Source organism: Dendrobates tinctorius, unplaced genomic scaffold, assembly GCF_039654945.1.
Source record: "Dendrobates tinctorius isolate UK_male_01 unplaced genomic scaffold, ASM3965494v1 ptg000105l, whole genome shotgun sequence".
Taxonomy (NCBI): Eukaryota; Metazoa; Chordata; class Amphibia; order Anura; family Dendrobatidae; genus Dendrobates; species Dendrobates tinctorius.
Genome location: NW_027361773.1, coordinates 11,006,686 through 11,295,043, shown reverse-complemented (window position 1 = coordinate 11,295,043; position 288,358 = coordinate 11,006,686). Strand labels below are relative to the sequence as shown.

At 44.9% G+C, this 288,358-nt stretch overlaps 3 protein-coding genes across 5 annotated transcripts; 1 reads left to right on the top strand and 2 right to left on the bottom strand.

Annotated features, from left to right (window-relative positions):
• Nucleotides 1-2,593: 2,593 nt before the first annotated feature.
• Nucleotides 2,594-79,261, bottom strand: GDI2 (GDP dissociation inhibitor 2). The gene is made up of 11 exons (XM_073589065.1): nt 79,044-79,261; nt 56,333-56,440; nt 56,102-56,201; nt 52,766-52,900; nt 49,349-49,547; nt 42,497-42,628; nt 39,607-39,706; nt 19,428-19,599; nt 19,146-19,290; nt 11,315-11,369; nt 2,594-3,812 (listed from the first exon to the last, which is right to left on the bottom strand). The coding sequence occupies exons 1-11, from the start codon at nt 79,086-79,088 to the stop codon at nt 3,663-3,665; spliced, it is 1,341 nt and encodes a 446-aa protein (XP_073445166.1). The 5' UTR covers nt 79,089-79,261; the 3' UTR covers nt 2,594-3,662.
• Nucleotides 79,262-106,808: 27,547 nt separating this feature from the next.
• Nucleotides 106,809-137,724, bottom strand: ANKRD16 (ankyrin repeat domain 16). The gene is made up of 7 exons (XM_073589064.1): nt 137,109-137,724; nt 124,024-124,244; nt 121,657-121,699; nt 116,109-116,217; nt 115,238-115,399; nt 111,748-111,826; nt 106,809-111,204 (listed from the first exon to the last, which is right to left on the bottom strand). Exons 1-7 carry the CDS (start codon nt 137,642-137,644, stop codon nt 111,038-111,040), a joined length of 1,317 nt encoding a protein of 438 aa, XP_073445165.1. The 5' UTR covers nt 137,645-137,724; the 3' UTR covers nt 106,809-111,037.
• A 25-nt stretch (nt 137,725-137,749) lies between these two features.
• Nucleotides 137,750-248,511, top strand: FBH1 (F-box DNA helicase 1). 3 transcript variants are annotated; one of them, XM_073589063.1, is made up of 22 exons: nt 137,750-137,881; nt 155,166-155,324; nt 158,786-158,840; nt 158,932-159,431; nt 160,983-161,113; nt 167,436-167,565; nt 183,167-183,357; nt 187,876-187,959; nt 190,829-190,923; nt 192,093-192,261; nt 212,430-212,652; nt 215,917-216,004; nt 216,772-216,858; nt 217,044-217,180; nt 220,309-220,408; nt 227,056-227,177; nt 233,345-233,420; nt 233,869-234,066; nt 234,618-234,740; nt 236,664-236,770; nt 238,684-238,815; nt 248,090-248,511. In XM_073589063.1, exons 2-22 carry the CDS (start codon nt 155,274-155,276, stop codon nt 248,258-248,260), a joined length of 2,970 nt encoding a protein of 989 aa, XP_073445164.1. In that variant the 5' UTR covers nt 137,750-137,881; nt 155,166-155,273; the 3' UTR covers nt 248,261-248,511. The 3 variants fall into 3 exon arrangements, with proteins under 3 accessions (XP_073445164.1, XP_073445163.1, XP_073445162.1); XM_073589062.1 differs by having other exon boundaries at nt 137,771-137,910; XM_073589061.1 differs by lacking the exon at nt 158,786-158,840 and having other exon boundaries at nt 137,771-137,910.
• The last annotated feature ends 39,847 nt before the right edge of the window (nt 248,512-288,358 follow it).

Below are 288,358 nucleotides of genomic sequence, written 5' to 3'. Positions count from 1 at the left end.
TCCTCCAGGTTATTAATCCATATCTTAAGAGATCTAGCCACACAAGTGGCCACGATGGGCGGCCTTAGTGCCCCAGCCGAGGCCTCCCAGGCTGTTTTAAGAAAATTCTGTCTGTCAGAGGTTTTCAGGGAACCTAAATCCTCAAAGAGCAAGGAGAACTTTCTGGCAACCTTTGAGATCGCTACGTCAATCTTTGGAGCCCCGTCCCAGGATGAGGATGCCTTTTCCTCAAAGGGGTACCTCCTTTTCAGGGAATTATCTGTGACTTCTGTTTTTTCCCCATTCCCTTTTTAATGAGTCCTTGCCGCTGTTCGTTAATAGGGAAGGCTCTATGTTTTTCTTATAGCAAGCTGTCGAACATGAGTTCTATGGGCTGTTTTGCTTTCTCATCTACCAGCCCTATGGTAGGCCGGACTGCTTTAATAAGTCTGTCTGTACTGTAGTTTCCACTGGAAATGTAACTTTCTCATCTGAGCTTTCTGAGAAGAGAGATTTAACCAAGTCCTCCTCTGATTCTGTGGAGTCCTCCTGAGAGATCAGTGAGGGGCAGGACCTATCCCTTGCTTTGCTATCCGTGTCCGTTGACTGCAAAGCCCTTACTGACTTCATCAGGGATCTCAGGCTTTCAGCAAAAGAGGGTGTCTCCTCCGCTACTGTTATCAATACAGTCCTGACACGCTTACTCCAAAGGGACATTCGTTATTCTTAGCTTTTGATTTACCCCTTTTTTAGCAACCTCCAATGCTCTACCCCACCAATGTAGGTAAAAAGAGGGGAGAGATGAGAAGAGGGAGAGAAAGAGAACAGACATTATCGTTCTGGACTTTCTTGAAGTTCACTCACCACTCAGACGCTTCACAAGACAGGTACTGGATCTGGAGGCTGCCTGGTCTGTTCACTGTCTCCCATCGAGACTATGGACCCCTCCTTTTTTAAAACCATGACGATCCGCCCGTACGGTGCCCGAGCGGCTTCCACTGTTGGTATGGTGCGTCTGGCTCTATCTGAGCGAGACCGCCACCCCTGCACCTCCTGGTGTGGCTGTTAGTGCTCTGGCGAAAGGCTCTCAATCTTACAAGCTGCTGCGTCCTGATGAGAGCAGTCACATTCAACCTAGAATGGCTGGTGACATATGCCAGTATTTCTGACAGCATTACCCCATTTTTTTTAAATTTTGTATTAATTGATCACCTGGTTGATCCTGCACCTGCCGGCCATTTGCGCTTTCTGGATCTATCCCCACACATGCGCACTATGCCTGGCTTGTGTGCATACTGGTAACCACTACTGGTGCGCGCTGATCTCCCGCTGTGCGCACCCTTTCAGTGCTCCGGGTGCCCTGACTGGTTGCTGGTGCGTCCCATTTCCCGGTGTGCATGCTCCCGGCTTCCGATGCTTGTCCCTGCATCACTTCCTGTGCACGCCCCGACTATCCGGTGCGCGCTCTCTACTGACCTCCCAGCCTGCTCCCACCGGCTGCTGGAGCGCACATATCAAGTCAAGGGAACTCTGCAATCCGGGTGCCCTGCACGCACCCGGTCCTCGCTTCCAGTGTGCACCCGGCCTGCTCTCAGCGTTCCAGCGCCATGACACCTGACACCGCTGCCCCCTCCTTACCTGTGCCACCTGGAGGGAGCATCCACTCGCGCTGGCCACCACTGCCGTAGGTAATCTTTCCTCCTTTTTCTTTGGGAATACAAATGTAACCGGCGTCTTGGGCTCAACAGGTAGGGCAAATAAATTTGGCTCCGAGGAGTTAAATTCACCCAGGTACCGATGTGTGTCACGGGCTGCATGGCCACCAGATGTCAACAGGTAGAGAGCACAGAAAGTGGCCTCCAATGACTTCCATGGCGCATGTCAGCATCAGGGAGGGTACGCCCAATGTGGCCTCCAAGGATCTAAACTTCACCCGGGCATTTGCCTCACAGGCTGTGGCCATGCATTTGCTCGGGGGGGGGGGGGCATGGGAATACATGGCCCCCGAGGCGACTACCGGTACCTGGTGACGGATGTAGCAGACCCGTGCCTGCCAGTAACCATCCGACCCAGGCCTCCTCCTCTTTCATCAAGAGTCTTCATCTTGAGGGTTCCCCATCAAGGACAGTAAACCAACTGATGCGGAGAGAGGAGCTGCCCCTTTTATCTTGAAGGTTTCCTGTCCTTTAAGGGCGGATCCCCTCTCTCTCGTGGTGCCGTCAAGTATGATGGAAAAAAAACCCTTTTAATCACATCTACAGGAAGTAATTATGGGACTTTTGATACAGCTTGGTTACACCATTACCACTCTCCACAACCTTTGAAATGGTGTCGTTTCCGGCTTGCCATACATCTCAAAAAGACTGCTGCCAAATTACCCCCTTCGTTTTATTCAGCATGGATTTTTTGGGGTGACTTAGTACAGGCTACTTGGAAAGTGAAAGATTAGTTTCCTGTAATAAAAACCCACTTTATAATGTTTCATACACTTTAAAAGGGTTGTGCAGTTTGCAGAAAAACAAAAAAACTATTTGTTCTACTTCTCAGCATCTGTACTTCAGTGTCAGACACCTGCCGGATGTGGAGCAGCCAAGAACTAGGACAGATGATGATATCAGGGCACCTTTTTATTGGAATTTAATGAGTAATTGGTACATCTTTATAGACGGACTTTAGATCACTGCAAAATTTGAAAAAGTTTAGAGCGCAATTTAATGGTACAGTGAATTATTACAGCACCAAAGTGTAGTGTTACAATTCAATACAACACCATTGTTGGCCATAATTTAAAAGTACATGTGGTAAAGAGAAACACCATCACTTTGCTGGAAAGTGAAAGTCAATTTTGATGTAAGGGACACCAGTGTCATTCGGCATTTACTTATCAAATCGCAAAATTGCAACACAAGACAACCACAAAGGCAACGAAACGCCATATGTTTTCACAATTTGGATTTACTTTTGCAGTACAGACATTAATTCAATCCCTATTTAAAGCAACATTTGAAGTTAGGACTCAAATCAATTCAATACTGCTTTTCATGTTCGTATCATTTGAGAGAATTAAATGCAAGCCTTGCCTGCATAATACTATGGGCATCAGTCTGCAGACAACAGAGGTGGCTACAGCCATACTTTGAGCTGGTGTCAGGAGTTTGAAAAACGTCACAAGAATAACACACTAGGAGCTGAACAAACCTGATCATAAAGTAACAGAGACGATGGCAGGAACTGAGGCGCTGCACAAAATACTTACAAGTTTCTTACAGCAAATCAGATTAAACCGATCATAGGTTGCGTATTTCATTTAAACCTGATATATTTCTAAAAAGAAAGCATTCAGTACATCAAAGCAGATTCTACATTAAAATAACGATAAAATGTCAGGAGTGAAGGCACAGAACTTCAGAGCATGGGTTACTTCTAGTACAGTCAAACTCAAAAAGATCAGTTCCTTCAAAGAGTAAGCTAGAAATGGCAGAACAGATTTGGTTTGTAGACAGCAGCCTTATCAGGAAATGAAACAGGAGCAGGGCACAGAGCAGTCACCAGTGCAGTATTCTTGGTTTTCAGTTTTTACATAAAGCAGGTTTTGCAATATCGAGTTTCATACAGTGTTCCTAATTTCCCAAATATGTATTTTGTAGCAGATTCAGAAATTCTCCCATACATGGTGCGGGCGTCTACTGGTCCTCCCCATAGATGTCCGTCTTCTTGCGCTTCATCTCCTCAAAATCAAACTCTGATCCAGTCATCCTCTTGTAGATATCCTTAATGTCGTCGCAGGTAGTTTCAAAGTGAGTTGTTGGATCATATGTGCGTGAAATAAAGATCTAAAGAGACAATCAGAAAATAAATTAGGAATGAATAGGCCACCAGTATTAGAAAGAAAGTCTAATTTCCTCAGTAAAATCCTTCCTATATACATCATTGTCTTCAGGAGACGAACCCTTCTTAACACCTTACTGACATGACATACTAGTACGTCCCGTCAGCTCCTCGATTTATTGCGGGCTCAGAGGCTGAGCTCATCTTTGACAGATGATGGCTGTTAACCTGTTATATGCTGCTGTCAATCTGTGACAGAGGCATTTAATATTGAAATTACGGAGACCACCCTGTTCTAACCACCCATCGGTGCCCTGGCGATGCATATATAGGTTGACATGACAGCCGGAGATTGGTAAAGAACCTCCCCTTGCCATCACGATTAAGCCATCCTGTGGATTGCATTCATAGGAGACCATGCTTTTTGGCAATATTGTCTTATTTCTGTAAATAATTCATAGTACAATTGTTTGGATGATCACAGGTGCAAGTCCTTTAAAAAGTCTACAACATACAATGAAAAAAATAGACGTTTTAAAAATATACAAAAAATAGAAATGAAAAGACAAAGTTTGAATTACTTTTTCCACCTCATTAAATAAAAGTGTAAAAACAAGTGGTGTAAGTGGCAACAGAGCAATAAAAAGGTGATCAGATCATCTCTACCTCAAAATGGATATTAATAAAAAAAGCAGCTCAATATGCGAAGTAGAAGATCTCCCACGGCTCCATCACCAGAAAATGTAAGCATAATGAATCTTGGAAACTGTCAAAACAATTTTTTTTTTTCCACCACAAATTTTTTTAAAAAATGCACATTTGGAATTGCAATAATCATATTGACCTAGAGAATCTAGAGATCATTTTTACCAAATACTGAATGCTATAATTAAAAAAAAAAAAAAAAAAACAGTTGCAGAACCGTACTTTTTGCCATTGCACTGCACTTAAGATTCCTCCCCCCCAAGCTTACCAGTACATTAGATAAAATAAAAAATAAAAAAAAATGCCAAGACAGGAAGGGGTAAAACATACTGGACAATCAGCAGTTTTTTTTGTATCCAATGGAAGCAGTCTGGCCGCCATTGACTGCAGCAAGCACTACAGGACAATTAATGTGCCATGTCATGGTGGCCATTCCTGTGCACCACGGCAGCTCTCTGCTCCACCACTGAGACCATTTATTTGTAGGGGATACTTTAGAGCAGGGTAGGCGGACCTGCGGACTTCCTCAGTGAAGCTCCGCCCACGGGTCACCTCATCGTCAAAACGACACATGCGGAGGCATCCGCATACATCGGCACGGCCTGCGTACCCAATGCTAAAGACAGGGCACGCAGGCCGCATGCCGACGGAGGTGGAGCTGATAGGAGGAGGTGCGGCCGTGGGTGGAGCTTCACGGAGGAAGTACGCATCCCTCCGCAGCTCCTCCATAAGCTAGTGTGAAACTAGCATAAGGTAGTTATCGACTTCAGTCAACATTACTTCATAGAAGGGGACCTTGACAGACTAAAAGCTTCCTCCCCACGCACTGCCCAATGAGACCCCCAGCCTATCAGCTTTTATTTGGGGGAAACTTGGCAATAAGGGTATGTGTACACAACATCTTGTCCACAGTTTTTCAGAGTTCTTTGTCCACCAGATCTAGGGGTTTTTGAGAATTTTTTGCATTTTTTTTTTTTTTTTTTTTAGTGTCTTTAACTATACTTAATAAAAAAAACTGCTAGTGGATTTAGAAACAAAAATGCTCAAAAAGATAACCAGACAACTTCCAAGCATATTTTCAGTCATCCCATTCACTTGCAACAGTATAGCGCACGTTCAGAGCAGCAGACACCTGAAGATCGGGCATCATACTTCTTTTAACCAACTGGTGTCTTTGGAAATTTGAAGTAATGAAGTGTCTCTCAAAAATTGAAAATATCAATAGAATGTAGTGTTTTGTTACATAGAAATGTAAGTGTCCATTCTTTTACACATTTAGTAAGCACTTTGTGAGGCAAGTTTTGGAGCAGACCCTCCGAGATGACATACCCTTAGCATTCTATTTTCCTGCAGCGCTACCAAAAGGTGAAAAAAAAAAAAAAGGCATTGGCACAATGCAAATTCAAAGCAATGTGTTGTCTGTGAAATACAGCACTTGACCTCCAGAAAAGTAAAAAAAAAAAAAAAAAACAGAACTTTGTTGCTGCTTTTCCTGCGTATAATAGAAACACGTCACCACTTCTGCATTTTTTTTTTTTTTACAAACTCCTAGTGTTGGCTTACAAATACTGAATGTGCGAATAGGGCCTTAAGGGAATCTGTCAGCAGGTTTTTGCTATGTAATCTGAAGACAGCATGAGGTAGGGGTTAAAAGGAACCCATCACTGGAAAAATGCTATTAGTCTGCAGATATAGTGTTAATCTGCAGAGGTTAATAGCGTTGCCACGCTGCCCAGCACCTGCACGCAACCGAATGCAGTGACAAGAAAATTACGGTCATATGTTAAAGTTTGGGCACCCCTATTAATGTTAACCTTTTTTCTTTATAACAATTTTGGTTTTTGCAACAGCTATTTCAGTTTCATATATCTAATAACTGATGGACTCCGTTATATTTCTGGATTCAAATGAGGTTTATTGTACTAACAGAAAATGTGCAATCTGCATTTAAACAAAATTTCACCGATGCAAAAGTATGGGCACCTCAACATAAAAGTGACATTAATATTTCGTAGATCCTCCTTTTGCAAAAATAACAGCCTCTAGTCGCTTCCTGTAGCTATTAATGAGTTCCTGGATCCTGGATGAAGGTATTTGTGACCATTCCTGTTTACAAAACAATTCCAGTTCAGTTAAGTTTGATGGTCGCCGAGCATGGACAGCCCGCTTCAAAACATCCCACAGATGTTCAATGATATTCAGGTCTGGGGACTGGGATGGCCATTCCAGAACATTGTAATTGTTCCTCTGCATGAATGCCTGAGTAGATTTGGAGCGGTGTTTTGGATCATTGTCTTGCTGAAATATCCATCCCCTGTGTAACTTCAACTTCGTCACTGATTCTTGCACATTATTGTCAAGAACCTGCTGATACTGAGTTGAATCCATGCGACCCTCAACTTTAACAAGATTCCCGGTGCCGGCATTGGCCACACAGCCCCAAAGCATGATGGAACCTTCACCAAATTTTACTGTGGGTAGCAAGTGTTTTTCTTGGAATGCTGTGCTTTTTAGCCTCCATGCATAACGCCTTTTTGTATGACCAAACAACTCAGTCTTTGTTTCATCAGTCCACAGGACCTTCTTCCAAAATGTAACTGGCTTGTCCAAATGTGCTTTTGCATACCTCAGGCGACTGACTGTGGCGTGCTTGCAGAAACGGCTTCTTTCACATCACTCTCCCATACAGCTTCTCCTTGTGCAAAGTGCGCTGTATTGTTGACCGATGCACAGTGACACCATCTGCAGCAAGATGATGCTGCAGGTCTTTGGAGGTGGTCTGTGGATTGTCCTTGACTGTTCTCACCATTCTTCTTCTCTGCCTTTCTGATATTTTTCTTGGCCTGCCACTTCTGGGCTTAACAAGAACTGTACCTGTGTTCTTCCATTTCCTTACTATGTTCCTCACAGTGGAAACTGACAGGCTAAATCTCTGAGACAACTTTTTGTATCCTTCCCCTGAAAAGCTATGTTGACTAATCTTTGTTTTCAGATCATTTGAGAGTTGTATTGAGGAGCCCATGATGCCACTCTTCATAGGAGAATCAAATAGGAGAACTACTTGCAAGTGGCCACTTTAAATACCTTTTCTCATGATTTGATACACCTGGCTATGAAGTTCAAAGCTCAATGAGGTTACAAAACCAATTTAGTGCTTCAGGAAGTCAGTAAAAAGTTGTTAGGAGTGTTCAAATCAAGAAAATAAGGGTGCCCATACTTTTGCACCGGTGAAATAGCTGTTGCAAAAACCAAAATTGTTATAAAGAAAAAAGGTTAACATTAATAGGGGTGCCCAAACTTTAACATATGACTATCTATTCTCCTTGTCAGCATTCAGTTTCAGTCATGGATGCGATGGAGCTGCTGGTTCAGTCACCGCTCTGAGTATACATAGCGGCCTCTGTCCCTGCACCCCCCGCCCTGACAATGGCTCTATATTGGGGCTCAGTCAGGGCTCCATGACAAACCGAATGCTGATAGGGAGAATAAAGTCAATTTTCTCCCTGCTGCTTTCAGCTGCATGCAGGCGCCAGATAGTAAGATTACGCTAATAACCTGCAGGTTAGCAGAATTGTTTCTGGTGACAAGTTCCCTTTAAAAACACAGGTTTCAGTGATTTCTCTCTTACCAAGCTCCATGGTTTTGTTTACTTGCAATAACTGTTTTAGCACCATCAGCTTATAATTGTTGAGCGCAGTGCCCACACTGTATTATTTATTTATATAGCACCATTGATTCCATGGTGCTGTACATGAGAAGGGGTTACATACAAATTACAGATATCACTTACAGTAAACAAACTAACTGACAGACTGATACGCTGAGGGAATAGGAGCCAGTGAAGAGATTTGCAGAGGGGAGAAGAGGAGTAGCGAGGAGAGAGATTAATTAGTCGGGCAGCAGAGTTAACAAAGGACTGGAGAAAAGGATGTTGCAGTAGTCGGTGTGGGAGATGAGGGCGTGCATAAGCATTTTAATAGATTGAGGGTAGAGGAAAGGATGGATTCTGGAAATATTTTTTGAGCTGGAGGGAACAGGAGGTAGAAAGAGCTTGGATGTGCGGTTTGAGGACAGGGCAGAGTCAAGGGTTACTCCCTAACGAAGATCTTTGAGAGGGGGGGGGGGGGAGAAGATGTGTTCAGACTTGTCCACATTGAGCTTGAGGAGCGAGTGGAGAAGGAGGATATGGCTGATAGACACTCTGGAATTCTGGAAAGCAGAGAGGTGATGTCTGGGCAGAGATAGATTTGAGTTTCATCAGCATAAAGGTAGTACTGGAATCCATGGGACTTTGTGAGTTGTCCCAGGCCAAGTGTATAGATTGAGAAGAGTAGGGGTCCTAGAACAGAGTCTTGGGGGACTCCAACAAAGTGGGTGGGATGAGGAGATAGTGTGGGATTGGAAGACGCAGAATGTGTGGTTGGAAAGGTATGAGGAGATCGAGGATAGGGCGAGGTCTTTGATGCCAAAGGAGAGGATCTGTAGTAGGAGGCAGTGTTCAACTGTGTCGAAAGCAGAGAACAGGTCTAGAAGCAGGAGTAGAGTATTGTCCATTAGCTTTGGCTGTAAGTAGGTTTTTAGTAAATTGTGGTCAGGGCTGTCTCAGTGGGGTGATGGGGGCGGAAACCAGATTGTAGATTGTCAAAGAGCAAGTTAGATCAGAGGTGGAAGGAAAGTTCAGCGTGGACGTGCTGCTCCAGGAGTTTGGAAGCAGCTATATTGGGCGATAGCTGGACATAGCAGTTGGGTCGAGGGTAGGCTTTTTAAGGATAGGCGTGATTGTGGCATGTTTAAAAGCAGAAGGGAAGGTACCAGAAGTTAGTGATAGGTGGCAGAGGTGGTTAGTGATGGAATAAGAGTGGTGGTGAGGTTGGAGAGGAGGTGGTATGGGGTCGAGTGCACAGGTTGTGAGGTGTGATTTGGAGAGGAGACAATTTAGCTCCCCTTCAGTGATGTTAGATAGGGAGGTTATGGGCTTTGGGCATTGGTCTGGTATACAAAGAGGTTGTGGTGGTTGAACAATGAAGACTCGCCTTGTTTGGTTGATCTTATTTTTGAAGTGTGTGGCAAACTCCTCAGCAGAGATGAGGGAAGGTTGGAGGGGGGCAGTGGTGGGCGGAGGAGGGAGTTTTGTCAGAACAGGTGCACCCAGTACACATCATTGGATTCATAGCCTCTTTGCCTACAACATGCTGATCTCAGATGAAGTAGCAAAAACCTACTGACAGATTCTCTTTAAAGTGGTCATCTAGTAAAATCAAGTTATCTTCTGTTCACAGGAGAGGTTAAAACTTGATCAACAGGGGTCTGACAACTTGGGCCCTCACCGAGTCAGAATGTGGCACTTATATCTTTGTTAAAATACAGAAGCAGGTCAGACGAACGACCACTACCCCATTCAATGTCTTCTGGAGCTGTGGAACATTGCGCTCGAATTTCTGGCAGGCCAATAAAAGAATAAATGGAGAGGTGGTTGGTGGGCATCTAACCTGCCACTCCATCTTGTAACAGTTAACACTTCTCTGTTGGGAGTTAAAAATGTTTCCAACAATGAGACACCCACCGATTAGCAGGTTATAACACATTGGGTAGGTGATAACTTGTTTTCAAACATCCCTTTAACCACATCTTTAGTTTTGCATATAATTCATATGCCTCATAATGTCTGCAAAGACAAACCATCAGTCAGACAGCAAGGAGTGTGGCTATTTGCTACTAATGCCCAACTTTTACCATTGTCTGCTGGTGTCAGATTCTTTGTGCTAGTTTATAAAAAAAAAAAAAAACCTATAAAAAAGCAATGTTCCCATCATGAGCTTGTGACACTGCACTACACAAACACGCAGTGAAAAACCACAAGTAATCCAATTTAAATAACGGGTGCGGAAAATCTGAAGTGTCAAATTCACCAAAAGCTCATCATGGGAACGTAGCCTTAAAAAACTGAAATGTCTTTAGAAAAAAAAAAAACATATTGCACGGAATGGGAACAGATTGACAGCCCCCAAGCAGCTTCCCCCATTATACTCTCAGTTGTAATTCTTATCTTGCTTCTAGAAAAACAATTCTTAAAAGGGAACCTGTCAGGTCCCAAGAACCACCAGCAGTTGTATCTGCCTATAAATTCCCTGCCCAACAGTCCCTTTACTACATTGGACACAAACAGATGTTTAGAAAAAAATATTTCTAAAGTCCATTTATGATACGGGAATTATGCATTTGACTAGCTGATGCAGCAATAGTTACCCCAGACTAGTCGGCCCACTAAGCATGTTATCAGGTCGCTGAGCAAGAGACTTCCAATCATGCATAGTGACGTCTTCTGGCTTCAGAGGCTCAATGATGTGAGGGAACAAGCCACACAAGTGCGCAAGATTTGTATAGTGCTGATGATGATGCATACTCTTGTAAGTTACCGTATGTTATCATGCCCACAGGGGTATGACAACATGCTAAGTGGGCCGTCTAGTCTGGGGAACCCCTATTTAATAAAGAGGGGAACATCTGAGGAGGTACCACAGATGCAGAATTGTTCCAAAGAAAACTATTAAGAAATAATGTTCACATCTACAGAAGTGATTAATGAATCTTCTGAATATATAAAGCCAAAACGAAACCATAAATACATTTCATTCCTATAACCAGATCAATGGTTACAGATTATAAATATATATCACTGTGCCTTCATTAGAATGCAGAATACACAATAGTCACACAATATTTAGTAGGGTACTTAGTTCAGTAATATGCTTGTCATGTTATAATTATTATAATTACTAGTGTATATTTCTATAAAACTTACTTGACTTTCTGTTCCCAAGTCAGTTGGAGCATAAATGTCACTAACACTAACAAACCTAAACGAGGAGAGAAAAAAAAAAAAACCTCCATTAACCTATTTTGATTAAAATACATTTAAATGGAGAACTGGTATCAAAAAGTATTCACCCCCCCCTTGGCTTTTTACCTAGTACAACCAGTGTTTAAATAAATATTTTTGCAATACAATTTGTGTGTGATGCATCAGCACTACATAGTTTAAGTCGGTGAAGTGAGAAAAATATAGGCACAAATTAAACTTATTGGATCAAATAACTACAAATTAACATGTGCATATGTATTCACTCCCTTTGCTACCAAAGCACAATCAAATCAAATGGAATGAACATGGCACCACAACAAACCTGCCAAGAGAGCTGACCACCAAAATTCTCAAAGGTAACCCTGAAGGAGCTGCAGAGTTTCCATGCAGAGACTGGAGTATCTGTCCATACGACCACAATAAGCCACACACTCCATAGAGGTGGCCTTTATGGAAGAGTGGCAGGAAAAACCACCATGGTTACTTAGGCCTGTTTCACACTTCCGTTTTTTCAAATCCGTCAAAATCCGTTGGTTTCCGTAAAAAAAACGGATCCGCCATTTTTTTGAAGGATCCGTTTTTTTTGTCCCATAGACTTCCATTAGTGGTTACCGCGGATCCGTCAAAAAAACGGATCCGTTTTTTTAAAAACGGATCCGTTTGCATCAGTTTCCGTCAAAAAAACGGAAACGGATCCGTTTGGCGGACACAAAAACGGAAGTGTGAAACAGGCCTTACCGGTAGCCGGTTTTTCCAGAACCCATGACAGCACCACCTGAGAGAGGGATCCGCCCCGCCAGGACAGGAACCTACTGAGACATAAGGGGCAGCACCTCTCCCCAGCTTCAGTTGGGTTACAGAGCATTGAGAGGACTTCCAAGTTAGTTACATGTTTAATCCAACACATCACTCAAAAGCACCCTACTAACTGTGCACACCCATAAGGTGAAAAGGGGGGGGGGGAAATATACGGGTGCTGTCATGGGTTCCGGAAAAACCGGCTACCAGTAAGTAACCATGGTGGTTTTCCCTTCACCCATGACAGCACCACCTGAGAGATTTTTGGAGACTTCGAAACACCTTAGGGAGGGACCACCGCTTGCAGCACCCTTCTACCAAAGGTTAGGTCAGCAGAGGAGGATAGATTTAATCTATAGTGCTTAAAGAAGGTGGAAGGTGAGGCCCAGGTAGCGGCCTTACAAATCTGTTCAATTGATACCTCTGCCTTTTCAGCCCAGGAGGTCGCCATGGCTCTGGTGGAATGAGCCTTGATGCCGTCAGGAATCGGAAAACCACTAGCTGAGTAGGCTACACGAATGGCCTCCCTAATCCATCTAGCAATAGTCCCTTTCGAAACCCCATGGCCTTTCCTGGCACCCTGTAAATCCTACGAATAGGGACTGGGACCTCCTCCACTGGCTAGTGACAGATATGTATTCTAGTAGAGCTCTCTTAACATCCAAACTATGGAATTTTTCCTCCCCCAAATTTTTTGGGTTCTCGCAGAAGGATGGGAGGACAATCTCCTGACCCCGATGGAAATCTGATGCTACCTTAGGCAGATAAGCGGGGTCTGTTCTTAACACTACCCTATCCTGAAACAATTGCGTATAGGGTGGATTTATTGAGAGAGCCTGTAAGTCGCTAATTCTGCGGGCTGACGTAAGGGCCACTTAAATGATCGCCTTTAGGGTCAGAAACTTTAGGGGTAGCTGGTGTAACGGCTCATATGGTTCCTTTGTAAGGGCTTCTAGCACTAGGTTTAAATCCCAGGGGGCTATTCTGGGTATTGGGATAGGCCTAGCTCTATGGCAGGATTTAATGAATCTGGCTACCCACCTATTTGATGCCAATTTGCAGTTGTAGAGCGCCCCTAGTGCAGACACCTGGACTTTAAGTGTGTTCACCGCTAATCCCATCTGCAACCCCGATTGTAAAAACTCCAGGATGGCACTAATCGGGGGTTCTTTTTCTAACGGCTCACCCAGGAACTGTAGGAACTTATTCCATGTTCTGCCGTAGATGTTAGTCGTCACTGGTTTCCTGCTCTTTAGCAGAGTGGCCACCAACCCAGGGGAGAACCCTCTATCCATTAAAAGCGACCTTTCAAATTCCACGCCGTCAGATGGAATCCTTTGACCGGCGCGTGGAATATTGGGCCTTGAGCTAATAGGTCCGGGATTTCTGGCAGAACCTACGGATCGGAGAGGGACATTCTTTGTAGCAGAGAGAACCAAGGCATTTTCGGCCAAAACGGGGCTATTAGAATCACCCTGGCTTGATCGTTTCTGATCTTCCTGACAACTGTTGGGATCAGAGCCACTGGGGGGGGGGGGGGGGGGGAAACGCATAAGCCAGTCTGAAGTTCCACTGGATGTGCAATGAGTCTACTGCCCATGGCTTTTCCCTTGGGTTTAGGGAGCAGAACCTTTGTTTGCCTGTTGTGCTTGTTGGCAAAGAGGTCTATTACTGGTTTCCCCCAAAGCTGCGTTATTTTTTGAAAACTGGACCGATTTAGTGTCCATTCTCCTAGCCTCAGGGTATTGCGACTCAGAAAATCTGCCTCTATGTTTTCTGCCCCTTTTATGTGTAAGGCTGTCAAGGAGTGTAGGTGCTCCTCTGCTCTGTTCAGAATGTCGCTCGCTGCTTCCATTAGGGAGTGTGATCTTGTCCCTCCTTGGTGGTTGATTTATGCCACTGTTACCGTGTTGTCTGACATGATGCGTACATTGCGACCCTGGAGTAGCGGAATGAAGTGACTTAGGGCCTTGTTCACTGCCCACAGCTCTCTTAGGTTGGAAGACGCCTCCCTTTCTTGAGGTGTCCAGGAGTCCTGGCCTATGAGGCCCCTTAGGTGTGCCCCCCACCCCGAGGAGCTTGCATCTGTTAAAATCATATCCGTGTCTGTCCCACGGTATTCCTGAGGTCAGATTTGTATCGTCCAGCCACCAGTTGAGAGAGTCTCTGGTTTTTACAGAAAGCTCCAGCAACCTTTGTGCCGATATCTCCCCCTGGAGTTGTCGGGTGTGAAATTGAGCCCACCTGACCACCGTAATACAGGATGTTAGGGTACCTAGTAGGGACATTGCTCTTCTCAGTGTCATACATGGCTGGTTCCAGGCCGCCAAGGCCAGATTTTGCACCTTCTCTATTTTGGACTCTGGGAGCAGACACTCCTGCCTTTCTGAATCCAGCATGAATCCCAAGAAGGTCTGTTTTTTAGGGGTTGTAATTTGGATTTTTTTAAATTGATTATCCACCCTAATTCTTGCAAGGTGTCAGTCACCCGTCCCAAGTGCGCCGTGCAGTGGTCTTCTGAGCTGTCCACTATAAGGAAATCGTCCAGGTATGGTATTATGACCGTATCGTGAATCCGGAGAAAGGCTGTCACTTCTGCTATAACCTTGGTGAAAACTCTCGGGGCTATGGCTATGCCAAATGGAAGAGCTCTGAACTGGAAATATCTCAGTACACCTTGGATATAGAGCGCTACCCTCAAGTATTTTTGGTAATCTGGATGGATAGGGAAGTGATAATATGCATCCTTTAAGTCGACTACAGCCATAAAGCAATCTTGATGTAGTAGCTTCACAGCCGTAGCCACTGACTCCATCTTGAAGGTTTGGTTTCTTATCCATCGATTGAGCAGTCTGAGATTTATGATAGTCCTGAATGATTGATCCGTTTTTTTTATGAGAAAAAGGGGTGAATAGAATCCCCTTCCTTCCTGTGTGTGTGGAACCTCGTAAAGTACCCGCTTGTCTATCAGGCTCAGGATCTCCGCTTCTAAGGCAACCTGTTCTTCGGTTACCTTTCTGATGGGTGTAATGACAACCAAGGGTTTTGGCTGGCGAATAAAGGGGATTCTCAGGCCATCTCTTAGGATGCCCAGGATCCAGGTATTGGAAGAGATCTTTTCCCAGACCTGGAAAATGAGTGCTAATCTCCCCCCTACTGGAATACTGGCGTCACTGTGGCGATGTGAGGTGGAGGTACGTCCAAACATAAATCCCGACTCTTTTTTTTCCTTTTATCCTCCCATCTTCTCCTATCAGCGGGAGGACGCCCCCTATTGAATCTTCCCCTCCGAAAGGGCTGTCTTCTCTGTTCCGTCGGGAACCTGGGGAAGCCTTTTTTCTTATCACCTGCTTTCTCCAGGCTATCGTCCAAGTTCTTGCCGAACAAGAACCGACCATCACAGGGGAGAGAGCACAATTTAGCTTTAAACTGTAGGTCACCCGGGCAGCCCTTAAGCCATAACGCGCATCTAGCAGCATTTGAAAGCCCCGCTGCCTTAGCTGTCAACCTCAGAATCCGCCGAGGTATCTGCCAAAAAAGCTGCTGCCCCGTGCAAGAGATACATATCTGCTAAAATCTTCTCTCTTGGGACCTTTGATGCCAGCTTCTCTTCTAACTGCTGCAGGAAGATCATGAGGGAGCGTGCCGTGCAGGTGCCCGCTATCGCCGGCTTTAGTCCACCTGCTGTCGCTTCCCACGCGTGCCTCAAATATAAGTCCGCCTTCTTGTCCAGCGGGTCTCTAAGAACCCCTGAGTCTTCCAAGGGTAGGGCCGACCTTTTGGAAGACCTGGATACTGCAGCATCTATTTTTGTGATTTTATCCCATATCTCCGCATCTTTGTACTCAAAGGGATATCGTCTCAGAGGTGGACGGAAGGGCCCCAGACTTTTCGGGATTCTTCCACTCTCTCAATAAGCGCCTGGATTTTCTCATTCACTGGGAAGGTCCGCTTTTTCCTCTCCTGAAGCCCCCCAAACATGACATCCTCTAGGGTTTTAGCCGCCCTTTCTTCCTGTAGGCCCATTGTAGTTCTAATGGCCTTTAGGAGGGCATCTGTGTCTTCTACAGGGAAACATGGCTTACCGCCCGTGTCACTGAGTCTGAGGAGGATGATTGTTCCGCCTGAGACGAGGCTGATGCGGACACTGAGGGAGAACTAGGGGGATTCTTCCTACTTTTCTTCCCTTTTTTCAATAGAGACTTAATTGAAGCCTCCATTTCTGACCTGAGGGCGGATATCAAATTGGCTGCAAAACTAGGCGCTTCCTCCACCATAGTCCGCTGGATGCAAGAGGCACAGATCTCTCTGCCAGTCTCTTGCTAGGGGATTTCTACATATAGCAGTCCCTATTGTTCTTCTTGCTTCCTGCTTTCCTGAGCCTTTCCTACAGGGTAGAGCAGGGTTTCCCAACTCCAGTCCTCAAGGCACACCAACAGATCATGTTTTCAGGATTTCCTTAGTATTGCTCAGGTGATAATTGCTTCACCTGTGCAATACAAAGGAAATCCTGAAAACATGATCTGTTGGTGTGCCTTGAGGACTGGAGTTGGGAAACCCTGGGGTAGAGCATACACAGAGAAACCCTATTAACAAAAAAACTAGCATTCATGAAGATCACTCACCACCCGTAATCAAGGGTACCGGACTCGGAGGCTGCGTCAGAGCACGTGACCTGTGTGCTCTTTGGACCTTGAGGAGTCCCCCGACCTGCGGCTGGGGCGACTGCTGCTTGAATGGCTTCCATGTTTCCTGCCAGAGGGCTGTGAGGGAGGCAGGGACACTGAGCGTTCCTGTTCTGACTCCATCTTGCACCGCTCGTTCTGCCGCTGCTTCCTCCTTTTAAATGACGCGCCTCCATCCAGGTGAGCGTCTCCCTCTCCCCTGCGACCGCCGGCCGACCGCTTCAGAAAGCCGGCGTCCCACCAGGCGCCCTTACACCGTCGCCTTTCTGCCGACGTCAGCCGGCGCATCCAGGATCCACAGCGCCGCTGACGTCAGCGGCTGGAAGCCAGCGTCTCTCTCCCCTGCCACGGGGATCGAGATGCAGCGTGTGCGAAGGGAGGGCGGCACGGTGGGGGTTCCCTGGAGCCACCGGGATCCCATCCGCGCCCACATGAACCCAGAGGAACCCCGGGGACTGTGCTTCCAGGACCCGACGACCGGCGCTACAGGTAAGCTACCTGTTCTTCCCGCGCTGGGACGGGCCTGGGCTCTTTTTTTCTTCTTTCTTCGCCATGACAGGCACCGTCACAGTGGGATTCCTTCCAGGACAGGAACCCAACTGAAGCGGGGGAGGGTGTTGTGAGTTCATTTTCCCCTCCGTCACTGAGGCCTGGTGAACTCCCTATTCTAGTGAAGGAAGGTAGTGAGCCTGATTATCAGGCACCTGGGACTAATGAAGACGATTGGCTGAGTGGAGTCTCTGACTGGATTTAAGGCAGCCTACGCCCTTTCTGCCCTGCGGGTGATTTCTCTGTGGACTCTTGGACACCAGTCTGATTCCTGCTCTCCTAAAGCTAAGTTTTCTGTTTTGCCTTTTTGCATCTAAGATTTGTTTTCGTTTTTTCTTGCTTTTTGGATTCTGCCACTCCCTGCTGGAGTGTGCAGTGTTCCGTGAGCTCTGTCTTCTGAAAGTACCTGAGTGCTGATTTAGTTTTTGAAGCTTAGTTGCTTCAGGGCCATTTTTATATCAGCTTGTTGGCTTTTGTCTCTGATAGGGTTTTGGCAGATTGCAGACAGCAGCCTTCCTATCCGTTCCTATCTAGGTAGTTTTTGGGCCCCGTCTTTGCTCAGCCTGTCTTTCTGTCTGTGTAAGTGTTTTCATCTTGCTTCACCGTCATTATATGTGGGGGGCTGCCTATTGCTTTGGGGTCTGCTCTGGGGCAGTTAGATTTCCCCTTTCCTTCTTTAGGCCTATGTATCTCTCCGGCTGTGATCGAGGGGTCTAGGTCATCGTAGGAACCCCCCACGGTTACTGCTAGTTGTGTTGATAGGTTCAGGGGTCTGCAATCTGATAGTTGCCAACTTCTCTGGTTTTCAGGACTTAGCTAGCATTTCTCTTTTTGCCTCCTACGGTGACTCAATCATATCAGGAGGGGTGCCGCCCCTTATGTCTCAGTAGGTTCCTGTCCTGGCGGGGTGGATCCCTCTCTCAGGTGGTGCTGTCATGGGTGAAGGGAAAAAGCCTTTACTAACACACAAATTGTAAGGCTTGTTTTGAGTTTGCCAAAACACGTGGGAGACTCACCAAATGTATGGAGGAAGGTGCGGTGGTCAAATGAGACCAAAATTGAACTTTTTGACCACCAAGGTCTGGCGCCAAATCCATCACCCCAAGAACACAATCCCCACAGTGAAACATGTTGGTTTCAAAATCATGCAGTGGGGATGTTTTACAGCAGCAGGGAAAGGGAAAAATAGTATTGAGTAAAACCTGTTTCGGTCTGTCAGTTATTTCAGACTGAAACACCTTTCAACAAGACAATGACCCAAAGCATACTGGTAAAGCAACACTCAAGTGGCTTAAAGGAAAATGTGCAATTTTTTTGGAGTGGCATAGTCAAAGCTCACACCTTAATGCAATTGAGAATCTGTGGTCAGACTGATTGCTGTTCACCAGTGGAAACCATCTAACTTGAAGGAGCTGAAGCAATTTTGCCTTGAGGAATGGGCAAAAATCCTATAGACTTATCCAAAGCGTCTTGCAGCTGTAATTGCCACAAGGAAGGCTCTATAAAAAGTACTGACTTTTGGGAGGTGAAGAGTTATGCACATTAACGTTTTCAGTTATTTTGTCTAATTTGTGGTTTGTTTCACAATAAAAAGAAAACCAAAATGTTCATAGATGTAGGCATGTTCTTAGATGAACTGATGCAAACCCTCAAAAAAAGAAAAAAGTTAAATTCCAGGTTGAGATAGATCTATCCACATACACACTATCACAGTAGATATTAGTAACCAATTCACTTACTTCTGGTCTATGGGCTCCAGGAGTTCAAGGGCAGGCTTGATCTCGCTCTCTGGGTCATTGGTTTCTACAGTAGTGCTGACTATAGCTATGTACTTTCCTTGTGCAGCCACATTGTGTGTATATGAGATCATGCACACATAGATATCTTGGAAGAAATAAAAAGACCAGAAAAATAAATTGGCTAAAAACAATCAGGTCATATATAGCCTATTATGGCAAATCACAAGAAAAGAAAAATATTCATTAGAAGCTCCATGTTTTTCAGTACATGTTTTATCTTACCAGATTTCCTGTTGACTTGGTTTTGCGGAATGATGATTTGACAAGAATTGACATCATTTGTGTTTTTTATTGGGTGACTCAGGATACAAATTACACGAATAACTTGCCCACCTTTAGTGACAAAATTTGGGACATAACTGGGATCACAAATCAACTGCTTGCATCGGGCAACCTGAAGAAAAAATGAAATATTTGCGAGGTTTAATAGGAAGAAAATATATTTGTGCAGGTGCCTCCTGCTGAAGCCTTGGCTCAGAATTATCTCAACCCCTTCACACACCATGACAGAAGTACGAGCCTAGAACAGACTTAATAGCTTGTGTGAAAATTGCCAGATTTCAAAGTTTAATACAGATCGTGATATGACAAAATATGTTTCTACACAGTTAAAGTTTTTCTCTTTTAAGGTTAAATATTTTCTGTTAAACACTAGATAATTTTCTGAGGACACCTCTTTAGGGAGTGTAATCTTGCCAGGAGTCTGTTCCGCACTCAGTTCCCCCAGCAATGTTATCGCAAGGTGCTGATGGGTTCTCTAGGGAGCAGTGGGCCTGCTGAAAGCCCCTGTCACAGCAATGTGGACGCTAATGTGAATAGTCAGAGGCCGAGCTTCATATGAAACCATGATCTGGCCTAAACACTGCAGCATTACAGTACAGGAATGCTGTGTCCAAGACCTTATGAAGACTAAAGAAAACAACACTCATATCTACCCGTATATAGAACCCTGACTGTATAGTCTTAAACATAGGCGAGACTGGAGCTTGGAAATCATACTTCAAAGAGTCTCAAAACACAGGAAACAACTAGGGGACCTGTCAAAATTCATATCGCTAAGGCTTCTTTCACATTTCAGTTTTTCAAATCCGGCGGGCTGCGGCAAAAAGTTGTCAAACCTGATCCGGTAGAAGCCGCAGCCCACCGGATCATCTGTTTAGGCCGGAGACGGTGCAGGAGAGGGAGAGTCTTCGGGCATGCGCTGTGGAAAAAAGCGGTCCGGCGCTGTCAAAAACTTTGCAGGGAACGTTTTTTTTTTTTGCAGACGCCAGACAGGCATTTTTGCCGTATCCAGCAAAAGCCGGACACGCCGCAAGGCGGCGATAATGCTAGTCTATGGGACAAAAGCCGGATCCGGTTTTTACATTTTTCGCCGCATTGCACCTGATGCTTAAAAACGGAAATGTGAAAGTAGCCTATACCAGATGCATGCTAATGTACTACATGCCTAACCACCCTTCTTGACACTGACTGCGCCCATTTTTCAAATCTGAGGTGTCATGTAGCAATAACTTTAGAATACTTCTATATATCTCAATGAGTCTGTGCAGTTGTAGCGTAACCCCTTCACGACCTTGAGATTTTCCTTTCCTTTGAGTTTTCATTTTTTGCTCCCCTTCTTCCCAGAGCCATAACTTTTATAATTTTTTCTTTTTCCATCAATACAGCTGTGCGAGGGCTTGTTTTTCGCAAGATGAGTTATACCTATGAACAAAACACCATTGATTTCACCATGTAGTGTACTGGAAAACGGGAGGGGGGGGGGGGACTCCAAACAAGGTGAAAAAGTGCAATTCCACTTATTTTTTTTACCATGTTTACTAAATGCTAAAACTGACCTTCCATTATGATTGGCCAGATCATTACAAGTTCGCCGATACCAAACATGTCTACAGTCATGGCCAAAAGTTTTGAGAATGACACAAATATTAATTTTTACAAAGTCTACTGCTTCATATTTTCTAATGGCAATTTGCATATACTCCAGAATGTTATAAAGAGTGATCAGCTTAACAGCAATTACTTGCAAAGTCAATATTTGCCTAGAAAATGAACTTTATCCCCCAAAACACATTTCAACATCATTGCAGCCCTGCCTTAAAAGGACCAGCTAACATAGTTTCAGTGATTGCTCCATTAACACAGGTGTGGGTGTTGATGAAGACAGGGCTGGAGATCAGTCTGTCATGATTAAGTAAGAATGACACCACTGGACATTTTAAAAGGAGGCTGGTGCTTGGCATCATTGTTTCTCTTCTGTTAACCATGGTTATCTCTAAAGAAACATGTGCAGTCATCATTGCACTGCACAAAAATGGCCTAACAGGGAAGAGTATCGCAGCTAGAAAGATTGCACCTCAGTCAACAATCTATCACATCATCAAGAACTTCAAGGAGAGAGGTTCCCTTGTTGCCAAAAAGGCTCCAGGGTGCCCAAGACCGACCAGCAAGTGCCAGGACCGTCTCTTAAAAGTGTTTCAGCTGCGGGATCGGGCTACCAGCAGTGCAGAGCTTGCTCAGGAATGGCAGCAGGCAGGTGTGAGTGCATCTGCACGCACTGTGAGGCGGAGACTCTTGGAGCAAGGCCTGGTCTCAAGGAGGGCAGCAAAGAAGTCACTTCTCTCCAGGAAAAACATCATGGACAGACTGATATTCTGCAAGAGGTACAGGGAGTGGACTGCTGAGGACTGGGGTAAAGTCATTTTATCTGATGAATCCCCTTTTCGATTGTTTGGGACATCTGGAAAACTGCTTATTCAGAGAAGACCAGGTGAGCGCTACCACCAGTCTTGTCTCATGCCAACTGTCAAGCATCCTGAAACCATTCATGTGTGGGGTTGCTTCTCAGCCAAGGGAATGGGCTCTCTCTCAGTCTTGCCTAAAAACATAGCCATGAATAAAGAATGGTACCAGAATGTCCTCCAAGAGCAACTTCTCCCAACCGTCCAAGAGCAGTTTGGCGATCAACAATGCCTTTTTCAACATGGAGCACCTTGCCATAAAGCAAAGGTGATAACTAAATGGCTCAGGGAACAAAACAGATTTTGGGACCATGGCCTGGAAACTCCCCAGATCTTAATCCCATTGAGAACTTGTGGTCAATCATCAAGAGACGGGTGGACAAACAAAAACCTTCAAATTCAGACAAAATAAAAGCATTGATTTTGCAAGAATGGACTGCTATCAGTCAGGATTTGATCCAGAAGTTGATTGAGAGAATGCCAGGGAGAATTGCTGAGGTCCTGAAGAAGGGTCAACACTGCAAATATTGACTTGCTGCATTAACTCATTCTGTCAATATAACCTTTTGCTACTCATAATATGATTGCAATTATATTTCTGTATGTGATAAAAACATCTGACAAACACACAAAAACCAGAGGCCAGCAGATCATGTGAAAATATATTTGTGTCATTCTCAAAACTTTTGACCATGACTGTAGGTTCTTTTTTATTTAAGTGGTGAAAAAAAAGCCAATGTTTCTATTTAAATAAAGAATAAAATATGTAAAGGCACCATTTTCCCATAGAGTCTTTATTTTTTGGGATCTGGGGCTGAGTGAGGGCTTATTTTTTGCGCGCTGAGCTGACTTTTATAGGTACCATTTTGGGGTAGATACGATCTTTTTATCTCCTGTTATTGCAAAATTGCGGAGACTAAAACAACGCAATTCTGGAGTTCTGATTTATTTTCTCATTACGCTGTTTACCAATAAGGATTAATTTGGTTTATATTTTGATAGATGGTGTTTCTGAAGACAGATACCAAACGTGTAATTTTTTTATTTTGAATGTTTTATTTTAAAACTTTTTCCTACTTTGTACTTGCTTCAATAGTTTCCTTAGGAAATTCAGCCATGTGTAGCAGAAATCATCTTTAATGAACGCTGGCAAGCGTTCACAGCAGATCAGAGATGGCAAGCACATGGGTCATCTGCAGACCTCCGGTTGTCATGTCAACCCATCGGCGCCCCGCAATCATGTGACAGGGGCACCAATGTATGGGGTTTTTGACGCGCTTCTGGGATGATCAAGTTAAACACGGTAGATTGAGATTCCACAAGAGGCTGTTAGGGACACATGAAAGCTGACCAAATCAGCTGTTGTGTGCCTGAAAAGATGTAGGCTCAGCGTTGGAGCCAGCAAAGGGAGGGACACGTTCTATGACCTACCCAAACATCATAAGGCGTCAAGGGGTTAAAGGAATATAGAGTGGAAAGAGTGGAAAACAATTGAGAAACTTAATTTTTATGCTTGACCCTAGAGAGAACCTGTCACCAGTTAGTTCAAAAGTGGGAATTTTTTGCTGTTCCTTTGTTCTCACTATTCCCCTCAATATTTTGATGTATTCTCTGGAATAAGGTGGATTTAGAGATATGGACTTAAAGGGAATCTGTCACCCCATTTTAGCCCTATAAGCTGCAGCCACCGCCATCAGGGGCTTATCTACAGCATTCTGTAATGCGGTAGATAAGCCCCTGATGAAACCTGAAAGATAAGAACAACATGTTAGATTATACTCATCGGGGGCGGGTGCCGCGGTCCGGTCAGGTGCCTGCCATTTTCATACGATGTTCTCCTCCTTGCTTCTCCCTCGGTTCCTGCGCAGGCATACTTTATCTGCCCTTTTGAGGGCAGAGTAAATTATTGCAGTGCGCAGGCGCCGGGAAAGGTCAGAGAGGTCCGGCGCCTGCGCACTGCAGTACTTTACTCTGCCCTCAACAGGGCAGATAAAGTATGCCTGCGCAGGAGCTGAGGGAGAAGCAAGGAGGAGGACATCGTAAGAAGATGGGAAGTGCCAGACCGGACAGCGACACCCATCGGACCGAACGCCAGGGTGAGTATAATCTGTTTTTTCTTATCTTTAAGGTTACATCGGGGACTTTTCTACAGCATTAGAGGATGCTGTAGATAAGCCCCTGATGAAACCTGAAAGATAAGAAAAACATTAGATTATACTCACCAGGGGGCGCAGTCGGGTGCAGTGGTGTCGCGGTCTGGTGCCTCCCATCTTCATACGATGCCGTCCTCCTCCTTACTTCTGCCGCGGCTCCTGCGCAGGTGTACTTTATCTGCCCTATTGAGGGCAGAGTAAAGTACTGCAGTGCACAGGCGCTGGGAAAGGTAAGAAGTGACGAAGGAAATGCCAAAATGTGCGTCAGGGTGGGCACATCCCGGGGGGGACTCCATTGCTACATGAGGTATTGCACTAAGCATTTCACTCTAGATCACTTTTCAGCCCCTAGGTGATTTATTCTTTGCTCATACTATTGCACTGGATCCATTGTGATCTTGCCATTATATACATTGTAAACCTTATTAATGCACTGTTACTATATTGATTGCATTGGCACTTTACTATCATCTAGTACAGTGATGGCGAGCCTAGGGCATGCAGAGCCCTCTCAACTGGCATGCGGCCAAGGCCTCGCCTCACTGTTCAGAGCTGCAGCTTCCTCACACACATTGAGCGGCGCGGCCGCAGAGCTGAATGATGGTCATCCAGCCGCACCTCTCAATGTGTGAGAGGAAGTGACAGGAAGGACGCGGACCGCGAAGAGGTGAGCGTGTCGCGAGTGTGGCGTGTCGCGAGTGTGGCCGTGTGTGTGTGTGTGTCTCGATGTGCGTCGTTCCTTTTCAGGTCTCCGGAGGGATACAGTGTGAAGAGTCACAACTGTACTCCCACAAAGAGGCTACGAGTACGGCGTGTACTGCCACCCCGTATCCTCATAGCTCTCCGTACGGACCAGAAGCTCAGCAAAGGTGCGTGCCAGCAACGGATGGTCCTTGACCCCCCGCCTCCCACCCACTCGCCCACCAGAGCCTGTCGGTCGGACGAGGCGCGGACACGGGAAAGATTACAGACAGCGTTGGATAAAGACGGTACCTTTATGGAGTGGCGCCAAGAAAGCGCCGCAGGTTCTTATACGCTGCCCGCGCCTCCCGACGGTCGCCGCATTTCATCTAGGCCCCGGCTGCGGTGCGGGCCTTGTCCCCCCCGGCCTGTATTCATCGGGGGCTTCATCTTAGAGCACGGTTCTGGCGGCGTCTTCTTTGTGGGTGGCCGCGGCTGTGTTGCGGGACTTCCGCGCCGCCCCGTGTTGACACGCGGCCACCGTCTCAAATTTAGTCCCCGGCTTCATTTTGGGCCTTCTCGCCCGTCGCGACCACGCCCCCCGTTAACTCACATAGGCCGGCTGCGCTCCCGCCCGTTCCTAGGCCCTCCCACCGCCTCTCGACCTGTGGCTGGGTAGGGGGGGCGGTTTCCCTTGGTTCAGGCGGCTAGCTCCGCCTTTCTTCTTGTCCCTGAACGGCGCTTTTTCCTTCACCTCGGGCTGCCGCCATCTTTGCAGCCTGTCAGCCGGAGACGACAAATGGATGTCAGTTACCCCCTGCAGGGGCCCTGCAATTTAAGAGCCCGGTACATCGCTTTGGGGACACCGGACCGTGAGTAGTTCTGCAACTGCAGACTGACACCCTCCTCTGCCTCTGTCCCCAACCTTCCGGCATTTCTTTAGGGTCCTTCTTTTCTTCCTTCATTATGCCAAACTCTAAGGCTGAGCGTAGCCGGCCCCCACGGGCTCTCTAGTTCAGTTCTTCGCATGCTCCTCTTGCAATCGCAAACTTCCCTCAGGCCAGCCTACTCCCCTCTGCCTGGACTGCAGCAATCCTATTCAGCATGACCCCGTCCAGGAGCCATCTATTGCGCCACGTGAAAGCGAACCCCCCCATTCCTGGTTGGGCCTCATCTCTTTCACAATCTGTGGCAGACCTCACCAGGGTGTCTCAGTCCCTAGTAGCCGCCCTTGATAAGCTGCCCCTGGACACTTCTGCAGGGTCCAGCAGGTCACATGAAGCTCCATCTGAGCCAGCCAGCAGAAGCCGCAAAAGGCCCAGACAGGATCTCCAGCCGGGATCCTCTCCTGGCCTCACATCCCCACATAGTCCTTCCCAGCAGTCGCCCTCCCGGGCCTCCTCACCCGAGTCAGGTGAAGAGTTCTCGGATGTGTCATCCGAAGAGATCTTAGAGCTGGATTCGGACCAGGACGCGGACATGATGGTTACGGTACAGAACCTCATTGCTGCGATTAACCACACCTTCGAAATCTCAAGACTCCCCTGCGAAATCCTCAGAATAGGAGGTTTCGTTCAGACGGCAGAAACACCTTCCAGTGTCTTCGCCTCCCACTCCGAGTTTGGCAAGATCCTTACCAGGGAAAGAGAAAATCCGACCAGGCGCTTTCAAAGAGGGAAGCGCCTCGGCGTGCTGTACCCGTTTGCCAAAGAGCTCACCGACAACTGGTCTGCTTTCCCCTCGGTAGACGCACTCGTGTCCAGACTTTCTAACAACACGGTCCTCCCGATTTCAGGTGTGGCATCACTAAAGGATTCTAATGATAGAATTATAGAATCTTTAGCAAAGTCAACATTCGAAGCGGCTGCAGCGGTGCCAAGTCCAGCCTTCGCTTCATCTTGGGTAGCGAAGGCCAAAGCCACTTGGGCAGAGGATCTCCGCAAGGGCATCCTAGATAAGGCCCAACCAGAGCAATTGGCCAACTGGCCAACCAGATCTCCCATGCAGGGGATTATCTGCTCTCTGCCTCCTTGCATGCCAAGTCTTGCGCAGTTCAGGCGTCAAGCAACGTGGTGGCAATCCGACGTACAATTTGGCTCAAGGCTTGGCAGGCGGATTTGTCTTCAAAAAAAGTCCCTTACCAATCTGCCTTTTCAGGGAGCGCATCTCTTCGGATCCCAGCTGGACCAGATTATTAAGGACGCCACTGGAGGCACGAGTTCCCTCCTCCCTCGGTCCAAGCCTCGCAGACCTCCGCTAAGACAGTAGTTTCGGCCCTTTCGGACTTTCCGCCGCTTCAATACGGCAGACAACTTCTCTAACCAACAGAGAGCGCAAGCACACCAGAATAGAAAAAAGGTGTCTTTCAGACCCACTCCCTCCTGGCGATCTCACTCCTCCCAGGGCAGATCCTCCAGGTCCAGATCTGGACGGTCCACATCAGCATGACTATCAACGAACTCCCGAGGGTCCTTCCCAATTGGGAGGTCGACTCCTTTTCTTCAGAGATGTCTGGCTTGCCTCAGAGGACGCTTGGGTCAGGGAAGTTATATCATCAGGATACAAGATAGAGTTCGTTTCTCGTCCCCGGGATTGTTTCTTCAAGTCCCGACCTCCAAAAGATCCTGCCTTAGTTCCGGGGTTCTTTGCGTCCATCGCCTCTCTCCTCAGTTCCGGAGTGATTGTGCCTGTTCCCGAATCAGAACGTTTCACAGGGTTTTATTCAAACCTGTTTGTGGTGCCGAAAAAAGGCGGTACAGTTCACCCAATCTTGGACCTCAAGTTACTCAACAAGAGAGTCTGACTGTGTCATTTCCGAATGGAGTCTCTTCGGTTGGTAATCGCTTCCATGGAGACGCAGGAGTTCATGTGTTCAATAGACATTCAAGATGCCTATCTACATGTTCCCATATTCTCCGGGCATCAGAAATTCCTGCGTTTCGCCAGGAACATTACCAGTTCGTTGCACTGCCGTTTGGTCACGCCACCGCACCCAGAGTATTTACAAAGATCATGGCGGCGTTGATGGCCTTTTCCGTACCTCAACGACATTCTGATCAAAGCTCCATCCTTTCATCAAGCTCACCAAAGTCTTACCATCGTCCTCGATACCCTGTCCAATTTCGGGTGGCTCATCAACAAAAAGAAGTCCTGCCTTGTTCCGACACAACATCGTGTTTCTGCGTCTATTGTTCGACACTCGTCGATCGAGGGTTTTTCTCCCACAAGAGAAGATTGGCTCCCTGCAGCGGGATGTACGATCGCTGCAGACCATACGACTTCCATCTCTCCGGACAACCATGAAAGTCCTGGGAAAGATGGTAGCGGCGACAGAGGCGGTTCCCTTTGCCCAATTTCACTCCAGACCTCTCCAACACGCCATCCTGTCTTGGTGGAACAGGTCTGTTCTGTCCCTGGATCGCCCATTTCGTCTTTCATACAGGGTCAAGCAGTCCCTCAATTGGTGGCTGACGTCTCCTCTCATCTCCCTAGGACGGTCATTCCTTCCCATTCACTGGCAGATTGTGACAACGGATGCCAGCCTCCCCGGCTGGGGGGGCAGTGTTCCGCAATCACTGTTCAGGGTCGATGGTCGACTCAGGAGTCGGCCCTGCCGATCAACGTCCTCGAGATACGAGCAATTTATCTGTCTCTCGTTCACTGGGAGAGACTTCTCAGAGGCCTGCCTACCCGGATTCAGACAATGCCACAGCGGTACATGCAAAACAGAAGATGCTGAGACACCATCACATGTTTCTCAACGCAAGCAATGACTAGCCAGGTCTTTCACCGGGAAGGAACAACCACGGGAAGGGCAGTCTCCAATGAAGGAAACCACCTATGCCAAAACATGGTATCCATCCACAGACAGCTGTTTCGGGGTATTTGCCCCTCATCAGTGTGGAGTAGGAAACTGGCTAGTAGGAGCAATGCCTAGTAGAACACTGAGAAAAAAATGAGGATGATTGACCTCATGGAGATCAACATCCAACACTGCGGAGACACCATCACGTGTTTCTCAACGCAGTGATTCTAGAGCACTGCCCCCATCCCTTATGGGAAATATGTAAAACATGCAAAACAGAAGCTGCGGAGACACCATCACATGTTTCTCAACGCAAGCACTGACTAGCCAGGTCTTTCACCGGGAAGGAACAACCACGGGAAGGGCAGTCTTTTTTTTTAGAAAATTAGGAAGGGGAAAGGGAAATTTGTGCTCACAAAAATAGTCCTATAAGCCGGTCGTGCCTAGGGATCAAATGGCTGACCACCATGTGTTGCAAACATGAAGAGAGAAGGAAGATCCGGCACTGGAGACTTGATAAAATCCACGATAAGTTTTATTCACATAATTATCATGATAAAACCATAAAGGGGAAAACAGACCCCCACGCCTGACGCGTTTCGAACCTTACACCAGGTTCTTCCTCAGAGACACCGGGAAGGAACAACCACGGGAAGGGCAGTCTTTTTTTTTCTCAATGCCACAGCGGTGGCATATGTCAACCGCCAGGGGGGGGACACTGAGTGTCTCAGCCCTGGCAGAAGTGTCCAAGATTCTTCATTGGGCAGAGGTTTCAGTCCCGGCAATATCCACGGTGCACATTCCTGGCGTGGACAACTGGGCCGCCGATTTTCTCAGCCGCGAGGGTCCCGCGGCGGGAGAGTGGTCCCTACATTCAGAGGTATTTCTTCAGCTTTGCAGTCGTTGGGGAACCTCGGACGTAGATCTGCTAGCTTCTCGCCTCAACAGGAAAGTCCCACAGTTTGTATCCAGGGCTCGAGATCCTCTCGCAGTGGGCGCCGACGCTCTGGCCATTCCTTGGTCGCAGTTCGAGCTCCCCTACCGCTTCTTCCCAGGCTGTTGAAGAAAATCAAGGAGGAAGGAATTCCAGTCATCCTCATCGCCCCGAATTGGCCAAGACGGTCTTGGTTCGCGGACATCGTTAACCTTCTCACGGACGTCCCCTGGAAGCTTCCAGACAGGGCAGATCTGCTGTCTCAAGGTCCGATTTGCCACCCCAATTCTCGGCCGCTCAATTTAACGGCGTGGCTGTTGAGACCGAGGTTTTGAAACGATGAGGCTTTTTGGATCAAGTTATTCATACCATGATCCAAGCCAGAAAGCCATCGTCTTCCAAAATTTATTACCGTACTTGGAAGGCCTATTTCACTTGGTGCGAGGCCAACGACATTCCGCCCATGCGTTTTTCGCTCCCTTCAGTCCTGGCATTTCTTCAGGCAGGGCTTGATGCAGGCCTTGCCCTCAGCTCTTTAAAAGGTCAAGTTTCGGTGCTGTCCATTTTATTTCAGAAGACGTTGGCCTCCCGTCCTCAGGTCAAAACCTTCCTTCAAGGAGTGGCTCATACGGCTCCTCCGTACCAAGCGCCCGTAGATCCTTGGGATCTTAATCTGGTTCTCGAGGTTCTGCAAGGTCTTCCCTTTGAACCTCTCAGGGAAGTTTCCCTATCTCTCCTTTCATGGAAAGTAGCCTTCCTAGTAGCCATCACCTCCATCCAGCGCGTGTCGGAATTGGCGGCCCTCTATTGCCACTCTCCTTTCTTGGTACTCCACCAGGACAAGGTAGTTCTGCGGCCTCCACCCTCTTTCCTTCCTAAGGTGGTGTCCACTTTCCACCTGAATGAGGATATTGTTCTCCCGTCCTTTTGTCCGGGTCCAACTCACCCTCGGGAGCGCTCCTTGAACAAGCTGGACTTGGGTCAGGGCGATGAAGGTCTACCTAGCTAGGACGACTCCTTTGCGGAAGACAGACTCTCTCTTCATCATTCCAGATGGGGTTCGTAAAGGTCAGCCGGCCTCCAAAGCTACTATTGCTCGCTGGATCAGATCGGCAATTTTGGAGGCCTACCGGGTCAAACATCGATTGACCCCTCCGGGAATTAGAGCTCACACTACCCGGGCAGTGGGTGCCTCCTGGGCGCTGCGCCACAGAGCCTCCACGCTGCAGCTTTGCAAAGCTGCAACCTGGTCATCGGTTCACACATTTGTGTAATTCTACAAAGTCCACACCTACGCTTCGGCGGATGCCAGCCTAGAAAGAAGGATCCTGCAGGCAGCGGTGGTGAGTCCGCTGGCCTGATGGAAGTTTGTTCTCCCTCCCCAGGGACTGCTTTGGGACGTCCCATGGTCTCTGTGTCCCCCAATGAAGCGATAGAGAAAACAGGATTTTGGGGTTGCTTACCGTAAAATCTGTTTCTCGGAGCCTTCATTGGGGGACACAGCACTCTCCCATGTTCTACAACTCCTGTTCTTATGTTTGTTGGTTATTTACAGTTGAGTTGTCTGTTCTGTATTTCAATCTATTCTGTTACTTCTCCTACTGCTCTCACTGAAGAATTTCCTGCCGGTCGGTGGGGTGTACACTGCGGAGGAGGAGCTAACTTTTTGTGCATAGTGTCAGCCTCCTAGTGGCAGCGGCATACGCCCATGGTCTGTGTCCCCCAATGAAGGCTCCGAGAAACAGATTTTACGGTAAGCAACCCAAAAATCCTGTTTTATACTCCCCCCCCCCCCCCCCCCCCCAATCTTTCCTGTGGTCCAGCGCTGTCACATTCTGTCGGAGGCTGGGAGAGGAGTGCGGCGCCAGAGAACGTGCATGCCCATAGTGCTGTCTGGAGCCATTTTCCTGAAGACACACTGTAAATGTGTCTTCAGAAAAATGGCGGCGGATAGCACTATGCACCTGCGCGATTCCAACGTGAACTCCTGCCCCGGTCACTGGCAGAAGAGAAGCGCCGCGGCAACGCTCCTCCCGGTGAGGTATGCAAGTATGGCGGCCGCGATCTCCGGCGCCATACCCATGACCATACAGTACCTGTCACAAATCCTGCGTCGCTGATTGGCCGCGGCCGGCTGGGCTCGACCAATCAGCGACGCAGGATTTCGGTTAGACAGACATGATAAGACGAATATATATATATATATATATATATATATATATATATATATGTGTAAATAAATCTCTCTTGATCCTCCTCCCCTCACTACTCTATCCAACAGCAGTGTTTTGGCTGGGTTACCTAGTGGAATGAGTTGCTGTTGTGTTTCACAAGCATGTCTCAGCTGGAGATATTGAAAAAAAATCTTGCATTAGGAATGGAAAACGTCTGTTTAAGATCCTCAAAAGATCGAAACTCCCCTTCCGAATAAAGCTGTGATTAGTTTAATCCCTTAGTCCAGTCAAAATACGGAAAAAAAAATCCTTTACCCTGAACAAATTCCAAGAAAGTGTTTTTTTGGTAGTATTACATGTAGGGAAAAACATACTAAAAGTTTACCAAGATAGGGTTACCACAAAGGGTCCAAATGTGATGTCAAAGAATATGGCCGCCAAAGCTGTAAAATGTTAAATGCACTCGTCTTTCAGTGTCTATCATATTTCTTTTTCAATTACTACTATTATATTTAACAATTTATCTTCTTTTACAGAGCTGAGAATGATGGAAAGTCAAGAAGCTTGCCCCTTATGCAGCCATGAAGTAGATGACGGAGAAAGAGTGGTGATTGGTGCGACAGGAGCTGAAGGGATCAATAAAGCCAGTATTGAGAGGGGTGTTAGCACTGTGGTAGCTGCTGGAGCAGTGGTGCGCAAGAGATGTCGTATGAACTACATAAACAAGAAGCAAATAGACTTGCATAAGAAAGCTACTTCCGTTCATCGTTCACCTGCCAAGAGAGGTACACGGGTGTCTACTGGATCCTATGATGGCACGACGCAGTGTTTGTTCTGTGGACATGAAGTGGTGAAGACAAGATCTAGCAGTGATTTCGATGACTATAGCTTTGTTAAAACGGATGGATTTGTAAGGCCCATCTTGTCACATTGCAAACAGCGTAATGATGACTGGGCACTCACCATTCAATGGAGAATCGCGTACTTTGGGAAGGACTTACATGCTGCAGACTGTATCATCGATCATGTGACATTAACTTTCAGACAAATTACGGAATTCCTATGCATCATGGTGGTGGATCTACTACAAAGAAACCGTGGAAGGTAGGGAGGCCGATGAACATGGACCAAGAGCAAGCGTTCTGGAGAATGTGTGCATTTCTCAAGAACAACGATGAAGAGCAACTGACTGTCACAGATCTTGCAAAGAAAAAGACGGAGTATCTTATAGAAGGAGACAGTGCTGCCTATAGTAATAAAATGGCTGAGGTATAGGCTGGAGGAGAGGTATGGCGATTCGCTATTCATAGCAGAGTGTGAAGGGTTGCCTAACAATGTAACGTTCCGTGAAAAGACCAGAATAATCCTGAGGGACTATTTCCGTAGTCAGGAAACGGATGAAGAAGCCCAGAAGAGAGCAATCAGAGACTGCGGCCAAACTAATCAAGAGCGATATCAAGTCTAAGATCCCATCTTCAACCGATGAATATCCGAAGACTTCTTCACTTGAATGTCAGTCTGCCTTAGATTATCTCTCCCCGAGTTTGCTTTGCTTGCTTCAAACCCTCTTCGTTGGAAAGGACATTCACAGGAAGGTCGCAAGCATTGGACAATCAGTTGTTCAGGCTGTATGTCCCAGGGCTGTAGTAGCTCCATTGCAGCTTGTGTTAGCAGTCCAGCTCCACCATCATTTCAGGTCTCGATTTCTTGTAGACAGTCTCTCAGCCATGGGATATTGTTCATCATATTTGGAAGATCAGCGATTCCAGGAAAACGGTGCCGCTTCTGTTGGCCAGGATGTACTCGGTGGTACCATAGACAGACTGGATACGGCACTGCCGTTCGCTGCGGACAACGTCGATCATATCATGTTAGATGGGAAGGGGACTTTCCATGGCATGGGGATGGTAGCTACTGTGACTCCAGGAAGGAAGGTCAGTCGCACTGTTCTCAGACGGAAGACTGCCGACTTGGAGATAGTTGAACAAAGCAGAGTTGATGTAAGGGAATACCGTTTCACAAAACACGCGCCGAAACTTAAAATTCAAGCCCTTGCCATTTCTCGACGCCAGCCATTGACCATCGTGTTGATGTATTGTGGGAGATGTCTTTACGCTTCAAACAGCCTGCACCGAGCTGGAATGGAATGATGCACATGCTACATAAATACTGTGATCATCCGGGGTCGTCTTCTGTAATCTTCCTGCCCATCATTGACATGTATTCCGGAGACAAATCATGCATCTTCTCTACTCTTGAGTATCTGTGCAACCTTGCTGATAAACACCGATCCGCTGCAGTTGTTACATTCGATCAGCCACTCTACTGGAAAGCGTCAGAAATCAAACACGATGTGCCTGAAGACAGCCCGGTTCGAGATGTTGTCCTGATGCTCAGGCGCTTCCACACATTGATGAATCTTATGGGTGCCATAGGAACGTTGATGGATGGGAGTGGAATCAAGGAGATCTTGGGAACAATTTACGGTGACAATGCTATGCAACACATCATGACTGGAAAGGCAGTTCAGTGTGCAGTTCATGGCCATCTCCTCCTGGATCAGTGTCTAACTCAGCACGTTGCAGACAAAGTACTTTGCGACCATCCCGGTTTTGCAGACCTGTTGCAAGAACTTGAGCAGTTGTATGCTCGGACACTGACAGGGGAGAGTGACTTGAATTTGGTCATCACTTCTACCTGCCTTAGTGCAATTGTCCACCAAAAGAAACGGATTATCCGCTCACTCTCGCACCAGTAAACTTTGGCTGAATTACCAACAGATGGTTGGAATTGCAAGGGAGCTTATCGAGGCCGATCGTACATGATCCTGTCTGATGCACCTTCATGCTGTAGCTGAATGTTTGCCCATTCTTGCAGCTGCTGGGCATGGGAACTATGTGAAGGCCGCCTACCTTTACCTCCAGTCTATGACCACTCTGGAAGATGATATGCCATCAGTCTTCCATAGATTTATGAATGGCTTGCATGTTGTAAGGCAGACTGATCAGTACTGGGCAGGCCTGGGTTGTGACCTAGTCATCGAGCAAGCTCTGATGCACTCCCTAAAAACCGCAGGAGGACTCACCAGAGGAAGTGGAATGTCCGAACATCAGAGGGCCTTGTGGACTCTGTCTGTGCCAGTGTCCTCTTCCTACAGTGATGCAATGCAGGGTTTCACTCGCCAGAGCTTTGTCACCAGTGAACAACACAAGGAGGCAAGAACGTCAAGGACGAGAAGAGATCATGAAGACCTGGAGAAAATTGCAGATAAACTCTAGACCTTTTCACCTTTCTCTGATGAAGTGTCTCATCGCAACATTATCACCAGTGTCAATGCAAATAAGGATGTGAATGTCCATAACCTGTTCACCATTGGCAGAGAAAGAGTGGCGACAATGGAGGGTCAATCACTGTTTTCAGTTAAGTACAAGCGGTCAATGAAAGCCAAGACCCTGGCATCCAGCGAGGCTATTGACGTTGCTAAGGACAAAACAATAGACCCCGCTCTTTTGTTCCAAAAGTTTACTGTAATGTCTCAAACTGCTGATCTTTCCCTTGATGAGGTGATGGCCTATGAACTTTCACCATACCCACCATCCCTCTTTGAGGCAAAACATCTCTTACGCAAACCAAACAAAGCGCAACTGATGGCTGCTATAAAAGAACAGAATTCAGATGACGCAGTACTCAAGGATGTACCAGAAGTGGAATATTATGCTCTTGACGGAGGTTCTCTTCTCCATCGACTGAAGTAGTCAGAAGGAAAGACTTTGTTCAATCGCTGAAGACTATGCATCTTTCACACTAAAGCACTATGGTAAGGCTACAATAGTATTTGATGGTTACATTGGAGGACCAAACACCCTGGACATTACCCATCAGCGATGGCGCAAAAAACGAACAAGTAACAAAGTGAACATTGCTGAAGGAACAAAATTTGTCAGGAAAAAGGAGGACTTCCTTTCTAATGTGAAGAACAAACAGTCTCTTATCAATCTCGTTTCACAGCGCATGAATGACAGAGGCTGCCACGTAATACAATAAGAGGGGGATGCAGATGTGGAGATTGTTAAGGCAGCAGTGTCAATGTCATCCAACAAAAGTACTAGTCTCATTGGCGAAGATACAGATCTTTTGGTGTTGTTACTTCATCATGCGTCAACCAGTGATGGCAACAAGCTTTATTTCTACTCGGATAAAGGGAGTCCTGCAACAGTATACGACATTAAGGTTATGAAGAAGTTCCTGGGAAATGGGAAACCATGTCTGCAGCAGTCTTCTGTTCCTTCATGCATTCACGGGTTGCGATGCCACTTCCTCGGTTTTTGGAATCGGAAAAAAACTCGGTCTACACAAGGTTTTGAAGGGAGACTCGGTCTTAAATAGCTGTGCTAAAATCTTTTTCAAACCTAACAAAAACAGAGCTGAGATTGAAGACACTGGGTGTAAAGCGATGGTGGCATTGTTCGGGGGCAAACCTGGAGACAATCTGTCTGCAATGAGGTATTCTACTCTCTGCAAAAAAGTTGGTTCAGCCAAAATCTTTGTTACACCTGAACGACTGCCACCGAACTCCTCTGCAACAAAGTATCATGCCCTTCGGAGTTACCTCCAAGTGATGCTTTGGATGGACAATGGTGAGGCCATGGACACTACTGAATGGGGATGGGAATTGCAGAACAGTCTAGTTCCAGTGATGATGGATACTTCACCCGTGCCAGAAACACTTCTGAAAATAATTCACTGCAATTGTTCTCGTGGTTGTAGTACACTTCGGTGCACTTGCAAAAGACACGGACTTACCTCTTCAAGGGTATGCGGACCATGTCAAGAAGGGCATTGTGACAATATGAGTGAGGAAGCAGAGTCTGATGATGAAAATAGTGACTATTGACCTGACACGCTTATTCAGTGATTAAGTAGGTCTTAAAATGCACTGTGTATTAATTCTATAATTTCTAGAAATGTACATATATGTCATGACGTCATGACCTCGCCTGTCCATGTAGTTAGTATAAAACTTTGTATAAAAATTGTTATATGAAAATATATAGTATACAAAATGCAAACTCTTCTGTAACTTAAAGCTACAGCTTTGAAATAGGGAAATATTCGTTATTTTTGGAAAACTTAATATGCTGTTCCCCACATATAATAGTAATAAAAAAAAAAATAAATAATAATCATAAAACTCTTTCTTGGAAATTGTTCCGGATCAAACCGTATTTTGACTGGACTACCTCTCCTCTCCCATAGCTCAAAACCCTCTAATTTATTTAGCTCTGTACATGTCAAGTTTCTCCAAATCAGGGAATGTCTCGTAACTCCCTGAATACCCAATATTTCTTTGGCCGCGTTCCATAACTTGTCTCCTTACAAACACTTTTTTGGTATTGCAACAATATCACAACCCTGTCTGCCTGCAAGATGGCAGCTGAAAGAACTGGTCACCATGAAAAAGCAGTTTAATCTGCAGGCATCATTATAAAGCAGATTGAGGCTATGTACCCACGTACACAGAAAATTCATGACTAAAACCGGACTCCTTCCCAGGAAACGCGCGTTTTTTTGCGCAGTTTTAAGCATTTTTTTCCAGAGCATGCCCAGTCTCATAGAATATAGTTGGAAATGCGGATTTTTCCACGAAATTAATGAGCATGCTGCGTTTTTTCCCGCGATGCGTTTTTTTTCACGGAAAAAAAACGCATCAATATGCACAAAAAGTCCGGAATTCATTAAAATGAATGGGATGCTTCTTGTTACCGTTTAAGCGTTTTTACCGGTAAAGACGCTTAAAAAACGCAAAAAAAACGCTTACGTCGGTACACAGCCTAATAAGATAGTTTTGCAAGAAAAGATTCAGTATAACCTGTGCGATCACCATTTAATCCGCTGCTCTTGCTGTGACTGACAGATGTTTCTGTATACATACTGATAGAAAGAAAGCTGTCCATCACTGATAAGACTGCCCACTGGACCCAAAATCCGAGAAGAAGCAGAAGTTTGAAAATTTAAAATAAAAGTTAAAACTGAATATTTTCCAATAAAACTATATATCTGTTCAGTTTTGCATGCACCACAACATGACTGTAGAACAGATTTTACAATAATGGTGACCGATAACTGAAAGGTATAAATCACACACAGCTCTGCAGCGACATCAGGAGAGCAGACCGTGGCCATCACACTGATAACTCCTCCTTCATGGAAAATAAGTTCTGGAGTCGGAGTTATATTGCAGACACCATCCTCCCCAGAGCTTGGAAGAAGTCATTTATATAAAGTGATAAAAGAGGATTTATCAAAAACAGGCATCGGATATGGGGTATGCAGGGAGGACTGTTTTCAGCAGTTTATAACCTGTAATTCATTAGGTTAAAACCTGAATGGCACAGGATTGCCGGGCATGTAGAAAAACACTTTAGAAACAGATGACGCGTTTCGACATAACAGTCTTCATCAAGATCTGTGTTCTGGTTACAAAGCATGTGAACATATAGTCTGACTTCCTAGTATATGTTCACATGCTTTGTAACCAGAACACAGATCTTGATTAAGACTTATGTCGAAATGCGTCATCTTTTTCTGAAGTGTTTTTCTACAATCCTGTGCCATTCAGGTTTTAATCTAATGGATTAAAGGTTATATTTTAGTCTGCGATCTACTCGCTGGTTTTTTCCTTTTTTTTTTGTCCTCTTCCCAAGTACGTTTGCTCTATGGAACCGTGCTGAGTGCCAGCTGCTTAATGAAGACTTCACAGAAGGGTGAGCTGACTATAATGCGATTTTTTTTTTTTTTTTTTTTTTTTTTTTTTATATAACCTGTATGCCCATATTAATAGAATAAATCAGTCAAATGTGGTCACAGATTTCCTTTAAAACCGCCCTTCAGATGAATTTTAGTGCCCAGAAAATTTTGCCTAGCTTATATTTCTGGAGACACACACTGTAAACATGGAAACAACATTTTCTAGGGTATGTATCAAGAGGTATAGAAAATATTTGTGGCTTTACTAGCATTTTACTTTACGTTTTGGTGTCATCTTGGGGCACTGTGCATCACTTTTCACTGCATTGACATGACTATACAAGCATGGTAATGTTACATTAACTTTCTGTGCTCCAGTATTGCCAAATCTTTGACTTCTTCAAAAATCTCCATATGCACCAGAAGGCCCTGAAATGGTTACCATCGCAACTATACCTAACCCATGATTCAGTCACGTTCTTGTACAATCTAGGCCAGGAAGATGTTAAAGAATTGGGACCATCCGATGATAAAATCCTGGAAATCAGAAGGAACTGTGCCACTAACAGGGCTATTGATGTCTTCATCTCTAAAGGCCCCGTGTCTCACATAACAAGATCGTTAGCGAGATCGCTGAAACGTCACCGATTTTGTGACGCAACAGCGACCTCGCAAGCGATCTTGCTACGTGTGACACATAGCCGCCCCCCCCCCCCCCCCCGCTGAATATCGCTGATCGTGCTTGAATATCCTGGGCCATTTTTTGATCGTTGGCGTCCCCGATGGCAAGCATGCATTGCTGTGTTTGACGCTTACGAGCGACCTCGTTGGCGACACAGAACTCAGGGACGCAGGCTTGAATCGTCCGAATAGCTGCTGTGTGACAAGGTACCAATGACCACCGAGGTCGTTATACGGATCACTGTATCGTTGCTGCGTTGTTGAAGAGATCTGCTTGTTTGGCAGCTTACTAGTGACCATGTAGCGGACGCACCAGCGATCCTTACCAGGTCGTATCGTCGGGATTGCTGGTGCGTTGCTATGTGAAACGGGACCCTTAGGAACTACAGCAGATAGTGCCCTTACCTGAGAATTTACTAAATCACGTATTTTCTAACACTGACCAGCAGATACAAACAAGTAATTACGGTAGATATTCAGCTTACTTCTCCTTCAGATTTGACACCAACAATTTTTCCATTCTCAGTCACCAATTCCTCGATCGGTTTATTCAACATATAGGTTCCTCCATAAATGGCACTTAATCTGCGGTAAAAACAAATATTCAATCATAATCAGAAAGCCCATGATAGTTTTTAATGTTATCTTTAACATGTTGCAAGACAAACAACAACCAGTGGAGAGCAAATGTTTTCTTAGCCAAGAATAAGATCAGAGAATGGCAACGAGGGCATTATGCAGAAGGGGTCCTGCCCATCTGGTGTAGATGAACAGGAGTCAGACAGGTTTGATAAAATACAGCTGGGTCATCTTATTAATCGCCAGCAGGGGGAGCCACAAGACAGGAACAAATAACCTGCCGGTCCTCTGCCGACAATGAGGGAATTAGGTCTCCAACTTGCCTCTACTGGCATCTGGGAAGCACAAACCCTTAACAAGACATCAAGAGAGCAGCACTTTAGGGCTTTGGGAGGGATACCAAAGGTCTCCTGCAACTGTGCAAATGACATTGTACCCATGGCACAAACGTTTAATCCCCAGGGGCAATCCATAAGTGAAGATCTGGAATGCTCAATAAGCATGGGACTGTCAGAGGCAATAGAATTAAACTGTAATAGCGATTTATTAGAATCCTGCCAAAACTGTGGAAACAATTCATGAATAGGTAGGAGATTTCTACTAGTATAGGAAGATCTCTCCAGAAAACTGAACAAACAGCCACCCACCAATCTAGTGGACAAAATAATTAGCCACAGACGTGAGGGGGGATTGAAGCCACTTTATATATATTTTTATATATGTTAGGCCGGTCACACTTGCAAGAAACTCACACGAGTCTCAATACCCGGCACAGCTGCCGGCAGTCGGGACCGGAGTGTGTGGCTGCATGTATTTCTATGCAGTTGAGCGCACCGGTCCGAACCGCCAGCGGCAGTGCCAGGTATTGAGACGCGAGACTCGTGCAAGTTTCTCACAAATGTGACCCCGGCCTAACTACATAAATGCCTTGCTGGATACTAGTAATGAGAGTCAGGATAACATTCCCGCATAAGAATTGTAGATGAACTCACTTAACACTCCCATGAGTGTGTGAGAGTGTGAATGTGTGTTAATGTTCTTACCTACTGCTGCTCTCTCTGGGATCCAGCACCATTCTGCTCAACTTCTTAGTGTTGTCTCCTCTTTTCAAACTAGCAGAGCCTCCGGATGCATAAAATGGAAGACTATTACTATCAAACTATGGAGCCAATTCAAGTTCACACAGAGCGCTGTGTGACCCAAAGAGTTTTCAGAACATTAATGACACTGAGAAGAGGAGCAGAACGGCGCTGGATCTTTGACAAGGCAGCGATGTGTAGATTAATACACTCACTACACACCATACAAAACACCTTCAAAGTCAAAAAAATATTCATGGGAGTGCTTCATACTTGGGTTGTGAGAAGCCCCAAATAAAAGTAGTCAGAGTGAAGTGTCTTAAAGAAACAGACTAATTGGTGTGGGTTTCCCCATTAATTCTAAGCAGTTTAACAGAGCCACTAAATGACACGCTCTGCACTTTAAGGCTTGCTCACATGTGTGTATAATACGGGCAAGTACTAACATAGTAACATAGTTTTGAAGACTGAAGGAAGACCTTATGTCCATCTAGTTTAGCCTATTTTTAGCGCAGCTGTTCTGCATTGCTGTGATGAAACATCGTACAGCATTCGGACCAGTGTTATTTTATGCGGCAGCTCATACCCAAGATTATTTTCTCATGTTGATTCAGCACTTGAGAACTTATACAAGTATATGAGTTCATGTGAAACATCGGACTGCACTTGGATGTCATCCAATAGCAGTCCAATATATGACAAGACAGGCAATAGAGGCGACATTACTTCCATGGGCACATATAATGACGCACCCCAATATTGGCACACCCTTAATGTCATTGTCATAGTTTGACAAACATTTAATAAGTTAATGACTCGCTCACAAGAGTGTGTAACACGGTCGAGTGCCATGCAATAATACATCAGAAACCACTCGGACCAAGGTTTTTTTTTTTATGTGGCAGCTCAGGTCTGCTATTTTCTCATGCCAATTCAGCATTAGGAAACAGTGGCAGCATGTTATGATTGCATTTGAGAATCATATCGCACTCACTCATACATGTCTATAGGTGCAATTGAAACATCAGACTGCAATCGGGTGTCATCCCAGTGCAGTGTGTTTACCCAGGATGCCGGAAATGGAGGAGATGGGGAAGGGTCTCCCAGTCTCCTCCGTACCTGTACTGTGATTTTCTAATGCGAGATAAGAGCACTGAGCCCTGACACTCGGCTCACAGCAGAGCTGGAAGGGAGCGTCATTAGCATAACACATCCAATGCCCTCAAGTTGGATGCTATACGCTACTGTGACCCTGACCTTATAGTAGGTCTTGTTCGCCATTTGCAAAACCTGTGCTGCAGTAAATGGAAACATTTTTTACATCGAAAACCAGAAAACCTGTTTGGTAACGCATATCTGGCAACTTTTACATGATTAGGATAGGGTTATAAATCTCTGGTCGTAAACTATAAAATTTCCAATCACTGACTACAAGCACCGATTGAAACAGTTTACAGAAATACTCTTATCAGATGTCAATATTGATTATGCAGATTTGAAATGAATTGGTTATATCAGACTGGAGGTTCTGCTGCTGGCAAAAACTGACTGAAGTGGCAGCAGCAGCCAGAACTCCAACCTGATATACATAATTCGATTTAATGGGGGTTAGAAAAGCTGCAATAACGAGTACGCCCCACGGAAAATCCCTATTTTGCATTCTAACATTCTCATAGTAACATAAGATGATTGCTTGCAGTTTGAGTTGATTTCTTACCTTGCAAACCCCTGTGGCAGTTCTCCAAGGCCATAAAGTGGATAAAGATAAGGACTTTTGCCATATCGTGCCAGAGATTCGCTGTAGAGCTTAATCCTGTTGAAAGTCTCCAGACAGGGCTCGTGTAGATAACTAATAAGGAAAAAAAAAAAGAAAATTTTGATCATTGTGAATTAATGTCTCCATGCAAAGTCATCATATAGTTTGTCATTAAGTACTAGTCTGTGTAATAAAGCATGGTTTAGGTAATCTGAACTCCCTTCCTCTGGGGTCTCCATAGCAAACACTAATGGCAGGGCCTCAACACCAGCAGCCCAAACAAAAATTACTTAATTTTTTATGTCTGCAGGACCAAGGATACAATTAAAATAAGAACTAAAAAAAAAAAGCCACTTATGTTTCTAAACCAAAGAGTAATGCAGCCAGTGAAAGTACCTCTGTCCACTGGTTCTACCTAGGATAGAACACGCATGGAGAGGTCTACCGAGCCAGCATTAATAATCTTTATTAATAATAATCTTTATTTTTATATAGCGCTAACATATTCCGCAGCGCTTTACAGTTTGCACACATTATCATCACTGTCCCCGATGGGGCTCACAATCTAAATTCCCTATCAGTATGTCTTTAGAATGTGGGAGGAAACCGGAGTACCCGGAGGAAACCCACGCAAACACGGGGAGAACATACAAACTCCTTGCAGATGTTGTCCTTGGTGGGATTTGAACCCAGGACCCACTGAGCCACCGTGCCGCCCATTAGCATGGAAGTGAAGACACCTCCAGCTCCAGACTATAGTTTGTGCCATCTATGCTTTAGCAGATTATCTTACAGACGGGAGTCATGATAAACTGTCAGAGCCCACCAATCTATAAAACAAATGAAATAAAACTCCAAAATCTTAACACCATCTTCTCATCAGAATGTGCCAATATACCAGGTCCAAAAGTGTAATCCTCCATATGTATGAGCTCTGTATAACCCTACGCCACTACAGATTGACAGCTTTCTGCCTATGCAGTGTGCACAAATCTGCCAATCAGTGATGGGGATGGGATTATATAGAACTCCACATTTAGAGAACTGGTAGATCTGCAGCAGAGAAAACAGGAATTTTATAAAAAATGCAACAAGTAAGAATCAGGGTGCGTCTATTTTATTCTGCTCTCAGATGGGGCAAAAACCATGTGAGATTCCCTTTAAAGAAGCACTCCTCGCATCAAATTTTAATCCTCTTAATATATTGCAATCATATTATATAGCATTGTGTCCATTGTGTACAATTGCTCATTTTGCCCTTCAACCCTGTTAATTCTTTTCCATTAGGTCTATGACATGTGATTACAAAATGACTAGATGAATCTTTCTAAGCTCTACATAGCAAAAGGTCAATTTTCCCTATGTGAATCAAGAGTCACTGGCAGCGGTGGTGGTATTTGGGGAGGGCAGAAAATCCAGGTCAGGAGTTGAAGAGGGGTATGATTTATATGGGGACAATAAACTTCCTGCTTGTACATAAAAGCAGAGAAAAGAAGAAATAGCTGAGTAGAAAGGCAACATGAGCAATTGTAAGTACACAGTGCTATAAAATGTGATGACTATGATGACTATGTGCTTAAGAGGATACAAACTGATGGGAGTGCTTCTTTAACCCAGCCTGTTTTCACTTTTATGATCCGGCCAAATGTTACAATTTTTGACCAGTGTCACTTTGTGATACCTCTGGAATGCTTCAACGGATACCCCCGATTCTAAGACTTTTTTTTTTTAGATATATTGTACTTCAATATAGTGGCAGCATTTTTTCTATACGAGTTGCGTTTCTGAAAAAGTTTAAGTTTGGCAACAATTTAGAAAATTTTGCAACTTAATTTTTATGTCCTTAAATTTCCCACATGTCAACTTTACATCAGCACAATTTTGGAAACAATTTTGTTTTGTTAGGAAGTTATAAGGGTTAGAATTTAGCCAGTGATTTCTGATTGTTTCAACAAAATTTACAAAACTTAAAACAAATAAATAATAATCTGAAGTGACAGATGCCTATATGACAGAAAATGCCCAAAATTAACACCATTCTAAAAACTGCATCCCTGAAGGTGCTCAAAACCACATTCAAGTTTATTAACCCATCAAAGGAATTTCCGTAATGTGGAAGGAAAAAAAAAAAAAATGAACATTTAACTTTTTGTCAGAACATTTTTCACTTTAGACCTAAACTTTATTTTCACAAGGGTAACAGGAATAAATGGACCACAAAATTTGTTGTGCAATTTCTTCTGAGCATGCAGATACCAGATATATGGGGAAAAATCACTGCTTGGGCACACAGCAGAGCTTGGAAGGGAAGGAGCGTCATTTGACTTTTTGAATGTAAAATTTTCTCGCATAATTAGCAAATGCCATGCTGTGTTTGGAGAGCCCCTGCCTAACCAGTGGAAACCCCCACAAGTGACACAATTTTGGAACCTATAACCCTAACTGAACATCCTAAGATGTTTGGTAAGCACCTTGAAACCCCAGATGCTTCCCAGAAGTTTATAATTTTAAGCCGTGAAAAATAAATCACATTTTCCCCCCACAAATTTTTTTTATTTACTCCTCCCAAATTTTGCATTTTCACAAAGGTAATAGGAGAAATTCCACCAAACAATTTGTCGTGCAATGTCTGAGTATGCAGATACCCCATATGTGGGGGTAAACTACTGTTTATGCTCACGACGGCAGGGTTCAGAAAAGAAGTAGTGACGTTTTGAAATGCAGACTTTGGTAGAATGGTCTGCTGGTGTCATGTCTCGTTTCTAGAGACCCTGATGTGCCTAAGCTGTGGAAACCCCCCACAAGAGACCCCATTTTGGAAGCTAGACCCCTCAAGGAATGTATCTAGATGTGAGGCAAGCACCTTGTACCACCATGTGCTTCATAGAAGTTTATAACGAAAACAGTGAAAAAAGTCTTAGTTAATTACCGGTAATAGCATTTTTCGGAGCCCATGACAGCACCACAAGAGGGAATTCGCCCTTCAAGGACAGGAAACCTACAGACATAAAAGGGCGGCACCTCTCTCCCAATTCAGTTGGATTACAGAACACTAGAGGACCTCCAAGGTTAGTTGCATTATACACATTCCGTACACCAAATAATTTTTCACACGTGCTTATGCAGAAGTTAAAGAAGTGCTCACCCACACGCGAAGGGAGGGAATACAAGGGTACTATCATGGGCTGTACAAGTGGCTGCCATCACCGGCCTAAGGGACCCTGCCAACACTTCCCAGGCACCTTTTAGAAAAGGTTTCTGCCTTATCTTCAGATTTCTCATGTCTTGAAAGGGTTGTGAGGATCTCCTAGATGCTTTAGCGACCGCTGCATCCAGCTTTGGGGCTTTATCCCACAAAGACGAGGCAGATTCTTTGAATGGATACCTGCTCTTGAAGGCCGGCGCTCAGAGGAAAGACCTGCATGTTTTCTGATCCAGACCCTCTGAACATGACATCCTGCATGGATTTTTCTGGCCTGGGCTCAACAATCCCCATGGTATTAACCACCTTTATCGGCTTATTCACCTGGTCAACAGGGGAGCAGGAACAGCTTGACTAGGCATCTGAGGATGAAGTCAAAGCAGATGAACCCGAGACATCCTCACCCGAGTCACTATCACTATCCGACATGGGGGATCTCCTTACGGACACTTTCTTGGGAAAGGTATCTCACAGATTCCCTAACCTCTGCCCCAACGATCTCTCTCTCAGGCTAGAGGCGAAGTCTGGTGTTTCTTCCGCTACTGTCTGTTGAATGCATGGCTGCCACAGTCTCTTCCCCTAGGAATCTGGCAGTAAGGCCCTACAAATTGCACACTCTTTATGCTTGGCCTTAGCAGTACACTTCTTCCCCTAGTAGAAAATTAGAAGTGACAAGGGGAAAACTACATCACTGAGCAAACTTTCATGAAGATCACTTGTCAGTTAAGAGTAACTGAATGGTACCGGAATGCGCAGAGGACATCTTCCTAGGGGCTGAAGACTTCCAGCAGACTGGATCACTCTTCTGACTGGATCTCCTTTCACCCATACGATCACCTCTTGCGGATGTCGGTGGTCACTCTTAAATGGGGCTCCTCAGTGAACTGTTACTGTACAGGTGAATGCTGCACCTGCTCCTGCTGCTCTGGAGACTTCATGATACCATACTGGGATTATGGGTCTGGAAGCACCTGGTCTTGTCCTGATTTTAATATCCTAGGCCACGCCCCCACTCCGGCACCCCCGGTCTACCGGGTCAGTAGGTCCTCCACGTGGTGTGCTGGTTACTTCCTCCCCCCGGGGTCTACAGGCCAGTGACACTCCCTGCCGGCCTGATACCCCAGACCCGAATGACCCACGGACCAGTGACCCCCGCCCTCCACCGTACAACTTTGCCCACAGCCCCAAGAAACGCACCCCCACAAACTCCCTGCAGGGACAGCCACACTGCATTCCCAGGAGTCACGGTTGCGTCACCGGGGCCGCGTATAACAGCCGCGCTGCCACCCAGCCACAGGAAGTACACCCGCACACGCGCCAGGACTACGGCCCTGGAAGCACACACAGTCACCATTCCCAGACATACTTACCAGCACACGTGCGCAGGACCACGACCAAGCCGGTAATCCTGCCCGGACACCGCTCTCCTGCTATCACTCACTATCATGCAGTCCCCCTGAACCCACTGTGGCACTTCCAGGGATTCCAGACTGGCCAAGGTAGGGGACCCCCGCTGCCTGAGCAGACTGGCCAGGCCTGGGATTAAACTTCTATCTTCTACATTCTTCACAGGCATGTCTGAGGAGGTTCACCCGTCAAGGTCAGGAAACCAACTGATGTGGGAGAGAAGGTGACGCCCTTTTATGTCTGCTGGTTTCCTGTCCTTGAAGGGCAGATGATCTCTCTCGTGGTGCTGTCATGGGAGACCAAATAAATAGGGGATTTCCAAATTACGGGTAGCACAAAGTCTCGGCCAATAGTGCTCTGTCCCTCCCGAGTCTTGCCGTATGGCTAAGAAGCACTATACAGCCACATTTGGGGTATTTCTACATGCTGCAGAAAGAATTTTTTTTTTTCCATTGCCCAGTGGTACAAAAATTTTGTCACAACTGTGGTGTCGATATCACTGCACCACTAGATGAATTCATTGAGAGGTATAACTTGTAAAATGACGTCTCTTGTGGGGTGGGGCGTTCTGCTGTTCTGGCACCTCAGGGGCTCTGCCAATGTAATATGGCAACCTCAAACCAGTCCAGCAAAATGTGAACGCCAATATGGCGCTTCTTCCATTCTGAGCTTTACACTGTGCCTCAAAGTAGTTTTCAATCATATATGGGGGGGGGAATCTGCATACTCCGGAGAAAGTGAATTGCACAACCAATTTTTTCGGGTCCATTTTCTCCTGCTATCCTTGTGGGAAAAAAATTGGGCTAAAATAACATTTTTTGTGATAAAAAGGTTTTATTTCCGTTAACAGATGACGGACGCGAGTACTTGCTTTTCTTGTGCATTGAGTTGAAGTTTTAATTGGGAACATTTTACACAGCAATTTGGATCAGTTATCCGGCACTCTACATTGAGCATTTACATCTGGGTTTCCCTTTAAATCTTCAAGTAATGTAATTCAGGGGTGTCCTTTACAGAAGTGCACAAAACTGGTTCACCGCGCTTTTATACTAGTCTAAGACGGACACCGCCGGATCACAGGCCAGACGGGTCCAGAGCCTCCATCAGCCTCATTATAAAGAATCTTCCACCTGAGTCGCAAATGTCAGATTTACACAAAACACCAATGTAAACGCTTAGTGAAGGATAGATGTGAGGTGAGCCTTACTGCGATCTTTGCGAGGCAGAACGAACAAATCAACAGCAGGTGAAGAATTGGTTAATTTTTTTTACCCTGTTTCTCGTGCGGTATAAGTGATTAGGCACCTTTATTCTTGTGGTCAGTGAGATTACAGCGGTACCAGATTTATAAAGCTTTATTTTTGGCTGCTGTCACACACTTAAAGATCTTTTCTTTGTTTTGAAAAACTAGATTTTTGCATCACCATATTTTTTCCACATTTCTGCTGACAAATTCATGTGACAGTTTTTTGTGGGACAAGTTGATGTTTTATTGGTACCATTTCAGGACTCATGACATTTTTGAACGCTTTCTATTCAAATTTTTGGGAGACAAACCGTGCAGGAATTGTTTTCTTTCATGCTGTTCTGCCTGTGTTTAAACTGATAAGTCAGCTTTATTTTTCGGGTCAGTACAATAACAGCGATACCCCATTTCTATAGTTTACGTTTTGGTGCTTTTACACAAAAATAATTTTTGCGTTGCTTTATTCGGAGAGTTAAAACAATTTTTTGGCTCATTGAGCTGTATGGTGGTTGATTTTTGCTAGACAAGATGACAGGTTTTTTTACATTAGTCTTTTTGATTGCGATTTATTCCATTTTTTGTTCGGCGGTATGATAAAGTTGTTTACCTTTTTTTTAGATGTTCACTAAAGGGGTTAACTAGTGGAATAGTTTTATAGGTCTATTCTGGACACTGATATCAAATAGGTTTACTTTTGTCTATTTTTTTCATAATATTTATGGGTACAATATATTTTTGTTTTGTGATATTGTGTACTTATTTTTAATATGAGACTTTCACATTCCGCAGTCTGATCACTGTTATAAGGTATAGCAATACAGCAGCACTGCGTGGGCGATCGTCTTGACATATTTGCGCTGCATTGGTCAAGAAGTCCTTCCCGATCATAACGTACATATGTACTGCAAATGTCGGAAGTGGTTAAAGCGAATAAACCAAAAACAAACAAAGCACTCACTCATCATTCCTGTAGAGAGCCAAAGCGTGGCCTGTAAAATCCATGACATCCTGTCCTAAATCAAATTTCTTGTAAACTTCTAGCATAGTCGTCTTCTTAGGGTCAACCCCTTCCAGTGTCTTTGGATCATTTTCATCAAAGTTTGCGGCAAAGCCTAGAAACTTCTTAAACCGTCGCTTTTCAAACAAACCCATCAGACCTTTAATAAATTAGGTAGAGTGCGACAGGAAGAATAAGGTCATCAGTACATACTAATGAATAACATGAAAGACTTAGTTTACCTACATTTTGTACCAAAAAAAAAAAAAAAAAACAAAGTTAATAGAGGCTCATCATTAACTTGTGCCATCAGCCATATCTCCCAATTCCCCATGCATGCCTTAGGCTAGTCTCACATTTGAGGACGGAGGAGCTGCTGAGGGCTGCAGACTTCCTCCGTGAAGCTCCGCCCACTCCTGCACCTCCTCCGGTCAGCTCCGCCTACAGCCACATACTTCTGCATCCAGCCTGCGTACCCCATCTTTAACATTGGGTACACAGGTCGTGTGGAAGTATGCGGATGCCTCCTCGTGCGTCGTTTTGACGATGCGGCGAACAAAGACAAATTCCAACATGCTGCGTTCGACGCGGGTCGCCACATCATCAAAATGACGCATGTGGAGGCATCCACATACTTCCACACGACCTACGTACCCAATGTTAAAGATTGGGTAAGCAGGCCGCAGGCAGAAGTATGTGGTCGTAGGCGGAGCGGACTGCAGGAAGTGTGGCAGTGGGCGGAGCTTCACGGAGGAAGTCTGCAGACGGCCGCAGCTCCTCTGTCCGCAAATGTGAAACTAGCCTTATTCCACCAACTATGCATGTGTTATCAAAGGGGAGTAGGGAAAATGGGGGCAAGGTGGAAGGGGTAAAGTCCTGAAGGTTGTCTGGTGAAACTGCTGAATGAACACCCCTCACATTGTTGTAAATATATTATCTTTTCATAGGACAACACTGAAACTGACACATTGATCCAATGTAAAGTAGTCAGTGTTCAGCTTGTATAACGGTGTAAATTTGGTGTGCCTTCTAAACAATAGTCATTAATTTATAAACTGCTGGCAACAAAAGTGTATACACCCCTTAGTGAAAATAGCCAAATTGTGCCCAATTAGCCATTTCTTCTCCGTGATGACATGTGACTCTGTTACAAGGTTTCAGGTGTGATTGGGGAGCAGGTGTGAAAAATGTGGTGTTACCACTCTCTCTTACTGGTCACAAGAAATATGGTGCCTCATGGCAAAGAACTGAGCATCTGGAAAAAAAAAAAATAAAAAAAAAAATATTTATATATATACATATATATATATATATATATATATATATATATATATATATATATATATATATATATATATATATATATATCTATATATTTATTTTTTTTCCGCTTTATAAGACGCACCTGATTATAAGACGCACTCCCAAATTTGTTGAAGAAAAAGAGAATTTTTTTTTAATGTTAAATTGGGGTCTGTCTTATAATCTTATAATGTCAGTGTCTGTCTTACAAATCATATATGTCCTACATCCTGGTATCTATTAAACCCCCATCATGGCTCATGGCCCCCCTTGTGCTGGCACATTGCCCCACTGTGCTGCTGGCATGCACATGGCTCCCCCATCCCATCCTGGTTATGCCCCTCCTGTGCTGCTGGCATGCACATGGCCCACACATCACATCCTGGATATGCCCCCTGTGCTGGTGGCACGCACAAGGCACCCCCATCCCATCCTGGATATGCCCCCCTGTGCTGGTGGCATGCACATGCCCCCCCCCCCCATCCCATCCTGGGTATGTCCCCCCTTAGCTGCTGGCACACACAAACAGTTAACTCACCTTCCGATGATAGCTCCGTGCTCCCAGCTCCCCCATGGCTCTTCCTGTGTCTGTACTGACATCCAGGAGCTGCTCATACAGGCATTTCATTGTAGCTGCAGGACCTTCCATCACATGACCGCAGTGCTGCACACTGGGAGTCACGTGACCGCAGGTCCTATTGGTACAGACATAGGAAGAGCCAGGGGGGGAGCTGTGAGCACGGAGACATCATCAGGTGACTACAGTGACGGGGCAGTGGGGTGGAGAGTGCAGGCACATGCAATATGCGTTGCTCCCTTATCCACCATCTCGGCACGGCTTCAGCACCGAGGTGATGGACAGCGGGTGCCGTGAATATTACATGAGCCTAATGAGCGGGAGCACTGACCACCACTGTCTTAGCAGCCTACAGCCAGCCCACCCCCCTGACATCACTCCAGAGCCGCCTCCCCTCCTCCACAGCACACATTCGGACTATAAGACTCACCCCTCATTTTCCCCCAAAATTTTTGGGGAAAAAAGTGTGTATACACACACACACACACACACACACTCTACATAAGAGCATACAGTGATTTTACAAGACAGGTTTCATTCAGGACAGTAAACAAAGGTAGCATACTGTAGCGCCATAGCATGCAAATATGAAAACTGAATTGCATTACTGCACTAGAAATATGAGAAATTAAGAATACTTAGCCTTAACGTGGCTTCCAGGTACACATGAATTGGCCAATTTATGTGCTAAGTATTCTCAATTTCTCATATTTCTAGCGCAGTAAAGCAATTCAATTTTGATATTTGTATGCTATGGCGCTACAGTGTGCCATGTTTATTGTATACGAGTTGGCGACTCCTAGGTAAGGTAAGCACCTGTTCAGACCTGATTTCTATTTGGATGTGATGGTCAGTTTTTTGATAGTCATTCAGGCCAGGGCTCACCATGGTCGACCAGAGAAGCTAAGTGCACGGGCTCAACGTCATATCCAGAGGGAGTCTTTTCAAAATAAGCGTATGAGTGATGAGTGAAAATACACAGGACACTGCATGACACTGGTCTGCATGGCTGTCTTCCCAGAAGGAAGCCTCTTCTAAAGAAGAAACACAAGAAATCCCACAAACCATTTGCTGAATGCAAGCAGACTAAGGACATGGCTTACTGGAATCATGTCAGGTGGTCTTGCTGCCAGCGGTTTAGACCCTAATGGTTGTGCGCGGTTTTATTTAGAGGGCACACAAATTTACACTGGTATACAAGTAGAACACTGACTACTTTACATTCTATCAAAGTGTCAGCTCTTCAGCGTTGTCCCATGAAAATATATAAAAAAAAAAATAGTCACAAAAATGTGAGGGGGTGTACTCACTTTTGTGATATACAAAGATTTAGTAAGGTCAGCTTTATGGTACAATACTCTGCAATGGGTAGGTTTTTTGTGAGACAGAGGGAATATCACAGGCCACACATTAATCTGAAGAAAAGCATGAAAGACAAGAATGTGGTTATATTATGTCTTTATTTTATTTTTTTTTTTATTTGTGATTGAGTTACTCACTGGATGAAAGAGCTTCCGCTTCTGTAGAGGGAACCTTGTAGGTTTTTCCTCCTTTGTACACAAAACTTCCTTCTATTACTTTGAAGTCCAGATAACGGGTAACTTCAGTAAACATCAGCATTTTAACCAACTGGCCTAAAAAGAAAAAACAAAACAAAAGCAAGGTGAACTGGAGTAAAGCCAATCCTATGGACAAATTTTTTTTTGATCAAATAGATTTTTATTAATCAGAGTTCAAAATACAGAATATACAGTAAATCTTCCACAAACAATAGATTTACAAATTGAACATCCCTGTTCCCCCCCCCCCCCCCCATGTAGACAGCTTATATAACTCTTTTCTCCATAAGATGTCTCTTACACCGTAATTTACCATTAGTCATCCTTTTTACCCATATTGTCAATCAAACCATACAAAACAGAAATGTTCCTATGTCCGGGTATTAATGGTCTATCCACAACACCAGCATTGTAAAATATAGCACATTCCCATCAGTTAACTGTACCGTATTGTAACCAGGGATTCCACAACCTCTCATAGGTTTTAGAATTGCCTCTTTTAGCATATATCCTTTCCTCCAGCTGGATGATACAAGACACCTGTTTCACAAACTCTCTCCCAGAAGGTGGTTCTTTCCTGATCCAGTTCCTCGCAATCAGCTTCCTTGCTACATATAGTAGTCTGGCTATAGCAAGCTTTGCACTATTAACTATTTCAATTTCCTCCACATATCCCAGTATGCAGACCAGTGGGTTTTTGGGTATAACACTTCCGTAAGCCCCTTCTATTCTGTTAATGACATTAAACCAGAACGCAGATAGCCTGGGACAAGTCCACATCATATGAAGGATTCCGGCATCAGACCCCCCACATCTTGGACAGTCAGAGTTGTCCCTCAGCCCCATTTTAAACATCAGAAGCGGGGGGTACGGTACACACGATGGATCACAAAGATGGGACAACCTAGCTGGTTCACTCATAGTGAGTTTGGGGACATATTCTAGGACGCTGTCCCATACCTCGTCAGTCATCACCCCAATCTCTCCCTCCCATTTGGATCTTGCTTTAAGTGGAAACCCCATTAAATGTGTATGCAATATATCTTTGTAGGTGTTAGAAATTACCCCTTTTGTAAGTCCATCACCACCACATATATAGTCCAACATTATGTCAGACTGTATCTGCAGGTTTCTGGAAAGTTTTTGAGCCATAATGGCATGCCGTACCTGACAGTAGTGGTACCATTCAGAATCCGGCAACTGAAACTCACTCTGTAATTGCACAAACTGTCTCAGCTCCCAGTTATCCATAATTTGAGACATTAATGTCAGCCCCCTACGTTTCCAGCCTTCCAGTCTCCCAAGTTTCCGAATCTCTGGGAGGTTACTATTATCCCATATAACTGTGAATCTAGTCAACCCGGTCACCCCTCTCACCCTCTTTAGTCTGTTCCACAGGTCTTGTAAGAGTCGCAGAGTGGGACACCCGTCTCCCATTACACCCATCTTCCCATCCTCTAGGCCAAGTATCAACGGGCTTCTATTTAGTACGTATTCCAGCACTCCTCTGACGCCTGCCTTCTCTTGATTGGACCACCCTCTGAGATGTTGACTTTGGGCAGCTAAAAAATACAGTTCCGGATTTGGTAGTGCCAGTCCCCCCTCATCCTTTGGTCTTTGCAAGGTTTCAAGCCTTATTCTAGGTTGTTTCTAACCCCATACCAAGGCCCTAAACAGTGAATTCACTACTCCGAACTTTTTCTGCGGTATCCAGATGGGGGAGTTGTGTAATATATATAAAAGCTTGGGCATTAAAACCATTTTAAGTAGATTAATCCTTCCCACCACCGACAAGTGTAATTTGTTCCAAGTATCCACCTTAGTTCTTAGAATTGCCATTAGGGGTACTAGATTAGTATTAAGGCCCCATCACACTAAGCGACTTACCAGCGATCCTGACACCGATATCAAAGTGTCAGGATCGCTAGTAAGTCGCTATGTGATCGCTGGTCAGCTGTCACACAAACAGCTTCACCAGCGATCAGCACAGCGATGCCGAGCGCCCGGCATCGCTGGCCATCCTGGAAAAAATAGAATCAAAATAAAAAATATAGTTATTCTCACCTTCCGACGTCCCGTTCAGCCATCCTGCCTCTCTCCACGCTCCGGTCCCAGTGATCCTTTGCGAGAATGACTGCGAGATGTCACGGTCTCGAGGGATAACAAAGTCTCGCAGTCATTCTCGCAAAGGATCACTGGGACCGGAGCGTGGAGAGAGGCAGGATGGCTGAACGGGACGTCAGAAGGTGAGAATAACAATATTTTTTTAAATTATTTTTTTACACCTGATCGTTGGTCTCCCGCCTGTCACACACAGAGATGCGTGCTGGCCAGCGGGAGATCAGCGACCAAAGAAATGTCCAGAGGTTTCTTCCAGCGATCAGCGATACCGGCAGGGGGGCCGCTCGCTGATCGCTGTCACACACAGCGATCTCGCTGGTGAGATCGCTGTTACGTCACAAAAGTTGTGACTCAGCAGCGATCTCGCTACCGAGATCGCTTAGTGAGATGGGGCCTTTAAGGTACTCAGTCACCGGTAGGGAAACCTGTATCCCCAAATATTTAAACATTTTCACACATTGTAGTTTGTTGGCCCCTATGTCTTCCTGAGTCCATACCACCTCCTTGTCCACTTTAAATAGGCTTGATTTAGACCAATTTATGGTCAGTCCTGAGATCTCACCGAACCCCTCAACGGTCTGCACAGCATGATCCAATGAAGCCGAGGGGTCCCCTACGGACAAATAATTTACCGAACTCATGATCCACTAGTTAGGCTATGTGCCCACGTTGCAGAAATGCTGCGGAAGTTTACACAGCATTTCTGCAACTCCCTGCCGCGGGTAAAACGCAAGCGGAATTCACATGCGCTTTGCAGGCATTTTTAGCTTGCAGAATGTTTGCGCTTTCCAGCGAATTGAAGCATCGCTTGGAAAAGTGACTGACAGGTTGGTCACACTTATCAAGCATAGTGCTTGTCAAGTGTGACCAACTTTTTACTATTGATGCTGCCTATGCAGCATCAGTAGTAAAAGATAGGATGTTAAAAAAAAAAAAAAAATATGGTTATTCTCACCTTCTGACGGCCCCCGATCTCCTCAGCGGCGCTCCCAGTACGTTCCGCTCCCAGGGATGCTTTGCGCGAAGGACCTTTGTGACGTCACGCTCACGAGACCGTGACATCGAAGGTGATTCGCGCAATGCATCCCTGGGAACGGAAGATGCTGGCATCGTGGCTTCTATTCAGAAACTACAATACTAATACCACAATCTTACCATTAGCCATGAGAAACTTGGGGACTAAATCCACATTCCAGTCTCGTCCACGGCCCATAGACTCTGGGGGGGATCCAGGGATGTTAAACCTTTTGTATAACTAGAAAACATCACAAATGTCAGAGAAAAATCAGGCTGAACATCAAACATATCACAACCATTATTAGCTTAATGAAATTGTTTTGGATGACATGCACAGAAGTTTGAGAACAAACAAACATGCATGCTTACATCTTCCAAAGGTGTAATGGAAGCACTCTCTCCCCCATAGTAAGAGTTACGATCCATGTGCAACACCTTCTTTCCATTTACGGACATTATTCCGGACAGGATGCATTCCTACAAACGGAGAAACATAACATTACCAACAACATACACCACTAGTCATATTCTAATGAAGTCAGGAAGAATTCCACAGGTCTAGGCTAATGGTCTGTATACACAGACTGACTTATTGGTAAATATCTACGGATCAATGGTTTAGTAGCCTGTCCACACAGGCAGACGACCACGGTAACGAAAGCATACTAAATAATCTAATTGCTCACTGCCATTGTTCTTAGCAGCACAAGTCCTGTTTACACAGGACAATGTACTGCAGAAAATGATCTTTCACTTGACATAAGCGCTTTGCCCGTTTAGGCGGCATGATTATAGTTCATAGGAACACACTTTCACTTTAAACTTAAAAGAAGATGTCCACTAAAAGGACAACCCCTCTTAATTCCCCGATGTTCAGCCCGATCTAATAAAGATATACTCACTCCCATGCCAGCGTCGTTCTAGCGCTGCTGGTACTCGCGTTCCCAAGGCTCACATGCAGTTGGTATCAAGCGTGAACCCCATCAGAGCTGGCGTCCCTGTCCCAGCCTTCAGTCGTATAAGTAATATAGAGGAGGCAAGAGCTGCAGCTGGCTGCTCACTACTCCTCGATTACCAACACGTCTGAAGATGGAGGCAGTGATGCTAGCGGTGATTGGGAACAGAGCTCAAGTCCTAACTGCACAAGAGCCCTGGGAGAGCGAGTGCCGACACCACTGGCAAGGTGCCAACATGGGAGGTGAGTAAGTATTTTTACTTTATCGGGGCCAAATATAGGAAATGAAACGGGGTTGTCCTAGTAGTGAACAACCCCTTTAAGATTAGCACACAGCAATCAGTCGTTTGTTCCGTCTTGACAATCAGGTTTTACCAATTTTCCTCTAACTTTATAGGAGGAAAAATTAAACTTCTCCAAATGCGTTTCTCTCTTTTCTAATTACAGACAGGATTGTAAATGTTATTAAATTCTATGTAAAATTTGTCACCTCCCTTCATCTTTGTTATGTCTCTTTCCATGTTTGGATGCTGTGGGGGGGGGGGGGGCAGCAGCCACATCCCACATGGAATAAAGCTGGTAGTAGTAAACCAGCGTGTGTGTCCATCACAGGCTGCTGTACAAGATGAATAACTGGGAGCCAAGAAAACCATAGGGTGTGCCACCACTAACATCAATGCAAGTTCTCTGCAGATAATTATTTCTATTCCATGCAGATCTATTTTAAATGGAATGAGTCAGCAGGATCCACCCTCTTAAACCATCTATATGGGCATGTAGGTTATGGAAAGCTTAATAACATGATACCTTGATATTTGCTAAGAGTTGTCTTATTCCAGAGAAGTGTTTTTTTTAGTTACGTAAATGAGCCAAGATATATGGGCTGGACACTGATCTGCAGGAGAATCTGCCTCTAGAGCTAAATTTTAAGTAAAAGAGCGCATTACCATTGTGAAGTGTAATGGCTGCTCTGCTCCACTGATCTCACTGCAGAGCTGTGTGTGATTATACCGGACACATCTGGAGGATCCTCCCACTACTTCATCTTCCATCTCATAGCAGCCAGCATTGCAATAGAGCAGAGCTGAAGGCTGCTCCATAGTATTCGCCAAACACGTCACCATTCCACCAGTAGCAGCAGGACAACTGCAGCATGTGACTTGAGCAACAAGTCACTGGATGCTTTTCTGATGACTGGCTATTCAGGTCACTTGACCACTGCAACTAATCACAGGCTGCAGCAGTCCATGGAGCGGCCTGTGCAGGATCCAGGCGGGTCACGGTAGAAAAGTTAATTGAATTTTTTTCAGCTCCATGCACCCTGTTTAACTTTTCTTCATTTTGTCCAGACAACCCCTTTGAATATATAGGGTGGGGGGATAGCAGGGCTGTGGAGTCGGAGTCGTGGAGTCGGAGTCGGAGCTCATTTTGGTGGAGTCGGAGTCGGTATAAAATGGACCGACTCCGACTCCTAAAATATATAATAAATTGGGCACAGTAGTTCAATGCAGGATGTGCTGAATATTTTTTCATAGGAGTTTGGGAAAGTTATGAAATGTCCTTTAAATGGCTGTTCTATTCCTGATCTAAGGCTACATTCACACACAGCGTTTTTCCTGTGTTTTTTGAGGATACGTTTTTCAGCTGCAAAAGTTGATCATCTTTTTAAAAAACTGCATCACCTGAAAGGTTTTTGAGCTCATAGATAATGTTTTCAATAGCAAAAACAGATTAGAAATCTGCTCTATCCATTTATCCATATCTGTCTATCCATATCGTATCTGTACCAAAAAGAATGAAAACCGGGTAGTACACCAATATATATTCTGTTCTATCTAAATATCTTGATTATTGGATCATAAAAATGATTAAATGTCTGAGGTTCACATTGTACTACAATAAATTTTTCACTTAAATATAAGCAATACGTGTGGGAGTCGGAGTCGGAGTCGTGGAGTCGGAGTCGGTGTAAGGGAAATTGAGGAGTCGGAGTCGGAGTCGCAGGTTTGGCTTACCGACTCCACAGCCCTGGGGGATAGGGGCACCTTTCACATTGTATATGTTTTGTTGTGCAGCCTAAAACAGACTGGAGATTCATTATAATAGCTTATTAACATGTATTAGTGTTAATGATTTCACAGCCAGAGATCTTACTCATCAATTCTGAAGCCAGTCTATAAACCCCTGTCCGAATGCATGGCTATCACAGAGAACCATCTGCAGCTAAACATTTACAGTATCCCAGAAACATGCCAATGTATGCTTGAACGAGAAGGGGGGGGGGGGGGGAGAAATCACAACGGCAATAGGGCATACCATGAAAATAGAGATTAGATGCTTCAACACTGAACCCAAAGACCTTCTGAAAAGAGGATGGCACCTAAAGGGAATCTGTCACCCTTTTTTTGGACTATCAGTTGCCAGCATTGACATCAGGGGCTTCTCTACAGCATTCTGTAATGCTGTAGATAAGCCCCCGATGTAACCTGAAAGATAAGAAAAAGGAGATTTTTGTGTACTCACCGTAAAATCTCTTTCTTAGCCTCTAATTGGGGGACACAGAACCATGGGGTGTTATGCTGCTGTCCACTAGGAGGCGACACTATGCATAATCTGAAAAAAAGATTAACTATGGCTCCTCCTCTGCAGTATACACCCCTGGCGGCGTCAGCCTTCTCCAGTTTTGTGCAAAAGCATTAGGAGGAACATAACATAACCATGCCTGTAAGAAGGCTACTATGTACGAGCTCAAAGAACAATATGAGAACTCAACCGTAACAACGGCCTGTAAGGGCAACAGGGTGGGAGCTGTGTCCCCCAATTAGAAGCTAAGAGAAAAATTTTACGGTGAGTACACAAAAATCTCCTTTACTCTGTCGCCTCATTGGGGACACAGAACCATGGGATGTCCCAAAGCAGTCCCTGGGTGGGAAGCAATGGACAAATGTGCTAGCAGGTCCCTAAACTTGGGGCACTACCGCCTGCAGGACCAGTCTACCCAGGCTCGCATCAGCTGAGGACTGGGTATGAACACTGTAGTGTTTTGTAAACGTGTGTAGGCTAGTCCAAGTGGCCGCCTTACACACTTGTTGTGCCGAATGGCCCAGGAGGCCCCTACTGCCCGTGAAGAGTGTGCCGTGATACCGGCTGGAAGAGGGGAACTGTTAAGTCGGTAGGCCTCATGTATGGTGGACTTGATCCACCTGGCAAGGGTAGCCTTGGAAGCCGGCAGTCCCTTGCGACCACCTTCCGGAAGAATGAAGAGGGAATCAGACTTCCGGAAGGGTGCAGTCCTGGACACGTAAATCCGCAATGCTCTGACGAGGTCAAGCGTATGCAGAGCCTTCTCCACTCTATGAACCGGAACCGGACAAAGGGATGGCAGCAAGATTTCCTCATTTAGGTGGAAGGTGGACACAACCTTCGGAAGGAAGGATGGTACCGTTCGGAGAACCACCTTGTCCTGGTGAAAGGCTAGGAAAAGCCGTCTGCAGGAAAGTGCTGACAATTCCGACACTCTGCGTAACGAGGTGATTGCCACTAGAAAAACCACTTTCTGTGATAGAATGCAGAGTAGAACTTCTTTAAGGCTAAGTGCACACGTAGCAGAAAATTTCTGCTTGAAAACCTGATTCCCTTCCCAGAAACCGCACCTATTTTTCCGCGGCGGTTTTTACGGTTTTGATGCGTTTTTTTCTGCAGCGGTTTCTAAAAGCATGGGAGAAGCCGCAAAATTAATGAGCATGCTGCATTTTTTACCGCGATGCGGTTTTTTCGCGGTAAGAAACGCATCAATGTGCACAAAAAGTGCAAAATGCATAGAAATGACTGTGCAGCTTATTTTTAGCGGTTTTATAGTGAAAACCGCGGTAAAAACGCTGTGTGTGAACACAACCTAAGGGGTTCAAAGGGTGGTGCCTGCAATGCTGTCAGGACCAGATTGAGGTCCCACGTTTCCAGTGGACGTTTGTAGGGGGGAAACCAATCGGGAAACTCCCTGAAGGAAAGTCCTTACTTGCGGTTTGGTAGCAATGCGCCTTTGGAAAAGGACTGAAAGCGCTGACACCTGACTCAAGCAAGCCTAGGGATAGCTTGGCGTCTAGGCACAATTGAAGAAAACCTAGTACCTTCGGGAGGGAAGGGAGTGGGACTTGTCCGTGAGATTCGCACCAGGAAAAGAAAGCTCTCCAGGTACGATAAATCTTGGCGGAGGCTGGCTTCCTTGCCCTGATCATGGTCGCAATGACTTCTGGTGAAAACCCTGCCTGGGTTAGAATCCAGGTTTCAAGGGCCATGCCGTCAAATTGAGAGCCCCTGAATTCTGATGGTAGAACGGACCTGGAGACAGAAGGTCATGACGGTCGGGTAGACGCCAAGGGGCGTCTGCTGTAAGTTGAACGATGTCTGCGTACCATGTACGTCTGGGCCAATCTGGCGCGATGAGGATGGTTGGAACTTCCTCACGACCCTGGAGATCAGGGGGGAGGGGTGGAAAAATGTACAGGAGTTGGAACTGGGACCAGTTCTGGAACAGGGCATCCGCTCCGAGCGACCGCGTGTCCTGGCCATGAAATTGTAGACCTTGGCATTGAGATGGGATGCCATTAGGTCCACATCCGGGGTTCCCCAGCGTTGACAGATCTGGTCAAAAAAAAAAAATCTCGGGATGGAGAGACCACTCCCCCGAGTCTATTCCTTGCCTGCTGAGGAAGTCGGCTTCCCAGTTTTCTACATCCGGAATGTGGACCGCAGAGAGTACCGACCTCGTGTCTTCCGCCCAGTGGAGGATATGTGCCACTTCTCTCATCGCCTGGGTGCTGCAGGTCCCGCCTTGGTGATTCACATATGCCACAGCCGTGGCATTGTCCGACTGTATCCGTATGTGCGAGGCTGCAAGCAAGTGATGACAGGCTCTCAGTTCCAGGAAGATGGCCCGGATTTCCAGGATATTGATGGGCAAGGTCGCTTCCCTTGGTGACCACTTGCCTTGTGCCCTGTGATGCAGGTGCACCGCCCCCCAGCCTGTCAGGCTTGCATCGGTGGTCAGGACCTTCCATTGACCTGAGAGAAAGGGTCTTCCTCGTGCAAGCGAGGTTGGCTTGAGCCACCAATGCAGGGACCTCCTGGTTGACGACGTCAACTGGAACTCCCTGTCGAGGGAGAAGGGATTCCTGTCCCAAGATCTAAGTATGGCTAGTTGAAGAGGCCTGAGGTGAAACTGGGTAAATGGCACTGCCTCTATTGCTGCTGCCATCCTGCCGAGGACTCTCACGGCAAACCGGAGAGATCGGGGAGGACTGCGGAGTAGTGTACGAACTCCCAGACGGATGGCAAGTGTCTTGTCCTTGGGAAGGAGCCCAGGCCCCTGGATGTGTCGAATAACATTCCCAGGAAGGTTAGAGTCTGAATCGGGGTAGTCGACGATTTCTGTAGGTTGACTAACCATCCCAGACGACTCCGTGTGTCTACTGTGATTGAGACACTGACTCGCAGTCCTTGAAGGTGGAAGACTTGATGAGGTCGTCCAGGTACGGGACGACTAGAATGCCTCGAGTGCAGAACGTCCATGGTGGCTGCCATGACCTTGGTAAACGTTCTTGGAGCCGTGACGAGTCCGAACGGAAGGGCGACAAACTGGTAGTGGTTTTGGTTGATAGCGAACCTGAGAAACCTTTGATGGGCGGGAGCAATTGGTATGTGTAGATATGAGTCTTGTATGTCTATGGAGGCAAGGTATTCTCCCTGCTCCATGGATGCAATGATGGACTGGAGAGACTATGCGGAAATGACGGACCCGTACATATTTGTTGAGCCGTTTTAGGTCTAGTATGGGCCGAACGCGGCCTCCTTTCTTGGGAACTACGAACAGATTGGAGTAGAACCCTCGGAATCTTTCGTTCGTGGGAACCGGCACCACGACTCCTGCCTGAAGGAGAGAGGAGACCGCTTGGTGGAAGGCACGAGCCTTGTCTGATGGTGTTGGAGGGATAGAGAGGAAGAACCGGTTCGGTGGAGTGGAAGTGAACTCTATCTTGTATCAGGAAGACACCATTTCCCTGACGCACCTGTCTTCTGTAATAGGCAGCCAGACTTGCTGAAAGAGTAGAAGTCGCCAGCCTACTGGTGGGGTGTCTTCCGGAGTTCGTGAGTCATGATGAAGTGAAGTTCTGAGGTTTTCCTCCGGTCCTGTCCGGTCTCTGCGCCGTCCGTGGGTTGTCACTGCGTGGAGAGCGGTTATGGTTTTGCGCTGGGCGCGAGACGGACCAGCCCGAAGAATTCTGAGAGGATCGGAATCGTGTCTGGTTTCTTTGTTTAAACGTGCATTTCGGTTTTGGTTGAGGGAGAGAGGTACTCTTACCCCCAGTGGCATTGGCTATCATTGTGTCCAACTTTTCGCCGAAAAGCCTTCCAGTAAGGTACGCAAGATGCGTGAGGGACTTCTTTGAGGCCGCATCCGCTTTCCATTCTCGCAGCAAGAGGATACGCCAAATCATAATGGCGTTTGCCGCTATCCCCGCTAGACCTCTTGCTGAGTCTAGGGCTGCATGAAGCATGTAGTCTGCTACCACTGCTATCTGGACCGCTTAGTCCGAGAGCCCGGCATTTGAAGCTTGAAGACCCTCCTGTAGTTTTTTGGCCCAAGCCAGGATGGCCTTGGCCGCCCAAACTGAAGCGAACGCAGGGGCCAGGGAGGCCCCTGCTGCTTCGAAAATGGAACGAGCCATGAGTTCTACTTGCCGGTCTGCTGCGTCCCTGAGGGTTGAGCTGTCCGGCAGAGAGAGTAAGGTCTGCGCTGCTAGTCTTGATACCAGGGGGTCCACTTCGGGTGTATCTGTCCACTGTTTGGTGTCTTTCTGTGAGAAGGGGTACTTCGCTTCCAAATATTTGCGATTGGCAAATTTTTTCTCAAGCTGCGAAAACTGTTTGGTAAGTATCTCCTGAAACTCATGGTGATTAAGGAAGACCTTAGGTGGTTTCTGAACACTTTTGAAACAAATCTTATGTTCTGGGGCTGGCTCTGAAATTTCCAGCACCCGATGGATGGCAGAGATTATGTCCTCAACTAGCGCTGTATTGCTAGGGGGAGAAGGTACCACGGACCTCTCCGTTTCGTTGTCTGAGTCGGAGTCACAGATGCCTTCCGAATCCTGTGTATCGCTAAGGTGATCCCTGGTGGGCGACCTGGGGCGGGGGTCTTCTGTGGTGGGGGATCTCTGTGGTGACCTGCACTGTCTGTGACAGGGGACTGCCTAGGAGACCTGGAATGACGGTCCCTGGGGGACCTTGTGCTATAGGACGACTCAGGTGATCGTGACCTGTGGGTCCGCTTACGTCTGTGAGAGTCGGAGGCAGCATGTTCCTGAGACAAGCTGTCCGCTTGCTGGGTGCAGGACTCTGGACACTTTTGCTATGTTCTGGAATTTTGCCCTTCTCCAAGATGGTGGTCTGGCCTTCATGTGTTCCTATCTGCTGCCTTTAAGACTCCACCCCAGTCATTAATCAATGCTGGAGTATTCTGCCTGTGTTCCTTTGAGTACTGGGTTGTCCTGGCTTCACAGCTGCTGTAGCTTGCTGAGGTTGTTCCATTCGTGGTTGCTTCAAGAGACTATACTGCACACCTCTGCTGCTGCCCGCTCCACAGCCGCTGGCTGTCTCCGCTGCTCTGCTGTCCTGTTACCTGCTGCCACCTAATCGGTGAGACTTACTGTTTTCTCCGTCCTAGAGAATCTACCGTGTGCTTGCTACTTGTGGTTCTGCGATTCCAGCTGACTCAGCGGCCCTGCCGTGCCCTAACCGGACCAGGGTTAGGGTACCCACTGGATAGACTTTCTGAGAACTATACCGTACTGATAACGGCATCTGTTTCCATAGTGGCCGGCTATAACGTTCTGGACTTTGTTTCTAAACTATGTTTCAAGCATTCAATACTTTGAAAGGCGTATACCCTGCAACTGGCCGCTGACCTCTAGCGGCAGTTTATTGACTTTTGTGTTTACCTTGTTCACACTGTGCACGCATGGTTTTGCTGTGTTCTTATATAAACTCGATTCACTTAACTCTGGACTCTGCTGTGATTGTGCTTCTTGCCAAGAAACCCCTGTAGTATCCACTATAGCTGTTACACTGGGTAACATTCATAGCCGGGACCCGACCCTGCAGAGCGTGCAGCAATGTGGCGGTTAAGTTATCTATGGACTGTGTCATAGACTGTGACATCTGAGTAGCCCATTCCGGCGTGGTATCTGACACTGAAGCGTTGGTAGGGGTTCTGACCCAGAGTTCTGGATGCAATCCCGGCAGTGCGGATACGTACTGCCACTGGGGAGCGTGGCTTTGCAGGCTGTGCAGAATGCATAGAAACATTCCTGCCTGGTTATCTTTCTTGAGCCCGGCATAGTGCACAGAGGCTGGCTATCAGGGATCCTACAGGGGTGGCTACGCAGAGGGAACCCACAGAGAGCCTTAGAGGAAGTATGGATTCACAGCTGAGTAAAGAGAACCCAGCTGTGAGCTTACCCCACCAGTGTGCCCCTAGGTCCAACGCCGACAGATCCCAGTTCTGTGCCCCCCGGAGACTGCTGTGGTTCTCCGTTATCAGGATGTCTGCAGCCAAAAAAAAAAAAAATGGCCACCGGGCCGCTAAGGAGGAAGGAGGGGGCGGAGAGCTGAAAAGGGCACGCTGTGCTGTGTAGAAACGCGTCCTTTCTGCCTCGATCCACCCCTTCTATGACACTATAGAGTGTCATTTTAGTCATCTGGGGGCGGGGAAAAGGCGGCGGCTTCAGTTAGGCCGAAGCCGCGGTCTCAAGTAGAGGCCTGATGCCCAGGAGGGCTCCAGAGCGGCGCGGTAGACCGGGAGGGGGTCGAATTTGTACCAGACCCCCCCGGAATGGGCAACTGGCTAGCGGTGGGGGCAGCAGGGATAGCGGTTCCTGTTTGGGGGGTACCTGGAGCGCCATGGAGCCGCTGCTGCTGCAGAGACAGGGGCGCAGAAAGCCCTGTCTCTGCTGTGCCATGTCTGCCTGCACCCTCCCCCGGCCCCAGCAGGATCCCACAGCTGGTCTGGGGTCCCTGGATGCTGCAGAATGCTGCCTGTTCTCCGACCCTACCTGAGGCGTCTCAACCTAATGCCCCCTGCGGGGGATTAGCGAGGGTGCGCCTGTCACCGTCAGGGGGTCTTCATCCTCGCCTCAACCTCAACCCAGACCCCAAAGGGGTTGGGGAAGGAGGGGGGGGGGGTCTCAACTTCGGACCAGTACTCGAGAGACTGGGGAAGGAGCGACATAGGGAATAGCCGTCTCTACTTCAACTGGGCACCCCTAAAAAGGGGGCCAAGGAAGGAGCCATGTCGGGAGTCTCGCTGGAGACCCACTTTTCTTCATCTGTATTCCGGACGAAAAAGGAAAAAAAAAACGGAAGAAAAAAAGGTGTGCCTCCTTACGACACTAAGCAAAAACTGGAGAAGGCTGACGCCGTCCAGGGGTGTATACTGCAGAGGAGGAGCCATAGTTAATCTTTTTTCAGATTATGCATAGTGTCGCCTCCTAGTGGACAGCAGCATAACACCCCATAGTACTGTGTCCCCCAATGAGGCGACAGAGTAAACATGTTATATTATACTCACCAGAGGGGGAGGTCCGCTGCCTCCCATCTTCATACGATGCAGTCCTCTTCTTCCCTTCCTGCAGTGGCTCCAGCACACTGCTCTGCCCTGTTGAGGGCAGAGCAGAATACTGCAGTGCGCAGGCGCCAGACCTCTCCCGACGCATGCGCACTGCAGGACTCTGCTCTCACCAGGGCAGAGCAGTGCGCCTGTGCCACGACAGGAGGGGAAGAGGAGGACGGCATCGTATGAAGATGGGAGGCGCCGGACCGGACCGTGACACCCATCGGACGGACGATCCCCATCCGGTGACTATAATCTAACGTGTTTTTCTTATCTTTCAGGTTACATCGGGGGCTTATCTACAGCATTACAGACTGCTGTAGATAAGCCCCTGATATCAATGCCGGCAGCTGTCAAAAAAAGGGTGACAGATTCCCTTTAAGGCCCCCATACACATTAAACTAGACTAATTTTGTTTGAACCCAACAATATCAGTGCAATTGATAGTCTAATTTGTAATGGGGGGGGAGGCGCCTCTAAAGTCTACCCTGACAGATGTCAGAAGAGTGAAGGATCTGGAAACCCTTTTGCTCTGGCAGAGAGGCCACTGCCAGGTTATTTGGGTAGTGGTTCTCACACAATGAACAGGAGAGCGCTCGGTCGAGGAGAGTGCTCCTGCCTATGGGGAAAGCCACTATCAACTGAACAGTTATTTGTGTGAGCCATCTACACTCACTGGCCACTTTATTAGGTACACCATGCTAGTAACGGGTTGGACCCCCTTTTGCCTTCAGAACTGCCTCAATTCTTCGTGGCAGAGATTCAACAAGGTGCTGGAAGCATTCCTCAGAGATTTTGGACCATATTGACATGATGGCATCACACAGTTGGCGCAGATTTGTCGGCTGCACATCCCTGATGCGAATCTCCCGTTCCACCACATCCCAAAGATGCTCTATTGGATTGAGATCTGGTGACTGAGGAGGCCATTTGAGTACAGTGAACTCATTGTCATGTTCAAGAAACCAATCTGAGATGATTCGAGCTTTATGACATGGCGCATTATCCTGCTGAAAGTAGCCATCAGATGTTGGGTACATTGTGGTCATAAAGGGATGGACATGGTCAGCAACAATACTCAGGTAGGCTGTGGCGTTGCAACGATGCTCAATTGGTACCAAGGGGCCCAAAGAGTGCCAAGAAAAAATTCCCCACACCATGACACCACCACCACCAGCCTGAACCGTTGATACAAGGCAGGATGGATCCATGCTTTCATGTTGTTTACGCCAAATTCTGACCCTACCATCCGAATGTCGCAGCAGAAATCGAGACTCATCAGACCAGGCAACGTTTTTCCAATCTTCTACTGTCCAATTTCGATGAGCTTGTGCAAATTGTAGCCTCAGTTTCCTGTTCTTAGCTGAGAGGAGTGGTACCCGGTGTGGTCTTCTGCTGCTATAGCCCATCTGCCTCAAAGTTCGACGCACTGTGCGTTCAGAGATGCTCTTCTGCCTACCTTGGTTGTAACGGGTGGCAATTTGAGTCACTGTTGCCTTTCTATCAGCTCGAACCAGTCTGCCCATTTTCCTCTGACCTCTGGCATCAACAAGGCATTTCCGGCCACAGAACTGCCACTCACTGGATTTTTTTTCTTTTTCGGACCATTCTCTGTAAACCCTAGAGATGGTTGTGCGTGAAAATCCCAGTAGATCAGCAGTTTCTGAAATACTCAGACCAGCCCTTCTGGCACCAACAATCATGCCACGTTCAAAGGCACTCAAATCACCTTTCTTCCCCATACTGATGCTCGGTTTGAACTGCAGGAGATTGTCTTGACCATGTCTACATGCCTAAATGCACTGAGTTGCCGCCATGTGATTGGCTGATTAGAAATTAAGTCTTAACACACAGTTGGACAGGTGTACCTAATAAAGTGGCCAGTGAGTGTATACTGTATGGTGGGCTTTAGAAACCTAGACATTAACTGCTCCTCTGGGGACATGATAGAACGTTTTAGAAAACACAAAGTGCTCACGAATGACAGATCTTTTAGGACAATGATGGGTGAGAATAAAGAAAAACACAGCAGCTTTACATTGCTCAGACTATGCTCAACAATACCAACGGGAACTTACAGCTCTCCTACATCTGCAGATCCAATGTTTTTCTAACTGAAAGGTAACAAGATAGTGAAAATCCTTGGGAAAGTAGTGACTAAACAAAGTTCTGCTCTCTAGTAAGCATTTCATAGTCAGACATCACAGACAGATGACATGCAACCACCTTCTCACAAACAGGATCTGATGCAGGCACAATGTAACATGGTAGAGGCATGGATGATACACCTACACAAGCCAAAATTGCAATATACATTGCACCAACAGAAATAGTTGAAGTAGGATGTGTTACGGAACAGTCTAAGAAACTCCTATTCAGGCAAAACTACTATGGTGATTTGAGTGAAATCTGGGCAACGTCAGCTCTGGATGAAAACACCCCATTAGGCCTGTTTCACACTTCAGTTTTTTTGTGTCAGTTAAAATCCGCCAAAATGGCGGAAAGCGGATCCGTTGCTAACTGATGTGAACATATGCCACCGGACCTTTTTTTTGGCGGATCCGTCGAATGAAGAATTTTAATGGAACCGCAGTCCGGGACCGCTGAATGAAGAATTTTAAAGGAGACACACACAGACTGACAGAGACACACACAGACTGACAGAGACACACACAGACTGACAGAGACACACACAGACTGACAGAGACACACACAGACTGACAGAGACACACACAGACTGACAGAGACACACACACAGATTTTTCCATCTGCCAGAAAGGATTTCAGGGTTAAAATTCCAGCTGAATTCCTTCCTCCGGACATGCGCGCTGTAAAATGCGGATCCTGCAGCAAAAAAAAAAAAAAAAACGTTGCAAGGTCCGTCCAGGCATGTCGGCGGACGCAAAAAATTTGGCGAATCCGTAAAAAAAAAAACGGATCCAACGGATGGCCATCCGTCAAGATCCACCAGTAATGCAACTCAATGGGGAAAAAAACGGATCCTCAAAAAAAAAAAAAAAAAAAAAATGGCGGATCCGTTTTTTTTAAAAAAAACTGGCGGATTTTGACTGATGGTCAAAAACGGAAGTGTGAAACAGGCCTTATGCAGCCAAAACATATAGGACGTGGCACAATGCCAGCTGCATGACTAGCTTCCTGGACTCCACCTCACAGGACACAAGATGTTATTAACAATCCTACTAAACATATTCCAACAATGACTTCTATTAAGTAACTAACGTCCAAGCGTAAAAGACGACAGACTAAATGGTCAGAGATATCACAGCTGAACATCTCTTTCAAATAATTTTTATTAGGTTTTAGAAAAACATTAAATAGGATACAGAAGAAAAGGAAAGGGAAATATGGAAAATATTGGGTAATAAATTAGAGAACTCGGAATAAGTATCCTAAACTCTCTTCAAAGGTAAATCTACTATTTTAATGAAAGTAAAATAAGATATATTTCAGAGTTAACTTTACTCCAAATGGTACAGCTAAACAAAATGTAAACTGAATATAGTTACTTCTAATCGGAAAATTACCGTATATATTCTAAAATCTATAAAAATTTCAGGCTCCACTCATCCCATTTCTTAGGTTATGTGCACACGTACTTTTGAGAGCTGCGGATTTGTCAGAAACCGCAGGTCAAAAGTCCTGCGGTTTCACACCTCATAATGGATAAGGTGTGCAACCGCAGCGGATTCCGCACAAAGAATTGACATGCTCGTATTATAACCCGCGGAAAAATCTGCAGCATATGCACAGTTTTTTGTTTTACCATTGAAAACAATGGTACTGTACAACAAAGCAGAAACTGCTGTGGACGTGCAGGGCCAGAAACGCTGCAGATCCGCAGCAGAATCCGCACCATGTGCACATAGCCTTATAATATTTATTTTGAAAATCAATAATGGCAAATCTCTTTTCCATGTGGCTATGTTGCCGCATTTTCTCCAAGATGCTCGTTGGGAGTTATTGGCACGCTGTGTTTTCCATTTTACTTTTTTTTCATTAATGTGGCATAAGTCGTGGAAAGCTCTGATCGGACAAGGCCGATGAGATGAAGGTACAAAGGTTTTGAGATCTAGTCATGTGTTGTGACACACAGGCCAGGTATTGGGATCCTCCTAATCTCCAGAGCTCTCAGTGATTATGACTAAGCTACTGCCTTATAGTCAACTCGTGTACACGTACAGTAGTCTGACCTGTATGACAGGACGACTGAAGCAATCATGGCTCATTACACAAATAAGACTCTGGGGTGAAACATCTGAACTTATGTGCAGTGGGATAAAGCCATGAGTACATATATATTTTCTGCTGCAGAGCCTGCTGACGACACACAAGACGAATCTGCAAGTAATGCTGTAAGCAACTCTGCAATGTGTGTACATGGCCTGCTAGTTCATAAGGAGTAAATATTAAGTAGTGTAGTAAAGGTGGTCCACTGGATGAAGATCTGATGCTGTAAATCGTGTCCGTCTTCTATGACAGCACATGAAGAGCAGCCCCAGAGGATTAGATGACTTCTGCATTTAACCCCTTAATGACCAGGGGTATTTTTGGTTTTACATTTTCATTTTTCCCTCCCCTTCTTTCCAGAGCCATAACTTTTTTATTTTTCCGTTTATATGGCCATGTGAGGGCTTATTTTTTGCGGGACGAGTTGTACTTTTAAATTACATCATTGGTTTTACCATATCGTGTACTCAAAAACGGGAAAAAAATTGCAAGTGCGGTGAAATTGCAAAAAAAAGTGCAATCCCACACTTGTTTTTTGCTTGGCTTTTTTGTTAGGTTCACTAGATGCTAAATCTCACCTGCCATTATGATTCTCCAGGTCATTACGAGTTCATAGACACCAAACATGTCTATGTCCTCTTCTATCTAAGTGGTGAAAAAACATTCCAAAGTTTGCTAAAAAAAAAAAAAATTTGCGCAGTTTTCCGAGACCCGTACCGTCTCCATTTTTCATGATCTGGGGTCGAGTGCGGGCTTATTTTTTCCGTGCCGGACTGACGTTTTTAATGATACCACGTTTGTGCAGATACGTTCTTTTGATCGCCCGTTATTGAATTTTAATGCAATGTCTTGGTGACCAAAAAAACGTAATTCTGGCGTTTTTAATTTTTTTCTCGCTACGCCGTTTAGCGATCGGGTTAATGCTTTTTTTTTATTGATAGATCGGGCGATTCTGAATGCGGCGATACCTAATATGTGTATGTGGGATTTTTTTTTTACTGTTTTATTTTGATTGGGGCGAAAGGGGGGTGATTTGAACTTCTAGGTTTTTTTTAATTTTTTTTATTTTTAAACATTTTTTTTTTTTACTTTTGGCATGCTTCAATAGCCTCCATAGGAGGCTAGAAGCTTGCGCAACCCAATCGGCTCTGCTACATATGGGCGATGAGCAGATCGCCCATATGTGGCAGATTTACTGCTGTGCTTTCAGCGCCGACCACCGGGTGGCGCTGAAAGCCATATGCCTGGAACAACCATAGAGGTCTCATAGAGACCTCTGGTTGTCCAGGCAACATGACGCCGACCCCCGATCACGTGACGGGGGTCGGCGGTGACGTCATTTCCGGCCCGGCGGCCGGAAATGCTATTTAAATGCACGCTGTCAGCTTTGACAGCGGCATTTAACTAGTTAATAGGCGCGGGCAGACGGCGATTCCGCTCGCGCCTATTGCGGGCACATGTCAGCTGTTCATAACAGCTGACATGTCCCGGCTTTGATGCGGGCTCAGCGCCGGAGCCCTCATCAAAGCAGGGGAGATGTCTGATGACGGACACATTCAGATCCTGGGCAGGTGCCAGTCGAGCATTTATGGGACATTTTTTACGTTGTGTGACCACAGGGTGCCATGATGCAGACAGATATTGCCAGAATAAACTCCTGTCCCAGACAGGTGCCATTTATCTGGGGTACTTTAGCAGATAAGGTGTTGCCCAGCATATGACCTGGATCCAACATGTGCATCCATAGGGAAAAAAATAAAAAGAAAACCAAGACATCGAACATTGTTTTATTTGTCCTTTAAAAAGACCTACATATTATCTGGCATTCATCCTTACAATGTAAAGTAGATGTCAGAGAGGTCTATGTGCAATTTGAGAAGGTGGAAGTATGAAACCAAAATGAGGCCTTAGAAATGAAGCACAAGTTCGCCTTTATTATGCAGCAAGTAAACGAATTATGGGAGCTCGGCTGCATTAACCGAGAACAGTCACTACACAGCCTACATAGTGTGAGGTGATGACGGCAGCCCCATCCCCAGGCGGTGGTGTGAAGTGCTTGCCCCGTTCCTGATTTCCTATTCTCTTGCATGTTTGCCACTCTTAAATGTTTCAGATCACCAAACAAATGTAAATATTAGACAAAGATAACACAAGTAATCACAAAATGCAGCTATTAAAATGACAGTCTTAATAATTAAGAGAGGAAAAGGAAATCCAAACCTACAGGGCCCTGTGTGAAAACGCGATTGCCCCCCTTAGACCTAGTAACTGGTTGGGCCAACCTTAGCAGCAACAACTGCAATCAAGCGCTTGCGATATCGGGCAATGAGTCTTTTAGGCTATGTTCCCACGTGCGGAATTGCTGCGGAAATTTCCATGTCAATTCCGCAACTCTCTACCGTGGAAATCCGCATGCGTAATTCCTCCGAAAAACTAGCATTTTGCAAGCATAATCAGCTTGCAGAATACTAGCGTTTTCCAAGCGATGTGTAGCAACGCTTGGAAAACTGATTGACAGGTTGGTCACACTTGTCAAACAGTGTTTGACAAGTGTGACTAACTTTTTACTATTGAGGCTGCCCATGCAGCATCAGTAGTAAAAGATATAATGTTAAATGTAAAAAAAAAGTTAAAAATAGTGATATTCTCACCATACAGCGTCCCAGATATCGTAGCATCTCGCGAGACCACTACGTCATCACAGGTCATTGTCGCAAGGCATCACTGGGAACGGGACTTGCCGTGAGCATCGCTGAGGCCTGGGAACGCTGCGGGGGACGCCGGAAGGTGAGAATATCATGATTTTTGTATTTTAATTCTATTTTTACACATGGAATAAAGCTTTGTTATGTCTCTTTCCATGTTTGGATGCCGTGGGGGGGGGGCAGCAGCCACATCCCACATGGAATAAAGCTGATAGCAGTAAACCAGCATGTGTCCATCACAGGCTGCTGTACAAGATGAACAACTACTGGGAGCCAAGAAAACCATAGGGTGTGCCACCACTGACATCAATGCAAGTTCTCTGCAGATAATTATTTCTATTCCATGCAGATCTATTTTAAATGGAATGAGTCAGCAGGCTCCACCCTCTTAAACCATCTATATGGGCATGTAGGTTATGGAAAGCTTAATAACATGATACCTTGATATTTGCTAAGAGTTGTCTTATTCCAGAGAAGTGTTTTTTTTAGTTACGTAAATGAGCCAAGATATATGGGCTGGACACTGATCTGCAGGAGAATCTGACTCTAGAGCTAAATTTTAAGTAAAAGAGCGCATTACCATTGTGACGTGTAATGGCTGCTCTCTGCTCCACTGATCTCACTGCAGAGCTGTGTGTGATTATACCGGACACATCTGGAGGATCCTCCCACTACTTCATCTTCCATCTCATAGCAGCCAGCATTGCATTAGAGCAGAGCTGTAGGCTGCTCCATAGTATTCGCCAAACACGTCACCATTCCACCAGTAGCAGGACAACTGCAGCATGTGACTTGAGCAACAAGTCACTGGATGCTTTTCTGATGACTGGCTATTCAAGTCACTTGACCACTGCAACTAATCACAGGCTGCAGCAGTCCATGGAGCGGCCTGTGCAGGATCCAGGCGGGTCACGGTAGAAAAGTTAATTGAATTTTTTTCAGCTCCATGCACCCTGTTTAACTTTTCTTCATTTTGTCCAGACAACCCCTTTGAATATATAGGGTGGGGGGGATAGGGGCACCTTTCACATTGTATATGTTTTGTTGTACAGCCTAAAACAGACTGGAGATTCATTATAATAGCTTATTAACATGTATTAGTGTTAATGATTTCACAGCCAGAGATCTTACTCATCAATTCTGAAGCCAAGGGAATCTGTCACCCTTTTTTGGACTATCAGTTGCCAGCATTGACATCAGGGGCTTATCTACAGCATTCTGTAATGCTGTAGAAGAGAAGAAAAACACGTTATATTATGCTCACCGAGGTGGGCGGTCCGGCGTCTCCCTTCTTCATGCGATGACGTCGTCCTCTTCTCCCATCCTGTAATGGCTCCTGCACAAGCGCACTCATCTGCCCTGTTGAGGGCAGAGCAAAGTCCTGCAGTGCGCAGGCGTCGGGAGAGGTCTGGCACCTGCGCACTGCACAATTCTGCTCTGCCCTCAACAGGGCAGAGCAATGTGCCTGCACCGGAGCCATTACAGGATGGAAGAAGAGGACGTCATCGCATGAAGAAGGGAGGCGCCAGACCGGACCGCTACACCCATCGGACCAGACCGCCCACCTCGGTGAGTATAATATAACGTGTTTTTCTTACAGAATGCTGTAGATAAGCCCCCAATGTCTATGCCGGCAGCCAATAGGGCAAAAAAAAGGGTGACAGATTCCCTTTAAGTGATTTCTTGTTTTAGAACAGGTGTGGATACAGAATTTTGATGTGATAATTTAGGTTTTAAGGGAATGAGGGGAGAGAATCAATATCACACAGGCACTGAAGGTTTGAATTAATTTTTCCCTTGATAAAGATCTTCATTTAAAAACTGCATTTTGTTTTTACTTGTGTTCGCTTTGTCTAATTTTTACATTTGTTTGGTGATCTTAAACATTTAAGAGTGACAAACATGCAGAAGAATAAGAAATCAGAAAGGGGGCAAAAACTTTCATACAACTGTATATTCTTTAGTCATGAACAACCCAATGAAGCTATAATGGTCTGTTTTATGTTTTTATTCTGGGGGAGGGAATTTTGTAGTTTGGGACCATTTTAGAAGCAAGGACTTGTATATTAACTTAATTTTTGGAGGGTAGAATAAAAAAAAGTTATGCCAATTTTTCATGGTGATAAAGGGGTTTACAACATTCAAAAATAAAGTGTCTAAATGATTACATACCGTAGTTGTAAAACAAAAAAAAAAAAAAGTCATAGCACACACCCTGAATAATCCAATTCCAGACATCTGCCGCGGCTTCCATCTTTGTGCTTTGGCAGCATTAGAGAGGACTATATCACCTATCAGTACTGCAGCAAATAACTAAGCTTCTACACTGGTTGCGGCGATGATGGAGCTGTAGCCGAAACACAAGCGACAAGAAGAGTGACAGAGCCAACTCTGGGTCAGGGAGTATGCGTTCAATTTGTGTTAGTTTTAAATCTATGGAGTCATTTAGACATCCTTTATGAAAGTGGAAAACCCCTTTAAGCATTCAAAATAGACAAGGTGATGTTTTTAAAATACAGGTTACTGCTGCTATAATACTTGATAACTATGTATGGCTGTGATCTAAACATGACTGTTTTAAAGTGACAAGTAGCCTAATACACCAATGAAATCATGGCGGGAGCTATTGGCATCTAAGGGGTCTGATGTCCGAATGATCTTCGATACAGACTGTTTCCACATGCTTATATCGAAATCTGATGACTTGTCAGTCTCTCCAAAGGAAACATTTCATGGACAGCTCACCTGTCCACAGCGGCTATTCACCTATTTGGGTGTTACTTTGTTGATGAAGCACCACCCGTTTGTAGAAGTTGCATAGAGAAACCCAACACTAGAATACCCTTTTAATTGTGTTAGCAAAAAGCTGACCACATCATAACAGAAGGAAGCAAGTGTGAGTAGGTTCAAGCTGCTATTACAGCGCAATATACAGACAATATATATACACCCACCAGCTCGCTGTAAGCGCTAAGATATATGCAAACACTGGCTACACGAAAAACTGCATTACTGCTATAAAGAATATATAAAATGAAGGTACGGTACTTTGTGCACAAATTAGCCAATTCCTGTGAACACATTAACTACAACAAGGCGACCTTTCCTTGATGGTACTATAACCGAAAGTTGTTCCAACATGCTAAAGTACGTAGTATACTATTGACTGTGGTGACCGCCCGCATAGTCAACTGAGTGCCTCCTTCCATCAACCTTAAGCCATTTTTAGTGTTAGATCCTACCTGCCCTTTAAAAATGAATTGTAGGCTTTTAGCCTGTGAGAGGCATGTTAGATAAATATTAGGTTTAGGGTCCCAAACAAAGGTCGGTCACCTTACCGTGGCAGGTGTTGATGGGCATACATAAACTGGCCATTTTGTGTGCTAAATACCTTCATTTTATAAGTGTTATATTCAGCAGTAATGGAGTTTATTTCATGTAGTCAATGTCGCACACAGTGGTTACAGAGGCTGCTGTATTCTTTTGTGTGGACAATTTGAAAAACAAGGCTAATTTATTCTAGAAGAAAAGCACAAGCGTACAGGATGGAGCAACAACACTACATATAACATGTTGCTAGGTGTGGTGCTGTTCGTGGAAGAATTCTCATCAGAAAAGAACACACATTTGTTTCCTTTTCAAAATAAGTAGCCTCAAGATAAAATCTCCCCAGTTAAAAAGAAAGTGGCGCTGTATTACAACCCCGAAACAATCATTTTCTATAGCTGAACATGCACACACCGGGTACACATGACCAGGCCAAGTTTCACGGGACCAAAGACCGTCTGATGTGAGAAAAAAAACGGGCTGGAGGAACAGCAAGGAGCTAATGTGTAAAGGGCCTGTCCCACTAAACGATATCGCTAGCAATATCGCTATAACGTCACTGGTTTTTGTGACGTAGCAGTGATATTGCTAGCGATATCGCTATGTGTGATACTTACCTCCGACCGGCTCCCCCCGCTGGTTATCGCTGATTGCGCGAGAACGGCCTGGGACGTTTCTCGTCGTCAGCTTCCTGCGGCACCGAGCGGACGCGGGCGGGAGGACGTCAGGATCGCCTCGTCTGACAGGTAAGTAACGACTGCCGAGATCTGCCTGTGTGGCAGCTCACTAGCGATCCTGACCACATCATATCGTTTGTCGGGATCGCTGGTGCATCGCTAAGTGTGACAGTATCTTAACACGTAGTGATGAGCGGACACGCTCAGGTAAGGTGTTATCCGAGAATGCTCGGGTGCTAACCAAGTGTCTTCTGCGTGCTCGGAAAATATGTTCTAGTACCTGCGGCTGCATGTCTCGTGGCTGTTAAACGGTGCACTACCACCCCCATACACCTCGCCCACTGCCAACCCCGGGAACCTCCCCACCCCACTGCCAACCCCAGGAACCTCCCCCACCGCCGTGCCGCCAACCCCGGGAACCTACCCCAAGAAACTTCCCCCACCGCTGTGCCTCCAACCCCGGGAAGCTCCCCCACCACCAATGGTGGGAACCTACCCCACCGGGCACCTTTCTTACCACAGCCCCTAACCTACCAGAGCATGGCTACCCCCAGCCACCCCACCTACAAAAGCACTGCTGATTCCAGGCACCACCCCTACCAGAGCACTGCTACCCATGCATGTCCCCCTAATGGTGCACCACTACTCACAAGCGCCCTCCCATCAGTGCACTGCTACCAATGCATGTCCCCCTAATGGTGCACCGCTACTCACAAGCGCCCTCCCATCAGTGCACTGCTACCCATGCATGTCCCCCTAATGGTGCACCGCTACTCACAAGCGCCCTCCCATCAGTGCACTGCTACCCATGCATGTCCCCCTAATGGTGCACCGCTACTCACAAGCGCCCTCCCATCAGTGCACTGCTACCCATGCATGTCCCCCTAATGGTGCACCGCTACTCACAAGCGCCCTCCCATCAGTGCACTGCTACCCATGCATGTCCCCCTAATGGTGCACCGCTACTCACAAGCGCCCTCACATCAGTGCACTGCTACCCATGCATGTCCCCCTAATGGTGCACCGCTACTCACAAGCGCCCTCCCATCAGTGCACTGCTACCCATGCATGTCCCCCTAATGGTGCACCGCTACTCACAAGCGCCCTCACATCAGTGCACTGCTACCCATGCATGTCCCCCTAATGGTGCACCGCTACTCACAAGCGCCCTCCCATCAGTGCACTGCTACCCATGCATGTCCCCCTAATGGTGCACCGCTACTCACAAGCGCCCTCCCATCAGTGCACTGCTACCCATGCATGTCCCCCTAATGGTGCACCGCTACTCACAAGCGCCCTCCCATCAGTGCACTGCTACCCATGGGCGCCTCTGAGCCGATACACACCGCTCCCCAATGCTGGTCGTATAGACACCAGTGCACCCTCACGGGCGGGCACTGCTGTGACTCTCCAGGCCTTGTGAGGGAAGTGTCCCCAGGAAGTTGGAGGCCACCAGGTGGGGGTGTGGCGGGCACAGGGGGAGCCGTGAACACATGCTCACCGTCAGGCCGGTCCCCAGCACGATAACGTCGTACTCCTCATTCATGGTGCTCGGCTGCGGGTGACTCGGCGTCTGTCAGCAAAGAAAAGTCGGGAGCGCGCTCACACACTGCGCTTATGGCGGATGCGGAAGCGCAGGCAAAGAGAACGTGGGAGCGCGCACAACAGCCACTCCCTACGTGCCCGAACGTCACGAATTGGCCAATCAGAAAGGAGCGAAGAGGGGAGTCATGGGGCAGCCTCATAGACTCCCTATAGAGAGCTGTCACTTCCGGAAACGGCTCTACCTAATGAATGGATTGGCCGATGAGTGACTTAGGGCGGGGCTTCCGCAAGACGATGCCGTGTCCTGTGCAGAGCTGTGACAGCCTTATGTGTGCGGCCCAGTCAGAACTAGAGCACACTACGCGTAGTGATACACACGCCACTCGGCCAGGAAATGAAATCCTGCCACATGCAGCAGTAAACTAGTGCGTGCGCCGGGACAAGACTGCGAGCAGCGCTGATTGCGAGCACTGTGGCTGACTTTCCTGTCAGACGACCTTTATTTGTACAGTGAGGCCTATGGAAATAATGCACAGAATAATAATCTTTATTTTTTATATAATCTATATTTTTATATAGCGCTAACATATTCCACAGCGCTTTACATTATCATCACTGTCCCCGATGGGGCTCACAATCTCAGTTCCCTATCAGTATGTCTTTAGAATAGAATGGTATACCTACAGCATGGTGCATTATGGGAGAACGACAAAGGACAGGTGTAAGAAATAGATGCATGTAGTTATAGAAATAATAGCAGCAGATACGGGCTCACTTCTTATAGTGTTCTAAGGCTACTTTCACACATCAGGTTTTCGCCGTCAGGCGCGATCAGGCGTCGTGTCGGATCCGGCAAATGTTATGTAAAACCGGATGTGATGGATCTGGTTTTCTGCCGGATCCGTCTTGCGCATGACAGCCAAAACCGGATCCGTCTCATCCGGTTTTCTATCCGTTTTTCAACGGATTACGCCGGATCCGGTTTTTAAAAACGCCCCTTGGGGTCTTCCGAATGGGATTGGCTACTGAATAACTATACCGTGTTCCTACAGCCCTTCTTTGAAAGGTTGTAGAGGAGAAAGTGCAGGTTGGAGAGAAGAGCAAGTGACTGGCGAAGATGGATGTTGTCATTGGAAATATTTTGAAGAATGTGGCGGATTTTACAGCGGCTGTGGCTGAGGATCCCACTGTCAGGGTTTTATATATGTTTGCTGTGGGCAGAGCTACTGAGCATGCTCAGACCCAAAACACCGGATCCGGCTTTCGCCAGATCCAGCACATTGCGGCGCTCATAGACTTTCATTTTGTGAAAAAGGCGGGTCCGGCTTTTTCGCCGGAGACAAAAACCGTTACAGTTGCCGTTTTTTCCAGACGCCGGATTGCGATACATTGCCGGATCCGACGAAAACCGGACGAACCGCATGGCCATCCGGCGCGATCCGGCGCTAATGCAAGTCAATGGGGGGGAAACCAGATCCGGCATTGCATTTCGCCGGATCCGGTTTTTGTCAAAAGAGCCGGATCGCGCCTGACAGCGAAAACCTGATGTGTTTAAGAGGCCTAACATACGAGCTCGCTCCTTGTGGTGCGCTCACATACTGGCTCTCCTTGTAGTGCGCTCATATACTGTCTCTCCTTGTGCACTTACATACTGGCTCGCTCCTTGTGCGCTCACATATGGGCTCGCTCCTTGTGCGCTTACATACGAGCTTGCTCCTTGTAGTGCACTCACATGGGCTCGCTTCTTATAGTGTTCTAACATACAAGCTCGCTCCTTGTAGTGCGCTCACATACTGTCTCCTTGTGCACTTACATACTGGCTCACTCCTTGTGCGCTTACATACGAGCTTGCTCCTTGTAGTGCACTCACATATGGGCTCGCTCCTTATAGTACACTCACATACTGGCTCGATCCTTGTATTGCGCTCACATACTGTCTCTCCTTGTGCACTTACATACTGGCTCGCTCCTTGTAGTGCACTCACGAGCTCGCTCCTTGAAGTGCGCTCACATATGGGCTCGCTCCTTGTAGTGTGCTTACATACGAGCTCGCTCCTTACAGTGCGCTCACATACTGTCTCTCCTTGTGCACTTACATACTGGCTCGCTCCTTGTAGTGCACTCACATACAGGCTCGCTCCTTGTAGTGCGCTCACATACGAGCTCGCTCCTTGTAATGCGCTCACATATGGGCTTGTTCCTTGTAGTGCGCTTACATATGAGCTCGCTCCTTGTGCCCTGTCATACGAGCACGCTCCTTGTAGTGCGCTCACATACTGGCTCTCCTTGTGCACTAACATATGGGCTTGCTCCTTGAAGTGCGCTCACATACTGTCTCTCCTTGTGCGCTTACATACGAGCTTGCTCCTTGTAGTGCACTCACATATGGGCTCGCTTATAGTGTTCTAACGAGCTCGCTCCTTGTAGTGTGCTCACATACTGTCTCTCTTTGTGCACTTAGATACTGGCTCGCTCCTTGTGCGCTCACATACGGGCTCGCTCCTTATGCGCTTACATACGAGCTTGCTCCTTGTAGTGCACTCACATATGGGCTCGCTCCTTATAGTACACTCACATACTGGCTTGATCCTTGTAATGCGCTCACATACTGTCTCTCCTTGTGCACTTACATACTGGCTCGCTCCTCGTAGTGCACTCACATACGAGCTCGCTCCTTGAAGTGCGCTCACATATGGGTTCGCTCCTTGTAGTGCGCTTACATATGAGCTCGCTCCTTGTGCCCTGTCATACGAGCACACTCCTTGTAGTGCGCTCACATACTGGCTCTCCTTGTGTGCTAACATACTGGCTCACTCCTTGTGCGCTCACATATGGGCTTGCTCCTTGTGCGCTCACATACGGGCTCATTCCTTGTAGTGCGCTCACATACTGGCTTCTCTCCCTGTAGTGTGCTCACATATGGGCTCGCTCCTTGTAGTGCGCTTACATACGAGCTCGCTCCTTATAGTTCGCTCACATATGGGCTCGATCCTTGTGCGCTCACATACTGTCTCCTTGTAGTGCGCTTACATACTGGCTCGCTCCTTGTAGTGCGCTCACATACGAGCTCGCTCCTTGCAGTGCGCTCACATATGGGCTCGCTCCTTGTAGTGCGCTTACATATGAGCTCGCTCCTTGTAGTGCGCTCACATACTGGCTCTCCTTGTGAGCTAACATACTGGCTCGCTCCTTGTACTGCGCTCACACACGGGCTTGCTCCTTGTGCGCTCACATACGGGCTCACTCCTTGTAGTGCGCTCACATACTGGCTTCTCTCCCTGTAGTGGGATCACATACGGGCTTGCTCCTTGTAGTGCGCTCACATACGGGCTTGCTCCTTGTAGTGTGCTCACATACGGGCTCGCTCCTTGTAGTGCACTCACATACAAGCTCGCTCCTTGTAGTGCACTCACATACAAGCTCGCTCCTTGTAGTGTGCTCACATACTGTCTCTCCTTGTGCGCTTACATACTGGCTCGCTCCTTGTAGTGCGCTCACATATGGGCTCGCTCCTTGTGCACTCACGGGTTCGCTCCTTGTGGTGCGCTCATATACGTGCTTGCTTGTAGTGCACTCACATACGGGCTCGCTCCTTGTAGTGTGCTCACATACAGGATCACTCCTTGTAGTGTGCTCACATACAGGATCGCTCCTTGTAGTGTGCTCACATACAGGATCGCTCCTTGTAGTGCGCTCACATACGGGCTTGCTCCTTGTAGTGCGCTCACATACGGGCTCACTCCTTGTAGTGCGCTCACATACTGACTTCTCTCCCTGTAGTGAGATCACAAAGGGGCTCGCTCCTTGTGCGCTCACATACGGGCTCACTCCTTGTAGTGCGCTCACATACGGGCTCGCTCCTTGTAGTGCTCTCACATACAGGCTCGCTCCTTATAGTGTGCTCACATACAGGATCACTCCTTGTGTGCTCACATACGGGCTCGCTCCTTGTAGTGTGCTCACATACAGGATCGCTCCTTGTAGTGCGCTCACATACGGGATTGCTCCTTGTAGTGCGCTCACATACGGGCTCATTCCTTGTAGTGCGCTCACATACTGGCTTCTCTCCCTGTAGTGGGATCACATACGGGTTCGCTCCTTGTACTGCACTCACATACGGGCTTGCTCCTTGTAGTGTGCTCCCATACGGGCTCGCTCCTTGTAGTGCACTCACATACGGGCTCGCTCCTTGTAGTGCACTCACATACGAGCTCGCTCCTTGTAGTGTGCTCACATACTGTCTCCTTGTCCGCTTACATACTGGCTCGCTCCTTGTAGTGCGCTCACATATGGGATCGCTCCTTGTGCACTCACATACAGGCTCGCTCCTTGTGGTGCGCTCATATACGTGCTTGCTTGTAGTGCGCTCACATACGGGCTCGCTCCTTGTAGTGTGCTCACATACAGGATCGCTCCTTGTAGTGTGCTCACGGGCTCGCTCCTTGTAGTGTGCTCACATACAGGATCGCTCCTTGTAGTGTGCTCACATACGAGCTCGCTCCTTGTAGTGTGCTCACATACTGTCTCCTTGTCCGCTTACATACTGGCTCGCTCCTTGTAGTGCGCTCACATATGGGATCGCTCCTTGTGCACTCACATACAGGCTCGCTCCTTGTGGTGCGCTCATATACGTGCTTGCTTGTAGTGCGCTCACATACGGGCTCGCTCCTTGTAGTGTGCTCACATACAGGATCGCTCCTTGTAGTGTGCTCACATACGGGCTCGCTCCTTGTAGTGTGCTCACATACAGGATCGCTCCTTGTAGTGCGCTCACATACGGGCTCGCTCCTTGTAGTGCGCTCAATAATTAGAGATGGGCGTACAACTGTGTTCTAAATAAATGTAAAAAAAAAGCGTGGGTTCCCCCGTATTTTTGATAACCAACCCGGTTAAACTCACAACTGGGGGCTGCAACTGTCAGCTTCAGCAAGACTGGTTATCAAGAATAGAGGGGTCTCCACACCATATTTTTCAATTATTTAAATAAACAAAAACGGCATGGTGTCCCCCTAATTTTTAACAGTCGGCCTTGTTAAAGCAGAAAGCCGGGGGCTGGTATTCTCAGGCTGGTAAGTGGCCATGGATATTGCCCCCCTTCCCCCAGCCTAAAAATTGCAGCCTGAGCCACCCAGAAAAGGAGCATCTATTAGATGCACCAATTCTGGCACTTTTCCCGACTCTTCCCACTTGGCCTGTGGCAGTGGTAAGTGAGGTTCATATTTGTGGGGTTGAAGTCAACTTGTATTGTCAGTGGGGTCTTCATGTGGTGCTCTGCTTAGATCTTCATCTGTATGGCTTATGACAGGTCACTGATCCTTCAGTGACCTGCCCCTATTTTACATACTGTATATGTTGTGGTTTTAAAAAAAAGGATGATCACATGATCATGAGCATGATCACCCTGTTTATATGGTGGTTGAGGAGGAGGATGACACAAAAAAAGATGAAAATCTGAAGCGTATACCCATGTTTGTGTGGGAAGGGATGCATGGGAATCCCATAGATTATATACTCAATACGCCGATTGCAAGTGTAAATGCTAATTGTTTTACTTGACAATCATATTTTGAGTTTTGAAATCAGTCAAGTAAGCTTTTTGCCTTCATGGTTCATAGGCATAATGATAGTAATGCTATTCTTACCGATAAGCCAGGTGGTTTCTTCTGCGGAAGACATCCTAGATGGCTTTCATAGATATAATAAGTCATTATATAGTTCCAAAAGTATTCACATTGAGGCGGAATGCCTTTCATAGCTATTGGAACTTGAATTACCCTAGTTGTGCATCTCCCAACAAACTTTTTTCAATACAGATATCACTCTAGATTAAATAAATGCGTCTCCGGCGGATATGGCCTTGGCCAAGGCTCCTGGACTAGGTGATCTACCATTAGAACGCTATCATAGATATCAAGAGCTTTACAAAGTGGTTCTTTGCCTGAATCCTTTTAATGCTAATATTGTTCTGAAAAAAAGATGGTAAGGACCCTCTGGAGAGTGGATCTTAGCGCCCTATTTCGTTATTAAATGTAGATTACAACATTGTCACTAAAATCCTAGCTATGAGACTTAAGGTACTGTCACACTTAGCGATGCACCAGCGATCCGACCAGCGATATGACGCTGTCAGGATCGCTGGTGCATCGCTAAGTGGTCACTACTGAGCTGCCACACAGGCAGATCTCACCAGCGACATCGCTGGGGTCGGGGGTCGCTACTTACCTGTCACACTAGGCGATCCTGCGTCCTCTCGCCCGGCTCCACGCTCGTCGCTCGTATCTCCACAGGAAGCGCCGCAGGAAGCTGACGACGAGAATCAGTCCTGGACGTTCTCGCGCGATCAGCGATAACCAGCGGGGGAGCGGGTCGGAGGTAAGTATCAGACACAGCGATATCGCTAGCAATATCGCTATAACGTCACAAGTTATAGCGATATTGCTAGCGATATCGCTTAGTGTGACAGTACCTTTAGAGTAATTCTCTCCATTGTGCACCAAGATTAAACAAGTCTTATGCCCAGAAAAAAATACCTCTATCAATATTAGAAGAGTACAATCTATAGTCAGTCCAATATAGTTAATTAATACCGGAGAATAATTGGGCCCTGGCTTCCCTTGATGCAGTCAAGGCCTTTGATTAATTAGAATGGCCATTCCTCTCTGCTTGCTTGGAGAAACTTACCTTTGGTCCCAAATTCTATAAATGGATTCAAATGTTACCATATTTTTCTAACTATAAGATGCATCGGACCATAAGACGCATCTAGGTTTTAGAGGAGGAATATAGAAAAAAGTTGACACAAAAAATGTGGTCATGATGCACTGTTATGGGGGAGACCTCCTGCTGACATTGATACAGGGGTAATATCCCCCAATTCTGTACTAATATCACCCATCCTGATATATACAGTGCCTTGCGAAAGTATTCGGCCCCCTGGAACTTTTCAACCTTTTCCCACATATCATGCTTCAAACATAAAGATACCAAATGTAAATTATAGGTGAAGAATCAAGAACAAGTGGAACACAATTGTGAAGTTGAATGAAATTTTTTGGTTATTTTACATTTTTGTGGAAAGTCAAAACCTGAAAATTGGGATGTGCAATATTATTCAGCCCCTTTACTTTCAGTGCAGCAAACTCACTCCAGAAGTTCATTGTGGATCTCTGAATGATCCAATGTTGTCCTAAATGACTAATGATGATAAATATAACCCACCTGTGTGTAATCAAGTCTCCATATAAATGCACCTGCTCTGTGATAGTCTCAGGGTTCTGTTTGAAGCACAGAGAGCATCATGAAGACCAAGGAACACAGCAGGCAGGTCCGTGATACTGTTGTGGAGAAGCTTAAAGCCGGATTCGGATACAAAATTATTTCCAAAACTTTAAACATCCCAAGGAGCACCGTGCAAGCGATCATATTGAAATGGAAGGAGTATCATACCACTGCAAATCTACCAAGACTTGGCCGTCCCTCTAAACTTTCATCTCAAAGAAGAAGACTGATCAGAGATGCAGCCAAGAGGCCCATGATCACTCTGGATGAACTGCAGAGATCTATAGCTGAGGTGGGACAGTCTGTCCATAGGACAACAATCAGTCATACACTGCACAAATCTGTCCTTTATGGAAGAGTGGCAGGAAGAAAGCCATTTCTCAAAGATATCCATAAAAAGTGTTGTTTAAAGTTTGCAACAAGCCACCTGGGAGACACACCAAACATGTGGAAGAAGGTGCTCTGGTTATATGAAACCAAAACCGAACTTTTTGGCAACAATGCCAAATGATATGTTTGGCATAAAGGCAACACAGCTCATCACCCTGAACACACCATCCCCACTGTCAAACATGGTGGTGGCAGCATCATGGTTTGGGCCTGCTTTTCTTCAGCAGGGACAGGGAAGATGGTTAAAATTGATGGGAAGATTGATGGAGCCAAATACAGGACCATTCTTGAAGAAAACCTGTTGGAGTCTGCAAAATACCTGAGACCGGGACGGAGATTTGTCTTCCAACAAGACAATGATCCCAAACATAGAGCAAAATCTACAATGGAATGGTTCACAAATAAATGTATCCAGATGTTAGAATGGCCATGTCAAAGTCCAGACCTGAATCCAATCGAGAATCTGTGGAAAGAGCTGAAAACTGCTGTTCACAAACGATCTCCATCCAACCTCACTGAGCTCGAGCTGTTTGCCAAGGAAGAATGGGCAAGAATTTCAGTCTATCGATGTACAAAACTGATAGAGACATACCCCAAGCGACTTGCAGCTGGCTGTAATCGCAGCAAAAAGTGTCACAACAAAGTATTAAGTTAAAGGGGGTGAATAATATTGCACACCCCACTTTTCAGTTTTTGAATTTCAACAAAAATGTAAAATAACCAATAAATTTCGTTCAACTTTACAATTGTGTCCCACTTGTTGATTTTTCACCAAAAATTTACATTTGGTATCTGTCACGATCCAGGCTGGATCTGACAGCTTAAACGTACAAAGTGAACTTTTTTTTCCTTTGGCTAAGTGCCAAAGTGGTGTGATTGCCCCCGGTGGCCATTAGAATTATTGCACTGTGGTGTCATTTGTTCTAAGTTGCCCCGGTGGTGGTGAGCGGTAGCGCACTTTAGTTTCTTTGGTTTAGTGCACGTAAGTATAAAACAGGTGTGATGCTCTATAAAAGAGTCAGGTGGTTTGATCATGGTTTGTGATAGTTAGTCTTTCACAAGTAAGCCTGGGTGAAAGATGGAGCTGAACAAGAGTCCTGGGCAGCCCAGCCAGAGGGGACGAGTGGCAGCTATGGAATCTGCAAGGAGTGCTGGCATGGATTGGTGGAGTCCAACGATGGGGTCTGCAAGAAGGGCTGGCATGGCATGGTGAAGTCGCAGTTTATGGTGTCAGCAGGAAGTGCTTGCATGGCTTGGTGGAGTGGCGACTATGGTGAGAGTTGCACTCAGCATGCTGGACTTGGTTGCTGAAAGCTGGACTCAAGCATGCTTGACTTATTGGCAGAGAAGTTGGACTCAAGCATGCTGGACTTTTTGGCAGAAGCTGGACTCATCTTTGGGACTCTGTTTACTGGGCAGCTGCAACTGGTGGTGGACTCTGCTCCAAGGCTGCACTATGGTGATGGATCCGGTTATCGTGATGGATCCTGTTGGAGAAGATGTACACAGGTGGTGGGCTCTGATGCGGGGAACATAAGCGACAGAGCAAAAAGCTAAGTGGTGTCCCCCTGTATTGTCATTTTCCCTTATGTGTGTTTAGTGCAGTGGTGGGATTAGTTTCCGCACTGACCAATTCCCTAGTGAGGGTTTAGGTGCAGGGCGAGTCAGGGTTTTAAAGTTCCTGATCGTCGCCCGGTGCGGAACCGGCCTAGGGTACGCTAGGAGTGTAGAGACACTGACTCAGGGGAGTGCAGGAGGTCTCCACTTCCCCGTTTCCCTATCGCAGGGCCCTCCATTGTTAATGTTACCCAGGTTTTCCCTTTATTATTTAAATTCGCCTTATTGGAGGTGGGGTTTCCAGACTTTTGTATATATACGTGTAATATTGAAATTCGCCAGTTGGAGGCGCGTATCCATCTGCACGTCTTATTATTTAAATTTGCCCCACTGGAGGCGGTGTATCCAGGGTCATGTGTGTCATATGGGTTTGCCTTGCAGTACTCGCTGCGTCCAGACACACGTGATCGTGACATTATCTTTATGTTTGAAGCATGATATGTGGGAAAAGGTTGAAAAGTTCCAGGGGACCGAATACTTTCGCAAGGCACTGTATGTCCCCAATCCAGGTATACACGGTCACCTTATCCCCATGCTGGTATACATGGCCCCCTCATCACCATCCTGATACATGGTCTCTCCTGATCCCCATCCTGGTATGCGTGGCCTTCATCCCCATCCTGGTATACATGGCCCCCATAAGAAAAACATTAAAAAAAACCATAAACCATTCTACTTACTTTCCCTGTGCTCCCTCGCAGTGTCCTGTTCTGATGCCAGCAGCTGATTTCAGCTTGTAAGTAGCGCATTGCAGTGACGTCATGCACTGCTTACAAACCAAGGACAGCTGCCGGAATACTCACTGCTCCCCACGCACATACAATGGGTGTGAGGAACAGTGAATATTCATCTTCTTTAATAGCAGGCACACTGTTAGCCGCAGCTGCCGACTACCTGCAGTGGCTTGGCGATCACGTGTGCCCACTACTAAAGATAATGAATATTCACTGCTCTCCACTCGCATGGGCGTGGGGAGCAGTGAATATTCATTCTCTGTAATAGCAGGCACAGGTATTAGCAGCAGCAGCCGGCTCATGCCTTCTGTGACCTGCTCATCCACCGCTGCCACGCCTCCATTCACAGCCATAGCAGGTACATCCGGACTATAAGATGCACCTCTAATTTTCCTCCAAAGTTTTGGATGGGAAAAAAGTGTGTCTTATAGTCAGAAAAATATGGTATATGCGGCTCCTAAAGCTAAAATTGTGATAAATAACTTTTCCACGTTCTTTCCTTTTAGGAGAGGGGTTTCTCAAGGTTCTCCTCTCCCCCAGCCTTATTTGCTTTGGCAATTGAAGCACTAGCAATAAGAATATGGACATAATCTAGTATTAAGGGTATTAAAATCACAGAGCAGTAAACCAGAAAGCACAAAAAAAGGAAAACCCCTAATATATAACTTTTAATTTAACCCCTTTCCTACATTAGGCATACTATTCCGTCCATGTGACCTGGGACCTAAGTCCCAAGGACGGAATAGTACGTCTAGCCCGATCAGCTGCGCTCACGGGGGGAGCGCAGCTGATCGCGGCCGTGTGTCAGCTTATTATAACAGCTGACACCCGGCACTATGTGTCAGGGGCTGTCACGGACCGCCCCCAACACGTTAACCCCTGGCACACTGCGATCAAACACGATCGCAGTGTACTGGGGGTTTAGGGAAGCACTAGCAATAAGAATATGAACATAATCTAGTATTAAGGGTATTAAAATCACAGAGCAGTAAACCAGAAAGCACAAAAAAAGGAAAACCCCTAAAATATAACTTTTAATTTAACCCCTTTCCTACATTAGACATACTATTCCGTCCATGTGACCTGGGACCTAAGTCCCAAGGACGGAATAGTACGTCTAGCCCGATCAGCTGCGCTCACGGGGGGAGCGCAGCTGATCGCGGCCGTGTGTCAGCTGATTATAACAGCTGACACCCGGCACTATGTGTCAGGGGCTGTCACGGACCGCCCCCGACACGTTAACCCCTGGCACACTGCGATCAAACACGATCGCAGTGTACTGGGGGTTTAGGGAAGCATCTGGAGGGAGGGGGTTCCCTCCGTGCTTCCCTGAGACCCCCATAGCAGCGCGATGTGCAGCGCTGCTGCGGGGGTCTCCTTCCCTGCAGGTCCCCGAATCCAAAATGGCAGCGGGGGCCTGCAGGGAGGCGGCTTCCTCATTGCCTGCAAAGCGCCGGCATGAGGAAGCCTGCTGATCTGTCACAGCGATCTGTCAAACGACAGTTATGTCCCCCCTGGGACAATGTAATAAAGTTAAAAAAAAAAAAAAAGTGTAAAAATAATTTATAAAAAAAAATCGCTAAATAAATTAAAAAAAAAATAAATATAAATATTCCCCAATAAATTCATTTTTTGAAAATAAAAAAACAATAAAAGTACACATATTTGGTATCACCGCGTCCGTAACTACCCGCCCTATAAAACTGTCCCACTAGTTAACCCCTTTATTGAACCCCTTAAAAAATAAAAACGAAGCAAAAAATAAAGCTTTATCATCATACCGCTGAACAAAAAGTGCAATAACGCGCGATCAAAAAGACGAATATAAATAACCATTGTACCGCTGAAAACGTCATCTTGTCGCGCAAAATAGGAGCTGCCACACAGTATCATCAGTGAAAAAATAAAAAAGTTATAGCTCGCAGAATAAAGCGATGCAAAAATAATTATTTTTTATAGAAAATTGTTTTCATTGCATAAAAGCGCCAAAACATAAAAAAGACATAAATGAGGTATTGCTGTAATCGTACTGACCCAAAGAATAAAACCGCCTTATCAATTTTACCGCACGCGAAATGGTGTAAACGCATCCCCCCAAAAGAAATTCATGAAACGCTGGTTTTTGTTCATTCTGCGTCCCAAAAATCAGAATAAAAAGCGATCAAAAAATGTCACGTGCTCAAAAATGATACCAATTAAAACGTCAACTCGTCCCACAAAAAATGAGACCTCACATGACTCAGTGGGTCAAAATATGAAAAAATTATAGCTCTCAAAATGTGGTGATGCATAAACTATTTTTACAATAAAAAGCTTCTTTTAGCGTGTGACAGCTGCCAAACATAAAACCCGCCATAAATAGTAAATCAAACCCACCTTTATCACCCCCTTAGCTAGGGAAAAATAATTTTAAAAAATTGTATTTATTTCCATTTTCCCATTAGGGCTAGGGCTAGGGTTAGGGCTAGGGGTGTGTTGGGGTTAGGGTTGGCTGACTGAAGTAATTGTATTAACCTCATGAGACGGTGTTCGCTCTAAAGGCCCCGTCACACTAAGCGACTTACCAGCGATCCCGACACCGATATCAAGGTGTCAGGATCGCTAGTAAGTCGCTATGTGATCGCTGGTGAACTGTCACACAGACAGCTTCACCAGCGATCAGCACAGCGATGCCGAGCACCCGGCATCGCTGGCCATCCCTGTAAAAAATAGAATCAAAATAAAAAATATAGTTATTCTCACCTTCCGACGTCCCGTTCAGCCATCCTGCCTCTCTCCACGCTCCGGTCCCAGTGATCCTTTGCGAGAATGACCGCGAGATGTCACGGTCTCGAGTGATAACAAAGTCTCGCGGTCATTCGTGCAAAGGATCACTGGGACCGGAGCGTGGAGAGAGGCAGGATGGCTGAACGGGACGTCGGAAGGTGAGAATAACTATATTTTTTATTTTTTTTATTATTTTTTTACACCTGATCGCTGGTCTCCCGCCTGTCACACACAGCGATGCGTGCTGGCCAGCGGGAGACCAGCGACCAAAGAAATGTCCAGAGGTTTCTTCCAGCGATCAGCGATACCGGCAGGGGGGCCGCTCGCTGATCGCTGTCACACACAGCGATCTCGCTGGTGAGATCGCTGTTACGTCACAAAAGTTGTGACTCAGCAGCGATCTCGCTACCGAGATCGCTTAGTGAGACGGGGCCTTAAGTATTAATGGTGTTTGCAAGGAGGATTGTACTCTGTATGTAAATCATGCACTAAGAAATTCCACTATATCCTACTACATGCTGAAGTGGATTTAACCTCTTGCTACACAGGGTCATTGTTACCCCCATCTTTTTTCTATTGTTGGGCTATTCTATACCCCTATTTGTTTGCAATAGATTTTGCATGTGGATTACATTTTTTATATTTTTGTCTTTCATTGACTGTGCAGTGTGTTTTATAATTACTCCACAGGCTTGTCCTGAGGTTGCATATTTTCCAATAAGGGCTTTATGTGCACCATATTTCTGTATATTTCTCTGTAGATGTTTTTTGAGGGATATTTAACTATTTGTCTGCCATTTAGCAGCGTGAAACTATTTTTTGACTATGAAATAAGTGTCATTAAGCTGCTTTTTTATACCCTGGTATTACTCCGAGATAAGATTTCAGTTTTTGAGGGTAACTATACTACGAGATAAGTTTACAGCACTATAGCACTTTTTTATTGTTGGTTTTCGGTATTTAGGTGTGAGTGTGTGTTATTTCATTTTTGTGTCCCTTTTTGTATACGTAGGGTGGTCTAGGGCGTTATTAGGGATGCCGACGTTGAGCAGGGGCGCCATGTCGTCAACAACTAGGGTGCCGACCTCCACAGTTAGGAAGGGCCTTATTAGGGCTTATTATTAGGGCATTATAGTCTTTTGGCCCTTTTGGTATATACACCTTTATTCATATGTAGAATATGCAAGTATATTTTTCTGACCCCCTGGTATCTTGTGATTTCACATATGTATGTCTTTTTTAATTATTAAATTAAAAGTTATATTTTAGGGTTTTCTCTTTTTTGTGCTTTCTGGTTTACTGCTCTATTTTGGAACCACTCAGTCATCTTTTTTTGAGGTTTACTATTAAAATCACAGACCAAGTTGAGGGTACTTAACCGAATGTTATATCTACCATAAATAAACAGTGAATATTCTGGCCTGTTTATAAATTGGGATAAATCATCGCTCATGTCTTTGTCTCATACCCCGGTTGACGATTTGGAAACACTATCGCCTTTACCTGTGTTGTCCCATTTTAAATATTTGGGAATTGTTTTCCAAAAATATAGTAAGAAGGTCATTTCTGCTAACATTTTATTTTTATTAGATTATGTAGATTATGCCAAGCTTAAATTTCTGTGCAGTGCCAGGAATCCGGCGCCTAACACCTTCATTTCTTAAAGTAATGATGGCCACTCGTTTTTCTTTACTTAGAATTTGTATTATGGGAAGAAAAAAGCAGCTAACAGTCTATTCAGTAGGACTATCAGCTGTGTATCCACCAGACTTCTGCACAACACAACTGATGGTCCCAACCCCATTAATAAGGCAAGAAATCCCACTTATTAAACCTGACAGGGTACACCTGTGAAGTGAAAACCATTTCCGGTGACTACCTCTTGAAGCTCATCAAGAGAATGCCAAGAGTGTGCAAAGCAGTAATCAAAGCAAACGGTGGCTACTTTTAAGAACCTAGAAAATAAGACATATTTTCAGTTCTTTCACACTTTTTTGTTAATTATATAATTACACATGTGTTAATTCATAGTTTTGATGCCTTCAGAGTGAATCTACAAATTTCATAGTCATGAAAATAAAGAAAACTCTTTGAATGAGAAGGTGTGGCCAAACTTTTGTTCTGTACTGTATATACAGTATATATGCAGTATACATATAATATATTATATATAATACTAGCTGAAGAGCCCGGTGTTGCCCAGGCATAGTAACTAACTGTGGTAAGTTATAACAAATTATAATGATTATCCTCCATCCCATAGTCCAGTGACCATATACCCATCACACATATCCGCCATCCCTTAGTCCCTTAGTCCCGTGCCCATATACCCATCATACATATCCTCCATCCTATAGTCCATTGCTCATATACCCATCACACATATCCGCCATCCCTTAGTCCCATGCCCATATACCCATCATACATATCCTCCATCCCATAGTCCCATGCCTATATACCCATCATACATATCCTCCATCCAATAGTCCCGTGCCCATATACCCATCATACATATCCTCCATCCCACCATAGTCCAGTGCCCATATACCCATCATACATATCCTCTATCCTATAGTCCAGTGCCCATATACCCATCATACATATCCTCCATCCCATAGTCCAGTGCCCATATACCCATCATACATATCCTCCATCCCATAGTCCCGTGCCCATATACCCATCATACATTTCCTCCATCCCACCATAGTCCAGTGCCCATATACCCATCATACATATCCTCTATCCTATAGTCCAGTGCCCATATACCCATCATACATATCCTCTATCCTATAGTCCAGTGCCCATATACCCATCTTACATATCCTCCATCCCACCATAGTCCAGTGCCCATATACCCATCATACATATCCTCCATCCCATAGTCCAGTGCCCATATACCCATCAGACATTTCCTCCATCACATAGTCCATTGCCCATATACCCATCATACATATCCTCCATCCCATAGTCCTGTGCCTATATACCCATCATACATATCCTCCATCTCATAGTCCAGTGCCCATATATGTATGATAGGTATATGGGCATGGGACTATGAGATGGAGGATATGTATGATGGGTATATGGACATGGGTCTATGGGATTTACCTCAATGTTTGATCAGTATTTTATTTCAGTATTTGCTCAGCATTTAAACTCAGTATTTGGTCAGTGGTTTACCTCAGTATTTGGTCAGTATTTTATCTCAGTGTTTGATCAGTATTTTGCCTCAGTATTTGGTCAGTAGTTTACCTCAGTATTTGGTCAGTATTTTACCTCAGTATGTGGTCAGTGGTTTACCTCAGTATTTGGTCAGTATTTTACCTCCAGTATTTAATCAGTATTTTTCTATGCCGGTAACAATAGAGCGCAGCAGTAATGGAGGAGGGGGTGATTATTTTCTGTCATGTGCTCTCTGCTCCTTTCTAGGGGGCAGACAATGGCTGGGAGCTTATCTTCCCAGGGATGCTAGATTTCTCCCACCCTGTCAGTGTCTGCTGAGGTGTTGTGGAATGGGAAAACTGTTGCTCATAGCAACCAATCACAGCTCAGCTTCTTTTAAACAGCTCTGGTGAAATGAAAGATACTTAGTGATTGGGTGGGGCTATGTGGAGTGGGTGTGGCTGATACACACATACATTCATCTCTATATATAAAACTGAATGTGTGTGTGTGTGTGTGTGTGTATCACCAACCAATCACGAAGCATCTTTCATTTCACCAGAGCTGTTCAAAGAAAGCTGAGCTGTGATTGGTTGCTATGAGCAAGTTTTCCCACTTGACAACACCTCAGCAGACACTGACATGGTGGGAGAAATCTAGCATCCCTGGGAACATAAGCTCCCAGCCATTGTCTGTCCCAAGAAAGGAGCAGAGAGCACATGACAGAAATGAATCCCCCCTCCCGTGCCTATATACCTATCACACATCCTCCATCCCATAGGCACATCATCCTTCTTAAAGGGATCATTGGTATTTGAAGTCAGAGGAAATCCATCCAGCGCTTTGGTTTTGACCCCAGGCCTCTCTTAAAGGGATTAATACCAGAAAGAACAACCAAGTATAATCCAAAAAATATATAAATTTTTATTCAAAATATTTTTTTTCCTTTTAAAAATGTTTTTTTATTTCCTCATTATTCCATGTGTGCAAACTCCGCAATAAAATAAGGTATATGTGCAAGAAAAACAGTCTACAAAATAACATGGAGGATGGAAGTAAAAAATGTAAATAAAGCACAAATGTACAATGAGAGAACTCCCTTAGGAAAAACTAAATGACTGGTGCATACTGAGAGAAAAAAAAAATGCATGTATCATAAAAGTGTATAATTTCAATATGTATGCAAAACAAAACCCCTTGCCAAATGTGTCCAATTAATAACGGGTGCATAAATATAAATAGGACAAATTTCAATGCATGTGCAAAAAAAGTGTATTGCCTAGATAAATATGCAAAAAATTAAGTGAATTTGGCAGCCACTGGTCTGATGTAAGTTTTAGTTCACAAATGTCTTTATACATGAGATTACTTATGGCCCATGATGCCTGGTTCACGGTGTAGGGAACATTATTTTTCTGGGCACATTTACTTAATTCTTTGCAGACTGTTTTTCTAGCACATATACCTTATTCTATTGCGGAGTTTGCACACATGGAATAATAAGGGAATTGTGCAATTATTTGATACATGATGTATTTTATATACCAGTGGTTATGTCATATTATATGTGGTTCAGTGGCCTCTGTTATTTGATGTGATGTATTAAAAAAACAGTTTTAAAAGGAAAAAAAATATTTTGAATAAACATTTATATATTTTTTGGATTATACTTGGTTGGTCTTTCTGGTATTATTAGTTAAGTTCGCTGTCCAACTTTATTTGTTTGTGGACATTTTTGTAATAAGCTCTCTTAAAGGGATCCCCGGTATGGAAGTTAGGACCGTTCCACTCAGCTCTGTGGTTCTCACCCCAGGGTCTCTTAAAGGGATCATTAGTATGGAAGTTAGGGCAAATCCACTCTGCGCTTTAAGAAAGGCCTGGGGGTCAGTACCAAAGCGCAGAGTGGATTTGCCCTAACTTCCATACCAATGATCCCTTTAAGAGACCCTGGGGTCAGAACCACAGAGCTGAGTGGAACGGTCCTAACTTCCATACTGGAGATCCCTTTAAGAAAGGCCTGGGGTCAGTACCAAAGGGATCTCCGGTATGAAAGTCAGGGCAAATCCATCCAGCGCTTTGGTTCTGACCCCAGGCCTTTCTTAAAGGGATCCCCGGTATGGAAGTGAGGGCAAATCCACTCAGCGCTCTGGTTCTGACGCCAGGCCTATCTTAAAGGGATCCCCGGTATGGAAGTTAGGACCGTTCCACTCAGCGCTCTGGTTCTGACCCCAGGCTGATGGGATGATGTGGGATATTTTGGGTAGTAGTCCGGTAGCTCTGGCTGATGGGATGATGTGGGATATTATAGTGAATGTGGCTATGTGGAGTGGGCGGGGCTCTACACTCAGCTTTATATATATATAATCATTATAATTTGTTATAACTAACCGTAGTTAGTTACTAGTTTTTATATATATATATATATATATATATATATATATATATATATACACACCAGCTGAAGAGCCCGGCGCTGCCCGAGCATAGTAACTGACTACAGTTAGTTATAACAAATTGTAATGAATATATATATATATATATATATATATATAAACAACGACAAAGCAAAGTCCAGCAATAACGTGAGCAATCCAGGATGCTGTTAAATTTTTTCTTTTTATTCATAAATCCATTAAAATGCAATGGTCCAAGCAGTTCAAAACAGCAATAACGCAGGAAAGTCGTGCAGATAGGACTACGCGTTTCAGCGGTAGAACCCGCCTTCTTCACGGTCCAGAATATATATAGCTGAGTGTATAGCCCCGCCCACTCCTCAGCCACATTCACTATAATATCCCACATCATCCAGTCAGCCCGAGCTACCGGACTACTACCCCTAATATCCCACATCGTCCCGTCAAAGCCACCGGACTACTACTCCTAATATCCCACATCATCCCGTCAGCCAGAGGCACCGTACTACTACCCCTGAGTGGAAAGGTCCTAACTTCCGTACTGGGGATCCCTTTAAGAGAGGCCTGGCGTCAGAACCAGAGCGCTGAGTGGATTTGTCCTGACTTCCATACCAATGATCCCTTTAATAGAAGCCTGGGGTGAGAATCAGAGCGCTGAGGGATTAACCCTAACTTCCATACCGGAGATCCCTTTAAGAGAGGCCTGGGGTCAGTTCCAAAGCGCAGAGTGGATTTGCCCTCACTTCCATACCGAGGATCCCTTTAAGAGGGGCCTGGGGTCAGAACCAGAGCGCTGAGTGGAATTGCCCTAACTTCCATACCAATGATCCCTTTAAGAGGCCAGGTCAGAAGCGTTAGCATGCCACTCGGCATCCCACGTGTGGAAACAACATTGGCACAGGTAATATGTGTGGGGCACAGGGTATCGGTCTTTTAGTATCAATGTTGCCAGCAGGGGCACAATGACAGCAATTGCTATTTTGGTGGTTTTGATTCAAACATAACTTTTTATGTGAAATTCATGCTTTTCTGCATATGCACTTTCATATTGTGGGCCACTCCTTTGTTTAATTGATTGCAGGCATATCCTATGTGTACACTATTAAACCCTTTCATATGGTAGTGCATTAAGAAATTATATGAATTTTCCCTATACAAGTACAGACCAAAAGTTTGGACACACCTTCTCATTCAAAGAGTTTTCTGAAAATTAAAACAACTGAAAGTATGTCTTATATTCTAGGTTCTTCAAAGTAGCCACCTTTTGCTTTGATTACTGCTTTGCACACTCATGGCTTTCTTTTGATGAGCTTCAAGAGGTAGTCACCGGAAATGGTCTTCCAACAGTCTTGAAGGAGTTCCCAGAGATGCTTAGCACTTGTTGGCCCTTTTGCCTTCACTCTGCGGTCCAGCTCACCCCAAACCATCTCGATTGGATTCAGGTCTGGTGACTGTGGAGGCCAGGTCATCTGGAGTAGCACCCCATCACTCTCCCTCTTGGTCAAATAGCCCTTACACAGCCTTGAGGTGTGTTTGGGGTCATTGTCCTGTTGAAAAATAAATGATGGTCCAACTAATCGCAAACCGGATGGAATAGCATGCTGCTGCAAGATGCTGTGGTTACCATGCTGGTTCAGTATGCCTTCAATTTTGAATAAATTCCCAACAGTGTCACCAGCAAAGCACCCCCACACCATCACACCTCCTCCTCCATGCTTCACGGTGGGAACCAGGCATGTAGAGTCCATCCGTTCACCTTTTCTGCGTCGCACAAAGACACGGTGGAACCAAAGATCTCAAATTTGGACTCATCAGACCAAAGCACAGATTTCCACTGGTCTAATGTCCATTCCTTGTGTTCTTCAGCCCAAACAAGTCTCTTCTGCTTGTTGCCTTGTCCTTAGCAGTGGTTTCCTAGCAGCTATTTTACCATGAAGGCCTGCTGCACAAAGTCTCCTCTTAACAGTTGTTGTAGAGATGTGTCTGCTGCTAAAACTCTGTGTGGCATTGACCTGGTCTCTAATCTGAGCTGCTGTTAACCTGCGATTTCTGAGGCTGGTGACTCAGATGAACTTATCCTCCGCAGCATAGGTGACTCTTCGTCTTTCTTTCCTGGGGCGGTCCTCATGTGAGCTAGTTTCTTTGTAGCGCTTGATGGTTTTTGCCACTGCACTTGTGGACACTTTCAAAGTTTTCCCAATTTTTCGGACTGACTGACCTTCAATTCTTAAAGTAATGATGGCCACTCATTTTTCTTTACTTAGCTGCTTTTTTCTTGCCATAATACAAATTCTAACAGTCTATTCAGTAGGCTTTTATAGGAAGAAAAAATATCTGCTTCTGCCAGTGCAGGCTATGGCTCATAACTTTAGCTGCTGCCTGCAATTATAAAAGATGTGATTTCCGGGGAGACCAGATCACAAGAAAGAGACAATTATATTTTTGTAATTGTTTTTCATTATTTTTTAGTAAACTTATAGGCAAAAAAACTCTTATTTGTATTATCCCTTTATAATACATGGACATAGAAATACACTGGCATATACAAATGTATCTCTATGTATCAGTATAATTTGCCTGTGGGTTCAGTGTCTGCAAGGCAGCTTCAAGTATAGAAAATCCTCCCATCCTTGTCAGTGGAGGCTTTGGCTCGCTCCTTGTAGTCTGCTCTCATGTGAGCTTTTTCTTTGTTATGTGCTCACTAGTGATGAGCGAGTATACTCGTTGCTAGGGTTTTCCCGAGCATGCTCGGGTGTCTTTTGAGTATCAGGGGTGTCCACTGGTTGGGACCCGGTCCTTGTCTGCCCTTATTCACACAGACGTCAACTTTGACACATGATAAGGTTATTAATACTAGACAGTGTAGGACCGCCCCAACCACTGAGTCACCTTGTCGATGGTGGGACGGCTTTTATGCTATGTTTGATCAAATACAGTATTACTAAGAAATCTGTATGATTTAAATGCACTTTTGCTTTTTACTTATTTAATTATAGCAGGGTTTTTTTCATTTTGTCTTTTGTAGGTTTTGTATGCTTTATGGCCATGTGAACATGCACTTATATGCTGCATGTGTACCAACTCAAACCAAGCTCAATTTTTGTGTTTTAAGTCGCAAATTATGCAGCTGAGACAACGAAATGTAAATTTCCGAGCACGCCAAATTACTCGGAGGACACCCGATCATGCTCGGGAAAACCCGAGCAACGAGTATACTCGCTCATCACTAGTGCTCACATAAGACCTCTCTCCTTGTGTCACGCTCACATAACGGCTTTGTACTGGTAGTGCGCTCAGCAGTAGGAGATATTGCTGTCCACACAGCAGGAGAGCAGCTGGCATTACTACTAGTAATAGGAATGTGGACAGAGAAGGAGACATTGCCGGACACACATCAGGGGATCAACCGACGTGACTGAGCCCCAGTAACACAGGAACAAGTGTGGATTGTTCAGACGCCACTTCTGAGCAGCAACTGGTGGGGTTGTAGGCCAGGGGAAATACTAGAGACAGTGGAGCCAGAGGCCTAAGTGGAGCACGGTTAAAAATCAGTAGTTGTGTGACTTTGGAGGCAGCAGGAGATATTGCCGTCCACACAGCAGGGGAGCAGCTGGCGTTACTGAACCCCACTGACACAGGAGCGAATGTTTTTCTCTGTGCGGACAGCACTTCCGAGCGACAACTGGCTGTGTTGAAGCCCAGGATCAATCATGCAGCAAGCTGAGGCCTACTTGGAATAAGTTGAAAATAGGATCTAGTTTGAATGTGGAGGCAGCAGGAGATATTGCCGTCCACACAGCAGGGGAGCAGCTGGCGTTACTGAACCCCACTAACACAGGAGCTAGTGTTTTTTTCTGTGCGGACGGCACTTCCGAGCAACAACTGGTGATGTTGGAGCCCAGGGTGAATCAGTGTGTAGGCTGAGGCCTAATTTCATCAAGTTTAATATCTGTTGTAGACTACTACTGATTTAAAACGTGCTCCAACTAGGCCTCTGGCTCCACTCTGTCTCTAGTATTTCCCCTGGCCTCCAACCCCGCCAGTTGCTGCTCAGAAGTGGCGTCTAAACAATCCACACTTGTTCCTGTGTTACTGGGGTTCAGTAACGTCAGCTGATCCCCTGATGTGTGTCCGGCAATGTCTCCTGCTCTGTCCACATTCCCACTACTAGTGGTAGAAACATGAACACAACAGGAGACCCGGATACTGTTACCAACCAATTATTTATTCTGGAAGAGGACAGGCAAATTCTGGCGAGATCCAGGCATTGGTGATTTTCAGAAAAGTAAGCCGGTCAACGTTATCGGAGGATAGTCGCGCGCGACGGTCTGTTAGTACACCACCTGCGGCACTAAAGACGCGTTCCGATAATACACTGGCAGCAGGGCAAGCCAGCACCTCCAATGCATACTGGCTAAGCTCTGGCCATGTATCCAGCTTAGAGACCCAAAACTTGAAGGGGGAAGAGTCGTCTGGGAGTACACTGACAGGGCAAAACATGTAGTCTGTCACCATCTGACGGAAACGTTGCCTCCTGCTGACTGGAGCCGTCTGTGATGGTGTAGACATTTGTGGCGGGCACACAAAACTTTGCCACATTTGGGCTATACTGGTCTTGCCTTGTGCTGAGGCGCTGCCTCTGCTCCCTCTTTGTGCAGAGCTTCCTCCACTGCCTCGACGCACAGAGCTGCTTTGTAAAGCACTAGCAGCACTGCTGTCGGGTGGAATGGAGAACAGGATGGAATGCACCAGTGTCTCTTGGTACTCCCGCATTTTACGCTCCCTGTTCAACGGTGTTATGAAACTTTGTAAGTTGTCCCGGTAGCGAGGATCTAGGAGGGTGTACACCCAATAATCAGCCGTGTTGAGAATGTGGGCGATGCGGCGGTCGTTTCTCAGGCACTGCAGCATGAAATCAACCATGTGCTGCAGACTTCCAACTGCCCAAGAAGCGCTGTCCCCTGCTTGAGGCGTCATCTCTGCCTGCTCTGCATCACCCCACCATCGCTGTACATACTGACTAGAGCATTGTGTACCTCCCTCCTCTGGAGAAATGTCTTCCTCCTCCATTGACTCCTCCTCATCCTCCTCACAAAGTGTCCCCTGCCTAGGTCTTTATGAGGAAACACGTAGCACAGACTGTCCAGAAGCAGATGGCATTTGGGACTCCTCATCCTCCACCTCGTCCAAAACCTCCTCCCTTAGTGCTTGCAGTGTTTTTTGAAGCAGGCAGATAAGGGGGACAGTAATGCTGACTAGTGCATCATCTGCACTCGCCATCCGCGTGGAATCATCGAAGGCACGCAAAACGAGGCAGATGTCCTTCATAGAGGCCCACTCAGTGGTGCTGAAGTGTGACCGGCGCACAGTGCGACTTGTTTGCGCCTGATGCAGCTGGTACTCCATTACTGCTGCCTGCTGCTCACACAACCGCTCCAACATATGTAACGTTGAATTCCACCTGGTGGGTAGGTCACATATGATGCGATGTTCCGGAAGGCGTAATCGGCGCTGCAGAGCTGCAATGCGGGATCTTGCCGTGCTGGAACGCCGCAAGTGAGCGCACTCTATGCGGACCTTGTGCAGCAGTGCATCAAGATCCGGATAGTCCCTCAGAAAGCTCTGCACGACCAAGTTGAGCACATGTGCCAGACATGGGATGTGAGTGAGGTTACCTAGGCCCAGAGCTGCCACCAAATTTCGGCCATTGTCACACACTACCAAGCCTGGTTGGAGATTCGCTGGCACAAACCACACGTTGCTCTCCTGCTTGATGGCATTCCAGAGCTCCTGCGCTGTGTGGCTTCGATTCCCCAAAGAAATTAATTTCAGTACGGCCTGTTGATGTTTGGCCACGGCTGTGCTCATATCGGTCGTAACAGGCTCCTGCAGCGCTGATTCTGAGGAACTGGAGTACGAGGAGGAGTCAATGTGTACAGACTGGATTCCTGCAATCCTTGGAGTTGGCAGAACACGTACAACGCCACTCTCAAGATCTGTACCCGGCTCCACAACATTGACCCAATGGGCAGTGAGGGAAAGGTATCGTCCCTATCCATGGGTACTGGTCCACGCATAGGTGGTCAGGTGGACCTTGCTACTGATGGCGTTTAGTAGCGCATGATTAATTTTTGCCTCCACATGCTTTTGCAGGGCAGGGACGGCTTGCCTGCTGAAATAAAAGCGGCTGGGCACGGTGTATTGTGGGACTGCCAATGCCATGAAGTTCCGGAAGGTGTCAGTCTCCACCAGCCTGAATGAGAGCATTTCAAGGGCCAGTAATTTGGCAATGCCAGCATTCAGAGCCTGTGCTCGGGGATGGTTTGCCGAGTATGGCTGCCTTTTCTCCCATGCCTGTGCTACCGATGGCTGTAGAGTGGCCTGGGAGTGTGAGGATGAACGGGAATGTGGTGCTGTGGGTGGAATGTCACTGGGTCTCTGGACAACAGTGCCAGAGGTTCTTCCATGGCGATCCTGTGAGGAAGCCGAACCAGCTGTGTGTGAGCTGGAGGAAGAAGCTACAACACGAGCTGAAGAGGTGGTAGGTGATGCTGTAGGTTGGCCTACGTCTTCAGTGTGTCTCTGTAACTCCACCACGTGCTTGGTCCACACGTTTCCACATATTTGTGGTATTGAGGTTGCTGACATTTTTCCCTCTTTTGACTTTCTGATGACACACCTTGCATTTGACAAAGCAAATGTCATTTGCAACTGTGTCAAAAAATGACCACGCACTGCAAGTCTTGGCACCTGACTCTCGTCATCATCTGATGCGTACTGAGATGTGCTGACCATAGGCACTGGCCCACCCGCCTCTTCAGATTCAGAGGGACAAAGCAGTTGCGCATCACTGCATACTCCCTCTTCTTCACATTCTTGAATGCTGCTTGGCTGGCCCCCTCTTTCCAAGCCATCAGATTCAGAGAACAGAAGTAGAGACTGTGATGACTCCTGTATAGGGCTCTCTGACTGCCTGGGCAATTTGGCAGGTGGTGAAGAGACAGACGGTTGCTCTTCAGTGCTCTGGCCCTGAGAGGACATGGAAGTCATTGAAGTCGATGCGTTAGCTGCCATCCATCCGACAACGGCTTCAATTTGTTCCTCCCGCAGCAGTGGGGTACGGCGAGGTCCTACAAAGCTGCGCATAAAGGACTGTTGCCTGGTAAAACTGGGGGATGCTGACTCACTGGTGCCCGCAGCAGGCACAGAATCCCCACGTCCTCTCCCTGCTGAAACTCCACGCCCACGTGCCTTACTCCCTGCCTTCTTCATCTTGGTAGACTGATAAAGATAGGCAGAAAAGTACAAAGGGGGGCTTAGTGTGCTTATGCCTGAACAGCTGCTAACAGGTATAAGAAACACTAATTTTATAAAGTGTGTGGACTACACTTTAATATGAGCTAATGTGGCTTACACAACTGTCAAATGTAGTGTTTGGTGAACTTTATTTTGTTTGTTTTTTTTTCAAAAAAACAAAAAGGATGTGACCAAAGATTTGAAAGCGATAGTATCACAAACTTTTTGGAGCTATTACAATGCAGGAAGGTAACCTACAATGCAAAAGATGAGGCTCCAAAAAATAGGGTAATACTAATCTGGCTGCGGCTGAAGGGCACAAGCCAGAAAAAAGGCTCCTCTATCTACTCCTATATAGTGTTTGCAACCAACCAATGTAGATGGATACGGATGGATGCACACTAATAGGAGAATTAATAAAAAATGAGCTGCAATAAAAGAAAAATATGTGTGAGGCAGTGACGCACGCTGAGCGGCCTACAACCAGACGTGGCTGCAGGACACACTACAGCGTGAGCTGCACTCACACAGAGACCTCTCAGACAGCCGTGAACAGTGCAGATAACTGGGCACTAGCACTGAAAGGCTGCCGAAAGGCTCCGCTCTCTACTCCTATAGTGTTTGCAACCAACGTATATGGATACGGATGGATGCACACTAATAGAATAAAAAAATTGCAGCGATAAAAGAAAAATATGTATGAGGCAGTGACACACTGAGCGGCCTACCACCAGACGTGGCTGCAGGACACACAGACCTTGCAGACAGCTGTGAACACTGCTGCAAGGCAAAAGAAAGCTACACTTATTGAGAATGTAGCTTGGGTAAAGCACAATATGATTTTGAAAATCGCTATCACTAACTGTCCCTCAGAGTCTTGACAGCAGCCTGTCCCTAACTGAATTCACAGCAGAGTGAACCAGAAATGGCGGCGGCGGCTTTTATAGTGCATCATGACATCATTTCAGCAGCTAATCACAGCCATGCCATTAGTTAACATGCCTACATGCCTAACAGGATGTGCCCACACTTCTGAGGATTGTCATTGGCTGAATCAAATCAAACTGGCTCATAGCATTATGGGAACTTCTGATTCCGGTATTCGATATGCTAAAAGTATCGGAACTCTGTATCGGAATTCCGATACCACGAATATTGGCCGATACCCGATATTTGCGGTATCGGAATGCTCACCACTACTCAGGAGGTAATGGGAGTGAATCTTATAAGGAACCTGCTGACGTGTGTATTGGGATGCATGGAGGATATTGCAGTTGATGAGTGGGGGAAGCTGACCATAGCCAGAATCCTATATGCTGCCAGAAAGCTCATTGCGGCCCACTGGTTAGATGACAAACCGCCAGTTAGACAGGAACTGATTAATAAGGTTAACTTTGTTTTGATGGAACAAAACATATATGCGAAAAGAAGTCAACACATGCAGTTTGAGAATGTGTGGGGTGGCTGGATGGAGCACCCAGGCCTGGCTTCGGAGGCTCTCATGAAAGAAAGAATGCGTCTACCTACGCGCCCATGACCCTGTGTGTTGGTGCTTTAAACAGGGATCTTAAGTGGCTGTCTCGAAAAAAGATTCAAAATGTGTCATGGTGTGTGATAAGTGCAATGATTTAAAGGGATGGGGTTAGGGTGGATGGGGGGAGGGTAGGGGATTTAGCATGTAAGTACAGTTATATCGCCTGTCAGGTTGAACATGGTTTATATTATATGCTAAAGTTAAATGTAGTGTCAAAGTTTCATGCTGACAATTTTTAAATAAAAATCATCTGATTTAAAAAAAAAAAAAAAACATGAGCTAACATAAAGGCGCACTACTTGTAGTGAGCTCAGATAAAGATCGCGGATGAAAAGACTGGGAAACAGAAGAGCGCAATACGGTCATATCTGATAACGGAATCCACTCACCTGGTAAGGTTGCACTGAGGCAACATTTGATAGGCACGTAATATCAGCTGCTACAAGACACCGGTCACGAAAAGACCAAGAGCGATATGTAACGGGATGGACGTGTCATTCAGTGCGCTGCTGATGAAGACTCAATACAGATTAAAATTTGAGAAAGTTTAATGTACAGATTTAAAATGTCAATGCGTTTCGAGGCTAAACGCAACCTCTTTATCAGGATGAAAACCTAACAATGTCTGTCAACCTGTCCTGTCCCCGACCAGAGCCCATCACGGCCTCACTCCATACATATGTATTGAGCAAGGTCACACCCCAACTAGGGATGCGGCCATCCATTGGGCGTGGCTGACATTTGTGTCCATATTGCATTAAAAAAAAAAAACTAAACAGACCACTATTTTTCCATGTCAGTTTTACTATCCATGTGGCATCCTTTTCTCTTGAACACAGAGAAAAAAATCAGATTGAGATTTCCCCGGATTCTCCTAACACAAAGGCCATGTTCAGTATTTGGTCAGTAGGCCCTCATCACCCACATGCCACTGATTTACAGATTTCTCCCTATAGGCCATGTTCAGACGGCCATATTGAAAAATGGATTTGTCGCAATCACAAACTGCGGACGTGACTGGCTTGATGTGGTTGTCCATATTGCGTTTGAGGCTGCTTTTACATTGCATGTATTATCCTGGTCTGTAAAACTGACCAAAGTAGCACATGCTACGATATTTTTCCACATAAGCCAAAAAATTGTTCATGAACACACACACACTAGCTATAATGGGTCTGTGAGTTCTCTGTGTGTGTTGAACATGTCAATTATATGCTTGCATGACCGAGAGTGTGAAAGTTCACAATCCGAGCCTTGAGGATAGGAGAAACCTGCATAAGATGACTCCATCTATCTTCTGCATCACAGTGCTGGCATCATCAACACACAAACATGGGAAACCACCATTGATACCAGCTGGGTCTGTCATAACTTAGAAAGGAGAGCACAGACAAGCTGACATGTTCATGTTTTTAAAGAAGACTTTTGGCCACTTTTCGTATGCCAAACTGGCTACATTAAAAAGTGAATAAAAAACAATGTAAGTGCATATTAACACATGACCATTAACCAGAGAAAACGAAAAGCAAAAAACACAAATATCCTGAACTAAAAGTAAAAAATATACTGCAAATAATGCATAAAGGTAGTAATAATAATAATAAGGGTATTTAGTAAACATAATTTTGATCAAAATAATGTACAAGCCATCCCGCCACGTCACGGCAACCCTTGTGGGACAGTCCCTACTCTAGTATTTAAAACCTTTTTACTTGCCAAGTGGCGTGAATGTGAATAAGGGTCGAGCGGCTGAACCACTAGTAACAGCTTAGGCCAGACTGGATGGCTTTCCCAGCTCAGAAAGAGGGCGGTCACACCCATATATGCACTGAATGCACAATGAAATGAATAAAAAACAAATCTTATTTTGATCAAAATTATGTTTACTTTTCTCAGTTCAGATTTGTTTTTTATTCATTTCATTGTGCATTCAGTGCATATATGGGTGTGACCGCCCTCTTTCTGAGCTGGGAAAGCCATCCAGTCTGGCCTAAGCTGTTACTAGTGGTTCAGCCGCTCGACCCTTATTCACATTCACGCCACTTGGCAAGTGAAAAGGTTTTAAATACTAGAGTAGGGACTGTCCCACAAGGGTTGCCGTGGCGGGATGGCTTGTACATTATTTTGATCAAAATTATGTTTACTAAATACCCTTATTATTACTACCTTTATGCATTATTTGCAGTATATTTTTTACTTTTAGTTCAGGATATTTGTGTTTTTTGCTTTTCGTTTTCTCTGGTTAATGGTCATGTGTTAATATGCACTTACATTGTGCATACACATTAACTTTTCTCAGTTCAGATTTGTTTTTTATTCATTTCATTGTGCATTCAGTGCATATATGGGTGTGACCGCCCTCTTTCTGAGCTGGGAAAGCCATCTAGTGTGGCCTAAGGCCTGTTTCACACTTCCGTTTTTGTGTCCGCCAAACGGATCCGTTTCCGTTTTTTTGACGGAAACTGATGCAAACGGATCCGTTTTTAAAAAAACGGATCCGTTTTTTTGACGGATCCGCGGTAACCACTAATGGAAGTCTATGGGACAAAAAAAACGGATCCTGCAAAAAAAATGGCGGATCCGTTTTTTTACGGAAACCAACGGATTTTGACGGATTTGAAAAAACGGAAGTGTGAAACAGGCCTTAGCTGTTACTAGTGGTTCAGCCGCTCGACCCTTATTCACATTCACGCCACTTGGCAAGTGAAAAGGTTTTAAATACTAGAGTAGGGACTGTCCCACAAGGGTTGCCGTGACGTGGCGGGATGGCTTGTACATTATTTTGATCAAAATTATGTTTACTAAATACCCTTATTATTATTACTACCTTTATGCATTATTTGCAGTATATTTTTTACTTTTAGCTCAGGATATTTGTGTTTTTTGCTTTTCGTTTACATTAAAAAGTGGCTGAAGAGCTGAATAAAAACTAGAATCATTATACCTCTTTGCATTCTTTCAATCCACTTTTTTTTTAATTTTCATATTGTATGTGTTTTTTTTTTTTTGCAGGACGAGTTGTACTTTATGTAGGTGTCATTTCTGGTACATAAACATATTTAATTTGTAGATGTAAAAAAATTAGCTAAAAAACAATTCTCTTTACGGAAAAACATGAAAAGTGACTGGCAAAGTTAATAGCAGGCACAATTCTTCATATACACAACTTGGATAACAGGCAACCTTGTAGCAGTTTCAGGTGGTGGCACTGGATACACTTGGTGCACTTTTATTTCCTCAATCTGTAGCACAAGCAAGTATTGTTCCAGCAGCCTCGTCCCACAGTGTCCCTGCTAAGGAAGCTTCCAAGTGGTATAAGAAGGTTTGTGTACAAGGAACGTGCTCAGATCGCATTGTCTGGCCTGACTGACAGGTCTCCTAACACCTGATAACTGCATCATTGGCTCATATGCACATACGAGTCAGTTAGCTTAGGTCTGATGGCTGAGAGGTATTCCGGCTGAGCGGAATCCATGAACACAGACCATGTGAAGCAGTCCTAATCTTCCTTGGCCAGGTTATCACTTTTCACAAGTCCCTCTGCACTGTAGAGGCTGGCTTTCTTCAGCTGCAGTAGGCCTCCAGACTCTCCTGGCTGCAAACTATTTTCTTGTTTGTTCCTAGCAGTCTTTCAGACATCAGTTTCTCTTCTCAATAGAGTACAAAAACGTATCTATAGTTATTTTCTGCCTGTTATTCTCTAATAGCTTCTCTGCACTTATTTTCACCTCCAGTAACAGTGCAGTAACTTGCTTTCACTTTTCCTTCTCACAAATATGCTATGCCCTGCACATGTGGTAAGCGACATAGCAAATCAGAAGAACTATACTACATTTCAAATTGGCAGTATTTGCTAATATGCTTAATATTACACCTACTACTGTAGATATTGGGATATGATTTTGGAGATAGGAATACCCCTTTACGTTAATTTATTTTAAAAAAATGCATGGTTTGTAATTTTTTTTTTATCTGTTTTTAAATCCTACGGAGGAAACTTATCAGCATGATTTTACAAATGAAAATAATGGTAAGGCTGTATAGGTCCAAAAGCAGCAATAAAAATGATTCTCAGTTTGTAGTAATCTGATGTGTCAGCGGTGTGAAATCGAGCATTAAAGCCACATGCAAATCAGCCTGAAAGTGCAATGAGGCGTGTTGATGCACTCAGAATGACTTAAGCCCCCGTTACACACTGCGATATCGCTAGCAATATCGCTGTAAAGTCACAGATTTTGTGACGTAGCAGCGATATTGCTAGCGATATCGCAACATGTGATACTTACCTCCGACCGGCTCCCCCGCTGATTATCGCTGGTCACGCGAGAAGGTCCTGGATCATTTCTCGTCGGGCGCTTCCTGCTGGGCTTCCTGTGGCGCCGATGAGCGACGCATGGACGCGGGCGGGAGGACGTCAGGATCGCCGCGTCTGACAGGTAAGTAGTGACCCCCTACCCCAGCGATGTCGCTGGTGAGATCTGCCTGTGTGGCAGCTCACTAGCGACCACTTAGCGATGCACCAGCGATCCATATCGTTGTCGGGATCGCTGGTGCATCGCTAAGTGTAGCGGTACCCTTAGCCTTTTTCACTACTCCCCACCGGGTGCCACCTTCCTGTCCTTTATTGGCAATTCTGCCATATACATAAAAGTTCCCTTTAATTTTGACTATTATTTTGGAGCTATAGTATACTTGCACAAGTCTATATGCCACTGCATTAACCTGTGTACAATTCTCTTTTCACAGACAGTATAGATCATTAAGTTTCCTTGCGTTCTTGAAGAAGTGCAAAAACTTTCATGACTTCATCTTTTTTTGCAAGCTGATTGGCAAATGTCCCATTGAAGTCTTCTGTGTCTTTAAGCCCAGATTTCAAGAGAAAGTCAACACATCCTGCATGCTGACCCGAGCAAGCCATGTGAAGAGCTGTAGGGAAAAGGGACAAAGTTAGTTTTACTATTAAAATGCACCACTGCTTCAATTGCAAGCATGTAAAACAAGTAGTACAACAATCTAAAATTGAAGATTAAAAGATGCTATTAACTAACTACACCATAGGATTAACTTTTAAAGCAATATCCGAAAATCAGTTCAATGTCGCTCCTCAGCACAATGCTTGCACCCCTCCCTTCTAGACACTGCCAAGCAGAGTTTGGCAGCTGATCCTGCAGTCTTAGACACTGCCGAGTTATGAATGTCAGTGTCTGGGAGGGAGGGGTGAAAGCATATGTTCCTAGAAAAAACTGAAGAAAAGCCCAGTCGGTCTGCAAGCAGAGATTTCACATACTGCTCTCCAAAATCAACAAATGTGAATATCTCTGCAACGGAGTGACGTAGCACAAAATGGAAACCAAAATCAGGGGGGCTCAGGTATTTTTACAAGGTGTTTAAATATTTTGAGCATGTGAAAAGGCGTCTTTAATGTGATCCACAAGTTAAATGTTGACAGGAGAATGTCATCAATCTTACCTGATCTTCCTTTCAAGTCTTGGCTGTTGAGATCAGCATCAAGGGATAACAGTGTTGACAAAGAATGAATATGCCCTTCCTGCATTAAGATAACACAATCAGTGAGTGTAAGGGCCCCATCACACATAGTGACTCACCAGCGATCCCAACAACGATATGAACTTGTCAGGATCGCTGGTGAGCTGTCAAACAGGCAGCTTCACCAGCGATCAGGACAGCGACACGCGGGTAACAAGCGGCGCATGTCGCTTAGTTACCCACTGTGTACCTTAGTTACCAGCACGCTGGTGCAGGGAGCTGGTAACCAAGGTACACATCGGGTTTCTAAGCGGCACGCGGCACTTAGAAACCCGATGTGTACCTTGGTTACCAGCTCCCTGCACCAGCGCGCTGGTAACTAAGGTATACATCGGGTTTCTAAGTGCCGCGCAGCGCTTAGAAACCCGATGTTCACCTTGGTTACCAGCTCGCTGATCGCTGGTCTCCCGCCTGCCACACGCAGTGAAGCGTGCTGGCCAGCGGGAGACCAGCGATCACAAAATGTCCTGGCCATTCCAGGACGATCAGCGATACCCGGCAGGGGGGCCAGTCGCTGGTAAGTGTCATACACAGCGATCTCGAAGGTGAGATCGCTGTTGCGTCACAAAACTTGTGACTCAGCAGCGATCTCGCTGTGTGTGACGGGGGCTTAAGTGGCTGTGGAGGTAATGATAATTATTAAATATCTCGCTATAATTGACAAATGTTCAATATTGAAGATAATCATCATGTCTACTTTACTAAGACTATTGGTTTTTGACTATGGAAAATAATTCCATCAATCAGAACAAGTATAGGACTTGTTTGAAATGATTATCATTTGTTTCCATTAAATACAGTTAGGTCCATATATATTTGGACAGAGACAACATTTTTCTAATTTTGGTTCTAGACATTACCACAATGAATTTTAAACAAAACAATTCAGATGCAGTTGAAGTTCAGGCTTTCAGCTTTCATTCAAGGGTATCCACATTAAAACTGGATGAAGGGTTTAGGAGTTTCAGCTCCTTAACATGTGCCACCCTGTTTTAAAGGGACCAAAAGTAATTGGACAGATTAAATAATTGTAAATAAAATGTTCATTTCTAGTACTTGGTTGAAAACCCTTTGTTGGCAATGACTGCCTGAAGTCTTGAACTCATGGACATCACCAGATGCTGTGTTTCCTCCTTTTTGATGCTCTGCCAGGCCTTCACTGCAGTGGTTTTCAGTTGCTGTTTGTTTGTGGGCCTTTCCGTCTGAAGTTTAGTCTTTAACAAGTGAAATGCATGCTCAATTGGGTTGAGATCAGGTGACTGACTTGGCCATTCAAGAATATTCCACTTCTTTGCTTCAATAAACTCCTGGGTTGCTTTGGCTTTATGTTTTGGGTCATTGTCCATCTGTAGTATGAAATGACGACCAATCAGTTTGGCTGCATTTGGCTGGATCTGAGCACACAGTATGGCTCTGAATACCTCAGAATTCATTCGGCTGCTTCTGTCCTGTGTCACATCATCAATAAACACTAGTGACCCAGTGCCACTGGCAGCCATGCATGACCAAGCCATCACACTGCCTCCGCCGTGTTTTACAGATGATGTGGTATGCTTTGGATTATGAGCTGTACCACGCCTTCGCCATACTTTTCTCTTTCCATCATTCTGGTAGAGGTTGATCTTGGTTTCATCTGTCCAAAGAATGTTCTTCCAGAACTGTGCTGGCTTTTTTAGATGTTGTTTAGCAAAGTCCAGTCTAGCCTTTTGATTCTTGATGCTTATGAGTGGCTTGCATCGTGCAGTGAACCCTCTGTATTTACTTTCACGCAGTCTTCTCTTTATGGTAGATTTGGATATTGATACGCCTACCTCCTGGAGAGTGTTGTTCACTTGGTTGGCTGTTGTGAAGGGGTTTCTCTTCACCATGGAGACTATTCTGCGATCATCCACCACTATTGTCTTCTGTGGGCACCCAGGTCTTTTTGCATTGATGAGTTCACCAGTGCTTTCTTTCTTTCTCAGGATGTACCAAACTGTAGATTTTGCCACTCCTAATGTTGTAGCAATTTCTTGAATGAGTTTTTTCTGTTTTTGCAGCTTAAGGATGGCTTGTTTCATCTGCATGGAGAGCTCTTTGGTTTCCTTCACAGCAAAACCTTCCAAATGCAAGCACCACACCTCAAATCAACTCCAGGCCTTTTATCTGCTTAATTGAGAATGACATAACGAAGGGATTGCCCACACCTGTCCATGAAAAATCCTTGGAGTCAATTGTCCAATTACTTTTGGTCCCCTTAAAAACCGGGTGGCACATGTTAAGGAGCTGAAACTCCTAAACCCTTCATCCAATTTTAATGTGGATACCCTCAAATGAAAGCTGAAAGTCTGAACTTCAACTGCATCTGAATTGTTTTGTTTAAAATTCATTGTGGTAATGTCTAGAACCAAAATTAGAAAATGTTGTCTCTGTCCGAATGTATATGGACCTAACTGTATTGTGATCACAGTGATTATTCGGCTATTAGAAGAGAAGTGCAAGTGCACAACTACACATGAATAATAAGAATAGTAAATGAAATGGGTCGTCCACTACTTTGATACTGATGACCTATTATTGGGCTAGGTCATCAATATCAATTCATTGCAGTCTGTCACACCTACTGATCAGCTGATATCAGCTTTGGAGGAAAAACAAAGCTCCAAACAGTGCTTAGCAGCCCCTCTGAGAATTGCAGCTCAGCTTCTAGAGATAAGCTGCTGTTCTTAACAATGGCCAAAAAAAGTGTAGTAGGGAACATATAAGAGACCATGAAACCTGCTGTGAGACTGGGCAGAGTTCTGGACCAAGTCAGCAACAGAAGAGCAAACTGGTGTTTGGCATGTGAATAATATCACGGGGGTGATTAAAATTAGAGAAGTGGAGACTGACTACCATGTAAGGCAGTGTCAGAGAAGGAGCCAGGTCTCAGGGCTGGAAGCCATCAAAGGGGTTGCTGAGAAAAAGGGGGAGAGCCACAAAGGCAGGTAGGTCTGAAAAACCATTGTAGGGTAATCGGTGGTTGAGTATTGTCTTGGAGCATTATTTAAGCCCCAGTGTTCAGCACCTGAATAGGACTCATTGACTTATGACCTGATCAATTGACATCTCAGGCTCTGCAGTGATTGAAGGAAGAGAAGGCTTTGTGGCCAAAGGTGGTCAAGCCTGGAAGCTACAGATATAGGATCTACGAGTAAGCAAACGTGCAAGTGGCGTCAAAACACTGTAAATAGTGAGGTCCTGACACATTGAACATAGTGATGTAAATTTATGTTTACCTGGTACTCTTAAGATGCTGCTGGTATCCCATTTTACAGGCTGCTGTCACAGGTAAAATTGGAAATGGGTAGTGGCCTAACAGCTGCAGGGACCCCAAATGTGACAAGCCACCAATAAACAAGTGGTTGGTTCAACCCAGAGAACAGTAACTGACCTTGGCTGCATAGTGAAGTGCACTGAGCTGCATAGACGTTGCGGTTTCATTCACATTGACACCAAGATGGGACACCAGGTATTGAAGTGATTTGTCCTGTCCTGTAACGGCGGCCCGATGCAGTGCATGAGCTCCCATGTTATCCTCTGCGGTGTAACAGACCTAGTGATAGACAAATGTAGGGCACAATTACGGTATCTCTTACCAGTAAAATAGGTGATTACAAAGATATGGAAAAAGGAAGTAAATGCATTTCTATTAGTAATAATAACAAACTGTGCCCATTTTCCAAGGATGACAGGACCAGAACCAGCCTGTTCTCACAACTGGTGATGGTGCCAGTGTTCAGTGTTAATGACCCACTAGCCAGGAGGGACTAATAATATTACAGTATACCCGTACCTGAAAGTAATTCTCTCACTCGTTTTCTGCTACCATCTCAGAGAATCGCACAAAATATTGATAAGCACGCCGATCTATAGCAAGTTAGTGCTTTTTTGTGAAAAAGTTATAATTGCAGCAAATCTTGAGTCCTGAATATTCATGACCTGTGGCAATCAGTGATGATTGACAGCTTCCCCCCTATTGGGGTATATTCACATGGGGCAGGCTCGTTGCAGAATTGTCTGTTAGTCTCAATCAATGAATCTGCCATGTGTGAACATACCCAGACTGTGCACAGCGAGAACAAGGTCAGAGGCCGAATACAACAGGACTCCGGATATAATGTTCTAATCCCTTCTTTTAGCTTGTTTATTCATTTTGCATACACATGGAATGCTCTACCATACACTTGCATGATTAAACTAAAAATGCATAAAAAAATAGTTTTTAATTTTTTCTATGATCACACTATTTCTTAGCGACATACCTTTTTCATTTCTATCAGCAGTTCAGCAATCTGGATGTGTCCATTCTGCACTGCATCCATGAATGGCGTTACTCCACAGCTGTCCTTACAATCTGGATCATAGCTGCACCTATGATTTTTAATGAGAATGATTTTTAATGATATTTTTTTTTTCATGGTTATCCCCCTCAAGGACTATGTAAATTTCCATTTTTAACATTTGCATTTTTCCCTCCACTTCTTCCAAGAGCCATAACTAATTTATATCTCCATAGACAGACATAGGGTTTCTTTTTTATAGGATGAGATGTAGTTTTGAATGACACCATTTACTTTACCATACAATATACTGGGAAAAAAAAACAATTTAAAAAATCCAAGTAGGATGAAATGGCGAAAAACTGTAATTCTATGTTTAGGTTTTGTTTTTTGGTGTTCATATTATGGTAAAACTGACCTGGAAGCATGATTCTCCAGGTCAGGACAATTACAGCTATACCAAACATGCTTGGATTTTTTATTAAAGTGGTGACTTTTTTAGAAGGATGTAAAACATGTTTTCCCATTTGTACTGTGAAAGATCAGTGTGGAGTAGGAATCTGGCCAGTAGGAGCAATGCCAAGTAAAAGACTGTGAAAAATGAGGATGAATGAACTCATGGAGATCAACATCCAACACTGCGGAGACACCATCACATGTTTCTCAACGCAGTGATTCTAGGGCAATGCCCCCACCTTTGTATATATTTACATATTTCCCATAAGGGATGGGGGCATTGCTCTAGAATCACTGCGTTGAGAAACATGTGATGGTGTCTCCGCAGTGTTGGATGTTGATCTCCATGAGTTCATTCATCCTCATTTTTCACAGTCTTCTACTAGGCATTGCTCCTACTGGCCAGTTTCCTACTCCACACTGATGAGGGGCAATACCCCAAAACAGCTGTCTGTGGATGGATACCATGTTTTGGCATAGGTGGTTTGCTTCATTGGAGACTGCCCTTCCCGTGGTTGTTCCCTCCCGGGGAAAGACCTGGCTGGTCATTGCTTGCGTTGAGAAACGTGATGGTGTCTCCGCAGTGTTGGATGTTGATCTCCATGAGTTCATTCATCCTCGTTTTTCACAGTCTTCTACTAGGCATTGCTCCTACTGGCCAGTTTCCTACTCCACACTGATGAGGGGCTATACCCCAAAACAGCTGTCTGTGGATGGATACTATGTTTTGGCATAGGTGGTTTCCTTCATTGGAGACTGCCCTTCCCGTGGTTGTTCCCTCCCAGGGAAAGACCTGGCTGGTCATTGCTTGCGTTGAGAAACGTGATGGTGTCTCCGCGGCTTGTGTTTTGCATATATTCCCATTTGTACTGTCATTTTCCAGGACCCATAATGATTTTATTTTTACATTAGTGGAGCCAAGTTCTGTTCTTTCGCGTGATGATCTTAGAGTTTTACAGTTTTATTGATAACAATTTGGAATACACAAGATAATGCCAATACTTGTCACTGCATTTTTTAGAGATGAATGGTGACCAAACCCACCCACAATTTTGGACATTTTATTTTTTTCTTTTCTCGTTACAACTTTTAACATTAAGTTAATTAAAATGGATGTGGTAATATCATTTTTTTAAATTATTTTTAAAAAAGGTGGAAAAGAAGGCGATTCGAGGTCTTATTTTTTTTTTTTATACATTTATTAAAAACGTTTTTTTTTTTGTTCGCTTTTGGGACTTTAACCTGTAATCTCTGATCTTATAATACCATATAGTTTTAGGCTATGCGCACATGTTGCAGATTTTGATGCGTATCCTCAGCGTTTTTTGACGCGCGGCTTTGCATCAAATCTGCAGTGTAGTGCACAGGTAATGTTAGTCTATGGTAAATTAAGAATTGCTGTGCACATGCTCAGATTTGCAGCGTTTTTTTTCCACAGTATGTTCTTTCTTTTTGTCTCTCTCTCCCAAAAACACATTACAATCCGCAGGAAATCTGCATCGATTCCGCAATTGTCTTCTCCTGCGTATTCTGACAAGAGATGCGGATTGTTTGCAGAAAATTCTGCAGTCTAATCTGCAACGTGTGCACATACCCTTACAGTTTATATTGAAAATCAATGACTCCTGTGAATTTCAGCTTATGGCTGAGCTACACAGTAGTATTAGGATGGCAGTGTTGAGGGCCTTCAGAAGGACCCCGGCTACCATGGCAACCCGTCAGTGCCCCGTGATCAAGTTGCGAGGAGCTGATGGGAGCCAGTGCATGAAACATAGGGATGGGGGTAGGGAGAAACCGGCGTCCACACTGGACTAGTCTTGTTGGACTCGGATCCATGCTGTCCATGGTTTGGGTAGCATGACTAATAACAGTTTCTCTTTAATCTGTTGCACTGGTCATCAGTTCCCAGATTCTGGTTTGCCGGGGGCGTACTCCGCTCCTGAAGACTGACAGTTCAGACCAGCTGCATAGATGTAATGCTGGTCTAAAGTGTGTCCTCTCTGATATTGAACAGCATCAGAGAGCATGGACATCACAGCTCGATCCATGCTTACCGAGCTCTACTGAGAAGAGCTTGTGCGTACTGTGCTCGGCCAGAACCAATGAGTAATATACAATAATATTAAATGTCCCTCCATTTTTGAGAATGCAGATGAAGTTTAATAAGATTACAATTGCAAAGTTGCTTGTTTTACAATTAGTTGGAAATTTTAATCATCATCAAGGTCATGAAAACCGTTTAAAAGGGAACCTGTCACCAATTCTGTCTTGTGTCAACTAAAACTACGACCTTAATCAACGCCTGTACTGCAGTCTCTATCAATGGTTATATAACCCCCTGTACACCCACCAAAAAACTTTTTGAAATTCTCCCATGCTGTGTGTTAATCCTGTTGGCCTGGTTCGATTGTTGTGGTTTCTGTGGTCTCCATCCCTGCTCCCAGCTTCTCCATCCCTCCTCCCGGCTTCTAATAGCCGTCCGCCTGCTGTAATTGACGAGAAATGACACCTTCTGCGTCATCCACGTAGCCGGGCGCAATCTTATGCCTGCACAGACAAATCGCATGCGCCATTATTTAGAGTCTACCCCTCTCTTGTGTGACATGCACATAAGGAGCTGTCTTGCACCACGTGCCCATACCAGAAAGCGCCTGACTTAATCCTGCTCATTTAGACACTGTTCATATGTTCATTTTTTAAATACATTAGATAGGGACTGCTTCAATACGGGTTACCTTGACGTTGGTGAAGCAGCTTGGCATACATTTTTTTGCAAAAAAAGTATCGACTAAATACCCTGTCTTTGTTATTACCTTTTATCAGCACTTGCTGATTACTGTTATATGTCTTATTGCAAGGTATTTTTGCACATTTGTCATTCTGTGCTTTTTGTTTGTGTTTCAGTCAGGGTGGTGTGAACATGGTCCAACAGACTTGTTCACATTGTGCATGTCACATGTGTGTTTTTAATAGTGCGCAGGTACTCTGCTGCAAAATGCACGTCAATTATATCAGGACAGCTTTCAGCAGCAGGACGGCGGGATGGAGAAGCCAAGAGGAAAGACGGAGACAGCAGAAACCACGACCATCGGACAGACAGGATTAACATACAGTGCAGGAGAACTTCTGAAGGTTTTTTGGGGGGTATACAGGGGGATTCAGGGGGTTATATAACCACTGATGGACTGCAGCACAGGCGCTGATTAAGGTCAGAGTTTTTAGTTGGCACAGGACAAAACTGGTGACAGGTTCCCTTTAAGCTGACATCACAGAAATAACGCTCCTAGTTTTCGTGTATTAGGGAGGTTTCTTTGACATAGTGATGGTCCTGGATGACTGCACTAGGCTTACATTATACTCGGAAGACATTTCAGTTTATGAACTAAAAATATGCAGCTATTTTTGTGAATATTTGGCACACTAGGACAATGGTCATATACATAATGTGCTGCCCTTGAAGGGAATCTATCAGCAGGCTTTTGCTATGTAATCTGAAGGCAGCATGAGATAGGATTAAAACACAGATTTAAACAATGTGTCACGAGTCAGGCTGTGAGCTGTTTACTTATACTGAAAGTTTTAATCATTTGGTGATTATCATTGTCTGGACTGCATCAGCTACAGAGGCATGTGCAGGCCACTCCGTCTCCGCCTCTCCTGTGATAAGCAGCTCACTGTCTAAAGATCTGTCCACAGAAAGCCTGGTGTGGGCGGGGTTAGCTTTCTCAGCTCTGCTGCATTGCCGAATCTAAAAACTCTGATTGTGTCAGAATGTCTGGACCCAGTAATCTAAGTCATACATGGTTGGATTCTGCTTCTCTTTGTCTACATCAGGCTCTCAGATGAAATAGCAAAAACCTGCTGACTGATTCCCTTTAAATTAAATATCAACTTTAACCCCCTCCCAATATATGATGTACTATTAAGTCATATGTCTGTTCCCCTTTGTTGATGCGGACTCAGGAGCAGAGCCCACATTGTTTCTGGAAGTTGATGGCTGTGATACAAGGAGGGTGCATCTGCTCTCTTCCACCACTCCATGACAAAGGAAACCAGTGTTTCTGAAACGCGTTGTAGGCTGTGTGGACTACGGAGACACCTGTACTGGAGTTTATGGAGACGTCACTAGAACTTAACTATTGGCGTAAGTGAGACGATCACGCTATCGGTAAGAGTGCTACCTCACACTCCACACTTGTAGCAGGAACCATATCCCATTGAAGACACTCATGGAGAATTGTATAGACTCTCATTCAGACACTAGTCACTGTTAGGAAGGACACCCCTCAACCCACTTTTCAAGTACTACTGGTTCTCTCCCCTTTCTTTTAGGTATTAAATACATATAGTTACATCTACTTGCAATCATTGAGATCTAGTCACAGATTCTTGTTTACCTTTACTTTCATCTAAGTATCAGCATATATCTTACACGCTTGTCCTCATAGCACTGGAGCTGCTTTTTAGAATTTCTGTGTACCTGGATAAAACCAAGAAAAAATTGCGCAATTTCAGCGCAAAAATACAACTTGTCCTGCAAAATGGCTATATTACATCCTTTGGATATATCAATGGAAAAATCAAAAAGTTACGACTCTTGGAAATAAAGGAGGAAAAAAACAAAAAAGCAAAAAACAGGGTATGCTCATCTCAATAGGTGATGGCATATAGCTAGTATATGTCAACCCTAAAGATCTATCTTCTGGAACCTCCACAAACCAGAGAATGAAGGGGCTGAAGCATTGCGTGTTTTCCACAATATTTTCCTTTTCATGAGAGGTGTTGCAAGGTGACCAAATAGACAATCATTAGATGCAAAGTTGTAATGTAACATTATAACACTAATTTCAGAGTCAGAACTAGAACAATCGGTTGTTGATGTAGCTGAACTGATAATAGATTTTCAACATCCTGCTGTTTTTGAAGTTCAATAAAAAGGTGGCCAAAGACTCACCGATGAGGCCAAGGATGCAGGGAGGCCACCTTGGGTACGTTTTTACTGAGCGGGGAAAAGTCCGTGTAAATAGGTTTTTAGTGTTGTGAAAAATAACAATACAAAGTATTAAAATGTTACCTTACTAGAAGAATCTGTACCACATCCAAACATCCATGCATTGCTGAAAAAAAGAATAAGGATTAGAATATGAATACACATAGTGTATATTCCTAGTACATCAATCCATCCCTGTCCTGAAATCATTAGGTCACAGTCCTCATACTCAGTTGCAGTTTTGGGCCGGGACACACTGGGCCACGTCTTGATTCTGATGGTCTATCATCTATCCAAAGTCAATGGATTATCATTAAAGAGGTTTTTTTAATCTGACCAGGGATAATTTTTGTCAGGCACCGTATCTTATTATATCTTGTATTCAACTCTGGTTTCCAGTTGGATCGGTCATCAAGAGATTTGCAAACTTGTGGTCATGTGCCAACTAGCCAATCTTCCTGGTTCCTGAAATGTTAGTGTTACAGCACTGAGAGGAGCAGGGAGAGAAGCTGGTTGGTATAAGACCACGTGGGCAAATTGTGATGACCCATGGAACCGGAAAGCAGAGCCAAATTCCAATACTATACACTGTTAGAATTGGGCATTATATGCTGCCGAAAAGATTAGGACTGGCCTGGAAAACCCATTTAATGATAATGCAAAATGACACATTGGAGAAGTTGTGCAGGGTAGCTCCATAAAAGTTTCCAAGCGACCACTGCCAGAGGCTACTGTAGCTGCTGGCAGGGGTTTTGGGTGTCGGACCTTCACAGATCCAATATCAATGGCCTTTCTGAGGTAGAGGCCATCCAAGTCATTTGCCCCTTTAAAAATGTTACTTTGCACCGCAAAAGAACTAGTGTTCGTACACTTCTAACCAGAAAAAGAATAAATAAGTTCTGAGTCTCAGCATATGGCAACAACATATTCACACATTAAAAGGTCAATTAAAAATATGATGCAGAACTTGACAGTTTATGTGGTGTCCTCCACAACTCACATTATGAAGATAACACAAGTAATAACTGACAAAATAACAACCACCATGACGCGTTCTCTCGCTTGGCTTTCTCCTCCAACATTGTATTCTACAGTGTCTGCAGCCTTAGGTTGCAGATACTGTTGATGTCCGGACCAGGGAGGGACCCACGGTAGGGACATAGTGGCCGTGAGAAGGAGAAGCAAGGGTCCATCGGAAGATCTTCTGGTGGGCCAGTCTGATGCAGCCCAGCGATGTATAGTAGTATGGGGAGTCTTTATGCGTAGGACCTGTAGGCACTCCAGCCGGCTACCCCATGATGTACAATATTTAGGGGTTATTCACCCGTAAAAGCAGGGTTTCTAGTGAGAATATTTCTGTATTATAGTATCTGATGGAAAATGCCAGTAGTTTCTTAGTTTCTGTTTGTCAGATTTTTACGGATTTAAAATCTGTCACGTGAAATCAAGAAAAATATGTATAGTAGGTAGAATGGATTTAGAGGTCACAGTCTTGGAGGCTGTATGGGAAAATACAACCATGCACATGATAAGTTTTAGTATGCTTTTTATGTAGTTGTGATATTATAACATTTAGGCTACTTTCACACATCAGTTTTTTGCCGTCAGGCAGGATCCGGCTATTTTTAGAAAAAACGGATCCGGCATAAATTTTGGAGAACTGTAGAAACGGATCCGTTTTTTTGCTGGATCCGTCTAGCAGGTTATATCTGTTCCTGGGGGCTGGCCAATTGGATCTGAGCATGCGCAGACTTAAAAAAACCGGATCCGGTGGCTGGATCCGTCTTTTTCTGGATCCGGCGCATTCCGGCGCCCATAGACTTTCATTGTAGCAAAAAGCTGGAAGCGCCGGATCCGGCGCTTCCGGCTTTTTCGCCGGAGACAAAAAACGTTACAGTAGCCGTTTTTTCCAGACGCCGGAATGAGACAAGTTGCCGGATCCGGCAAAAAACGGATGAAACGCAATGCCATCCGGCACGATCCGGCGCTAATGCAAGTCAATGGGGAAAAACTGGATCCGGCATTGCATTTTGCCGGATCCGGTTTTACAAAAAAAAGCCGGATCGCGCCTGAAGGCAAAAAACTGATGTGTGAAAGAGGCCTTACCTAGAAACCTTTAAACGGGTTTTCCCACAAAGTACAATTTAATCAATAGATCTTGGAATAAAAATAATTTCCATAATTTGATGTTAATAAAATGTTCCTGTGCTGGGATAATCTTATAAATGTGCCCCTGCTGTGTACTGTGTAATGGCTGTGTCTGACCGTGCAGGAACATGGCCTGATCACACCACAGCTCCTGATCAGAGATTATCTCAGCACAGGAACATTTTTATTTAACACGTCCAATTGTGGAATTTATTTTTATTCCAAGATCTATTGATTAAAATGTACTTTGTTCATGAGACAACCCCTTTAATATAACATTCTGCCTGCTACAAAGGTGGCTACCTGCTGTGTGCAGCGGTGTTCTCTTTATCTTGCTCTCCGTATTCCAAATATCAGGAAAGGTATCGAGCAGGTAAGTGATGACAGCGGGGTCACCTTCTCTAGATGCAATATGAAAACTGTTCCATCCATCCTTATTTTTCAGCTTGGGGTCGGCCTTGTGCTCAATGAGATCTCTGATGACATCTACATTTCTTCTTGTGCAAGCCATCATCAGGGGGGTCCTAAAATAGATAGGTGCTCCCATTACATGAAAAAAATGGTACAACTTTGTGAGAAATAAAAAAGGTCACATGACAATCTATTGAGTCTGCCCTTGGCGGCACATAATAGAGTATAAGATTTCAACCGTGCCCCCATCACTAAAATTCCCAATACCACTCTATTATATTGATGGGAACAATTAACTGGTAGTTATATATACACTCCTCAAAAAAAACAGGATTTTTGGGTTGCTTACCGTAAAATCTGTTTCTCGGAGCCTTCATTGGGGGACACAGAGACCATGGGTGTATGCTGCTGCCACTAGGAGGCTGACACTATGCACAAAAAAAGGTTAGCTCCTCCTCCGCAGTTTACACCTCACCGACCGGCAGGAAATTCCTCAGTTATTGAGAAAGCAGTAGGAGAAGTAACAGAATAGATTGAAAACAGAACAGACAACTCAACTGTAAACAACCAACAAACATAACAGGAGTTGTAGAACATGGGAGGGTGCTGTGTCCCCCAATGAAGGCTCCGAGAAAGATTTTAAGGTAAGCAACCCAAAAATCCTGTTTTCTCTTTCACCTCATTGGGGGACACAGAGACCATGGGACGTCCCAAAGCAGTCCCTGGGGTGGGAAAAACAAACTCCCATCAGGCCAGCGGATTCACTACCGCAGCCTGCAGGATCCTTCTACCTAGGCTGGCGTCCGCCGAAGCGTAGGTGTGGACCTTGTAGAATTTCACAAACGTGTGAACCGATGACCAGGTTGCAGCTTTGCAAAGCTGCAGCGCGGAAGCTCTGTGACGTACCGCCCAGGAGGCCCCCACTGCCCGGGTAGAGTGCGCTCTAATTCCCGGAGGGGCCGCTCGATGTTTGACCCGGTAGGCCTCCAAAATTGCCGATCTGACCCAGTGAGCAATAGTGGCTTTGGAGGCCGGCTGACCTTTTCGCGCTCCATCTGGAATGATGAAGAGAGAGTCTGTCTTCCGCAAAGGAGTCGTCCAAGCTAGGTAGACCTTCATCGCCCAAGTCCAGCTTGTTTAAGGAGCGCTCCCGAGGGTGAGTTGGACCCAGACAAAAGGACAGGAGAACAATATCCTCATTCAGGTGGAAAGTGGACACCACTTTAGGAAGGAAAGAGGGCGGAGGCCGCAGAACTACCTTGTCCTGGTGGAGTACCAAGAAAGGAGAGCGGCAAGAGAGAGCTGCCAATTCCGACACACGCTGGATGGAGGTGATGGCTACTAGGAAGGCTACTTTCCATGAAAGGAGAGATAGGGAAACCTCCCTGAGAGGTGCAAAGGGAGGACCTTGCAGGACCTCGAGAACCAGGTTAAGATCCCAAGGATCTACGGGCGCTCGGTACGGAGGAGCCGTATGAGCCACTCCTTGAAGGAAGGTTTTGACCTGGTGACGAGAGGCCAAGGTCTTCTGGAATAAAATGGACAGCGCCGAAACTTGACCTTTTAAAGAGCTGAGGGCGAGGCCTGCATCAAGCCCTGGATGAAGAAACGCCAGGACAGAAGGGAGCGAGACACGCATGGGCGGGATATCGTTGGCTTCGCACCAAGTGAAATAGGCTTTCCAAGTACGGTAATACATTTTGGAAGACGATGGCTTCCTGGCCCGGATCATGGTATGAATAACTCGATCCGAAAAGCCTGATCGTTTCCAGGAAGAACATGCAAAGAACTTGACTAGAGTGCCAGAGGGAGCCGGAGGACGGGCACAATCAGGCTTAGAGTTAGACATAGTGAAGGAGAACAACTGAAGCAGTGCCGGAAGGTTGGGGGACAGAAGGCAAAGGAGGGTGTCAGTCTGCAGTTGCAGAGCTACTAACGGTCCGGTGTCCCCAGAAGCTATGCTACACGACTTGTCTGCAGATGCAGGGCAGAGGAGAGCGGTGTCCGGCTGACAGACTGAGGGAGATCGGTGTCCGGCTGACAGGCTGAGAAGATGGTTGCCGCCTGAGAGGAGCAGGAGGAACGTGCGCTTTCAGGGGAAGGGCGGAGCTAACCATCGAGCTGAAGGAGGAACCGCCCGCTGGCCAAGAACAGGCTAGGGTCCAAAGGAGAGGCGGTGGGCGGACCTAGAACGGGCGGGAGAGAAGCCCGCTTAGGAGAAAGGGGCGGGGCGTGGCCACGACGCTGAAGTAGGCCCGAAATGAAGCCGGGACCTAAATTAATAGTGGCGGCCGCCTGTCAGCGCGGGGCGGTCCCGCAGCGCTGCCGTGGCAACCGTCCTGAAGAACGCCGCCTGATGTCTGCCGGGCGGGAGAAGCCCACATAGGAATGAAAGCGGGGGGGGGGGAGAAGCGCAGAGCAAGGCCGACACTGAAGCCGGGGCCTGGATTAACTGCGACGGCCATAGAGGTGCGGGCGGCGCAGAGACCTTGCATTAATGCCGCAGCAACCTCTTTGAAGAATCTTGAGGAAACCAGAAGCCACTGAGAAGCCCGCCTAAGAATGTGGAGGACCCCATACTTACCTCCGTGTTTGCATTCAATAAAGGTACCTCAATATCCCACGCTGTCCGATCCGTCTTCTGTTGTGTCCGCGCCTCTTCCAACCGACAGGCTCTGGTAGGCGAGTGGGTGGGAGACGGAGGGCGAGGACCACCTGGATCGCTGGCACGCAGCCGTGCTCTCATGGTCCCGCTGTGGAGAGCTATGAGGATACGGGGTGGCAGTACACGCCGTACTCATAGTCTCTTTGTGGGAGTACAGTTGTGACTTTTCACTCTGTATCCCTCCGGATTCCGGAACCTGAAAAGGAACGACGCACGTCGAGGTAGATAGGGGTCTAACGAAAGACCCGTGTCCACCTCCTACTGACACTAAGCTAAACTGGGGAATTTCCTGCCGGTCGGTGGGGTGTACACTGCGGAGGAGGAGCTAACTTTTTTTGTGCATAGTGTCAGCCTCCTAGTGGCAGCAGCATACACCCATGGTCTCTGTGTCCCCCAATGAGGCGAAAGAGAAATAAAGGGAACACTAAGATACCACATCATAGCTATTACTGAATGAAATATCGCAGCTGCAAATCTTTATTCATTACATAATGGCATGCAGTGAGAACAAAAAAACATAAAAATGATCAATGTAAATTAAAATTAATATCCCATGGAGGTCTGGATTTGGAAGGAAACTCAAAATCAAAGTGGAAAATCAAATTACAGGCTGGTCCAACTTCAGTGGAAATGCCTCGACAACGAAATGATGCTCAGTAGTGTGTGGCCTCCACGTGCCTGTTTGACCTCCCTACGACACCTGGGCATGGTCCTGATGAGGCGGCGGATGTTGTCATGAGGGATCTCCTTCCAGACCTGGACTAAAGCATCCGCCAACTCCTGGACAGTCTGTTGTGCAACGTAACGTTAATGATGGAGTGAGACATGATGTCCCAGATGTGTTCAATCGGATTCAGGTCTGGGGAACGGGCAGGCCAGTCCATAGGTTCAATGCCTTAATCTTGCAGGAACTGCTGACACACTCCAGCCACATGAGGTCTGGCATTGTCCTGCATTAGGAGGAACCCAGGGCCAACCGCACCAGCATATGGTCTCACAAGGGGTCTGGCAGTCAGGTTACCTCTGGTGAGCACATGGAGGGCTGTGCGGCCCTCCAAAGAAATGCCTCCCCACACCATTACTGACCAACTGTCAAACCGGTCATGCTAAAGGATGTTGTAGGCAGCAGATCGCTCTCCACGGCGTCTCCAGATTCTGTCACGTCGGTCACATGTGCTCAGTGTGAACCTGCTTTCATCTGTGAAGAGGACAGGGTGCCAGTGGTGAATTTGCCAATCCTGGTGTTCTGTGGCAAATTCCAAGCGCCCTACACGGTGTTGGGCTGTGAGCACAACCCCCATCTGTGAACGTCGGGCACTCAGACCATCCTCATGGAGTCGGTTTCTGTTTGTGCAGACACATGCACATTTGTGGCCTGCTGGAGGTCATTTTGCAGGGCTCCGGCAGTGCTCCTCCTTGCACAAAGGCTGAGGTAGCAGTCCTGCTGCTGGGTTGTTGCCCTCCTATGGCCCCCTCCACGTCTCCTGGAGTACTGGCCTGTCTCCTAGTAGCACCTCCAGCCTCTGGACACTATGCTGACAGCAAACCTTCTTGCCACAGCTCGCATTGATGTGCCATCCTGGATGAGCTGCACTACCTGAGCCACTTGTGTGGGTTGTAGAGTCCGTCTCGTGCTACCACAGGTGTGAAAGCGCACCCAACATTCAAAAGTGACCAAAACATCAGCCAGAAAGCATTGGTACTGAGATGATGTGGTCTGTGGTCCCCACCTGCAGAACCACTCCTTTATTGAGGGTGTATTGATAATTGCCAATAATTTCCATCTTGTCTATTCCATTTGCATAACAGCATGTGAAATTGATTGTCAATCAGTGTTGCTTCCTAAGTGGACAGTTTGATTTCATAGAAGTTTGACTTACTTGGAGTTATATTCTGTTGTTTAAGTGTTCCCTTTATTTTTTTTGAGCAGTGTACTGTATATAAAAGAGTATTAGAAGACATTTGGTTAAATCATTCTTGGATTTCAAGGTAATGTGCAGCTGAAATTCAGATATTTATAGCGGTTACCACATTATGTCATAAATGAATAGTTCATAGGGAATTCTGAGTAATTGTTAAAAAATTTTTTCTTGTGAAAAAAAGACAGATGGTAAAAACTTAAGAGACACCAAAAATGGGTTTACCATACTGGAAAAAAAAAGCGGTGTCTGTGTGAGGCAGTAGAAGCCTGTTGTCTCTTTAATCCCTTAAGGGCAAGCAATGCTATACTTGTATTTTCATTATTTCCTTGCCTTGTTCCAAAAGTCATAACTTTTTTCATTTTCACGTCATCATTGCCGTATGAGGGGTGGTTTATTTTTTCGCAGGATGAGTTGTAGTTTTGAATGACTTCCATTCAGTTTATCATTAAAAAAAAAAACAAAAAAAAAACTGTTTTGCTTAAAAAAAATTTTTTTATATTGCTATTTTTGTAAATCTGTTTCTTTATTTTTCCAACAATAAATTAACATAAAGGCTTTTTTTTTGTACATTGAGCTGACCGCTTTATCAACACTATTTTGGGGTACATAGAAAGTTTTGATAATTTTTTTATTGCATTTTTTTGGGAAAAATACAGTGACAATTTCAATTTTTATTTTGGCATTCATCGTTTGGGATAAATAGTTTGATATTTTAATAATGGCAATACCAAATATGTTGTAATTTTACTGTATATTTACTTGGAAAATTGGTGACGGGTTTAATACTTATTTCACCTGCTGAGGACCTACACCAGCAGATGACATGGCTCCCCAAACCATCACTGACTGTGGAAACTTCACACTAGACCTCAAGCAGCTTGGATTGTATGCCTCTCCACTCTTTCTCCAGACTCTGGGTCCTTGATTTCCAAGGTCTATTGTGAAGTATCCACAATCAATGATGGTTTTGGGAGCCATGTCATCTGCTGGTGTAGGTCCACTTTGCTTTATCAAGACCAAAGTCAGCACAGCCACCTACCAGGAAATTTTAGAGCACTTCATGCTTCCCTCTGCCGACAAGCTTTTTGGAAATGGGAATTTCATTCTCCAGCAGGACTTTGCACCTGTCCACACTGCCAAAAGTACCAATACCTGGTTTACAAACAGCAGTATCACTGTGCTTGACTGGCCAGAAAACTTGCCTTACCTTAACCCCATAGAGAATCTATGGAGTATTGTCAAGAGGTAGATGATAGACACCAGACCCAACAAAGCAGATCAGGTGAAGGCTGCTATCAAAGCAACCTGGGCTTCCATAACACCTCAGCAGTGCCGCAGGCTGATCGCCTCCATGCCACGCTGCATTGATGCAGTAATTGATGCCAAAGGAGCCCCGACCAAGTATTGAGTGCATTTACTGAACATATATTTCCGCAGGCCAACATTTCAGATTTTAAAATCATTTTTCCAAGCTGGTGTTATAAAGTAAATACAACGCAAAAGCACTTGGGAGTATAATCCAAAAAAATATTTTTTATTGAAGTTCAAAAAACATCAAAATGATTAAAAAACCAGAGGCTACTAATGCACACAGAAGGACTAAACACTAGCAAAGTATCTGAAAATAATGCACAAAGCCCATAATTAGATAGTAAAAATTAAGTAAATACCATAAAGGCATAAATACAAATATAACCAAGACTTGCAAAAAATGAAGTGCATAAATTAACACAGATTAGTCATGCCTGAATGTTACAAGAGACCCATATATGAATGAAGTGAATTTAATGAATAAATGTGCCAAGTGACAAGAATGTATATGTAAACACCAAAAGTACTAAAGAGATTATATATGCATCAACCTGCATTCATTTTCTGCAAACTAAAGTGCTATTTAGTGCATATATGTAAACATCAAAAGTACTAAAGAAATTTTGTATGCATGGGACTATATTCATTGTCTGCAAACTAAAGTGCTATTTAGTGCATAATGAAAGGAAAAGACCAAGTGGTAAACAAGATGTGACATGCCTCCTGATGAAGTGAGACACGAAACGTGCGTTGGGGCGGCTGGACTTCCACTGGCTTCTTGTAAGATTACTTTGCATATTTTTGCCTCTTATATTGATGCTAGCTATGAACCCGTTCTACGCCCCGGGGGCGAGCATTTTAATTGGTATATGGTCTCCCATCCTGGTATGTGCTGCCACCCTCCTATCCTGGTATGCATAGCACCCCTCATTAATATCCTGGTATGCATGGTACCCTCACCTCCCCAATCCTGGTATGCATGGTCCCCTCACCCCTGAATCCTGGTATACATGGTACTCCCTCATCCCTATCCTGGTATGCATGGTCCCCGCACCCCCTATCCTCGTATGCATGGTCCCCCCACCCCCAATCCTGGTATGCATGGCCCCCTCACCCCATATCCTGGTATGTATGGTCCCCTCACCCCATATCCTGGTATGCATAGTCCTCTCATCCCCCAATCCTGGTATGCATGGTACCCCTCATCCCCCAATCCTGGTATCCATGGTACTCCCTCATCCCTATCCTGATATGCATGGTCCCCTCACCCCCTATCCTGGTATGCATGGTCCCCTCACCCCCTATCCTGGTATGCATGGTACTCCCTCATCCCTATCCTGGTATATTTGGTCCTTTCAGCCCCCTATCCTGGTATGCATGGTCCCCTCACCCCATATCCTGGTATGTATGGTCCCCTCACCCCCAATCCTGGTAAGCATGGTCCTCTCACCTCCCCTATCCTGGTATGCATGGCCCCCTCACCCCCCCAATCCTGGTATGCATGGTACTCCCTCATCCCACAATCCTGGTATGCATGGTACTCCCTCATCCCCCAATCCTGGTATGCATGGTCCTTTCATCCCCCAATCCTGGTAAGCATGGTACTCCCTCATCCCCCAATCCTGGTATGCATGGTTCTCCCTCATCCCCCAATCCTGGTATGCATGGTTCTCTCACCCCCCCTATCCTGGTATGCATGGTCCCCTCACCCCCCTATCCTGGTATGCATGGTCCCCTCATCCCCCTATCCTGGTATGCATGGTACCCCTCATCCCCCTATCCTGGTATGCATGGTACCCCTCATCCCCCTATCCTGGTATGCATGGTACCCCTCATCCCCCTATCCTGGTATGCATGGTCCTCTCACCTCCCCTATCCTGGTATGTATGGTCCCCTCACTCCTACACACATACAAAAAAACCCAAAAAAACAGTTATACTCACCCTTCTTTCCTGTGCTCCAGCGCTGTCACCACGTTCTGCCTGAGGCCGGGGGAGGAGTCTGGCGCCGGAGTACGCGCATGCCCATAGCGCTGTCCGGCACCATATTGCTGAAGACACACTGCAAGTGTGTCTTCAGTAAAATGGCGCCGGACATAGCGGTATGCAGTGTGTATGCGTACCGCCATCTCCGACGCCATACATACTCCTCTCCGCGCTGCCTCATTCTGTCTGGAGACAGACTGTGCAGGCGCCTCGCGCTTGCGCAATCTATAAAGACTTCGGACAGAGTGACGCTTAGCCGGTTATATTATAGATTCTTTTAGTACGTCTCATGAGTCCCTGACTGTTTTTCCATGACTACTGGGTCTTTTTCTTTCATTATGCACTAAATAGCACTTTAGTTTGTAGACAATGAATGCAGGTTTTTGCCTCTTATACTGACATCCTTTTAGTAAGTCTCATGAGTCCCTGTTTTACCACTTGGTCTTTTCCTTTCATTATGCACTAAATAGCACTTTAGTTTGCAGACAATGAATATAGTCCCATGCATACAAAATTTCTTTAGTACTTTTGATGTTTACATACACTCACTGGCCACTTTATTAGGTACACCTGTCCAACTGTGTGTTAAGACTTAATTTCTAATCAGCCAATCACATGGCGGCAACTCAGTGCATTTAGGCATGTAGACATGGTCAAGACAATCTCCTGCAGTTCAAACCGAGCATCAGTATGGGGAAGAAAGGTGATTTGAGTGCCTTTGAACGTGGCATGATTGTTGGTGCCAGAAGGGCTGGTCTGAGAATTTCAGAAACTGCTGATCTACTGGGATTTTCACGCACAACCATCTCTAGGGTTTACAGAGAATGGTCCGAAAAAGAAAAAAAATCCAGTGAGCGGCAGTTCTGTGGCCGGAAATGCCATGTTGATGCCAGAGGTCAGAGGAGAATGGGCAGACTGGTTCGAGCTGATAGAAAGGCAACAGTGACTCAAATTGCCACCCGTTACAACCAAGGTAGGCAGAAGAGCATCTCTGAACGCACAGTGCGTCGAACTTTGAGGCAGATGGGCTACAGCAGCAGAAGACCACACTGGGTACCACTCCTCTCAGCTAAGAACAGGAAACTGAGGCTACAATTTGCACAAGCTCATCGAAATTGGACAGTAGAAGATTGGAAAAACGTTGCCTGGTCTGATGAGTCTCGATTTCTGCTGCGACATTCGGATGGTAGGGTCAGAATTTGGCGTAAACAACATGAAAGCATGGATCCATCCTGCCTTGTATCAACGGTTCAGGCTGGTGGTGGTGGTGTCATGGTGTGGGGAATTTTTTCTGGGCACTCTTTGGGCCCCTTGGTACCAATTGAGCATCGTTGCAACGCCACAGCCTACCTGAGTATTGTTGCTGACCATGTCCATCCCTTTATGACCACAATGTACCCAACATCTGATGGCTACTTTCAGCAGGATAATGCGCCATGTCATAAAGCTCGAATCATCTCAGATTGGTTTCTTGAACATGACAATGAGTTTACTGTACTCAAATGGCCTCCTCAGTCACCAGATCTCAATCCAATAGAGCATCTTTGGGATGTGGTGGAACGGGAGATTCGCATCAGGGATGTGCAGCCGACAAATCTGCGCCAACTGTGTGATGCCATCATGTCAATATGGTCCAAAATCTCTGAGGAATGCTTCCAGTACCTTGTTGAATCTCTGCCACGAAGAATTGAGGCAGTTCTGAAGGCAAAAGGGGGTCCAACCCCTTACTAGCATGGTGTACCTAATAAAGTGGCCAGTGAGTGTATATGCACTAAATAGCACTTAATTTGCAGACAATTAGTGCAGGTTCATGCATATATAATCTCTTTAGTACTTTTGGTGTTTACATATACATTCTTGTCACTTGGCACATTTATTCATTAAATTCACTTCATTCATATATGGGTCTCTTGTAATATTCAGGCATGACTAATCTGTGTTAATTTATGCACTTTATTTCTTGCAAGTCTTGGTTATATTTGTATTTATGCCTTTATGGTATTTACTTAATTTTTACTATCTAATTATGGGCTTTGTGCATTATTTTCAGATACTTTGCTAGTGTTTAGTCCTTCTGTGTGCATTAGTAGCCTCTGGTTTATTACTCATTTTGATGTTTTTTGAACTTCAATAAAAAAAATTTTTGGAATATACTCCAAGTGTTTTTGCGTTGTATTTGCTAATTTTGGGCTCTCTGTCCAAATTTATTTTGTTTGTGGACTATTTGTGTATATTGGTGTATTCTAATTTACTGAGATAATGAGTTTTGGGTTTTCATTGGCTGTAAGCCATAATCATCAACATTAGCAGAAATAAACACGTGAAATAGATCACTCTGTTTGTAAAGACGCTATGTAATAAATGAGTTTCACTTTTTGTATGGAAGAACTGAAATAAATTAATTTTTTGATGATAGTCTAATTTTATGAGATGCACTTGAATACCGTATATATGCATACAAACACTTTTTTCTATTACACTCTATTAGTCCTTTTAAAGGCGTTGTACAGCTTTAGGCTACAAGTCTGCAGTCACTATTTGTCACTCTATATGACTGCAGACTTGTGAATCCTCACATCGTGTGAACTATGCGACTTCTCTGGTGTCGGGAGCTGCGGTCATGTGACTGCAAGTATACTTCTGGCAACATCCTTACTAGACGTGTCCGGCCTCGCTCAATAAACTTACATTGAGCAAGGCCATGCACATCTAGTCAGCACCTGACCGCATGTATGCAAATTGAATACTGCAGACTTGTAGCCTAAAGCTGGACAATCCATTTAAGAGACTTGAAAATGCAATCTCTTGATCGCCTATATACAATACCAAAGTAGTTCAGTGTATTGTAAGATGACTGGTCTCCCATGAGACCTATGGCTACTGCTGCAGGCTTACAGAGGTGGCTGATTGTCTAGGAAAGAAGCATGCAGTTGCAGTTTGCTATACAGCCAGCAAGCACTGATCTGAAACTGGTTAGATCTGGTCAGTGTCACTGCACTCATTTGATGCTACTGAATCAAAGCTGCGAATTAGAGCGTCAGAAAGCAAAATTTGAGTCATTGGCACCGCCATGCTGTCAGCCCGATCTGTGAATGGTCAGGAGTACATATGAGGCTTTCAAGTTTGGATCAGGAGACCCGCAGACCGTACGTCCATTAGGTTCCGTTCTCTGATCGTTTCACAAACGGCGGTAGGAGCCCTAATACTTGGCCTTGTGATTGGTAGTGTAAGGCTTGGATGCAGCAATGAGAACACATGCCATTAAGTTCCTTTTGCAGTGTCAGGCCACGTTCACACATTCAGTATTTGGTCAGTATTTTACCTCAGTATTTGTAAGCCAAAAAAAGCAGGGGAACAATCAGAGGAAAAGTATAATAGAAGCATGTCACCACTTCTGGATTTATTACCCATTCCTGGTTTTAGCTTACACATACAGTGTGAATGTGGCCTGACTGTGACGTTACTGGCAGAGGAGGTTTGGACTCTGCAGTTATGAAACCAGCAGAATGTTCGTTATTTTTAGCAGCACTTGACGAATCCCACTTTCAGTTTATGGGGTCAGCCACGTTGTGGTCTCATTGCTTTGGTTCCCCACGCTTTTCGATATCACTCAATGATTGTGGGAGACATAGCAGGGAAGAAATGCCATGTACTGACTTTTTACACCGGTGGCTCCTATTACAGGACACTGCTGGTATCGGGGGGCTCTTTACAATGACCTGTTCTATCACAAATACCTGTAAGTGCTGACTGCTGGAATTTATTCATCTGCGGTAATGGGACAGAACGGAGAAACCCTGAATTCAATGGTTCAGATGATCATTCAATACTTTTCTCCATACAGTGTGCCCAAGGCTATGTGCCCACGTTGCAGAAATGCTGCGGAATTGTCCACAGCATTTCCACAACTCCCCGCCACGGGTAAAATGCATGCGGAATTTGCATGCGTTGTCCCACAAAACACAAGCATTTTGCAAGCATTTTTAGCTTGCAGAATGCTTGCGCGAGACCGCTACGTCATCAGAGGTCATTCGCGCAATGTATCCATGGGAAGTTGCTGGCAGGTTTGCTGAGGGCCGGGAGAACTCCGGGGGCCGACAGAGGGTAAGTATTATACCCCTATTTTTTAATTTTAGGGCACATTCAGTATTTGCTGCGGATTTAACGCTGCGTCCTGCTGCAGCGTTTAATCCAGAGGCCATATGTTCCAGCATAGTGGAGGGGATTTTATGAAATCCCATCCCCACTATGCGTCCGAATACACGGGTGACACACCCGCTAAACCAGACATGCGGCGCGTCTTTTTAGACCGTAGCATGTCTGTTTACCTTGCGGAGACGCTCAGTCACCGCAAGGTAAACAGCCTACTCTATGGATATGCTGCAGCGATTCCGGATGTGTTCAATGAGCACATCCGGAATCACCGCGCAGACAGAAGGGGGCAGGGCTTTGGGCAGAGCTGGATTTCCGCTCCGTCCAAAGTGCAGGGATTACGGTACGTGGAAACATACCCTAATTCTATTTTTTACAGGAATATGGTACCCAGGGCATGGAGGAGAGTCTCCTCTGCTCCAGACCCTGGGTGCCCTCCGCACATGAAGCGCTCACTATACACATGGTGGGCATAGCCACATGCGTAAAGTGAGCGTTTCAATGCAATCCTATGGAGGCGGAATCGCCGCGATTCCGCAGAATTAATAGACATGCTGCAGATTTTACCGCTATGTGATTCCACAGCGGGAAAATCCGCATCATGGGTACAGCAATTGCAGAATCCCATAAGATGGGGGCACACCCTTATGATTTAGGACTGCCCTTGTAATAGTGTGAGCCCCTGGCAGAGACCACTCTCCTGTTAGTGTGGCACCAGTGCTCTTCTACAACTCTGTTCCTCTTCTGAGCAGTGAGATAATTGTAGCTGCCAATACATGGTTCCAGAGGGCGGCGGACCCCCACGGGTTACACATTTAGCATTTGCCGCTAGTATACCCAATAAAGATGTCTTCATGGCGACGGTTTACAGTTTCCGTGCTGTGACGCTAGTAGACAGCGCCCACACACTGGCAGCGCTCCATGCCTAGCGCCTTCTCTTACCAGTCCGCCTTCTTCAGGCTGTCCACCCGAGCCCCCTTACTGAGCAGGTGCAGCAGGCAGTCTCTGTGGCCCATGGAGGCCGCTTCGTGGAGCGCCGTCTTGTAGTCGTTATTTCGGACCTCCACATCCATTCCCACCACCTCCAGCAGGTGGGAGAGCGCAGGAAGACGTCCATGGCGAGCTGCATAATGCAACACTGTGTCACCAGATCTGCCGAAGTGCCTGCCAGGGAGATGAGTCAGTAACATGCTGGTCCTCTGAAGCTCCTCCTGGCAGAGAGGGAATTTGCCTTCCTGAATCAGTTTCAGGATCTGCTTCTCCTGCTCTTCCAATGACATGGTGAGGGGAGTACTGAGGGAATGACAGGCGGTACTGGGAGGTGTGTGGGGCCATGAGGAGGCGCAGTGGCCCCTGGTATTACACAGCAGTGACAAATTAGCGCCAGCACAACGCCATGTGTACACTGTGCAATGGTAGGGGCTGCAGGTCGTATGTGAATAGCTACTGGTAGAAGCCGTAAAGCGACTGAACGACATAACCCAGCAAACCTCGGGTTACATTATGTTTGGCCGTAAGGCTAGTAAGGAGGCGTGTCCGTGAGCCTCGTCCAATCAGCTTCCCTCTTAGACCGTCCTTATCGGCTGACGAGGGCCACTATCTCGCGCTTCCTGATACTGATGATACTTTCGGTTTGTACAGCAGCTGCCGTTTATGTGAAGCCTCAGAGTAATGCCGACATAACCGAGCAGGACACTGGCGCCATGAAGAGGAAGGTGACGAGGGCCTCTGCCTGCTGGTAGCAGTATGTGTCCTGCCTTCTGATTGGTCCCCGGTTTTGATTGGCTGTTTATGTAAAGTGTGTTGTAGTTGGTGGGCCCCCGTGTGTTGTTAGGAGGCAGACTGTCCCAGGCTGCTCTTACAAGGGGAGCTCCCTTACACTGGAGGCTTCCATGTAGTTACATGCTGCAGGCCTGATATTCATCAAGTTGTTACTTGAGGTTTTAAAAAACCCCAAACTAATCAATTTGGTGTTTTTGCCCCTGTTCCCGCCAGCTCTGCCACAGCGGGTGGTACTGGGGCAAGGCGAGACCTGCCCTACAATTTCATCCAAATTTCTACCACGTCTGTGACCTAACTTCCGCCAAACATGGCTTCCAGTCCCTGAGCGGTGTGTGACAGAGGCGCAGGACAGGTGTACGATGCACTAAAGTCGTTAAAGAGAACCTGTTATCAGGACTGCGCTTATAAGGCTAGTTTCACACTAGCGTTTTGAGGCGCCGTGCACGCTTGCTGTGAAGCTCCACCCCCTGCTCCGCCTATGGGCGCATGGCGCCTCATGCGACCTGTGTACCCTATCTTTAGCATTGGGTACTCAGGCCGTGCGCAGGTATGCTTTTGCCGGTGCATGTGTCCTTTTGACGGTGCGCCGGCCGCACCAGACTGCAACACGATGCTTTTGGTGGCAGGTCGGCGCACCGTCAAATGGACGCATGCAGCGGCAAAAGCATACCTGCGCACGGCCTGCATACCCAATGCTAAAGATAGGGTACGCAGGTCGCATGCAGCGTCATGCGCCCATAGGCGGAGCTGACCGGAGGAGGCGCGGCAGGGGGCGGAGCTTCACAGCAGGCGTGTGTGCTGCACCTCAAAACGCTAGTGTGAAACTAGCCTAAGAAACGACTTTAATGGCGCTATGATGCTGATTAATGTGATGCCTGATGTGAAGGGATCCGCTCAGTGGCTACTGAGTACTCGCCTTATGAAGTGTTAAGAAAATGATGTCTTGTGTGCTGCGGGGCATGGGGGCAGGGGCTCCTACTTGTTCTCCGCACCCCACCAGTCTCCTCTGCTTCTTGTGCAGGTCACTGATTTTTCAGTGACTTGCCCCCCATTATAAAATTCTGTGCCGCCGCCATCATTGGGTGGGCAGCGTGTGCGCAGTGGGATCTGGTGTCCTAGTGTGCAGGACTCCAATAAAATGGTGCCGCAGGCAGCACATGCATAGATCAAAATTTCAGCTCTGAACTTAGCCGAAATCTCGCCATGCACTACCACCGTTGCCATATTATTGAAATCTGGCACACAGGACCCCAGCTCCCACTACACACGCGCTACCCATACAATGATGGCGGAGGAACAGAATTTTATAATGGGGGCAGGTCGCTTAACAATCAGTGATCTGTACAAAAAGCAGAGGAGGTTGGTGGGGGTGGGGTGCGGAGGAGACCCTGCTCCCAGGTCCTTCCCCTGAGGACACTTAATGACCTGGGGCTACAACAAAGGTTGTGCTGCCAGAGATTGCTATGTGCTATCGCTATATCGCCACATAATGCAGGGTAATGGAGTCGAAGTACCACCCCTAGGGTAAGGTGACAAGCAACTTGTAATGCGCTCACTTCTATTAAGTATCAGTACTAGCAATGTTTGTTGGTGCAACCTTTGTTTTGGCCAAGTTGCCTTGTAGCCTTAACCTAAAGAAAAATGAGTGCACGCTCCCCCTGCGGCCACTGTTGGGTTCATAAGGCATACACACACTAGTGGCCACTGTTTGGCTACTTTTATCTAACCTGCGCTCTGCATTTAGAGAGGTACCATAGTTGGATTTCCCATACAAATGAATGAGAATTCTGACAGCTGCTCATGGTAGATGTGGGTCCCATTGGCCAGATAAGCATCTATTACCATACACTTATGGCATCCTATGAGTATACCAAAAATGTGTGAGATGGGAATACCTGCTAGATGGAAACGTTAAAATAAAAAATACACAACTTTGACCTTTTGTTTGTTTTTGGGGGCTTTGGGAGAGCATGTGATATGTGCTCTTGGCCATAGTTGGTTTAGTTTAGGCTATTAATGGCTAGCTAACATTTGCTAAATGCCAGTACTATCTATGACTGTTTTATTGCACATTTTTTAGTCCAAAGTCTTGCTCACTTTCCAAAGTCTCTAGTGAGTGGCACGGCACATGTTTATGGATTTTCTTTGGTGAAAATCAAATATACAATTTGTCTGAAATGATTTTCAGAACCTAGGATAACAACAAATGAGTAAATACCCTGCAGTAAGTAGTAATAGGACGTATGTATAACATGGGGTATTTGGTTAATACTATTTTTATCGAAAGCGAGTAAATGTCATCCCGCCACAACAAGGTGTACCAAATATGGATGGTACTGAACTCTTGGAGTTCGCCTCACTATGTGCCAGCAGACCTCAAAAATAGATGGAGGCAGAGCAGGAGCGGCTCCTGTCTGTTAAGACACCTGCCCATGGGAAGCTATATGAACAAAAGGGAAGATCATGCCCCTGTTTATACAAGTACTAAAAACTAAAGCAAAATGAAAGAAGTGACCCGAAACATATGATGGTAGAAATGCAATCTGTTGTCATGCTGTGACTGTAAAGGGGCCCTGAACTGTCCCTAAAACTGGGTCCCTAACCCTTCTGCTAAAGGTACCTCTAAAAGTGAGGAGGTTTGGGCCACCAGCCTTGCTGTTCTCCTGGTATTCCCAAATCTGACCTCTCCCCCTTCCCCAGGAGAACTGGAACAGAAATAAGAGTGTATCAATCAACTCAACAGACAATGGGTATATAGGGAAGGATGGGAATGTACCAAGCAAATGGGAATAGGACAATGAGGAAAGCATACACCCAAAAACAGAACGCAACAATCTCCAGTAGCAAAACCGATCACCAATTCATCACAATGTCTCCAAGGAGCCAGGAAGAAAAGCTTTTACTGGCAAGGAAGAGAAGGTTGTGGGCAGATTTTAGAGGGAGAGCTAATGACCAGATCAGAAGCAGCTGAAATGGAGCTGCATGTTTCTGACCAGCATAGAAAGGTTCGTTAACCTCTTCAGAACCAAAGGAAACCAAATGCATTTTATATGGGACAAACACTCAGGCTAAATGGAAGATCTGCGATTCATAATACATAGTGATCTTCTAACCCCAGATCTCCCAGGAGGATGTCACACACTCATGACAGGTGTAGATGCATATTCACACTGAAAGTCCTTATCAAATGTGTCTGAACTGATTTTTGTGTTTTTAAAAAAAAAAAAAAAAAAAAGTGTAACGTACACCAGATGTTACACAATGCCTTGGGATAGTGGGCGCTAACCAGGTCCATACAACAAGGGGCGGCCTAGGCCATCCTGGACCACCGGATTACTCCTGAAGGTGGAGACGCCTGGTTTTTGTTCCTCTCTATGCGCCTATATCAACTCTTATCTGTCCCCTTCCCCACCCAGGCAGTTGGGAAGCCGAAGTGTAAAGGATAACACTAAACAGACAAACAATGGGAAACGGACAGAGATAGATGAAAATAACAATCCTGTGAAATGCACTCGCCAAACATAGTGGAAAACGGGCGTTAAAGGAAGGAGAAACCATACAGGAGAGGATGTGGATGTGCACACAAACAAAACTCCAAGCAACAATCTCCTGAACTAATCTCCAAACTTCAACCTCCAACTCCAAAGAAGTCAGTAAGAACTAACACTGGCAGTTCTTAAGTGCCATAGGCGAGCCTATAGCAGAGGGAAGTGGCAAACACTGAACAGCTGAGACAATCCAGGTAGGAAAGCTCCAGGAACTTCAACCGAAAACATTAACCCTTGCACTGCTGGCAAGGAGAAAAAAAATCTGCACTGTTTAATAAGTGGTGAAATACGTCTAACCAATGCAGGAGCTTGTGAAACCAGACGGCACGATCTTCTGGCTCCTCTCTGTCATGGTATCCTCGTGACACCAGATTTCTGGTGTAGCCACATTAATGAGTGTGAGCTAGTGTTTTTCAGCTTTGGTTCCCCCTACAACTGCAGGTCAACTGCACATGGGATATAAAGAAAAGTCCAACGGTACGAAAACCTTGCGGATTTTCTCCGAAATATTTCAGTCTAGCATAGTGCGTGAGATTATAAAATTTTGTGCTCAAACTGCAAAACATATCCACAGTGTAAATTGATGGGAGCTGCAAGTTTGAGATCAGCAGCAAGTCTATTTATATTGAAGATGTAGGTGGAAATTTCACCTTGCCCAATGCAAAGGGCGAGTTGTTCGGTTCCTCCGTCACATTGGTAGCTGCAGCGGTAAATGCAGATATCTCTGCAGAAAGTCCTTGTTGCAGTTGGGGAATGTAGCATTTTACTAGTTCATCAACTGACGTGTGTTCTTTGTGATACCCTCCAATGAATACCTGCTGGGGGTATTGGAGAACTGAGGCTAAAGTACTAAAACTGGGGTCACCCACAGCACTCTGTGCATATGTAGCATGCATCTGAGTGCGTCTGTGGAGAAACTGCTTATTTTTTTTTTCTTTTGTTTTAAAACAAATAAGCAATAATACTCTGGAAGACTCATCAGTCACCCAAGGCCGTTTCTTGTAACAAGTCTCTGCAGGACTGTTATCCAATAAAATGTATGATTGCCAGTCTTTTTTTTTTTTTTTCCCAAAGTAAACTCAACTGTACCCCACCAAATACCAGAGAGAGCAGTTTCTGGTGTTCAGTCCATGCAGACAAAACTTTTCAAATTTATGAGGTCATTAATCCAGTATGAAAGCAGTGGGGTCAGATCTGATTTACGGAACATTGCCACCACTTCCTGCACAAAAAAGAAATGTGCAAAAAGCCTGTGCCCTGCACCATTTCTATAATATCCAGCAGGTGGATTTGTGTGGAGAAAGTTCTTCGAAATCAAAATGAGTTCAAATGAAAAACACCACTTCTGACCAGTGGACTAAGCTTGAAACATGACCAACCGCACACCTGAAGCATTCATCAGAGGCTGCTAGCCTGATTTCTTTTTAACTCCTTTCCTACAACAATTTTTTTTTTCGTGCTTTTGTTTTTTCCTCCCCTGCTTCGAAGAGCCGTAACTTTAACCCCCCCCATCACAATTGCTCATTATATAGTAAAAATAACCTGAGAATATTCTCAGTATCAAGTGATTACGTATGGTTTTAATCCCCTCTTATTGCAATTTTTTTGTGTGTGTGTGTGTGTGTGCTGCGGAGTCAGTATAAAATGGATTCTTCCTGGTATGTGGCTTTGACAAAACTTATGTTATCCGCACATGGCTGTATCTCTAATGTTTTTTACCTGCAAATTTTCAGAGGGCATTACATTTCTATACATCACATCCACTTTGGATACATAAGGCCAGGGCTGTAGAGTCAGTAAGCCAAACATCCGACTCCTCAATTTCTCTGACACAAACTCCCTGATGCGTGGCTCATGTACAGTTACTGTAATAAATATCAGGCTTTTAGGCTAAGTTCACACGTAACGGAACTCTCGCGGAAATTACCGCGAGAGTTCCGGAATTCCATTCCGCGGGAAAATCGCATTTTAAATTCCCGCTGAAAAACTAGCATTTTGCAAGCGTGATTAGCTTGCAAAATGCTAGCGTTTTCCAAGCGATCTGTAGCAACGCTTGGCGAACTGATTGACAGGTTGGTCACACTCGTCAAACATAGTGTTTGACGAGTGTGACCAACTTTTTACTACTGAGGCCGCCTATGCAACATCAGTAGTAAAAGATAGAATGTAAAAAAAAAAATAAAAAATGGTGTTATTCTTACCTTCCGACGTCCCGCGCAGCCTTCCCGCCTCTCTCCACGCTCTCGTTTCCAGTAATCCTTTGCGAAAATGCCCGCGATGACGTCTCGCAGTAATTCGCGATGACCGTGAGACTGGACGTCATCGCGGGCATTTTCGCAAAGGATTACTGGGATCGGGAGCGTGGAGAGAGGTCAGAATGCTGCGCGGGACGTCGGAAGGTGAGAATAACAATATTTTTTATTTTAAATTCTATTTTTTACAGGGATATGGTACCCAAAGCCCGGAGGACAGTCTCCTCTCCTCTGGACCGTGGGTACCATCCACAATTGTTCTGCTTACTTTTCGCATGGTGTGCACAGCCACATGCGGAAAGTAAGCAGAACAATGCATTCCTATGGGTGCGGGATCGCCGGGATTCCGCAAAATTAATGAGCATGCTGCGGTTTTTACTGCGAAGCGATTCCCCCGTGGTAAAAACCGCAGCATTAGCACAGCATTGCGGAATCCCATAGGAATGCATGGGATCCTTATTTTTCGCGGCAAAATTGCGCGGTTAAAACCGCCGCGGAAACACGAAAAAAAAGCCACGTGTGAACTCAGCCTTAATCTTTATTATGATACAATAATCAAGCTATTTAGATAGAACATAAAATATATTTATTGGAATACAACTTTAGAACACAAAACTTTAATAAATTGTAAATATACAAAACTCTATGCAGTAAGTGGTAAAAACCGTTTTCAACAAAAACTTACTGAGTAACATTTGTGTAGTCTATGAACTTGTTCTGAGAAATGGTATCGCCTCCATCAGATCCTCCTTCTTAAGATTACCTCACATCTGATCTAATTATTTTAAGGCTAGAGAACAACCTCTCTACACTAACTTGGGTTAGTGGCAAAGCAGTAATCACATGGGCAACATCTCTAACAATTTCAGGGTATAAAGGAATTGCCACGTGCACAGTCAGTTTTGATGAATGGTTGAACTCTTCTACTTATTTGAGAGCAAGTGACCATATTTGAACAAAATTTTTCAATCTGTTTGCTATAGGAGTGGAATCTTTTTCGCTGCGGCAACACTTTCCCTGCTCCATGTCATCCAAATACTTTTGAAAATTCAAACTCCTCATCTGATGAGGATGAAGAAACTGCAGCAGCAGCACTGGCAGGACCCGAGTCCTCTTGCCCTTGGCCGTCCTATAGCTCACTCGTCTTAACTGTTTCTACCGCAATCAGAGCTTCTTTTCTTTTAGTAAGCTGTTGATCATCCAGCACTATACGATGACTTGGGTCCACATAAACAGCTGCCAGAAGAATTTTATTTTCTAATAGCAGTGTCTCTCTCTCCATTTCATTTAAGCAGTAATCCGAAATGCCATCTGCGATTAAACCTCCTCTTTGGGACAGGCAAAAAAAACAAGTTCTTCCACTCCTTTATAAAAATGCCAGGCGTTATATCCTCAGCTTCTAATTTTTTACTCACTGTAAATTGGTGATGAAGCAATTCCTTCAATTCTGCCACCTGTGTCCATTGACCTTCATTTAGTGTTACCTGAGGGTTGGCCATGTCTACAAGAAAGGGTTTAAGCTCAAGCAATCTCTCCATCGTTAAATAGATGTCGCCCTACCAAGTGGCTTGATCCACAATTACCCCTTTTCAGCACGTCCTCTTCAAGATGGAATTAATTTTAGGGTTCTGGCAGCAATAACCAATTTCCTCACTTTGCCAATCAGAGTTCCAGCATGTCCCTCTTGCAGACTGTCTCTTATTGCCAGCTGCAGCGTGTGCACAACGCAGTGCATGTGATTAATATGAGAAAGCTTTGATGCAGCTTCAACAAGATCATCTAATTATATCATTTTGCTGTTCTTCTGTAGTAATATCTGTGTGTTCCTCAGTTATAGGATTGTGGTCTTTCATCTCAAACATACTGAATCTGAAGTTTTCTTCTTGCTGCTGTCCACCTTCATTATTCTCATTCATCAGTTTAATTGTACATCTCGTGTTTGAAGCATTATCAGTTACAATAAGGCGGTGTGCCCACGTTACGTTTTTTAAGCGTTTTTGCCGCTGCGGAAACACTTAAATGCTAGGTAAAACGCATCCCATGCAATCCTATGGGATTCCGCAATTGCTGTGCCAATGCTGCGGATTTTTCCGCTGCGGAATCGCATAGCAGAAAAATCCGCAGCATGTCCATTAATTTTGCGGAATCGCGGCGATTCCGCCGCCATAGGATTGCATTGAAACGCTCACTTTACGCATATGGCTATGCCCACCATACGTAAAGTGAGCGCTTCATGTGCGGATGGACCCAGGGTCTGGAATAGATGAGACCTGCCCTGGGTACTATATTCCTGTAAAAAATAGAATTAAAAAAAAAAGGGATATACTTACCCTCTGTCGGCCCCCGGAGTCCTCAGCGGTGCTGCCAGCAACGTCCGTTCCCAGGGATGCATTGCGAGAATCACCCCAGATGACGTCGCAGTCGCGTGACCGCTACGGCATCAGAGGTCATTCGCACAATGCATCCCTGGGAATGGAACTTGCTGGCAGCGCCGCTGAGAACCAGGAGGACTCCGGGGGCCGACAGAGGTTAAGTATATCCCTATTTTTTATTTTTTTTTAATTATTTTTAACATTCTATCTTTTACTATTGATGCTGCATAGGCAGCATCAATAGTAAAAAGTTGGTCACACTTGTCAAGCACTATGCTTGACAAGTGTGACCAACCTGTCAATCCCTTTTCCAAGCGATGCTTGTAATCGCTTGGAAAAGTGCTAGCATTCTGCAAGCTAAAAACACTTGCAATACGCTTGTGTTTTGCGGGAAAACGCATGCAAATTCCGCATGCAGTTTACCTGTGGCAGGGAGTTGCGGAAATGCTGCAGACAATTCCACAGCATTTCTGCAACGTGGGCACATAGCCTAACAAGAACCTGTTCTTTTGTGAGTTGATAATCTTGCTGTCATGGTTTGGACATGGTTAATGTCCTGTTCTCTCAGGGTTAATTTTGCTGGCCTCCCTTTGGATCTGGGAGCGGTATTTATACTCACTCCAAACTAGGATTCCCTGTCAGCTATACTTTCGTCTAGTCTGTGTGCCTGACCCCTGGAGTGTGTGCCCAGTTTGCATTTGTTTTGCTTGCTCTCCGTGCGTTTGTTCTTTTGGATTTCTGACCTCTGGCTTCCCTTTTGACAATCCCCTGTCTCACCCCTTTGGTACCTCGTGATCTCCTGGTTCTTATCTTAGCTTGTTTGACTACTCTCCTGTGTTTATAGTCTCCTCTGCACCTCCTACTCTGTCACATGGTTCAGGTCCTGTCTATTACCTGGTTAGTTTCCCGGTGCCCTGTTCAGCTCCGTGCAGCTCTCCCCACAGCAGTAATACCCGGGAGTCGTGACACTTGCAGAACTCTTTCCACAAAGGTCTGGAGAAACTGGCTGCTGTGATGAGCTTTAGTATCTTTTACTTCCAATGTCTTGGTAATAATTTTCTTGTTGTCACAAACAAATCGAACGTTGATGGCAGAATAGTTCACTCTGTGACTTGTGCAGACATCCATTTTAAGAAATCTAAAGTCTTTTTAAGATCTTCCTTTCGGGTTAAGGGCTTTTTCAATCACTAATTTTCTAATACTTTCCATTTACAAAGAAACACCAAGTTTGCTGGCCATTTCTCCATTGAGAGCTGTAAAAGCTAGCCGTGCAAATAAGGGTAATGGTACACCGTCCTTCACAACAAGCTCCATGAGCTGTCTTTTAAACACATCTGCTGTCATTGTTACAGTAAGTTTGTGACTTACAAAATCTCTTGTAGCTGATATTTGCCACCCTCTTTCCTCCTCTTTTGCATGGTGGGAAGTGCTGGGCACTGTTTTTGTTTCTATGTTGCTGTGATCTTTTTCAGTCACAGCTTTGAAAACTTCTGGGTATAATCGTAAATGTCTTTTTCAGATTGGAAGTCTCGTAGCAGCATTTTTATCACTGCCTGAGTATGCATTGATTTTGAGCTTCCAGAATTTGATTTAACATGAAATACCAAAATACAGCTGACTTCATAGGAAGTTCTTAGGCATTTTGTAATATAAATTTGCTCTTAATATAATTTTGTCCTATAAAGGAAAAGGTACTTTGTAATTCCTGCAAAAATAGAGAATCATGTATAATTTTGGATAGAAATAAAACAATGTTTGCATAAATTAATAGTACAGATGATGACAAATAAGTTTGTAAAATGTTATTAGATGGCTTTACTCTGAACCTTTAGGCTGCGTTCACACGTTGCTTTTTTTTTTTCGCATTTTCGTGGCGGTTTTTAACGCGCGATTTTGCCGCGAAAACGCAAAAAAACAGCATCCCATGCGATCCTTTGGGATTCCGCAATGCCGTGCTAATGCTGCGGATTTTCCCGCAGCGGCATTGCGGAAAAATACACAGCATGCTCATTAATTTGCGGAATCGCGGCGATCCCGCACCCATAGGAATGCCTTGTTCTGCTTACTTTCCGCATGTGGCTGTGCCCTCCAAAAAGTAAGCAGAACATTTGCGGATGGTACCCAGGGGGTGGAGGAGAGGAGACTGTCCTCCAGGCTGTGGGTACCTTATCCCTGTAAAAAATAGAGTTAAAATAAAAAATCGGGTATATTCACCTTCTGGCGTCCCGCGCAGCCTTACCAATGCTCCCGCCAACTCCCGTTCCCAGTAATGCCTTGCAGCAAGGACTTGTGAGACCGCTACGTCATCAAAGGGCTCGCATTACTGTGAACGGGAGCATCGCGATGATTGGGGACGCTGCGCGGGACGTCGGAAGGTGAGAAAAACACGATTTTTAAATTTTTTTTTCATTATTTTTTACATTTTATCTTTTACTCCTGATGCTGCATAGGCAGCCTCAATAGTAAGAAGTTGGTCACACTTGTCAAACACTGTGTTTGACGAGTGTGACCAACCTGTCGATCAGTTCTCCAAGCAATGCTACAGATCACTTGGAAAACGCTAGTATTCTGCAAGCTAATTACGCTTGCAAATCGCTAGTTTTTCCACGGGAAAATCGCGGGAATTTAAAATGCGGTTTTCCCTCGGAATGGAATTCCGCAGCGTGTGCACTTAGCCTTAATCTTAGGCGTTTCTCAAAGTGCAGCTCAGCAAATGTTTCCCATCATGATGCTTCAGTCTATGAAGAGGGGAGGAGGAAGGGCGCAAGTTTGTGCTGAATCATACCCCAGAAAGAAACTGAAACTGCTAGCAGAGCTAATAACATAAAAAGCATCAGAGCAGCTAATCTCTCCAAACATGAACTCGGGAAAAGCAAACTAAAACATACACTGGACTATTGATTTATGCACAGTTTATTGAAAGTTTAGATATGCTTTAAGAAGTACTTGCTTTAAAGTGAACGTGTCAGCAGGATTGTGCTCAGTAACCTACACAAACTGTTAGGTGGGCGCGGTCATATTGATTAAAGTGGTTGTTGTTTAATCTTTATTTGTAGTTTTCAGGTAATGAGATTGTCATTGTCATGATCACGTGTGTCAGGACGCAGATGTATCCGCAAGGCGAACCCATATGACACACGTGACCCTGGATACACCGCCTCCAGTGGGACGCATTTAAATAATAAAACGTGCAGGTGGATACGCCGCCTCCACCTGGCGAATTTGGGTATTACACGTTATATACATAAAATCTGGAAACCCCGCCTCCAGTACGGCGAATTTAAATAATAAGGGGGGAACCTGGGAAACTTTAACAATGGTGGGCCCTGCGATAGGGAATGGGGAAATGGAGACCTCCTAAGCTCCCCTGAGCCAGTGTCCCTGCACTCCTTACATTCCCTAAACAGGCTCCGCACCTGTCGCCGCACGCGTACCTTAACGCCCTTGCTCGCCCTGACCCTAAACCCTCACTAGGGAATGGGTCGGTGCGGAGACTAATCCCACCACTGCACTAATAACACACATGAGGAAAGAGACAATACAGGGGAAACACCACTTATCTTTGCTCTGTTGCGTGCGCTCCCAGCATCTTCTCCTCCACCCGGATCCATCACCATAACAGGATCCTTCACCTTAGTGCAGCCTTGGAGCAGAGTCCACCACCAGTTGCAGCTGCTTAGAACCAGAGTCCCAAGGATGAGTTCAGCTGCTGACACGAAGTCGAGCATGCTTGAGTCCAGCTCAGCGGCCAAGTCCCACATGGTGAGTGCCACTCTCCATAGTCGCCACTCCACCAGCCCATGCTGACACCATCACTGCGACTCCACCACGCCATGCCAGCCCTTCGTCCAGACACCATAGCTGAAACACATCCCCCCTGGCTAAGCTGCGCAGGACTCCTCACCAGCTCCATCATTCATCCAGGCTCTCCAAAAACAGAGTGAACACAAACTCACAATATCACAGGCAGTGATTGCACACCTCTAGCACACCTTTATAGGGTGTCACACCTGATACCTAATTAAGTGCACAAAAACCCAAAGTGCAATACCACAACCACCACCGGGGACAGTCAAAACACCTTTGAACTTAACCAAAGTAAAAAAAGTTCACTTTGTGCTTTTAATACCGCCAGATCCAACACTGGATCATGACAGTCATGCTCCGAGGCGGCTTGTGGGGGGGATCTTCATGTGGTGCTCTGATTACATATGCATCTGTATGGGCTAATGACAGGAGATTATATAATCTATCTATATCTTCATTTTTATAGCGCCATTTATTCCATGGTGCTTTACATGTGGAAAAGGGGTATAAAAAGACAAGTACAATAAACATGAGAAGGCACACACAAGTACAAAAGGAGAGAGGACCCTGCCCGCGAAGGCTCACAGTCTACAGGGGATGGGTGAGGATACACTAAAAGAGGGTAGAGCTGTTCATGTGGCGGTTCAGTAGACTGAGAATCACTGCAGAATGTAGTCTTTCCGGAATAGGTGGTCTTCAGGTTCCTTTTGAAGGTTTCCGTGGTAGGCGAACGTCTGATGTGTTGGGGTAGAGCGTTCCAGAGTATGGGGGAAGCACGGGAGAAGTCTTGTATGCTGTTGTGGGAAGAAGAGATAAGAGGGGAGTAGAGAAGGAGATCTTGAGAGGATCGAAGGTTGTGTGTGGGTAAATACCAGGAGATCACGTCACAGATGTATGGAGGTGACAGGTTGTGAATGGCATTGTATGTCATAGTTGGAGTATTAAACTGGAGCCTCTTGACTATAGGAAGCCAGTGAATGGCTTGGCAGAGAGGAGAGGCTGGGGAATAATGGGGAGACAGGTGGATTAGTCGGGCAGCCGAGTTTAGGATAGATTGGAGTGGTGCTAGAGGGGAGGCCAGAGAGTAGGAGGTTGCAATAGTCGAGGCGGGAGATGATGAGGGCGTGCACGTGTAAGGGGGTAAGATATGATGTCTCTCATGCCTCCATTCCCTCTGATTGTCTTCCAGTTCTTAATGTTTACAGTTGTGTTTTTGTGATTGCCTGCGGTACTGGTAAATTTATAATTATGTTTTACCGCTCATTGCTCATGGTATTGCCACTTGAATGTGTTATCATTATATAGAAAATTGTATATATTGCCTTGTGTTCCTGTATGATAATATTGAATATATATTATGTGTTCTTTGTGTATGTACAATCAGGGAAAGTTAGTTCATCCTTCTTGGGACATTAGAGGACTGCACTCTTAGTACATAGTTCCTCCATAGACCGGGTAGTTGTAATTATGTTGTTGACCACTAAATGGGGACATGCTAGTGGGGCTTGATAGGAGATTCATAGAGGGTTAATTATAGGAGGGGCTGCTGAGAATTAAGGTTAGTGCTGAAGAGTGGTTTAGTCAGGCGGGGCCAGGGTGTCCAAGTGTCCACATGGGCTATAGGCCCGGACAGTTTGGCAGTCACGTAACGTTAAGTCGTTATAGCCCATGTAACCCACGGCCACTGCAGGTCTTAGCAGTGGGTCAGAACATGAAAAGGAAGATATGGCGTCTTACCGCCTGGCCAATGCTTTTAGGGCAGAAGGTGGCTGGACTAAGGAGATGAAAGGAGTTGGAGCTTCGATGAGATCGGTACAGACGGGCCGGATGCTTCACCAGGGGTCACCAAGCGTAATGATTGATGAATTCATGTCTGGGGCGAAACAGGCTGAAGGAAATGTTATTATAGTGAGGTTAGGCCTGGAAGGAACTGGGAAGTAGCCTAGTACGGTCCGGTCCGGGCGTGTACTGCACAGAAGTGACAACATGCAAGGGAAAGATCAGGAAGCAAGCAAATGTTATAATGTCCCAACTGCGGATGTAACATGCAAAATCCTAAGTAAAAAAAAGTGTTAAAGTTGTTTCGGACTGTGTCTCCATTGAAAAGGGTCGCCTAGAAGAGGGACCGTTATGGCCTGGGAAGTGCCCGGGTGAATATGAATCTGGAGATGCAGGTATGCTGAGGAGCATAGTATTGTTTAATGTAGGGGAAGGACTGGACACAGATACCACCGGTATACAGGTCACGACTACAGTCCTGTCCTTCCCTTACACACAAGCGTTTTTGCAATTTCTTGGTCAAGGAATGTACGGATACTGGAAGTATTTTTGAATTGGAGTCGGCAGGAGGAGGCAAGGGCTTGGATATGTTGCTTGAAAGAGAGGACTGAGTCGAGGATCACCCCGTGGCATCGAACATGCGGGACTGGGGAAAGTGAGCAGCCATTGACGATGATGGATAGGTCTGGTGGACGGGTAGAGTGAGATGGGGGAAAGATGATGAATTCTGTTTTGTCCATGTTCAGTATTAGAAAGCGAGCAGAAAAGAAAGATGAAATAGTGGACAGACATTGTGGGATTTTGGTCAGTAAGGAGGTGATGTTAGGTGAAGATAGGTAGATCTGCATATCATTGGCATAGAGATGGTACTGGAAACCATGTGATTCTATGAGCTGTCCCAGGCCGAAGGTGTAGATGGACAAGAGTAGGGGTCCTGGAACTGAGCCTTTTGGGGAACACCGACAGACAGGGGGCGAGGTGCGGAGGTGGCCAAATCTGTAATGCCCAGAGATGAGAAAATCTGTAACAAGAGGGAATGGTCTACAGTGTCAAAGGCAGAAGACAGGTCCAGGAGGAGGACAGAGTAGTGTCGCTTGTTCTTAGATAGGTCATTGGTGACTTTTAGTTAGGACGGTTTCAGTTGAGTGATGTGGTTGGAAGCCAGATTGTAACCAGTCAAAGAGGGAGCAGGAGGAGAGGTGGGAGGACAGTTGAAGATGGACATGCTGTTCCAGTAGTTTTGAGGCATATGGGAGAAGTGATATTGGGTGATACTTAGCCACAGAGGCTGGATCAAGGGAGGACTTTTTGAAGATGGGTATGATTGAGGCATGTTTGGAGGATGATGGGAAGACACCATTTGTAAGTGAAAGGTTGAAGAGATGTGTTAGGTTGGGATGAAGACTGTGGCGAGGTTAGGGATGAGGTGGGCCAGGAGTGGGTTAAGCCTGCAAGTAGTGAGATGTGATCTTGACAGAAGGCTGGAGAGCTGATCTTCTGTCATGGTGGAGAATCTGGTTTTGGAAGAACAGGGCTGAGCAGTTAAGAGGAGGGGCACTGGGGACTACGGGCCAAAGCTTTCTCGGATGGTGTCGATTTTCTGGTTAAAGAAAGAGGCAAAGCCTTCAGCAGAAATGAGAGGAGAGGGAGGCGGTGCTGGGGGACATAGTAGAGAATTGAAAGTGTTGAAAAGCTGTTTAGAGTTGTGACAAAGGGAGGATATGAGAGATGAGAAGTTTGTTTTGCAGCAGTGAGTGTTAACTTGAAGCTGGTGAGGGACTGCTTGTATGCGGAAAAGTGTTCAGCAGAACGGGATCTCTTCCATCTCCGCTCAGCAAACCTTTAAGCCCATCTCAGTTCTTTGGTCAGACTGGTCAGCTATCATGGTTGCCTGTTGATTGTACGAGTTTTGCTGTGCGTGAGGAGGGCGGCTGAATCGAGTGTTGCTGTTATTGTGGTGTTATAAAAAGGGGGAGCAGCATCTGTGTCATGTAAGGAAGCAATGTCTGTACGAGGGAGAAGGGACTCAGAGTGAGTGTAAATTGAGGTGTTTGAGATTTCTGCAAGGGTGAGTGAGCTTGTGGAGTAGGGGTTGCGCACTAGGAGAGAAGAGGGAAGAGAATATCAGTGGGTTGTGGTCAGACGGGGAGGGGTGAGTTAGTGAGGTTAGCAAGAGAATAGAGGCGGGTGAAGATAAGGTCCAGCGTGTGGCCATCTTTGTGAGTGGCCGTGGAGGACCATTGAGTGAGGCCAAAGGAGGCAGTCAGTGATAAAAGTTTAGAGGCAGCTGACATGGAAGTGTCAATGGGGATGTTGAAGTCACTCATGATGATAGTGGGAATGTCAGCAGAAAGGAAATGAAGTAGCCAGGAGGTGAAGTGGTCGAGGAAGGTGGAGATGGCTAGTTCTGGGGGGCGGTAGATGACAGCCAGCTGGAGGTTGGAAGGGGAGTAGATGCGGACGGAGTGCTCCTCAAACGAGGGAAGAGTAGTGGAGGGAGGTAGAGGAATTGGGGTAAAGGAGCAGGTATCGGATAGGAGCATGCCAAGTTCTCTACCACGTTTGTTGCTGGGGCGATGGGTGTGAGAGAGATGGAATCCTCCATATGAAAGTGCAGCTGGAGAGGCTGAGTCAGTGGGGGTGAGCCAGGTTTCAGTGATGCCAAGCAAGAAGAGTTTGTTAGTGATAAAGAGGTCATGGATATAGGGCAGTTTGTTGCCGACAGAGTGTGCGTTCCACAATGCTCCAGGTAGGGGGAATGGGGGCTGGATGAATGGGTATGAGGTTATCATGGTTGCGAAAACTTGTTGAGAATCGTGGCAGGGTGCTAAAAATGAGCATGGGGATGTATTGAGGAGGGCCAGGATTTGGGGATATGTAGCCAGCAATGAGGAGGAGCAGACAGAGGGTCAGAATGTGGGAGCAGGATAGGACATGATGCGGCCGTGTGTGTGTGTGTATGTATGTATGTGTGTGTATATATATATATATATATATATATATATATATATATATATACTGTCCACGCCCAGCTCAAGAGTTTAGGTGTTTCTTTCACTCTGGTGTCGTTTCTCCGTTATTTCTAAGTCTTTAGACGAAGACATTCCAAAAACTCATCTCTAAAGACGCGCACAGACTCGAACTCCATTCCGTGAAGCAGGAGATGCATGTAGAATATCCAAAATGGAGTCAGGATAGATAAATCTAGATCTTGCTCTCACGAGGGTCATGTTTGAATCCCCATAAGGTTTATTTATTTTTTCAATGAATGATTAGTTTCTTATGCATTTTCCAAAGGTAAAAAAAATTACGTCTGTCTAGCAAGAGTTCTGATGGTAACCAAGCCGAGTAATCTCTCCATTCATCCTGTTCTTTGGACCAGAGCCTGTTTACCTATACATTGATAGTGACTTGCAGAAGTATGGTAACATTTAACTGTAAAATCTTCTTGCTTAACAGTGAAAAGACGGAAGCATCTTACAGAAAAAGATTGTCAGGTGCTGGCACAGAGCACAGAAAGTGTGTGCTCCCTCACTCAGCCTTTCAACCAATGGAAAACCAGGCAAGATGTGCACAGAGGCCTGTATCCGCGTAGCAGGATCGAAAGAGGCTTCCGAGGTAGGCGCCTCCCCTGTATCACATCAACTCTATTTCTGAATGTAACAACGGAGACTATTATTTTTCTTTGCTTGGAATTCTATTTTTCTTCCATTTGTGGGGTAAATGTTTCATTTAGAAGTGAGGTGTACCCATAGGATCAGTAACCTGATATATGTCAAGTGTCCAGTTTACACAAAGAACACTGTAAACATTTGAGGCAGCAGTGACTAAAAGAATGCTTTAAAAAGAAAAATCTGTTTTTGATTTAATTCATATCAATTAACAAAATGCAAAGTGAATGATTAGAAAGTACATTTAAATCAGTATTTGGTGTGACTGTCCATTGTCTTCAAATTAGCATAAATTCTTCTAGTTACGCTTGCACTTATTCAGGCATTTTGTAGGACTATAGTTGGGTATAAGAGAAACAAGTTATACCCAGCAGGTGTTAAGGTCATTTTCGTATGTAGGTTGACAGTCATTAGCTGAAACCAAAACGACTGTGTAGGAGGCTTAAAACTGGTGAGAAACCGCCAGAACCCAACAAAGGTAAGATGGTTTCATGTCACGGGTTCTAAACCATGTCAAAGCTGAGCACCGCAACAAGACACAGTTATTCTGTGTCAGCAAAATTTCAAAGCATATGTATTGTAACCAGTGACTAGGTTCCATTATGCCTGATGAGGACGCCGGTCTGACGTGGAAACATGTTCCATGGACTCTACCTTCCATTTCATACGTGTTTTTGTTTGTTTGTTTTTTTAACGTGTTCTCCTTGCATGTGCTGTGACTGTCACACAGCCATGACACATGCAGCTGCGGCGCCGATCAGCTGATCAGCCGGAGCGCTCCATGTAGCCGGGTTCCCTTTGCAGCTTATTCGGTAAGCGCTATAAGCAGGGACCTGGACAAATTCACTTAACTCTAGTGCTGACGCCATTTCAGCGGTGTCGGCACTGGCTCTCCCGGGTATCCCTGCGGCCACATCACTCTCCCCTCCTGAAATCTGGAGCAAGTCAGAGCTGGTCTCTAACTTTTTCCAGATGATTTGTCCAAAGCGGGGAAAAGGGAAGCGGACACTGGTTGGCCACAGGGATCCAGGGTGAGGCAGTGCTGATGCCGCTGGAACGGAGCCAGCGCCTAAGATGAGTATAGGTGTTATTTTTAGTAGTGGAAACATGATGATTGAGAAGGGGTTGTCCAAGTTGGGGACAACACCTTTAGTTAAAATGTCTGAATGCGTGCTCTACATGCTCAGTTGTGAAATCCACTAATGAGTATGCCCTAAGTTATTTCTCCCTCAAAAAGCCTGATGAAGCACTTTTGATAAGTAAGTTTGTTATTAAGTTATTTCTATATATGAAGGAGTCTGAACTTTAGCTGCCCTAATTATAATAAAAATGAAGACATCAGGAAGGGAGAGGAGGAATGTTTGTGTGTTCAGGATCCTACCCCACCTTTCCCCCCAAAAATTTGTGGTGTGTTTTTTTTTTTTTTTTTCTTCAGGAATCTGTCAGTAGATTTTTAAATCCCAAAGTGCCATCATCATAGTAGAATTACCTGTAAGGATGCATGAGCATATAAAATAAATCGTTCATAGTTATCGAGAAAATTGTGGCTACTTCTTTTTTCTCAGTAGTCATCTGTGCACCGTATACTATCTCTTTGATTTTTTTTTTTTTTTTTTTGTTTTATTTTTGCAGCCATTAATAATTTCCAATGTATCTGTAAAAAAAATGATGCTATACTTCTCTGCATGGCATCGAATATCCCCCCTACACACACATGCATGTTCCGTCAGTGAGAATAATTGCTCATCTGCACTGCCGTGCTGATTTTTTTTTTATTCACGGACAGCACTCCGACCAAAACTACAGTCTTGTGAATGAGCCTTAATGATGATTACTTCCTTACCTTTTTATATTACAAGTCTGCGCCTCCAGCCGCAATATTTTCTGCAAATGAGATTTATCTGCATTTACAGCTCTTGCCTTTCTTTCCTCCCGGCTCCAGCCCTCTACCAGTGATGAACAGGTTGACATCTCGCTTAGGCGCCATCATTCCAGGAGGCCTCACATGCAGTCATGTCCTGATGAAGTTACGCAAACCAGAATACCTCCATGAATGATGGCGCCTGCGCAGGATGTCAGTCTCTTCGACCAGCTTTCACTCCTGAGATCATTTACAGTTGTGATGCATGCACAGATGGAAAGTCTGGCTCTCTGTACGTCATCAGAGCATTATTTTGCATCCTTTGCCCCCAGAATGAATGATAACACAACATATTATCTGGGGTAGGAGACGGCACACAGATGAATGACCTGTCAATCACTGTCAGGAAGCCGACACTGGGATGAGAAGGTCAGAGAAGCCAGATAGAGTACGAACCAAGCCCCCGCACTTGCAATCTCAGGGGCATGAGAAAAAGCTGATTACAAGACAAGGATGACATGGATTGTTAATCTAAAATTATGGAAGTAATCATCATTACATGTAGTTTACTGTGATGGCATTACATTACTGTGAGGTCTAAAAACCTGCTGGCTGGTTCCCTTTAAAGCTAAAGAGGGTGCATTCCTACGGGCTCAACTCCACTTTAGCTCCGACTCAAAACCCTTCTCTTTCTGTTTGTTTTAGTTGCCTGTAATAGAAATTCTCTTTTATAATGGCTGAGATTGTGTTGGGCTATGCATTTAACAATTTACCCAAACTGGACAAGCAGGAAACCCCATCATTTCTTACTGCAGTTCTTTATTTCAATGTCCACTTCTGTGAAGATGCCAATATAGGAGACTCCACTCAGTATCCGCACATGGATGTGACCAAAGGAGCGGCATCTTGAGTCTATTATTGTAGGGACCCCTGCGTCCTTTATTTACTTCTCCTATCCCTGAGCTGTAGGGGTCTTTTAGTGGAGAGCTGGGATAAGTAATGATGGGGATCTTGTCTGCCTGTTAAAGGCCTGTCACACTAAGCGATATCGCTAGCAATATCGCTATAACGTCACTGGTTTTTGTGACGTTATAGTGATATTGCTAGCGATATCGCTGTGTGTGATACTTACCTACGACCGGCTCCCCTGCTGATTATCGCTGATCGCGCGAGAACGGGCTGGGTCGTTTCTCGTCGTCAGCTTCCTGCTGGGCTTCCTGTGGCGCCGATGAGCGACGCGTGGACGCGGGCGGGAGGACGTCAGGATCGCCTCGTCTGACAGGTAAGTAGCGACCCCCGACCGCTGCTATGTCGCTGGTGAGATCTGCCTGTGTGGCAGCTCACTAGCGACCACTTAGCGATGCACCAGCGATCCTGACCGCGTCATATCGCTGGTCGGGATCACTGGTGCATCGCTAAGTGTGACAGTACCCTTAGAATACATGTCTATGGCATTTTTCGATGATCTACTGATCTATAGCATGCCCTATACAGTACAGATTGTTATGATGCAGTTAGAGTTGGTTTTCTTCTTTTTTTTTTTTCAGCTCCACTGCAAAATAAGTGACAAAACAAAAATTCTCCTACATCTGTCTAGTTTCTGTAAGTGATCTTTGCCTGCACACTCCAGTAATCTATAACTTTTACTGGAATATGTACTTATTTGCAATGTATTTCCTTTCTATTCCTATAGGTAAAGGAAGAAAAGCAAGCTCTTCTTTCAGTCCTTCACATGGTGATATAAGCACAGATCAGTCCACTAGCAGGAGCCATACGCCCGAGATGGCAGAGGATGTGCCTTGTGCCGTAGATGAGGCCTCTGTTGAGATTGACAGTGATAATGATGTGTCTCCATCAGATCCCATCTTCAGTAGGAAAAGGCCATTTTCTTCCATAGAAAGGACAAGTCCCTATTCAAATGCACATGGCCACGGAGAGGACGTTCGGTCATCGTCCAGCGATTTCTTTGAGGAGGACGATGATGATGAAATGAGTCTCATGCTGGACTCACTGTCTGCATCTTGTTATGGACTGTTGGGTGTGACCGACCAGAACTATGCATCATGTGGGCACATAAACCAATTCCCTGCTGAGCTGCTGCAACGTATATTCGGCTTCCTTCCAATTGTGGACCTCTATCACAATGTCAGCTTGGTTTGTCGTAAATGGAAGTCCTTGGTCCATGACCCCCTGGTTTGTACATGGTTTTTAGTGTAAAGATTCTTTTGACTTAAAGGGAACCTGACATCAAAAAATGGTCTATTAATCTGACCCCAGGCACAATTGCATGATAACGGCAATGGTGTTTGGAGATTAACTATGTTTTGTGGTTTCATAATAGTTCTAAATTAAAAACTTGCCCCCCCCCCCCCGTGCGCATAGAACAGTTACCCAGAGTCATCATGGCGGTGTGGCATCCTGGCCAAGTCACCGAGAGCTCTGATGTCACCAGACTAGAGCAATCAATCAACAGGAAGGGGTGGTTTTGTTTTTTGCCAAAGGATAACCGACTTCCAGGGTCCTGTACTGCCTGATGATGACGATGGGGTGTACCTACAGCAGCCACTCGTGCTGCGAGCAGTGAGTGTAATTGCTCCCAACACACCGGCTTGAATGAAATCCGGCCGCTTCAAGGAGAAACTGTTAATTTTCTCACGGGTCCTGCATTTTCAATAGTGCAGCCGGGCACCTCCGTAACCCAAACCTGCAAATTAACCCCATAGCTATATCTTAAGTGTTCTTTGATCGAATAAATCTTTTTGTATACGTTATGTGAGATCTTACAGAAACCATGCAGGTTAGGCATCAGCTGTTTCACATGTATTCATGCCTTGAACCAGGTAACCACCCCCTTAAATACTGTTTAACTTTATTCACTGATAAAATGATCCGTTCCTTGTACAAGAGGTTTAGTGAACATGCACGCTCTTTAAAGACGGGTAAAGTTCCGCCACAACTCATTGATAGCATGTGGCCTGAGTATGATGGTGATCCTGGGCTCATGTGGTTTATGTTTTGAACCAGTGCCATCAATAGGAGGAGATCGACTCAAGATATTGTTGAGGAGAAAGCCAAATTGACACTGAAATCGGGTATTAGGTTCTCTGACCAAAATGATGTGAGTCCATTTTATAATCGGTACTACTATGTTCAAGTTGTTTTTATTAAAGTGTAATTGACATAAATTAAATACCATCAATTTGGTTTTATATATATCTAAGATCTTCTATTTAAGATCGGCTGCAGTGCTCTCTAGAGGCAGGATAGATCAGGATCTTCAGGGGGTTGCACATGTTGTTCTTCCAGGTCTTCACGTGGGGTGGATCTGCGTGTGTGCATTTGATCCAACTCAAGTTGTGATATTAGCTTTCTCTTTATGATATTGAAACATTGGGTGACTAGTTGTTTCTCAGTCAGTGGACATGCAGGTCTTATATCCATCCAAAGTTTCCTCATACGCTTCACATATCCTCTCTCATTTGATCTGCTGTTATAGTAGCATTTCATCAGATCCAGGCTCTCTTGCCTTGTCCATGAATGGTTTGTTCCAGTAGCCCATTTGTAATATATCTCTCTCACGTGTCAGTGGTGCAGCTGTTACCGCTCTGTGTAAGTGTAGCATCAAACGGCTTCTGTCCTTTTCTGTTTTCTTTAGATCTGCACGATCAAACTGTTTTTTTTCCCTTTATTTAGTGATTTCCTCTTATTTATTATATTCTTGTAACTTCCTGTTTATTTTTTCAGTTTATTAGATGGAAGAAATTGTATCACCGGTATCTTGCAAAAGATGCACAGGCTATAGTGGAAGTTGATGATGATCTTAAGAAGAATGGTATAACTGCAGACAACCCCCTCTGTATACTACATCTAGTAAAGTAAGTTTTATGCTCCATCTTCTTTGATCTTATTCTGCTTCCTCACAATGGAAACTCACCACTAACAAACCTACCATTAGTGCATAAGTGACCTGACTTTCTTTACATGGATCTCTAGCGAGATAAATAATACCCACATTCATTCAGTAAAGCCAGTTGCTCTGTTTTTGCATTTTAAAGGGGTATTCCTGCTATTAGAATTTTCCACCCATTTATGGGAAAAGTGATTAAATATTGGATCTAGGGAAATCCAATGGTCACCAATTGCAGTGGGGAAGAGCGGCTGTCAAACATGCTGTCTTCATACCAGTGATAGTTTAATGGGGAGGCATGCTGACCCGATCCACGCTATTTCCCCCTACTCTGATCAGCCAAGAAGACCTTGCATATTACAGTTGTGGCTATAAAATATAAAGCAATGCTTGTTCTCTAATAGCTTCATGCTATAATCTTTCAGTTATTGTACTGATATCAGTTAATGAATTTATACATAAAGCATTAAAGGTTGATTTTTCAACAGTAAGTAAAGGGGGTTTTACACATAGCGATATCGCTAAAGCATCACCGATTTGGTGATGCATCGGCGATATCGCTAGCGATATCGCTATGTGTGATACCTCCAACCGGCTCCCTCGCTGTCCATCGCTGATCGCACAGCTCCATTTCTCGTCGTGCGCTTCCTACTGGCGCCGACGAGCGACGCATGGACGTGGACAGAGGACATTAGGATCGCCGCGTCTGAAAGGTAAGTATCGTCCGCTGTATCGCTGCTGCATCACTGTGAGATCTGCCTGTGTGGAAGATCACTAGCGACCATTTAGTGATGCACCAGTGATCCTGACCGGGTCATATTGCTGGTCGGGATCGCTGGTGCATTGCTAAATGTAAAGGGGCCTTTATGCCTTATCCAATGAATAGAGGATGTTACTGATTACTGGGGACTCAACCACTGGGACACCCAGCAATCCGGAGAATGGGGCTGTAATACTCCTGCAGAACGTTGTATTTGAAGGAGCGCACATTGAGCATGCGCACTTCCACTCTGAAGACCCCCAGCAATCAGTAATTTATCCCCTATTCTACAGAGAAAAAATGACTACTTAGGGAATTACTTTTTAATGTAATACAGGAGTGCACAACCTTTTTTAATGTTGGGGCCTCACTGGCATCTTTTTCTACTTTTTAGGTTTTATTACGACCCAATGAACTGCTTTGTGTCATGCTAACATGGCATTGGTACTCAAATGGTGGCTAAATAATGAAATTCTCATGTATACCCACTCACTTTCAGAATTTCTCATTATTCCCTAACTGTTGCTGTTGGGGTCCTATTCTCTTTAGTGGTACGCATCGCTCACATATCAGACACGCAGCATTCGCATATCGGAAGCAGGCAGCACACACATACCGCTCATATCTGTAGTAGTTCATCATAGACTAGGTCCCCTTCTTTCCCAGCAATGATGGCTTAATAACACAGCCATCATCTGCCTCTAACAGATGCAAGTAGAGCGAAGCTGCTCCCGTAGCTGTTTAACCTGTTAAATGTCAGCGATTGTTCTAACTGCCCATCACCCCTCTCACCCTCCCTTACCCCCGCAACACGACTGCAGGGTGCCAATGAGTTGCCCGGAGAGCCATGAGTGTACTGAAGATCCCTGGGCCTGTTATGATGGTGCTTCTATGAAAGCCAGCCCGTGACCCGTGCTTATAAAAAAAACGTGACTTTTGCTATACATAGAAATACTGCATTATTACTATGTATAGTACAAGCAATTGGCCAATGGCAAGTTCAAATTTCTTAAGGGGAGCTACAAATTACAGTGGAAAGTGTTGTCAAAGTGTGTTGTTTTTTCCTTAATAAAAAAAAAAAGTTCAAATCGCCTTCTACCTCCCAATATTAGTAAAAGTCTAATCTATCAAAATATAAAAGTAACTCAATTGGTTAATACTGTAATGAGGAAAAAAAATCAAAACCTCAATTTAAATTTCCTCCCCACTTTTCTTGGCCACCGCAATACTATGAAAAATGAAATATGAAATGTTCAAAACATCATATCTACCCTGAAAGTGTGTGTATGTAATACATTTTACATATTACAGCGGCATGTAAAAGTTTGGGCACCCCTATCAAAATTACTGTTAACTTTTCAAAATAAGCAAATTGAAGATGAAATGATCTCTAGAAGGACTAAAGTTAAATGACACATTTCCTTTGTATTTTAGGCAAATAAAAAAATATATTGTCCATTTCTTACATTTTAAAAATAACAAAAATTAAGATGAGCTGATGCAAACGTTTGGTAGATATTTGTGTGCTCAGATAACTTTGAACGAGGTTACAGACCTTAATTAGCCTGTTAAAGGTATACCGTATTTTGCAGTTTATAAGACGCATCGGGATTATAAGACGCACCCCAAATTTTGAGGAGAAAAATAGGAAAAAAAAACTTTTTTTTTAATAATCCTTCTTAAAATCCATGCATCTTATTGCTTACTGGGAGTGGTAGCTGCGGTGAAGCAGGATCCCAGGATCCCACTGATGGCGGAGGCAGTAGTGGGGTGATGCTGCAGACCCCAGACTGGGAGAAAGGGGTGTTCGGATGTGCGATGCTGCGGGTGTTCGGTGGTGCGGGCGCTCCTCCGACATTTTGAGAAAGCCCGGAGCCCTCACACTTCCATGGTTTACTATGCAGTGGACTCCGTGAAAATGGCTGCTGGGGGCAGCACATGCGCAGATGTAGATCTTGGCGCTGAGAAATCATCTCCCAAGACCTTGTTGCCAAGATCTCCATCTGCGCATGCGCCGCCCCCAGCAACCATAAATCATGGAAGTGTGGGGGTTCCCGGCTTTCACAAAATGTCGGCGGAGCTCCTGCACCTTCAAACACCCGCAGCATCGCACATCCGAACACCCCCTCATCCCAGCCTGCAGCAACTCTTCTCAAGCAGTGACCCCGGGACCCTGCTCCACCATGTCTGGTAAGGTATATTCGCATATTAGACGCACCCCCGCTTTCCCTCAAATTTGGGGGGAAAAAGTGCGTCTTATAATCCGAAAAATACTGTAGCTTGTTCGCCATGTCACCATGATAACTATCAGGGCCTCCTCCCTCTGCCTGCTTTTGTAAATGCTGCGATAGCTGTCGATCGCAGCATTTAGCGGGTTATACTGGTCGTGAGTACTGGGTGTCAGCTATCATATCAGCTGAACACCCGGCGGCAATCGCGCAGCTGTTGTCTGTGCAAAATTGCCTTGAAGCCGGGACATGTCAGCTGTTTTGAACAGCGAACATGTGCCCGCAATAGCCGCGGGCGGATCACAACTAGTTAAATGCCGCTGGCAAACGCTGACAGCGGCATTTAACAAGCGCTTCCTGCCATCGGGCCGGAAATGCACACATACCAGTTACCAGCGTCACGTGATCGCAGGTCACCAGTGTGTTGGCATGACAACCAGAGGTCTCCTGGAGACCTCTATGGTTGTTGATGCCAAATTGCTATGAGCGCCACCCGGTGGTCAGTGCTCATAGCAAGTCTGTAATTCTGCTACATAGAGGCGATCTGAGCATCGCCTCTGTAGCGGAGCCGATCGGGCTATTACAGCTTCTAGGCTCCCATGGAGGCTATTGAAGCATGCCAAAAGTTAAAGGGAATCTGTCACCCCATTTTAGCCCTATCAGCTGCCGGCACCGCCATCAAGGGCTTATCTACAGCATTCTGCACTGCTGTAGATAAGCCCCTGATGTAACCTGAAAGATAAGAAAATCAAGTTAGATTATACTCACCCTGGCGTCCGATCCAGTCTGATGGGTGCCACGGTCCGGCGCCTCCCATCTTCATACGATGCCATCCTCCTTCTTACTTCTGCCGCGACTCTGGCGCAGGCGTACTTTCTCTGCCCTGTTGAGGACAGAGTAAAGTACTGCAGTGCGCAGGCTCCGGACCTCTCTGACTTTTCCTGGCGCCTGCGCACTGCAGTACTTTACTCTGCCCTCAACAGGGCAGATAAAGTACGCCTGCGCCGGAGCTGCGTCAGAAGTAAGGAGGACGGCATCATATGAAAATGGGAGGCGCCAGACCAGACTGCGACACCCACTGCAGCCGACCGTGCCCCCCGTTAGATTATACTTAACGTGTTTTTCTTATCTTTCAGGTTACATTGGGGGCTTATCTACAGCATTACAGAATGGTGGTGCCGGCAGCTGATAGGGCTAAAATGGGGTGACAGATTCCCTTTAAAGAAAAATAGTTTTAAAAATATAAAAGTTCAAATCACCCCCCCTTTCGCCCTTTTCAAAATAAAACAATAAAAAAATCAAACATACACATATTAGGTATGGCTGTGTTCAGAATTGCCCGATCTATCGATAAAAAGAAAGGGATTAACCTGAAAAAAAATCAAAACGCCAGAATTACGTTTTTTTGGTCGGCACGACATTGCATTAAAATGCAATAATGGGCGACCAGAAAGCCATATCTGCACCAAAATGGTATAGTTAAAAAACGTCAGCTTGGTGCGCACTCAGCCAACCCGAGATCACGGAAAATGGAGATGCTACTGGTCGCAGAAAATGGCACAATTTTTTTTTTTTTTTTTTTTTTTTTTTTTTTTCTTCTTCTTAAAGCAAAGTTTAGAATTTTTTTTTCACCACCTAGATAAAAAAGAACCTAGACATGTTTGGTGTGTATGAACTCATAATGGCAGGTCAGGTTTTGCATATAGTGAACCTAGCAAAAAAGCCAAGCAAAAAACAAGTGTGGGATTGCACTTTTTTTTGCAATTTCACCGCACTTGGAATTTTTTTCCCAGTTTTCTAGTACATGACATGGTAAAACCAATGGTGTTGTTCAAAAGTACAACTCGTCCCGCAAAAAAATAAGCCCTCACACAGCCATATTGACGGAAAAATAAAAAAGCTATGGCTCTGGGAAGAAGGGGAGTGAAAAACGCAAAACCGAAAAAAGCTCCGGTCATGAAGTGGTTAAAAGATAGTTATTCAGGAAATGTCATATTTAACTTTTACTCCATTTAAGATACTGTCACACTTAGCGATGCACCAGCGATCCCGACCAGCGATATGACGCGGTTAGGATCGCTGGTGCATCGCTAAGTGGTCGCTAGTGAGCTGCCACACAGGCAGATCTCACCAGCGACATAGTAGGGGTTGGAGGTCGCTACTTACCTGTCAGACGAGGCGATCCTGACGTCCTCCCGCCCGCGTCCACGCATCGCTCGTCTCCACAGCAGGAAGCCCAGCAGGAAGCTGACGACGAGAAACGGTCCACGACGCTCTTGCGCGATCAGCGATAACCAGCAGGGGAGCCGGTCGGAGGTAAGTATCAGACATAGCGATATCGCTAGCACGTCACAAAAACCATTGACGTTACAGCAATATCTCTTAGTGTGACAGGCCCTTTAGAGATAATTTCGTCTTCAACTTACTTAACTGTTCAATACATCTGTGTGCGTATGTATATACAACTCTGGCAAAAATTAAGAGACCACCACATCAAAACCCTGTCTTGGGCAGCCCATTCTCCAGACCTGAACCCCATTGAAAACCTCTGGAATGTAATCAAGAGGAAGATGGATAGTCACAAGCCATCAAACAAAGAAGAACCGATTTAAGTTTTTGCGCCTTTTTTTTTTAATTTTGACCATTTTTCTTTGTCAGAAAAAAAAATACAAAATTTATTGCTTGGAAATTCAGAGACATGTTGTCAGAAGTTTATAGACTAAAAGAACAATTTACATTTTACTCAAAAATATACCTATAAAGAAAAACCAGACAAACTGAACATTTGAAAGTGGTCTCTTAATTTTTGCCAGAGCTGTATGTGTATAATAGTCTATCCTCACCAACCGAAAAAAAGAAACCTGTTATGGAAAATGGCAACACAAGCGACTGTTACAATAGATAGCTTTATATATGTTTTGTTTTTGGTCTGTGAATTTCTGCACTTTTTTTCCACTTAAAAAACAAAACACAGGACGTGTTGGCCCTGACACTGCTGATCTTCTACCTATGCAATCAGTGGTTTCAGCCCAACTGCGGGGGCTACAACTAGGCGCAGTGCAGGATGCGGGTGTCTTCTGATCTAATAGGACATACTGCTAAAACAAAATGTGACCCCTTTTAATTGTCTCCTTTTGACATGTCCTACAATTCATTCAATTTTTACTTAGATCTTTATCAGACTAGTTGCCTTGTTATAGCTGGTCACATTATGTTGGCGTCGCTAACACAGTTACATCTTTGTATTTTATGGTTTTCAAATTTCAGATTAGTGATTTTAATTTCTTGGCTGTTTTGGATAGGTACTTTGCTTCTTGGTCTGCCCTCACCGACTCGCAGGCCATTTTGGAATGTTTAAAGAATCACCATTTATATGAAATTGCAGAAAAATGTGTTATCCTGAGATTTCCCGAGCTTGTATGTAGCAGTGAGGTATGTACATATTATGAAGCTGGCCTCCTTAAATTATAGGTTCAGCTTATTTGTTTCCAACTACAGGATCCCTATACATTGTAACTGACTGCTTTTGTGGGGTTTAAGAGGGTATCTGCTCGAGTGATGGTATATCAAGGAGAGAGAATCCACCTGTAATTGTGACATTGGGGGGGCCGACCTTCACTCATTTACGTTAATAGGCCTTTGTGCAGTTCCTGGTACAGCCGTATTGCCTGGAGCTCCATGGTGCAAGGAGAACTTACAAGTAAAATGGACTGTCAGACAGGATGCCTGCTGAAACCAAGTACAGGCGCTCGGTGCATCACAGGAATGCCAGTCATTTATACACACCTTCCCACCTGCTTGTTTTACCCTCTATCTTTACCCTTCTTTGACAGCTCATGAAGCCAGAGAAGGTGGTTGGTGATGGAGGGAAAACAAGCAGGTGTGAAGCTGTATATAAATGACTGGCCCCTCCGTGAAGCAATGAACGGCGGGACTTGGTTTTCACAGTCATTCTTTGCTGACCGAGTCCCTTTAAGTGCACTGTACATCAGCACTCTGTCCCCTTTTTCTCTCTCTAGGGTGCCTAAAGCCTTGTGACAGACCATTACACGTAAATGGCAATACCCTTTATAGTTTGATTGAACTTTATTGCCAAGCAGTTGTCTTATTTTGAATTAAATTCAACCAGCAAATGCAATGAAGTGTATAATAATTAATATGGGCATGAATTGCTCATCAAATATTCCTGTTTTTATTTAAAAGCATAATTCACACATGCACTGAATACTGTATCCTCGCCAGGTTTACTAACTCTTTATTTTTCCTGGACAGCTTATGATAAAATCACGGATAGACAATATTTTTTACAGACACATTGGAAAACCATAAGAAATAATTGATTACACTGTGTCACCAAGGTTTTGCCCCTTGGACAATGTTGAGTATTCCTGATAGATTTTTTCATGCTGATTTCAGAAATGACTTCAGATTAATACTATCACATAAGGTTTTTGAGAAATGATACGAAACATTATAATATTCTGTTATTCTAAAAACTCATATATGAACTTTTTCTGAAACAGTATATACTTGTGTATAAGCCGACCCCCCCCCTGCCTAATTTTGCCACAAAAAAACTTGGAAAACTTATTGACTTGCGTATAAGCTTAGGGTGGAAAATGCAGCAGCCTCTGGTAGATTTCAAAAATAAAAATAGATACCAATAAAAGTAAAGTTAATTGAGACATCAGTAGGTTGAATGTTTTTGAATATCCATATTTAATCAGGAGCCCCATATAATGCTCCATACAGTTCATTATGGGCCCCATAACATGCTCCATACAAAATACACCCCATATATGTCACGTCGCCGTCAGACTCGGGGCCCGCTGTTCCGCCCTCAGCCACTAGGAGGCGACGGACTGTCACGCCGCCCTCGGGCTCGGGGCCTGCTGTCCAGGCCTCGGCCACCAGGAGACGCCGGACTGACATGTCGTCGTCGATCTCGGGGCCTGCTGTTCCGCCCTCAACCACTAGGAGGCGCCGTGGCTCGCGCCCGAGTGAGGGCGGCAACAATGAAAGGGCTTCTGCGCAGGCGTCTACTGGACGCAGACTCCGCTCCTCTGTCAGTCATGAAGGGGCTGGTGCATCATCATCAGGTCTGGTCCTGGGGGCGGTCCTGATGACATCACCAGCCCGGGAGCCTGTGAGGGACGACCTGATCCCTCAAATACCTTGGGACTGGGCTTGCAAGCCACCGGATATATTCTTGGTTCCCCTACGTGTTACTTGTGATTGCCTATCGTTAACTCCGACCTCAGCCTGAACTTCTGACTACTCTGCTGCCTGCCGTTTTTGTACCTTGCATTTCTCCTGATTACTGACGCTGACCTCGGCCTGGATTCCTGACCCCCTCTACTGCCTGACGATTTTGTACCTCCGCTACTCTCCCGGTTTTTGACCTCTGCCTGGACTCTCGACGCTGCCTCTGCCTGCCGTTTCTGTACCTCCACTGCTCGCTGGTTTCCGACCCCATTTTTGGCTCCCTTCCTGCTGTTCTATTGCGACCGTTCTGCTCTGGCACTCTGCTCCTGTTCAGACAGCGCTTCCTGGGCTCTGCAGTAAATCCAGATCCCTGTATAGGGGTTAAGGGTGTCGGTGCTACTCGGGGCGCTGTCTGTCTGCAGCCCAGACCCGCAGACGGACGCGACATTATATCCGGCCCAAATAAAACTGTCTCTTGTGTGTGTGTGTGTGTGTATATATATATATATATATATATATATATATATATATATATATATATATATATATATCACACCTATATAAAGACAGTTTCTCTGAATTTTTTTTTTTCCTTTCCTCTCTTGCCTGAGCTGATTGTTGGACTAAAACACCTGTTACTAAGCCTCAGTATCCAGCCTGGAGGATCAGTCTCACCTTCCTGCTCGAGCATGCTGCAGTTAGGAGACTCCAGGGACAAAGCTGAATGTCAGAGATCCGTACCCCGGGAACATCAGCCTCTGAGCAGCTCTGTCTATGGTTGCGCAGAGGCTCAGGTATTGCCCGCAGATGCGGCCAAAGTTTTACTACCTATTTCGTTGTATTTTGGTCAGGATTCTCTGTGTTTAAAAGCCTATGTCGATAGCGGGTCTGAAGGGAATTTTATGGACTCTTTTGCTGCTAAAAAACTTGGTGTCCCACTACTGAAACTTAATATTCCAATTAAAACCACGGCTATTAATGGCACATCCATTATTCAGGAGGGGGTTAAATTTGTTACTGCTAAGATAACTATGTCAGTAGGAGCACTACATACTGAGCTTATTTCCTTTTTTGTGTTGGACAATCTATCTTCTGCAGTCATTTTGGGAATGCCGTGGCTACGTCAACATAACCCTGTCATTGACTGGCACCTGGGTGATGTGGTGCGCTGGAGTTTGCAATGCCAGGATAATTGCATGTCTGTAACAGTAAATCAAACCAAGCTAAAAAAACACCCCTTCATACCATTTGCTCTCAGGGATTATGGAGATGTCTTTTCCGTTATAGAGTCTGAGAAACTACCGCCCCACAGAGAGTATGATTGTCCTATAAACCTAATTCCAGACGCCCGTCTTCCAAAAGGGAGAATATTTAATCTCTCTGGTCCAGAGCGTCAGGCCATGAATGAGTACATAGCGGATAGCTTAAGAAAGGGGTTCATTAGACCATCTATTTCACCAGTTGGAGCTGGGTTCTTCTTTGTAGAGAAGAAAGATGGTGGTCTCAGACCCTGCATTGACTACCGGGAATTAAACGCAATCACTATAAAGAACCAGTACCCGATTCCACTCATCCCTGATCTTTTTAATCAGCTAATTGGAGCCCGTTGGTTTACTAAGCTTGACCTCTGGGGGGCATACAATCTAATCCGCATAAGAGACGGCGATGAGTGGAAGACAGCGTTTAATACACCTCTTGGTCACTTTGAGTACCTAGTAATGCCTTTCGGACTCAGCAATGCTCCTGCAGTGTTTCAGCACTTTGTTAACGATATTTTCAGGGACATCTGTGGTGTGTATGTCGTTGTGTACTTGGATGACATTTTGATTTACTCCACTGACCCTGTGACACATGCTCAACACGTCCGTTCAGTACTGCAGAGACTGCGGGAGAACTCCTTGTTTGCTAAGTTGGAGAAATGTGTCTTTTTCGCTGAGGAGGTACAATTTTTGGGGTACATGGTCTCAGGCAGGGGGTTCCGCATGGATCCTGCCAAGATCCAACCTATTAAGGCGTGGGTGCAACCCAAATCGCTGAAAGCACTGCAGCGATTTTTGGGATTTGCCAATTACTACCGTAAGTTTATCAGGAGTTTTTCTGAGATTGCCAAGCCACTCACGGATCTAACCCGGAAGGGGGCGGACGTGGCCAACTGGAATCCCGAGGCCATTCAAGCATTTTCTACGTTAAAAGAATGCTTTGTGGCCAACCCGGTTTTAGTACAACCTGACTTAGACCGCCCATTTATTGTGGAGGTGGATGCCTCCGAAGTCGGAGTGGGAGCAGTGCTATCGCAAGGCACTGCAGCCCTCACTCAGCTGCGCCCATGTGCTTTTTTTTCCCGAAAGTTCTCTGCCACAGAGAAGAACTATGATATTGGGAATCGGGAGTTACTAGCAATCAAATGGGCCTTCGAGGAATGGCGTCACTTTCTCGAAGGCGCCAAACACAAAGTCACCGTCATTACAGACCACAAAAACCTGACTTACCTGGAGTCAGCTAAAAGACTGAATTCCAGGCAGGCCAGGTGGGCCTTGTTCTTTTCAAGGTTCGATTTTTTTTTTTTTAATCACCTTTCGCGCTGGCACGAAAAATGTGAGGGCCGATGCCCTCTCTCGCAGTTTTTGCCCCACACAAGCCGAAGACTGTGAACCCGTTCCGATATTAGCCAATGGGATCGTCGTGTCGGCAGTTTCCTTGGACCTTCTGGAGGAGATCCGTAGGTCTCCGGAACGAGCTCCTGACACTACACCCCCCAAAAATTGTTTGTTCCGAATTCCTTTCGCCTTCAAGTTCTTAAAGAGTCACATGACTCTGTTCTGGCAGGTCATCCTGGGCTCAATAATACCACCAGGTTGGTAACTAGGAACTTTTGGTGGCCGACGGTGGTCAAGGACTGTAAGAACTATGTTTCAGCATGTGAAGTCTGTGCCCGCGCCAAATCCACCCATAATCGCCCTGCTGGCTGGCTTCAGTCCTTGCCCACCCCTGAGAGTCCATGGACCCACATCTCCATGGACTTCATCACAGACCTGCCAACCTCAGATGGGAAAACATGTATCTGGGTGGTGGTAGACAGGTTCAGCAAACAGTGCCATTTTATTCCCCTGTCTGGCTTACCTAACTCCGAAACCTTGAGCAAATTGTTCCTTGTGCACATTGTACGTCTTCATGGTGTTCCGTCAAATATTGTGTCCGACAGAGGTACCCAGTTCGTCTCAAAATTCTGGAGGGCGTTCTGTAATCGCATCGGTGTTGAGTTATCCTTCTCCTCGGCCTACCACCCCGAAACCAATGGGCAAACCGAACGTGCTAATCAAGCTCTGGAGCAATACCTCCGTTGTTACGTGTCAGGACACCAGTCCGATTGGGTAGAACGTCTTCCATTAGCTGAGTTTGCCTTAAATAATCGCTACCAGGACTCCATTAAAACTACCCCTTTTTTTTGTAACCTTGGATTGCATCCGCGCTTTGGGTCGTTCTCGGCTAGGATGTCGGAGCTCCCTGGGGTAGAGAAAAACATACATCGCTTGAAAACAATATGGTCTGAAGTAAATACGAATTTGAAAGGGGCTCAAGTTAGACAGGCTTCAGCTGCAAACAAACGACGGTCCAAGGGGCCGCACTTGGGGGTTGGGGACAAGGTTTGGCTTTCGACTAAAAACATCAAACTGAAAGTACCGTCTGCCAAACTGGGTCCCAGATTTATCTGCCCATATGAAATTATAGAAGTGGTTAACCCGGTAGCCTTCCGTTTGAAACTTCCGCAGTCATTTAAATTACCTAACATGTTCCACAAGTCTCTCCTCAAACTGTATCGCTCCCCAATTCACCCTGTCCAGTCCCCTCCTCCTCCTGTTTCGGTCGGAGGGTCCTTGGAGTATGAAGTCCAGGGTATCCTTGACTCCCGCCTTGTGAGAAACTCCATACAGTATCTTATACACTGGAAGGGCTACGGCCCGGAGGAGAGGTCCTGGGTCCCCGCAAGGAACATCCATGCCAAGGCATTAATTAGGAGATTTCATCTCCTTCACCCTGACAAACCGGGTTTTGAGGGTCCGGAGGCCCCTCCTGGAGAGGGGGGTACTGTCACGTCGCCGTCAGACTCGGGGCCCGCTGTTCCGCCCTCAGCCACTAGGAGGCGACGGACTGTCACGCCGCCCTCGGGCTCGGGGCCTGCTGTCCAGGCCTCGGCCACCAGGAGACGCCGGACTGACATGTCGTCGTCGATCTCGGGGCCTGCTGTTCCGCCCTCAACCACTAGGAGGCGCCGTGGCTCGCGCCCGAGTGAGGGCGGCAACAATGAAAGGGCTTCTGCGCAGGCGTCTACTGGACGCAGACTCCGCTCCTCTGTCAGTCATGAAGGGGCTGGTGCATCATCATCAGGTCTGGTCCTGGGGGCGGTCCTGATGACATCACCAGCCCGGGAGCCTGTGAGGGACGACCTGATCCCTCAAATACCTTGGGACTGGGCTTGCAAGCCGCCGGATATATTCTTGGTTCCCCTACGTGTTACTTGTGATTGCCTATCGTTAACTCCGACCTCAGCCTGAACTTCTGACTACTCTGTTGCCTGCCGTTTTTGTACCTTGCATTTCTCCTGATTACTGACGCTGACCTCGGCCTGGATTCCTGATCCCCTCTACTGCCTGACGATTTTGTACCTCCGCTACTCTCCCGGTTTTTGACCTCTGCCTGGACTCTCGACGCTGCCTCTGCCTGCCGTTTCTGTACCTCCACTGCTCGCCTGGTTTCCGACCCCATTTTTGGCTCCCTTCCTGCTGTTCTATTGCGACCGTTCTGCTCTGGCACTCTGCTCCTGTTCAGACAGCGCTTCCTGGGCTCTGCAGTAAATCCAGATCCCTGTATAGGGGTTAAGGGTGTCGGTGCTACTCGGGGCGCTGTCTGTCTGCAGCCCAGACCCGCAGACGGACGCGACAATATAATGCTGCACAAAGGTTAATAATGGCCCCATAAGATGCTCCATCGAATAATATGACCCATATGCTGCTCCATAAAGGTTATGGCCCCATAAGATGTTCCATAAAATGCTCCATAGATTATGCCCCCATAAGATGCTCCATAGATTATGCCCCCATATGATGCCCCATAAGATGCTCCATAGATTATGCTCCCCTATTGCTGCCCTTTAAAATGCTCCATAGATTATGCCCCCATATATCCTGCTCCATAGATTATGCCCCCCATAAGATGCTCCATAGATTATTCCCCCATAAGATGCTCCATAGAATAGGCCCCATATGCTGCCCCATAAGATGCTCCATAGATTATGCCCCATATGCTGCTCCATAGATTATGCCCCAATAAGATGCTCCATAGATTATGCCCCCATATGCTGCCCCCATGAGATGCTCCATAGAATAGGCCCCATATGCTGCTGCCGTTGCTGCAAATAGAGAAAAAAAAATGACATACTCCCCTCTCGTCGCTAGGGGACAGGTGCCGTTGTCTTGAGCAGGCGGGGACACCGGCGCACTATGGGGGCCAGGTTTCGGTGTCACCGCTGGCTCAGGACCCCGGCACCTGAGATATTCACCAGTCCACCGCTGCACACTGCTCTGTCTGATGGGTCCTCTGTCAGTGATGAAATTACACATGACAACCCTTCAGCCAACACCCTGGCCAGGAGCTTCACATCTGTTGTGAGCAGAGAAATTGGACGGTATGATTCAGGCAAACATGGATCCTTATCTTCCTTCGGAATTACCACAATTATTGCTTCTATCAAGGATGCTGGCAAAGACCCTCTACTATTAGCGTCTTCCAAGACGACTCAATCTGGATACCAACAAGTCTTCCATTCCTTTATAGATTTCAGATGGTAGCCTGTTTACCCCCGGTGCCCTTCCATTGGACATAGACCCTAGTGCCCGACTTATTTCCTCATCTGTGATAGGTGCCTCCAGACATTCCCGATCATCCTGTCCCAGTCTAGGTAGCTGAAGACCCTTTAAAAATGTCCCCGTTTCTCCCGCTGATGCCCCTACCCGAGAGGAGTATAAATCTGTGTAAAAATCCGTAAAGACCCCCAAAATATCAAAGGTCTCCGACACCTTCGTGCCATTTCCCGAAATCAAGTGCACATGTGAGGTTCTCCTCTGGGCAGATGCCACCAGCTACAACATGTGACCCACTGTCTCCCCCCTCCTGGTAATAAGCCAGCTGCTGGAACCCCTTTTCCTCTCCGCTATTTCCAATAGAATCCTATCCATATTCCCCTGGGCTTATTGTAACCGTTTCCCTGCCTCTGGGGTGCCAAGCGTAGCCATCTCGTCCTCTGCTTTCCTTAGACACTCCTCGGTGGCGCTCTCCACCTGTTTTGCCCACCGTTTGCATCTGCTAATATCCCTAAACAGTAGACCTCTCAGGTACGCTTCTAGAGCCTCCCATATGGTCGATATATCAGTACTTCCGTCATTAAGCTCGAAGAACTCCACTACCTTCCGCTGTATACTCACCAGATCCACACTATGTAGCCAATTAGGGTGTATTTTCCACTCTCCCCTACGCAATGTCTGTGACCCCGTTGGCCGCAACTCCACCTCAATTGGACTATGGTCCGAGAAAACCCTCGTCAGGTACCTTGCCTCCCCCATCATTACGTCCAACAAACCATTACCAAGAGCCATATCGATTCTAGACAGGGCCTCGTGGGCAGGTGAGTAACAAGAATATCCCCTAATCCCCACATGCCGCACCCTCCATAAATCAATCATACCAATTTCTCTGTATCGAACGCAGTAGTATGACTCTCAGACCTATTCCTCGCATTCTTATTTTTATCCCAAAAGTCATCACATATATATTATTAAGGTCACCAATAATTAACACTGGCAACATTCCACACCGCCCAGTCAACTCCAGCACTTCTCTAATTTTCCTGGAGGAATTTGGAGGCGGAATGTACATAGCTGCCACACACATCATCACCCCCCCCAAACATTTTACATATCACTACCACATATTGTCCATCCACATCCACATGCACCCCAACGTCTTCATAACGTACCCCCGCTGAGACCAGTACCGATACTCCCCTTGAGTACGTGGATTAAGTAGAGTGATGCGCTTTTTGTATCCAGTTCCTACGCAAAACATCAATCCTCTCACGCACTAGATGTGTCTCAAGCAGGCATATCATAGAGACTCTCTGGTCTCGAGCATGCTGCAAAACAGCCGCTCGCCTTGTTCTTTCTGCTAGGCCTCTTACATTCCAGCTCAATATCTTAACACGGTCACCCATCACACCACTCATCCTTCCTGAAGATGTCTACTGCTTCCAATACCAGCTGTCCAAACCTCCCCCCCCTCCCCTAAAATTCCTCCCCCCCTTTCCCTTCCCAAAACTATAGTATCTTCCTCTCATCGAGAGCGGGGCTCCTCTGCCCAATACACACACTCTCTTGTGTTCTACTTTCCCCTCCCACCTCCCACCACCACTGGAACCTCAACTCTTTACATTGGTGTAAAACTACCAAAGCATTCCACAGTGAAGAGAAATTACAGTGCGTCGCCGCAGCACTCCAAATCCGATCTCCATCTCCTCCCATACTGTGTATTACAGCAATATCACAAAGAGCCTGTAATTAGACAGACCGAACATTCCAAAATCTGAAAACAGTGCCAACTGGGAGCATGTATCAAGATGACTCAGTTTTCCTGTTCCAGACATGAAAAACAACTCACACCCGAACTAACACAGGTGCTCAGTCCCCTTTGGCTTGTAACTTCTTAGCATTAATGTCAATCCACTGGGTAGCATCCTCTAGCGTAAGAAAAAACTGGACTTTTTCAAAGGCTACCACCAGCAGCCTCACCGGGAACAGCATGGAGTACTGCACCCCCAGCTCCCTTAAACGTCTCTTGACCCCAGTAAATTTCATTCTCTGTTTTTGGACCGCAGCAGAATAGTCCGGATAGATGGCAATCCACTGTCCGTCGACAGTTAGATCCTCCATTTCTCTGGCCCTCCTGAGAATAATGTCTGTGTCCCTGTAGTTCAGTATTTTGGCAAGCACAGTATGGGGGTTAGCACCTGGGCAGGGGGTTGTGGGGGGACCCTGTGAGCCCTTTCCACAGCAAAAACTTTTGTCAGCATCTCGACTCCAATTTTCTCCTTCAGCCAGTGTTCAATAAACTCAGTAGGATTCCTCCCCTCTGTTTTTTTCCGGCAGACCCACTATACGGAGGTTATTCCTTCTGGACCTGTTTTCCAGGTCCTCATTTTTTGCAGCCAGTTTCGACAGTGCCAGAGCAAACTTTTTCTCCGCTTTCTGCAACTTTACTACATGGTCTTCCGCCGTGCTCACCCTCTCCTCTACTGCACCCATGCGCTTATCCACTTTCAGCAGAGCGGTATTTATGTGGGCCATTTCACCTTTTACCCCCTGCACCTGCAGGGATAAGGTAGTTAGGGTCTGCTTGCATGAGGAGACCAGTGTAAAGACAACCCACAGGGTCGGCTCCCCTCCCGGCATCTCTTCATTCTGTGCCTCTGTCACCACGGCTATACTGCTCCCCCCTGCCTCCTTCTGTACCTCAGTCTCTCCTTCAGAAGTCGCTTCCTCCTCCGGTCCATCTCCTTCTGGTGTGTCTGCCTCTTCCACAGCATCCACCCGTGCGAACTGCTGGAGCTTTGCAGCGGCCGCCATGCGCTGACATGTAGCGTTATCCTTTGCTGCTTCCTCCCTGGCCGCAGCGCCATCTTGGATGGCTCCTGCCTCTCCTCCACCTACGTCTCGCTGCCTCCGTTTGGTCATCTCTCCCTCTGCAGACCGCCCGACCGGCACTTCCCCGTTCCCGGGACCTTCAGGCGGCACTCAGCACTGAGCAGGCAGCGAGACCTGCACAGGACTAATCGCTCAATGGCAGCGGGAGCTATCTCCTGAGTGTCCTCTCACATGGCCAGCTAGGACACCCCCCCCACTCCCTGGCATATATGACACGCGTATAAGCCGGGGGGGGGGGGGACTTTCAGTCCAAAAAAATGGGCTGAAAATATCAGCTTATGCGCGGGAATATACGGTATTCTGAATTTTCCACTGAAATAACATAAATAGCTGATCTACATGTATGCAAGCATTTATTATGCGAATTCCGCGCAGGCGCAGTGGATCATTCGGCAGACCGTATACGGAGCTTATTACATCTCCTGGGCAGGGGAGGAATCAAAAGACAATACTGACATACTTAGAGCATGGCTGAATGGATCATGACCTTCAATGCCGTTTGCTGTCCCAATGATATGGAGAGCGCAGAGAGATCATGTATCAGATTGCTACTTCTTCCTCACAAGTGTAACAGGATATTCAGCAAAGAACAAGAAATCGATAGAATATCCTAATCTTCCTTCAGCCATAAGACCAGCGCCACACGATGAAAGTCTTCGTGTTCCAAAGCCGCCCAAAGTATGGACAATGGAGGACGACGAAGATGAACTAACAAGGTCAGTAGAAAATGAAACTGCTGCATATCCAGATTTTGAGCCTTCTACATCTAATCCACATCTGTTCTGTCAAGGTGATCTGAGTGACTTGGTCAGAGATTTGAAATTGTCAAAGAGGCAGGCAGGATTATTGGGATCAAGGCTACAAGAATGGAATCTCTTATTACCAGGAACATGAGTTTCTGTTTTTCGCAGTTGTCAAGAAGACCTTAATCAATTTTTCAACCATGTTGACAGTTTAGCCTTTTGCAACGACGTCTTGGGTTTGTTTGGTGCTCTTGGATGCGAACATGACCCAAAGGAATGCCGACTGTTGATTATCTCATCAGTTATAAGTCTGAAGGCTGATTTACTACACAACGGAAATATCTATCGTTCTATACCTACTGGACATGAAATAAATGTATGCTTATATAGAGTTACTGTTGACCCACATTAGTTATAGAAATTATTACTGGAACATATGTGGTGATCTAAAAGTTGTTGCACTTCTTCTTGGACTGTAGCTTGGATATACCAAATATTGTTGTTTGTTTTTTTTTTTTGTGAGTGGGACAGTCATGCACAAGAAATGCAGTATTTCAGAAAGGACTGGCCACTCCTCGAAAACCTGGTTGCTGGACAGAAGAATGTTAAACATAATCCTCTCGTTGATCCAGCAAAGATATTTCTCCCTCCTTTGCATATTAAACTTGGGCTTATGAAGAATTTTGTCAAAGCAATCAACAAAGAATTGGAAGCCTTTTCTTACTTGCGACAGAAATTTCCAAGAATAAGTGATGCAAAGATTAAAGAAGGTATTTTTATTGGCCTACAGATCAGAGATATAATGAATGACAGTAGCTTTGATGGTCTTTTGAAAGGTGCTGAACAAGTGGCATGGAGACCATTTAAAGATGTGACCTTCAACTTCCTTGGCAACAGCAGGGCACCGAACTTTGAACAACTTGTGGACAACATGCTCACATCATTTGATGAAATGCAATATGTCACTAAAAATGCATTTTCTACATTCTCACTTGGACTTTTTTCTAGCCAATCTTGGTGCCGTTAACGATGAACATGGTGAAAGATTTCACCAAGACATTGCGCTGATGGAGAAAAGGTATCAGGGAAAGTGGAGTACCTTATTCAAGAAGCATCTGACACGGATTATAAGCGAAAGTCGCCTGTATAGCGCTTTGGAACATTTGCTTTTGCTACTGACATCGATGCACATGTATGTAGTGTTTCGGACGTCATAATGTAGACTATAAACTGTTGTTTCTTAACCCCTTTCTGCCAGCTGACGGAATAGTACGTCAGCTGGCAGTATCCCCCGCTTTGAGGTGGGCTCCGGCGGTGAGCCCACCTCAAAGCTGCGACTTGTCAGCTGTTTTTAACAGCTGACATGTGCCCGCAATAGGCGCGAGCGGAAACGTGATCCGCATGTACCTATTAAGTAGTTAAATGCCGCTGTCAAACTCCCGGGCATTCAAATGCACTTCTGGACGCTAGTCCAGAAATAAGCGCAGTGACGACCCCGTCGCGTGATCGGGTGTCATGGCTGCGTTGCCATCACAACCAGAGGTCTCCTCGAGACCTCTATGGTTGTTGATAGCAGATTGCTGTGAGCGACACCCTCTGGTCGGCGCTTATAGCAAGCCTGGAATTCTGCTGCATAGAAGTGATCTGAGCATCACCTCTATGTAGCAGAGGCGATCGCGCTATGGCAGATTCTAGCCTTGAAGCATGCCAAAAGTTAAAAAAAAGTGTTTAAAAATATAAAAAAAAACATAAGTTCAAATCACCCCCCTTTCGCCCCCAAATAAAACAATAAAAGCAAAAAAATCAAACCTACACATATTTGGTATTGCCGCGTTCAGAATCGCCCGATCTATCAATAAAAAAAAAGTTAACCTGATCGCTAAATGGCATAGCGATAAAAAAATAAATAAATCAAACCCCCAGAATTACGTTTTTTTTGGTCGCCGCGACATTGCATTAAAATGCAATAACTTACAATCAAAAGAAAGTATCTGCACAAAAGTGGTATCATTAAAAACATCAGCTCGGCACGCAAAAAAATAAGCCCTCACCCAACCCCAGATCATGAAAAATGGAGACTCTACGGGTCTATGAAAATTGTGCAAATTTTTTTTAAACAAACTTTGGAATTTTTTTTCACCACTTAGATAAAAGAGAACCTAGACATGTTTGGTGTCTATGAACTCGTAATGACCTGGAGAATCATAATGGCAGGTCAGCTTTAGCATTTATTGAACCTAGCAAAAAAGCCAAACAAAAAAGAAGTGTGGGATTGCACTTTTTTTTAAATTTTTTTGTAATTTCACCTCACTTGGAATTTTTTTTCCCGTTTTCGAGTACACAACATGGTAAAACCAATGGTGTCATTCAAAAGTACAACTCGTCCCGCAAAAAATAAGCCCTCACACGGCCATATTGACGGAAAAGTAAAAAAAGTTATGGCTCTGGGAAGAAGGGGAGCGAAAAACGAAAAATCGAAAAAAGCTCCGGTCATGAATGATTTAAAAACCTTACGTGATACAGACTTTTGGAGCACATATTCGTGTTCAGCATATCAAAATCTATAAGACACAATAAAATTTTCTCCGGGGACAAGAACTTCCCTGAAATTTGTTGCGCAGTGTTATGGGTGATCAATGTCTACAGCCCATAATTCTGGTATAAAGCGATTATGTGGATTCACCGGAAACTAAAACCTAAAGAGATGAACTGGAATAGAAGTTTGTATGCATGCAGTGTCTAGGCGCATGTTCACACTGACCACTTAAGATAAAAACAAAATCAGCAAATGCCTTGCAGTAAATAAATAAGAATAGTTCATGAAAATAACATAGGAGGCTTGCTTAACATTATTTTGATTTAAAAAAACAAAACAAAGTAAAAGAGATCCCACCACGTCAATGTGACTATTCAGGATGGTCCTAACCTCTAGTATTAAAACCTTACAACCTTAAAAAGTTAACCAAGCGCTGTTCTTTTCATGCACTATTGCTATTTATTTATTTAGCGTGAACATGTGCCTACCATCTTATATTCCAGTCCATTTTTTAGGTCCTCCCATTTCTTTGAACTGGACATACTGTAAATGTTTATACACCCACACACTGCTGGGTGTCCATTAGTTGGGCCCCAGTCCTCCTCTGCCCTTATGCACATGGACGTCATTTGACATATGGTAAGTTTTAATCATAGTCACAGATAGAACAGTGAGACTATGGAGCTCTCTGCTACAGGATGTTCTAACAGTTTATTCTCGATTAAAATCCAAGTAAGGCCTGAATGCCTTTCTTGACACTTACAATATTACAGGTTATGGGCACCGGATTCTGTGATAGACGTTGATCTAGGGCATTATTCTGATTGTCATGTGTGGCGTCGGGAAGGCGTTTTCCCCTAATATGGAGCTATTTGTGTCTGCCCCATGGGGGTTTTGCCTTCCTTTGGATGAACATGTTAGGCTATAGGTTAAAAGCAATGGACTTGTGTTTACCTTTAACCCCTTAAGCTATGAAAGTGTCACAGCTGAGCTGACCCTGCTCCCCCTCTTTTTCACATTGACCTTTGCACATGCTCATTAAATGCTTAATTGCAACATAGAGGATGAATCTTGACCATTATGGCTATGGATATGTGTTTCCTGAAACAACAATCATTGATGTGGGGAAGAAAAAAAAAAAGCCCCAGTAGCCAGTATGAAAATTGTAAGACTTTTTTTTTTTTTTGTGCAAATTGTGATTATTTTAAAGGGAAACTGTAACCAGAAAAAAAAGTTAGTGACATGCTGATCCATTGTTAATCCGCAGATTAATAGCGTTACTAACCTGCCCGGCTCTGGCACTTGGCCGAACACTACGGGAAGAAAAGTAACTTTATTCCCCTCGATTTCTGTCACTGGGGCGGTGCTGGGTCAGTCACTGCTGAGTTTGTAGAGCGGCGGCTGTAACTGCGCCCCTGGCCCTGACTGACAGCTGAGCCCTAATGCAGAGCCAATGTCAGTCAGGGTCGGGGGCTCAGTTACAGCTGCTGCTCTGTATATTCAGAGCAGTGACTGAACCAGTGCCGGTACCGCCCCAAGACTGAAACCGGAATGCTGCAGGGGGAATAATGTTAATTTTCTCCCCCGCAGCATTCAGCTAAGTGTGGGCGCCGGGCAGGTTAAGAATCCTATGAACCTGCAGATTAACACCGTATCTGCAGGTTAATAATTTTTTGTTTTTCTGGTGACAGGTTCCCTTTAAAAAGGAAAAAAAAGCCAAAACGTTATAAACAAAACAAAACTACATTTAACACAGATTGCTTCCGTTTTAATGCATTAATGTTTTGTTTCTATTGCAGAAAGTGAACGCTTGGGCATTATTTGCAGTAATTGTTCTCCTGTCAACCAAAGTAGCCGATATCCAGAGGTTAATGCAATGCTTTCGACATTCTAGATCTCCTCTACCGCTTGTTGAAGTCATGGAAGCATTATACTGTTTAGCGACCTGTCTCTTTGCCATGAGAGAGCAGAAGATTTGCATCAGTAATAGGTACAAATGAAAATCAACACCATAAAAAAAAAAAAACTAAAATAAGTCACACAAGAATTTTGGTCAGTTTTCTCTACTTGAAGCAGCTGCAATACCAATTATCTGACCGCACTGCTCCCAACATCATGGCTGCTGATGGGCTGGTGCTGCCGCTTGATTGACATTTTAGACCAGCAACAGTCTTTGCTCTTCTTCATGAAACTGTGATCCCAATGCTATTGTATGAGGCAGCTTTGCTTCTGAACCATCAGAAGTGCAGGCAAACTTTAGTTGACCGGGATCAGGAGCGAACTGCATTCTCCAGCAATCCCTGACAGCTTCAGTGCAGTGCTTACAAGCTCAGCAGAAAAGAGCTTGCAAGCGCTGCTCATGTTTGGCCATTGCTGATGGACTACAGCAGAGGCCTACAATCTAGGTAATGACCTAAACAACAAAAAAAGAAAACTGGCAATATCCAGGAAATAGGGTGATTTTAAAAGAAAGTTACAAAAGTGCTGATATTTATAAGCATTATCAATAACTATGGGAAAGCTGCATGCATTTCATATAGTGAGCTTATTACTGAAGACAAAATAAAAAAAATAATCAACACAGAAACCTAAATAACCTTTGTTAAAAGGTAGATGTTCACTTAGAAAGGGATCCTGTCTTTAGATTCATGCTGCCCGTATGTATTGATTGCCGCCATGTATGTTTTATTCTGAAAAGCTGCAAGAAACTGTGGCCCCTATTTATCAACACTGGTGTTTTTCACAGCAGCTTTCATGAGGTGGTGGGCTGCACTGCAAGGCGTCTTATTCATTAAGAGGCGCACACCTCTAATTAATCAGGGAAGGTGGAAAGTGCTATACGCCTCGGGGTTTGGAGTAAGATTTATGGCATAAGGTACCCTCTGCTCGTCATGAATTCGATGAGCAGGGGTCGCTACTAGTGATGAGCGAACGTGCTCAATTAGGCGTTACCTGAGCATACTCGTGTACTAACCGAGTGTTTTCAGAGTGCTCTACAAATATGTTCGAGTCCCTGCGGCTGCATTTCTCTTGGCTGCTAGGCAATCCTTGCATGTGTTGCGGCTGTCTAACAGGTGCAAGACATGCAGCCGCTGGGACTCTAACATACTTTTCGCGCACACTGAGTACACTCGGTTAGCACATGAGCATGCTCGGATAATACCTTATCCGAGCATGTTCACTCCACACCAGACGCTAAGCCTCTGTTCCTCCTCAGCTCTTCTCACTTTGTCAGAGCTGGGCAATAATGGAATGAAAACGCCGTAAGTCACAAAGTGGTAGCGCAGACCTTTCTTTAATGCCAACGAAATAAAGTGAGATGAAATAATATTCTATACGAAGATGCACCGTAACTAAAGTCAAATACCAACAAAAATAAGGTGCTAAATGGGTCTCATAAAATATACAGTATATTGAAAATATTAAAAACAATACATTAAAATTATCATATAGAATAAGACAGAGTACCAAAAAAGGGGGATAACACTAGAACACAAAGTAAATATATATGGCAAAAAACAATATGAAAAAAGTATCTTGACCATAGTATGTCTGCCTACAACTCACAGCTGTAGCTGTGTGCGATAGAATGTGCAAAATGGCCAAAAAGAGTTTAAGGAACAGTCATATTACTTACATCAGGTGGTGTCTTAGCAGTCAACTGACAGTCTAGTGTTCAATACCCAGCTCCAGCACGCGTTTCACCCAAGCTTCATCAGGGAGTGAAGCTGGCGAAGCTTGGGTGAAGTGCACATTGGGGCTGGATATTGAACAGTAGACTCTCACTTGACTGCTAAAACATCACCTGATATAAGTACTATGCCTGCTCCTTAACCCATTAATGATCGCCAATACGTCTTTTTACTGACCTGAGATATAAGAGAATATCATCCCCATACAGGTGACAGTCCAGCAGCTGTCGACTGTACACTATAGTTGACCACTTGTTGTATCACCAACGATCAGTGTTGTCACAGTCCTGTCCCTGCAGCTGAAAAACACCCCCATAGCATGATGCTGCCACCACCATGTTTCACTGTTGGGATTGTATTGTGCCTTGCCAAAATTCTGTCTCTGAGCTCTGTGGCCAGTTCCTTCGACCTCATGATTCTCATTTGGTCTGACATGCTCTGTGAGCTGTGAGGTCTTATATAGACAGGTTTGTGCCTTTACAAATCAAGTCCTATTTAATTAAACACAACTGGACTCCAATGAAGGAGTAGAACCATCTCAAGGAGGATCACAAGGAAATGGACAGCATGTGACTTAAATATGAGTGTCTGAGCAAAGGGTCTGGATACTTATGACCATGTGATATTTCAGTTTTTCTTTTTTTTAATAAATTTGCAACAGTTTCTACATTTCTGAGTTTTTTTCCATCAAGAAGGGGTGCAGAGTATACATTAATGAGAAAAAAATGAACTTTTTTGAATTTACCAAATAGCTGCAATGAAACAAAGAGTGAAAAATTTAAAGGGGTCTGAATACTTTCCGTACCTACTGTAGGTGGTAAAAAATAAACACTTTTTCATTCCTGCTATGCCACTTTGCATTAATTTCTAAAAATCACCTGAAGGGTTAATAAACTACCTGACAGAAGTTTTCAATATGTCGAGGGGTGCTGTTTTTAAAATGGTATCACATTTGGGGTTTTCCAATATATGGGACCCCCAAAGTCACTTCAAACCTGGATAGGTCCCTAAAAATTTTTTTTTTGTAAATTTCCTTGAAACAATGAAAAGTTACTGCTACATTTTTAAACCTCCCAAAAAAGTTGGAAAATAGCAAAAAAATTTTTTTTACATTTGTCAAATTTCTGATATTTTTTTTTATTAATAAACACAAAAGATATCGACCTACATCTACCATTATCATAAATTATAATGTGCCACGAAAAAACAGTCTCAAAATCACTGGGGTTTGTTGAAGCGTTCCAGAGTTATCACCACATAAAATGACACTGGTCAAAATTTTTAAAAAAATGGCCCGGTCACTAAGGGGTTAAAATCTTTTTGGCTATTTTGCACATTCTATCACACCCCTACAGCTGTGAGTTGCAGGCAGACATACTATGGACTAGGTACTTCTTTCATATGCTTTTTTTGCCATATATATATTTACTTGTGTTCTAGTGTTAACCCCCTTTTTTGGTACTCTATCTTACTCTGTATTGTAATTTTTAATATTGTTTTAATATTTTCAATAAACTGTATTTTATGAGACCCATTTAGCACCGCATTTTTGTTGGTATTTGGAGCAAACATTTCTGCATTTTTTTTTTTTTTTTTTTTTTTTTTTTTTTTAAAAGCTTTTTATGATGGTTTTCTTTCTCTCTCTCTGTCCTGATACCTCTTACTGACTGACTGGTTTCTTTCTGTGAACATACTGTACATAGCAAGGAATCTGTCAGCTGGAGCAGGACATCGGAAAGCCGATGAGTCTGATGTGGTTCCTTATCAGCAGAAACACACTGAAAGCTGCTGGCGCCTAGATGTCTCCGCTGACTGGTAAGATGCGGCCCCTGGCCGGCTTGTCGGGGCCTCCCTCCAGTTGACTGACAGGTCCCTCAAAATATGTGTGCATTGAGACTTGCCAATCATGGGGATCGGGACAGCCTTGGTCTATTAGGGTATGTGCACACGTTGCGGATTCTGCTGCGTTGTACAGTACCATTAAAGTCTATGAGAAATGGAAAACACAGTGCACATGCTGCGGATTTTTCCGCAGATTTAAATCCGCAGCATGTCAATTCTTTGTGCGGAATCGGCAGCGTTTTGACACCTGCTCCATTATAGGAATCCGCAGGTGTCAAAACGCAGGGGAAATCCACACAAAATCTGCACTAAATCTGCAGGTAAAACGCAGGTCATTTTACCTGCGGATTTAGCCAAATCCGCACGGAAAAATCCACAGGGTAAGCCGCAACGTGTGCACTTACTCTTATAGTCCCCAGCAACGTCCAAAAGTAGGATTTCTCTGAAATTCTGCAGCATTTCATAGAAACGGTACGTAGCTGCAGTCGCGCACACAGTGTCTGATTTCGTTCTGAATCTGATCACAAGCTTCCTTAAACACTATTTGGCTAGAATGGTGTTTCTAGTAAGGCTGTTTACACATGGCTGTGATTTTTATCAGAAAATAGATTTTGACAACCGCTAGCTATTTGGGTTTCTCCCGTTCATTATATGATGACAACTGTTGGAAATGGTCTGTCAAAAACTTGATGTGACCTATTGGATTTTTTTCGGTCTGATCAGCCCAAATATTCATGTGACACTATTGTCCTTTCATCAATACTCATTATCTCCGTTTTTTTTCTCACATACCTGTGCAAACATTGAGGTATAGCAACATCATGGCAATGTCTTCAATTAATTTGATCTAACTACTACATGCCTATTGCTCCACCATTTAAATTCGCTGATAAGTTGGCATGTTACGTGGAAACTCCTGTCATTAATATGCATTTGATTGATTTTTCTTTCTTTTGCTTCTACTATGTAACCAGGATCCATTACAATATATTCTATAGTCTGTATCTTCTGGAGAACAGCATCACACAGCTGAAAATGCCATCCTCTGAAAATGAAAGGTTTGTGCTTCTAATCTACCACAAAGATGTACATAAAGTGCTAACATATTAACTGTCTGGTAGTTCTCATGGATTTAACCCTTTTACTTCATCTACAATGTGAAGAGGGAATATCTACTGCAGACAGTTTTGCATATAAACTATACGGACAAAAGTTTTGGGGTCACGTCTTAACGGGAATCTGTGACATTGTGCATATACAATCTGTGGTCAGCACGGTGTAGGAGAAGCTGAGCAGAACAACACATAGGTTTGTTGGAAAGATTCAGTATAACTTTTATTAATATCCTTGGTGTTTGTATACATGTGCCCATTTGGCGGTCCTACTCAGTGATTCATCTCTACATACAGTCACTGAATATGACCACCCACTGGACTCGTAGACTTACAAAGACAAGGGATTTCAAAGAATAAAACCCAGGTTTCTCGTTAATTACAATGAGGGGCACTGGCTCTTAGGTATCCACCCTGTCACTAGTAGGCTTGACACTAGCCGAATAAAGTGTTCCTCTCTCCTCAGATCCTAGTCAGCTCTGTTTTGACATGTCAGTTCTTTCTGCGGATTTGAAACTGCAGGCAAAACCGCATGGAAAAATCCACGCCATCTGCACAGCAGTTTCATTTTTCCATAGGCTAGAATGGTACTGTACATCACCTGCAGTTCTACTGCGGATCTGCAGGGCCAAATCCGCTGCGGATCCGCAGCAGAATCCGCACCATGTGCACCTAGCCTTACAGTTCCAGCAAATTGGATAGGATTTGTAGAAATCTCATTACCCCTGTGCATAAACTGACTTGCGGTTCGTGTTACAAATCTGCAATATGTGAATTTCTCCTACGTGTACGCTGAGTTTTGTGTGTGGAATTTCCCCATAGACTTGCATTAGGTGTGCAAATTCTGCAGGTTAAAAAAACACATATATTAATTTTTAGTGTGTTTCTGCAGGAAAAAAACCCTCAAGCGCATGTAATCCTCACCAAAGTATCAGTATTTCTCCCAGAAAATTATTGAAAATCACAACTGTTTCGTTATACACATATTGGAACACAAAAAAAGGCGAAAAAATAGCCACAACAGGACAACATTTCACACAAAATTCCAAAAATGGGCTGGCAAAATTCTTAACATCTCTCCAATGTTGTGGGTAAACACATGCTTGGAAGACTCACCTGTGGCAAGTAACAGGTGTGGGCAATATGAAAATTACACCTGAAACCAGATAAAAACAGAGAAGTTGGCTCAATCTTTGCATTGTGTGTCTACCACACTAAGCATGAAGACCAGAAAGAGGAGAAGAGAACTGTGCGGACTTGAGAGACAGAACTTTTTAAAAATATCAGCAATTTCAAGGTTATAAGTTCATCACCAGAGATCTTTCTGTTCCTTTGTCCACAGTGTGCAACATAATCAAGAAGTTTACAACCCATGGAACTGTAGCTAATCTCCCTGGATGTCGACAGCAGATAAAAATTGATGAAAGGTTGCAACGCAGGATAGTACAGATGGTGGATAAGCAGCCCCAGTCTAGTTAGAAAATGAACATGTATCATGAATCCAGTGCTCAAAATATATTTGGTCCAATCTTGCAAAGCTTTTCCATATATCATAAAGTCCATCAGTGTTATCCACAGCAGGTGCAGTTGGAAATATGGGGCCCAAATTGTCCCTAGTACGCCCTTACCTGCTTCCTGTTCCTCTAATCACTCCCGCCCTGACAAAGGCAGTACTACGCTTTCCCTCCGCTATTGTTACCCTAAGTAACTAGAAAGTGGGGTAGGGGAAAAAGTGAAACTGCCTTTGTTGGGGCCTGCGGCTATAGAGGGGTGATTAAAAACAGTAAGCAAGTATGGGCTTAGGCTATGTTAACGCTGCGATTTTATTATTTTTTTTCTTTTGCATCAAAAAGAGAAGAACGTGCGAAGATAGCCTTTCTAAGGACAATTTGGGACCAATTCCTGGTTGACTTTTCTGTGGAAACCCTGATTGACCTCATGCTATTTGGTTTAAGCTTACCAGATTTTTCTACTCTATTCTGAGAATTGGATTTATGTTCATATTAAGAGCAATGATAAATCGGTGTTTAATCCATTGGATTTATGGCCTAAAATGTCCAGATAGTGGTAAAACTCCTAACTGGGTGGCTGCTGAGATTTTAACTGTGTTGTATGGTCATTTCTCTGGAGACTTTTTTTTTTTTATTATACTGATATTTATTAAAGCAAAACCAAAAGAAATGAAATGAATTTAGTGTAAGTTTGTGTGCATGCAATGTGTAGGAGCATGTTCACACCGGCCACAAAACAGCGAAAACCTAAGATGGAAATAAAATGAACTTATACCCTGCTATAAGTAAGTAAAAAGCATTAGTGCATATAAATGACATAGGGTACTTAGAAAACACTTTTTGTTCCTAGATTAGGACCGTTGCGACTGGGTACACCTTGGCGCTTGTGGGATGGCTTTTACGCTTTCGTTTTAAATAAAAAACAGTGTAAATACCATATGTTAATTATATGCACTATTGCTTTTTACTTATAGGAGGGTATAGGTTCATTTTGTTTCTATCTTAGGTTGTGATAGTTATTAAAGGCTTTATTTAATTTTTTGACTGTCCATAACAATATTTCTCTAGTATGCTGATGCATTGTTTTTAATCAACCAATTTGCTGTAAAGTATTGTGTAATTTTTTCATACACTCTGTGGTGGTGGTGCTCGAGAACAGGTGAAGTTCCACCAAGATCCCACAGATTCCACCCCATTTATTGGTTTAATTAATAAAAATATCTAGTTATTTTATGGAATATTATGGACAAAATGATTTCTCTTATTTTGTGTTTTGACAATAAGTCTTAATTTTCTCATTTTAGACGTAAGCCCACCTTCAGTCTTACAAATGAACAGCGGCAAATAGTAAACCATGATATTCAAGAAGGACATGTTGTAAAAATAATGGCTTTTGCTGGTAAGTAAATGGTACAATTAAGTGGGTTTTAACTCTTGAGGACATATCTAAAATATTAGGCTAATATTTTACAGTGTGACTATACAGCGTGAAATTAAGACAATTCCGATCATTCATGTTTCCAATTTTCCACATAGTCATCATGAATAATATTGTTTCAAGTTTGAGATTTACATATTTTACGTCACTGGCACAGTACATCTGTTTCTGCTTTTGTACGACGCCACCACTGTAGTATGTGTGATCTGTCTGCTATTACAGCTCAACCCTGTATACTTGAAAGCACCACTCCAGCATTTTTTCATTGCACCGCTGGAGTAATGCTAAAAATTAAAGGGAACCTGTCACCCCCCCCCAGGCGTTTTTAAGTGAAAGAGCCACCTTGTGCAGCACTAATGCTGCATTCTGTCAATGTGGCTCTTTTACTTAGCATCCCTTCCACCGCAGAAATAATTGTTTTTAAAATTGGTCCAAAATACCTGAATTTTGACAGGGGGCAGGCATTTCTCCATCTGACAGACGCCTCGATATTGCTAGCGATATCGCAGTGTGTAACGGGGGCTTTACAATCGTTGTATAATCATGAAATTATGGTTTCCCTGCGGCATACTAAAATGAGCATTTTAATTGTGTTTAAGGATTATACAGTATATCTAAACTGAAATTGATTTTCAAAGTACGGTAAGTACACTAGCCTCCTATATTTTGCAGATTTGCTGATGCATTAAACCATTTGAGTTCAGTCTTCAACAGGACATATCAATGCTGTGTTCCGTAAATGTTTTTTAACTGGTCTAAATACTGCTGTTCGCCTGAACTTTTTTTTTTTGTTTCAGTGCCTCTGTCAAATAGCGACTTTGAAATCAGGTTAAACAAATATATACTTGTAAAGAGGACGTCTCACCTTGCATATCTTAATAATCACTTTGAAAATGCATTCTAATGGTTAAGAAAACTGATGATTATCAAAAGAGATGAAAAATATTTGTCCATATGTAGCCAAAGGGGTGGACATTTGTCCAGTTTGGTTAAAATTTTGCCTGTCCTTGAACCTGCAAGACTTTATTAGTTTGAAGTGCAGACCAACTAGAAAATCCGGTTTTATGAAGTGTGCATCAAACCTTAATTTTATGCTTGCCTATATAATATTGTGTATATTCTTTCTGCAGGTACAGGGAAAACTTCAACCCTTATTAAGTATGCAGAAAGGAGACCTCACATGCGCTTTTTGTATGCAACATTCAACAAATCCATTGCAAATCATGCTGTCCAAGTTTTTCCCAAGAATGTTGTATGCAAGACATTCCACTCATTGGCGTTTCAACAGACCGGAAAACTGTACGTTTCTTACATAATTGTTGCTGCTACCAATGGTTTTCAAAAGTAACCATTATTAATTTATTTTCTTACGCTAATTGAATAACTTTCTCTTAAGTTACGTTTAAGTACTACTTTCCCCATATTTTTATCCTCTGGCTAAAAATTACCTTTCAATTTAAGAAAACTGTGTACAACATACTAAACAAAACGCTTGGGGGACTGACTCGTTAGGACTGGCATTTTGTATGCCGATAAATTGACATAACAGCTGGGGCCAGGTACTGCTAACTAGTGTGAAGCCAAACCACAAGCTGGGCTTCATAGGAGACAGTGCGTCTCACTAGTGCAGTACTAAGATAATGCAGTATATAATGGAAGCAATCAAATGATTACATAATTAAGGCAACTTGTTGAATAAATTTTTTTTTTTGTAATCTCACCCCTCTTTTCTTCATTTTAGAAATGTTTGAAAGATTGTTGATTACCCCTGGATAGTTGGGTTCATTAAGCTTTCCTTTAAATCCAGACTACTGGGTGGCCCCAAAGTGGTGACTTGGAATTTGAATTTGGTGCTTAACATCCTTAATCATGATCCATTTGAACCTCGTTAGTCTTCCACCATAAGAGTGCACACTCAGTAAATTGTCCTTATAGTGGCTATAACATCAGCCAGAAGGGTTTGCATTTGCAAGCTTTTGCAATCAACTTGCCTTTCATGATTTTCTTTACAATAGGATGGTCATAAAAGCTGACCCAGCTTTTATCTCTAAAGTGACTACTAGGTTTAATAGATCAATTCATCAACCCACAAAATATTGCTTTAATAGTCTTCTGGTGAACTTTAGCAAACTGCAGACGGTAAGCAATGTTCATTTTGAAGAGCAGTGGCTTTCTCTTTGCAGTTCTGTCATGCACATGAGTGCTTTTAGGTTACCATGATTCCTCTTGTGACTTTGTGAGGTATTATATGCCTTGTTCTAGGAGTAATCTTTTTTAACTAACCACATTTAGTGATGGAAATAATGGTCTTGAATTACCTTCATTTGTGTGCTGTGGATTGGTGGAGTCTAAACTATTTACAGGTTTTGTAGGCTTTTTAGCCTGATGAGTACATAAAACTCTTCTTCTGAGATCCTCAAATTATTATTTTTGTTATTGTTTTTATAGCACCATTGATTCCATAGTGCTGTACATGGTAAGGGGTTATATACAAAATATAAATTGAAATTACAATGAACAAAGTAATAGTGACAGACAGGTACAGAGGGGAGAGGAGCCTACCCTTGCAGGCTTACATTCTACAGGATTATGGGGAAGGAGACAGTTCGTGGGTAGCAGCAGCTCTGATAGTGGTGATGTGGCAGTGGGGTCATTGCAGGTCGTAAACTGTCTAGATAGGACAGAAAAGATACTGTCTGCAATCACGCAAAAATCCTAAAAAATCCAACACATCGGATATACAATAAACTTGAGGCCACACGACCTCACCCCCACTAGATCAGCACTCTGGTGTGAACTGGAAGCAAAGCAAAAGATACTAATATAACAGAGGACTGAACAAACTGGCACAAGCTGTAACATATGGAGTGGGGCCCAGCGCTGCCCCCAGCAGGGCATACGCTGAACCCTCGCAACCAAGCAGAAAGCAAAAAAAGAAGCAAAAAAAGGCACAACCAGATTAGATGCAAAGGATTAGCAAAATAATCACTTAAGTGAACCATGCAGATCAGGCAGGAGACTGAAGAGCTCAAAATGCAGAAGGAGGAAATCACCAGCAACCACTAAGGGAAGCCTGCTCACTTATATGTTCCCAGCCAGAAATCCCAGATTCCCAATCATCGTCGTCAGGTGGCAAACTTCCATCAGACTGACCAGCTCCACTACTCTCAGTAACTACAAGAGGGAGCTCCAGCTCAGATGTCCGAGCAAGGGAATTCACAACAGATTTTTATGCATTTTTCCTTAGAAAATTCTTCCAGCTCTGTGAGAGTCCTGGGTCGCCTTGGATTCACTGCTCTTTTGAGGTCTAGCCACACATTTTCAATGAAGTTCAAATCAGTGGACTGTGAGGGCCATTGTAAAACCTTCAGCTTGTGCCTTTTGAAGTAATTGTGGATTTTGATATGTGTTTAAGATCATTATCCATTTGTATTAGTCATCCTTTTTTCAACTTCAGCTTTTTTACAGGTGGCGTTATGTTTGCATCAAGAATTTGTTGAAATTTCATTGAATCCATTCTTCCCTCTGCATGTGAAATGTTCCCCTTGTCATTGGGTGCAACACAACCCCAAAGCATCATTAATCCTCCACCATGCTTTAATGATTGGCGAGATGTTCTTTTCCTGAAATTCTGTGCTCTTTTTTTCCTCCACACATACCTTTTGATCATCGTAGCCAAAGAGTTTTATTTTAACCTCATCAGTCCACCGGACTTGTTTCCAAAATGCATCAAGCTTATTCTTTTGCACACTTCTGATGCTTAATTTTATGGTGCGGACACAGGAGAGGTTTTCATCTAATGACTTTCATGAAGGCCATATTTGTCCAAGTATCTCTGAACAATAGAGCAAGGTACCACAACTCCAGAGTCAGCTAAATCTGTCTGAAGGTCTTTTACAGTCAAGCGAGGATTCTGATTTGCCACTCTATCAATCATATGAGCAGCTCACTGAAATTTTGCTTGGTCTCCCAGACCTTCTCTTGACCTCCACTGTTCCTGTTAACTGCCGCTTCTTAATTACTTTTTGAACTGAAGAAAGCAAAGTGCTTTCAAGTTTCCCTATCGTCTTTCTGTGACGGAGTCAGCTTACGCTGAGTCGTTTTCTTTAGAGTGGACCCTCTGAGTCGTGGCACCCACCCACCTAGGGCGAACTGACCTTGTGAGGAACCACCCCCTATACAGGGAGTGTCAGGGGCAAGACCAAGGGGGTGAGCCACCACGACAGCTGGGACCAGACGGCCGGCTCAGGTAGACCCTAAGTACGAGTGTCTGACGACAAAGGATGTGCAGGAAACAAGACAAGACAAAACGTGAATTCATGGTAGCTTCATTAAGGCAAACTCAGGGTAACATCAGGTGCAAAATGTGATAACAGGCAAAACACAGCAAGGTGCGTGCGTGGCACGCCAAGGTCCATGGCATGATACGTGCCAGGTGGCATGCCTGGGTACAGGCAAGGGCTCAATGGCATCGGACTCCGGACAATTGGCAACGATCGACAGGATCAGGGCATCAGGCTGCGGACATCAGCTCTGGACATCAGGCCGCAGTCATCAGGCTTACAATCTCTGGCAGTGATCGGCAGGTTCCGGGCATTCGGCAGGCAAACCAGGGTTCAGGCAAGGAGGCACGACAGTTCTCCAGACATGGTGCGTGTTAGGGAACACGCCAAGGTCCAAGGCAAGGTTCCAGGCAGGGTGCGTGCTAGGGGCACACCAGGTTCCAAGGCAAGGTGTGTGTGTAGGGGACACGCCAGGTTCAAAGTACAAAACACGGTGCGTGTGTAGGGGACACGTCAAAGTACAAGACATGGTGCGTGTGTAGGGACACGCCAGGGTTCAAGGTCCAAGGCAAGGTCCTGCACGTGCCAAGGGACACACCAGGGTCAGGGTACAAGGCACAGTCCTGCACGTGCAGAGGGGCATGCCAGGGTCAGGTTCAAGTCAGGGGCCTGCGCATGCTAGGAGACACGCCAGGGTTCAGGCTAAGGTAAGGGCCTGCGCGTGCAAGAGGGCACGACAGGGTACAGGCTAGGGTCTGTGCGTGCAAGAGGGCACGACAGGGTACATGGCAAGACCTGCGCGTACTTTTAGAGAAGCACGGGGAGGTATGCCAAGGGGCAGGCTTGGGCCTCCGTGTGCTATTAGAGAAGCATGCAAAGCACAGTGCAGAGACAGCGTGGGTGCAAGGAAGCACAGAGAGCATGGCTGAGGCACTGGCTAGCTGGTTGGGCTGAGGCACAGACAGACGGGCAAGACTGAGGCGAACCCGGCTGAGGCATAACAGGCGACACAGCTATCACTGGCCGACGAGCACGGCTGAGGCACAAGCAGGTGGGCACGGCTAGGGCGGGCACGGCTGAGGCACAAACAGAAGGCTAGGGAAGGCCAGGCGCAAGCAAAGGGCACACAAAGAAGCAAGGCAAGGCTAGGCAAAGTACAGAACAAGGAGCGGAACATAGGCAGAAACACAGTCGGGTTATAGCGATTATAGGGCTATCAGCGGAGCGTAGGCCGAAGCCCAGAGCCGGGTCAAGGCAGAGCCTTGAGACTAGCCTAGAAATGTGCAAGAGAGCACCATAGGTCAGAGAGCAGAGATGATGAGTGTGCCAGGAGGCACAACAGAGCACCAGGCAGAGAACAGGGCTAGCAGCGGAGCGTAGGCCGAAGCCCATAGCCGGGTCAAGGAAGAACCTTGAGACTAGCCTGGAGATGTGCAAGAGAGCACCATAGGTCAGAGAGCAGAGATGGTGCGTGTGCCAAGAGGCACAACAGAGCACCAGGCAGAGAACAGGGATAGCAGCAGAGCGTAGCCCAAAGCCCAGAGCCGGGTCAAGGAAGAACCTTGAGACTAGCCTGGAAATGTGCAAGAGAGCACCATAGGTCAGAGAGCAGGAATGGTGCGTGTGCCAGGAGGCACAACAGAGCACCAACCAGAGCAAAGGCAAGACATGGCAAAGCAGGCAAAGGCAGAGAACACAGGAAGGACTACAAGTCAAAGCATGACAGAGACAAAACATGGCACAAAGGACAAACACAAGACATGGCACAGGACAAGAGGCAGAATACAAGCACAGAGCATGTGCAGAGACGCACGACAGGGCAGAGTGCAGGGGCACAGAATACAGGGAGCGACCGAGCAGACCAAGCAGCCATGCAGGGAAGCAACACAATACTGAGGCCCCGACCATAGGAAGTGGCGGTCTGATATAGCACCTGCACTTCCGGGTCAGGACCAGGGAAGGACTTCCGGTTCAGATCCTCCAGGATCATAGAGAGCATTGCTAGATCAGACTGGTCTGGACCGTAGAGAAGGTCACATGATCAGGGGCTCCAGAAACACTGAGAGGTTAGCTGGATCAGACAGTGCTGGAACATAGGAAAGGTCACATGATCAGGGGCAGGACCACATAGAGGATTGCTTCAGGCAGAGCAGAGACGGCTGGTCACACAAGCAACGGCGTGTAGCCATGAGGTAAAACACAAATGCGACTGGCAGGCAGCCATGAGACGAAGCGCGCGTGCACACTGCTCCAGGCATCTTGCAGCAAAACAGTCACGAGATGCATGTGCACACTGCTTTCAGGGATCCTGCAGCATAACAGACATGGCGGGCATGACACTTTCATCAGACTCCTGCTTTGTGGACCTCCACCGTTTTCATTTTCGTTGTGCTAGGCAGCTGTTTAGAAGGACAAAAGGCTGCAGTTTTTTATCACAAGGTTAGAGAAGGCTGTTGTGTGTTTTTTTTTTTTTTTTTTTTATAAATCTAGGAAATTCGCATTACCTGGCTTTTCCTAACGATGATGGTGAACAAGCCATAACCCTAACAGGCTTATTAATGTCTAAAACCTTGGTCAAAGTTATCTGAGCACACAAATCTCCAAGGATGCTCAAACTTTAACATCAGTCCATTTTCCTTTTTATAATTTTGAAAATGGAAAAAAATGAATAATATGTGTAATTATTTTTTTCTTGCCTAAAATACAAAGGAAATGTGCCCTCTTTAACTTTAGGCCTTTCAGAGATCATTTCATTTTCAACTTGCTTAACTGTCCAAAGTAACAGTCATTTTGACCAGGAGGGCCATACTTTTACACACCACTGTAGGCGAGATGGAGGAAAGATGGTAAATTCAGTTTTGTCTATGTTGAGCTTTAGGAAGCGTGATGAGAAGGCGGATCTGTCTGATAGAAATTCTGGGCTTCTGGACAGCAGAGAGTTGATGTCTATGCCAGAGAGGTAGATCAGAGTGAGTGTCATCAGCATCTAGGTGGTATTTGAAGTCATGGAACTTTGAGTTGTCACAGGCCAAAGGTGTATATGGGGAAGAGTAGGGGTCCTAAGAGATCCTTCAGGGACTCTGGCAAAGTGGGGATGGGATGAAGGAGGTAGTGTATGGAAAACTAAATGTGCGGTTAGCGAGGTATGAGAAGATTCAGGAGAGGGTAATGTCTGTGATACTGAGGGAAGAAAGGATTTTTAATAGGAGGGAGTGGTCAATTATGTTGAAGACAGTGGACTGATCTAGAAGGAGTATAGAGAAATGTTTGTTAGCTTTGGAAGTAAGTAGGTCGTTGTTAATTTTGGTTAGGGCAGTTTCTGTGGAATAGTAGGGACATAAGCCGGATTGAAGGTTATCAATGAGTAGGGAAGATGGGAGGAAAGTACAGTGTGGATGTGCTTTTCTAGGAATTTGGAGGCGAACGAGAGCAGTGATATGGGCCGATAGCTGGATGTAGAAGTCAGGTTCAGGGATGGCCTCTTCAGGATAGGTGTAATTGTGGCATGTTTGAAAGCAGAGGGGAAGGTACCATATGTTATTGATAAGTTGAAGAGCTGGGTTAGTGCTGGGATAACTGGCGGTGAGGTTGGAGAGAAGATGGAATGGGGTCAAGAGCACATGATGAGGTATGGTTTGGAGAGGAGATGAGTGAGCTCTCCTTCAGTGATGGTGAATTTACCTTGGTTCTTGCTATGATAAAGATTAGACTTTGCTAGATCCCTATTATTTAAATAAAACCGGTAGCCTACTAACTCCTGACTGTCATCCCATTGATTGAAAATGGCAGAATTTAATGTCCTCCGTAAATTATTTGCTAATATTAAAAGTTTATATACTTTTGTCTCTCATAAATATATTGGATAATTTTCCTCATGTAAGAATTGTCTACCGTAATATTTTTTACTCTTGTTTGTTGGATATAGTTTTTCCTCAAATTTATGGAAAAATTGGAATACAAAGTGATCAAAAATGTTAGGTATCCTAAAAATGTACCAACGAAAATTTAAAATTATCTTACATAAAAAACCTACACAGCTCTGTCAGAATTAAAATGGGGGAAAAAAAGATGGCAACGCAAACATTTTTTTTTTTTTTTTGCAAAAGTGTTTTTGTAAAATTACCAAAAGCAGGATTCGGTTAAAACCTTTAGACAAACCATAACAGAGCAGTCCTTTGTGGTCTAAAAAGACAAACACTGCTGGAATATTGGCCTGATAAAGTCCAGAGTAACTCTACCTGCTGCATCATAGTGAATGGTTCTGTTAGGGTTTTTATCTAAATACTCATTTTGCAGATTCACACAGAAACTTTGGTGTAGGAACACAAGTTAGAACACAGGATACATGTGAACCAAGCCATTAAAGCAATCCAAAATGTTACGTGCTCAAAACGGTTCCAATAAAAACCTCAACTCGTCCCACAAAACTAGCCCCCACTCACTGTCATCTGTCAATAGAAATATAGGAGAGTCCACATTACTGGTAGCCCAAAAAGTGACATGGCTACCTTTACAAAGAAGAAAAAAAAATAGTCTTGACTTCCATTGTCCCGTGATGACACCCAGCATTTGGTGAAACTTGTTGGGGGACATGTGCTGTATGCTTATGTTTTATACAATCATTATTTGCCGCTCTATCATTGGATGACATCCCGGAGTGTCATCTATAATATTACAGAAGCAGCTGCTACTGAGCAGAATCTAAAAAAAATGAATTTTCTCTTCGAGAGAAAATGAATCCTCTTATAGGATTTGGCCTTGCGGATCCGCAGCAGTTTCTGCTGCGGAGTACAGTACCATTATTCCCTATGGGAAAAGGAATTGTCCGCGCAGATTTAGCTTCGGTTTCTAAACCGCAGAAAGAATTGTATGTCAATTTTCTGTGGATTCTGCAGCGGTTTACCATCTCCTCCATTGTGGAGATGGTAAAACCGCTGGGCAAAACCGCAGGATAATCCACAGATTATCTGCAGATTTTGAAAATCCGCGTGGATCAATCCGCAGCAGATTCCGCAGCGTGTGCACACAGCCTAATAGTAATATAGTGCTGGGGCTGGTTGATGAGCGGTTTTATCTTTCGACCTTTTGAGGTTCAACCACACCCAGCATGGTAAGCAATTACTTAAAGGGAACTTGTCACCCTATATCAGCTGCCGGCACCGACATCAGGGGCTTATTTACAGCATTCTGTAATGCTGTAGATAAGCCCACGGTATAACCTGAAAGAGAAGAAAAAAAGAGATTATACTTACTGGGGGCGGTCCGGTCTTGTCCGATGGGTGTTGCGGTCCGGCGCCTCCCTTCTAATGGTGATGTCTTCTTCTTTGCTGCCTGTCGTGGCTCCTGCGCAGGCACACTGCTCTGACCTGATGTCGGTGTCGGCAGCTGAAAGGCGAAAAATAGGGTGACAGATTCCCTTTAAGATCTGGTGAGCTGGTATATTTTTTAGTTTTTTCCCCCTATGGTTTCTACAAAGCTAGGTGACGTCCTAAGGCTGTGTGCACACGCTGCGGATTATGTGCGGATTCATCCGCGCGGATTTTGTTAAATCAATAGAGGAGATGGCAAACCGCAGGAGAATCCGCAGAAAGAATTGACATGTCAATTCTTTCTGCGGATTGAAAACCGCAGATAATCCGCGCGGAAAATTCCGCACCGTCTGCACTGCGGTTTTTGATTCCCATAGGGAATCATGGTACTGTACACCGCAGCAAAAACTGCTGCGGGTCCGCAGCGGCCAAAACCGCTGCGGAACCGCAGCAAAATCCGCAGCGTGTGCACACAGCCTAAGCAACAGCCTACTCCTGCCTATCCATTGTCCCAGCCTTGCTGACCACAAACTGCCATAAACAGGAGAAAATGGACCGCACGATTTCTTCTGCAATTTCCCTTGTGAAAATGAAAAATGAAGGTGCTAAAGCATTATTTTCATGTTAAAAAAAAAAAAAAAAAAAAGAAAAAATTTGTTTTCACATCCCAATGTTATAAGCTCTTGTAAACAGCAATGGGGGTCCAAACTGTTCACTCTACTCCTAGATAAATTCTCAATGAAATTTCCTCTGCTACCCTTGTGAATATGAAACATTTGGGGCTAAAGTAACATTTTTGTGGGAAAAAAATAACTTTATATTTTTTTCCTTCCACTTTGCTTTAATTCAGTGGTCCCCAACCTTTCTGACCTAGAGAGCCACATTCAGCTCTGAGAGAGGGTTGCGAGCCTCATCCAGCTCCTGCCCACCTCACAGTAGTGAATAAGGTCCTGGGAAAGAAAGGAAGAGGGGGAAAAAAGGCGAGCGCTATCTAAGCGTAGTGGATGAGTCCATTCAGTTTGGTGAGAAAAATACAACTTAAAACTTGCTCACCTTGTGTGGTTGTGCAAAGAGGCACAACACTGGGAACAGTTTGCAAACAAGGGTGATCCTTCCACCGGTGTGCTGCCAAAAGCCGAACTCATTTTAAACCAGTTGACACTAATGGCTATTTGGATTTTTTAAGTTCACACCACTCTAAATGGAAGACGAATATTCCATCCAGTCAATTCTGTCGTATTAGACGCCAATACAGATTATGTACAACAATCACAGGTTTTACTTTCCAGGTTTAAAGAAAAAAAGGTATCCAAAACCACTAGTACATGCTGCATATCAGCGCAATCTCACTCTCGCACAGGATGATTGCTTGAAAAAACATTCCTCAAAACATGATGCTATGGATAGCACAGCAAAGTGGAAATATAGCTTCATTACCACCTACAATAAAAGCCACCAATCCATCCGCTGCATTTTTGAAAAATATTGGTACTTACTGAGGAAAGACCCAATACTCAAAGATCTTATCCCAAAAAGACCTAATATTGTCTTTAGAAGAGGTAGAACGATTAAAAATTATATAGCACCTAGTTATTTACACCCCCCCCAAAAAAACCAATACCAATAAATGTGCCATCTGTCCAAAAAATGAGAAAAAAGGAATTTTTAAATATGGAAAATAGGGTTTTTAAAACAAAGTTTATCTAAGCACATCACTCTTATTCATAACAAAAACTTTGAATGTATAAAGGTCACGCCAATAGAATAAATACCTGCAGCAATGAGAAACAGAAAAGCAGCTCTTCATGCCAAAGAGTCCTATTGGATATACAGACTTGGCAGTCTGTACCCTGATGGAATGAGATCTCTGATCTCGTATAGATCAATCAATAGATTCCCCCTTTGTCTTGTTTTTCCTTTTTTTAATTTCTTTGGAAGGGAGGCGGAAAGGAGGGGAAAGGAAGAGAAAGAAGAAAAAAAAAGAAAGAAAAAACCTTTTTGAAATTATTTTTTTTTTTTTTTTAACTTTTTTTTAGTGATTTTTTTTTAATATATTTTTTTTGTTATTTATTTATGATCTTTAGTACCTGCAGTGCTTCTACACTGTTACAAATTATTATGCAAAAAATATTTCCTCATATTTTCTCTAAATTACCTATATGAATTGCAGTCATTGTTATTTTCTAGTCATCTAATATTCTAGTATAATTGCAATGTTTTTGAACAAACTGCCTATGAAAACAGTATATTTTTAAAGAAATAAGAATAATAATAAGATACACTCAAAATGCATGTTCCAAATTATTATGCACAGCAGAGTTTTCAACCTTTTTATTTTTATTTTGAACAAAAAAAATGGTCAATTGTGAAATTATAAGCCTTATCAGCTTATTACAAAATGAAATCAAACAGTTTTCAAGTCAAAACTTTATTCTAGGTGATGTTACACTTGCACATAGGACCCCTTGTTCGAAAGAAGCTTCTGAACTCTCTCGTCCTTGAATTTGTCAGTTTTTGGATGGTTTGTTCTTCAATTTTTTTTGCATGTGGACAGAATACCCTCCCAGAGCTGTTGCTTAGATGTGAACTGCCTCCCGCCATCATAGACACTCCTTTTGATTGTGCTCCAGAGGTTCTCAATGGGGTTGAGGTCAGGGGAAGATGGTGGCCGCACCATAAGTTTGTCCTCTTTTATGCCCATAGCAGCCAGAGATGCAGATGTGGTGTTTGCAGCATGAGACGGTGCATTATCATGCATGAAAATGATTTTGCTGCAGAAAGCACGGTTCTTCCTCTTGAACCATGGCAGGAAGTGCTGTTTTAGAAACTCCACATAGATTATGGAGTTCTTCTTTACCCCTTCAGGGATCCTAAAGGGGTCGACAACCTCTCTCCCCATGATTCCAGCCCAAAACATTACTCCACCTCCTCCTTGTTGGCGCCTTAGCCGTATTTTCATGGAGTGTCCATCAACCAGCCATCCTCCACTCCATCTATCTGGACCATCGAGCGTTGCACGGCACTCATCGGGGAACAAAACAGTTTGGAAGTCAGTCTTCATGTATCGTTTAGCCCACTGGAGCCGTTTCTGCTTGTGTGCAGTGGATAGAGGTGGTCGACAGGATGGCTTATGCACAGCTGCAAACCTCTGAAGGACCCTGCATCTTGTTGTTCGGGGGACGTTGGAGGCACCAGCAGCTTCAAAAACTTGTCTGCTGCTATGACAAGGCATTTTTGCAGCTGCTCTTTTAACCTGACGCAATTGCCTGTTGGAAAGAGTCCTCAATTTTTCCTTATCAGCACGCACACGTGTGTGCTGGGAATCAGCTACATACTTCTTGATTGTGCGATGATCACTGTGAAGTGTCTTGGCAATGTTGATTGTAGTCATGCCTTGACCTAAATACTCCACAATTTGTTGCATCTCAGCAGCCGACACATCCTTTTTCTTTCCCATTTTGTAAAAAAATGTAGGCTGCTTAATAATATGGAACAGCCTTCTTAAGTAGTCTTGCCTTTATTTGGACACACCTGCCAAACCAATTTGCACAGGTATCTGCAATTGCTTTCAGTGATATAAAGAGCCCTGACACACATCACCATCAATGAGTTTAAATGACAAACAAAAAAATTCTAATCTTATCACTCCTAAAATCTTTTGGCATAATAATTTGGAACACAGTTTAGTTTACCGCCTGACTGCTTGCACCAAGAGAAGAGAGGTGTTTAATCAGGCATATGAACAGTTTTTTTTTTTCTTTTTTTTTTTTTTGTGGAACATGTACAGTGACATGTCTGATTGCCTGAAATTTACAGATATACTGTTTTAACCCTGAAGGAGGGATGATGTTATTTAATATGTGTGCACAACATTCTTTTATTGGGGATGAAGTTACAATATATGTATTTTAACTGCTAAAGAGTTTGATAATTAGTGATTGGTTCCTCAGTTATTATAACCACACCCAGTAGCAAGGAAAATGGGGTATAAATAGCTTACAACAAAATAATTTTTTATACACCTGATGAAGGCCTACACGGCCGAAATGCGTTGTTTTTTTATAACAAAAAATGTTTTAATTGTTTTTTAAAAAATTTTGCATTTGACTTAGCCAATGAAATATCATCTGATTTAACATCAGAGATACTCAGTTATTTGGCTTTATAACCTTCTTGCTCCAAATTGGGTCAAAGATCCTCTGAAGGAAGCGCCCTGAAACTTCTTTATTTGCATCTCACAGTAGTGGCAACCAGAGCCACCATTACGGGTATAATGATAACCAAAGCTTTTTCAAAGAAATCACCCCGGAGCAATAAAACAAGATCCAGAGGTCTCCACAATTCCCTCATTCAATTTGCTCCCATCAACCACTCCTAACACACTGTTGCTTCAAGCACCTCATTTCACAGGTAGTATCATCCTGTCTCCAGCGTACCGTAGTTAAATTAAATCAAAACCCCCAAGACCAGTATATGTGCATCAGATCTGCACTTCTGTGCAGGGCTACTCACAAAATTCACCATTTTTAGATTTGCTCTTCCTACCTGTTTGCTAGACCTGGAGCTAATGCACCAAGCTGGCAGGCAGCCGCGAGCCACAATTCATGGGACCGCGAGCCACATGTGGCTCCCGAGCTCCAGGTTGGGAACCCCTGCTCTAATTTCTATGAAGCAACTGAAGGGTGAACAAACTTTAGGCTATGTGCCCACGTAGCATTTTAAAACGCTCACTAAAAACCGGACTCCTTCCCAGAAATCGCGCGTTTTTTTCCGAGCGATTTTACCGCGATTTTCGCGTGCGATATTCAAGCACTTTCCAAGCGATTTGAAGCATCGCTTGGAAAGTGATTGACAGGTTGGTCACACTCGTCAAACATAGTGTTTGACAAGTGTGACCAGGTTTTTACTATTGAGGCCGCCTATGCGGCATCAATAGTAAAAGATAGAATGTTAAAATGCTAAAAAAAAATAAAAAAATTGGGGTATATTTACCTTCCGGCGTCCCGCGCTGCCATCCCGGGCCACAGCGTTCCCAGTAATGCCTTGCGAGACCTGTGATGACGTTGCTATAGCGAGACCACGTCATTACAGGGCCTTGCCGCAAGGCATTACTGGGAACGCTTAGGCCGGGAATGCAGCGCGGGACACCGGAAGGTAAATATACCCCGATTTTTTTATTTTTTATTCTTTTTTTTTTTTTTTACAGGGGTATGGTACCCAGGGCCTGGAGGACAGTCTCCTCTCCTCCACACCGTGGATACCAACCTCACATGAGACGCTTAACTTCCCGCATGGTGGGCATAGCCACATGCGGGAAGTAAGCGATTCTCATGCATTCCTATGGGTGCGGAATCGCGGCAATTCTTTGCGATTCCGCACAAAAGAATGATCATGCTGCGATTTTTTTTACGCGATGCGATTCCGCCGCGGAAAAAAGCGCAGCATTAGCACAGCATGTGCGGAATGCCATAGGAATGCATGGGGTGCGTTCTGTACACGATTTTTAAACGTTTTTGCGCCGAAAATCGCGGCAAAAACGCTTAAAAATCGCTACGTGGGCACACAGCCTTAAGCAGTTTTTAAAATTGGGTCTTGTTAGGAGGTTCTCTCACACTTCGGCTCCTCAAAGTCACTTTAAATGTGTCATGGTCCCTAAATAAATAAATAAATAGGTTTTGTAAATTTCATTGAGCAAAAAGGAAAAATTCTAAGATCCTAACAAAAAGGTTTTTAAAAAAATGATACTGATGTAAAGTAGACGTGGTAAATCTTTTTTATTAACTACTTTGTTCAGTTGTACGATCTGTTTTAAAGGCGTAAAAATTAATATTTTGAAAATTGTGATTTCTCGTTCGCCTTATTGGGGGACACAGAGACCATGGGTGTATGCTGCTGCCACTAGGAGGCTGACACTATGCACAAAAAAAGGTTAGCTCCTCCTCCGCAGTGTACACCCTACCGACCGGCAGGAAGTTCCTCAGTTTAGCTTAGTGTCAGTAGGAGGTGGACACGGGACTTTCATTAGACCCATATCTACCTCGATGTGCGTTGTTCCTTTTCAGGTTCCAGGAGGGATACTGTGTGAAGAGTCACAACTGTACTCCCACAAAGAGGCTATGAGTACGGCGTGTACTGCCACCCCGTATCCTCTTAGTTCTCCGGGCGGACCACAGGCTGAGCACAGGTGTCGTGCCAGCGAAAACAGATGGTCCTTGCCCCCCGCCTCCCACCCACTCGCCCACCAGAGCCTGTCGGTTGGACGAGGCGCGAATATGTAGAAGATGAGCAGACAGCGTGGGATACAGAAGGTACCTTTATTGGAGCACCGGAACATAAAGCCACAAGATGACCCGGGAGCGGCGCCAAAGTAGCGCCGCAGATTCTCGCACTGCTCGCGCCGTCCGATGGTCGTCGCATCCCTTTTTGGCCCCGGCGGCGGTGCGGGCCTTCTTCACCCCACCGCCGGTATTCTTGTGAGGGTTGCGTCTGGGAGCAGGGCTATGGCGGCGTCTCCTTTAGGGGCGGACGCGGCTGCGTCGCAATTCTTCCGCGCCGCGCTGTGCTGACAGGGGCCGCCGTTTCAAATTTAGTCCCCGGCTTCAGTTTGGGCCTTTGCACCCGTCGCGGCCACGCCCCCCGTTCATTATCATAGGCCGGCTGCGCTCCCGCCCGTTCCTAAGCCCTCCCACCGCCTCTCTAGTCTTGTGGCTGGGAAGGGGGAGGAGGCGGTTCTTCCCTCTGGTGCAGGCGGCTAGCTCCGCCTTTCTTCTTACACAGAGACTGCGTTTTTGATTCCTCACATCAGGCTGCCGCCATCTTTGCAGCCTGACAGCTGGAGACTACAGCAGATGCCATCTTTCGGGGACACCGGACCGTGAGTAGTTCTGCAACTGCAGACTGACACCCTACCCTGCCTTGCTGTCCCCCTACCCTCCAGCACTTCCGCAGATTTTTTTTTTTTTTTTCGCATGCTCCTCTTGCAATCGCAAATTCGCCTCTGCCGGGACTGCAGCAATCCCGTTCAGCAGGATGCCGTCCAGGAGCCATCTACTGCCCCACGTGAAATCGAACCCCCCATTCCTGGCTGGGCCTCGTCCCTTTCACAATCTGTGGCAGACCTCACCAGGGTGTCTCAGTCCCTAGTTGGCCGTTCTTGATAAGTTGCCCCTGGACACTTCTGCAGGGTCCAGCAGGTCGCAAGACGTTCCATCTGAGCCAGCTAGCAGATGCCGCGAAAGGCCCAGGCAGGATCCACGGCTGGAATCCTCTCCTGGTCTCTCATCGGCACCTAGTCCTTCCCAGCAGTCGCCCTCCCGTGCCTCCTCACCCGAGTCAGGTGAAGCGTTCTCGGATATGTCCTCTGAAGGGATTTTAGAGCTGGATTCTGACCAGGACGCGGACATGAAGGTTACGGTACAGCACCTCATTGCTGCGATTAACCACACCTTCGAAATATCGGACTCCCCTGCGAAATCCTCAGATCAGGAGGTTTCGTTCAGACGGGCACAAACACCATCCAGGGTATTCGCCTTCCACTCTGAGTTTGGCAAGATCCTTGCCAGGGAAAGAGAAAATCCGTCCAGGCGTTTTCAAAGAGGGAAGCGTCTCGGCGTGCTGTATCCGTTGGCTAAAGAGCTCTCTGACAACTGGTCTGCTTCCCTGTCGGTGGACGCACCCGTGTCCAGACTTTCTAATAACACGGTTCTCCCGCTTTCAGGTGTAGCGTCACTAAAGGATTCTAATGATAGAATTATAGAATCCTTGGCAAAGTCAGCATTCGCGGCGGCTGCAGCGGCGCTATGTCCAGTCTTTGCCTCATCTTGGGTGGCAAAGGCCATAGCCACTTGGGCAGAGGATCTCCATAAGGGCATCCTAGATAAGGCCCAACCAGAGCAATTGACCGATCTGGCCAACCAGATTTCCCATGCAGGGGATTATCTGCTTTCTGCTTCCTTGGATGCCGCGTCTCGCGCTGTTCAGGCGTCAAGCAACGTTGTGGCAATCCGACGTACAATTTTGCTCAAGGCTTGGCAGGCGGACTTGTCTTCTAAAAAGTCTCTTACCTATCTGCCTATTCATGGAGCGCATCTCTTTGGGTCCCAGCTGGACCAGATTATTAAGGACGCCACTGGAGGCACGAGTTCTCTCCTCCCTCAGTCCAAACCTCGCAGACCCCCGCCAAGGCGTCAGTTTCGGCCCTTTCGGGCTTACCGCCGCTTCAATACGGCAGAGAACTTCTCTAACCAACAAAGACCACAGGTACGCCAGGATAGAAAGACGGTGTCCTTCAGACCCACTCCCTCCTGGCGATCTCACTCCTCCCAGGGCAGACCCTCCAGGTCCAGATCTGGATGGTCCACGTCAGCATGACTGTCAACGAACTCCCGAGGGTCCCTCCCAATTGGGAGGTCGACTCCATTTCTTCAGGGATACCTGGCTGGCCTCAGTAGAGGACGCTTGGGTCAGGGAGCTTGTATCTTCAGGGTACAAGATAGAGTTCATTTCTCATCCACGGGATCGCTTCTTCGAGTCCCGTCCTCCAAAAGATCCAGCCTTAGTTCCGGGGTTCTTGCATCCATCGCCTCTCTCCTCAGTTCCGGGGTGATTGTGCCCGTTCCCGAATCAGAATGTTTCACAGGGTTTTCTTCAAACCTGTTCGTGGTGCCGAACAAAGGCGGGACAGTTCGCCCCATCTTCGACCTCAAATTACTCAACAGGAGAGCCCGACTGCGTCATTTCCGAATGGAGTTTCTTCGGTTAATCGCTTCCATGGAGACGCAGCAGTTCATGTGTTCAATAGACATTCAAGATGCCTATCTACATGTTCCCATATTCTCCGGGCATCAGAAATTCCTGCGATTCGCCAGGAACATTATCAATTTTGTGCACTGCCATTCGGTCTTGCCACCGCACCCAGAGCATTTACAGAGATCATGGCGGCGTTGATGGCCTGGTGGAGAATCAGAGGTCTCGTTCTTTTTCCGTACCTCGACGACATTCTGATCAAAGCTCCATCCTTTCGTCAAGCTCGCCAAAGTCTTACCTGACCAATTTCGGGTGGCTCATCAACGAAAAGAAGTCTTGTCTTGTCCCGACACAACGTCTTGTGTTTCTGGGTCTATTGTTCGACACTCGTCGATCGAGGGTTTTTCTCCCTCAAGAGAAAATTGGCTCCCTGCAACGGGATGTACGATCGCGGCCGCTCATGAGAATTCCATCTCTCCGGACGACCATCAAAGTCCTGGGAAAGATGGTGGCGGCAACAGAGGCGGTCCCCTTTGCCCATTTTCACTCCAGACCTCTCCAACTCGCCATCCTATCCCGGTGGAACAGGTCTGTCCTTTCCCTGGATCGCCCATTTCGTCTTTCAAACCATGTCAAGCAGTCCCTCAATTGGTGGCTGACGTCTCCTCTCATCTCCCTAGGACGGTCATTCCTCCCCTTTCACTGGCAGATTGTGACAACGGATGCCACCCTCCTCGGCTGGGGGGGCAGTGTTCCGCAATCACTGTTCAGGGTCGTTGGTCAACTCAGGAGTCAGCCCTGCCATTCAACGTCCTCGAGATACAAGCGATTTATCTGTCTCTCGTTCACTGGGAGAGACTTCTCAGGGGACTGCCTATCCGGATTCAGTCAGACAATGCCATGGTGGTGGCATATGTCACACGCCAGGGAGGGACGCGGAGTGTCTCAGCCCTGGCAGAAAGGTCCAAGATTCTTCATTGGGCGGAGGCTTCAGTCCCGGCAATATCCGCGGTACACATTCCCGGCGTGGACAATTGGGCCGCCGATTTCTCAGCCGCGAGGATCTCGCGGCGGGAGAGTGGTCCCTACATCCGGAAGTATTTCTTCAACTTGCCGTCGTGGGGAACCCCGGACGTAGTTCTGCTAGCTTCTCGCCTCAACAGAAAAGTTCCACAGTTTGTATCCAGGGCTCGAGATCCTCTCGCGGTGGGCGCCAATGCTCTGGCCATTCCTTGGTCACAGTTCGAGCTCCCCTACCGGTTTCCTCCCCTGCCTCTTCTTCCCAGGCGGCTGAAGAAAATCAAGGCGGAAGGAATTTCAGTCCTCCTCTTCGTCCCGAATTGGCCCAGTAGGGATTGGTTCGCGGACATCGCCAACCTTCTCGCGGACACCCTCTGGAAGCTTCCAGACTGAGCAGATCTGCTGTCTCAAGGTCCGATTTGCCACCCCAATTCTCGGCCGCTCAATTTAACGGCGTGGCTGTTGAGGCTGAGGTTTTGCAACGATCAGGATTTTCCGATCGAGTTATTCATACCATGATCTGAGCCAGGAAGCTATTGTCTTCCAAGATTTATTGCCGTTCTTGGAAGAACTATTTCACTTGGTGCGAGATCAATGTCATTCCGCCCATGTGTTTTTTTCGCTCCCTTCTGTCCTGGCGTTCCTTCAAGCGGGGCTGGATGCGGGTCTTGCCCTCAGCTCTTTAAAGGGTCAAGTGTCGGCGCTGTCCATTTTATTTCGGAAGACGGCTCCCGTCCTCAGGTTAAAACCTTCCGTCAAGGTGTGGCTCACATGGTTCCTCCGTACCGAGCGCCCGTAGATCCATGGGATCTTAATCTGGTTCTCGAGGTTCTGCAAGGTCCTTCCTTTAAACCTCTCTGGGATGTTTCCCTTTCTCTCCTTTCGTGGAAAGTAGCCTTTCTGGCAGCCATCACCTCCATCCGGCGCGCGTCGGAATTGGCGGCCCTCTCTTGCCGCTCTCTTGGTATTCTACCAGGACAAGGTAGTTCTGCGGCCTCCGCCCTCTTTCCTTCCTAAGATTGTGTCCACTTTCCACCTGAATGATGACATTGTTCTCCCGTCCTTTTGTCCGGGTCCAGCTCACCCTCGGGAGCGGTCCTTGAACAAGCTGGACTTGGTCAGGGCGATGAATGTCTACCTAACTAGGATGACTTCTTGCCGAAGACAGATTCTTTCTTCATCATTCCAGATGGGGCGCGGAAAGGTCACCCGGCCTCCAAAGCTACTATTGCTCGCTGGATCAGATCGGCAATTTTGGAGGCCTACCGGGTCAAACAACGAGTGGTCCCTCCGGGAATTAGAGCGCACTCTACCCGGGCAGTGGGTGCCTCCTAGGTGGTACGTCACAGAGCTTCCGCGCTGCAGCTTTACGAAGCTGCAACCTGGTCATCGGTTCACACGTTTGTAAAATTCTACAAGGTCCATACCTACGCTTCGGCAGATGCCAGCCTAGGTAGAAGGATCCTGCAGGCTGCGGTAGTGAGTCCGCTGGCCTGATGGAAGTTTGTTTTTCCCACCCCAGGGACTGCTTTGGGACGTCCCATGGTCTCTGTGTCCCCCAATAAGGCGAACGAGAAAACAGGATTTTTGGGTTGCTTACCGTAAAATCTGTTTCTCGGAGCCTTCATTGGGGGACACAGCACCCTCCCATGTTCTACAACTCTTGTTATTATGTTGGTTGGTTTGAGTTGTCTGTTCTGTTTTCAATCTATTCTGTTACTTCTCCTACTGCTTTCTCACTAACTGAGGAACTTCCTGCCGGTCGGTAGGGTGTACACTGCGGAGGAGGAGCTAACCTTTTTTTGTGCATAGTGTCAGCCTCCTAGTGGCAGCAGCATACACCCATGGTCTCTGTGTCCCCCAATGAAGGCTCCGAGAAACAGATTTTACGGTAAGCAACCCAAAAATCCTGTTGTTTTTTTTTTGTTTTTTTTTTTTGTTTTTTTTTTTGCATTCTTCATATTTTCAGTAATTCAAATCAGATCTACTTTTTTATGCTTTGAACATAAATTACAATGTAATACACACAAGAGGAGGTTAAATTTACTAATGAAAATATTAATATTTTCGTAAAAGTAATGTGTGTTTTTTTTTCTTAATATGTATACAGGTATCAGCAAAGGAAAAAGCTGAACCCCTCGAAGCTTACTTCATATACAGTAAACGGTGTCCTTCCTGAAGGAGAAGCAGGTTTTATTAGAGCCAAACTTGTTGTTAAAACACTTGAGAAATTTCTTGCTTCTGCCGAAGAAACAATTGAAAGAGACCATGTTCCTATATGGTGTAAAAATAACCGCGGAGAAAGGGAAATGGTGACTTTAGTTCAACAACAGGTATAAATAAAGATGACTGGTCAATGAAGGGGCAACATTTGGACCAGCTTCTGGGGGAAAATGGGGGTGCGTCTTATAGTTGGAATACACTTACAAATGCTGCGGTAGCGGTGATCTGTGCTGGGGGTGTGGCAGCTCTCTGTGATGGGGCGGCGGCGGCTCTCTGTGCTGCGTGGGGGACTCTGCCGGCATTTTGTCAAAGCCTGGAGGCTGCTCCATTCAGATGCGGCCGTTTTCCCGGAGGCCACTGCATCGCAGCAATGGATCTGCGGGGTCCTCCGGGTTTTGTGACAAAATACCAGTGGAGCCCCCGACCCTGCAAAATAGAGCGCCACCGCCACGCCAGCACAAAGCTCTGCAGCACAGAGCACCACCGCTGCAGCAGAGAACACCGTAGCACAGAGCACCACTGCCGCACCAGCCTGGGATGGGATTTCCGGGAGCCACCGCACCAGCCTGGACCACCGAACAACCCCTGTGACCACTCCTGCTCATGTACCGATCCTCCCCGGTAAGCTGAATTTGGACTGTAAGACGGACCCCCAATTGACACATTAATTTTTTTTCCCTATTTTCTTTTTGAAAATTTGGGGTGCGTCTTATAGTCCGAAAAATACGGTACATGAAAAAATAACCACCGCACCATGACCAGGCCACATATTACCATCACATAGTGATTGAATAATACCAACATAACGATTTTATTAATATAAATCACTGTACTAATATTACTTCCATACAATGACCGTATAGTGGATCAGTAGGCTAATACATATTTTATTACACATGACTAAGAAACAAACAATTCTAAATAACAAATGAGACCCCATTCATACAGTATTGGATCCACAAATTCACAATTACGTAAACCGTGCACATTGCTGGTCTTATCTGTGGTGTATTATGTCACAGAACTGCCCCTACGCATGTTTTGCATTTTGTAAACCATCTTCTGCAGGGAAAGTGACCCCCTGAACAAGTTGTGTGACATAATGCATCATGTGTATGTGTGACCAGCAATATGCGCTGCTTACATGCTATTTGTACCTTTGCTGATCAATTACTAATTAATTAACTGATGATTGAAATTTATGATTGTGTTTATGTGCTCAGATCTTTCTAACCCTTTTCATCCGGTGGTGGTTTCATTTTTTATTTGTTTCTTAATCATAATGTTAGTTTTTAATTACCCTACTGTTGTATGATTTTGTTGATTTAAAAAAAAAAAACGTTAAGAGTTGCTAATTGTAATTTAATAGAACTATATGAGAGGCGTTTTATGTTTGGTATATATGTTTAGTTCATTATGATATCCCATGGAAGTTGTATTATCATAACACCACAGTATTGCAGCATAGCCTAAAAATCAGTCTCCTATTATGTCAAGTTATAGGCCGGTCTTCACTGGAGCACCATCTTGGCAGGCTGGAGCATTCAGCAGGCGTGGCAGCTTATCGCAGGGGGTGGAGCAATAAGCTCATGGAACTGTACCTCCCAGGCCAAGCACTTAAAGGGAATCTGTCACCCTATTTTTCGCCTATCCGCTGCCGACACCGATATCAGGGGCTTATCTGCAGCATTCTGTAATGCTGTAGATAAGCCCTGATGTAACGTGAAGGATAAGAAAAAAGAGTTAGATTATACTCACCCTGGCGTTTGATCCAGTCCAAAGGGTGTCGCCGTCCGGTCCGGCGCCTCCCATCTTCTAACGGTGATGTCCTCTTCTTTGCTGCCTGTCGTGGCTCCTGCGCAGGCGCACTGCTCTGCCCTGTTGAGAGCAGAGCAGAGTCCTGCAGTGCGCAGGCGCCGGACCTCTCATGGCGCCTGGGCACTGCAGTATTTTGCTCTGCCCTCAACAGGGCAGAGCAGTGCGCCTGCACAGGAGCCACAACAGGCAGCAAAGAAGAAGACGTCACTGTTAGAAGAAGGGAGGCGCTGGACCGCAACACCCATCGGACCAAGACCGGACTGCCTCCTCGGTGAGTATAATATAACTAATTTTTCTTATCTTTCAGGTTACATCGGGGGCTTATCTACAGCATTACAGAATGCTGTAGATAAGCCCCTGATGTCGGTGCCGACAGCTGATAGGTGAAAAATAGGGTGACCGATTCCCTTTAAAAGACCTCTGTCAGGGATTGACAGCAACATTTAAAGGGTTAACCACATCGGACATAGCTCAGCTCTTCTCGCTTCTGTTTTAGGCGGATTCTGTCTGTGTAGCGGTGTATAATGAGGCTCAACTCCTGAGCCCGCATCAGACACAGATGACCAGTACATCCATTGCCAGGAAGTGGTTAAACACAATAGGTCAGATTTCCTAATCTTGCCTATTTTCAGACTATGAAAAAACATAGATGTCCTACAAATGGGCAAAAGATTTAAAACATATTGACCCTCGTGGTTTGCCTTCTTTAAGAATATTTTTGCACCATAAAGCTGCTATCTGCTAGCCATACATTTGGAGTATTTTACAAATCCACTTATCAAGTTGAAAGTGTCTAAAACTCAAATTAATGGGGACATGGCATGCACACTGGAATTTACTCCACTTGAAACAATTCTAGTGCAGTTTAGTCTGTAAATTTGCCCCACGGTCTTTAGAGTTTGTGAGGGGGATAGGGAAATTTGAGGTTAAAGACTTGTAGATAATGCCACTGACTGAACTGCTTGCTTCTTTCTTCATTTATGAGCCACTTCTTCCCCGTCTCCTTAGCTCTGTTCCACTCTGGGATAAAAATGCTCAAATCTGTCTTGGTCAAAGCTAGGTGGATTGCCAGTACAGTGAGGTATCAGGTTACACCTCCTCCTATTCTGTATGGAGAAGAAAAAGGAAGGAGGCGTTAGGGGCATCCAGCACAGGCAAAGTGAGATGGACCTGCAGCTTCAAGCAACCTTCCAGCTCACTCCAGCGCTAGACGCACAGTTGTACTGCTGTACAATGTCTTGCTGCTTCTACCTGTGTGCGACAGAGAAGAGCTTGAATCCCATGTCTCTACCTATTGTGCATGGATGACATGGCAGCCAGTCTCTGGCCACTAGGTCTGCAGCAAGGAAAACTGGTAAAAAATGCAGAATACAAGTCCTATAATAGCCAGAAATAGTGTGATTTCTCATGTACACACGCATGACGGCCTATTCTGAAAAGATATCTGAAATGACAGGTACACTTTAATTAAAGACAATTTGCATATGCTAATTTTTTCCAAATTAGGTTCTCTTATAAACTATTTTACACCTGAACTTTATTTTCTAACTTTATAGTTTGCTGTGAGAGAAGCAGAAAAAATTTGGGAAAAAATGCAAAGCCTTGAAGAAACTCGCGAATACGCTTACAAAATGACTCATGATGGTACGTTTTTTTTGGTGGGGGGGTAGCATTAGGCCCACTCCTTCCATTTTTATAAAAAAAAAATGTCCATGGCGCATATAAACATTACATTTTGTTTAGGTGAAATGTGTAAAATGTCCTTGAATGCTGAAAACCATACTGTGATGAATGCGATTTTATGTAAAATTGTAATCCTAGCAGCTTTCTGATTTCAAGGGTATCTTGTTTATATAAGAAACCCAAAATAAGCTACTAAGATTGAGGTTCCAAAAGCACTGAAGGCAAATATACTCTGGGAATATTATTTTTAGCAACGTTTTTTCATAAAAAATGATTGTCATAATGTTAAATTGCAAAATTACTCAATTTTACAAGCATTTTGCAATTTTACCAATTTACTTGTTAAAATTCCTCCTTAATAAAAAAAAGGAGATTTTTAGTTTTGTTTACTGCACATATTTGGACACCAGTTCTAGTTTACAAGCTCTTTCATCTAGCGCTTGTAAGCACTGCACTCAAGCTGGCTTGGATAGGTGAAGTGCACTGTTGGCTTCCGTTCTTGCCAGCATCAGTGTACCTACGCTCCATCCGCAGTGCCGCAGAGATGAAGCATCAGGAAGCACATAGTTTAGGTCAGAGGTGCGACTATTCTGCTGGTCTGAGCTGTCAATCAGAAGCACACAACCCACAGCAAGCAGGAAGTAGAGAAGCAGAGATGTGATCCTGCTTCAGAAAATCTGCCAGCACCTCTAATTCTTCATTCTGCTTTTGTTTTTGTCATCTTGCAGGTTATCTAAAACTCTGGCAACTCCGCAGGCCAAATCTCTCCTCTTACGATGCTATATTTATAGATGAAGCTCAAGACTGTACACCTTGTAAGTAGAGTACTATCGCCATGTACAGGAGCAGATAAGTTGGGGTCCAAGGTTAAGGACACCACCGACTCTGGTCTTCTGACATTTATGTGGTATATATTGAAGAACATTTTTGCCTATTTTTCATTTCAACATTTTAAAATGTAATGTTCAGCACCAATGACTTTATTTTATTTTTTTGTTAGCTATTATGAAGATTGTCCTCACCCAAAAATGTGGGAAAATATTTGTTGGAGATCCTCACCAGCAAATCTACACTTTCCGTGGTGCTGTAAATGCTCTTTGTGAAGTGCCCCACACTCACGTCTTCTACCTCACACAGGTCAGTATATTTATGCTCTCCATTCTTAAAGAGGCATTCCCATCTCCCCATTTAAATATACAGTTGTGCTCAAAAGTTTTCATACCCCGGCAGAGTTTTTGCTTTCTTGACCTTTTTTCAGAGAATATGAATGATAACACCAAAACCTTTTCTCCACTCATTGTTAGTAGTTGGGTGAAGCCAGTTATTGGCAAACTACTGTGTTTTCTCTTTTTAAATCATAATGACTACCCAAAACATCCAAATGGCCCTGATCAAAAGTTCACATACCCTGGTGATTTTACCCTAATAACATGCACAGAAGTTGACACAAATGGGTTTTAATGGCTACTAAAGGTAACATCCTCACCTGTGACCTGTTACAAATGCCAGGAAAATTTTGGGGATTCAAAGAAATACCCCCAAATAACATCAGCAGAAAAACTGTACTCTGAAATCTAGCAGTGTGGCTGTTTCAAGATGCACAATAAGGAGGCACTTGAAGAAAAATGGGCTGCATGGTCAAGTCGCCAGAAGAAAGCCAAATGACCCTAATCAAAAGTTCACATACCCCATTTCTTAATACCATGTATTGCCCCCTCTAACATCAATGACAGCTGAAGTCTTTTGTGGTAGTTGTGGATGAGATTCTTTATTTTCTCAGATGGTAAAGCTGCCCACTCTTCTTGCAAAAAGCCTCCAGTTCCTGTAAATTCCTCTTCTGTCTAGCATGAACTGCGCGCTTGAGATCTCCCCAGAGTGGCTTAATGATATTGAGATCAGGAGACTGAGATGGCCACTCTAGAACCTTCACTTTCTTCTGCTGTAGCCAATGACAGGTCGACTTGGCCTTAAGTTTTGGATCGTTGTCGTGTTGGAACATCCAAGCACGTCCCATGTGCAGCTTCCAGGCTGATGATTGCGAATTTACCTCCAGTATTTGCTGATAATGTGCTGCATTCATCTTTCCTTCAACTTTAACCAAGTTTCCTGTGCCTTTATAGCTTACACATCCTCAAAACATCAGCGATCCACCTACGTGCTTTACAGTAGGAATGGTGTTCCTTTCATCGTAGGCCTTGATGACCACTCTCCAAATGTAACGTTTATGGTTGTGACCAAAAAGTTCAATTTTGGTCTCATGACTCCAAATTACCTTGTTCCAGAAGTTTTGAGGCTTGTCTCTGTGCTGTTTTTACGGATTGTCGGCGAGATACTTTGTGACATTTGGCTTTCTTCTGGCAACTCGACAAAACCATGCAGCCCATTTTTCTTCAAGTGCCTCCTTATTGTGCATCTTGAAACAGCCACACCGCTAGTTTTCAGAGAGTCCAGTATTTCAGCTGATGTTATTTGTGGGTATTTCTTTGCATCCCAAACAATTTTCCTGGCAGTTGTCACAGGTGAGGATGTTACCAGGGTATGTGAACTTTTGATCAGGGAGGGTCATTTGGTTGTTTGAGGTTGTCATTATGATTTAAAAAGAGAAAACACAGTAGTTTGACAACAAATGACTTCACCCAACCACTAACCATGAGTGGAGAAAAAGTTTTGGTATTATAATTCATATTCTCTGGAAAAGGCCAAGAAAGCAAAAATTCTACCTGGGTATGTAAACCTTTGAGCACAACTGTACCTTCATACTGGTTTTCTGCCCCACTCTACTCTGTGACAACGTTGTACCTAATTTCATGTTACATGTAGGGGGTGAATAGAGAGGGAGGCAAGGATCTCTTGGTCATATCATAAACAAGAACAACAAGATCTAATATGATTGCACGTCTACAGCGAGTGTCTGAATTCACACATCTATGTGCCATGATCGATGGCATATATGAGGCTCTCAAGTTCAAGTCAGTAGACATGTGGCCAGATGGTTACAGTCACAGGGGATTTAAGGGCCCTATACTTATTAGACTAACGTTAACTTGGCAAGTTGATAGCGTCTACTTTTGCAGACACTCTATGTGCACCTGGACACATGATTGTCCTGGAAGACAAGGATCCAGCATGTCTGAGTTCACACTTATGAGTCTTTTGTCCTCAAGAGATAATCTGCTGCCAGACATGTCTGCTATGGCTATCACATCCTGAACACAGGAGTTTGTATGGGAGAGCAGGGCAAGATGTCTGCTGGCCGAACAATTGCCCAAATCATGGTTTAGCTGACAGCTATCTAAAAGGGGCTTTACACATAGCAATATCGCTAGCAATATCGCTAAAGCATCACCGATTTTGTGACGCAGCAGCGATATTGCTAGCGATATCGCTGTGTGATACTTACCTCCGACCGGCTCCCCCGCTGTCTGTCGCTGATCGCGCGAGATCGTGCAGCTCCATTTCTCGTCGGGCGCTTCCTGCTGGCGCCGACGAGCGACGCGTGGACACGGGCGGGAGGATGTCAGGATCGCCGCGTCTGAAAGGTAAGTAACGACCGCTGCTACGTTGCTGTGAGATCTACCTGTGTGGCAGCTCACTAGCGACCATTTAGCGATGCACCAGCGATCCTGACCGGGTCGTATCGTGGTCGGGATCGCTGGTGCATCGCTAAATGTAAAGGGGCCTTTAGATGTATGGCGGGGACCTGAGACAAGCAACTGCTGGCTACTTGTCACTTGACTGCTGACAGCTGTTAGTTATTTATCCCTGATGGCTGATAACAGTAAGAAAATGTTTTCTTCACAATTAACAAGCTGCATTATACAAAAGGACAAGTGCTTCCTGACAAGTCTGCCCTAGTTTCTCTAGAATTACATGATGAGATAACTGTTCTAGAACAAGCTGTAGTAGTCTATGTAGCGAAGTGCTGAGAGCAGCTGGTAAGGATGGCTCTTGGGCTACTGCTCATGGCTGGGAGCAGTCTTGTTCACTTATGTCAGGGTTCTCCAACTCCAGTCCTCAAGGCCCACCAACAGATCATGTTTCCAGGATTTCCTTAGTATTGCTCAGGTGATAATTGCATCAACTGAGCAATACAAAGGAAATCCTGAAAGCATGATCTGTTGGTGGGCCTTGAGGACTGGAGTTGGTGAACCCTGACTTATGTGACCAGGCTGGGGTGACCAGGCTGAAAGCTGAATAGAATGCATCTCTGGATTTTCTAAATGATCAGAATTCAATTTAGATGTTTACTCTAATTTGTATTTTAGAGTTTCCGGTTTGGTGCAGAAATAGCTTACATTGGTGCTACCATACTTGATGCTTGTAAGAAAATTCGACACAAAGCTTTAGTTGGCGGAAACCAAGGAGGTGAGAAGTCCCAATATCGCATTAGTATTTCAATGCTTTTCAAACAATGTTGCTTCAGTGGATTGTGGATTCAAGATTTGATCAATAAAGTAAGAAGCATTTCTGCTAACATCTGTGTTAGGGTTTCGCATATAAACTGAAACCATGGTTCGGTGACCTCCATTGCGTGATGGACACTAGCAGCGCCCGATCAACCAGGCAGTGTCTTAGAACTTACAGAAGTAAATAGAGATGCATGCGTACTGCAGATGGAGCCTACACCTCCATTAAACAGCGCTGCATGTGCTCTTCCATTACAAGGACAAAAGACACAATAAGCAGTTCTTTCAAACATGTCCTACAGAGTTGTATTGGTTGATTTGGTATCCTCAACAATACTGTCAGGATAATAATAAGTAAAAATGTGGTGATTTCTGTATTAAACTACTTTTACTGATTACTTTCTACATATCATTTGCACCTGCATCCACCTGTTTTCTGGTTTAATTTGCAATTTGACATTGACATCCATAGTAAATATTTTTTGACAGATTGCCTAAAAAGGTTGTCTGCTATTTTCCTAATGATGACCAATCCTTAGGATAGCATCGGTGGGGGTCCAACACCTGGTACCCCCACAATCAGCTGTTATCACTCAGCAGCAGCAGCCAGATGTAAACACTGTATAGGGCAGAATGCTACGGCTCTGTACGCTGTGTAGTGGCTGAACCTGCTAATATCGACTGGTTCGGCCATCGGTTTTTAGTGTATGGAGCGCCGGCCGACCTATGGTTGGGAGAGAAGAAGCCAATCGGTCATATCCGATTTCGGACTACCGATCATTGTTCTCACGAAGATACAGTAAGATGTCAGACAATGACTGTTGGCCGATCGGGTGATTGGCAGAAATATTATTTGTCCCACAGCTATCTAATATGTATGGCCAGCTTACAACCGAGACAAGACAATACTGTTTATCATACTGGCTTTGTTTATTCGGACTCCAATGACAGCACCACGAGAGAGGGGATCCGCCCTATAGGAACAGGAAACCTACAGATACAAAAGGGCGGCACCTCTCCCACGCATCAGTTGGTTTCCTGTTCCTGAGGGGACGGGATCCTACAGAAGAATTGGATCCCAGGCCGGCCAGCCGACACCGGTAGCGAGGGGGTCTCCTACCTCGGCCTGGTTCGGATCTCCTGGAAGGCGCCACGGTGGCCCAGGATGGGTGTCACGGCGGTGGCGTGGACAGCAGGGAGCGGCGTCCGGAGGATGTCCGTCTCCGGAATTAAGCCGCCGCCGGTAAGTATAACCCCCCCCGGGGATTCCCGGCTCCGGCGGCGCAGATATGTTGGCAGCGCTGTGCAGGGGGCTGCGACCGGGCGCTGCTCCGGAGCTCCCGGGCGTCCCGCGGGGCTTCCGGCGTCTCCGGGGTAGCGGTGACATCAGGGGGCTGGCGGAGGAGGCGCTTCTGGGTCAGCGCGCCACTGCGCATGCGCGGCGATTCCAAGATGGCGGCGCCCATCGAAAACACCGATGGCGCGGGGTCGGGCGCCAGCTGGGGTAGGGAGCTCCGTTAAGGGGGGGGGGAGGGGCGGGGCATGGATACTGCTGACCGGAGGAGGGGTATTTAGGCGGGACCCGGGCAGGGTACCTTGCCTTGGCCACATTACTACATGCAGCAGTGTGCAGCAGCAGCAGTGGTAATGGAAAGCGATCGAGAGCAGCAGCGGCAGAAGCAAGGGCAGCAGCGGCAAACATCACTGCCGCCCCTGGATGACCTTCGGCAGGTCAAACAGAAAAAGAAAGGGTCCCGTGACAGTAATGCGGGACGAAGTGACCAGTCCACTCGTAAGAGCTCCTCCAGGCAGACAGGAGCATCGACCGAAAGAAATCCCCCTCGTTCTCCGGTACTTGATTGTGGCACTGGTAAGTGATCTTCGTGAAAGTTCACTCAGTGACGGGACCCCCCTTCTGTGTTTTTCTTTTTCTAGGGAAAAAAAGCTACAAGTAAAAATAAGCATAGGGAATGCGCACTCTGTGCATGCCCATTACCGGACGCGTGCCTCAAAAGATTGTGCCCCCCCCTGTATTCAGCAGACAGTGGCAGAAGAGTCGCCCGCAGTAGCGGCGAGTTTGAGAGACATTGTCAGGGTAGAAATGAGGGAAACCCTAAAGTCCTTGTCTCAGCCGCAAAGTCTAAGGGGCGAGGTCCCGGCGGAGTCTGATTCCTCGGTAGAGTGGAGAAAAAGCAGAGACTCCCAGGCTTCATCTCCCTCGTCCTCCTCAGGAGAAGAGGACTCGGGGCGATTTTTGTCTGCCTCTTGACCGGGTAGACAAGCTGGTCAAAGCAGTCAGAGGGACAATGGAGGTAGAGGAGCCTAAGCCCCATTTATCCATGCAGGATGTCATGTTCTGTGGGCTGGAACAGAGGAAGCGGAGAGTCTTTCCGTTAAATCAAAAGATACAGGATCTGATCCACAGAGAGTGGAAAAAACCAGACAAAAGAGGGTCGCTACCACCAGCCCTCAAAAGGAGATACCCCTTCGACGATCCGGCAGTAAGTTCTTGGGACAGAGCCCCCAAATTAGACGCTGCCATTGCGAAGGCATCAAAAAAATCCTCGCTCCCCTTTGAGGACATGGGATCCCTTAAAGATCCCTTAGACAGGAAAGCTGATACTTTCCTGAAAAACACCTGGGAGATGGCGGCCGGGTCCTTAAGACCAGCAGTGGCTTCAACGTGCACGGCCAGGTCCATGATGGTCTGGTTGGACCAGTTGGAGTCACAACTAAAACAGGGTACATCAAGACAGACAATTCTTGGGGCCCTACCGACCATCCAAGAGGGAGCAGCCTTCCTGGCAGATGCCTCAGCGGATGCAGTGAGAATGGCCGCCAGAGCAGCAGGTCTCTCTAACGCAGCTCGCAGAGCCCTGTGGCTAAAGTGCTGGCAGGGAGACATCCAGTCCAGAGCAAAGCTCTGTGCGATTCCATGTGAGGGCGAATATTTGTTTGGAACTGTCCTAGACGAGCTGCTTGAAAAGGCGGGGGACGACAAGAAAAGATTCCCAAACCTTTCATCAGCGTCCTACCGTCGCCCATTTGGTAGAAGGAGATTTGGCCAGGGGAGAAGGCGCAACTCTTCGCCTGTTAGAGATCGACCCAGATGGGAAGACAGAAGGAGACGAGGTACGGGCTATATGTTTACACGCTCGTCGAGAGATCAAAAGAAACCAAATCAATGACTAGCGGTTCCCGTGGGGGGTAGACTGTCATCCTTCTTCCCGGCATGGTCACAGATTACGAATAGTGACTGGGCGCGTAAGGTAATATCCACCGGGCTTAGGTTGGAATTTACCCAGATCCCGCGGGACACCTTTAAACTGACCCCCTTAAGATCTTCTCATCTCGAACAAGCGGCTTTAGAAGCGGAAGTCTTGAGCCTATGTCAGAAAAATGTCCTGGTAGAGGTTCCAGAGGCTGAAAGGGGAAGAGGGTTTTACTCTCCCCTGTTTCTAATCCAGAAACCTGATAACACATTCAGAACGATTATAAACCTTCGTTCCCTTAACGAGTTTTTGATTAATCATACATTCAAAATGGAGTCCATTAATACAACAATAAAAATATTGTTTAAAGGTTGTTTTATGGCAGTCATAGATTTGAAAGACGCGTACTATCATGTACCTATCCATACAGACTTCCAGCAGTTCCTGAGGGTGGCAGTTTCAGTAGAGGGCACAGTATGTCATTTTCAGTATAGAGCCCTTCCCTTTGGTCTCTCAGCAGCACCCAGGGTTTTTACAAAGTTAGTGGCCGAAGTTATGGCTCACTTACGAGAGGTTGACGTCTTAATCATTCCATATTTAGACGATTTCTTGATGGTAGGAAAATCGGTGGGTCATTGTAAATCCCAGATAGAAAAAGCTAGATCCAGGTTAGAAAACCTGGGATGGATTTTAAACTACGAGAAATCCCGACTCCAGCCCTTAAAAATACAGAAATTTTTAGGGTTGATACTAAATTCAGACACTCAGCGGTGCCTGCTACCACTAGATAAATTACAAAAGATACAGGAGCAGGTTCTTCGGGCAATGGATAATCCATCTATGACCCTCAGACAGGCCATGTCCCTGTTAGGTTCTCTAACTTCATGCATCCCAGCAGTAAGGTGGGCACAGTTCCATACCAGAACCCTTCAAAACGACGTCTTGATTAATAGCAGGGCCCTTGGAGGCTCCTTACAGGGTCGGATGTGTCTAAGCCCCTCAACTGTTACATCACTGAGATGGTGGCTTGAGAGCGAGAACCTAGCGTCAGGGGTGCCCTGGATAACACAGATAACCCGTATTATAACCACAGACGCAAGTTCCTTCGGTTGGGGAGCCCATATGGGGGACATAGTGGTACAGGGCCAGTGGGATTCTAATTCTGAAATCTCATCCAACCAGAGAGAACTATTGGCGATAGAGCGGGCAGTCAAGAAACTCATTATCTACCTGCAGGGCCATCATGTGAGGATACACTCGGACAACCAGGTAGCGGTAGCATATGTCAACCACCAAGGTGGAACCCGCTCCAGCGCTCTGATGCAGATAACAGAACGGCTCCTCCAGATAGCAGAGAGAAATTGTCTATCTTTGACCGCGCTCCACATCAGCGGAAAGGACAATGTAAGAGCAGACTTTTTAAGCCGCAAGGCTCTAAGACGAGGAGAATGGGCTTTGAACAAAGATATTTACCGCCAGATTGTCCGCAGATGGGGCCAGCCAGAGGTAGACCTCTTTGCCACCAGAAAAAACAGAAAAGAAAGATTGTTCTGCTCTCTGAACCCCAGGGAAAATCCCCTGGCGGTGGATGCCCTACTGATAAGATGGGACTTTTCTCTGGCATACGCCTTCCCACCATTGAATCTTCTTCCTCTGGTAGTCAGGAAGATCAGAGAGGATCAGGCAAGAGTCATACTGATTGCCCCCTTTTGGCCCAGGAGGACCTGGTTCGCGTGGTTGAGGACAATGTCGGTAGGCGATCCCTGGGTACTGCCGAACCTTCCGGATCTCCTCTACCAGGGGCCAGTCAGCCACCCACAAGTAGCGGGACTTCATTTGACGGCGTGGTATTTGAAAGGTCACTATTAAAAAATAGAGGGTTCTCCAAGAACTTAATTGACACCCTCCTAAGAAGCAGAAAATTAACCACCACTAATATCTATGCTAGGACCTGGAAACGCTTCCTGTCCACCTTTCACTTTGACATCAGAGATGGAATTCCCACGAAACATATTCTGGAATTTCTCCAGAAAGGTTTCGAATTGGGTCTCTCCACAAGTACGCTAAAAGTACAAGTTTCAGCCTTAGGGGCCCTGTTTGCAGCTGATATTGCAAAAGATTATTGGGTAGCAAGGTTCATCAGAGCAGCGGCCAGATCGAGACCTATACACAAAGACAGATGCGTACCGTGGGACTTAAACTTAGTCCTTACAGCCATGACAGAAAGTCCGTTTGAACCTTTAGATTCCGCCTCACTAAAGATTATATCTCTTAAGACAGCATTCCTGGTAGCAATAACATCCGCGCGTAGGGTGAGCGATATACAGGCACTTTCCAGATTGCCTCCTTACACAGAGTTCTTACAGGATAGAGTAATCCTAAGGCCAGATCCAGCATACCTTCCCAAGGTAGCAACACAATTCCACAGGACACAGGAGATAGTTCTGCCTTCCTTCCTCCCTAACCCAACCAACCCTAAAGAGCAGAAACTCCAGGCGTTAGATATTAGAAGATGCTTACTGACATATTTAGCAGCCACGGATCCTTGGAAGAAGGAGAACGCATTATTCCTATCCTTCCAAGGTTCCAGGAAAGGATACAGAGTATCAAAACGCACATTAGCAAGGTGGATTAGGGAGGCTATCTCTCTTGCCTACACAGCAGGTGGCGGTCCGGCTCCACAGAACCTGAGGGCACATTCCACTCGGGCCATGGCATCATCCTGGGCGGAGAGATCTGGAGTATCAATTGATCAAATATGTAAGGCGGCCACCTGGTCATCTCCTTCCACCTTTTTTAACCACTATCGGTTAGACATGGGTGCCTCCTCAGACCTCACCTTCGGGCTAAGGGTGCTGCAGGCTGTAGTCCCTCCCTAAGTTAGTTTACATCTCTGTAATTCTCTCGTGGTGCTGTCATGGGAGTCCGAATAAAGTATTAAGTTACGTACTGGTAACGGTATTTTTCGGAGGCCCATGACAGCACCCTTAGTTCCCTCCCTTGTTCACATATAGGGGTGCACTCCTTAGAAGATTGTTCATAGAATCACCTTATGTGGGAGATGGTATGAAATAATTCTGTTAAATAGGGTAGATAGGTTGTATATATCATATGTTGTGTACTAACCATGGTAGCCTCTCAAGCTCTGTAATCCAACTGATGCGTGGGAGAGGTGCCGCCCTTTTGTATCTGTAGGTTTCCTGTTCCTATAGGGCGGATCCCCTCTCTCGTGGTGCTGTCATGGGCCTCCGAAAAATACCGTTACCGGTACGTAACTTAATACTTTCCAACACCTTCATTGTTTCTTATCGATTGTAGAGACATTATTGCTTTACAACTACATTTCAGTCGCGTTATACTATTCTGACAATCCTGCATGTTTTTTGTACTGAAGGCACTGTTCGTGAGCACTTCAAATCTAAGGTTGCCATCCTATCTAGAACCAATGCCTTTGTGTTTGACCAGGCTGTCAGTGTTACCGATGGAGAAAGTCCTTCACTGATCCACATTATAGGGGTAAGTAGTGAGATCGCCTTCTAATTATTTAATTTTTATAAATATTTCAGCTGGACTTTAAAAAATGATTGCTTTTTTCCAGTTTTAATGTTTATGTATGGTTGCAGCCTATTTTTGCATCAGGTATTGGGCACAGCAAGTTCTCCCACTCCCTATACACGGCCAGCTAAGCTGTCAGGAATGTACTTGCTCATATGCTCGTGGGGTAATCCATTCTTTACAGCAGTGCTGAGATTCTGCGCATATATCTCTCGTTATCATTCAGTGTCTATACAGGGCACGTAGTATATTTAATCCTAGGACAACATATTTGTGCTTGTTTACAACCAGTAGATCCTATATGCCATTTATTAATGTGGGTAATTGGGCATTACATTTTTGCCCTTGTTCACTTGAACTCATAAGGTACTGTACACAGCTTATAATGGGAGTGCCAACTTGTTTTTTCACAGGTTATGTGATAACTTGTTGACTGGTGAGAGGTTTGACCGATTGGACCCGCACCGATCAGCAGAAATAATGAAGGGATTAGTGCACATGTAATCTCCGCTCAAGTTCTCTTTGGAGCTGCTGAATGTTTTTTTCCAGGAGCCCCTAAAAGAATGAATGGAGTGGTGGTTGGGTGTCACACCATTTTGTAACTGGTATAATAGTTCTACAATCTGCCTGTTGGTGCGGATCATGACGGTGGGACACCCACCGAAAATCAAGTTATTACCTACTCTGTGGATTGGCTATTACTTATTTTTACTGGACAAGCACTTCAATAAGAATGACATCCATACAGAGAGGAGAGACTATGGGGCTGATTCATGAAGGCTGGTGTTTTGGGCAACAGTCTTGGTAAAGACTCTATGGGAGAAAGATGTACCAAATTCTTTAGGAGGCATGTACCTCTTAATGAATCTAAAAACCTCCTTCAGTTGCCATGCGTCTGTGTTAAAACAAAAAAAAAAAAAAGGATGTCCCTTTTGTGGCATAAATTATGATGAATTTTTCAAGCCACAAACTTCTGCTAAGCTCTACCTCCTTTTCGGAAAATTGTTGGTTGGGGTTGATCTAAAAATTACTGATGCTCCTACTCCCTGGCTTTATTGTTTGGTGTGAGTCTTTAAGTGAAAGCATGCAGTTTGAAGCTTATTGAACAAGCGGTCGGCTCTGCTGGAACTTGCACCCTAGCTCTGTTTGTGCTCTCTAGAAGTTGTGCTGCCTGGAGTTGTACAATAAAAATTCCAAAAGTCCCAACTCTTTTTGACATGTCAAACAGTTTTACACCAGATGAATTTGATGAATTAAAGGAAACCTGTCCTTAGACTAATTCTGCTCAAAACACAGGCAGCATAAATCCGAGCCTGACTGTATGACTGCAGCCAGATTTGTCTTTCTCTGAAATGTTGGAGCATTTCAGAGAAAACACAGTTTGAAGAGCTGGCCAGTGAGTATAAGTAGAGACCTGACTAGTCCGATGTATCCGCTGGCTGCTTGTTGCCCACCTCCTCATCCCACTCCAGGTGAGTGATATGTCTCTCCCATATGTATATACAGGTGATTGTCACAAAATTAGAATATCAAAAAGTTAATTTATTTCAGTTCTTCAATACAAAACGTGAAACTCATATATTATATAGAGACATTACACACAGAGTGATGTATTTCAAGGGTTTATTTCTGTTAATGTTGATGATTATGGCTTACAGCCAATGAAAACCCGAAAGTCATTATCTCAGTAAATTAGAACACTTTATAACACCAGCTTGAAAAATGATTTTAAAGCGAACCTGTCACCACTTTTTTGGGCTACCAGGTAAAAATATCATTCAACTTAGTGTCACTTATGCATTACACAAGTACTTTTGATACCCCTTGACTCCCCACGTATGTTCCATAAATACCGTTTTTATTCCTCCCGCACTCTATGTAAATATGCTCGGTCCGATGGGCGTTGCTTATTGTCCATCTCCCCCCCCCCCTCTCCTGGCTTGCTCTATGAATTCCTTTCAGGGAATTTCTGCGTTCGCGTAGAGTTTTGGCACGTGCGCATTCAAATGGTCTCTCGTCTTCTGAGCCATAGAAAGCAATCGCGTATGCCAGCGCATGCGCAATACTGCTTTTCTGCTTTGCCCACAGTTGGGCAAAGCATACTGCGCATACGCAAGAGAGCATTTGAATGCGCACATGCCAAAACTCTACACGAATGCAGAAATTCCCTGAAAGGAATGCATAGAGCAAGCCAGGAGGGGGGGGGGAGATGGACAATAAGCAACGCCCATTGGATCGGACCGAGCATATTTACATACAGCGTGGGAGGAATAAAAAATGGTATTTATGGAACATACGTGGAAGTCAATGGATATCAAAAATAATTGTCTAATGCATAGGTGACACTACATTGAATGATATTTTTACCTGGTAGCTCAAAAAAGTGGTGACAGGTTCCCTTTAAAATACGAAATGTTGGCCTACTGAAATGTATATCCAGTTAAATGCACTCAATACTTGGTTGGGGATCCTTTTTCTTCAATTACTGCATTAATGCGGTGTGGAATTGTGGCGATCAGCCTGTGGCACTGCTGAGGTGTTATGGAAGCCCAGGTTGCATTGATAGCCGCCTTCAACTCATCTGCATTGTGGGGTTTGGTGTCTCTCATCTTCCTCTTGACTATACCGCATAGATTCTCTATGGCGTTAAGGTCAGGTGAGTTTGCTGGCCAATCAAGCACAGTGATACTGTTGTTTTTAAACCAGGTATTGGTACTTTTGTCAGTATGAACAGGTGCCAAGTCCTGCTGGAGAATTAAATTTCCATCTCCAAAAAGCTTGTCAGCAGAGGGAAGCATGAAGTGCTCTAAAATGCTCTAAAATTTCCTGGTAGACGGCTGCGCTGACTTTGGTCTTGATAAAACACAGTGGATCTACAGCAGCAGATGACATGGCTCCCCAAACCATTACTGATTGTGGAAACTTCACACTAGACCTCAAGCTGCTTGGATTGTGTGCCTCTCCACTCTTCCTCAGCCAGCTTCTTTAGCATTGACCTTTTGTGGCTTACCCTCCATGTGGAGTGTGTCAGACTGCCTTCTGGACATCTATCAAGTCAGCAGTCTTCCCCATGATTGTGGAGACTACTGAAACAGACTAGGGGACCTTTTTAAATGATTAGGAATCCTTTGTAGATGTTTTTTCGTATTCTAATTTACTGAGATAATGACTTTTGGGTTTTCATTGGCTGTAAGCTATAATCATCAACATTAACAGAAATAAACACTTGGAATAGATCACTCTGTCTGTAATGACTCTGTATAATATAGGAGTTTCACTTTTTGTATTGAACAACTGAAATAAATTAACTTTTTGATGATATTCTAATTTTGTGAGACGCATCTGTAGATTGAGACCTGTCAGTCAGTTGGAGCGGGATTGGGGCCTCATCGGACTAGTCAGGTCTCTCCCCGTCCCCGGCTGGCTTTTCAAACTGTTTTCCAACACTGCAGCATTTCAGAGAAAGCTCTACCTGACTGCAATCACTTTGTTATGGTCTGATTTTTAGCTGCCTGTAATTGCAGGTTAAACCTATAAATTACAAGAAGTATATGCTAAATACATTTAAAATTCAATCTTTATTAACATAATTTTTTACCAATTGTTTGTCAATAAATTCTATTCATTTAGTGGGTAGACACACAAATGGACCTGAAAACACAGGATCAGTAATACCCAATTAATGAGCTAATGATCAAAGTAAATAAAAAAAGAAAAAAAGCATGAAAAAATAAATACTAATACAAAAAAGTACTATCTGGTACAATTGGTGCTTATATGGTTCAATGGATATGAAAACAATTATTTTCCAATCAATGTGTGAATAATGGATTAATCCTAACGTTCAAACTGAACTAGAAAGCATCTATAAAGATGTCAGGACATTATATCCATAATATATGAGCACTAATGCTAAATTACACTATAGATACTTAAATGAACCATAAGGATGATAAATTTATTTTCTCATGAAAGCTATAATTTTTGTTATACAGAGCTCATAACAGCATAGAAAATAGAATATTGTATTTATATATACCACTTCTCAAATAAGTTACAGAAAAAATAACAGATAAACAAATAAAATGCAATAGTGCTCAAAATGTCTTAGTGTATTCCACCTGACACTTTGAGTAGCATACTTGCACACTTATCATTATATACTATGGCTTTATCATAGCATTATCTTTTAAGCAGATATATATATATATATATATATATATATATATATATATATATATATATATATATATATATATATATATATATATATATATATTGTTTGTGTCAGGAATACACTAAGACATTTTGAGCACTATTGCATTTTATTTGTTTATCTGTTATTTTTTCTGTAACTTATTTGAGGAGTGGTATATATAAATACATTTTCTATTTTCTACGCTGTTATGAGCTCTGTATAACAAAAATTTATAGCTTTCATGAGAAAATAATAAATTTATCATCCTTATGGTTCATTTAAGTATCTATAGTGTAATTTAGCATTAGTGCTCATATATTATGGATATAATGTCCTGACATCTTTATAGATGCTTTCTAGTTCAGTTTGAACGTTAGGATTAATCCTTTATTCACACATTGATTGGAAAATAATTGTTTTCATATCCATTGAACCATATAAGCACCAATTGTACCAAATAGTACTTTTTTGTATTAGTATTTATTTTTTCATGTTTTTTCTCTTTTTTATTTACTTTGATCATTAGCTGATTAATTGGGTATTACTGATCCTGTGTTTTCAGGTCCATTTGTATGTCTATCCACTAAATTAATAGAATTAATTTTTACCAATTGTTTGTCAATAATGTTAATAAAGATTGAATTTTAAATTTATGTGTCATATACTTCTTGTAATTTATAGGTTTAATGGTATTTTGGAAGTGCCTTATGAAATTAGGTCACCTCTTTATGGGTTTTGTGTGCTGTAATTGCAGGTGCCCAACATTAGGCATTTAGCAATATTCTTCAGAGACTGTTCTTATTTTATACAAAATGCACAGATTTTACCTGCAAAATGTAAATGATTGTACAGTAACATTGCACTTCATCGGCGCAAATGGCAACTAGAAACCAATAACAAGGTTTGTCATCTTGGATGTATACGTCTACCTTTACTGCTATGGTTTATAACTGTTATTTCAAATAGTAGTGGAGCATGCCATTTACTTCTGAATTACCGCATCACTTATACATATAACTTTTATAGTGTAATAATGTTTGAAGTGGCACAGTGTGTAGGGCAAAAGCTAAAGGGAATCTCACAGGAGGATTTCAGTCACCAAACTAGACGCACATGTAAGGCTAAGTTCACACTTGCGTATGGCAGGTCTGTGTATACATCCTCTCTTAAGCTCTGCCAACGCTCCGCCTACTTCCTCATGCGTCCTGCGTTTTCCTGCCTCCTTATCTTTAACATTGGGTACGCAGGAACATGTGTTGTGTGCGGATGCGTCCGCATGCGGCATTTTGATGTGCCAGCCGAATGCACAGAAATGCAAAATATTGCGTTCCCGTGTGGCCGGTGGGCACGTCAAAACGCCGCATGCGGACGCATCCGCGTACAACGCATGTCCCTGCGTACCCAATGTTAAAGATAGGTACGCAGGATGCATGCGGAAGTAGGCAGAGCTTAAGGGAGGACGTACGCAGACCTGCCATACGCACATGTGAACTTAGCCTAACACTTTCAAAGCCAAGTCCAGCAATACCTTTACATGGTTTGTTGCTGAGAAATGAGCTCGAACAGCTATTTGTAGTTATGATGCTTCCATCACTCTAACTCTTTTTCTCCTCGCAGTGCCGCCTCCTGATTGCTAGTCTATTCTGTGCCAGTTCATTCAAAGAACTAGAGTCGGTCAGTCAAGCAGGAGGAGGCAGCACTAGGAGGAGAATAGAGCTGGAGTGACAGAGGCTTCTGATCTACAAATAGCTCTCCAGCCTCATTTGCATATCAATTCTGTCTCCAAAATGGAGGAACGTACTGGTCATGTGAAGGTTTTGCTGGACTTGTCTTTGAAAGTGATACATGTTCATATAGTTTGGAAGGGCTGGATTGACTGACTGATTTAAGATAAAAGTATCCAGTTTCTACTTTACAATTTTTATTTCAGGGACCAGAAGGCTTTGGACTGAGCAAAATTTCTGATATTTGGCTATTACTTCAACCTGAACCTGAGAGGCAGAAAAGTAAGTTTCTTCATCCATTTTAGGTTTTTTTCTTTACTGTCACAAGTCATGTAATATCTAGAAGCAGCAGGCCTCATTCAGATGAGCATCGCCAGTGTATTGGATCTGAGTGCCAACAGGGTTTCATCAGTCATTTTCACATATTGATAAATAAATGATATAATTTCCTTTGGAATTTTAGTCCTGGACACTGATTCCACCCGTGTGCTGTCTGATTTTCACAGACCCATAGTCTTATCAGTAGTTTTCCAAAATCTAGGATGAAAAGTATCAATACATGTCTCGATGATTATGGCACAGAAAATGGTCTACAGAAAATTACACTATAGTGGGTATGTGTTCCTTCCAAGAAAATCACGGCTAGCGCATGTGGAACACGGATGTCTGAATGAGGCCTTAGCAGAACTTTTTTTTATGCAGTCATTATTTTCCTTCCTCTTGTCAATAGAAAGCTGGAATATTAAAGACCGATTCATTGCGACATGGAATAAAAAAGGGGGGTTTCCAGCATTAAAGGAGTATGCGTTAAGTTCGGAAGATCGAGAGCTTGAAGGCAAAATTTCTATTGTTGAAAAGTATAATCAACGAATCCCGGAGTTGGTGACGAGAATAGAAAGGTGTCACACTTCTCACCCACAAGATGCAGGTATCATCGGCCTTGAAACCCTGACAATAGAATTTGTTAGTTCATATGCCACAAAATCCCTTTTAAGGCGCTGTTCACATCTGCATTGCCGCTGCCACTCAAAATGTAAACTGTGCTGAATATGGTATATGACTGATCCAAATGGCACCCGGCAGACTCCATTGGCATACAGTGTGGTCGGTTGGGGTTCCATTATATTAACTGTTAGACCTGGAATATTTCTGTTATCAAAAATGACTGCACTGCTCATAGAGGTTCCAGTTAGAGCTTAAATTCCTCTATGAACATCATCTAAATCAGCTTTACTGTGAATGGTTCCCAATGTAAGGAATGTATTGCTGGATGGCCATTGGATTTGTGTGCATGTTGAAGGAATAAGTGTCTGTGCTGATCAGAGAGATGGTACCAGACATTTGTGGCATATGCACAAGATTTTACGTATGTCTCATACCCCAATCCTGGAATTTTAGAATTGACTGCTTGTTGGTCTAGTGCATGGTGGTGGGTAATGCCTTGCATAAATAAGCTGAATGCCTAAAATTCTCTTTCAGATTATACTTTAGGAACTGTACATAAAGCTAAAGGAATGGAGTTTGATATTGTGGAAGTTACGGATGATTTTGTAAAAGTTCCTTGTGCCAGACATAATTTGGAAAGGCTTCAGATCCCAGTTGGTGAGTAACAATCCCATCACGTGGCTCTTTGAATGTGAACATACTGAGATTTTCTGCAACTATTACCTGGTACTCCCTTTGCTCCTTTTTAGTAGTGAGTGCGTAAGATGTGAAATCGAATTGATGACGACAGATCAAATTTGTGTTGTGCTTTTTTGGATGTACAACACTGTTTTAAGGGTTTAAGGCGGAGCTCCGCTAACTCGAGTTTTCAAGAGCCACCAACAGGTCATGTTTTCCAGATTTCCTTAGGATTGTCCAGGCAAGAATTCCATCACTTGGCAATACTAAGGAAATCCTGAAAACATGACCTGTCAGTGGCTCTTGAAGACTGGAGTTGGGGAACACTTGTTCAAGCCTATGTGCACATGGTGCGGATTCTGCTGCATATACGCAGCGGATTTGGCCCTGCGTATACGCAGCAGAACTGCATGTCATGTACTGTAGCATTAAAGCCTATGTGAAACAAAATCCGCTGTGCACATGCTGCTTTTTTTTCCGCGCGGATTGAAAAAAGCAGCATGTCACTTCTTTTGTGCGCTTTTGCTGCAGTTTTCCACCTGCTCCATTCTAGAAATCCGCAGGTGAAAAACCGCAGAGGAAAACTGCACAAAACATGTAGTAAAACTGCACTAAAAAAGCACTAAATCTGCAGGAAAAATGCAGGTCATTTGACCTGCGGATTTAGTCAATTTTGCGTGGAAAATTCCTAAACAGAATACGCATGTGTGCACATAGCCTAAAATGTAAAACATTTGTTAATAACTTCATTGAGGTCCAGACATTCTAGGTCACACTGGTCACAAACATCATAGATAAACACTACAGAGAGCCTCTCCCAGCCTGAAATAGCAGCTTACAAGGAACAATACACTGTATTCAGCTGCATTACATACATGGGTTTCTTTTAGGCTGGGGCTACACATTGATTTGTAGTTACACACATAACACTTGAAAGTTATTGTGATGTGATAGTCGGCAGAAGTGCAACCCTGCTGAATTTCCACTGCACTTCATTCACTATCATTAGGCAGCACAATATTTGTTATTTTAATGTTACATGACCACAAGTTGCTGTGTAGCCCTATCCCTGAAGTTTAGATCTCCTGAGAATTGTTTTGTAAATTTACATTTAATTTAAAGAGCTGTAGAATTTTTCACTACTATGTAGATGACGTATCCCTAGGAATGGAACCCTACTGCTCTCACACTGTTTAGTGGCCGCTCCCTGAGACTGCAGATTAGCTTCTACTCAGAAGAAACCGTGGAGTTCCACTCCATTCACTATTGCATCTGGCCACTACCAGAAAGAGAGTAGCTGATCTTGGAGGCACCAGACCCACACCTTTCAGAAATTGGTGGCAGATCCTAAGAATAGATCATCAGTAGCATTGTGGCAGAAGACCTCTTTAAGAGAATAGTCTCATTATTGTCATGCAGCAGAGAAGAAGCTCTGTGAGAGAGGAGCACCCGCTCCTCTTACCGGAAAGTAACGTTAAAGACCGTGAGGTAGTGGGAGGTTGTTAAATGCCTTGTAAGAGGACACCAAGCTTGCGCTGACACGCCAGGGATTTCAATAACCACTCTGTTATGTTTTATTTCTCCGGTGGTGATGCTGCCGTAATATGGATTTCATGCTTCTGATTTTTTCACTCCGGATTCCCTGAAGTGGGAAACATACAGGATTTTCCAATGTGGAGCGTGCTCTTGTAATGTTATCTTTATCTGACGTTCTCCATGTCAATACTTTAAAATTGTCCTCATTAGTCTGTATGCACCAGTCTCCTATGTGACTAGAGGAGCCCGTCTCTGCCTCGTATCTAGGGGCAATGGGTGGTTTTCTCAGATGTCCTGTGGTTGCAGTGTTCTCCTATTTCTGAGTGTCATTAGTCATTGGGCTGTTTCTGTGCTCTTTTCTTCCAGGTACGGTAGCTGAAGATGAGTGGAATTTGCTCTACGTGGCTGTAACTCGTGCCAAGAACCACCTCACAATAACAAAGTCTATAGAGAATATTTTGACCTTAGCAGGAGTGAGTATGATTTAAGAAAAGGTTTTCTGTACTTATTACAGGAGTTCCCCTTATCTTCTATGCACTAGGCTAATAGGTCTGTGGAGATTCAATTGATGAGACTCCCACCGATTAGCAGAACAGAAGTGACGTGTCCTCATTTGCATGGAGCAGCGGTCTCCTTTCACAGTCTACATGGAATTGAAAAATATATGCCATTTTGTTTGGGTTTTGTTTTTATGGAGTTTATTGTGGTAAAAATGACCTGGTACCACAATTATCCAACCTGCAACCATTCAATAGCTTATACTGCATACTGGAATACCTAAGGGTAACACTGTTGCTTTGCAACGCTGGGGTCCTGGGTTCAAGTCCCACCAAGGACAACATCTGCAAGGAGTTTGTATGTTCTCCCCATGTTTGCGTGGGTTTCCTCTGGGTTCTACGGTTTTCTTCCACACTTCAAAGACATACTGATAGGGAATTTAGATTGTGAGCCCCAGTGGGGACAGGGAAGGCAAAATCTGTGGAGTATGATGGCACTATATAAGTAAGAATAATAAAGAATTACCGTAGTATAGATAAATTGTAGTTCTCCTATGAAGCCATTATTACTAAGATGAGGGTTATGAGGACCCTCGGCAGGCCTGGTACCACAATTATCCAACCTGCAACCATTCAATAGCTTATACTGCATACTGGAATACCTAAGGGTAACACTGTTGCTTTGCAACGCTGGGGTCCTGGGTTCAAGTCCCACCAAGGACAACATCTGCAAGGAGTTTGTATGTTCTCCCCATGTTTGCGTGGGTTTCCTCTGGGTTCTACGGTTTTCTTCCACACTTCAAAGACATACTGATAGGGAATTTAGATTGTGAGCCCCAGTGGGGACAGGGAAGGCAAAATCTGTGGAGTATGATGGCACTATATAAGTAAGAATAATAAAGAATTACCGTAGTATAGATAAATTGTAGTTCTCCTATGAAGCCATTATTACTAAGATGAGGGTTATGAGGACCCTCGGCAGGCCCTTGGGTGCCATTAGATTCCCATGATAAAGTCACGGGGGTCTAAGGAAGTTGTTGCACATTGGCAATACGGTAATTTAAATGTCAGAGATTGTCAGCAGCAACATTTTAAGTGGTTACACTGCAGCAATCACAGCAAGCTTAGGTCACTGGAGTTGCAGGCAGATGCCAGCTGTGTAATACAGCCACCATCTCCCTGGTATGAAGACAGCTCAGCTGGTGAACTGGCCTCTTGTTTTCCTTAGCAATCCATGACTAAAAAATGTAGGTAGGTCTTTAAAAAATTAAGAATCCAGCCTTGAATATAAAAAATGCTATTTTAAACCTCCTCCATGAACAACTTTTTTCCAGCAAATATTTAATCGATGGCCAGGAAACTCCCTGAACCTCGATCCTATTGAGAACCTGTAGGCCATCGTCAAAAAGCGGTGGGCAAACAATAACAGAAATTGTGATAAATTCCAAACACTGGTTAGGTATGAATGGGTTCCCATCAGTTGGGATTTGGCCAGATGCTGATATCTAGCTGCCAGGGCGGATTGTAGGAGTCTTGCAAATTAAGGATCAACCCTGCAAATATTAAGGCTTTTAATAAGCTTGATATATTTGTCATTAAAATCTTATGATACCATATAAAATGCTTATAATTGAACTTCAGTACACATAGAAACATCTAACAGATAAAAAAAAAAAACCTAAAGTTGTCAGCCTCTAGCTTTGAGCCATGATTGTATGTACAATACTGTACAACAGTTTTAGCCAGGTGAGAGAAAAATGCTGCAAAGTAAGACCGCTTTCACCAACTAATGTAGATGTTTTGTAGTATTTTGCAGTATATCGTTAATCTTTTGCTAGGTATTTTTTCTATAAAGGATTGCTGACCTGTTCCATATTTCCTTATTGTAGGAGTATTCCCTAAAAGCAGAGCTGTCGAGTCTGATGCTGAAAGACGGCCCAGTGCAGTGCGCTTTGTCTCATTGTAGGAATTCCATTCCTGAACAGACTATCCTGACTATGAGGAGGCCGCCAATCACTTACGTAAGCGATTAATTACTCACATATGTCATTCCAAAACTCGCTCTTCAATTCCATAGATAATACATTTCCTGTTAAAATCTTTAATTGGTGGGACATATTATGTCCCAGTACTGAAACAGGAGGCGATGTGATGTGCAAGATGAATTGCTCTTCAGTCTTTCTGCCAAGTCTTAACTCTGCTCTCTTCCTGGCTACAGCTGAGAAAAAGATGCAAGTCCCTGAAGAGAAGGACTTATTCACAGTCCTCAGTATTCCAGCACCTACAATGGCTACCGAAGGGTTAATCAGGGTGTAATTGTGTATAAATAATCCATCTTTGAAGCCCTTTAAGTTCACACTCAGACATCAGTTGTTCATTTTTAACATTGCAATGGGTAGAAGCGTGTGTATGAGTATATACTGCATATATAAAATGTGTGTGTATGTGTATATATGTGTTTATACATATGTATATATACAGCTCTGGCAAAAATTAAGAGACGACTGCAAAATTTTCAGTTTGTCTGATTTTTCTCTATAGATATATTTTTTGAGTAAAATGTAAATTGCTCTTTTATTCTATAAACTACTGACATGTCTCTGAATTTCCAAGCAATAAATTTTGTATTTATTTTCAGAAAATGAGAAATGGTCAAAAGAACAAAAAATGCAGTGCTTGCAGACCTCAAATAATGCTAAGAAAACAAGTTCATAATCATTTAGAAACAACAATACTAATGTTTTAAATCTGGAATAGTTCAGAAATCAATATTTTGTGGAATAACCATGATTTTTAATCACAGCTTTCATGCGTCTTGGCATGCTTGCCACCAGTCTTTCACACTGCTTCTGACACAAAAATGTAAGCAGTTCTTCTTTGGTTGATGGCTTGTGACTATCCATCATCCTCTTGATTACATTCCAGAGGTTTCCAATGGGGTTCAGGTCTCAAGATTGGGCTGCCCATGACAGGGTTTTGATGTGGTGGTCTCTTAATTTTTGGCTCATGGCCCGGGAGAGACATGTTTTGTCCAATTAACTGTAGGTTAATAGCTCAAAAGAGGTATGTACAGTAGAACATCAGAAGGAGGTCACCTTGCCGTGGTTGATGGGCACACATGAATTGTCGACTTTATGCGCTAAGACCTTGATTTTTGTAAGTACATCTTACTGAGTATTAACTCAGTTTAGATTCAATGTCTTCAGTGTTTGCATATATCTTGGCCTATATAGAGTGCCGCTGTGTTGTTTTTTTGTTTTTTTTGTGGTGTTTATTGTTTCAACACCATTTAATATTTCTAAAGATGCAATAAGGCTTATATTTGAAAATGTTTTCCAAGAACATCTTATTTCTTGGTTGCTTTATAGTGGACACAGGAACCATGGTTTATATGCTGTCACCTGGAGGCTACAGGATAGGAAAAATGTGGTCAGACAACCCGCTCTACGAATCACTAGATAAAGGATTATTAATACAGTGGTCTTCATTCGACCCGTTTCAGAGTTTCACAGAACTCCTTCCTCAGGAAAAAACCACATACAAGTATCATGAAAGGAAGGAGTTATTATTATTTATTTATATAGCGCCATTAATTCCATGGTGCTGTACATGAGAAGGGGGTTACATACAAAGTTATAGATATCGTTAACAGTAAACAAGTTTCTACAACAAATTTACAATGACAAACTGGTACAGAGGGGAGAGGACCCTGTCCTTGCGGACTTACATTCTACGGGATAGTGGGGAAAAGACAGAAGGTTGGGGGTGCAGCAAGCTCTGGTGGTGATGAGGCGGCAGCTTGGGCGGTGGTGAGGCAGCAGAATGGTTATTGCAGTCTGTAAGCTTTCCTGAAAAGATGGGTTTTCAGGTTCCGTTTGAAGGATCCGAGGGTGGTGGATAATCGGACGTGTTAAGGCATGGCATTCCAGAGGATAGGGGATATTCGGGAGAAATCTTGGAGGCGGTGGTGTGAGGAACGAATAAGTGTGGAGGAGAGCAGGAGGTCTTGGGAGGATCGAAGAGTAAGTGAGGGAAGATATTGGGAGATTAGTTCAGAGATATAGGGAGGGGAAAGGTTGTGGATGGCTTTGTAGGTCAGTGTTAGTAGTTTGAACTGGATTCGTTGGGGAATTGGGAGCCAATGGAGGGATTTGCAGAGGGGAGAGACAGGGGAGTAGCAAGGAGAGAGGTGGATTAGTCGGGCAGCAGAATTGAGGACAGACTGGAGTGGTGCAAGAGAGTTAGCAGGGAGGCCACAGAGGAGGGTGTTGCAGTAGTCAAGGCGGGAGAGTTTTAGTACATTGAGGACTGAGGAAGGGACGGATTCTGGAAATATTTTTGAGTTGGAGGTGACAGGAGGTGGCAAGAGATTGGAGGCGGGTTGAAGGACAGGGTAGAGTCGAGAGTTACTCCAAGGCAGCGGATTTTAGGTGCAGGATTGAGCATGATGCCATTTACCATAATAGATAGATCGGGTAGGGAAGATACGTGAGATGGAGGAAAGATAATGAGTTCAGTTTTGTCTACGTTGAGTTTTAGGAAGCGAGAGGTGAAAAAGGAGGATATGGCTGATAGACACTCTGGGATTCTGGACAGCAGAGAGGTGACATCTGGGCTAGAGAGGTAGATAAGAGTGTCTTCTGCATACAGGTGGTACTGGAAGTCATGGGACTTTGAGTTGTCCTAGGCCAAGAGTATAGATGGAAATAAGTAGGGGCCCCAGGACAGAGCCTTGGGGGACTCCAACAGAGAGGGGGCGGGATGAGGAGGTAGTGTGGGAGTGGGAGACGCTGAATGTGCGGTCAGAAAGGTATGAGGAAATCCAGGAAAGGGCAAGGTCTTTGATGCCAAGGGAAGAAAGAATCTGTAGCAGTAGGCAGTGGTCAACTGTGTCATAGGCAGAGGACAGGTCAAGAAGGAGGAGGATGGAGAATTGTCTGTTAGCTTTGGCTGTGAGTAAGTCATTAGTAATTTTGGTTAGGGAAATTTCAGTGGAGTGGTGGGGGCGGAAGCCAGATTGCAGGATGTCAAGGAGGGAGTTAGATGAGAGATGGGAGGAAAGTTGAGCATGGACATGCTGTTCAAGGAGTTTGGAAGCAAACGGGAGCAGTTATATGGGGCAATAGCTGGGCATAGCAGTTGGGTCAAGGTTTGATTTTTTGAGGATGGGTGTTATGGTGGCATGTTTGAAGGCAGAGGGGAAGGTACCAGAAGTTAGGGATAGGTTGAAGAGATGGGTTAGGGCTGGAATGATCATGTTAGTGAGGTTGGGGAGCAGGTGGGAAGGGATGGGGTCAAGTACACAGGTGGTGAGGCGTGATTTGGAAAGGAGATGAGTAAGCTCTCCTTCAGTGATGTTGAGTTCTGTGAAACTCTGAAATGCGTCGAATAAATACCACTGTATTAATAATCCTTTATCTAGTGATTCGCAGCGCGGATTGTCTGACCAAAGTTTTCCTATCCTGTATCTACTACCCCGGTCCCTCGTGGATCTGTGGTTCTGCAGCAGCGAATCCTCCATGCTTGTTACAAACTCCATTTGGTGAGTGTATCACTTGCAAATTGTTATATATAGACTGGATAATGCACTATTGCGCTATTTCTCTTCAATAGTATGTTTGTCACCTGGAGGCTGACATTAAGGATACATCTTAGGAAAAAAGCTCACTCCTCCCCACCAGACTACACATGGGCAGCTGACACCCAGTTATCCAGTTAGTGCAAAAGCAGTAAGACACCCAGTTATTCTGTTTAGCTTCATGTCAGTTGTAGGCAGACATGGGTCTGAGTCTGACCAGTCTTAGCCCTGAAAGGGTAGGTACTAACCTTCTCTTTTTTTTTGTGTGTTTTAGCTCAGATACACTGGGATTGACGCTTCCTGAGTCCTAAATTCATGTCACACCATATCCACTTGACAGTCTGACTATTTTGCCAGTGGGTCCCCCAGATTCTCTGCCCTTGCTGTGGCATTGCCCCTAGTAGTGTGTCACTTAGACGCATTCAGTGGCTATTGAAGCCTCCTTTTGAGGCGACTAGTTCAGTACTTTGTTTCACCCCTTATGTTATCTCTGTCCCCACCTCATCCGTTTTTGCCTACAGCCCTTGATAGCTGGGTTACATAATGCTAGCAATGTTTGGATCCACCTCCTAGGACAACGCTGGCCAGGTCTGTCTCATTTGCCTGTTAGGGCAGTTTCCACAGTAGGTGTCTGGTCAGAGCGGAAGTCATGATAAAGGTAGTATCATGAGCAAAACCAGGGGAAGAGTCTTGAGGAGATCATTTGCATATTCCCAGTGCCTTCTGGGATAAGTGAAGAGTCTCCGCGAGCTCAACGATCACTTGGTTTTGGCCGTTGCAGCTGAAAAGAGGAAATCGGAAAACCAGGGGAAGAGTCTTGAGGAGATCATTTGCATATTCCCAGTGCCTTCTGGGATAAGTGAAGATTCTCCGCGAGCTCAACGATCACTGGGTTTTGGCCGTTGCAGCTGAAAAGAGGAAATCGGAAAATTTTGGCTCATCTTTCATCGTTTTTAAGAAATCTCAATATGGAAGAGACCAGGAGCCATTTGGTGAGCTGCATTTCTTGCTACATGTTCACAGACTTACCAGTGGAAAAGCCAAACTTCACATGCCACAAATGCAAGCTTGTGTCCATGTTGGAGGAAAAGTTGCAAAATCTCGAAGAGAGGTTAGCTACGCTGAACATCATTAAGGTAGGTGAAGACTTCTTGGACAGAGCAGAATTATCTCTTCATGTTACAGAAAGAGAAGAAATTCGAAGTGCACCTGAAGAAACAGAGGAATGGAGACATGTGACCCAGAGAAGCAGGAGGATCAGGAGGCAGTCAGCACCCATACTGCTCAGGAACCAGTACCAGGCTCTCACGCAGGAAAACTATGAAGAAATACATCAGGATAAGACTTTGCCAACAAACAGCAATCTTGTACGCCTTCAGAGTCCTCCTGGATGGAGAAAGAAAAATGTTGTGAAGAAGAAACGGAGAGTGGTGGTCATGGGGGATTCCCTGTTGAGAGGAACAGAGGCCGCTATCTGCAGACCGGATATAACTTCAAGAGAAATGTGCTGTCTTCCAGGTGCAAAAATTAAAGAGGTGTCTGACAGGATATCAGGACTCTTCAGACCTACAGATGACTACCCATTCCTGCTACTACATGTGGGGACAAATGACACTGCAAGAAATGACCTGGAAACCTTCTGCAGAGACTTTGAAGACTTAGGCAAGAAAGTGAAAGAACTGGGAGCGCAGGTGGTCTTCTCTTCCATCCTCCCAGTGGATGGCCATGGAACAAGGAGGTGGAATAAGATTCTGCAGGTGAACAACTGGCTCCGTCGATGGTGCCGTCAGCAACTATTTGGATTTATGGATCACGGAGTGAATTACCTTTACGATGGACTACTTGCTAGAGATGGGGTGCACCTTACGAAGACTGGAAAACATGTATTTGGAAGTCGTCTTGCTACACTTGTAAGGAGAGCTTTAAACTAGAACAACATGGGAAGGGAAGCAAAAGACCAGAAAAAGCCATACATCTGACAAATGCTATTGAGAACTCTGTGTATTAGAAGTGGAAAGGAAGAACAAAGACAAAAGAATCTAAATAATAAAAATATTGGAGAAAGAGAAACCAATCACAAACTAAAATGTTTCTATACTAATGCACAAAGCATGGGCAACAAACAAGGAGAATTGGAACTACTGACACAGGAAAAGAAATATGATGTCATTGGAATCACAAACTTGGTGGGACAATACACATGATTGGAATACAAGACTAGAAGGATACAACTTAACAGACTTGATAAACGAGGAGGAGGTGTCGCATTGTATGTTAGAAACGCGTATATCTGCACAGAGATTGAAGCTTCAGAGACTGGGAGTTCTGTGGAAACTGTTTGGGTAAGAATACAAGGACAGAACAATGGAAAGGACACCATTGTAGGCATTTACTACAGGCCGCCTGTGCAAGCTGAAGATATGGATGAACTCTTTATGCATCAAATGGCCAAGTTCTCCAAAAAATATGACATAGTTGTCATGGGAGATTTCAACTATCCAGACATTTGTTGGGAATCTCTCTCAGGCAAAACTAACAGGTCAAGGAAATTCTTATCCTCTCTTGCTGACAACTTTATCTTCCAAAAGGTAGGTGAGAAAACAAGGGGAACTGCTACCTTGGATCTAATCCTTATAAACAGGGAGGAAATGGTTGAGGAGGTAAAAGTGGCTGGGACCCTAGGAGGTAGCGACCATGCTATTTTAGAATTTTGGATAACTAAAGGAGGAAGACCTGTGAAGACTCAGACGTCAAGGTTAGATTTCAGAAAGGCAGATTTTAAGGTATTCAGAAAGAGAATTGGAGGGATCCAATGGCTGGATATCCTTAAAGACAAAAATGTTCAGGAAGGATGGGAAATCTTGAAAAATGACATTCTCAAAGCACAATTGTTAACAATTCCAAAAGAGGGAAGAATATGAAGCATTTAAGGAAACCAGGATGGATGAACACAGAACTTACGCACATGCTAAAAAGGAAGAAAAAATGTTTATAAAATGGAAAGAGGGAGGCATATCTAAAGAAGAATATAATGCTGTCTGCAGAACCTGCAGGGCACAAATCAGATTAGCTAAAGCTGAAAATGAATTGAGGCTTGCAAGAGATGTCAAAAGCAATAATAAAGGATTTTGGGGATATGTCAAAAGTAAAAGAAAAGTCAAAGATGCTATAGGATTTTTACAGGATGAAAATAATAAAATGGTAAGACAGGATGTTGAGAAGGCCGAACTTTTAAATTCCTATTTTGCATCTGTTTTCTCTCAGAAAGGAAATGTAACATCAACTGTTCTTCACTGTCCTATTAAGGGAATAGAAGAATCCAGGATATCTATAAACAGATAGTGAGGAAACACTTAGCTACCCTAAATGAATTCAAGTCTCCAGGTCCAGATGAATTAGACCCCAGAGTACTGAAGGAGATAGCAGAAGAAATTTTTGAACCCCTCTCCATAATCTTTGAAAATTCTTGGAGAACAGAAGTCCCAGAAGACTGGAGAAGAGCAAATGTTGTTCCTATCTTCAAAAAGGGGAAGAAGGTGGACCCAGGCAACTATAGGCCGGTGAGTCTGACTTCTATACCAGGAAAGATCTTTGAACAAATTATTAAACAACATGTATGTCAGTACCTGGATAAGAATGAAGTGATTAAACAGAGTCAGCATGGGTTTGTAACTAATAAGTCATGTCAGACTAACTTAATTTCCTTCTATGATGGAATCACTGATTGGGTGGATCAAGGAAATGCTGTAGATATAGTATATCTTGACTTCAGCAAAGCATTTGACAAAGTATCTCATACAATCCTTATTGAAAAAATGACTAAGTATGGAATGGACAAGGCAACTATTAGGTGGATTCATAACTGGCTTAGTGATCGGACCCAAAGAGTGGTCGTAAATGGTTGCTCATCCAGTTGGAAGAATGTCTCAAGTGGGGTACCACAGGGCTCTGTCCTGGGCCCTGTATTGTTCAACATCTTTATCAATGATTTAGATGAAGGAATTGAGGGTAAACTGATTAAATTTGCTGATGACACAAAGCTAGGAGGGATAGCTAATACTAGAGAAGAGAGAGAGAGAGGATTCAAAAAGATATAAATAAACTGGAGAAGTGGGCAGCAACTAACAGAATGGTTTTTAACAGGGAAAAATGCAAAGTACTACATCCTACATCTGGGCAATAAAAATGAAAAAAGCATATACAGAATGGGAGGAATAGGGCTAAGCAACAGCACATGTGAAAAAGACTTGGGTATACTAATAGATCACAGACTGAATATGAGTCAACAGTATGATGCAGCAGCAAAAAAGGCAAATGCAATTCTAGGATGTATTAACAGAAGCATACAGTCTAGATCACGTGAAGTCATTATTTCCCTCTACTCCTCTTTGGTCAGACCTCATCTGGAATATTGTGTCCAGTTTTGGGTACCACATTTTAAAAAAGACATCAACAAACTGGAGCAAGTTCAGAAAAGAGCGACCAGAATGGTGACCGGTCTGCAAACCCTGTCTTATGAGGAAAGGTTGCAGGATTTGGGAATGTTTAGTTTGCAAAAGAGAAGACTGAGAGGAGACTTAATAGCTGTCTACAAATATCTAAAGGGCTGTCACATTGTAGAAGGATCAACTTTATTCTCATTTGCACAAGGAAAGACTAGAAGCAATGGGATGAAACTGAATGGGAGGAGACACAGATTAGATGTTAGAAAAAACTTTTTGACAGTTAGAGTGATCAATGAGTGGAACAAGCTGCCACGAGAAGTGGTGAGTTCTCCTTCAATGGAAGTCTTCAAACAGAGGCTGGACAGACATCTGACTGGGATGATTTAGCGAATCCTGCTTTGAGCAGGGGGTTGGACCAGATGGCCCAGGAGGTCCCTTCCAACTCTACGATTTTATGATTCTAAGTATGGTGAGTCATGATGTAGGGGGTAAGTGATACAAAGTGTGTACTTCATGATACCGTTTCTCCACTTCTGCATGGGGAAATGTAAGACAGTAAAGGTAAGAACAGTGGAGTGTCATGTTACAGTTAATCAATCTTGGGAACTTGAAGGGAATCTGTCACCCCTTTTTTGAGATATCATATAATGATATCATTCAATTGTGTGTCACATAAGGATTCTCTTAGTACTTTTGCTTCCCCTTGACCCTGCACCTTTCATGCATAAATACCTTTACTATTGTTCATTTGATATGTATATTATTCATATTATGTGATGTCTTGTACTTATGTCACTCAGGAAGAGGTGTTTGGTTGTCGTCCTTTTTACCTATATGTTTCCATTCCATTTTTTTTCTAATAAAGCGTTCAACTTTTTTGCCATAAAACACCTTTTTGTCTTATCGCTCCACATTGTTTGTTCGGATTGGCTTTAAAAACCAATTTCCCATTTTTGGCCCATAATATGGTTTGGGTGTCTTTGTGTTATGATGTATCTATTGAATCTATTGCTATTAATATAGTGATCATTGGCAGCGCATCGTGTCTTGGCCAAAATCATGTCACCATGTAGCCCCGGCCTTGGAAGAAGGAAAAATACACCAAGAAATAAATATATAAGGTTTACGGTGTATTTACAACGTGTAGGTTATGTAGCACTATTTTTTTTTTTTGTTGGTGGGGGGGGGGGGGATGATATGAATATAATTGATGATGAACACATATCCACCTTTACGTTTGATTTCATACATAAAGCCTTTTTTTCTGTGCAGAGTGACAAAAGTGAAGATAATGGAGGATACATCTGCCACGCCTGTGCACTGCAAAGAGTCGGTCCAATAACACAACTGATGATCTCTCCCGAGGTTTTGGAAAACATAGATGTTAAACTGGAGCAGATTTCTCTGTCAGGGCATTTTGCAGCCCTACTGCAAGCTTTTTAAATATATAGCTTTGCTGGCAAAGGACATGGCGAAGATCAGCCAGCTGCTATATGCTTTTTAACATTTGTCTCCATGGATTAGTTTCTTCAGTTATGCTATCAACTTACATCATATAGGAAAAATTATGTGGATGTTTAATATTTTAATAACAAAATTTAAATGTTTTTATCAATTGAAATAATCTATCATTGTCACGCACATGCTTTATATTTTTAGTTCTTAATTTGATTAAAAATCGGAATTAAGTTGAATTTACAGATGTGATTTTTTTTTTTTTTTTTGTTAAGAGATTCACGCTGAGAATGTGTACCTGGAAATTTGTCTGAGTTCCTCCTGAGGATGCCATTTCCACTGGCACAACCGTCCAGGGATGAAATGGATTCTTTATTGGAACGTATTTAAAACCTTAAAAGGCGAGGCCTCGTGCGGGACGGGTTTCAGGTATATACACACCCTTAGTCTTAAGGTACTGTCACACTTGGCGATGTACCAGCGATCCCGACCAGCGATATGACGCGGTCAGGATCGCTAGTACATCGCTAAGTGGTCGATAGTGAGCTGCCACACAGGCAGATCTTACCAGTGACATCGCTGGGGTCGGGGGTCGCTACTTACCTGTCACACTAGGCGATCCTGACGTCCTCCCACCCGCATCCACGCGTCGCTCGTCGGCACCACAGGAAGCCCCAGCAGGAAGCTGACGACGAGAAACGGTCCAGGACGTTCTCGCGCGATCAGCGATAACCAGCGGGGGAGCCGGTCGGAGGTAAGTATCACACACAGCGATATCGCTAGCAATATCGCTATAACGTCACAAGTTATAGCGGTATTGCTAGCGATATCGCTTAGTGTGACAGGCCCTATAGGCTAACTGAGCCATAAGAGTAGCAACAATCCAACAATACATTGTGTAAAAAAAAAAAAAAAAGGACAATTACAATAGGTTAGAACAAAGTCAACGCCCATAAGTTGGAGCCTGTGGCTGGAGAGAAGAGAGGAACACACATGATGGTAATAGAATAAATGCAATGCATACAGTGAAGTGCACATAAGATCCAAATTATAATGGCCAGGAGTCAAAATACAGAAAGATTTAATCAAAAGCATGAAAAACATGAAAAGGCACAAAAATGTTTCTACCATATATCAAGGCAATTATTATTAACCAAATAAACAAACATACAGTGGGTACGGAAAGTATTCAGACCCCTTTAAATTTTTCACTATTTCATTGCAGCCATTTGGTAAATTCAAAAAAGTTCTTTTTTTTTCTTATTAATGTACACTCTGCACTCCATCTTGACTGAAAAAGCAGAAATGTAGAAATTTTTGCAAATTTATTAAAAGTGAAAAACTGAAATATCACATGGGCTTAAGTATTCAGACCCTTTGCTTAGTGTTGAGTAGAAGCACCCTTTTGCGCTAGTACAGCCATGAGTGTTCTTGGGAATGATGCAACAAGTTTTTCACACCTGGATTTTGGGATCCTCTGCCATTCTTCCTTGCACATCCTCTCCAGCTCTGTCAGGTTGGATGGGGAACGTTGGTGGACAGCCATTTTCAGGTCTCTCCAGAGATGCTCAATTGGGTTTATGTCAGGGCTCTGGCTGGGCCAGTCAAGAATGCTCATAGAGTTGTTCTGAAGCCACACCTTTATTATTTTAGCTGCGTGCTTAGGGTCATTGTCTTGTTGGAAGGTGAACTTTTGGCCAAGTCTGAGGTCCAGAGCAGTCTGGAAGAGGTTTGCATCCAAGATATCTCTCTACTTGGCCACATTCATGTTTCCTTCAATGGCAACCAGTCGTCCTGTCCCGGCAGCTGAAAAACACCCCCATGGCATGATGCTGCCACAACCATGTTTCACTGTTGGGATTGGGCAGGTGATGAGCAATGCCTGGTTTTCTCCACACATACCGCTTAGAATTATCACCATAAAGTTCTATCTTCATCTCATCAGACCAGAGAATCTTATTTTCATAGTCTGAGAGTCCTTCATGTGTTAAGGATTTAAGGATTATGGAGTGCTCTTAGGAACCTTGAGTACTGCAGAAATTCTTTTGTAACCTTGGCCAGATCTGTGCCTTGCCATAATTCTGTCTCTGAGCTCCTTGGCCAGTTCCTTTGACCTCATGATTCTCATTTGGTCTGACAGGCACTGTGAGCTGTGAGGCCTTATATAGACAGGTGTGTGCCTTTACAAATCAAGTCCTTTAAATTTAATTAAACCCAGCTGGACTCCAATGAAGGCGTAGAATCATCTAAAGGAGGATCACAAGGAAATGGACAGCATGTGACTTAAATATAAGTGTCTGAGCAAAGGGTCTGAATACTTATGACCATCTGATATTTCAGTTTTTCTTTTTCAATAAATTTGCAAAAGTTTCTACATTTCTGGATTTTTTCAGTCAAGATGGGGTGCAGAGTGTACATTAATGAGAAAAAAATGAACTTTTTTGAATTTACCAAACAAATGGCTGCAATGAAACAGAGTGAAAAATTTAAAGGGGTCTGAATAGTCTACTAAACAGCCAGTGTAGGTGACTGTCAGATTAAATATTGCATTAAAATAATACATTCAACCTAAAATGGCTGTGAAGTAACAAGAAAAAATATTATAACTCCAATACTTGATAAAATGGGACAGGCAAAAAATACAGACAAGTATAGTGACATAATTACCGTATATACTCGTGTATATGAATATGCACGCGTCTCCACTCCCAAAGGGGTGGAGTGCACATTCATTACCTTAATGAGCGGTGCCTTGTGACTGCTCAGCGCAGGAAGAGCTGCCGGAAGCCGGCACCAACGGGATGCTGCGAGGGCACGCTGGAGAAGGGTGAGTAGGAATTTTTTTGTAATATGAAGCATGTGTACCAGGACAGCGACGGGGGGAGCCACGCACAACAGGACAGGGGGAGCCACGCACACCAGGACAAAGATGAGGGGACAATGCATACCTGGCTTATAATCGAGTCAATAAGCTTACACATTTTTCCGTGGCAAAATTTGGTGCTTCGGCTTATACTTGGGTCTGCTTATACTCAAGTATATACGTTAATAATATTTTCTTCAATATTTTAATATTAATAAACAACTGGAATAAGACTCTTTAAAAAAACATTAAAAAATCACAAGTGCTCAGGAAACTACCAAAAATGCTAAGGAAAAAAAAAGTTTTCCGCTTTATAAATTGACTTTTTTTGGCCGCCTGAAAAAGACACTGAGTGAGTATATCCTGAGAGAATAACAGCAGTATTTAAATGGTTAAACAGCAGTAATTGGAGCTAGCGCTGATTGCTCCTGTTATACGCAGATGTTGGTTGCATGACGCAGCCAACACCTACTGTCTGTGTAGCATGCTCTCCTCCTGAGCCCTTTCCATGATGGATATTTACATCATGGGGCAAGTAGGTGTTACTACTGTCTAGTCTAAGATTGGACAAGATTAGTAAATCTGTACATTTTGAACACTAAATATGGCACAATGTTGCCATATTTACAAATTCATATTTGATGCCAAGTAGTATGTTGCTTTATTAAATGTGATTACTATGATGTGTTTATCTCTCGAATGAAACATGATAGAGCACAAAAGATCACCCTAGCCATTCGCAGGCTGAAGACTCTAGAACTCGCTAATAAACAGACTCTTGCCCCGGCAGTACTCCGCAAATTATTAACAGCTCGACTAGAAGCTAAGAAATTATTAGATTTAGCCCAGTGATGGTGAGCCTTTTAGAGACCGAGTGCCAAAACGGAAATCCAAAACCCACTTATTTATTAGAAAGTGCTAATATGGCAATTTAACATCACATCACAGAAGACCTGCAAAATACTCCCTCTTACACACACACCCTCTCTTCAAAATATATACTCACACCACCTCTCCCAAAACTAAACTTAATACATTTAATGTCCAGCTCCTGCTGGAGCTCTTACCAGTGCACGCCCACACTATCTTTACTCTTCTTCGGCCCTGGCAGCAATGTTGTACGTTGGACCTGGGGCAGCCAGCATCGACAGGGAGGCACATAGATCACCGGGGGGTGGCACTAAGGTCACAGGGGGCACATAGCTGGAGGGGAAAGAGAACACGGGGCACAGAGATCACAGGGGGTACATAGCAGGGGGCACACAGGTCATGGGAAGCACATACATCACAAGGGGGCACAAAGTTGGGAGACAGATCACAGGGGTGCACACAGCTGGGGGGGCACAGAGATCACAGGGAGGCATATAGCTGGAGGGCATAGAAATCAGTGGGGCATATAGCTGGGGGGGTAGAGAGATCACAGGGGGCACAAATCACAGGGGGACATAGCTGGGGCCACAGAGATCACATGTGGTCACATAGCTAGGGGGCATATAGCTGGTGGGGCAGAGAGATCACGGAGCACAGAGATCACAGGAGGGCATACAGTTGGGCAAGGAGATCATATTGGGGCATATAGCTGGGGGCACAGAGATCACGGGTGCACACAGCTGGGGGCACAGATCACGGGTGCACACGGGTGGTACAGATCTCGGGGGGCATATAGCTGGGGGCAGAGATCAAAAGGGGAACAGAGATCATAGGGGGGCATATACAGTAGCTGTGGGGGGCAGAGAGATCACAGGGGAAAAAGATCACAAGATGGCACATAGCTGGAGCCACAGAGATCACAGGGGGCATATAGCTGAGGGGCAGAGAGATCACAGTGGGCACAGATCATAGGGGGCATATAGTTGGGGGGCACAGAGATCATAGGGGGCACATAGCTGAGGGGCACAGATTACCTGCAGAAAGTCACAGCTGCGGGCACAGAAACCGCCAGCACACAGGCACAGAGATCGCTCTAGACTCTGGCAGCAGCTCCTCTTCCGGAACAGGACGGCAGGGCATTGGCTGCTAAACCCGCCCACCCTGATGAAGTCATCATTCATGATCAGGCAGCGTTCTGTAACGAACGCTGCAAACTGTGCACTTGAGGGTTAAAGGGCCGGCAGCTGGCAGGATATGGCTGCCACCCGAGCATAGTTGACTCCAGGGACCTGCCCGCGAGCCACATGATAAGCCGATGGTTCCGCACCCCTGGTTTAAATGTATTAGTGTCTAAAAGACGCAAATATATTTGAACTCCAGAAGGGAGTGGAGTGTGTGCGCCCGCTGTACTGGCATGCGTGCCCACAGAAAGGGCTTTGTGTGCCCCCTGTGGCATGCGTGCCATAGGTTCGCCATCACTAATCTAGCCCATAGACATTCATTTCAAGATTGTCATCTGGAGGAAGACTGGAGAGGCACACAATGCAAGCTGCTTGAGGTCTAGTGTGAAGTCTCCACAATCTGATGGTTTGGGGAGCCATGTCATCTGCTTCTGTAGTCCACTGTTTTATCAAGACCAAAGTCAGCGCAGACGTCTACCAGGAAATTTTAGAGCACTTCATGCTTCCCTCTGCCGACAAGCTTTTTGAAGATGGAAATTTAATTCTCCAGCAGGACTTGGCACCTGTCCACACTGACAAAAGTATCAATACCTGGTTTACAAACAACATTATCACTGTGCTTGATTAACCAGCAAACTCACCTGACCTTAACCCCACAGAGAATCTATGGGGTATTGTCAAGAGGAAGATGAGCGACACCAGACCCAACAATGCAGACGGGCTGAAGGCTGCTATCAAAGCAACCTGGTCTTCCATAACACCTCAGCAGTGCCACAGGCTGATCGCCTCCATGCCACGCCGCAATGATGCAGTAATTGATGCAAAAGGAGCCCCTACCAAATATTGAGTGCATTTACTGAACATACATTTCAGTAGGCCAACATTTCAGATTTTACAATCATTTTTCAAGCTGGTGTTATAAAGTATTCTAATTGACTGAGATAATGACTTTCGGGTTTTCACTGGCTGTAAGCCACAATCATCAACATTAACAGAAATAAACACTTGAAATAGATCACTCTGTTTTTATGATTCTATATAATACAGGTGCATCTCACAAAATTAGAATATGATCAAAACGTAAATTTATTTCAGTTCTTCAATGCAAAAAGTGAAACTCATATATTCTATAGTCATTACAAACAGAGTGATCTATTTCAATTGTTTATTTCTGTTAATGATGATGATTATGGCTTACAGCCAATGAAAACCCAAAAGTCAATATCTCATATATACTATGAGTTTCACTTTTTGTATTGAAGAACTGATATAAATTATCTTTTTTTTTTTTTAATTCTTTATTTTCAAGTTTCAACCACACCATAAGACAGAACATCACTTTACAAATACATATGGTTAAAGATTGCTTAGGCGTCCGTCCAAGGTGTTAGAAAATAATAAAGGGGGGAAAAAACAAGGGGGGGAGGGAAAAGTGGGCGGGAAAAAGGAAAAAGAAGAAGGGAAGGGAAAAGAGGGATATATAATAGCAAACAATAACAATAACATCAAAACAAAGTAGTCGTCGGCATCGACACTAGCAATAAGTGAATGTATTATAAATTTAGAGCAGGTGAACAGTTTTATACGTAACCTTGGAACCAGCTACCCCAAAAATCAAGGCCATCAAGTCTAAGTGAGGTTCAAATAGTATCTGATCCCTCTCCTCGAGGATTATCCCTCAAATATCTAGTCCACGGGGCCCAAGTCAACACATAAGATTTGTGACTAAAGACCTCCCAGCTAGACAGCTCCTCCAGACGAGAAATCTGATTTATCTTATCACGCCACTCCTCCAATGTGGGGGGAGCGACATCTTTCCAATGAACAGCTATCAGTTGTTTTGCAGCACCTAGCATCAATGGGAGTAGGCCATGTTTTTTTGGTAAAAAATCCTTTGATGGCACGAAAGAAGAACCTCCGTGGCCCTGAGATTGGTCTTTATTAGCTGTAAATTCTTGAGAACTAGCTCGACACCATCCCAAAAATGTCTCAATTTGGGACAATCCCAGAATATGTGTGTATGATGCCCTCCAGGGTTGAGGCATCTCCAACAAGCATCATTATCAGCAAGACCCCTCTGAAAGAGCTTCGCGGGAGTCCAATGCCACCTGGTCAAAATTTTATAAGAGTTTTCTTGCAAAAGAACACACCTGGAGAATCCCTGTGCACTAGATAGCATCCTAGATACTTGTTCCTCTGTGAACGTAATATTAAGTTCCATTTCCCAGGAGTAAATAAATGAGGGCTTAAAATGTACTCCTGGAGAGATCAGATGTGAGTAAATACGGGACAAGATTTTTAGCCGTGGAAGCGGGAGTTTGATCATAATATCTAACCAGGACCAGTTCGATTTGATCGGGAATTTCTTCCTAAACTGTAGGAGCGTACGTCGAATGTGCTGGCACTGGAGAAAATTAGTTGGTTGACTCGTTGCATTGATGGCCAAACTCCTCCCTGTAATATTTTATTACCGTAAAAGCTATTCAATGTATCTCTAGGGAGGGTAAACCACAGATTATAGGGATCCTGAAAATCAGAATCCAATAAAAACGGTATTGAGCTAATCGGCGTAAATGTCGAAGGGAAAGTGTCCTCCGGTAATTCCTCCAACATCAATCTCCTGGTACGTAATGTAGTAGATGTTATCTCATCCAGTCTAAGGGTAGCCGGTGGTTTAGCCCTAGTCCATAGATAAGGCAAGCCCCTCGGACCCAACAAAGTCAGGTCAACACAAGCTCCCTCCCCTCCTTCAGTGCAAGACACTACCTTTAACCATCTGCCAAGGTGAATTGCTTTATAATATACCAGGGGGTCTGGAACTCCCAATCCACCAGAGGCGACTGGGTAAGTAAGAAGCCTATAAGGCAACCTAGCCGGTTTAGATTTCCAGATGAATTTTCCTATCAGTGACTTTAATGACCCAAAAAAGGTCAGGGGTATCTGAATCGGTACCATATTCATGGCATACAAAATGATAGGCATAATATATGCCTTAAACACGTTTATGCGACCCAACCAAGATAAAGTAGGTAGGTTATATTTATGCATCAGGTTAGTAACTTTCTTCAATAAGGGTATGAAATTACTTTTAAATAAGTTAGTAGGGTCCCTAGTTATGAAGTATTTGATAGAGCCATTAGCCCAAGAGAAGGGAGTCTGCGTATGAAGAATGGAAAGTTGGGAATGAGGGAGAGTGATATTTAACGCTTCAGATTTGGCTAGGTTAATTTTAAAATTGGAGAGGGAGCCAAATTGTTGAAAAATTTGGAGGATGATCGGGAATGCCTGAGGTGGATTGGATATGAGGAAAAGCAAATCATCTGCGAAAGCTAGCGTTTTAAATGTCCCCGGGCCCACCGTCAACCCCTTTATGTGTTGTTCTTGTCTGATGCGTTGTATCAAAGTTTCTATAACCAAAATGAACAAAGATGGGGACAGAGGGCATCCCTGCCTAGTCCCGTTGTGAATCTCCAAACTTTTTGATAAGGTGCCATTTATCCTGACCCTGGCCGTCGGTTGGGAGTAGAGAGAAAGGACTGCTGTTATATATTGAGGAGGAAAGCCGAACTTAATCAACACCTGCTCCATGAATCTCCAACACACTCTGTCAAAAGCCTTCTCGGCATCAGTTGACAAGAGTACCAAGGGGACCTGCCGGGTTTTAGCAAACATTATAGACTGTATGACCTTAGTGGAGTTATCTTTCCCTACCCCTCACAAAGCCCGCCTGATCCGCATGAATCAATTTGGGTAAAAAATTACCTATTCTGCCCGCTAGTATTTTAGCCCACAGTTTTATGTCCGCATTAAGTAATGAAATTGGTCTATAGCTGGCGCACAAGTTTGGGTCCTTACCCTCCTTCGGGAGAACCGTAATATATGCCTCTAATGATTGCTTAGGGGGAAGCTGGCCTTTCAAATATGAGTTAAACAAGGTCACCAATTGAGGTAAGAGTGATTTTATAAACTTTTTATAATATATAATAGGGAGACCATCCGGGCCCGGGGCCTTTCCATTTGGAATGGTGGAAAGAGTATCCAAAATTTCTTTAGGGGTAACTGGAGCGGTTAACAAAGTTTGGCCCTCCGGGGTTATTTTAGGTAAAACTAGTGGAGTCAGGAACTCTCTAATTTTTTCTATAGCTGTTATTGGGTCTCGCATGCTATCTGGTATATTTAGATTATATAAGCTGTCATAAAAGGATCTAAACTCCTCGGCAATATCAGCAGTCTCGAAAATTGAGGAGCCATCCAGAGTCTTGAGTTGCCTAACAAACGTCCTTTCTTGCTGCTTTTTAAGCAATGAAGACATAAGCTTGCTACTTTTATTGCCATGGAGATAAAACCTCTGTTTACATCTCATATAGGTTTTGGCCGATTGGATATTTAAAAGATTTTTTAGCGAATTTCTTAGGTCCGTTAGTTCAGTTAGTGTCTTAGTTACTTGAGATCTCTTATGCAATCTTTCCAAAGAATTAGTTTGGTGCAAAATAGACATAACCTGTTTTGTCCTTTCTTTTTTGAGATAGGAACTCAAAGCTATAAATTCTCCCCTCATAACCGCTTTATGTGATTCCCACACCACAGGTGTGGATGGGCCAGAGTGCAGATTTGTCTGGAAAAAGAATTCCAGAGTGTCAGTCAGTCTCGTAATGTGGGAATCTGAATCTAATAATGTCTCATTAAGCGACCAAGACCCAGCTGGTCGCGGAAGGGTTTTTAAGCCCATATCGAGGAAAATAGGAGCATGGTCCGATAGTGTGATAGCGTCTATGGTCGCATTTTTGACTAATGAGAGGTTGGTTGTCTGTGTCAATATATAATCAATTCTATGGTAGCTGCCACACGGATGGGAATAAAAAGTGTAGTCTCTGTCCGAAGGAGAGAGTGTCCTCCAGGGGTCTATCAAATGCAACTCCTGGAAAGAAAGGTGTAATTTTCTCAGTGCCTTTTGGGAAAGGGCAGACTTGCCCGTGGAAGTATCTAAAGATGGATTGAGTGGTAGATTAAAATCTCCCCCCATCAGTAGTAAACCTTCAGTAAATAGTTTTAAAGTATCCATCGTCCTGCACAACCATCCAATCTGACCCTTGTTTGGGGCATATAGGTTACATAAGGTAACTTTGGTGTTAGCAATAAGGCCCTTCAGTATAATATACCTTCCTTCAGAATCTGAAAGGCAATCATGCAAGACAAAAGGAACGCCTTTTTTAATAGCAATACTCACTCCTCTACATGCCGACCCACCTGTACTATGATACCAGGTCAGGTAACGAGATCTGGACATGTCTGGTACTCTCCCCGCTTTAAAATGTGTCTCCTGTAGAAAGATCACACTAGCCTTTTTTGTATGCAAAAGGTTCAATATCTGATTTCTCTTACACGGGGAGCGTAACCCCTTTACATTATACGAAGCCACTACTATAGTGGCAAATTTTTCCTTGTCACCCATAGTAAATTAGATGTAACAAAAGAAAAAATAAATAATAAAGTGTCACATGCCGACAGACCACAAAAAATACAAAATGCAAGGTGAAATAACAGTAACAGTAACCAATAGATAACAATAACCAACTACCTGCCTGTGGCAGGAGCAGGGGGACCAACGTACCCCCCATGACAGATCAGGGAATCACATCCCCAACACACGAGTAGCACACATTAGCTTGTATAGCAGTTAAATGAAAGCGTCAACACCTAGGCAGGTGCCAATCAAGGCAAACTAAAGTGATCCAAGACATTGTAAAGTTAAACCAAAAAACTACTGAGTCCAAATGTAAGAAAATGCGACTAGACCCAATAAAACAATATTCAGGGGGGCATCTCTCTTCTTGCCCCAGATTTCCCTCGCTTAGGGGGCATGCGTCTCTTCACTGAGGCCCACTCCCCCTGACCTCCTGTATAAGCGTTGATAGGAGGAGGCGTGCGAAGATCCATATCCAAAGGTAGCCATGAGGGGATATCAATAGAAGCAATGCCAAAAGTGTCCCATATTTTGCTTAAGTCTTCAGGACTTCTCACTGTTACTTGTTTGCCGTCTCCATTTACCGATATTCCAAACGGAAACAGCCATTTATAGAGAATTTTACGCAAGCGTAGTATTTCCAATAAGGGTCTCAGGATTCTTCTCTTTGCAAGGGTCGACGGCGCAATGTCCTGGTAGAGTTGTATGGCAGATCCTTCGTAAGCGAGATTTTTAGCATCCCTTGCAGCAGACAGAATAACATTGGTGTCCACATAACTCAACAAACCGCAGATCACATCCCTCGGGGGTTCAGAGGACTTAGGCCTGGGTCTGAGCGATCTATGGACCCTCTCAATCACAATTTGGTCGCATTTTTCTTGTGGAATTAGGAGGGCAAAGATTTCTTTCGTGGATTTTTCCAATATTTCTGCAGAAACACTTTCAGACAATCCCTTAATCCTTATATTTTTTCTGCGGCTTCTGTTCTCTGTGGTATTCCAAATGGTCCCTCATGGCATTAGAGTGGCTAATCAGAGAGGACTGAGATGCTTCAAGGGACTCCACTCTGTTACCTATATGTGACAAATCAGCTCTCATACCGGATATCTCTGTAACCAAAGGTTTTAATGCTTGGGTCAGAAGTTTTTTAAATACTGATCTAGAGAACTTCCCAGAGTCTGAGTGGGTAATGTCACTGCCTGAGACATCTTCACTTGAGTCCGAGTCCTCGACCCGTTCCTCTACCTCAGCATTAGTGTGTAGCTTTTTTGGTGTGGGCCTAGCCGACCCAGGTTTATTTTTCAAAAATTTCTCCATTTCGCTTTGCCTGCCCCGATGTACCCCAGTATCCAGCGATTTTGCACGCTCTTTATTAGATTTGACCATAATGTTGAATTGAAGCGTGCATTTAAAGTCACTACTCGTGCATTTAGGGAAAGTCTATTAATACATGTTCATAGATGAAAATGACCTCATGCTTCTTAAAAGGTGGAGCGCTGGCATTAGTAAATAAGGCCCTGATATGGTGCCCTATATATAGTGTTTCTCACTGCTGTAGTATGGGATCAGGCCGACCTTGGCGTCTCTGGAAAGGGGGAGCAGTACCCCCAAACCTCCAGTCACTATACACAGCAAGGAGCATCCGACCCAGCCACCAGGAGCACCCAGCACTGCGGCCACCCTCTGATCACCAGCCAGGCTTCTGCGTCCAGCTCACCTCCCTCTCCTCCGGTAAGCAGACCTTCTCCTCCCTTCCTGTAGCGGTCAGCGGTCTCCCCTCCAGCATAGGCCGCGGCCCTCCACCTCCTCCAACGGCTCTCCGCAGTCTTCTGGCCCACGCCGCTCAGGAAGAAGCAGGAAGACGCGGCAAAGATGGCGCCCGTCCACCTCCGGCGCCAAGACCCGCTCCCCGCGGACGCTCTCCTCCCCGAGAGCCGCGGTTTCCTCCACTCAATCCTCCACCACTCTCTCCTGGTCCAGCTCTCTCTGGGAGGCACACAAACACCCCCGTTAGGGTCGAAATAGGGCTCCCTTCGTGGCTGGCAGCGGGAGCAACAGCAACACACGTCCTCCCCACAAGCGATCCAGGCCACGCCCCCGATATAAATTATCTTTTTGATGATATTCTCATTTTGTGAGAAGCACCTGAACAGCTGAAGATATTTCCTCATAATTTCATAAATACTGTACTAATCTATATACCCTAGATGGCCCTCCGGACAATATACGCCCACCTGAAACTACTATCCCTTTTTCTGAAGATACATATTCACTATCTTTGATGGATGAACCCCTATCAGATTCTGAGTTATCCTCAGCAGTCAAGTTACTGGCGAGCGGAAAAAGTCCTGGACCTGACGAGTTTACTGTTAAATTTTACAGGACATTTCTTCCCCTCTTCTCCCCATCATATTAGCAGGGTTCAACCACACTTCCAGCATTAATCCATTTCCTTAAATCTGGTAGGACCCCCTCCTTTGCTCAAATTACAGGCCTATCTCTTTGCTGAATTTTGACTTAAAAATATACGCAAACATATTGGCAAATAGACTCCAGCCCCTACTCTCTATATTCATTTGTATAGAATTGGGTTCCTGGTCAGTAGTTCCTGTATATCCTTGTGATGGAACATTTGCTATACTCTATTCGCGATAATCCTGACATTACAGGTCTCACTATAGGACAAGTGGAATATAAATGTTCTGCCTTTGCGGATGATGTCCTCCTATACTTTACAAGCCCACCGCAATGGGGAGGGTGCAGCTGTGCTGGGGAGAAAATGGCTAGAAGGTTGAAGGAGTGTTTAAACTAGGGATGGGGGGGAAGGGTATTCCTTTTATAGGAGGGGAAGACAGTGCAGATAGTGACCTGGGCACAAATAATGAAATTGGGGGTGGGGGTGGCATGGGGGGGGTTAGAACAGTTAATAATTTAAGAAAGAATAGAGGTACAGAGAGATACATAAAGTGCATGTATACTAATGCCAGAAGCCTCGCCAGCAAAATGGAGGAATTGGAGTTAATGTTGTTGGAACATAATTATGACATGGTGGGGATATCCGAGACGTGGCTGGATGAGAGCCATGACTGGGCGGTTAATTTACAGGGCTATAGTCTGTTCAGAATTGACCGTACAAATAAGCGAGGGGGGGGTGTTTATATGTAAAATCATCCTTAAAACCCATCCTGCGTGATAATATATATGAATCTAATGAAAATGTAGAGTCCCTGTGGGTAGAGATAAGGGGAGGGGGAAAAAATAATAAATTACTGATAGGGGCTTGTTATAAGTCTCCAAAAATAATGGAAGCAACAGAGAATATCCTCATAAAGCAAATAGATGAAGCTGCGACTCAAGGAGAAGTCATTATTATGGAGGACTTCAACTACCCTGAAATACATTGGGGACCCGAAACCTGCAGTTCCAGCAAAGGTAATCGGTGTTTAACAAATATGAGAGACAATTACCTTTCACAACTGGTTCAGGACCCAACAAGAGGGGGGGCACTGCTAGACCTAATATTAACCAACAGGCCAGACCGCATATCAAATATTAGGGTTGAGGGTCACTTGGGTAAAAGTGATCACAAAATAATAAGTTTTCATGTATCCTTTAATAAGATGTGTAGTAGAGGGGTTACAAGGACACTAAACTTCAGGAAAGCAAATTTCCAACGGATGAGAGATGATCTTGGTGCAATTAACTGGGACGATATCCTGAGACCTAAAAATACACAAAGAAAAGGGAGACGTTTATTAGCATCCTGAATAGGACCTGTGCACAATATATACCATATGGAAATAAACATGCTAGAAATAGGAGGAAAACACTATGGTTAAATAGAGATGTAAGGGGGGCAATAAGAGACAAAAATAAAGTATTTAGAGAATTAAAGCAAGTAGGTAGTGATGAGGCATTAAATAAATACAGAAAATTGAATACATTCTGTAAAAAGCAAATCAAAATAGCAAAGATTGAGACAGAGAGACTCAATGCCAGAGAAAGTAAAAATAATCCCAAAATATTCTTTAACTACATAAATAGTAAGAAACTAAAGAATGATAGTGTTGGTCCCCTTAAAAATAGTCTGGGTGAAATGGTGGATGAGGATGAGGAAAAAGCCAATGTGCTAAATGACTTTTTTTCTACAGTATTTACACAAGAAAATCCCATGACGGATAACATGATCAGGGATAAAAATCTCCATTAAATGTCACCTGCTTAACCCAGCAGGAAGTACGGCGGCGTCTAAAAATGACTAAAATTGACAAATCCCCGGGCCCGGATGGGATACACCCCTGAGTACTGCAGGAATTATGTACAGTCAAAGACCATTATTTTTAATCTTTAAAGATTCCATAATAACAGGGTCTGTACCACAGGACTGGCGTATAGCAAATGTGGTGCCAATATTCAAAAAGGGGACAAAAACTGAACTTGCAAATTATAGGCCAGTAAGTTTAACCTCAACTGTGGGTAAAATCCTGGAGGGTTTTCTAAGAGATACTATACTGGAGTATCTGAAGGAGAATAGCCTCATGACCCAATATCAACATGGGTTTACAAGGGACCATTCCTGTCAGACTAATCTGATAAACTTTTATGAAGAGGTAAGTTCCGGACTGGACCAAGGGAATGCAGTGGACGTGGTGTACATGGACTTTTCAAAAGCTTTTGATACGGTGCCACACAAAAGGTTGATACATAAAATGAGAACAATGGGGATAGGGGAAAATATTTGTAAGTGGATTAAGAGCTGGCTCAGGGATAGGAAACAGGGTGGACAATTATTAATGGAGCACACTCGGACTGGGTCACTGTTAGCAGTGGGGTACCACAGGGGTTAGTTTTGGGCCTGCTTTTTAACATTTATTAATGACCTTGTAGGGGGCATAGAGAGTAGAATTTCAATATTTGCAGATGACACTAAACTCTGCAGGGTAATCAAAACAGAGGAGGACAATTTTATATTACAGGAGGATTTATGTAAACTAGAAGCTTGGGCTGATAAATGGCAAATGAGTTTAATGGGGATAAATGTAAGGTCATGCACTTGGGTAGAGCAAACAAGATATATAATTATGTGCTTAATTGTAAAACACTAGGCAAAACGGTCACTGAAAAAGACCTGGGTGTATGGGTTGACGACAAACTCACATTTAGTGGCCAGTGTCAGGCAGCTGCTGCAAAGGCAAATAAAATAATGGGATGCATTAAAAGAGGCATAGATGCTCATGAGGAGAACATAATTTTACCTCTATATAAGTCACTAGTGCGACCACACTCAGAATACTGTGTACAGTTCTGGTCTCCGGTATATAAGAAAGACATAGCTGAACTGGAGCGGGTGCAGAGAAGAGCGACCAAGGTTATTAGGGAACTAGGGGGTCTGCAATACCAAGACAGGTTATTACACTTGGGGTTATTTAGTTTGGAGTATCGAAGGCTTAGAGGTGATCTTATTACAATGTATAAATATATGCGGGGACAGTACAGAGACCTTTCTAAATGATCTTTTTACTCTTAAACCTGTGACAGGGACAAGGGGGCATCCTCTACGTCTGGAGGAAAGAAGGTTTAAGCATACTCACAGACGCGGATTCTTTACTGTAAGAGCAGTGAGACTATGGAACTCTCTGCCATATGATGTGGTAATGAGGGATTCCCTACTAAAATTTAAGAAGGGACTGGATGCCTTTCTTGAAAAGTATAATATTACAGGGTATATACACTAGTTTCTTTAATATTGCGTTGATCCAGGGAGCTAGTCTGATTGCTGTATGTGGAGTTGGGAAGGAATTTTTTTCCCCAATGTGAAGCTTACTGTTTGCCACATGGGTTTTTTTTGCCTTCCTCTGGATCAACAAGTTAGGATAGGATATGGGTTGAGCTAGATGGACTTAAAGTCTTCATTTAACCTTAATAACTATGTTACTATGCTACATATATCAATTCCATCTACCGTGACAGGAGTGGATCATTTTGGTACTTGCTCCAACTTCAAAATAAACACTTCAAAATCTCAGGCTCTTAACATTTCCCTGCCGACTACCACGCAGGCTATCATCCAATCATATTTTCCATGTTCTTGGCCCATTTACAGAGTATAAAATATTTAGGGATATGCATACATAGTGATCTATCTCATGTGTTTGACCTCAGCTACAAACCCTTACTTGGTTTAATCCATAAGGACCTTAATTCATGGACTGCTAAAGATTTCTCATGGTTTTGCAGAGTAAGTATATTAAAAATCAACATTCTACCTAGACCGCTTTACCTCTTTTAAACAATCCCAATCAGAATATCTTTACATTTTTGGAAACCTCTGCGTAGCAGCTTTTGCAAGTTTGTTTGGCTGACATATTTGTGGTGATATCTTAGTGAGGCCTTAACAGATGGGAGGCCTCAGTCTTCCGGACTGTAGGAAATACTATAAGGCGGCAGTACATGCTAGAATACTCGATTATATTCATCAACAACATGGGAAGTTTTGGGTTCATATAGTGCAAACTATATGTCAACGGGCATAAACTACACTCTCCTTGAACCCACATCCATCAGTCCTTAAACCCTCTCTACAATCCTACAGCACATACTGTACAATCCTAACCCTACATTGAGACAATATAAATATCTCTGTAATTGACACACAGGGCACATTATATTCATTCTCAGACAAACCCTACCTTCTTACCGGGACCATCTCCCAATTGATTTCTGGGTAGAAATAAATATCACCCTCTTCATTTGGCTCATGTACTATCTATCGCATCTTTAATACCCCTCAACTAGATATTTCGGGACTGTTCTATCTCTCCAAGAGCCAACTGTGATTGTAGACAATTGAAACATTTCTATTCCCATGCTAAGAAAGAAAGTCGGCTTAATAGGAATCTTACACATTTTTAAAAACTTTTCCTCTAATCGTCTTCACCCTCGCAACTAATAGCCCAAATTGCAACTGTCAGACCACCCTATTGTGATGCATGGGAAAAATAAGTGTGGAAATCTTTTGAGGAATTGCAATGGGGTAAATGTTTTCAATTTGCTCACAAAACCATTACAACCAAAACTCAAGAGAATTTCTTTAAGATTATCTCCAGATGGTACTGGGGTTCCCGTTTGACTACATAAGTGGTTTTCGCAGTATCAGATCGATGCTGGAGATGTGGAGTGGAGGAGGGGACGATGACACACATTTAATGCAACTGTACCATAAAAAGAGGTTTTAGGACTCAGGTCATTTAAGCTATTAAAAAAATGACAAGTCTCTCTGAACCCAACTTTCCTGAATCTCTTTTGCTCTTTATAGTCCCAACTTGTTTCACCATATACAAAAGATCTTTAATGAGTTACCTTATACAGGCTGCTAAGAATATAATTTTTCGTCACTGGAAAAGTACTTCACCTACTCTGGAAGAGTAAAAAAGAAAAAATGCCAGCTTACCCGGTTGGTTCAAAAGATAAGCTGCTATACTGTATAGACTCTCAGCAACGGATAAATGACAGGAGCTCTTGCCAACAATAAAAGCGAAAGGGAGATGAATCCAGCGAGCCAAGTTTGAAGTACATAAAAAATCTTTTTCTTTATTTCAAACGTAGATTAACAATATTTATCCATAGCAGCATATAATATAGGCAGAGATAGGAAAAATTACTGCTGTAAAGCGCACGGCAAGACGCGTTTTGGCTAAACCTTTATCATTGCCATAATACACATTGCTATTTTTCTGGGATATAAGAAGGAAAAGATCCTAAGATAGGTGGTGCTATAGTTAATTAAGCGTTAATAGATCACACTTTTATCTGCCATAAAAATATTTAGCTACATTTCATATATTTAACACTGTGTTTTGTCCAACGCACGCATCGCATATCGTTGTGCTAAATATTTTACAATTTTAGTCCTCCAAAGAATATTTTGTAGTGTCATAGCCTACTTATTGACACAATTTTGGTGGCAAAAAAAATACAGGGCACATATTTAACAGTGTGCTATCTCCGTCAGACGCCTGATCTTATCTGTGGGCTACAAATTGTGGCATTTCAGGCCTTCATTAAACTTTTTTTGCTGTGTGTTACCCTATTTCTATACACTATTTTGCTATAAAAAATACAAGCCACATATTTTACAGTGTGGTATCTCCGTGACATACCTCATGTATCTGTGGTCTACAAATTGTGGCATTTGAGGGCTCCATTCAACTGTTTTTGCTGTGTGTTACCCAAATTCTATACAGTATTTTTCTGTAATAAAACAATAACACAGGCCACATTGAACAGTGATATCTCCAGCAAAAGCCTCTTCTATCTGTGGGCTACAAATTGTGGCATTTCAGGCCTACATTCACCTTCTTTTGCTGTGTCTTACACTAGTTCGATACAATATTTTGGGGGGAAAATTAAAAAAAAATTCAGGCCTACATTCTACTGTATTTGCTGTCTGTTACCCTAGGTTTATACACTATTTTGGGATAAAAAATCCAGGCCACATATTGAACAGTGTGGTATCTCCATGAGACGCCTGATCTAGCTGTGGGCTACAAATTGTGGCAATTCAGGCCTACATTCAACTTTTTTTTTGCTGTGTTACCCTATTTCTAGACACTATTTTTCTGTAAAAAAAAATAAATACAGGACACATATTTGACAGTGTGGTATCTCCGTGATATGCCTCATGTATCTGTGGGCTACAAATTGTGGCATTTGAAGGCTACATTGAACTGTTTTGCTGTGTGTTGCCCTAGTTCTAAACATTATTTTTCTGTAAAAAAAAAAAATACAGGCCACATATTGAACAGTTTAGTATCTCAGTAAAAATACTTCTATGTTAAATTGTTAGGGCTGCTTCATGGCTGTGTCTTAAATGCACCAACTACTCCCACCATCATCATCTTCTGCCTAGAGGCAGTTACTGTGCAGATAGAAAGGCTGAGGAGCAGAGGGTGAACGCTTGGGCGGTGTTGTGCTCTGTCTCTGGATTATGATGGTAAAATCTTCTAGATTAAGTCATGTGTGGAAGAGCACGGGGCCAGGACTCGCAATTACCGTAGCCTGGTCTTCTTGGGACAGGTTCTGATAATCCATCACCTACTCATACTGAACTTGTTGGCCGAGGACATCACAAAGGAGCCCCTGCAGTTTCTAGAACAGAAGCTAGAGATTTTGACATTTCGGCTGGATTTCAAGATGTGTCAATTGGAGAGCGTGGTGGTCGTAGATGTGACTTTTGTGATATGGGTGTTTCCACTAGACAATCCATCCAACATGTTATTGAATTAAAATCTGTTTTTTCTCACAACTCTATTCAGCTGTGCACAAACTATGTCAAATTTATAGCTAGACCCCAGTGGGTCTTGTCACAGTGCCATGTTGACTACAGTCCACAGATGTTATCTAGATCCCTAATCTCACCTCTACTTTACCAGCATGATGAAATAATAGGAAAAGCATGTGGTTTTGATGGAGCTGTTCTTTTCTTGCCAAAGAAACTAAATAAGATCAATGAGGTGGTTAACCACACACGCAATGTAGATATAGTAAAGATTACAATTACTTTCACCCATGAGTTACCACACACTTCACCAACTTGCTTTCACTTTTACATTATATTCTGAAGCCTTGAAGAAGATGATGAATATATTATGAAGCAAATAGGTATGAATAATTATCACCCAAATGATGTTACAGAAGGCCGAACATACACAACCTGTGTGGCAATGATTTACCAAAGAAATTTTGAAGTATGAGACTAGTATCATCTTGTGGATTGATGTGAGCCACAAAGTTCTTCAAAGTGAAACTGTTCTGGATGTAATGTACAATTTGCTCTAGAAAATTAGAAAATGCCTTCTATGATGTTTGCATTAAAGAACTGATTGGCCAGATATGTATGGACTCAGGAAGATCGGGCTGCGGGTACTTGTGCTGTGCCGTGTCTTGAACTGTCAAGGCTCCGTCCCCTGTTTCCCGGGGGAAGGAATTGGGGAACGGAGAGGCCCCATTAACAAGAAGAGGGATCGTGTTTAAACAGGGAACCCGGCTGGAAGCTGAGGGAAAAAACACAAAGCAGGAATGAGTCCCCCCGCTGTCAGCATGTGAGCAGCAAGGGGGGCAGCGCACTACGCACCCGAAGCGCTGGTGCTGCGACAGGCTACAGCAGACAGACCCGGTGACCTAGAGGCAGGAGGGGAGCCTAAGAGAAAGTGGGCACGACAGCAGGGTTTTTTGGTGGGGACAAGCAGCGCGTAGGAGGCTGAGCAGCGTGCTCCGTCCTTAGAGCACTGGTGCCGCGAAGGACTGTTCCCGTTGGTTCCCGCTGCTAAAAGCGGTACTGCCAGAGAGCGAGGCGCCATGTGCCCAGTGACCACCAGAGAGCGAGGCGCCAAGCCAGTTCATGCCACGTGTCCAGCTTGGATAACCAATAATTATAAGGCACAGAGGAATGACTGAGGACGTTTGTACGGTCAGCAATGTACTCCCACAGCATCTTACTAAACTTTGCAGTCCTTATGAGAGTACCCCGTGCCTCAGGGCCAGGGCAATGAGAGGGTCTGAAAAAACTCTCCCATCACTTTGCCAATGTTCCACTGCCTCTGCTGGATTGGAGTTGTGTCTCTCTCAGCTGTACTCCTTGGTTGTCCAACGAACTGTGACCTTTGCTGTCAGCATTTTCAGATGGGAATTTTTTAAATAATGAAGGACCCTCTGGTACTGCAACATTTTAGTACACCTGTCTGCATCTGGAATAAAAGATATCAAGTTCTCCTATTAGCGTGGGTCTAGAAGTGTCACCAATCAGTATTGCCATGCTGTCAGCCAAAATTTGGAGAACGCAAGGGTCACAGGAAAGGCAGCTCAACACAAACTCAACTAATGTGTGCCAGACTGCTAACAGGCAAGACTTCCATGTCCTCACCAAGAGGACGACTGACCATGCTCTCTTCCTCCTCCTTGTCCTCAGGCCATCCACGACTTTCGACTAACCTCTGCACTATCATTGTAAATACATCATTGTAAATACACCCCTGTACTTTGTATCTCCTCCACCTCATTGTAGATTTTAAGCTCTCACGAGCAGGGTCGTTTTCTTTTGCTTTTATTATTGTATTATTGTTAATGTTGCTACTTAGGACTGTTGAGTTTGAAAATGTTAAACTGTAAATATGTTGGCGCCATACAAATAATGATTATTAGTATTATTGGAACACAGAGAAACGGGTTGGTGATGCTAATTACAGCGTCATCGCCTCTCACCATCTTGGTGGATTCCTCAAAGTTTGGGAGGATGGTACACATGTCTGACATCCATGTCCACTCCTGAGATCTTATGTGTAAAGTCTGAACTGAATACCGATGGCCTTGTTGATGCTGGTAGTCAACAACTGCCCTCTTCTGCTCTCAAATCTCTTCCAACTTGTGCATTGTAGAGTTCCAAAGCGTGGGGACATCACACACCAGTCAGTGAGCCGGAAGCTGCAAACGCTCCTGAAGCACGGCAAGGGCAGATGAAGCTGTAGCTGACTTTCTAAAATTGGCACACAGGGTGGCGTACTTTCACAAGAAGATCCAGCAGCTCCGACTTGCTTTTGAGAAACCGTTGAACAATGAGGTTAACCACATGGGCCAGGCATGGCATGTGTGTCAGCTCGCCTCACCTCAGAGCCGCCACCAGGTTCCAGCCATTGTCACACACGACCATGCCTGGCTGTAGGTTCAGCGGTGTCAGCCAGGGATCTGCCTGCTCTTTCAGAGCTGTCCACAACTATTCAGCATTGAGTGGTTTGTCACCTAAGCATATTAGCTTCAGCACAGCCTTTTGCCGCTTGGCTGAGGCAGTGCTGCAGTGCTTCCTGCTTGTGACTGATGTGTTCATTTCGGAGATGGAGGCTGAAGAGGAGGAGGAGGTGCATGAGCTGTAGACTGGGGACAAGCGCGATTGATGTAGGGCCCGCAATCATCGGCATCGGGAGGACATGTTCCATCACAATGTCTGACTGGGTCCCAGCTTCCATTATGTTAAACCAGTGTGCTGTCAGCGAGATGTACTGTCCCTGCCCACAAGCACTTGTCCACGTGTCCGTGGTTAGGTGGACATTCCCAGTAACCGCAAAGTTAAGGGCCCGGGTAATGTAGTGGGACACGTGCTTGTGTAATGCAGTGACGGCACACCAGGAGAAATAGTGGCGGCTAGGGACAGAGTATTTTGGGACGGATGACGAAGTCAGGTTGCAGAAAGCTGCCATCTCAACGAGGCTAAAAGGCAACATTTCAAGCGCACGCAGACGAGAAATGTGTGAATATAGTACTGTGTTCTTTGGGGCGTTGACTGGATATTTCTGCTTGCGTTCCAAGGACTGGTGTATGGACAGCTGAAAGCTGCGCTGGGATAAGGATGTGGACGTTCTTGTTGATGGTGCTATTTGAGTTGGTGTGCAATGACAGATGCAGGGCAGGAGGCATCTTCCCATACACCATGGACAGGGAATTTGCTTGCACGCACAACAGTGGAAGAAACAGTGGTATCACCCGCACACTGTTTCTAGGAGCCTGGTGCTTGGCCCATATGGCTTTGCTGCCATGTGCCTGATCATGCTGGTGGTGGACAGGCTGGTATTTTCGCTACCCCTGCTGATGCTGTCATGGCCCTTGATGCAAATGGCCTGTTTGGGGTTATCGGCAGAGTCTTTAGAAAAACCACCAGACTCAGAAGACCTAACAGTTGTACTGACAACTTCCGTCATGTTGGTGTTACGGAGACATTCAGTGTCTCCCTCTCCAACACCACCTCCTCACCTCCCCCCCTGCGTTTTGGGGTTCCCCAAGGCTCAGTTCTAGGACCCCCTACTCTTCTCCTTCTACACCTTCGGCCTGGGACAGCTCATAGAATCCCACGGTTTGCAATATCATCTCTACGCCGATGACACGCAGATCTACCTATCTCAGACCTGACATCACCTCCATACTGACCAAAATAACAATGTCTGTCCTCTATTTCATCTTTCTTTTCTGCTCTCTTTCTAAAAGTGAACATGGACAAAACAGAATTCATCATCTTTCAACCATCTCACTGTACCCCTCCACTGTTATGATTCGGTCACCAAGGAGGATTACCGGGGAATTAGCTAAGCAACCAGGAAACCAGAAAGGTTGGCAACTTAGCGGATTGCAGACCCCTAAACCTAACAACACAACTAGCATTAGCCGTGGGACATGCCTAAGGCTGGTTTCACATTAGCGCATTTTCAGCGCGCGCAAGGCCGGGGGTAGCTCCGCCCCCGAGCCGGCTCTCTGCCCGGCGTGCCCGCCCCTTGCTTGTAGCGCCGCCTACTAGCGGACAGCGGCGCCTGCGATCGGCGCACCCTATCTTTAGCATAGGGTGCGCAGATCGTGCGCAGGCCGTGCGCTAGTTGCGCTTTGACCTGCGCTGCGCACTTTTGACGGTGCGCCGTGCGCGCCAAAATCAAACTTTTCGGATTTTGGCGCGCACGGCGCACCGTCAAAAGTGCGCAGCGCAGGTCAAAGCGCAACTAGCGCACGGCCTGCGCACGATCTGCGCACCCTATGCTAAAGATAGGGTGCGCCGATCGCAGGCGCCGCTGTCCGCTAGTAGGCGGCGCTACAAGCAAGGGGCGGGCACGCCGGGCAGAGAGCCGACTCGGGGGCGGAGCTACCCCCGGCCGTGCGCGCGCTGAAAATGCGCTAATGTGAAACCAGCCTAAGATGCTCTAAACGCCTCGGCACAGCCAAAGTGATAACTAAGCCTAAAGCAAGAAAGGGGAAAGCTAAACTGCCCCGGAGTAGAACCCCAAAGGAATAGATAGCCCCCAAACATATATTGTCGGTGAGACAAGATGAGGCACAAACGCAGGCAGAAAATACAGTGAGCAAATGATGGGGCCTAAACTGTCTAGCTAGGACAGGACAGAAAAGATACTGTCTGCAATCACACAAAAACCCTAAAAAAAATCCAACACGTCTGAGATACAAAAACACTGAGGCCACACGACCTCTTCCCCGCTAGATCAGCATTCTGGTGTTAATTGGAAGCAAAGCAAAAGATACTAATAAAACAGAGGATTAGCAATACTGAACAGAATGACATAAGCTGTGACATATGAGCGGGGTCCAGCACAAATCCCAGCAGGGAATAATGCTGAACCCACAAAGCAAAGCAGAAAGCAGAGAATAGCAAAAACTGTATCAAATGCAAAAGATTCCAGCGAACAAATAACTTATCTGAATGATGCAAGACCAAGGAGGGGAAAAAGCAGACTTCACAATGCACAGGAAGAAACCAAATCATCAGCAACTGAAGGAAGCTTGCTCACTTAAATCCTCCCAGTCTGTAACCCCTGACTTCCAATCATTGTCTTCAGGTGATAGACTTCTGTCAACACGGCCAGCTCCACTACCCACAGCGACCACCAGAGGGAGCCCTGATTCAGAAGTCAGATTAAGAGAGTTCACAACACTACACCAGAACTATCCATCAATGTTAATGGCTGATCACTTTCCCAAGTCCCACATGATTAGTGTCTCGGGGTGATCTTTGACCCTCTCTTTCAAGCCACATATCCAAGCCCATGCCTCTTCCTGCCGACTCCAACTCAAAAACATTTCCTGGATCCTTACATTCCTTGACCAAGAAACAGCAAAAATGATTTTGCACGCCCTCATCATCTCCTGCCTCGACTATTGTAACCTACCCTCTGGCCTCCCCTGTAGCAATCCTGCACCACTCCAATCTATCCTAAACTATGCTGCCCGACTAATCCACCTGTCTCCCCATTATTCCCCAGCCTTTTCTCTCTAAACCCTAAAACTATGACATACAAACCCATCCACAACCTGTCCCCTCCATAAATCTGTGACATGGTCTCCCTGGACTTACCTACACGCAACCTTCGATCCTCTCAACATCTCTTCTCTACTCCCCTCTTATCTCTTCTTCCCCCAACCGCATACAAGACTTCTTCCATGCTTCACCCATACTCTGTAACTCTCTACCCCAACACATCAGACTACCGCCTACCACGGACACTTTCAAAACGAACCTGAAGAACAACCTCTTCTGACAAGCCTACAACCTGCAGTGATCCTCCGTCTACTGAACCGCATGACCAGCTCTACCCTCTTCTAGTGTATCCACACCCATCCCCTGTAGACTGTGAGCCCTCATGGGAAGGGTCCTCTCTCCTTCTATACTTGCATGTGCCTTGTATTGCTCATGTTTAGTGTACTTGTCTATGTATGCCCCTTTTTCACATGTAAAGCGCCATGGAATAAATGGTGCTATAAAAATGACTAATAATAATAACTAGCTGAAGAGCCCGGCACTGCCCGGGCTTAGTAACTAACTGTGGTTAGTTATAGCAAATTATAATTATCCTCCATCCCATAGTCCCGTGCCCATAAACCCATCATACATATCCACGATCCCATAGGCCCGTGCACATATACACATCATACATATCCTCCATCCCATAATCTAGTGCCCATATACCCTTCACACATCCTCCATCCCATAGTCCCATGCCCATATACCCATCACACATCCTCATCCCATAGTCCCATGACCATATACCCATCATACATATTTGCCATCCCATAGTCCCATGTCCATATACCCATCATACATATTCGCCATCCCATAGTCGAGTGCCCATATACCCATCACACATCCTTCATCTCACAGTCCCATCCCCATATACCCATCATACATATCCTCCATCCCATAGTCCCGTGCCCATATATCCGTCATACATATCCTTCATCCCACAGTCCCGTGCCCATATACCCATCATACATATCCTCCATCCCATAGTCCAGTGCCCATATACTCATCACACATGCTCCATCCCATAGTCCCGTGCCCATATACCCATTATGACATCATCATCACCATGGCAACCGTTATGACATAACCGTCACCATTGCAGCCTATGATGAATCAGCATCGCCATGGCAACAATTGTGACATCATAATGAAGGGCGGGGTTTGATGCACACACACTTTTTCCCCATTATGTAGACAGGGGCAAAATTGTTTGGTGAATTGGAACGCGCGGGGTTAAAATTTCGCCTCACAACATAGCCTAGGACACTCTCGGGGTCCAGATTTGACTGTGCCAAATTTTGTGACTGTAGCTGTGACGGTGCGGATGCCAGTCCCGGGCATACATACATACATACATACATACACACACTTGAGCTTTATATATTAGATATTATCCACCACCTCATCTTCCACTTCCGCACCCTGGTCCTCCTCCTGACTTTCTGGCAACTGTGTCTCATCATCGTCCACCTCTTGTGACATGTTTCCACCGTCGCCTTCATGTGACTGTGGCTGTTCAAATATTTGGGCAGCACTACATGCGATATCATCTTGCCCCGCTTCAAATGTATCATGCGAGAGGCACAAATCTGTAAATAATAAAGTGAACAGCTCCTGGGAGAGTCCAAGTGTGGGATGAGTTGTCTACAGGCAATCGGCATGGTGGGAGGAAGGAGAATCAGGGTGGGGAATATGCGGTCCAGTAATTGGGACAGGAAAGTCGAGCGAGAAAATGTGGGTGGTTGGTGTGGCCCAATTTCAGCTTGCCCACAGCCTCAGCCTCTGCATGCACCATCACCATCACGTCCACTTCCCCATCCCTTGCCACACGCCTTGCCCCTTTTAAATGTACTACATTATTTTCCATGTTCACTCCAAATGGCTGAATTTGGAGTGAACTTATATGTTATCTGTGTGTGGGAATCCTACAGTTTAAAATATTTCGCCTGTAGGTTAAAAAAATTTTTTCCCATCAAACTGGTGTCAATAACTTAAGAGACAGGAAAAACAGTTCAATGGAGGACTCAAATGGCCCAATTTGTAGCCCACAGATAGATGAGGCGTCTGACGGAGACAAGCCACTCTCAAGTATCTTGCCTGTATTTTTTTTTGGGGGGGGGGGGGGGCAGAAAAATTGTGTGAATAAGTGGGCTAAGACACAACCCCAAAAAACTGATGGAGGCCTGATACCTTATGCATATTAAAACTGAGCTGGGTCACCTGATCAAGCCTGGGATGAGAAGCTTAACCCTTTTTGTGCTGCCTGTTAGCAAGTCTCACAATGTATTTAAAATGCCCAGTCCACATAAAAATAGCGAGCATTTATATGAAAATGCACAATATATACGGTATCCCATATACTGTATATACTCGCGTATAAGTCGAGATTTTCAGTCCATTTTTTGGGGCTGGAAGTCCCCATCTCGGCTTATACGCGAGTCATATATGCCAGGGAGTCGGCTGGGGAGGGGGAGTGGGGGTGTCAGATCATTCTTACCCCCCTGGCACGAGTCTGCAGCCCCCCTGCCTCTCCCACGGTCTCCCTTCAGTGTCATATTCATGACTTTAATGAGCGGTACCACGTGACCGCTGAAGGAAGGAAGGGAGACCATGGGAGAAGCGGGGCTGCAGAGACCACGCCAGGAGGGGGTAAGTATACGTAGTATTCATCTGTCCCCAGTCCACCGCTGCTCGCCACTGTCTGCCGCGTCCTCTGTCAGTGACGCTTAGGCAGCAGGGGGAGCGATGACGTAGTCAGTGCACGCTGCTCCCTCTGCCTGAACAGTCATTGACAGAGAACGCGGCAGACAGCGGCGAGCAGCGATGGACCGGGGCCAGGCGAATATCTCAGGTGCCAGGTCCTGAGCCAGCGGCGACACCGGCACCTGTCCCCCATAGCGTGCAGGTGTCCCCGCCTGCTCAGGACCTGGCACCTGGCCCCCAGTGACGAGAGGGGAGTATGTCTTTTTTTTATTTGCAGCAGCAGCATATGGGGCATAATCTATGGAGCATTTTATGTGGGCATAATCTATGGGGCATTTTACGGGGGCATAATCTATGGAGTATCTTATGGGGGCATAATGGATGAAGCTTCTTATGAGGGCATAATCTATGGAGCATTTTATGGTGCATAATCTATGGAGCATTTTATGGGGCATAATCTATGCAGCAGCGGCAGCAGCATATGGGGCATGATCTATGGAGCATTTTATGGGGGCATAATCTATGGAGCATGTTATTGGGCATTATCTATGGACCATTTTATGGGGGGCATAATCTATGGACTATTTTATGGGGGCATAATCTATGGTGCATATTATGGGGCATAATCTATGGAACATCTTATGGGGGCATAATCTATGGAACATCTTATGGGGGCATAATCTATGGAGCATCTTATGGGGCATAATCTATGGAGCATCTTATGGGGGAATAATCTATGGAACATTTTATGGGACATAATCTATGGAGCATCTTATCGGGCAGCATATGGGGCATAATCTATGGAACATTTTATGGGGCCATAACCTTTATGGAGCAGCATATGGCGCATATTCTATGGAGCAACTTATGGGGCCATTATTAACCTTTGCACAGCATTATATCGGGTGTATTTTGCATGGAGCATCTTATGGGGCCATCATGAACTGTATGGAACATTATATGGGGCTCCTGATTCAATATGGATATTCAAAAACATTTAACCTACTGTCTCAATTAATTTTACTTTTATTGGTATCTATTCTTATTTTTGAAATTTACCAGTAGCTGCTGCATTTTCCACTCTAGGCTTATACGTGAGTCAATAAGTTTTCCCAGTTTTTTGTGGCAAAAATAGAATTAGACTTACCGGTAATTGGGTTTCTAGAAACCTTCCACGACAGCATAGGAGGTTGTCTCCACGCCCTAATGGGGGACAGGAAGCACGAGAGGTTAAAAGGTCCCTCCCACCTCCCTCTCACAAGTGACTTATAACTGATTACCATAGCACCGGTTACCTTAAGATTCTCAGAATTTGTCCAAGAATGCAGGGAGGGAAATAGTGGTGTCGTGGAAGGTTTCTGGGAAACCGAATTACCGGTAAGTCTAATTCTATTTTCTCTAGCAACCTTCCACGACAGCATAGGAGACATAACAACCTATACTGCACTGGGGGGGACAACGGCCTGAAGAACTTTTCGGCTAACGACTAAATCCCTGTTGGACATAAGGTCCAACCTGTAGTGTTTAGAAAAAGTATGTAAGGAGGACCAGGTTGTTGCCTTACAAATCTGCTCTGAAGATGCGCCTGCCCTCTCAGCTCATGAAGTAGAGGTAGATCGTGTTGAATGCGCTTTGATCCCTGTAGGGGAGTGATGTTTTGCGTTAGGTATGCTTCAGAGATAGCCTTTTTAATCCAATCGGCAATGGTGTTTTCTGCCACCTTCTTTCCTCTGTTTGGACCAGAGGTATGGATGAATAGGTTGTGGTCGATTCTATAAGGTTTGGTACACTGTCATGATCCAGTGTTGGATCTGGCGGTATTAAAAGCACAAAGTGAACTTTTTTTACTTTGGTTAAGTTCAAAGATGTTTTGACTGTCCCCGGTGGTGGTTAGCGGTATCGCACCTTAGGTTTAGGTTAGGTTGCACTTAATTAGGAATCAGGTGTGACTCCCTATAAAGGTGTGCTCAGGGTGTTCACTCACTGCTGGTGATATTTCTTGCTGAGTTGTTGGAGAGCCTGGTGGAAGGATGGAGCGGGATAGGAGTCCTGCGCAGTCAGCCAGAGAAAATGAGTGCCAGCTAATGGTGTCTGCAGGAAGGACTGGCATGGCTTGGTGGAGTCGCAGTTTATGGTGTCGGCGGGAAGTGCGGGCATGGCTTAGAGGAGTGGCGACTAGGAAGAGAGTTGCACTCAGCATGCTCTACTTGGTTGCTGAGAACTGGACTCGAGCATGCTTGGATTCTTGGCAGAGGCTGGACTCATCTTGGGACTCTGTGTACTGAACTGCTGCAAGTGGTGATGGACTCTGCTCCCAGGCTGCACGATGGTGATGGATCCAGTTATGGTGATGGATCAGGGTGGAGGAGAAGATGCACGCAGGTGGTGGGCTCTGTTGCTAGGAGCGTACGCAACAGAGCAAAGCTAAGTGGTGTTTTCCCTGTATTGTCTCTTTCCTCATGTGTGTTGTTAGTGCAGTGGTGGGATTAGTCTCCGCACCGACCTATTCCCTAGTGAGGGTTTAGGCTCAGGGCGAGCAAGGGCGTTAAGGTACGCGTGCGGCGACAGGTGCGGAGCTTGTTTAGGGAATGTGAGGAGTGTAGGGACACTGGCTCAGGGGAGTGCAGGAGGTCTCCATTTCCCCATTCCCTATCGCAGGGCCCACCATTGTTACAGTTACCCAGGTTTCCCCCCTTATTATTTAAATGCGCCTTACTGGAGGCGGTGTTTCCAGATATATGTATGCATGGCGTGTAATACCTAAATCCGCCAGGTGGAGGCGGCGTATCCACCTGCACGCTTTATTATTTAAATTCGCCCCACTGGAGGCGGTGTATCCAGGGTCACGTGTGTTATGGGTTCGCCTTGCGACATCATCTGCGTCCTGACACACGTGATCATGACATACATGCTAAGTAGTGGAGAATTATTCGCCTTACGTCCAGTGTATGAAACACCTCTTCTTTCGAGTTTGCTGGGTTTTGACAAAATGAGGGGAGAATTATATTCTGTGATCTATGAAAGTCCGACACAACCTTTGGTAGAAAAGACGGATCAAGGGAGAGAACTATGGAGTCATCTCTGACTATTAGGTTTGGTTCTCTGATTGAGAGAGCCTGTAGCTCTCCTATTCGTCTTGCTAAGGTTATTGCTATAAGGAAGGCCACCTTACAGGAGAGCAGCTGAGAAGTACAGGATGGCAGGGGCTCAAAGGGTGATTGAGTGAGTCCCGTAAGAACCATGTTCAAGTCCCATGGTGGAACCGCAATTAGCTTTTTTGGATGTAGCCTAGTGGCTGATGTAATGAATCTTCTTATCCACCTGTGGTTCGCCAAGTCACAGTCAAACATGGAGCTTAATGCTGATATCTGTACTTTCAGTGTGCTAGGCTTTAGACCTAGCTCAAGCCCCCTCTGTAGGAAATCCAGGATCAGGGAAATTTTAGGGTTTCCTTGGTCAGGCAAATCTGGCAGAAACCATGAGGAAAACTTTTTCCATATTTTGTTATATATAGCAATGGTGACCGGCTTCCGGGATTTCTGGAGGGTGTTTATTACTGCCTCTGATAGACCCTTGGCCCTCAAGATCTGGGTCTCAGTAACCAGGCTGCTAACCTCATTGCCCGGAGGTTTGGGTGATGTAGCGGGCCCTGTAAGAGAAGGTCGTTTTCCAGGGGTAGGAGGACTGGCCCCTCTACCTGAAGCTCTGTAATTAGAGAATACCAGCTCCTTTTTGGCCATAGCGGAGCTACTAGGATGGTCTGGGTTCGATCTTCTCGGATCTTCCTCAGGGTTGCGGCAAGGGCTGGAACTGGCGGGAAGGCATATGCCAGACGAAACCTCCACTTGTGGGCGAAGGCATCTACCCCCAGGGATCTGTCCCTGGGGTTCAGCGAAAAATAGTTTCTCACCCGAGCATTTTCTCTTGAGGCCAGTAGATCCACCTCCGGGAGGCCCCACCTGTTTACCAGCTTCTGAAAGATTTTTTCGTTTAGGCTCCACTCGCCAGGCTGGATGCATTTTCGGCTCAGGAAATCTGCCTGAAGGTTGGAGGTACCCTTTAGGTGGACTGCTGTTAGAGACCGGAGATGTCTTAAGGCCCAGCAAAATATTCGGCCCGACAGGCCCTCTAGACTGCTGGAACTTGTACCACCTTGGTGTCTGAGATGGGCCACTGTTGTTACATTGTCTGTGTAGACTCTGATATGATGGCCCTGAACTAGGTGTCTTGCCGCCAGCAGAGCTTCCTCCACAGCCTTCAGTTCCCAGAATTTTGAGGACTTTGTACTCACTCTCTAGCTCCACAACCCCTGGAATGGTTGTTGGGACACTACGGCTCCCCAGCCATTTTTTGCTGGCATCCGATGTTACCGTGACCAAGGGGATTTGGGACCAATTGATTCCCCTGCACAGATTTTTGTGGTCCATCCCCATGCTAGCGAAGCTTTCACTCTTCCTGGGGTCTGGACTATTTTGTTCAGGCAGGTGTGATCTCTGTTCCAGTTTCCCAAGATATGGGACTGGAGTATTCTGGAGTGAGCCTGCGCCCAAGGTACCGACTGGATGCAGGAGGTCATTGACCCTAGTATGAACATAGCTGACCTGAGGGTCGGGGACCTCTGTTTCCTGAAGCTCGAGATTCTTGAAATTATGGACCTCTGATGTTCCTCCGGGAGGAAGGACATTTGTTTTCCTGAATCTAGGAGGATTCCCAAGAATTTTATCTGCTGGGAGGGTTGGATCTGCAACTTTTCTATATTCGGGATCCACCCCAGTGATTGGAGAATACCCAGAGTTTGGGTCACCTGGTTTACCAGAGTCTGGTACGAGGCTCCTATTATCAGCAGGTCATCCAGGTAGGGTACAATGCATATGCCTTGGCTTCTGATGTGGGACACAGCTTCCGCCATAATTTTAGAAAATACTCGTGGGGCAGAGGATATTCCAAAGGGAAGTACGTTGTACTGATAGTGCCGGATGTCTGGACCCCGATTGATCGCAAACCTTAGGTACTTCCTGTGAGAAGGATGTATAGGAATGTGAAAATAGGCATCCTTCAGATCTATGGTTGCCATGAAGTAAGACGGCCCTATCAGAGGAATGGCGGTCTTTACCGACTCCATCTTGAATCTGCGATATGCGATGTGTTGGTTGAGGCCCTTGAGATTTATTATTATTCTTGCCTCTCCTGTGGGTTTCTTCACTAGGAACAGCCTGGAATAATGCCCCTTTCCCTGTTCCTCCACAGGGACCTGAGAAATGGCGTTTAATTGTAGAAGAAGTTGAATGCCGGATTTTAGTGCTGTAGTCTCCCGAGGTGATAGGGAGGTAACTCTTATACCCCGCAGGGGGAGGATTCGAATTCTAGTAGTAGGCCCTCTTTGATCACACTGAGGACCCAGGGGCTGTTGAAAATCAACTGCCAAGAGTGAAAGAACCTCGAAAGCCTTCCACCCACCGGGGTCGAGTCATTAGTTTTCTTGTGGCTGTTGCTGCTGCTGCTGGGGGACCAGGATATTCCTGCCTCTCCCCTTAGCATAACTCCATCTTACAGACTTTCCCTTCCCTCTTGGCTGGGATGGCTGATTCTGGGGGGCTCGAAAAAGCCGCTTTTTTGGAGTCCTCTGCTCAGGAAGTACCTTCTTTTTGTCTGTGGCCTTTTCAAGAATTTCATCTAAGGCCGGGCCGAAGACATGTTCACCCTTGAAGGGCAAAGAGCAGAGCTTCACCTTGGAGTTAACATCCCCGCTCCATGTTTTAAGCCAGAGGGCACGTCTGGCAGAATTAGACTGTACCATAGCCCTGGCAGAGGTGCGGATCATCTCCATCGATGCATCCGCCAAGAAGCCTGTAGTTCTTTGTAGTATAGGAAGGGAGTTCAGGAGGTCACCTCTTGAGGTTCTCCGGGAAATATGACTTTCTAGTTCCTCTATCCATTGGAAGAGAGACCTAGACACTCATGTGGACGCAATCCCTGACTTTAAGGAAAACGCAGATGTTTCCCAGGCTTTCCTTAGGAGGCTCTCTGCTTTACGGTCCATCGGGTCTCTAAGATGGGACGCGTCATCAAAAGGAAGGACCGTTTTCTTCACCACCCTCGCCACCTGGACATCAGCTTTCGGAATGTCCCATTTAAACCCCTCTCCCTCCAGGGGGAATCTATGCCTGAGTTCCGAAGGGGCTGAGTAGCGCTTCTCTGGGTACTCCCATTCCTGGGAGATCATATCTACTATGCTCCTATGTACTGGGAAACCTGTTCGCTTGGGTCCCTCGAATCCCCCAACATGCGGTCTTGTGCTGACTGAGTAACAGGCTCATCCTCTAGGCTCATCCTCTAGGCCCATGGTGGCCCATACTGCACTGACCAGCTCCTCCACATATTCCGTGGAAAGGAGGTATTTCCTAGATTAGGCTGAACTAGAGGTTCCCAGTTGTTCCCAATTTTCGGAGCCTGAATTATATGATTTTTCTGATTCAGATTCTGAGTCTTCCATCTGAATTTTCCATTTTTTTGGGGGTGGTGAGCCCACAACCGGAGGGAGTGGATGTGGTGGAGGGGGAGACAGTGCGGCCAGGGAAGTCTGAACCTGGTGAGTAACCAGGCTGCGGATTTCGTCAATTAGTGACGGGTGTTCAGCCCTGACCACCCTGTCTATGCAAGCTTGACACAATTTTTTCGCCCAATTTGAGGGGAGTTTTGCACTGCATATGGCACATTTGGCCGACTTGCTAGTGGTATTGGTGCTTTCGTGGGCAGACTTTTCTCCCTATAAAAGGGGGAGAAGTATTTTGAGGACCTCTATCCTAAGATCGCACCACTAGGATCCACCCCAGTTACACTTACTGTGGCTGGGGCAGCGCTGGGCTCTGCAGACGCATGGCAGAAAGAACCGTCCATACTGACAGGGGATTTGCCTTACCTGTCGGCGTCTTCCGGCGGGTTAATAAAGGGTTAACCCCGCCCGCAGCGCAGTATTTTAATTTTCCCCCTCCTCCTCCCTGTGTCCTGGGGCAGGCACAGCGAGTGCTAACGAGCTCCGCACACTGGCAGCAGAATTGGGGCCGTCATGACAGGAAGTTGTCATACATACCCCGGGAGTGACCGCGCGTGACGTCACTTCCAGGTCACCGCACGGCGTGCACAGGAGGAGGAGAGACCGGAGAGCTGCGGGAGGCCTCCGGTCGGGGATCACTGGCCCGCTTTACTCCCCATAGGGGAGCGCGGGTGGGCCAGGAAGGTCCCGTGTTCTTATGAAGATGGAAGCAGTACGGAGGAGGGGAGGCAGCGCCGCCGACCACCACTGCCCGGATTAAGAATTACAGGTACGCTGCAGCAGCTGACCACACAGCATACCGCACCTCTCCATGCCCCATGGGGGACAGGAAAGACACTGGTGAGAGGGAGGTGGGAGGGACCTTATAACCTCTCATGCTTCCTGTCCCCCATTAGGGCGTGGAGACAACCTCCTATGCTGTCGTGGAAGGTTGCTAGAGAAATTAGGGTGATCGGCTTATACACGGGTCGGCTTATAAACGAGTATATACGGTAAATGGCTTCTTAGTGGGATACCACACATCCTCCACATCTCTTCACACTCCACCACTAGAACACCATGGTGAACATGTTCTGTGATGCAACAGCCACGTTATTGTTTGCAAAGGGATGTTTGTGGTCTCAGCAGAGTTCATCTATCATTTCTTGTGTCTCCCCCCTCCCAATGAGTACAAATAAATATCAATTATTAAAAAATTATAGGGTTGGTACAAAAAGAGCAAATAGATAGTCGTGGTATGGCACTGTGGCCTGTCAACACTAGAGTACCTTTTTTTTTAATTACCAGCATTACCAACTGAAGTTGACAGAAAACCACAATCTATGTCCTCCCAGCATTCCTCTGTATATATCTCAGTAGTAAGATCACTATTAGCGTGTATGCTTCCCTTTAACATTTCTCTGTCTTCAGATCACAGATATCACAACATGCTTCAGCCGCAGGGCAAAGAGTATGGCCTACAATTGAACAGTTCTGGATGACATTTTTACAGTGTGAAACATTAATTAGTCATAAAAAAATATTTCTCTAGAACACAGTCGGTGGACACTTAGGCTGTGTGCCCACTGCCCACGATGCGATATTTAAGCGTTTTTGCTGCGATTTTCGGCGCGAAAACGCTGCAAAAACGTTTAAAAATCGTGTACAGAACGCACCCCATGCATTCCTATGGCATTCCACATATGCTGTCCTTATGCTGCGCTTTTTTCCGCGGCGGAAACGCATCGCGGAAAAAAATCGCAGCATGCTCATTCTTTTGTGCAGAATTGCAAAGAATTGCCGCGATTCCGCACCCATAGGAATGCATGAGAATCGCTTACTTCCCGCATATGGCTATGCCCACCATGCGGGAAGTTAAGCGTCTCATGTGCGGTTGGTACCCACGGTGTGGAGAAGAGGAGACTGTCCTCCAGGCCCTGGGTACCATGCCCCTGTAAAAAAAGAATAAAAAATAAAAAATCGGGGTATATTTACCTTCCGACGTCCCGCGCTACATTCCCGGCCTAAGCGTTCCCAGTAATGCCTTGCGGCAAGGTCCTGTGATGACGTAGTCTCGCGTGACTCTAGCGGTCTCGCGAGATCGCTATAGTAACGCGAGACCAACGTCATTACAGGTCTCGCAAGGCATTACTGGGAACGCTGAGGCCCGGGAATGTAGCGCGGGACGCCGGAAGGTAAATATACCCCGATTTTTTATTTTTTTATCATTTTTAACATTTTATCTTTTACTATTGATGCCGTATAGGCGGCCTCAATAGTAAAAAGCTGCTCACACTTGTCAAACACTATGTTTGACGAGTGTGACCAACCTGTCAATCACTTTCCAAGCGATGCTTCAAACCGCTTGGAAAGTGCTTGAGAAAATCACGGCAGAATCGCGGTAAAATCGCGCGGAAAAAAACGCGCAATTTCTGGGAAGGAGTCCGGTTTTCAGTGTGCGTTTTAACACGCAACGTGGGCACATGGCCTTAGTAATCCCCTCACCCATTTGATGGGATATGAAGGTCTTGAGATCCATTTGTAGGAATCCAGATATTAAAGCTACCAAACAACAAATATCTTTTAAGTTGAAACAGATTATTGAAGACATTTACACAAGTTGTTCAACATTTATTTAGCCTCCCTTGACAGAGCAGTAGAACCATAATCATGCTGTATCACAATACTAAAGCAAGGGGAAAACAAGTTCTTGATGCAATAATGCAACTGCCCACAACAAAGGTGAACTGTACTACAATGCTGTGAACAGGACAAATTGTCCAATGTCTGATTCCATACTCCTTCAAACATCAACTACCTGCTGGTGTTCATCACCAGGTTTAAACAAAAAACAAAAACAAAAATTATTATTTTTTAAAGGGGTCTCTGGGCCCATATGTGAATTGTGAATCTTTGTTATTACAGTCTCCAAGTTGTGTTGGTGTCATTGGAGCTTAATCTTAAATGCAGGTGGTTGGATGATTGCTGATGACCCTGAGGATTTAACCCCTTCACGACATTTGACATACTATAACGTCCATGTGCCCTGGGCCTTAATGCCCATGGACGGCATAGTATGTCATGTGCAATCAGCCGTGCTCACGGGGGGAGCGCGGCTGATCACAGCTGACACCCGGCACTAAATGCCAGGAGTGGTCACAGACCGCTGCCGGCACTTTAACCCCCGGAACACTGCAATCAAACATGATCACAGCATTCCGGGAGCAGGCAGAGGGGCTATCAGGTGTGATAGCCCCTCTGCCTTTGGATCAGAGACCCCGCGTCATGACGCGGTGGTCCCAATCGCTGCAATGGAATCTCGAGGTCGTCATGATGACATCCAGGTCGCCAGAGCTGAGAGACATCCTGTCATGCGCAGTGCATGTAATGAAGTCTCAGGTTAGTGTTATAGAAGCTGCAGCGCTGACAGCTCCTATACATGCAGATCTGGATGCTATAGAAGCGATCAGCCTGCACAAAATGAATGTCTCATAGTGAAACACAGTGTAAAAGTAAGAATTACATTTTAAAAAGTTAAATAATTGTAAAAATATTTTAAAAAATAATAAAAATCAATATTTATTCCATCAATAAATAAATAAAAAAATTCTAAACAATAAAACTACGCATATTTAGTATTGCCGCGTCCGTAACGACCCGACCTATAAAACTGTCCCACTAGTTAACCTCTTTAGTGAACACCATTAAAAAAAAAGTAAAAAAACAATGCTTTATCATCATAACAAAACAAGTGGAATAACACGCGATCAAAAAGACGGATATAAATAAACGTGGTACCGCTGAAAACGTAATCTTGTCCCGCAAAAAAAACAAACCACCATATAGCTCCCTCACTGGAAAAATAAAAAAAGTTATAGCTCTTAGAATAAAGGGATGCAAAAGTAATTATTTTTTATACAAAATAGTTTTTATTGTATAAAAGCGCCAAAACATAAAAAAATATAAATAAGGTGTCACTGTCATCGTCGTGACACGAAGAAAAAAACTACTTTATCAATTTTATCACATGCGGAATGGTATAAATGCCTCACCCCAAAAAGAAATTAATGAATTGCTTGTTTTTGTTCATTCTGCCTCACAAAAATTGAAATAAAAATCGATCAAAAAATGTTATGTGCCCGAAAATGGTACCAATAAAAACGTCAACTCGTTCCGCAAAAACCAAGACCTCACATGACACTGTGGGCCAAAATATAGAAAAATTATAACTCTCAAAATGTGGTGATGCAAAAACTATTTTTTGCAATAAAAAGCGTCTTTTGGTGTGGGACAGCTGCCAAACATAAAAACCCGCTATAAATAGTAAATCAAACCCCCCTTTATCACCTGCTTAGTTAGGGAAAAACAATAAAATTAAAAAATGTATTTATTTCCATTTTCCCGTTAGGGTTACGGTTGGAGCTACAGTCATATGTTAAAGTTTGGGCACCCCTATTAATGTTAACCTTTTTTCTTTATAACAATTTTGGTTTTTGCAACAGCTATTTCAGTTTCATATATCTAATAACTGATGGACTCAGTTATATTTCTGGATTCAAATGAGGTTTATTGTACTAACAGAAAATGTGCAATCTGCATTTAAACAAAATTTGACCGGTGCAAAAGTATGGGCACCTTATCATTTTCTTGATTTGAACACTCCTAACTACTTTTTACTGACTTCCTGAAGGGCTAAATTGGTTTTGTAACCTCACTGAGCTTTGAACTTCATAGCCAGGTGTATCAAATCATGAGAAAAGGTATTTAAGGTGGCCACTTGCAAGTAGTTCTATTTGATTCTCCTATGAAGAGTGGCATCATGGCCTCCTCAAAACAACTCTCAAATGATCTGAAAACAAAGATTATTCAAATAGCTTTTCAGGGGAAGGATACAAAAAGTTGTCTCAGAGATTTAACCTGTCAGTTTCCACTGTGAGGAACATAGTAAGGAAATGGAAGAACACAGGTACAGTTCTTGTTAAGCCCAGAAGTGGCAGGCCAAGAAAAATATCAGAAAGGCAGAGAAGAAGAATGGTGAGAACAGTCAAGGACAATCCACAGACCACCTCCAAAGACCTGCAGCATCATCTTGCTGCAGATGGTGTCACTGTGCATCGGTCAACAATACAGCGCACTTTGCACAAGGAGAAGCTGTATGGGAGAGTGATGCGAAAGAAGCCGTTTCTGCAAGCACGCCACAAACAGAGTCGCCTGAGGTATGCAAAAGCACATTTGGACAAGCCAGTTACATTTTGGAAGAAGTTCCTGTGGACTGATGAAACAAAGATTGAGTTGTTTGGTCATCCAAAAAGTCGTTATGCATGGAGGCTAAAAAACACAGCATTCCAAGAAAAATACTTGCTACCCACAGTAAAATTTGGTGGAGGTTCCATCATGCTTTGGGGCTGTGTGGCCAATGCCGGCACCGGGAATCTTGTTAAAGTTGAGGGTCGCATGGATTCAACTCAGTATCTTTAGATTCTTGACAATAATGAGCAAGAATCAGTGACGAAGTTGAAGTTACGCAGGGGATGGATATTTCAGCAAGACACTTATCCAAAACACCGCTCCAAATCTACTCAGGCATTCATGCAGAGGAACAATTACAATGTTCTGGAATGGCCATCCCAG

Excerpts from the sequence above, each read along its gene's own strand:
- GDI2 (XM_073589065.1), bottom strand. The coding sequence starts at position 79,088 with ATGAATGAGGAGTACGACGTTATCGTGCTGGGGACCGGCCTGACG. Across the intron at positions 56,202-56,332 it reads CCATTACACCTTTGGAAGAT|TTATACAAAAGGTTTAACAT; the intron begins GTAAGCATGCAT and ends GATGTTTTCTAG. Across the intron at positions 52,901-56,101 it reads CAAGTTTCTCATGGCTAATG|GCCAGTTGGTTAAAATGCTG; the intron begins GTAAGATTGTGG and ends TTTTCTTTTTAG.
- ANKRD16 (XM_073589064.1), bottom strand. The coding sequence starts at position 137,644 with ATGTCGTTCAGTCGCTTTACGGCTTCTACCAGTAGCTATTCACATACG. Across the intron at positions 121,700-124,023 it reads AACACCGCTGCACACAGCAG|CAATGCATGGATGTTTGGAT; the intron begins GTAGCCACCTTT and ends TCTTTTTTTCAG. Across the intron at positions 116,218-121,656 it reads GTACAGATTCTTCTAGTAAG|GTGCAGCTATGATCCAGATT; the intron begins GTAACATTTTAA and ends TAAAAATCATAG.
- FBH1 (XM_073589061.1), top strand. Across the intron at positions 212,653-215,916 it reads TGACTTTAGTTCAACAACAG|TTTGCTGTGAGAGAAGCAGA; the intron begins GTATAAATAAAG and ends CTAACTTTATAG. Across the intron at positions 233,421-233,868 it reads TGAACCTGAGAGGCAGAAAA|AAAGCTGGAATATTAAAGAC; the intron begins GTAAGTTTCTTC and ends TCTTGTCAATAG.